This window comes from Magnolia sinica, chromosome 5 (genome assembly GCF_029962835.1).
Source record: "Magnolia sinica isolate HGM2019 chromosome 5, MsV1, whole genome shotgun sequence".
Taxonomy (NCBI): domain Eukaryota; kingdom Viridiplantae; phylum Streptophyta; class Magnoliopsida; order Magnoliales; family Magnoliaceae; genus Magnolia; species Magnolia sinica.
This window is the reverse complement of record NC_080577.1, coordinates 100,118,833-100,407,190: the sequence shown is the minus strand read 5'-3', so window position 1 is coordinate 100,407,190 and position 288,358 is coordinate 100,118,833. Positions and strand designations below refer to the sequence as shown.

Below are 288,358 nucleotides of genomic sequence, written 5' to 3'. Positions count from 1 at the left end.
CTACAAGTATAACCCTGAAGCCCCGCCGATCAGAGCGGTCTATATAAACCTGCCTGAATACTGCATATAAGAGAAGGCATCCTCATCGTCTACAAAGTCCGCCTCTGCCTCATCAGTCAGGTCTCTATCTGTAGCTAAGATAGAGTCTGGTTGGTGTGTACAACACCGTCCTGTAACGTGGGAGTGAGTGATCAACTCAGTGGAACAATAAAGCAAAGGTTAACATGTTCTCAATTCAGTCAAGCAGTAATGATAAAACAATACAATCAAACATCCCTAAGTACTCTGATTAATGTAAGAATGTTATGTATAAATGTGCATGCCCTCGCATGCACTCCCTCTGCGATCTTCATCTAACGGTCGCGCATGTCAGTCACTTCCTCAGTGCTCTGCCCAACGCCAAACGACACATGTAGTGCGGTGCATGAACGTGATTACCAAGTTCTTATTAGTCCTTTTCATACAGCAAGATTGGGAAGCTAAGGTACCTCCCTTATATCAATTCCCAAACGGTGATCCATTCTAGGGTCGTCAATCATAGCAAATCTCATACGATAATACGGTTATAGGTCGCTGCAAAGGGCTCGTCACCTTATTAGTGCAGGCCTAATATGTACTCTTGTTGCTACGTAAGGGCTCGTTGCCTCTACGCGGTCTTAGAATACGCTCGAGGTCACTACAAAGGGCTCGTCACCTTATCAGTGTAGGTCGACAGTTCGAATACAGTGTCTCATACCAACGTATTCGGCTCACGAGGCTTGTTGCTCACTGGACACTACAAGGAGGCTCGTCACCCCAACGTAGGCTGACAGCTCGACTACGATGTCCCATACCACCAAGCCCGACTCATGAGTCTTAGCGGATCGAGGTACCAAGGTTTAAAAAGGTCTTCACTGGTGAGTTTGGTACCTTAGATTCAAGTAGTAGTGTCCATACATGGTGAACATACATCGGGTCAATCGGGTTACTTGACGAGCTCGACTAGTACAAGCGCATATTGAGTTGATCGATATGAAGTGCGTAAGCACTCCGTGTGGCCTAACCACTACCAACATCCCAAGTACGGTTCGGATTCATCGATCACATCCTATGTAGCGAAATCAATCTCAACCACCTATTCAATGCCTGTTACCGATTGCCTGAACTATTCCGTAGTCCCAAACACATTCAATTATAACAGATAATCATACAAGCTAATCAGAACAGTAATGGATTAAAAAATCCAATCATACTAGCATATGAGTATTTGATGGATTTCAACTTAAACATGAATTCACACATATGCAGTGCCGAAGTAAAACAGACAGAAAATATAAGTTACATGGAGGAAATCATACACATCGTTAAGGTAATTGAGAATCTCTTCTCAACGCCCATATAAAGTACATTTTATTACACATTTGTTCATTCAGACATTTCTACAAACACTTAGACTACATATTCCAACATACATGACGTATGTTGGTGATAGCACGTATTAGGGCAAATCCCTTTGCTAAGGAATTGTCACGTATACCTCAACCATATGTCTACAACAGTTAATCATGGTAAATCCATACCCAGAATCCATACTCATACAAACATTTCAACAAACACAAGAATACACTATATTCAACATGGTTCATATATGTGTAAAGTGTGGGAAACATTGTGTCTAAGCATGTGATAACAATTCAAGTCAGTCATAAATCATTAACTAACATTAAAAGCCTTGAAAACCATAACCTAAACATTTATAGTCCGCACCTTTCGCCGGTAGACTCGTAGCGAACTCAGTTTTAAAAGCTAAGTCTTGTCTACGGCACTACAATATCCTATAACAGGGAATAGGTTAGCTAATTCATCTATTACGCTCGTCGAAAACCCTAAGACAAGTTAATGTTAGGTTTTCTTACCTAAGTACGGAGTTGGAATTGCCTGTGTAGTGATGCAAGAATGGTGGTTGAATGCATGGAATAGCGGGATCAAATCCCAGGAAGAATCTCCAACTCTCACTCTCACTTTCTCTCTTTTCCCTTTTCTTTTCTCTTCTCTCTCTCCTAAGGTTTCTCAAATTCGTATGAGGTGAGAGAAATAGGGTTTAAGGTCCTTATATAGACCCAGGTTTGATGGGAATGGCCCCAGGGCTAAGGTATACTTAGGTTATATCCAAAGGGCGTCTGTTTCAGCCCAACGGAGTACTTCTGGTAGCCCATTTTTCACGTGCGGTCAGACTTAAGCTCCCTGACCATGAATCTAGGTCAGGCTGAGTTTTCGTTCCGATCGGGTTTGCAGATCAGCCGTGGCGGACTTGTTTCAGTTCAACGGTCACAGTCACTCGATCAGGGTCACAAGTACACCGACATGTGTGAGACATTTCTCCTGATCTGAGGGTGTATTTGGGTCAAATTCTGACGTTCTGAATCCTTATATTTGGCCCACAAGCGACACGACTCAGATTACTTAAATTCGAAATTTACTTCTAAATATATTCACATTTCTCACACACTTTGTTCCGGGCTCAAGTTGCGCATTTCTAAACACAATTAACACTTGATTTTCGAGGGGGTTGTCAAGTCCAATAATACGGTCATAACCGTATAGTTTCGCGATTATCGGACTTTCGACGTGCGGTCCGGGTCCGATACGAAGTTTCAAGATGCTCCCGAGAGCAACTGGGCTTTGAGATGGATTCTAGATTTCAGGGTAATCTAGCGTCAATGATTCTGCACGTTTTGTATCTTGCAGATCATATTTAAAGTGATTAGTACTAATTTCACAAGTACTCTAGTTTAACACTTGTTAACATTAACCTAATTTCTAAAGGCTTTGGTCCTAGGTGATTTCTGCCTGAGGTGGTACTCGGGTCCTTGTACGAATTTTTCCGAGTCGTTACCAAAAATAAATTTCTTAATAATCCAAAACTTTTGTAACCCTTAAAAGGGTTTCAATGGTAGATGTTCAATTCCCCACTGCCTTTTACAGTGTGGTCTACTTGATAGTTAGATTTGTCTTATTTTTCACCTCAAGCCATAATACGAGTTCGCCAAATAGTTGGACGGTTTGGATATAACACATACCTCATATTGGGACCCATAAAAATCGATGGGGATTACAACAGAAAAAGAAAAAAGAAAACCGAAAACGAAGCTAGTGAGTTGGGCTCGACCGGGTTAGAGAACAAAAAAAAAAAAAAAAAAAAACGCAGCCAGCGACCGGGTCAGAGCTTGGCCTATCGCTACGAATTATAACCGTAGCCATAATTGTAGTGCTATGCACTTTTTTCTCTTTTTTATTTTTATTTTTTACATGGAGAAAACTTTCCCCCTTACATTTTTCTATAATACATAATTATGTAAATATGTATATATAAATATATAAAAATATTTTTCTATCTTTTAATTTATTTCTTTGTCTATTTATTTAACAAGCATATCTTCTAAACTAGAATGATTTACTTAACTTACCACATATGATTTTGGGGTAGGAGAAGCTAATTTAGCCAACCAACCTAGTTATTTTCCAAGATTCCATCAAGTTGATGGTTGAAAATCTATTTCATTCAGTTCGTGGTCAATTTCAATCACTTCGCGGTCGGGTCAGTTCGGGTTGAAAGTCGGGTGGGTTGGTTCGGGTTAGTGCTCAACCCTAACCCAACCCAAGGTTCCTATACCTAAACCTTGACCCAACCCAACCCAATCTTTGGTTGGGAATTCTCAACCCAAGCCCAACCCAAGAGGGCTCGACGGGTTGATTGGGTTGGTCGGGTGTATGTGCTAATATTTTCATTATTACATTAGTTTATTATATTTCAATATAGGACTTATTTTTTGTATCTATGATTTTATTAATTATATACGTGATTATTCATCATAAAGAACTTCATTTTTTCTTTTAAAAACCAAGCTAAAATATAGGACTACTCCTTTAAAAAGTCATGTAGCATAGTACGCAATCTATTTGGGAGAGAGAAATCTGGCATATCTTGTTAGCGTGAGTCCTTGGAAATGATGTGGACAAATGAGACCCGACATCACTAGTGTACCTTCTACACAAACAAACCACACTCAATTATAATTTATAAGTAACTAATATATTGATCGGGTTTGGATTGGGTCGGGCAACCTAAGACCTCAACCCAAGCCCACCTAAGTTTTATCGGGTTGGTATTTGTATAGCCCAAGCTTGAGATCGGACCCGATATATCCTGCCTGAGCCCAACCCAATGTCGGGTCCGTCACGGGTCGGTCGGGTTGAACCCGCCCAACTTTCAGCCGTACATGAAATTGAGTGGGGGAAATTAAAAAATCAGCGAGGCAAACTAGAAAATCAGCAGGGCAAATTAGGAAATCAACGGGGCAAACTAAAAAATTAGCAGGGCAAACTAGAAAATCAGCGGGGCAAACTAGAAAATCAGCGAGGCAAACTAGAAAATCAGCGGGTGAAACTAGAAAATCAACGGAGGAAACTAGAAAATCAGCGGGGCAACACATGAAATTGAGCGAGGGAAACTAAGAAATCAGCGGGGCAAACTAGGAAATCAACGGGGCAAACTAAGAAATCAGCAGGGCAAACAAGGAAATCGGCACGGCAAACATGAAATTCAGTGGGGCAAACTAGACAATCAGCGGGGCAAACTTAACAGATAATTTCATGGCTTAAGCTGATAAATCTAAACGTATCCAATGTTCAAATGGACCACACTCATTTTCATGTTTGCCCCGCTCATTTTCATGCTAGCCCCGTTCATTTTATGTTTGCCCCGCTCATTTTCATATTTGCCCCGCTCTTTTTCATGATTGCCCCGCCCTTTTTACTATGTAGAGCATCCAAATTGCGGGGCCCTTCACGTGTCTCTAATACATAATTGTGTAAATATGTATATATAAGTATATAAAAATATTTTTCTATCTTTTAATTCATTTCTTTGTCTATTTATTTAACAAGCATATCTCCTAAACTAGAATGATTTACTTAACTTACCACATATGATTTTGGGGTAGGAGAAGCTAATTTAGCCAACCAACCTAGTTATTTTCCAATATTCCATCGGATTCGAAAACTTCTTTTGACTCTTCTTTTCAACTATAAATGATGGAATTCTCCATTACGATATATAAAAAACGATCGCTTTGAGAAAACATTGAGTGGGGAAAATTAGAAAATTGATCGAGGGAAAAATAAAATTTAGCAGGGGAAACATGAACACACACCCCCACACACTCACACTAGTGGAATTTCACCACCTACGGATACTCGAACACTTAACCGGGTGTTGAAACTCCTAAGAGTCTACCACCCGAGCGGGGCAAACTGAAATATGAGCGGGGCAAACTAGAAAAACAGCAGGACAAACTGAAATATGAGCGGGGCAAACTAGAAAAACAGCGGGGAAAACTGCATTATGAACGGGGCAAATTAGAAAAACAGCGGCGCAAACTGAAACATGAGCGGGGTAAACTAGAAAAACAGCGGGGCAAATTGAAATATGAGCGAGGCAAACTAAAAAAATAGCGGGGCAAACTGAAATATGAGCGGGGCAAACTTAAGTATGAGCGGGGCAAACTAGAAAAATAGCGGGGCAAACTGAAATTTTCGAATACTCAGACCCACTGTTTTGACTCTGAGAGCACGCATAACGTCCCCAAATTTTCAAATACCCAGACCGCCTTCATGGAATGATACATAGATTTTTTCCCAACTGATCCAGTGTCTCTTGTTTCCTTGCTCAGAAGCACCCCAAAAAAATAATTTGCAAACGCGCGGTCGATAGATTTGACGACTGCTTTCGGAATGTTCATTGCTGATAGGATGTGAATAGGAATACTTGAAAGAACATGTTTAATCAATACCAATCTGACAACTGGATTGAGGAGTTTAGCTTTCCATCCATCAATCTTGGTAATAATCTTCTGAACCAGTTGCTGCAGCATCGGCCTCTTGATTTTACCCTTGGCAAGGGGAATGCTCAGATAGAACATAGGGAAGAAGCCTTAGGAGAAGCCTGATATGTAGGCAAGACGCTGAGCTTTTCTTCTAGATATTTTCCTTGGAGCAATGAAGGTAGTTTTGGCTGCGTTGACCCTCTAGCTTGAAGAGATTTCATAGTCGCGAATGAAGCTATAAAGGATTTTCACGTTAGTTATCCTGCCATTAAGAAAAATAATTGCATCATTAGCAAAAAAAAGATGCGTACTGATGGGGCAATGATTGGGGAGGTGGAAAGGTTAACAGCTCCCTGACGCAAACAGAGATGCGACGCCTCTACTGAAAGCCTCAGCCGTAAGAATGAAAATGGACGGAGAGAGAGGGTCTCCCTGACGGAGACCTCTTGTGCTTTGGAAGAAACCGATGCTCCTTCAGTTGATGTAATTTGCCCCGCTGTTTTTCTAGTTTGCCCCGCTCATAATTCAGTTTGCCCTACTGTTTTTTCAGTTTGCCCCGCTCATATTTCAGTTTGCCCCGCTATTTTTCTAGTTTGCCCCGCTCATAATTCAGTTTGCCCTGCTGCTTTTCTAGTTTGTCTGGCTCATATTTCAGTATGCCCAGCTGTTTTTCTAGTTTGCCCTACTCATACTTAAGTTTACCCCGCTGTTTTTCTAGTTTACCCAACTCATAATTCAGTTTGCTCCGCTATTTTTCTAGTTTGCCCCGCTGTTTTTCTAGTTTGCCCCGCTCATATTTCAGTTTGCCCCGCTATTTTTCTAGTTTGCCCCACTCATAATTCAGTTTGTCCCGCTGTTTTTCTAGTTTGCCCCGCTCATATTTCAGTTTGCCCCGCTGTTTTTCTAGTTTGCCCCACTCATACTTAAGTTTGGCCCGCTGTTTTTCTAGTTTGCCCCACTCATGTTTCCCTCGATCAAGTTTTTAGTTTGCCCCACTCATATTTCGGTTTGTCCATTGTTTTTCTAGTTTGCCTCGCTGTTTTTCTAATTTGCCCTGTTCATAATTCAGTTTGCCCCGTTATTTTTCTAGTTTGCCCCGCTCATATTTCAGTTTGCTCCGCTGTTTTTCTAGTTTGCCCCGCTCATATTTCAGTTTTCCCCTGCTCGGGTGGTAGACTCTTAGGAGTTTCAACACCCAGTCAAGCGTTTGAGTATCCATAGGTGGTGAAATTCCATTAGTGTGAGTGTGAGTGTGTGTGTGTGTGTGTGTGTGGGGGGGGGGGGGGGGGTGTGTGTTCATGTTTCCCCTGCTAAATTTCATGTTTCCCTCGATCAATTTTCTAATTTGCCCCACTCAATGTTTTCTTAAAGCGATTGTTTTTTATATATCGCAATGGAGAATTCCATCATTTATAGTTGAAAAGAAGAGTCAAAAGAGGTTTTCCAATCCGATGGAATATTGAAAAATAACTAGGTTAGTTGGCTAAATTAGCTTCTCCTATCCCAAAATCATATGTGGTAAGTTAAGTAAATCATTCTAGTTTAGGAGATATGCTTGTTAAATAAATAGACAAAGAAATGAATTAAAAGATAGAAAAATATTTTTATATACTTATATATACATATTTACATAATTAGGTATTGGAGAAAAATATGAGGGGGAAAAAGTTCTCCATGTAAAAAATAAAAATAAAAAAGAGAAAAAAGTGTATAGAATTACAGTTATGGCTACGGTTATAATCCGTAGCCATAGGCTCCGCTATGACCCAGCCGACCGGGTCTCCCAACCCGGTAACTCGCTGGTTCTTCTTTTTTTTTTTTTCTTCTTTCTTACCTGTTGTGATCCCCACCAATTTTTGTGGGTCCCATTATGAGGTATGTGTTATATCCAAACCGTCCATCTGTTCGGCAAATTCGTATTAAGGCTTGAGATGAAAAATAAGACAGATTTAGCTATCAAGTGGACCACACTGTAAATGGCAGTGGGTAATTGAACGTCTACCATTGAAACCCTTTTAGGGGTTACCGAAGTTTTGGATCATTATGAAATTTGTTTTTCGTCTTCATCAGGTCTTTGTGACCCTATGCATGAACTTAGAAGGGGAGGATTTCTCACAAACATCACAGTGGGCCCCACCTGAGTTCCCCATCGCCGGACCGTCCGTCAGCGCTCTTCTCCGCACGCCAGCCAGAGGAAGGCAGGGGTATTTTCGTCCTCAAATTCGGTGGCCGTACGAGGAGGTCTAAGTGCGTATGTTAAGTTTGTATTGCTTCGTAAAATCCACTGGATAAAAGGTGGGGTCCACAGTCGTAAATTTCTCTTCCTTACATGGGTAGACGTTTTAGAATGCGGTACGGCCAAACAAGCTATCTTTTATCCTTTTCTTTTTCTGGAAGGTGGTAATGCCACACGTGTGTGAGATCAGGGCCACTCATTAGATGGGCCCACTTTGAACATAACGTAGGCTGAAAATAAAGGCTGTTTCATATTTGATCAGCCTGATGCTGGGATACCGCATGTCCACATTCAACCTAGCTGATTAATGGACTGTATCTCTCACACGTGTGACACAGACCAGCCTTTGAATTCACGCAAGTAGCGTCATCAGCCCATCAAGCCAACAGCTTCAGTTCCTGATTTGTCATCCAATGGTTGGTCAGTGGCTCAATGAAGCTAATCACGTCCATCCATTTTCCTATTTAGAATAATCAGGTACCGTCCACTGTACCGTAAGCTTACCGTGCGGCACATTTATTTCTTCCCATATGTGAATGTGCAGGACATCTGGACCGTTGTAAAGATCGTTATCATTATGAATAATCAGCTGATGTAGAAATCAGGCTAATAAAAGCATCATGACGGCCATTCCATTAAAATCAATGAAAAGAAGATGATCAAACCAACTACATGGATTGGCCTTACTTTCGCAAGAGAAAATCTTCATGACAGAACTGATCTTTTTGACGGATTGGATGTCCTACACGTGTGATACATTGGTGGAAGAAGTGGTGCTGTACCGTAAGCTAGTTGATTTCACATCTTTCCTATTGCTTTTTCGGGTATTTTAGTTACATGTGACTAACGCTCTCTCAGTATACTAACGTTACTCTCTTATCTAAGGGCGCGGATCGGGTACTACCTAGCTAGAGACGGACGGGCATGTCAGGGGCTCTGTCGGCCCACCTTGATCTATATATTTTATCCACACCGTCCATCTATTTTAAATTATCATTTTAGGTTATGAGTCCAAAAAGGAAGTTGATAGAAGTCTCAAGTGGACCACACCACATGAAACACTAGGATTTAAAGCCCACCGTTAAAAACTTCTTGGCCGCCAGAGAAGTTTTGGGTCAAGTTGATATTTATGTTTTCCCTTCGTACATAACAGGCTGGATGGTAAATAAATATCACGGTGAGCGTAGGAAGTCTTCTACAGTGAGAGTTCAATCCCCACTGCTTCATGTGGTGTGGTCCACTTAGACCTTCTATCTATCTCATTTTTGGGATTATGCCTTAAAATGACCAGTAAAAATAAATGTACAGTGTAGATAAAATATATAGATCAATGTGGGCCCCACAGAGCCCTTAACATTACCGTCCGTCTGTAGCTGGTAGCCAAACGGCGCCCTTTTTTTAGTGCCAAGCATTAAAAAAAAAAAAATGCAATACTTTTATTTTTTTATTAATTTCTTGTCGCACTATGCTTTTGTCATTGAGCTACGTTTTATTCTCTCCTCCTATTGGTATTTATTCTCTCCTCTTATTGGTATACAGGCATGGAGCCCAATAAAAAAATATAGAGTGACACTAGCTAGGGTCCACGTCATCAGTAGTGTATTTTGCAAACTAGTAGGAATTTTCAGTGCATGTGGAACCCATGGTTAGTTGATCCAACGTTGATATGATGGTCCACAACATGGATAGGGGAGGCCTTGAAATTCTCCCAGATTGAATTATTACAACCGTCAAATATTTGGTATATTCTCTCTTGATATTGGTTATTTGTAGTGTAAGATTTTTCTCAACCACGTTTTTGTAGGCCATTATATCAAAGGGTTGAGAACTTCAGATATTGTAGATCACAGGACATATTCCATCCGTACTATGGCCCATGGTATCAATGGTTTTGATTATGGTCATGGGTAGAGGTGTACACGAGTAGTGGAACCGAATCGAGCAACTCGGCTTGGCCACTTGCTGACCCCCCGCTCAAACTTGGCTCGGCTCGGTTTGGTCAGTAGCTCGGGCTAGTTTGAGCCGAGTTCGAGACGAGTTCGAGTCGAGATCACCTGTACAACATTTTCACAAACACATGAACTGCACCTTCAAAATCTCATTGTATGTAAAACGACAGTAGTAATTTTACAGGTATTTCATCATACACCTTCTAAGCAACATAAAAATCAAGAAAAAAAAGGTATTTGTTTCATACACATACCTTCCTTGCCACCAGCCACACTTCGTTGAGTCGTTTCATTAAACACTTGGTAAGCAACATCAATTTGAAAGTAACCGAGTCACCGAACTGGTTCAATCTGAGCTCGATTTAAGTTGGGTTCGATCCGAGTTGAGTCGAGCTTGAACAAGCTTGAACTCAATTCGAAATTTTTTCGAGCTTAAAAAATCAGCTCGACCTGGCTCGAACTCTGTTTCAAATCGAGTCGAATCGAGCTTTTTCGAGTGAAGTTGAGCGAGCTAACTGGGCTAACTTGGTTCGTGTACAGCCCTAGTTATGGGTTCCATTGTGGTTAAATTTGACTGTGGTGTGAGTGCATAGGTAATAAAAAAAAAAAAAAAAACTAAAATCTCATGCCAAAAGAAGTCCAAAAGCTACCTGTATTGCTATAGAGTATAGATTGATTAGATGGTTAGGATTATCTGATTGGTGTGGATTTTAGAAGGTAGCACATTAAATGTACATTGCACATGGTGGATGGTTTAGATCTCTAGATGGAATGTCCAATTGTTCCCATTCAACTAGAGAACCATACCTACGGTAGTTATACCATGCACAAGATCGTTTCTAATTATAAAATGCCAACCTGAGAGGTAGGGGTGTACATGAATCGATCTAGCTCGATTAACTCACTCGACTCGACTCGAAAAAGCTCGATTCAACTCGGTTCGAAGCTGAGTTGAGCTGATTTTTAAGCTCGAAAATGAGTTCGAGCCGAGTTCGAGCAAGCCCCAGCTCGACTCGACTCGGATCGAATCCAGCTCGAATCGAGCTCAGATCGAACCAGTTCAGTGACTCTGTTACTTTTCCATTGATGTTGCTCACCGAGTGTTTGATAAAATGATCCAATGAAGTGTGGCTGATGGGAAGGAATGTATGTACATGAAACAAATACACTTTTTTTTTTTCTTGATTTTTCTTGGTTTTTATGTTGCTTAGAAGGTGTTTGATAAAATACTTGTAAAACCATTGTTTTTGTTTCATATACAGAGGGATTTTGAAGGTGCAACCTCATGTGTTTGTGAAAATGCCTCAATGGCGAACTCGGCTCGATCTTGGCTCGAACTTGGCCCAAGCTGCTGACCGAACCAAGCCGAAGAGGCCAATTAGGCTCAAGGACCGAGCCGAGCCAAGTTCGAGCTGAGGTCAGCCAGTGGTCGAGCCGGTTCGGATCGATGTACACCCCTTCCAAGGAGTGAGAATATAGGAAAAGGATTGGCTACTTACCCTGCCACTAGCCAATGGCTAGTGGTCTGTGTTCTGTGGGCCCCACCATGATGTTTGTGTTTCATCCATGCCCTCCACCCATTATTCCAGATCATTTTATGTTATGAACCCAAAAATAAGGTTTATACAAATCTCAAGTGGACCGCACAGTGTTGATTGAACGCTCACCATTAAAAACTTCTTAGGGGCCATAAAAGTTTTGGATTAAGATGATATATATATTTTTTCCCTTCATCCAAGTCTGTATGACCTAATCAACATGTTAGATGTCAAATAACCATTAAAGTGGGCCCTAGGAGGTTTTTAATGATGGACATTCAATCAAAACTGTTTTCCTATGGTGTGGTCCACCTGATATTTAGATAAACCTCATTTTTGGTATCAAGACCTAAAATTATCTTTCAAAATGGATGGACGGCGTGGATAAAACACATACATCATGGTGGGGTCCACATAGCACCGACCACTAGCCACCTGGCTGGTGGCATCGTCATCAGCCAAACCGCGTCCGAGAATATATACAGCATGGTCGTGCAGCTTTGAGTTTGTACAAGCAAGGTTCCATTCAATGATCCAAACCGCTGACAAGATGGGCCCCACTATGGATTGACACATGGAATGAAATTCTTCAGAAGGGCATAACCTTCAATTGGTGGCCAGGTAATAGACAACTAGAAAAAGAATATTCGATTCAAGATTCAACGGCTGTCACCTTCCAATCTGGAAACTTCCTTTGCATTGGAAGGTGGGCATCCATGGTGGGCCCCATCATATCAATGGTTTGGATCCCTGCAATGTGGGCCCCACTTGTAGAAGCTGTGGACTGGACTGTACTCGAATCGTGCATTATAATATGTTAGAAGATAGGGGTGAGAAGATGAAAAGCAACAGAAACATGGCCCCTGTCTACAAATCATCAGCTGAAAAGGGTGTAGCCTAGCGTGCACCATGTGCGCACGCTATTAAACAAAACCACATAACAACACCACTAATTGATAAAGTAAACCTGGAGAGAGGTCTCTTGGAATCTTTCCATGGGCTCCCAGCTTTTCCCCTGTACTGGAAGAGTAGAGTATATCATACGCATTCACACACTATAATTACACGTGTCATGCATGTAGTCAATTTACACTGTTCAAAACGTTGGGCTCCTCCGTGGATGGCTTGATCAGTATGATTTGGACGGTCTTCATTGAATTACATTGGTAAATGTATGGTGCATGCATTTATGAGTATGGCCCACTATTCTCTATCATCAACATTTCATATTATTCTTTTTTATGGTTAACTTATGATTATGGTTGTAAGACCCAATAATGTGGGCCACACATGATCATCAGTTTAGATATGCTTTTAGATTATTTAAATTGAGTAATTCAGTAGACTCCACTACAGTTACGATTATTGTAAACAGGTTTGGAGTGAGACACTTGAATCAGTAGCCCCTATACATGATTATTAAGTCGAATATAGAAAGCTACGATGTGGAGACCCTAAAGGAGAGAAGCGTGATGTGTAAGATTCTATGGTCATCTTTTCTATAAATAGATGTCTTGGTCTCCTCACCAACATAAGAGAAAAAGTCCTAGTCTCATTGAAAGTTTTTGTAAAGATTGTGAGGTGCGAAAGATTAAGTATGCTTTAAAATTATGGTATTGAATCTCTATTATTGATGCATGAATGATCCGTTAATTCCATAATAAAAATCTAACTATAGTTACACAGGAGACCATCACAGATCACATAAACCAACACCACATCGTGGCTCTAATAGTTTGCATTCAGGTAGATATGAAAGGTTGGGGTTACACCTTTAAAATTGGTGGTAATTCCACCACTCATGTGGAACTTTTGTGGGTAAATCCAGACCTTGTGAATCACTAATACTACTATGGTGGGCGCATGATGCGAAAGTTGAATTGGGCAGACAATGGTTGAAAGACGGCTGGATGGGTGGACCTATAGATCAGATGGTCTACAAGATTTAAAATCTATGTACAAAGCTGAAGATGAATAGCTTAGGTCCAAAGATCAGCATAACTATTATGAAAGTAGAGAGAATCTCGTCACCCCTTTAGATTTTACTATTAAAATAATTTTCAGATTATAATCAATAAGAGTATTAAAAGGTGGGTCAATGCACAAAAACAATATATAAACTCTCATCTTGTTTCTATTCAATAAGCTCTTATGCACATCTCTCTTTCCAATCTATCCTTATTGAATTTAAATTTAATTTTTAATTAATTAAAGAAAAATAAAGTAGAATTATTTATTTATTTATTATTTGTTTTAAAAAATAAAAACTAATGTAGAACTGGTTGCCCACAAGTAGGTCTTATGGGCCCATGTCCAACAATGGTAACCATCCAATCTTTTATTTTAATGTGGACCACTCATTATGTCTAATTTTAGCCATCCTAACCTATGGAATGCTTGGGATTGTTGATCTGTGTCACTTTCTGGGTTTTGCTCTGTCCATTATGTTCTCCAGGATTTGGATGGTCTGGATTGATGCACATGTGGTCCACATGAAAGGAGGATGAGTCACCAGAGTCTTTGAAAATGGTGATGAACTACTACTGGAACTTGGTCTGGTCCCATGATCCCATCTCAATCGTGCAGCAAACATAAGGAGGGCCGACTCTTGCCGATTTGAAAGGGCAATTAGAGAACATCCAACGTATGTCATCCCGACGAGCACCCAAATACCAGAGTATATATTCATTAACTCGTTGGACTCGGATTTCAGTACTGGTCGGTGCTGTGGGCTCCACCATGCTGTATGTATTTTATCCATGCCATCCATCCATTTTCCAGCTTGTTTTAGGGCACGATTAAAAAACAATAAGGTAGATCCAAATCTCAAGTCCAGCACAGCATTGAAAACAGTGGTGATTGAATGCCTACCATTAAAAACTTCCTAGGTCCCACCGTAATATTTATTTACCATTGAAACTGTTGATAAGATCCCACAGACCTGGATGAATAGAAAACACAAATATCATCCTGATCCAATACTTTTGTGGCCCCCAATAAGTTTTTAACGGTGGGCATTGAAATCCCTATTGTGTGGTCCATTTGAGATTTGATTCTGCTTTTCTTTTTTGGGAACATAACCTAAAATGAAGTAGAAAAACTGACGAACAGTGTAGATATACAACACATACATCATGGTGGGGCCCACCATCAGGGCAACACCCACTAACATGTTACCCCGGTCACACCTTACCTAAAAATCAGAAAGCCACGTTAAAAAACTAGTCCTTTTCAGGCGTCCTATTTCTACCAAGGTTCTTCCACGGTGGGGCCCACGAGGGGAGTGGTTCAGATTCACAGACATTACAACCACAAATAACATTTGAATGGAAACGAACCATGAGTGGGCCTCTTCGATCTAGAGAAGGCAACACAAACAAGTAATGGTTAAAGATCGGACAATCCAAGCCATCCAGTCAATGGCATGAAAAATGATGGACAAGATCTTTTGAAAAAGATAGGTCCATTTCGGATGTTTAGGACTGCCTGACTGATGTGATTTTAATGCATTAAAGGAGAAGAGTGGGCTGGACCGAACAGATGGTCCTGATTGGTTATTTGGAGCCAACCAAGTCCAAATGCAATTAGGTGGATAGGAAGGACTGGACCAAACGGATGGTCCTGATTGATTATTTGGAACCAACAAATCCGAATGTAATTAGGTGCTTAGGAAGGACTGGACCGAACGGATGGTCCCGATTGAGCCAACAAATCCAAATACAATTAGGTGCATAGGAAGGTCGACTGGACCGAAAGGATGGTCCCGATTGATTATTTGGAGCCAACAAGTCCAAATGCGATTAGGTGCATAGGAAGGTCGACTGGACCGAAGGGATGGTCCCGATTGATTATTTTGGAGCCAACAAATCCAAATGCAATTAGGTGCATAGGAAGGTCGAGTGGACCGAATGGATGGAACGGATGGTCCCGCATTGATTATTTTGGAGCAAACAAATCCAAATGCAACTAGGTGCATAGGAAGGTCGACTGGACCGGACGGATGGTCCCCATTGATTATTTTGGAGCCAACAAATCCAAATGCAATTAGGTGCATAGGAAGGTCGACTGGACCGAAAGGATGGTCTTGATTATTTGGAGCCAACAAGTCCAAATGCGATTAGGTGCCTTGGCAGCTTTCCGAAACAAAGTCCATTGCATTGGTTCTCATAGGCTTGAGGCGACCCACCAGAGCTTGATCTGGTGGGAAGCTCTCATGAGGTTGGCCTCTCTAACACACCACTAGAGGTGTACATGAGTCGAGTCGGGTCGAGTTGAGTATTGCCCTGCTCATGCTCGTGCTCGGTATGGTCAGCCCCACCTCATACTCGGCTTGGCTCGGGCTTGAGTCGAGTTGAGTACGAGCAGAGTCCGAGCAGATTCCGAGCTGAGTTCAAGTAGAGTTTTCGAGTGCCAATTGCCATACGATTTTCTAGCCTTTAAACCTGACTTGTTTCAGGGAATTTGAGAAGATTTCAAATCCCTTAGTTGTTTGGCAACTCAAAATAAATGGGGGTTTCAAATTCCCTCACAAAGTGGTTTGAAATCCACTATTAGAGCTTAGATCACATCTAAATCAGTCTCAAAATAATGCATTTTTTTTTTTTAAAATTTGTAAATATAACTGTCCAAAAAAGGCCCATTGGATAGGTGCTTATCGGGCGAGCTGCGGCAGAGATCGAACGACCGGCACCGGAGAGGGCAGGGTCGAGCAGCAAGGACGACTGGCGGCAGGGATGATCTACCACACCGGACGGGCACGGACGAGCGGTAGGGAGGAGCTGCGGCACCGGGCGAGCAGGGCAGGGCAGGGATGACTGGACAAGAGGTAGGAAGGAGAGAGAGAGAGAGAGAGAGAGAGAGAGAGAGAGAGAGAGAGAAGAAGAAGAAGGAGTGACGTTCGGATGGGGATGGCTGTTGGTATTTGGGGGGGGGGGGGTTTAAGTTTGAACGGGCGGGCATGAAATGTAATAAAATGGTATTTATACCCCTGATTGAGTACCGAGTCGAGTATTGAGTTGAGTATCGAGTCAAGTACGTTCATGCTCGTGCTCGGCTCGTACTCATTTCGAGTACTTAAATTATGCTCGTACTCGGCTCTAACTCACTTTAAGCAGAGTCGAGTTGAGTATTTCTGAGTTGAGTCGAGCGAGTAAACGAGCATTCTCGACTCGTGTACACCTCTACACACCATGGATGATGATATACGTATAGTCCAACTAGTTGGACAATGACTTACGTCCATTAAATAGATAATTTCAAACTTTTTAAGGCTATGCGAAATCCAATCCATCCAATAGCTTGGCTCTCTTACAAGGATCACCCTATGAAAAAACAATTCGTATCCACTTATCAATTGGGCCACAATTTCAATTTTCTATTTATTAATCACTAGATTTTGTTTTCTCTCATGTAGATTATTTGAAAAGTGGATAGGGCTGACATTTTACTAGATTATCTTCATGATTCTTCCAACCTAATAGATGGGTTAGGTGCTACGTGCACTTAATAGATTCAAAGTTATCTACTAGCTAGTAATTTGTTATGCAACCAACCCAACTTAAAAATATCACTCGTTGGTCTTAGTATCGATTCCCTAACGGGGTTGGCTAACACGGAAGTGTGAACCGACAGTGGGTGTACTAACAAGCTAACCAAAAAAAAAAAACTTAAAAATATCGCAATCGAAAGATCTTAACCGTTGAATCTTTGACCTTCCTTCCATTGATTGTGGGTTGTATTGTACATTTCCTCATAACCATGTATTTGCATGCCAAAAATGGAGAGGCTACAGTTAACCAATCGCGAGGATATTCTCGAAATGGTCCCTAAATTAGGAGGGGATAAGATCAATGGGTTAGATAGATGGACCATGGTAGTAAATCTACGAACCAATGGTCCTAAATCTACAAACATACACACAGGCAACATACAGACACACGCATGCATTTACGCCCACAGAAACACTAAGGCAGATTATTAATATTTTAAGTAAGAGTAGTTTTGGATGTCTACCCAAGTAATTTATATCACATTAAAGAAGAACAAAAGTAAAAAAAAACAGAACCTTTTGGTCACATGATAGAAGTGATTTTTAACTGAATTAAGGAAGATTAGTGGTTAGCATGTCGTTATTCAACTTGTATCTTTTAAGATGGAATTTTCTTTTATAGTCATGTGGGTTTTGTCACCCTCTAAGATGATGTCCATGACATTAAAAGAACATAAAACTGCTATGTCAACCGTTCATAATTAGAGAAATGATCAGATACTACTAAGGTCAATATAAGTTACTGTACCTCTTTGCCCGCCAAGGTACGGTGTAGATTGCCTGGTGGGACAGGGTCCTGGTGTCCACTATAATATTTTTGTTTTATCCACGTTGTCCATTTGGTTTTTCATCTCATTTTAGAGCCCTAAAATTAGGCAGATCAAAAACTCAAGTAAACCACACCACATGATATGGTTCATATGGCGGCCCGATGCGCTGTAATATTTATTTGCCATCTAACCCGCTAATAAGGTCACACAGAAGTGAATTAAGGAAAGACAAATTTCAGCTTGATCCAAAACTAGTGAAGTTTTCAACGGTGGACATTTAATACCCATTGTTTCTTGGGGTGTGGTCCACTTGAGCTTTCGATCTGCCTCATTTTTTGGTATGAAAAAATAGATCAACGGTGTGGATAAAAGACGAACATCACGATTGCCCCATAGAGTCATGCCACTAGAGATATCCCTGGTGACCGGGTCACTAAAAAATCCTTGCAGCCAGCATGTCATGTATGTGGCACATCTGAGCCGTGCAAATGATCCATCCCACCTTGGACATCACCTAGCAGGAAGGTGGGACAAACCAACATGTTAGGTATGATTATCATCATTCCATTGATTTCTATGGTGTGGCCCATCTAACGAGTGGATCCACCTGATCTTCATACTAGGTGATCTTCATGATGGGGTTGACCTTTTTCACGGTTCAGATGTCCTGGAATGTGAGATGTTGGCAAGAAGGATAATGAGGATACATGATATGCCATCTATGTGATAATAAGTCCATAGACCTTCCATTAGGAAGACTACAACGCCGTGTGTGGGGCCCGATCCTCTACAAAGCTTCATAGGCTAAGCTTAAACTACAACACCATGTGTGGGGCCCACCATGATGAGAGGTTTGCTAAGGCATAGAGCCCTGACCATCCGTACGCATGCATGCATTGCACTGTCTTGGACCTGTGACATTCAATCTTCACATCAGGTGGGCCACACTGTATAAGTCTTCTAGCCTAAAATAAAGAAATTTTACTCGGGTGTTGTTTGTTTAGTAAATCGTGGCCCACCCAAAGATTGAAAATGGCCTGATCTTCCAGCAGAAGATCTAATTAGTGCGGCGCAGTTAATGAACGGCTCAGATCTCTCGCATGTGTGACATTTGAGAACATGTGCTCCCGTGTGGATGGGCAAGGCTAGGAAAAATCTATTAAATTCATATATGTGGGCATGGTAGAGTGATCCACACCGCTCATCTGTTGGGCCCCATGTGAGTAGATCAGGACCCAAGACAACGCAACTTTCCAAATCTGTGACTTTCAAAGTAACAAATAGACAGTTAACAAGACAAAAGTAGCTGCAGTCCACACCCAACTCACAAAAGACCTGAGATTGATGGCTAGAATCTTCACCTCTGGAGTATTATTTCTAAGGAATGGTCAATCCATAGTGGGTCCCAACCGACCAATGATCTAGATTACTGAAAAACTGAAGACTCCAACACATCAACTGCTGAAAAAATTACATGTGAAAACACAACAAAGTGGGCTAAGGTACCAGTCTCTGTCATCACACCAGATTGAGGATTCTAATGCCAACTGATATGAGCTGTCGCTTTTCAATTGGCCCACCGAAGCATCGAGAATGGATGGCACGGATGTGAACTTTATCTGAGTACGACTCTGATAATTGCACTTTTGGCTAGTGGGTCCTCATTTTCAGAGACTTAAAACTCCTATATCAGATGTGAAACTTGAAATATTTATAGGCAGTAAGTGTGTAATGTGGGACATCTGATACTGTCTTTCTCTTCCTTCATCTCTTTCATGTTTCTTCTCAAACTCTTCCTGTCTTCTAATTCCTCACCATGTTTTCAGAATTTCTGTTTTTTTAGTAGTTGTTATAAGTAGTTACATTTTCTGGTAGGACTCTGCTTCATTTAAAAGCTTGTATGGAAGACCAGCTTCCTGAGATGGCTAGCTACATTCATAAGGAATTGCCAGTGTATTTACGCGGTAAGGGAATGCTCATCGATCCGCCCATGTTGGATGCCCTTGCCGGGTCTGCATTTCATGGTGCAATTCAATCTGACCGGCTGTTTCCCGTCACAGAGCTGGAGCCGGTGGCGGTGAGTGACACTTTCGATAAGGCGGCTGAGCTCAATGGAGCGGTGGTTCATTATCCATTCCTCTCTGTTGAGTCTGGCTTGCAGCCCACTGCAGCTTCCGTCGTGAAACGGAGCTCAATTTCCACTACAGAAGATCTTATTGGATCTTTCACTGAATTTAGCCAGGGCTATGATTTGGAAGGGGTCCAACGTCCCTCGTCGGCTTCTTCGCCTTCCTCTTCTCCACAAACAGTGCCAAACCCAGAAAAATTCACTCTCTGTCTGCAGGAACCGTCGGCACGCATGTCGCAAACGTTCCATGGATCTATTAAGAAAGAAGGCCAGGAATTTCAACAAATGTCATCTCCTGGCCCCAGCAGGGCCTCTGAATTTCAGTTTTTCGATCTTCAAATGTATCAGAGACAGCAAGAAATGGGGCTTGAATGGCTTCAAATTCACCACTTAGTTCCAAATGTGAATGGGCTACATCGTGATTGGCTTGGCACGACGAAGACAGAGTCAATGAAGTACTTTGGAAGGCGATTACAAGAGCATCAAAAGACACCACCACCATCATCCTCATCGCCTAAGCTCTTCCGTGGGGTGAGGCAACGGCATTGGGGTAAATGGGTGGCTGAAATCAGGCTACCGAGGAACAGAACACGCGTGTGGCTGGGGACCTTCGAGACGGCAGAAGAAGCGGCGATCGCATACGATACAGCAGCTTACAAGCTGAGGGGGGAATATGCCCATTTGAATTTCCCACATCTCAAACACCAGTTGAATGGCAATTCTAATTCCAATGGTGGCAGCAATTCTCTTCAATCCAAGAACATCGTTCTGCATTCCGCGACAGCTGCTCTGCTTGAGGCGAAGCTGCAGGCCTTCAATGGGCTGCCATCCAAACCACAGCCTGTTGAAGATCCACCATTGAAGAAACCCAATTCTTCTGAGGACCCAACTGCTATTTCTTGGAATCAAAGATTGCTGAAAAAAGAATGCACGTTCGATCAGATGGATGATACTAATCCTTCAACCAACAAGAAGACACAGGACTTAATATCGGCCGAAACGGATGGTGTTCTGTTGAGCAGAATGCCATCGTTGGACATGGACATGATTTGGGATGCACTTCCAAATTCTGATTCTTGATTCTTTCCTCTTTTTTTCCTCATTTTTCTTGTTAAAATACAATACAGGAATGGATTGGATCAGGAGACTTGGAACCGATTTCAAGTCGGCGATATTGATTGAGCTGGAAGCCATGGTTCATGAGAGCATTCAAGGATTATATGTTCATGATCAGCTCTTTCTTCTTTCTAGCTCTTTTTAGTTTGAATTCTAATATAATTTCTATTCAATTTCCTCATTTCAGTTTTTTTTTGTTATGCCTGGCATTGCCAGATAACTCCCACCAGTTATTATTGATATTCCAGTGGAGAATGAAATGAATAGCTGCTTCATATGTGCCTAACTGCTACAAAATGTGAAATGGACTCTCTCTCTCTCTCTCTCTCTCTCTCTCTCTCTCTGAAAGGGGAGGATCATGGTTAAAAAACTCGGCAACTCGACCCAACCCGTTCGACCCTGAGTCGAGTCATGACTCGCCTTAATCGGGGCGAATGGACTACTAAAAGTCTGGTGGGCCATACCATGGGGAACCCACCCGAGTCTTGGATGGACTAGTTTTTTTAGGATCCATGGTGAAAGTGTGGTGGTGCATTTGATGGACAGAGCAGACCTGATGAAGATTCTCACTGCATTTGATGGATGGAGCAGACCTGATGAAGATTCTCCCACAAATGGTGCTCTGTTAGCGCGAGCGACGCCCGCAGTGAACTAGCCTGCTGGTTAGGTCAGCCCACTCCCCCTCTCTAGGGCACCCCGGTTTTTCACTGGGTCTTGTCAGGGGTTAAAAGGAATTATGATATCAATGCCATTCATCAGGATTTTCATTGGGTCTTGTCAGGGGTTAAAAGGAATTATGAGACCGATCCCATTCATCAGGTGTGCTGCCTCATGTTCATTTTAGAAACACAAAATTTCCAGTAGTAGGCCACACTAGAGAGAAGGGTTAGGATGGGATGCTGGTCATTAGTGGTGTATGAGGCCCACCATGGTTTATATATGCAATATAATCCATCACCCAGATGAAGGTTAGTCACCTTGACAGGGAATTTAGAGGTTTTAAGCATATTTTGCATTGTTTCCTATGGTTAAGGCCCACTTGATTTAGATTAGTATGATGCATGGGTGAAGGCCTAATTTGGAATGGTGCACTGATGGATGATGTGGATCTCATCCACATGAAATGTTCCATCCACATCAGCAAATAGTCATGCAGCCGTATACGCGAGCATTCCAATCCCATATACCGTCCCGTCATTCTTACATTACAATTTCATAGATTTCACCATTGATAGCGGGACTTATCCCGATTATTCAAAGACGTGCTCAATGTTGTTGAGACAATCAAGATACCATATAATGATTAAATCGTTGTGGATTGAACTCATGAATTTTTATTTTTATTCCATAATTCATATGTTAATCTAAGTATCAAATGGGTGGAATTGCCCTCGCATTTGGCTTCCAATGTGGAGTGCAATAGTAGAATTGTTTAGCGTTGTCATCCTTGTCATAGACATTCACCAACGGGATGTGTCCACAAAGATGATTTTTTATTTCTCAAACTTTTGGCCCACATCATTGTTATTACATATCTTAAATTTGTCAGTAACTAGGTTTGTCAATGGCATCGACAAACCACTCAATTCTATCGAAAAGCTGTTGGGAAGCTCGTTTTTTAAAATATAATTTCTTTAGGAGTTTGGCATTTTCTTCAACCTTTGGTGCCAATTCTTCCGTTTAAAGAACAATGATCTCATCCTTGTAATTGAATGTTAAATCCTCATCCATGGGGCAACAACCCCTTTACCTAGCTTTAATGACTTTTGGAGGCAAGAAGAAATTATCAAAAGAATAAAGGAAGAATAGAAGAAAGATTAACCAAATCGAGGCTGCTCTAATTTTAGCTGATATTAAGCTCAATTGGTGGGACCTAAAACATGTCGAGTAAGAAGCAACTATCAACAAAGTGAATCTAATAGAAGACATACCAAAGCATAAGATTATCTTGAATGTTGGGACCCTTAAAGATAAATAAGGGTGTCAGTCCTCTCTCTCTCAAGAGTATGGCAAGTTGGAAAATAAAACATGACCAATGGTTGAACTTCCAATTACAACGCTTTCGAAATAATACTCAGTCACAACATAAATTTAAAAATTATCTAACTAATCAAAAGACACCAAAATACATTCATCATCGAAACACATAAAAATTCTTTAAAAAGACTGAACCTTATTTGGTAGACACATAAAAATGGAGTTATCTCATTTTAGTTAACAATAATTATAATTATGTATATGGATGATTTTTTATATGTATAGTTAAATATATGTGGCTCACTGCAAGCATGTTTGAGTTCTACATACAATTTAAGGGTGGGCAGGAAAGGCCAAGGAACACTTTTGAATAAAAGTTTTCAGTTTTTGAACTGTGGTAGGTAAGCTACTAGGACTATGGGCACAATTTAGTCTTTTTACTATTAAAGAGGGTATTTTAGTCATTTCCAATATTAAACCCAACAAAATCAAGAGAAATGGTTATAACTATAAATCTGGTGAGGCATTTAACATTGCTGGCAAAGGTAAGAGAAGATAAATATAAAAAAGAACACTTAAGAGGTGTTTAAGATTTGAAGAAAATATGACAAATACAGCATCCTTGTGGAGTACTTCATCAATGAGGAAGTCGTTGGTGGAGAGAAACTGTGGAACAGCTAGCACCCTTGTGGAGTACTTCATCGACGAGGAAGTCATTGATGGAGAGAAATTGTGGAATAGCTACAACCCTTGTGGGGTACTTCACCAGGAAAAAGACCTTAGTAATGAAAGCTGCCCTAGAACCTAAAGGTAAGGAAGTTTAACCCAATGTTCGAAATATCGGTACTACATTATATATCGCATCCTTGGGATACAGATACATATCGGTTATCACACGTGATATATCATTTATATTAGGTAATTTATCTTACTTTTTAGGAATCATGGGAAAACATTGGGAAAATGGTTGAATTTTTAATTTTTTAATTTTTAAAAAAAATGAAACTTTATGAATTGTTAAAAAAGACCTTCATACATATTTTTAAATCATAACATCTGAAAAAAGATGTGCATATAATAGGTTTCCTTTGTATAAGGTCTTAAGCTATGCGTTGTCTAACTGAACTAATGCAACTATATTTAAATTAAATGCATACCATTTAGAGTGTATGTGATGATTATTTTATCAAACACTTACAAATACTTCAAATTTAGTTTCAATTGACAGCTTGTTAAAAGGAAATTTCAAAAAAAAAAATAATATTTTATAATTAAAAAATAATTTTTGTTTTTAAAAAATTAACAAGGATTTAACAAATCAGTAGAACAACCCTCATCATGCTTGATTTTATGTTTGGAATACAACATTGCAAGCAATTTAGGAGAAATTAGGGAAATTTTAAAAATTTTCCAATTTTCCAAAAACCGGGCCACCTACATTTAAAGTGTATGCGATGATCATTTAATCAAATACTCCTAAATTCTTTGAAATTAGTCTCAATTGACAGCTAGTTGAACGATTTTATTTTATTTATTTTATAAAAAAACATTGAGAACATGAAGAATCAATGGATATCGAAATCAAAGCTCCCAACTTCATGATTTTTCATGTAAAATATGAAGAACCAATGGATTTGTGGCCATTTGACATTAATTTAATATAATTTCAACAAAAAAGGGATAGAAAATTAAAAATGCTCACTGGATCAAATGTGTGGGATATATCAACACTACATATGTGTTCTGTATCACACAGGGGGGATATAAGATACATCATAGGATATGTTAGCCGATATCATTGCTATTTAAAACATTGGTTTACCCTTTACGTTGCTTGCTATGCTTTCCTCCCCAGCTCATGGAATTATATAGACCCACGCACTCACACAACAGTGAGATTTCACCTCTTGTACATGAGTCTATCACAAGGCAAATGTGCTTGTCTGAGATGAGGCTTATAGTGAAAATCAAAGATTACTCTGAGTACTGAAATGATGTTTTTCAGCCCTTCTACTGCAGGCTTGATCATTGATAGGTGCATGTCAATCAAGGGCCATATCATGATCATAGGAGATTCTTATAATCCTTTATTAAAAGCAATTTGCATGTTGATATATATAAGGATAATGGGTCAACATCATTTAGGATAAGGGGGTGTGAATTATGGAAGCGGATTGGGTCCTTTCCTGCTTGGCTTCTGGTATCGTCTACCATTAAATACTTCTTAATGACCATAGAAGTTTTGGATCAAGCTGACTTTTTGTGTTTTCATTCATCTAGTGACATCATGAATAGGTTGGATTGCAAATAACATCACAGTTAGCCCTTGGAAGGTTTCAATGGTGCGTGTCATTATCACCGATGCTTCCTGTGGTGTGTTCCACTTGAGTCTTGGATCTGCCTCACTTTTGGGGTCATACCCTAAAAATGATACGAAAAAAGAAAAAGAAAAGGAACAGTGTGGATAAAATCCATACATCACGTTGGCCCCATAAAGCCCCTGCTTAGCTAGACAGATTTCTATCCAAGCGTGGTCGCTCCCCACACTAGGGTCATCCTAATATAAAACTATTGCAACCCCCACAGTTTCCAATGGTGGGTGTTCAATCATGTTGTTTGGTGTGTTGTGGCCCACATGAGTTTTAAATCTGCCTTAATTTTAGACTCATGACTTATTGTTGTCTTGCAAAACTGATGGACAAAGCAGATTAGACACGGACATCTTTGTAGGCCTCACACATCTTCTAACCACAAGAACTTTCTATGCTGGGGGCAGATGCAATCCATGTCCAAACCAATGAGTGGTCCAAATTCTAACTAAAAAAAATAAGATCATTTGGTTACTATTATTTTCACATTAAATATTTACTTTAATATCTATCAATATTATTAGGTAAGCATTTTTGGATGACGTGGAATTTTGTAAAAGAATGCTTTAGGTATCATTTAATAGTCAACCAACATTTTTAAGATAGTGATGCATTACCTATAATTCACATGAGTCTATCTAATCTGGTTTAGAGAGGAGCATTCCATATGGCTCAATTGATGGAAACAACAACCTGGTCGAAAATGCTAGCACATGACTAGTACATTATTTCTCTTTCCAATCTATACCAACAACAGCCATAGCAATGACAGTGTCATCTGTAGTTGGATGGGTCCAACTAGATGGACGGTATAGAATCACCAACCATAGGACTGAAATGGACCCCATGGTGGGTCCCTGACTGTGGGGGCCCACCATGATGTATATGTTTTACATTCTCATGATGTCCATCCATTTGGACAACTCATCCTACGGTGTGATCCAAAAAATGAAGCAGATCCAAATATAGTAAAAAGTGATGATTGAATAACCATGGTTAAAAACTTCTTGAGTGCCACCAAAATGTTATTGGCCATCCAATCTATAGACGAAGTTACAAAAATTTAGATGAAGTTTTTAATGGTTAACTACCAATGGGTTCACCTGAGATTTTAATATGCTTCATTTCATTTTCGGGACATGCCGTAAGATGATCCGTCAAAATGGATGGACAGGCACATACATATGGTGGGCTCCACAGCCAGGGATCCACCGTATCTGTACCTGACTGGAACCCTATTTTTTTTTTTCTTTTTTCTTTTTTAAAGTAGAAAATTATGTATTTTTATTTGATGCCTATGATAAGCAAAAAGAACAAGATACAAAACATAGGTTTTTTTTTTTTTTTTTTAATTTTAAAATTTTCTTTTTTTAAAATCAAGTTTCATTTAATCAGTGTAACAGCAATTTACAATCGGCCTTCTCCGGGGAAAAAGGATCTAGAGAACGCCTATCATCACATAGACTGAAAATATAAAGCTGAGAAAAACTAAGCGTTCCTGATCGCCCTGAGACCCTGCAACGCCTGTTTTATGCGGGAATGGAACACTAACATGTATTGTATCCCTTGGGTCCTTGCTCCTGCACCGGTGTCAGACTCTCGGAAGTTTCAACACCTGGTCAAGGGTTCGAGTACCCATAGGTGGTGAAATCCCACTATGGCGTGATTGTGTGGCGGTGTGCATGCGTGTGTTAAAAATAAAATAAAATAAAAAATAAGTGTATTGCCTGCCCACCATGTTGCATGTATATGAAAAATCCACTTCGTATATTAGGTTATATCCTTGATAGTAGGCGTCCGATTCCGAACTTCACGTATGCAACATGGTGTGTTTTCCATGCTAAGTAAAACGGGCGTTGTAGGCTATTCTTTTCACCAACCATTTGAGAGGCTGGTTGCGACTGCACGCCTGGACGGACTGGTCGAGGAGGGAGCGGATTAGGTGAGGGCGTGGATTGGGTACTACCCCACCTGTATCTAACTAGAGATGGACGGTCCTGTCAGGGACTTTGTAGGGGCACATCTTAATCTATATGTTTAATCCATGCTGTTCATCCATTTTGAAAAATCATTTTAGGCATGATCCCAAAAAGGGTAAGGAAAATTAAAGGCTTAAGAGGAACATGCTACAGGAAGCAGTGGGGATTGAAAGCCTACAATTGAAAACTTTTTACGACACAGAAGTTCTAGATCGAGCTGATATTTATGATTTCCCTTTATATGAGTCTATGTAACCTTATGAACAGGTTGGATGGAAAATAAGCATCACGTTGGCCATTAGTAAGATTTCAACGGTAGGAATTCAATCTCCATTGCTTCCTTTCGTGTGGTTCATTTCAGCTTCGATCTGCCTCTTTTTCGAGCTTGTCCCCTAAAATGATATTTCAAAATAGATGGACAGCGTGGATAAAATATATACATCTTTGTGGGACTCACGTAACCCTGACGTGACCGTCTGTCTCTACGTCACGGTTGTACCCAATCCTCATTCATCAGGTGAAATCGGGATCCATCGAGGTGGATGGGATCCTCACTGTGGGCCCATTGTGATGTATGTGACTACATCTACACCGTCCATCCGTATTAAAAGATTATTTTAGAGCATTATCTAAATAATGAAGCAGCTCCAAATCCCATATGGACCATGGTACAAGAAACAATATTGATTAACCATTAAAAACTTCTTGTGGGCCACGAAAGCTTTAGATCAAGATAATATTTGTGTGGTCTCTTCATCTAGGTGTTTGTGACCTTATCAACAGGTTGGATGTATTGCAATCTATAAAGTTTTTAATAGTGGATATTCAGTCACAACTGTTTGTTGTGGTGTGGTCCACCTAATATTTGAATCAGCTTCATTTTTAGAATCAACCCCTGAAATTATCTTTCAAAATAGTTGGACGGTGTGGTTTTAAGACACATACATCACTGTGAGGCCCACAGTAAGGGTCCCACCCACAGTAAGGCAGGCGCTCTGTGCGGCAACCGTGATGTATGGGTTTTATCTACGCCGTCCATCCATTTTCTTATATCATTTTAGGATATATACCAAAAAAACGAAGCAGCTCCAAACTCAGGTGGACCACAAGTGGGTATTGAATCTCTACCATTAAAAACTTGTTCAGAGCCACAGAAAATTTGATCGAGCTGATATTTTCGTTTTCCCTTCATCCACCCATATGCGACCGTGCATATCCAGAAGATCTCAACCGAGTACGTCATTGTCACCGCTGCTTCCTGTTGTGTGGTCCACCTGAGCCTTGTATATAAATGGACGGCGTGGATAAAAGCCATGCATCACGGTGGACTCTACAGAACACTTGTCTGTACCGAGTCTGTCCACGCCGGAGCAGGACGCAATTCGCTTCCGACAATAAAAGAGAAACAATGACTGAGAGAGAGAGAGAGAGACAGAGAGAAATGACATACAGAAGGTGGGCCCCGTCCAAAAGAGAAGATAGAAGTGGGACCCACCAAGATAGTAACCTTGAAGCAGAGGACAGCCCCTGAAAAGGGAAGGGAAGAAAATAGAAAACCATTCACCAAGATAGTAACCTTGAAGCAGAAGACAGCCCCTGAAAAGGGAAGGGAAGAAAATAGAAAACCATTCACCAAAATCCTCAAGTTGTAATGGCTACTACCAAGGTCTATGTAATGTAAGTAAAAAAAAAAAAAAAATCTTCTTTTCTTTTGTCTTCATTTTTTCTTCTTTATTCATTTTCTTTGGATATATGAATGCATGGATGCATGTATGGTAACTGGGAGAATTGATGTTGGTGTTTTTGTTGTTGTATGGTATGAAGCTACTACTCGTTGCATGGGCATGTAGTGAGGATGGCAAGGGAAATATTGAAAGGAGCCAGCTCTGTTCCAGGCGTTGAAGCTACCCTCTGGCAGGTTATCTATCTTTTCTCTCTTTTGGTGTGTTTGGGTGAATTATCCCTATTGAATTCCATTTCTTGATAGAATGCAGATCATCGGCATCGTTTGTTGAATTGGCTTATTCTACAACTATTGCACTTTAGGGACCACTGTCATGTTTTCATGGCATCCAACCTGTAAAGAAGAGTCACCTTTCCATTTAATTGGGACTACATAAAAATCAGGCAGATACAACCATCAAGTCTTCCACGATGCGAAACAGGGTTTTTTGGGTTTTTGTCTATTGTTTTTTATGGTGTGGCTGAAAGTCTGTGTGGAAGAGTTGAGCCCTCAAGATCTGAGGGTCTACACGGTATGGGACCTCCACAAAGCCAAGGATGAATGGTCCAGATCTAGCGGTCCACCTAACCACTACTAGAGCAGATGGGTCTAATCACCCCTCTGATTCTACGGTATAGATGGCCTCGGATTATGATTTATTGCTTAGATTGTTCAAAGGACAAGCTAGATGGACAAATATTAATCTCTCAATTTCCTCTTTTTACTCTCGTTGTTGCTTCATGATCAATTCACAAGAGAACCTCTTCCCAGGGAAGGATGCGGAGTTTGGATGAGACCATAAATTATAAGTTGAATTTGTAATTCAACTTCAAACTAAAGAGAGAAAAATGATCAATGAAAAGAGGCTAAACCACATTGGACCCACCCACTAGTGATTGACCACCAGTGGGCCCCACTGGCCTATGTCCAACAGTGGCCCACCATGTTGTTTTTATGTGATCCATATTGTGCATCAAGTGAAGGCAATCATTATGTTGGGATTCCGAAAAGAAAATCAGGCCTATAAAACCATTAAGTGGATCACACCATAGGAAATAATTGATAGCTATCCAAAACCTCCAAATTCACATGGTGGACCGAGCTATGGTTTGATTGGTCTGATTTTGGGGTGTCCCACTTTCATGGTTTGGTGACCCTTTTGGATAGTTTAGATGCAATACATGCACCACAATGACTCCACCTACAACAGTTGTAGAATAAGCTTTTTTACAAACATTGCAAAGATCCGGCCTCTTGTTATTTGGAGCAAGAGGTATGATACAATCCTCGGCCCAATGGTTGTACGGTACTTCAGTTCATGTAAGTGGGTCCCATGATTCAGAGAACCAAACCCATTATATTGTGGTCGAATGTGGAGGGCCTATGGCAGCCAAACAAATAGATAGTTAACAATTAAAATACAGCAACAATTCACTTTTAACCAAGAAAAGGCCACATATTCTATATCCAGAATCTTCAAATCTGGTAGACTTTTGGTACGTGGGCCATCAAGGGCAAGGCCTATCACATCAATAGCTTGGATCAACGTACCATGGGCCCCAATTCTACAAACTGAAAGCCCCTACTCTAGAAAATCATAGATAACTAACAGGTAGTTGGTATATGGCTTAGATGATGATTAACAATGCTATGCCTAAGAGTTTCTATTTTAAACAATTGTATTTTTGGTTTGGAAAAGTGGGGTGTTTGGTTCAGTGACCAAAACCATTGATAATGTGGACCCCATCATTCATGTTCCATTTACCATATTTTGTTGGTTGAATGTTAGATATTGTCATATTTTCTTTCTTAACCATCTATTTGTTGGCCACTAGTAAAAATGTTGGGATTTTCACATCTAGGAAATCTTTGGTACATAAGCCATCCAAAATGGGGTCAAGCATACCGATAATCTGGATAACTAAACCATTTGGCATAATTCTATAAGCTCGAAACCCTAACATTCCCTAAAACTTGTGCGGCCAATCATTGTATAATACCAGATGAAAGTTTGTACATTGGGCTAAGGTTTTCGTTTATACAAGTGAGATCCTTGTTTTAGTGATCCAAACCAGGTTTGACGTTATAGGCCTTAATGTTGATGGCCAAGGCACCAATGTTCTCCCTGTTGGGAAATTGTTAGCCCTTCAATTGGTGGCTAGATAATAGATTGTTAAAAAAAAAAAAAAAAACCAATGATCCCAGTATGACTAAGAAAAGCATGTATGACTATAAGATCTTCTGAACCTAGAAAGCTCCGTTGATTAGTGAACCATGATGGATTTCACTTGTACAAACCCATAAACAGGGTGTAGTGTGCTGACACATAAGATGGCAATGATGTAGGACAAAGTCAAGGACAATCTCATGAAAAGCCAAGATCAAAAGAAATTAGTTTAGAAAGTTTAATCTAAGGTCTAGCACACAGCATAGCTTATGACGGCCATAACCTTGTGTCTGGTTATCCTTTTCGCACATATAATATGTTGTTGGAAAGCTATCAACGAGCTCTACATCCCAACCAATGTTAAAGGCAATTTCCCCAAACGGTTTAATAAAATTCAATCAATTTAATGTTTTTTAGTCAAATCTTAGTTTTTAGTTAAAATTTACTATGTTTAATAAGTTATGGGTTTTGCTATTTTTAGTTCTTTAAAAGGGTGATGATGCTTCTGAATGTCTGCCTCCTATGCTTGAAGGACGAGGAATCAGTGGACCACATTTTTAGCCACTGCCCCTTTGCTAAGGATGTGTGGGATGGTGTCCTTTCTGCATTTGGTCTTCCATGGGTGATACTGAGCTCACTAAAGGAGGGGGATTGTCTTAATTGACGGATGGCCCTACTGGCGGTCTTTTGGTCTAGATGGCTGGAAAAAAACAATAGATGTTTTAGGAACAATAGTGAAACTCTGCCCTCCATCATTAGGAAGGTTCATTTGCTGAATGGGGAATCCTTCAAAAAAAATGTTGATTGGGGATTGGACTCCTAGCCCTTTGGGGGGTGGGAGGGTGCCTTTTGTATTTTTCTTTGGTTTGTTTTTTCTGCTCTGTTGTCTTTGCCCCACCTCACCCCATCAGTTGCATCCCCCTTGTTTAGCTGTGGTCCTAAAAATCAGGCTGCTTTAACAAATAGGCCACCATATAAAGTTATACCTAAACACTTCTAAATTCACCTGGTACGGCCCACTTGAGTTTTGCAATACTGTGATTTTGGGGTGAAATTTTCAACCTAGTGAGACAGATAAGATGAATGGATGATGGCATGTAAACACCAAGTGGGCCCTACACAAAACTAATGGTGGGAGTCCCAACCCAACTTTTTCCCAAGGTTTGGCCCTCCTAAGATATGGATGGTAATGATCTTTTGGTTCTGAGGTGAACAGAGGCAGCGTGCCTGATGGACAGGGTGAATCTCATGAAAGTTACACCCATGTTTCTCTTGGTGCATGAGGTGCTTAGGGTGGCTTAATAGTTATTGTATAATGAATATAAAAGAGCTGACTATTCTGGGGTGCATGGCATGTTGGTAAAGACCTCTACTTGGAAAGTCCAGCTTGTGAGTTCTAAAGTCAATCTCTCTCCTTTTCATTAAAAAGAAAAAAGAAAAAAGAAAAGAAAAAAAAAAACCTGAGTAGGCAAGTAACTCAGCTTGAGTCACTGGCACTGCACATTCACTGAATTTTTTAACTAATTCTATATTGTCCATGTTATGTGTACTATTATCTCCTCACGGACAACCTCATAGACCAAAATCATGGTGTTTGGAGAATCTAATCATCTAAAGAAGGTGTACAAAACTGAAAGGCATAGTTAGAACTTTTGTACAACATATTTCTTACTTGGTCAGGATCGTCTGCTGGTTGTAATTTTTGGTCTATGGTCCATTTATGGAGGCCTCTAATGGATGAACAGTTTGGATCATCATACACATGTACGGATTGTCTATACATTCTAATTTTTGGTGCATGGTCCATTTATGGAGGCCTCTAAATGAATGAACAATTTAGATAGTCATACATATGTAATGTGTATGGCATTGGGTAGAGGGTGCATGGAAAAAGGAAGAACACCATATTCGTCTCAAGAATAGCTCTTGAATCCACAAGGCGACAATCTCTAAAAGGAGAAATAATTGATATCATTTAATAAAAAGTGTCGTGTTCAATGTACTTGATGGCCTTATATAAGTAAAATAGGCCCTAGACTCCTACTCCAACCGAACTAGACAAATCTCCTGAAATGGTAAGTTTCCTGAAATAGTACACTTACTAAAATAGTAAAAGACATCTAATTCTGCCCAAACTCCTAAACAAATTTTTTTAGATGACCAAAACAAAATCCTCTGGACCACAACTGGATTCTTAAAAACCCTAAAAATAGCAAACATAACTTACTAAAACTAGTAAGTTTTGACTTAAGTCACAGATTTGACCATGAAAAGATTGAATTTTGCAAAGCCGTTCAGGGGCCAATGGATCTCGGTTGATTGGCTAGGATGTAGAGCTTGTTGATAGCTTTCCAATGACATAATATACATGCGAAACGAAACTATAGTGTGCATTTAGGCCGTTTTTGTTCTAGATCAAGATTTCTGGCCCGATTTCATTCGATCCTGGCTGTCCAAGAAGTTGTGCGCCACCTGTTCTACATCAAGCATAAACCTAGTTGGAATTATTCTCCTCCTTGTATTATATCTCATTCATAGTACCTCAAAAGTGCAAATAGCAAACTGTTCTTACCTTCCCCACCATTCATATTGACATAAAGTTCGAAATTCTGTTTACATTGCTTTCAAGTTGGATAAGTAACTGTAATCTGAGAGCTACTTCCTCACACATGCAAGAAAATAATAATTATTTTCAGTCATTTCATATTTATAGCACTGACTGTATGTTCACAATTCAGTTCACTTGTGTATCCAAATACAACCTTAACCCCTTCCCATATTGGTGGTGGGTGGTAACAGGTACCTGAGACGCTTCCAGAACGAGTACTGGAAAAGATGAAGGCCCCTCCCAAGGAGGAGGATGTGGCCGTGATCAGGCCAGAACAGCTTGTTGAGGCCGATGGTTTCATCTTTGGTTTCCCTTCTCGATTTGGCATGATGGCAGCCCAGTTCTTGGCCTTCTTTGATAGCACCCACGAGCTGTGGGCATCACAGCAGCTTGCTGGTAAACCGGCGGGTGTCTTCTGGAGCACCGGCTTTCACGGCGGAGGCCAAGAAAACACAGCGTAAGTAGCCCTCTTTTCTACTTACAAAAGAAAGCCTCCATGTTTGCTAGTTTCATGCAACATTTTCTTTATTCAACTCGTGCAGGCAAACATGGTTTCGATCTTGAATTCAATTATTGTTGAACACTAATAATATCTGAATGAGGTTGGCTCCTTTTTTCCCTCTTTAAATTCCATTCCTTGCTCCTCCCATGACAGGACTCATGTGACTGCATGAATGGATGATTGGAACATCCAGATGGTGGTCCTATAATTGATGGGGATCTGTTGGTTGAACAATGCTATCAGTTTGATGGTCTGCATTCAAAGAGATGGCTCAAATCAATAGCGTAAAATGTTTATATTTTGACACACGTAAATGGTCTGTTGTATGCATGGCATGCATTCACCTCAATCAAAACTGAAGTGGCTCCCATTTTATTTTATTTTTTATTATATATATATATATATATATATATATATATATATATATATATATATTGTGGGCATAGCCCCAAAATCAGATTGATTGGAAGATTCTAACCTCCGATTAATGGATATTTGTTTGTTGAATTTGGCCTGTCAACTTCTTTTTCATTCTTACTATCCATTGGATGAGCATCAAAAGTGCAGTTAGGATCATCTGTTTACTGTAACCTTTAGATATGGCCGAAACACAACAGTGTCCAAATTTTGGATGATTTGGGTTGAGGTTAATGTATCTGGTGTATATTGGTTGCTTAGATGTATATGGATAGTCCTAATCTACCAGTGTATCTAACAATGCCTCTGGAAATAAAAATTGTTAGCCATCCACATTCAATGTGGAAAATAAGAGCAGTTAGGAATGCCCCATTGGCATGGCTCACTAGATGAATGTTCTTGATCATCTAATCATGCAACCATGTGGGGCCATCATGAATTGGCTAATGATGATGGACATCAATAACCACCTTATCTACTTAAAACCTCGTCTGTTTGAAATATTATTATGAAGAGAAATTTCATAAGTTTCCTTGCACCCCTCTGTGATTTCCAATGTGGAGGGCTTATCTAGGAAGTATCTGAAAATGCGAATTTTCAAAATCATTTTTGGAATGCATGCTAAGATTCCTGGAATCTGCTTTAAGGTTGGGTAGATATAATAGAAGCCATTCTAGCTTGATACTTGAATGGGAGAGGAACCCCTTGCTTTGGAGTTAACAAGGCTCTTTAGATTGGCTAGATAAAGTTAAATTGATTCTTGATTCCCGCAAGAAGTTGGGAGGAAAAGCAGTATGGAACATTTTAGGAAAAATCTCCGAGATGAGTTTACAAAGATAATGGGGATTTGAAAGAAGTGTTCATACATAAATCCAGAGAAAAACCAGATTGTAGAAATGAGTTCCAAATGACAAATTTTCTGCTAGATCATTCTTGAAAGCCTAGAGTTTGAATGAAGAGTTGCCACTTTGTGGCTTGGTTTGGGTTTTTTTTTGGTTCCTCCTAAGGTTAAGACTATTGCATGGATGGTCATGGCCGATAAGGTCCTTACCTCGGACCACCTCAAAAGCAGACATATAGTTGCACAAAGTGTGAAGTGAAGCAGCGACAGGTTTGAGTGCGGAAGCAAGGTAGCATTCTCACAATCTAAAATGGTATAAATAGGTAGGAAGCAGGAGTGGGACCGAGAGTCCGGAGTGCGATTCAAAGTGAGTGTCACCCAGGGTTCGAAGTATCGGTATCGCTACAATTTTCGTTGGCCAGGGATACGGAAACAATATTGATATCGCCGATAATATCGCTGATAACCAGAAATGCAGGGAAACACGGGGAAACCAGTGGAATTTTCAGTGAAACTTCAGGAGATGTTAAAATGTACATATTTCCATATTTAGAAATAAAAAAATTGCAAAAACGAATGCATACATAACAAGTGTCCATTTAATGGGGCCTTAAAAGCATGTGTTGTTGTAGGACATCAGTCCAACCATCTCATCCGGCCTCTCAACCATCCAACCTTCCATCCAAACATCCATCGGTATTGCAAAATATCAACAACACATGATATTTCACCAAGAAATCATCAACAATTGGAAAGGAAACGAAAGATTGTGGTTTGGCACCTAGTTGGAAGGATCCTGTAACTAAGAGTAGACAACATAGGCTTCAAAGCTTATGTTTCATGTGAAAAAAAAGGAAGACATAGTTTGTCATTTCTTTATTCATCTGGAACAAATATCTATCTACATTTGGAATGGTTTGGGTGCTCCAAAAGAAGTTGGGGGTGAGATCTTCAAGATTTGGGGATTGGGGCTGTTTAAGGTCAAAGGAAGAACCATGTGGTGAATGGTTCCATACATATTAGCTGGGAGATATGGAAAGAAAGGAATATATTGAATGATGCCAATATTAATACACTAAAGATTGTGGAAAGGATAAGAATAGCATCATTAAATGGGTGCTTATTATTATTATTTTTGAGTGATAAGAACAAATTTTATTAAAAGAAGAGGCCAAAGCCAGAATATACAACTATACAACCCCCAAGAGCTGTTATAGCTCCGCCCAAATGGTTGGAAACATATTGTGACTGATATGTCATGGTTAAAAGTCATACTAGGGGCGATCTTCTAGCATTTCTATATCATCATCATAACCTTGTTCTTGCTATTTGGGGTTGTCTTTTTGAATCCTATTTTGTTAATCATCAAACTCCGAAAAGGAATCTCATGATTTGCTGGCAGCGTACCATACACCTAACCTGCTTCTTTACCCATGCGTGGGACCAGCTGTTGCATCTCTAGCATCTGTCATCTAGGATGTTTTTCTTTAGTGTTGGAAATCTGTGGTTTATGAAGAGTGTTGAAGTTGTTCAAACTAGCAGAACGAAGAACATTAAGGTCCTTCCAAACATTTTACTATATTGGATGAAATCCACATGCTGCGACATGAATGGCTTGCCTCCGCAATATGTAGGAAGACTCTCCTGTAAATTATTTCATCCTTCCAAATCAGGCAAACATCTCCTCTGATTCTAAGTTGTGACCCTCCACATCATCGGCACTATGCTACATTCGGTTAGAACACGAGAGATCTATTATGTACATGCAACTGCCTGTACCCATAGTGTTTTCGTGCAATTTGTGAACCCTGTGACTGGGAGTTTGAGAATATCTTGGGCCGTGTTTGGTAGACACCTAAAAATGACTGCATCGCATTTTTAGTTAAGATTAATACATAATGAGTTTGTATTAACGGTAATTATGTGTTAGAGATCGAGATCCCTAATACATAGTTACTCTTAACTAAAATCAGATGAACTCAATTTTAGGTGTCTGCCAAACCGGACCAAAAGGCTTTGAATTTCACTGGATAATATGGCTCACTCCCTATCGCTCCTTACTCGGGTTTATGACTCTAGCGTCTCTATTTGTTGCAGGTTAACGGCTATAACCCAACTTGCACATCATGGTATCATGTTTGTGCCTCTTGGATACACCTTTGGGAGTGGCATGTTTGAGATCAATGAGGTGAAGGGTGGCTCTTCATATGGAGCGGGCACTTATGCGGGAGATGGAAGGCGTGAACCGACAGAATTGGAGCTTCAACAGGCATTTTACCAAGGGAAGTATGTTGCCGGAATAGCTAAGAAGCTCAAAGTTCAACCTCAGTGAATACCAATCATGTGTAACATTCTATCTGTTCTTATGCGCAAGCTACTTCATTTTATAGAATGAATTTGTTGAATACACTGACAATGTAAGGTCATTTAACAATGAAATATAATGAGTTCAAAGTACATTACACTTAGTTCCGAGCAATTGATACGTTTATGCTATGCAAGTAGCAAGTACAAGGGTGCTTCCATGGAAGAAACTGCTAATGGGACTCAGAGGATCTGCATGAGTAACTTTGCAAGAAAGCTGAAGTAAATCTCTTCCAGACCAAGAATCTGATGATTTGCATGCTGATCATGCATCGAACGTGGTCGTAAGATCAATGAAGAGCTAACAGAAGTTGTTTAGGAATGGGTACATCTCACAAAGGTCCATGATAATCACTTTTGGAAAGCAAAAATTCTGCACCTGTACTTCAAAAATGTCTTTTTGACTAACAATGGATTATTTGAAGGTCTCTTCAAGATATGCAGTAGTTGTATATGTATGATTTCCAAGATTAGATTAATTAAGTCCTCAAAACACGACTTCAAATTAGTGCTGAAAGTAGTGAATTTTGCAATTTAGGGAAATTTACGGTTTCCTTAATCATTAGTTACTGGGATGGTCTCCGGCTCATTAGATAGCTGGTAGACTGTAGTGTGTGAGTGATCCATGGTTCAATCCTTGGTAGTGTTACCTTTCAATTAATAAATAAATTACTAACTAGGATGGGACTAGGGTTGCAAATGGGGTTGGGTCAACCCAATGGGTCATTGGACTTGACCTAACAATTAGTCAACCTGGGTCCAAAATTTAGACCCATGAGAGGGTTTGGGTCCTGAAGTTCGACCTGAATTCCTAAATGGGTTGGGTCTACATCCTCTCAAGATCAACCCAACCTAACCCAAGCTTGAACCCCACTAAAATGGATCCAGACTCGAGAAAATTGTAGTTAATTAAACATATGGGTTCTTATCCTTCTTGGTTATACAAATTTAGAAGCGGAAGTTTTAACCACCATCTTTCTGGGTTCAAATTTAAGAGGCAAAGCTTTAAACACCATCTTTTTGGGTTCAAACCATAGCTCTTCAACAATGATGCCATCGTTCAAGAACGTCGCTTGCATCATAGAATTTCCAACCACCATTTTGGGTTAGTAGGAGAGTGTGTTGACTTTTGGTGCATTTCGTGTGCCCATAATCTCTTTTCTTTTATAAATCAAATATTGTTCTTCCTGTTAAGCTTTGCACTATTGCAATTTGCATATTTAGGGCTTTTGTGGTTTGTCCTGCATGAGATCTTTTTGTTAATTAAAGGCCTATTTGGAATTCGTGGAAATTAAAAACAGAAAATGAAGATTTCTTAAAAGTGATATTTTCAAGAAATTAGTTACAAATGAAATAGAATCTCCATTAGGGCATGTTTGTTTCACCAATTACTTAGTAAAGGAAGCAAGTAATGATTACAAATTACTTTATCTATCTAGTGACATTAGTAGCATTTAACTGCAATGATAACATTGTCATTTTATTTAGGTAAAATTATAAAGATGAAAATTTTATAATGTAAAATTGTAATGATTATAAATTCTTATTCAGATAAAATTATAGAAATAAAAATTTTATAATGTAAAATCGTGCGAAATGATAACGATGATTTTTATTTTTTTTTGGATTAGTACATATCCCACTTGGGGATCAATACTGACACCTCAGCGTTGAAATTATGGTATCTGCACTCAGTCTACCACTTGAGCTATGGATCAGGTGTGAAATGGTAAAGATGGTTTATTTATATTACGTTACCATAGAAATCAGTGAAACAAATAAGCCCTTATTTGTTTTCAAAATAAAAAATAAAAAAATTCATGGAAATTGGTCTTAGTTTCCATTTCTCTGGATTGGCTAACAAATTTTTATAGAAAATATAAATTACATGGTAGATTGTTGCGCAAACAGCATTCATGATGTTTTGATGCATGGTGATCATTTTCTATTGGTATGCTGGCCCATTTTGATCCATGGCCATCTTACAGTTATGCATTGACATGCATGTCCCACAATCGCACACATTTTTTTTTTTCGCTAAAATAGCATGTGTCTAGTGCATGTTGTTTCCAGATACACTTTGAGGGTGAGCTACTGTTCAGGTTTACATACAAGTGTGGCCACTTGTTCAGTCCAGTGTCTTGACTACTGGATCAGATCATCCAGAAGGTGGGCCCACCTGATGTACAACTCATATTCCTACACGTGTTAGGTTGCCACATGGGAGTAACTTTCATGAGATCCACCCCGTCCATCTGGTACACTGCCTCATTTTAACCAATGAACCCAAAAACCATGGTAATTCAAAACTCAGGTAGGCCACACCATAAGGGCATATGAATGGGACACACCATCAGTTTTGTGAAGAGTCCCCTGGTATGTATATATGCCATCTGATCCCTTCTCTGATGTGCCTCGCGAGGATGAAAGAATTACCAAAGAGTCATAATATTTGAAAACTCAAGTGGGCCATACCACTCAACCTTTCAAACAAAAGTGGCCATACCACGTGAATTTATAGGTTTTAGGGATAATTCTTTTGGGTTGGCCCACATGAATGTTGAACCAGCCTGATTTTTGGGATATAGGCCAAGCAAGGGATCTTGTACCTGATGGACGGCATAGATTGATTGATTGATTGATTTTTTTTTTTTTTTTTAAAATTAAAAAAAAAAAAAACAAAGGGGTCCACCTTGTTGCGTATGTAAAATCCACCCTGTCCATCAAGTGGGGACCATTATCTGGTCCATACATACAGAAGATAAGTGCCGTATGGCCCACCTGTGTTGTGTATTAGGCTAATTTTTTGTATTTAATTTTCATATTGATGAGATACACTTGATTAACGGGTTTGATGAAAGATACACACCATGATGGCCTACCCCCCACACAAACCTATGGTTGCCATCCCATCCTCATTGTTCAATGTGGTGTGGCCCATTCTAGTTTTTATATGCCATCTATTCCCATGAATCTCCTCAACAAAAGTGAAGTTACTCCAAAAATCATGCTTTTCTGAAACTCAGGTGGACCACACCAAGTGAATTTATTGGTTTGTTTGATGAGAACGGGAAGGGCAATTGACTGCAACGTTTTTTACTGAGCAACTGGAGGGGACGGGGCAAAGCAAAGGCGTAATAGGTGCTTCGAGTGACTTGTTAGGTTAGGGCTGTCGAAGAAGAATTCATCAAGTCAATGAATATCGCTGCTCCTCTGACGTGCCCTAGCCGAGCGTACATATATTTTACAATGTTTCCTATGGTGAGGCCTGCCTGAGGTTTGGATCCGTGTGATACTCTAAGTTCAGGATCAAACATGAGGTGGGGCATCTTATGGAAGGAATGCATCTCATCTACATGTAGTCATCCATTCACATCAGTGAATAATCACTCCTCTGAGGAGTAAGCTTCATCATGCAAGGGTTTTTAAAAACCCACAGAGATGAGATGGTCTCTAATTTTCTGGAAAAGCCAATTTTTTAAGTCTGGATGAGTAAAAAAGAAGAAGGGCATTTATTGAAATTAGACAAAAACTGAAATTATATATATATATATATATATATATATATATATATATATATATATATATATATATATATATAGCAATACACATGCTTACAATGGCTGGTACAAAGAGTCGCAATCCCGCGAGGGTGAGCTAATTTTAAAAACATGTCCTCAGTTCGGATTATTGGCTGCAACTTGCTTACCTGAAATTAGAATCGTTAGTCATCACCGATCAGCTATACAGCGGTGAATTTGTTACTGGGCCTTGTACACACTGCCCATCACACTATGGGAGTTGACCATGTCCGAAGTTATTACCTTAATAGCAAGGAGCGAGATGTTGAAGGTAGGGCTAGTGAGCCAAGTGAAGTTGTAACAAGGCCATATTAGAAAGTGCAGCTGGATTGCCTCCTTTTCAGAGAGCTAATACTTGTTGGCATTTTCGTTTGGCACTGCTTAACATTTCCTCAAAAACATCATTTCTTTCAAGGGGGGAGATGTTGAAGGCAGGGCTAGAGACTGGAGCGAAGTTGTAATAACATACGTGTTGGAAGGTGTAGTTGGATCACCTCCTTTTCAGCGAGAGCTAATGCCTGTTGGGCATTTTCATTTCCTTGGAAACATCATTTCCTCACATCCTGTTTCACAGAATCCAAATAGGCCCCAAGGAAACTTAAAAGACATGCTCTAGTCGCGTTACAATGTCATTATCATAATATCATTCATTCCTCACCCCTTAAGGAGACCCCGATTGCCACGCCCATGGGAAAGAGGATTTCCAATGTGCCACATGCCAATCTGCCACTGTGCCAATGTCATATGCGTGCCACTTGTCACCATCCATCTCCAAGAACCCCACATGTATCTCATGTCCCAATTTGCCATGTGCCCATGTCCCACATGCACCACGAGCCGCTGCCCATCTTCAAATGCTCCACATTCACATATGTGCCACCATCCATCTTCAAGCACCCCAAGTGTGCAAACATGTAAGATATGCCACTGTCTAGCTTTAAGCATCCTACAAGTGCCACCATCCATCATCAAGTACGCCACTGTGCCACCAATAGGCTTCAAGCATCCTACATGCACCACATGACAAATGCCATCAACTACCAAGAAAACTTCCCAATAGATTTGAAAAAAAAAAAACAAACAATAGATTTGAAAATAGCGCCACTCATAAGAAATTTATTAAAAATACAAATAAAATAAAATAAACTTCTTTTCCTTTCCTTTCCTTGGTAGACAGTTTTCTTCAATTTCCTTTCCTTGAATCCAAGCAGTAACACTATTTAGGTTTTACTCTAGTGGAAACCAAGGCTCCGTCCCATTGTTTTTATTTCTTACTCAACTACTATTTTCACTGCATGGTCATGATTACCTTTTTTTTTTTTCTTTTTTTTTTCTTTTTTTTTTTTAACACACAATATTGTCAGTTATACATGGATGCCTACAAAGGTCCACAAGAACATTTTTATTAGTTTCAAAGATAATTAATTCAGTTGGTAGTGCAGAAGAAAGGGGAGAGCATTGTGTACTAATTGTGAAGTTGGAACAGTTCATTCTTGCAAGCCTGCTTTTACACTTGAAACTTCTTTGAAGGGGTCTAACTACAATTAAAGCATGTTGTGCATGTCCCTTGTGCAGATTATAATTTGAAGTGTCGACCCTTGTTCATTTTTCTAGCAGTCTAGCAGTTTCAATCTCTTGAACTACACTATTTGTAAGTTAAAAAGAAAAAAAGATCAGCTGCCTCAGCTGGCTCCAAACATGGAAGGACACCATAAACAGCTTCCAATGCCTTTACAGCCTGTTTGACACCTTGGATTTGGTGGTAAATGGGTGTATTTCAAATCCAAATAGCTGCTTGGATTTGGAGGTAAATGAAACAGGGGGCATTTCAAATCTACCATTTTGGTGTGTTTTGAAATCTCAGCAAAATGCTAAGATTCGGATGTAATCCAAAGGAAATTTTTTTTTTTTTTTGTTTTGCCTCGTTTTTTAAGGGTAGGAGAGTCACACATGTACCACAGGTGTATCTAGGCTACTAATCCACTGGACACATGGCACGTTGGCGATACTCCAAAACAATTCGATTATCGGCTGCAACACTAAAATCACATCAATAGAATGATCTGAACCATCCAAACGTTGGACATCTAAATGGACCGTTAAAAAATGTCGGTGAGTCGCTTGTTTGTGATCCTTGCATTTGTGGCCCAATCAAGGCTCGGAATTTCCTCTTTTTTGGCTGAAGTATATATTTTAATGGGCTAATTACAATCATTCTATCAAATATCACATATATACTTATTTGGGATATGAAAGCTGATTTAGTAAATCAAATCTAAGTCCTATGAATATACTGAAGAATTTCAATGCCCACCAAATACAAGCTTCTAAACTGAAGATTTGGATTCGAGTGCATTTCAACCAAACACAAATGAGGATTCCGAATCACCTTGATCCCAATGTAATTGTGATTTGGATTCCAATGCATTCCAAATCCAAGCTCCCAAACGGGCCCTTAGGTCAGTGGAATGCATCAATTCAAAATCTTCCAAATTTGTTAATGGAAGAAAATCAATTAAGGTGTGTACTATAGTTGTAATTATCAGAAAAAGTAAACACAATTACCTCAACAACTTGAATCCATCCGTTTCACTTCATGAGGCCATTGAAATGTTACTTCCAGAAATTGGATATACAATGCAGATCTCAGGGACAGTATCACCTTGGATGTGCAGAGATATACAAGACCATCAGGTCATGCTTAGATGAGCAAAAATTAGAAAAATGTAACGACGGAAGCAAAGCACTTACCTCCTCTGATCATTCAAGTTAATGGCTTTGTGCTTGGCTTTCTTATCATTGGCATTCTCGCTATTGAGGAACTCAGGCAAATAACCAGAATGTTCTGCTAAAGGGAAGCAGTCGAAATCTGCAAGAACTAATGCTCCTCGTCAGCAATGGTCGAACAAAAGAAAAACTATTGGTAGATGAATGGCTGAGATGAACAAGGAGCTGAGAGGAGCGACCTTTCAATAACTTCACATCAACTTCGAAAGGATGTCAAGGGTTGGTGCAACAGTTTCTGAAATTTCTGTTGGTTCAGTGCTATGGACAGCAATAGGAGTTCGAATAGACTCCACCTCTCATGCTCAACAGCTTCATAATGAGCTTCTGTACATTTCCCAACAAACTTTATTTGTTTAGGGATTTTCGACAATGTGGAATTACATGATCATTACGCCTCAAGTTTGTATCAGTGGGGCCCACAGCTCAGTGGACCAAAACATAGATCAATGGACCCCAATTTGGATATAGGATTCCCTTGTACCCATCCAATCTTTGGCCTTTTCCCATTGAATGTGGACTGTTGCTGTGTTTTTCTTCCTAGCCACATTTGCAGACCCCAATGGACAGATGGGAGCGTTTCATCATGCGGTGTTTTGTGGAATTCTCCATCACAGTGGGTCCCACGAGATTCACTGGCAGGATCACCAATCCAAGGTCCCCACAAAGACAATCTGAAGGCTCGACGATATCATGCACATCCTCCTTTCATGTATCACTTATTCCTACTTGACATAACATAATCAATCCAATTTAAAGTCAGTGCTTGAGCCTCAGCTATGTGCCCACCTGCGTGAAGCTCACTGAAATGACCAATAAAGTGAGGTGAATAAAGTCGCAGCTCGATTATGTCCATGTACTTTCTGAAATAGATAAAGATGAAGACCACGCAGACAATCCATGGAAACCAAAAATCTATCAAGATGCAATGGAATCACACCAGCCTGATTATTAGTCTAGTAGATTTAGCCCCTTCCAATAGGAGATCAACTAACTCATGCAACAATATCCAATCGGAGAAATCTTTCATACTATGAGTAACTCTGCCCCTGTTAAATTTCTCAAATGAAAAACCAATTGACATTGAAATCACCTCTGACACACCATTGCAAAGACCATTTCTATCTAATTGAATTCGGTTCAAACCAAAAACTGCTCTCTCTGATTTGAAATACAAGGGCAGTAAACAGAAGTAAAAACCCACAGAAGCCCGAGGAAAGGTCCCAAAGAACAACCGAGAGTGAATACATACCAGAGAAGCTGTCTTCTTTCTTCCGAAAATTGGAATTCCAGGCCATGATAATACCTCCTGCAGAGCACACAGCGTTGACAGCTTCCCAATCTTTGTTCTTAACACCCCAAATCAAATCCATCGTACATCTGTCTATGGACTGGAGCTTGGTTTCCTGCAGCGTGATAACATCGGCTTTCGATTTCCAACACATTTTCTTTATGTGGGCTCTTTTAACTTCGCAGCCCAGGCCTCTAATGTTCTAAGGAAAAAAAATAAAAATAAAAATAAAATCATTGATCACCTGTTCTTCCCCTCGTTGGCCTTCTCCTTTCACTTGATTTGTCTATGTAATCGTAACTGATTGAACATTCAAGACTGAGAAGCTCTCTCCACCCTTTCTGCGACTTCCTCATCTTGGCTGAGTTTTCTACTGTCACTGAGCTCCTTTCTTTTGAAGAAACTGAAGAAATTCAAAAACATCTTCCTCTCTAGCCCCGAAAGAGAGTCCTATCATACCTCCGACTCTTTCCAGGATATCTTTGAACTATCTGATCTGTTCTTCGGTTAATTTGTTATTCCCTTTAATCATGGCCTGTCTTCGAGTAACAACTGCTGATTCTGGCTAGCAAATAGCTTTTATTTCCTCTCTCATATTGTGGCCCGTAATGGCGCAATGACAAGGGCCTCCTCTAGAAAATCTGCCTTTGAATTCATTGTTTCCATTGCCACATTCCTTCCCTCTGCATTGTTCTCATTTCTCTGGTAATTGAGATTCAGATCCCTTACAAGAGATGAGTGACCTTCTCATCACTCTTCCTCAAGAGTGCTTCCATAGAAGTCCTCACTGCAATGAACCATCATCAGATCATGCTGTGGAATGCTGAGGTTAATTGCCTTTCCATCGCTGGGGAGCTAACACTCGAATAACGATATCTGTAGAGAGCTTCCTGGCTTCCCTTTCAAACTTCTACATCCTCGTCATCCCATAAGAGACATGTCTCTTGCCTTTGAAGAATAATAGGAAGGAACGGGTCCGAAGGTTCGGAAGACAAACCCGCAGCGAGAGAGAGGCTCCGAGAGGTGCATCCTCTGCTCAGTACTCCCACAATGCATCCAAAGCCACATATCATAGTTGAAAGCAATTCTTCCTCACTTATCCCTGTACCGCTAGAAGGAGATAGACATATCGACATATTTTACTAGTAACACACCGGAGCATGGTGATGGTGCACTGTCTTCCTGCCTCTGCCTGCAAATGCAGATTTCCAGCGATCATCTGGTTTCTCTCCTGGTCCAGATCTTCAAGCAATTCTTCCTCAGCTGTCCCTGTACCGCTAGAAGGAGAGAGACATATCGACATATTTTACCAGTAACACACTGGAGCATGGCGATGGTGCATCGTCTTCCTGCCTCTGCCTGCAAATGCAGATTTCCGGCGATCGTCCGGCTTCTCTCCTGATCCAGATCTTCCCCCGCCTCAGCGGAACTTCCCAAGATTTCTCCCTTTCCACCTGCAGCTCCAACTGTTCTTCCCTGACCAGCACTTCGACAAAAGTAGGATTGACAAAAGCCCTTTTCTTCCTATCACAGACACGAGCTACACCTAACTCGTCTACATCTTCTGTCACAGGATTGATCGATATTACTTCTCCCAGACATGATCCAATCGCTAAAAATACCTCATGGAACCAGAGATCTAATGTAATCCCCCCCCCACACAAAAAAAAAAAAAAAAAAAAAAAAAAAACCAGATCTCTTCTCAGATGAACTGATATTTTCTGAGCGTCTTGAAAGATTTATTATAGGCCCATCCTTGTGCAAAGCTCCTGCTACAAGGACATTAAGTTCATCTCTGGTTTTCCCATACTTTCTAAAATAGATAAAGATGAAAACCACACAGGAAGCTTGGAACATATGTGAAAAGGGATATTACAGGCTGAATAATTCCATGCCTGAGAAACATAAAGAGAATACCTGTATCCAAGGTTGCCTTTCTCCCCTGTTTAACCAGTGGTCTCAGCATGGACGAACATCACGAATCTGAACATGTGCCTTTGCTGATATGGGAAACTCACATCCTGTACGAGCCCAAAGTGCTGGATTGTTGCAATTCAATTAGATGTCATTTTGGACAATCATCACTCATCAGCCTCAAATAGAGTGGCCAACTCAACTAATGTAACAGTTATATTTATTTGAAATAATCGTCTTACTTGGAGGTGCTCTCCGCTGGGAAAGTGAGGTGCTCAACATTAACAAGAGGTCCATGTAATCACTTCTTGGGAAGCAAAGATTTTGCATGTGCACATCCTTTTTGACAAACAACAGATCATTTTGAAGGTCTCTTCAAGATCTGTTCTAACTGTATTTGCATGATGTCCTCAAAAATATTAATTGAAATTAGTGATGAAAACACTGAATTTTGCAATATTGATTGATATTAGAACTTAGTAGTTAGGGTAGAACTTCGTAGACTTAGTAGGAATATTGATTGATATGAGAAGTTAGATTTGACTCTTTTTTTTTTTTTGGATTGCAAAATAGTGTGAAGAGAAGGGGGAAAAAGTTATATAATTTTGCGACCACAACTTTAATGCATAATGAGCACTGAGAATGGGTGTGCTGTGCACATCATCTCCCACCATTAAAAGACGGTGAGAATCTCACATGCAACTTTAAAAGGTGAAGATTTAAAACAACCACTTTGAAATGCATGTATCTTAGAATTCCCACCCACCGTAACGGGTTAGCAGGAGAGTGCATAGACTCTTGGTGGATACTACGTTGCCTCAGCCTTCTCCTTATAAACATTTGTTCTTCCTGTGATTGAAAGCTTTGGTCTGCTGAAATTTGCACGTTTAAGGCTTCTACAGTTTCCCTTTTCTGAGGTTCAATTTAGGTATTACTCTAAAAAACCAAGGCTCCAGTATTGACTGGAGTTTTGATCTCTAATTCCATAAACCACCGTGTTCCCTGCATAGCCATGGTTTTTTTTTTTTTTACTTCACAAAACTTTTGATATTGTTGGTCATACATGCACACCAAATACATGTCACGAGAATAATTTTGCGAGTTTCCAAACATAAGTAGGTAGTGCAGAAGATAAGAGGAGAGCTCTTTTAGAACCCACAGTATATACAAGTATGAAACTACAGCATTGTGTACTAATTCTGAAGTTTGCACAGTTCATCCTTGCAAGCATTGCTTTTACACTTGAAAGTTGAAACTTCTTTGAAGGGATCTAACTACAATTAGAGCATGACGAGTTCGTCCTTTGTACAGATTATAATTTGGAGTATCAGGCCTTGTTCATGTTTCTTGCAGATTTAGCCTCCAAAACTACCACTATTTTTAACAAGGAAAAAAAAAAGAAAAAAAAAAAAAAAGAAAGAAAAGAAAAGAAAAAAGAAGATAAAAAAGGATTAGCTGCCTTGGCTTGCTCCGGGCATGGAAGGACAGCAAAAACAGGCTTTCAACGCCTTTAGGTCAGTGGAATGCATCAGTTTGAGATCTCCGAACTTTGTTAATGGAGGAAAACCGATTTGAGTTATGTACTATTGTTGTGATTATCTGCACATGTAAATACGATTATCTCAACTGCTTTGTCCATCAGTTTCATTTCACGAGGCCATTGAAATGCTACTTGCAGAAATTGGAGATGCGAAGGGACTCTCAGGGAGGTTATAAGCTTGGCTGCATAAAGAGCACATGCATAGAAGTGCATCAGGTTCTATCTATGTATGGAAAGATTTGAAAAATGCAAATCATGAAAGCAAAGCAGTTACCTTTCCTGATCATTGAAGTTATTGGTTTCGTTCTTAATTTTCTCATCTTGCACGGTGTCACTGTTAAGGACCTCAAGCAAATAGCCAAAATGTTCCGCTGAAGGGAAGCAATAGAGATCTGCAAAAAGTAACACTCATCTTGTTGGCAATCGTTGAAGAGGAGAATCTATTGGTAGATGAATGCCTGAGATGAGCATGGAGCTAATAGGAACCACCTTTCATTAGTTTCGTGTCATCTTCTGAAGGGTGAGGGTTCATGCAACGATTTTGAAACTTCTGATGGTTCAGTGCCTTCGACAACAGTTGGAGTTCGAAGAGACGTCGTCTCTCAAGCTCAACAGCTTGATCATGAGCCTCTGTACATTCCCCAACAAAACTTAGTTGTTGCGATTTTTTATAATGAGGATTACATGACACTTGAGCCTTGAGATTTTATCAATGGGGTCCATGGCTCAGTGGAGCAAACCGTTCACCTAATGGCCCTTGGCTTGGATGGGGGATTCCCTTGTAGGGATCCAACATTTGGCCCTTGTCCCTGTGGACTATTGTTGTATTTTTCTTCTTACAGATTGTCCGTATATCTGAAGGCTCGACAACACCATGCATATCCTCCTTTTATAGACCATTTAATTCCTCTCTAGCATACAGCATAAGCAATCCAATTTGAAGTCAGTGCTTGAGCCGGGGTTATCTGCTCACCTGCATGAAGCTCATCTTCATGGCCTATAAATTGAGGCGAATAAAGCGGCGGCTCCATTTTCTCCACATACTTTCTAAAATAGATAAAGAAGAAGACAACTTAGGAAGCTTTAATCATATGTGACAAAGGTATTACAGTGCTGAATGCACAATGGCAGAGGATGGTAGCAAAGAAAGAGATACCTGTCCCCAAGCTTGCCTTTCTCTCTATAAGGTTTAACCAACACACGGGCGCCACAGACATAGTGAGGATTGCCCTTGGCAAGTATCATCTTTACAGTCTCAGCATGGACGAACGTCACGAATCCAAACATGCGCCTCTGTTGACATGGGATCCTCACATCCTGTACCAGCCCATAAGTCCTGGATTATTGCAATATGTCAGTTTGTACTATCATCATTGGCAAAACTGATTGGCCAACTCAACCAATGCAAAATGGAACATATACTTGAAATAGTCTGAAACGTCTTCCTCAGAGAAGGCACTCTCAGCTGGAAAAGTCAGGTAAATTTGTCGAGAACCAGCTGCCGACACTGTTCCATTCGGGTGCTGGCTTCTGTACATGGTGAACCTTGGCGCATCCTCTGCTGGAACCACTGCATGCTGTCCGTGAGGCCTGCTCATCACTCACAATTCCAGTAAGTACAGGAGATACGTACAGTAAAATCAGATATCGATCTGATCAGCCCCACCATGGATGCGTTGTGCACCAAAAGTTTACTAGATAGACCGATCATGGCATTTTCCTGGTGAATGTAGACACTCACTTATTTCTTTATTAACCGTCTATCTTCTGGTCACAAATTAAAGGATTTAGTACTTCCCACATGGGAATTCCTTTTCCCCTTTCGTTTGTTTGGTGTATTGTTCATCCAAAGTGTGGCCTATCAGATCAATGGTTTGGATCACTGAATGATGTTCGCTGTTCATACCTCCTGTAGACATTCTTGCATCAAGCATTGTATAATATTAATCTCTTTTTAGTACAGAAGTAAGAAAGAAAGCAGAAGCCAAAAAAAATAAAAAGCCACTTATAATTCAACTGAATGCATCCACCTATACCCCAAGAGCAAGATGGGGACTCTCATTGGCTTACCTATCGATGACACGGATGGTGTTCTTCAAGCGGGCCAGCAATTTAGTGAGGCTGTAACCAGCCTTGCCGTGGCGCTGGCTTTCAGTAAGGTAACCGTCTGCCTGCAGAGTCCTCCCAAATCTATCAAAGTAAAGCTGGGGCAGAGAAGCAATAGAGACGGGAGTCCTCTTGGCACGGAGGAGCTCTAAAAGCTCACTCTCTAGCCTCTCTAGCGTGCTGGACGAAATTTGATGCTCCTCATCATCGACAGCTGCTGATGTTACCATCTCAGAGGTGGGGCTCAAAGGGAGGCCATTTGGCTGGCGGGCGCCGTGCAGGAACCTGCAGCCGGTCCCGTGCCTACAGTATCCTTTTGCAAAGTAGTTGCATTGCCTGGCAGGGACATCAACCATGGAAGGAGGCGATGATACTCTCCCAGTCAATCTCAAGCCCAAGTACTCCCCACCCGATCCAACTGCGTATGGGTCCTCCAGACCAATCAATTGAGGTTGCTGCTGCTGCTGCAGCAGTGGTGGTGGTGGGCCATCTTGTTGTTGGACAGCCTGATTGAAAAAGCTATGTGGGTCCTGCTGTGGAGGATACAAGGAATCACAGTGAGGCAACAGGAACCTTGACGCTGCTTCCGGGCAGTAAGGCGAGAATTGGTACGGCACATCCGAAAATTGGAACGGCTGCTGCTGATGATGCTGATGCAATGGATGCAGCAATGACGAAGATGAAGGCGACAACCCAAGTTCGGCTTTGGCTCTGCTAATGAGTGATCGGATGGCGGTGTCGGGGCCAAAAGCCAGACGAATCATTTCTCGATCTCCATGCTCCTGTAGAAGCAGGTAACCAATGATCTTAGATGCATGATCCGACTCCAAGCTCTGAATTCTCGCCAACACAACCTTCGTTGATTCGTAGATATCCATCTTCCACTCTCAGAGGAATTTCTACAAACAGATACAATGCAATACAAAGGAAAGAGATGCTAATCAGTGAAAACTCCAAAGCTTAGTGGTTTCTTTCACTCTCATTATAGAGAAAGAGACGCGACGGCCGGAGGGTTAACCGATGCGGTGGCTCGTCTTCATCGAAATTTCTCATTGCCCGCTCTTAAAACCGCTGCCCGTACCGGCAGCAACCGGTTAGAGGGGACTGCAATACCGCAATCGGGGTAGGAGTTATACCGGTTCAGCCGGCATCAGCCGTACCTCATGGGCGGGACCCGCCACGTTACTTCGCGGCATTCTGCCACCGATACCTATCACCTTATGAATCGGGCTGGTCTGTTTCTGGTGGGACCCACTCGCTAGATGGAAGCGGATTGGCCGCTGTACCACACACCACTGACCTGGCTGGTGTCGGTACGTGTCGTGCGAAGACGAGCGCTGACACTCGAGCTCGAGTGGTATGAACGGTTCAAAGGAGATTAAAGTTACGCGGGCCCGCAATGATGTATTTATTATATCCACACCGTTCATCCATTTGACGAGATAATTTTAAAGCATGATCCAAAAAATGAGGTATGTCCAAAGCTCAAATGCACCACACCACAAATAATAGCAGTGGGACAATGATTCTCACCGTTAAAACATTAGTAGGGACCATATCATTTATTTTCGATGAAGAGGAAAAATAAATATCATATTGATCTAAAACTTATGTGATACCCAAAAGGGTTTGGATGATACATGTTAAATCTCCTACTGCTTTTTATAGTGTGGTCCACTTGATTTTTGGATTTATCTTATTTTTTGTCTCAAGATCTACGACGAGCTTATAAAATGGACAGACGGTTTGGATATAATACATACCTCATGATGGGACCCACAAAACTTGGTGATTTCAACACAACAGCCACGTCGGTGGTGTTTGGTACACCAGCCAATCCGCTTCCCCGGAGTGTGCTACACTACACAATTCGAGTCCGAGAAAAACAGGGGCGGATTCAGTCAACTGAAGACCAGACCGAGTTCGGTAAGACCGTTTCGTGGGGCCCACCTTGATGTATGTATTATATATCCACACCATCCATCCTTTTTTCCATTTCATTTTAGTACGGCTCCCCAAAACTGAAACAGATCCAAATCTCATTTGAACCACACTGTAAGAAGTGGTGATTGAATGCCTACCATTAAAAACTTCCTAAGGTCCACCGTAATGTTTATTTACCATCTAATCAGTTGATAAGGTAAAAAAGAACTTAATAAAGGAAAAACAAAAATATCAGATCGATACAAAACTCAGATATCCCTTAAGAAGTTTTTAATAGCCAATCATCACTCTTTCCTATGGAATGGTCCACCTGAGATATGGATCTGACTTCAGTGTTGGAACTACGTCCTAAAATGATCTGAAAAAATGGGATGGACGGTGTGGATATACAACACATACATCATCAAGGTGGGCCCCACGGTAACGGCCTTAACGGACTCGGTCAGGCCTGCAGCTGACTGAATCCACTCCCATTTACAGTTACACTCTCTCCAGTGAGCTCCTGAAACTGCTCCTTGTTTACACGTGTATTCTGTAAAATCGGATCGGCTCGTTAGGCTAATACTCACTGAGTAGATTCCATGCATCTTAAATCAGTCATAAATATAATACCATAAGGTGGGAAATGGATTGGCTACTCCCCTTTCTAGTGTTCTGTGGGCCCCACCATGATGTATGTGTTTCATCCATTCCGTTCATCCATTTTTACAGATCATTTTAAGTTTGAACCCAAAAAAAGAGAGGAATATAAATCTCAGGTGGACCACACCACAAGAAAACAATAGTGATTGAATATCCACCATTAAAATCCTCCTAAGGCCCAATGTACTGTTTATTTGACATCCAATCGGTTGATTAGGTCATACAGACCCAGATGAAGGCAAAAAACAAATATTAGCTTGATCCAAAACTTTTATGGCGCCCAATTTTTTTAATGGTCGACGTTCATTCTACACTGTTTCCTGTAATGTTGTCCACATGAAATTGGGATATAGTTCATTTTTGGTTCCATGCCATAAAATGATCTATAAAAATAGATGGACGGCATGGATGAAACATATACATCATGGTGGGGGCCACAGAGCACCGACCACCAGCCGAGTAGGGGCATCACATGTACGTTGAAGTTGAATCACGGGCTCAATTGATCTTAACCGTTCTTTTACAGGTATGGTCCACCGATGATCATACAGGCCAGTGTTGAGATCTGCCAAGCTGTTCTAATCAGGCACACGTGTCCCATTCTCCGCACTTGTGAAGCGTGTGCATTTTCCATTCAGGGGCTGATCCTGTACGGCAGATTGTGATTTTCCGAAGTGGATTGTGTCATACCACTGTCGGAACGGACTCGGTCCTGGGAGGAGCTCTGTGGGGCCACCGTAATATCTGTGTTTAATCCACGCCGTCCATTCATTTTTCCAGATCATTTTAGGGCATGTGCCAAAAAAGAGGCAGATCTAATGCTCATGTTGGCCACATCACTGGAAGCAGTGGTGATAGTGTGACCACCGTTGAAACCTTCTTAGGGCCCACCGTAATGTTCTGTTCATAAGGTCATATAAACCTGAATGAAGGGAATACAGATATCAGCCCTGATAAAATAAAAAAAAAAAAAAAAACTTCTCTACATGTAATTATACCATCTATAATTACAATAAACATACTTTAACTCGTTACCATTAACATAGAAAAAGCAGTTGTTTGTGCTAAAATTTGAAAGTAGGGTTAATTTCTTTTTGGTAATAGTTAATTAGGCTTAATTTTTTGGCTAATTTCAAAGAAAAAAATGTGTCGTTGTTGTGTTCATCTAGAAATTAAGGATCCAAGTTCAATAAAGTGGTCAAACAAGACTCATGTTATTGACCTTTATGGTTTAGTTCACTTATTTCTCTGTTCTTAGGTATTGAGAATATTCAATAAGAACAAATCGAATTGGGAGGGATCCTAGTTTCTATGAATTAGTGAGTACCATTGGCTGCACATTTCACTAAAGTGCCCATGACTAAAGATGTCTATCGGTTCTTAGATTAAAGGGCAAGCCAAGCGTCATGTATTAAGAATCAATAAGGTGATGTTTGTCTCCAAATAAGCGGTATTTGATTGATCTAAAGGAATTTACCGTTTGGCTGGATCCAAATGAAGTGGGAAGGATAATGTTAATAACATAAAATTAGATAGTCTATCTTGCCATAAAGGTGTTGGACCATTTGGATTTACATTATTGACATTCAGTCAACCTCATGTTGTGAAAATCACATGTGTGTTAGATCTTAGCTCAAAGAAAGTGATTGTAATGATGCACTAGGTTTCACAAAAGGATTTGACGATTATGTTCACCATCCTCAGTAATCTAATCATTGCCTTATTGATTAGGTAAGGTTTAATATATTAAAGCGTCTCGTTATGATGCTTAATGTTTAACAAGGTCTTTTATCTAACGTGAGCTATTACACATTTTATGCAATTATGAATATTGGATCCATACTCTTTTAACTTAAAGGCCTTCCTACTATTAATGGCTCCAATTCTCAGAATGGAAGTTGGCATTAAAAATTACTCATAGTTGTATAGAATTAGACTCAACCCTAGATGTGTTGGGTGAATGGCGGAATCACACAGAGATGAACCTAGGATAGCGATCCAAATCCACTAAATAAAAGGAAGAAGAACACATTGATTTAACGTGGAAAACTCTTTCGGGAAAAAACCATGGCACAAAGCGATAAAAACTCACAATGAAACAGAAATTACAAAGAGAGAAGGCTTACCCGATTCGAACAATCTTAAATCTCACCCTTGCTGCACCCCTTTGAAACCCTAGAACTATTCATAAACCCTTGGAATACATCCCTATCTCGTTTATACCCATATTTGTAGCCTACGGGAGAATCCCAAACAAAATCGAAAATAAATTTCGTAGATCTAGCAGATCTGCAAATTATGACAAAACGTTCGATGTCATTGAAACTTATCCTTTGATGGCATTAAAGAGGGGTTGATGGCATCGAACTAACACCCAAACTATCTAGAAACAAAACTCGATTTTTCGTAAAATCTCGATTGCATCGATCCATGTTCGATGTCATCGAAGGTTCAATCGAACATCCATCGATGGCATCGAAAAAAGTACCTAGATAGGTCAGCGACTAACCGGAGAAAATTTAGAAAAACTTGATGGGATTGAGCACTGTTTGATGCTATCGAACATATTATTGATGGCATCGACAGACCCTGTATCTAACTTGATTTAAGACATTAAATACAACAATCTCCACCATGTCTTCAATTTTCAAATGCGTAGCATCTTGTCATCTTTTCTTATCTTTGCCTTGCATCATAGCTCTATCAACACTTCTCGTGCACACTCCGTCTTCCTTTTACGCCATTGCTAAGCCCAGAAAAGTTGCACAGAACTTGAACTTCTCTGTACGAATAACCTTGGTGAGCATGTCCGCTGGATTCACGCTAGTGTGAATCTTCTCCAAAGTCACGCCTCCTTTAAGAACCTGTCGGATAAAGTGGTGACGAACATCAATGTGTTTAGTATGAGAGTGATAAACAAAAATTTTAGCCAAATTTATAGCGCTTTCGCTGTCACAAATAACCGGCATGACTTCTTGCTGAAGCCCCAATTGATTTATCATGCCTCTCAACCAAACACCTTCCTTAAACGCTTCTGTCACTGCCATATAATTTGCTTCAGTCGTGGAAAGAGCCACTACGGATTGAAGATTCGACATCCAACTAATTGCTCCAACTGCTAGTATAAACAAGTATCCTGAAGTCGACTTTCTGGAATCCACACTACTTGCGTAGTCTAAATCCACATACCCTACCAACTTTGCCTACCAACTTTGCCTATGTCTTTTTAAAAATTAAGAGGTAGTCTTTTGTACTTCGAATGTATCGAAGTATCTATTTCACTGCTTCCCAATGTTGCTTGTTAGGGTTTGACATATATCTTCTCGTAATACCGACAGCCTGTGAAATATCTGGTCTAGTACAAACCATGACATACATTAAACTGCCAACCGCATTCGAATAAGGCACATGAGACATAACCTACTTTTCCTCATTTGATTTAGGATATTGTTTTGAAGAAAGCTTGAAGTAATCCGCGTGGGGAACGCTCACCGGTTTTGCCTGGTCCATCCCATACTTGATCGGCACATTTTCAAGGTATTCTACCTGTGATAACCAAAGCCTGTTCCTCTTCCTGTCTCTATGAATATCTATGCCGAGAACCCTCTTTGTAGCCCCCAGATCATTCATCTCGAATGTCCTTGAAAACCGAGTCTTCAACACATTGATTTCAGACATATCATGACTAATAATCAACATACAATACTAGGATGATGAATTTGCCATCACTCAGTGTCTTGTAATAGACACAATATTCATATTCACTTCGAGTAAATTTCTGAGTCAATATGAAAGAATTAAATTTTTTTATACCAATGCCTAAGCGACTATTTCAGGCCGTACAACGACCTCATTAACATGCAAATCTTATTTTCTGCCCCTTTTACTTCGTAGCCCTCTAGTTGCTTCATGTAAATTTACTCTTCATACTTCCCGTGTAGGAATGCAGTCTTGACATCCATCTGTTCTAGCTCAAGATCGTATTGGGTAACCAGCGCTAACATGAATCTGTTAGATACTTGCTTAACTACTAGCGCGAATATCTTTGTGAAGTCCATTCCTTCTCTCTAAGCATACCCCTTTGTTAGCAGTCTCGTTTTGTATTTATCCTGTTTCCTTTTAAATAACCGCTTGTATCCAATCACTTTTCGGTCCATTAGAAGCTCTACCAGCTCCTATGTGTGGTTCTTATATAAAGAGTTCATCTCATCATCCACAACTGCCTTCAACTTTTCTGCATCAGGCTCATCAGGAGCCTCCTGAATAGTAAACGGGTCCCCCTTATCTGAAATGAAGGCATATGCGATATTGGAGTCGTCCCTGTATCTTGCCGGTAACCTACAATCACGCGGTAGGTTTCTTCTCACAGGTAGCTCCTTCACCTGCTCTTGTACCTCTGTTTGCACATTTGTCTCTGCTTAAGTATCATTTATGTCAATTTGGGCGTTTACGATCAACCTTTCTGGTTCCTCTTGATTACTCTTGTGGAATAGGGAGCTTTTATCGAATTTGACATCACGGCTTGTGATAACCTTATGTGTGACCTTGTCGAATAACCTATAACCTTTCACACCAATACCATAGCTAACAAAGATGTACTTTTTACGTCTATGGTCTAGCTTATCTCTCTCAACTAACGGTACATAAGAGTAAGTCTCACAACCAAATATGCACAAATCTGAGTAGTCCATCTTATGACCACTCCATACTTCCTCTAGGGTTTTACATTCAATTGTCATATAAGGAGACCGGTTCACCAAATATCATGCCGTGTTAACGGCCTCTGTCCATAAGTTCTTGCCCAACGCAGCATTACTTAACATGCATCGGGCCCTCTCCAAGAGAGTTCGATTCATCGGCTCAGCCACACTGTTTTGTTCGGGCGTGTTACGCACTATGTTGTGCATAATGATCCCTTCATCCTTCTAATATTCATTAAACTCAGTGGAAGTAAATTCTCCATCATTGTCAGTCCTTAAAACCTTTATTTTTCGTCCTAATTGTTTTTCCACCATTGCCTTCCATTGTTTGAATATGGTAAAAATTTTAGATTTATGTTTCATGAAGTAAACCCGAACTTTCTAGATTTAAGTGAGAAAGAAAAAATTCTTAGGCCTGGCTCCTTATCTTCTCTGTGCCTTAGCACTACAAGAGGGTGAGAAAGCTAAGGTCTTAGAGAGTTCTTGGTAGGGGTGAACACGGTTCGGTTCGGTCCGGTTTTGGGGTGAAACCGGAACCGAACCGTTCCTTATGGTTCCAGGATTTTCGGAACTAGAACCGGACCATTAGCACCCTAGAATCGAATCGGAACCGGACCGTGAAAATCAGTTCGGTTCCACAGTTCCAGACTTTTTATAATCTGGCCCAATGTTCTATTTTATAATTTAGACCATGTCCTTTCGTGTTGTGATCCATTTGATGAATGGTTTAAATATTGTATATGGTGTGAAAAAATACATTTATGAAAATAAGCAAAGGGTGCATGTAAACTATAAATCATGAGTCAAATATACAATTAAAATATATTGTAAACTCACGGTTCTAGGTTCGGTTCCATGGATCGGATCCACAGTTCGGATTGCATAGAATCGAATCGGAACCGGACCGTGAAAATCAGTTCGGTTCCACAGTTCTGGACTTTTTATAATCTGGCCCAATTGCATGTTCTATTTTATAATTTAGACCATGTCCTTTCGTGTTGTGATCCATTTGATGAATGGTTTAGATATTGTATATGGTGTGAAAAAATACATTTATGAAAACAAGCAAAGGGTGCATGTAAACCATAAATCATGAGTCAAATATACAATTAAAATATATTGTAAACTCACGGTTCTAGGTTCGGTTCCATGGATCGGATCCACAGTTCGGATTCATAGTTCGGATCCACGGTTCGGTTCAGTTCTACATACCCCCAAACCGGAATCAAACTGAACTAAACAGTTCTTTAATTTTTGGAACCGGAATCGGAACCGGTGCACTCTAGAACCGGACCAAACCAGACCATTTGGTCGGTTCCCGTCCGATTCCACGGTTCTACCGGTTCGATGTGCACCCCTAGTTCTTGGGGAGATCCAAGAGAGGGATTGCACAAAGTGAATAGAGAGTGAAGTGTGAATGAAGTACCCGGAGGGGTATTTATATGATGAGGCAGTTACATTTCCCATTTCACCAGTTGTTGAGGCGATTGTCGTTAGGGACACATGACAATGTCGTTGGTTAGGAAGGAGAAGTTTCACTAGCGCATGCCAGGGGGTTGGCGTTGCCTCTGACCTTGGATTTCAACGTGGAACGAAGATTGGTTAAAGAACTAAGAACCTCACTGCCCTTGGACAATTCATGTTGTTTGGGCTTAGTCGTCTAGGAGGAAGTCCAAATTGGATCCATGTGACTCTTAGGTAGTGAGAGAGGAGGGGATAGATGCGGCTTCATTAGTCTACCACGCCGACCTTGATCAGTGCAGAGGATTGATCCATGATATCACTTAGGGGAGTGTGGATTGGTTTGCGTGGCTAATGAGTGTTGGCGCAATCAACAAGAAGTCAAAATTTCAATGTCAACTGGCTAGCAGAGCTAATTCTAAGATGCCTGTATATGGGAAGGTCTCTCCAGGATTTGCAAATAAAAGTGCTAATACCATGACTGTTGTGTAAATTGTTAAAGCTACCATAAAAGCTAGAGTTGAAAAGACTATTCCTCACTTCTTTATCTCATTCAAAACCACGCATGAGACTTTCATCTCACACAGCTCCTAAGTGATAAAAGAAAGAACTTTTTTGATTACCTTCCTTGTCTATGTATAAGACCAAACTGTCTCCTATAAGAAAAAATCCCAATTCTCCTTTTGAGGCTTCTATTCTCACATTATGTCCTTATTTCGACAATTCAAAAGTGGGAAAAGGTTTTTTTTTTTTTTTTTTAAATTATTATTATAATGAATCGATATTCAAAATCATTCCATTTAGAATTCGAATAGGTTTGGGACGGAAGGATTCAAACCACCGAATAATGGGACCAAAACTTGTTGCCTTACTACTTGGCCACGCCCCATTGAGATTTCTATATGACCCATGCCACCAAGGGTTGGTGCAGTAAGGACTTCAAAACTTTAGGACCTTGATCTACCAGGCTTGGCACTGAGTGGGATGCTATGTTGGTGAAAATTACAAATTTGAGATGGACATCGTCCGTTGCTCGCATCTTTTTAATGGCAATTATGGCAGTTGTGGCGGGATTTAGTGACGAAGTAAGTCAGTCACTAAACTGAGATTTGCAATGGATTTGGTCCGTCGCAAACTACCGCACAAAACCAACTTTAAAACAATTAGGGACAAATTTTATTTTCTTTTGCAACGGATCGTGGTCCGTTGTAAATTCACTTTTGCCCTATATATATATATATATATATATATATATATATATATATATATATATATATATATATATATATATATATATATATTGTAGAATTTAGTGAAAATTTGTGCTTTATTATAATCTAAGAAGTGTTTTTTAATAGAATTTCAATGGTTTAATTGTATTTATTTGTATAGTAGATTATTTTTGTATCGATTTATTGAATGCATTGATTTTTTATATTAATTGAGTGGATATTATTATTTATTTTTTTGCTTTAAAACTAATATTTAAATGCTTTGCAATATCACATGAAAAATCCCAATCTACATCTTTATTATTTTGTTAGAAATCGAGATTTTAGAAAATGAAGTTTGAAAAAAATTGAGATAAAAAAATTTGAGATTTTGTTAAATAATTAACATTTTGAAAATGAAAATTGAGAAGTTAAAAAAAAATTATGATTTCGAAAAAAATAGTTGAAGAGTTAAAGAAAAAACAATTAATAATATTTGAGAAAAATTGAGATTTTGAAAAAAAAAACTGTTATTTAATAAAAATTTAGATTTTGAAAAAAATTAAGAAGTTTGAAAAAAATTGATAAATTTGAAATAAAAATAGATTTTGAAAAAAATGATATATTTTTTTAAAAAATTGAATCAGAGGGAAAATACAGCTAGAAAAAAAAAAAAAAAAAAAAAACGGGAGAGCTCCGAAAGAATAAAATCCTTCAGGCGGTCCCATTGAAGCAGGAAGCAAGCAACCGGGAAAGGGAAAAGAAAAGAAAAAAGTAGAAAAAGGAGAAAGATCTACTGGAAACGGGGCCCGAAGAAGTGGCAGACACGTGAACAACTCTTCCAGAATTGAAATGGCTAGCCTAGAAGGAAACCAGAAGTAGAATGCAAGATACTCCCCGCCATCGACCGTAGAGCCGGGGCCTATCCATGGCCTAGATTTAGGATGATTGGCCTATACCCTTTTTAGTTTTGTTGCATCTGATTTGGCCCATGGGGGCTTTATCTAAGAGATAGGATCCTCTGATGTAACTGAGGAGACTGGGCGAAGCAAGGAAGAGTCTGTTTGGAGAATTGTTACTGGCGATTTAGCTAGGCCATCTGCCATCGAGTTGCCCTCTCGGAATGTGTGAGAGAAGCGGATGCGCAAGGGCTGAATAAGTTGCTGAACAATTCCCAGGCGGTACCAGATATTCCAATAGCAGGAAGTGTTAGAATTGAGAAGCGCATCAAAGATAACGTGAGAGTCTGTCTCTGCTATAACGTTTGACAGCCCCAGGTCCCTACAAAGTTGCAGACCATCAACCATTGCTTGGGCTTCTGCTACTGTATTAGTGACTGAACCATAGTCATTGTGGAATGCAAAAATCATGCTGCCCCAGTGATCTCTGCAGACGCCACCGCCTCCTCCTATCCCAAGATTGTCCCTAGCTGAGTCGTCAACATGAAGTTTTATCCAACCCGGCAAATGTCTCTTCCATATAATTACAAGAGACCTATCGATGCTAGAAGGGGGATGCGCATCCATGCCCAATGCCTGCAGGATGATCTTCCCCTATAATGAGGAGATATTGGATGGAGGCAGGTGGGAGCCTAGTTTTTGGAGCTATTTGGTGACTTTGAAGATTGTTGGGCCTGGTAAGAAGGGAAGATTCTCAAATCTGGCCGCGTTCCTGCCAAGCCAAAGCTCCTAGATAATGAGGGAGGGGGCCATGCCTTGAAGATATTGCCATGATGAGGATCATCTAGCTGCTGGAAAAAAAAATGATATTTTGAAAAAGAAAATTGAAAAGATTAAAAAAATTGTGAAAAATTTGAGAACTTTGAAAAAATATATATATATTTTTTGAAAAAGAAATTGAGATTTTGTATTTTTAAAAAACATTGAAAAGTTCGATAAGAATTGACAAGTTGGAAATAACATTTTAAAAAAGAAAATGGAGAAGTTCAAAAGAATAGAAAATTTGAGGAAAAAAATGAAATTAAAAAATGACAAAAAACTGACATTTTGTGAAATATGAGCTACATATGTTGGGGGGGTGGGTGGTTTAGGAAAATGCCAATTCCTAATAAAAATTTTCAGAAATAATATTCTCAATTGCACAATGTATTGAAACCTTGATTCTAATTAATTCTTAGGACAACCTTCACCTATTATTTTAGGCAGGATAACCTTATTTCATGACGTCCTTGGAATCAATCTTTCAAAACAGAAAGAGACATGAAATCAAATAAAACAATCACCACAAATGCACAAAGAGTTATAATGGTTTGGTGTTCAACACACACCTACTCCTCCACTCTCAAAATTACTACTCTCGTAATTTTGGTTTTCCACCATATCAAGGTTTTCAAAGGTTCACCTTAACAACCTCTTATAGTTCTTATGATTTTCAGAGGCTTACCAAAATAAAACCCCCTTTTATGATTTTCATGGGCTAACCACAAATCAACTCTCTTTGTGATTTTTATAGGCTTACACAAATCAATCCAAATGAGATTTCTAGGCTATCTCAACAAACCCAAATGAAATAAAATAATAACAATATTCATCTTCTGAAGACAGGATGTCGATTTGAAGATGAAGTCAAGGCTTCGAGCATTGATCTTCTTTCTTGAATGTCGATGGAGCAGTATTACTCGACCAGAAAGAATATATGGATCTAATGTATTTCAAAGAATATAAACCCTAATTGCTACATACAGATTCAATTCTCTATTTCTCAAGTAGAGTATAGATTATTCTCTAATTGCATTTAACACTAACTTGAGAAAGAGAATTGAATAAGCTAAAACAAGAATAAGAATTACCACATAGATGGCTTTGGGAGGACCTGAGTTTCTCTCTGACTTGTAGAATATTTTTCACTGATTTTCGTTGTGGAAATGAATGAGAAAACGTTCCTATTTATAGCCAAGGATTTGAAAATTCGGTAAGCCTAAAAATAGGTTTGGCTGTCTGGATTCCAACAATTTTGTTCCAACAGGGGAGAAGATTTATAAAAAAAATCGGCTAGCTTGAACTAAAATTTGGCTGGTCAAATTTAGGGTTCGGCTGGCCGAATCCCTTTGAAATCCGAAAGTTTCATTACTGGAAACTTGACCTGAGACACCTTTGGGCTAGCCCAATGCCAAGTTCAGCTGGCCGAACCCAAAGTTGGGCTAGCCAAACTTGCAACAAATTTTCTAATATTTTGAATTTGAAAACTTAGCCGAAATGTAGTTGGGTTAGTCGAAGTTAGTTAGGTTGGCCAAACCTGAAGTTGGGCTGGCTGAACTGAAGTGAACTTATACTATAAATTATTCATTTTAAGCATTTAAGGCCATGTTTCAAATGCACTTAACCTAAGGTCTTTTGTAGGGTCATTCAACCTGATGGTTGACATACACATTGATCTTTATCTTGAACTTGAAATCATACCAAGTTTTCTAGGCTTGAGACGTTGAGTCGATTTTCATGAGGTGTTGTAGAGGACTAAAGTGCACTTGAAATCTAATCAGTATTTTGTCTACGAAATTTGACATCTACATGTGTGCTTCAAATACAAGCACTTACATTTTGAAAGGAGAATTGAGAAGTTAAAAAAATTGTGATTTTGAAAAAAATAATGATTTTAAAAAAACACTGAGATTTTGACAAAAAAATTGTCATTTTGAAAAAGAAAATTGAAAAGTTGAAAACAAAATGATGCTTTTGAAAATAAAATAAAGTTGGCATCTTGAAAATTTTGAGAAGTTTAAATAAATTGTTGAGTTTGAAAAAAAAAGTTTAGATTTTGAAAAAAAAACAAATTAGAATTTGTATTTTGAAAGAAAATTAAAAAGTTTAATAACAAAAATGATATTTTGTTAAAAATTTTGAAAAAAAAAATTAAGATTAGAAAAATGGACATTTTGACATAAAATTGACATTTTGAATAAGAAAATTTAGTTACGTTTTTTTTTTTTTTTTTTTTAAATTTTTAATAATGATTAAAAAAATGAGATTTTAAAAACACTGAGATTTTGATAAAAATTTAAAATTTTGAAATAGAAATTTGATTAGTTTTAAAAAATTGTGATTTTGAAAAAAAAAATTTCAATGGTTGGAAAAAAAATGACAGTGTTTTAGAAAATTTGAGATTTTGAAAATTTTTGAAATAAAAAAAATGAGATTTTGAAAAAGAAAGCTATAAGGTTTGAAAAAAAATGTTTAGGAAAATTTGAGATTGAAAAAAATGCTGAGATGTTGAAAAACTGATATTATAAGCCAAGTTTAATAGAAATGTGTTTACAAGAATAACTTGCAATAATGAGATTGATCAAATTCTATGATCAGGTCATCCTTAAGTTGATTTGAACGGTCAGATATGTTTGGAATGTGCTAAGTAGAATAGGGAATTAAATTCAGCCCAATCTAACATGTACTACTTGATAGTAAGATTGAGTGGAGTGCAACTTGTTTATCAAGAGTTCAATCTGTATGTGCGTATTCACTTGGATGTGACCCTGCTAGACATTGAGTTGAGTTGAATTTCTGAATGTTTGAACTTTGCTTATTATATTTGTTAGCTGATCTTTCTTTAGCATTTAAGGATGATGGCTTTCGAAACCTGTATCGGATGATTCATGTATTTGTCTTCTATGTAGGATAACCGAAAGTACAAATCTACTCATGCCAAATTTTGAGTTTGGTCAGTGAATATGATCTTTGAGAACTGAACTTAAACATCAATGCAAAATACAATGTATATTTTGAAAAATATTTGCATTTTACTAATGAGAATGTGAGCTTCTTTGAGCAGGTTGTTGCTATAAAACAATTGGATGGAGATGGGCTCCAAGGAAATATGAAATTTGTTGCGGAGGTTCTCATTGGAAGACCTTATTCATGGTAAGATGGTAATGATGCCACACTTCAATTAAGGCTATTTACTATATATTTAGTTCAGTTTGCTATTCACACCAACTAAGCATCCAAACACACCGAAATGATATTTAATCATGTTTACGTTCAGGTCCAATTCATTCCTCTTCGGTGAACCTATAAATCTTTAGAGAACTAAGTTCTAAAAACTTAAATTAATCTTGATTAATTTATATTTTTATTATTTCATTTATATTTTGTCATAGAGGTCCAACTTGTAACTCTTCATAACCTGCTCTGTCGTAACACATTACAGTGCATGATGGTTCCCAACAGGTTAAGTTGCAAGTTATTATAAAGAATTGGTTAATTAGATATCCTTTTTTATTTTTTATTTTTTATAAATGTTATTAAAGTTGGTTGGATGATGAATATATTTGTGAATGTGAATGACAATAAACAACTTTATATATATGCGGTCAAGCTCATGGGAACTTCCCATGAGGTCGAGCTGTGTGGGCCCCACCATGATGTATGTTGAACATCAACACCGTGCATTTGATGGGTCCCCTTTAAATTATGGGATATGATCCCAAAAATCAGCCGTATATGAAACTTAGTTGGGCCATACCATCTAAAATCATGTGAAGACATGCCTAAAACATATCAAAGCACTTGGTGGGGCCCACCTAAAATTTGGATGCGTCTGAAACTTGGTATGATCCCTCATCCAAGTGGGACACACATAATGGATGGGCTGGATTTGTGTAACTCCTAAGCCCACCATGGAATGGTGCATCTGACTGATGGGGTTGATGTTCGACATACATCACGGTGAGCCCACACAACTCGACTTCATGGGAAGTTCCAATGAGCTCGACTACATAGAACTTATATATATATATATATATATATATAGATGTTAATAATGGAGGATACCTTGTTTAGGGGGACATGATGTTCTTTTAGCTTATGGTATGATACCCCAATATTGGTTGTATGTTACTAGTATGTAATAGATAATTAATACTATGTCCAATATTGTTTGTATGTGGTTAAAGATGTAGTATTTATTACTAGGTTAATTACTTTGATTCTACATGATCATATTTTGAACTATTTTTCTTTAGTTTACACATTTTGACGTGTTTGTGTATATATGGTTGTTTATCTTAAATAAGTTATTTAACATTTAAAATGGTAATTGTGGCACATTTGTGCTATTATTATCTTTTTAATTTTTTTGAAAAACAATTTCCAACAAATCATGGATGGCTTCTTAGTGCCAAATTGACCAGTCCAAAATTGGTCTTTTGACGCTACCAAACATCCATTTTATGAGCTTTGTTTTCCCAATCCATCTATTTACGTCTCCATCTTTAGTAAATTGATAAATTTGTTAGATATCTATGCTGTCCATCAGTTTTCTCAAATCATTTTAGGATGTGATCTCAAAAATCTCAAAAACCTAAGAAGATACAAATTTCATGTGGACCACACTAATGGAAATAATGCTGAATGGTCACTATGAACTTTTTGTGGGCCACAAAAGTTTTGGATCAAGCTAATCTCTATATTTTCCATCCATCCAGATCTGGTTGACCTTCTCAACAGGTTGGATGGAAAATAAACGTCATGTTGGGCTCCAGGAAAGTTTTAATGGTTGGCGTTCAATCACCACTGTATCCTGTGGTATGATCGAATTGAGATTTGGATCTGCTAAATTTTTGGGACCACATCCTAAAATGGACTGGAAAAACTGATGGACGGCGTGGATATATGACAAATCATCAAGGTGAGACCATGGTCAAGATAACACCTACTAAGATGTTACTTGGAAAACACCAAATCCACTCCCACAAGGAGCTCCTTGGCGGGTGCTTCTCAATGATACACGTCATTGCTCACAAAACACACTGATTTTCTCTTACAAAGATAGATTGTATGCATTGCTACCCAACTTTTAATGTAACTTCTTAGGCCCCATCATGACTTGTGTCAGATCCACGTAGGTCATCAAATTTTTTTTTTTTTTGTTTTTTTAAAGATATTCTAGAGCATGAGTCCAAACATAAGGTTGGCCATATTCTCGTGAGTGACTCATTTGCTCTCCTTGTGTGCTACATTGCAATTGCAGTCACCCTCGACACGAAGTTCTTTTTAGTTGAATTCAGAATTTTCTTATTAGTGTCGCAGCCCTTCGGCAATCATACTAGTTATCTTCTTTAGAGTTTCTTTATCGGGCTTGGGTTGGTTGGCTTCCTCACCCATGGCATATTGCTCTTCTACTATCTATATACAAAACGATCAAAACTCATTGTTTTCTATGAGCATGTCATGAGCGACGTAGTAGGTAATTTTTGCTTTTTGTATTATTATTATTATTATTATTATTATTATTATATATATTGAATTTTCTTTTAGGGGTCATTTGGATGACTGTAAAGTCCTTAAGTTGGAAAGGGATTATAAGTAATCTGATTACAGGGACTGTTTGGATAATTGTAATTGCCTGTAAAGGCTTTACACACTGTTAATAGATTACAACATTAAGCTGTAATATGAAACTTGATAAAAAGTCATGTTTCGAATTACAGGTAAAGTCTTTATAGCTAAAAATGCATTATACATGTGTAGAACACAATGGTTAATATACAACAACCCTCTATAATCAATTATTTCAAAGTAAGGATTTTAATGCCGATTTTGGCGGGCTTCATGTATTATGATGTCTTTCAAGAAGACTCATAAACAAATTCTTTCAAATATATTGATGACTATTTTCTACCATTGATGGCATTTGGATAACTTCCAAATTCAGCTAAATTGGCCTTGTCACAAATTAATGGAAAACAAGAGAAATTAATTCTATTAGTTGGAGATCCTTTTGTGGTTAAAATTAAATAGAATAACATTAAAACAAATCAAACGTGTTTGTTAGGTTTTTATTGTTCTTTTTCACCTTTATCATTTGAGATTTTCAATCAAGCCAACATGAGAACATATTAGAAAAATCTAATCCTTCAAGTAATTATCTTATTGAAGCGTATCTTTTGTGTCAGTATATTATTATGAGATGTAAGCCATTATTCTTTTCATCAATTCAACCTTATCATTAATTCATGGATTTGCTGCTATATAGGGACTTGTGGATGAGTTTCACATACCCAAATGAGAAAATCGAAATTCGATAGAATTCATACTCTCATGGAGGTTTGCCAATAGGATGTTTGCTTTGGTTCTGTCATTTGGACTTCTAATCATAACATTAAGAAGCTGAAAAGCATGATCATGGCGATATGGGTCTGGTAAGTACAGCCAATAAATTCTAGCATATTCTTTGAACTTCACGGAGTCCCTTGATAATATAAAAGAGATATGTTCGTAATTAATGCATGTTTGACATGCTTAAATGGTAAGATGGGAATACTGTCACACTTCAATTTTGGCTATTTACTATATATTTAGTTTAGTTTGCTATTTAGGCCAATTGAGTATCCAAACACTCAAAATAATATTTAGTCCAGTTTCATATTTAGGCCAATCTTTTGGATTTTGTGAATGGGATTCTTATTAAACAATTGTGTGATTTTTTTATTTTTGCATAAATATAAGGTGTTACAGATTCGAAAAAAAAAAGAGATCAGAGACGGACCGTATCCGTCACCAAAATTTATAATGATGAATACTGGTGGGTTTTTTCGTAGTACAATGATGGATTTTTAATTTTTATGACGGATAGTATCTGTCGTTTATTTGCGACAAACTAAAACCATCACAGATTAGCGACGGCTCCCATCCGTCTAAGTTTTACGACGTAACAAACAGAGTGACGGACCATTATTACCTTTTGCGACGGATCTGGTCCATCACAAATTCATGATTTTGGTGAGTGTGACATCACTCTAGGACAACCAACACGATATGGACATTGATTTTTTAGACACCTTGTTATTTATGCACGAAGTAACTTTAGTCAATCAGTATCAAAAGGACTTGGAAAATTTTGCCCTAAGCCTGGACTAGACATTGTTAGTCATTGTGAAACGCTTTTGGATACGCAAGAGGAATTAACCCAACTGTTAGCAAGAATTAAGCATTAGTCAATGCAATTTAAACTTGGTCGAATTTACTTGCAACCTTGGTTGTATTCAACTATTGATTTAGCTCTTATGTCTTGCAGATAATAGCACTGACTAAAGCAAATGGTGCATCTGATATGCCATAATGTAGTGAAGTCCAACCTATCGAATGTATCTGGGTAGGTGCCAACAAGGGTACAACGAACCTCATCCTCTTGCTGGAAGAAGTCAAATACAGTTGTGACTGTCAAGGAGCTCGTGGCTTCGCCCCATGAGGTTCAGGTTAAAGAAATCATGACCGTTAAATAGGGCTTAGTAGAAGTACTGATATTTTATTTCAAGCTGCCAGAGCAGGTGGACTTTTGCACGGACATCTACGTTGCCGCAAAATGTTTTGACAGCCATTGTGGGTCAGATTGTGATGTAGAGTGGGTCGCAGACACTTTCATGGAAAAGATGGACCAGAGAAGGCCTGATTGGAGGCAGAAATAATTCGGACCGTCAGGACCTTATAAAACAGTTGTATCTCGCAAAGTGGGATGGGTTTTTTGACATACCATATATGATTTGGGGGTAGGAGAAGCTACTTTAGCCAACCAAGCCCACGCCTAATTTGTGAGATTCCATCAGATCGGTAGTCAAAAGTTCCTTTTATTTTTGTTTTTACTATAAATGGTAAGATATAATTTGAGTATAACTTTTGATCATTTGAGTTGTAGAAGTCCTGCCAACATGAAAAGGGCTTAGAAAAATTAGGAGAACAATGTGGTTAGGATAAATTAGACACTCACTATTTTGGGCAAAAACCATGAAGTCTAGTAGGAATGGAGGTATATAAATAGTAAGTTTACTATTTATAGTAAGTCACGTTTTTTGTGTTTGAGTCTAAAACTTTCTCCTACGTTTGAGCTCATTATTTAAAGGATTGTAAGGATTGTAATTTCATTTTTTAATCATTAATCAATTTATTTCGAATTCATTAGAAATTATTTATACTTTTATCCCTCTTGGATTCGAGGAAGCTCTGTGAGGAGTTTAGAGAGCTCCATGCATTCAGAGTAGATATCTCCTAAGGAAGACGGTGATCGACCTCATCACATTCCTCCTTGCATCAGATTGCAATTTTTCCATGCCATGGGATTGAGGAAGAGTGGATGAAAAACCTGACCGACTTTCAGGTTGGTGGCCACCCATTCCCTTCTCAGCCTTCTAAGACTCTAGGTGGAAGGCATAACTGCACAACAACACCAGAAGGTTTCGTGGAGAAGAAGAAGAAGAAGACAATACCAACTCAAATGAGGGTTGATATGTGGAATGGGCTACAGAAAGGGATGGGGCCAAAAATCATGAGCGCGAAGTTCAGGTAGCGTCAAGCTTCAGCAATCTCTACTCCAGTTTTGTTTTCCATCTGCTTTTGGGCACGTGTGTTCTCGACACACCATTTCAAGATATTATGCTATTGTTTCCATCATATGAAGGTGGAGGACATCTGGAGTGGAGAGTTTCGAGCCTGGGGACTTGAGAACCACCGCTTGAAGTGGGTAGAAGGAACCCTACAGAAGCATCGGAGCAGTCTGTGTTGGCTTTACAAAGCCAAGATGGTAATAGGTGTAGCTCATGTACAAGGGAGAGAAAAAAATACTATATTATGTTTTTAAACAAAGACTGCTATTGATGTAATGAGAGGAAAACAAAGACTACTATTGATGTAATGAGAGGCACTTATTGTTTTCCTAATGCTGCTATACGATTACAACACACGTATTTATAGGCTTATCTAGTGATTACAAAAGATGATAGAGCCCTTGTCTAGTACATTCACTAGGAGTAATAATGTTACAATTTTCTAATAATAATAAATGGCATTGGGCAGCCAAACAATTCTATGGAGAAACCAACAAATGTTTGGGAAGATGTAACGGTTTGCCATTTCCAACACTCCCCTTCAAACCAAAAACATCTTCATTCCAAGCATTGCTCTTAGTCTTTTAAAAGCATCAGTTGGTAAAGCCTTGGTAAAAATCTCCGCCACTTGTTCTACAGTATTACAATATTCCAAGTTCACTATTTTTTGTTTCACATGATCTCTTATGAAATGGTACTTGGTGTCGATGTGCTTGCTTCTTCCATGTTGTACTGGATTCTTGGCGAGCTGAATTACAGACTTGTTATCCATATATATGATTATGGATTCTTCTTGCAGATGCTTTAGTTCCTTTAGCAGGTTCTTTAACCAAATTGCTTCACAGACTGTGGACGATGCTGCCACATACTTTACTTCACAAGTGGATAAACTGACCACGCTTTGCTTTTTTGAATTCCATGTGAAAGTCGTTGACCCGAGATAGAATACAGTCGGTGGAATACAGTCGGTGGTGCTTTTCCTTTCATCTTGGTCACCTCCCCAATCGATGTCTGAGTATCCATATAATTTTGATTCATCGTTATATGGATAAAATCGGCTGAATTCCATGGTTCCTTTCATGTACCTGAGGATTTTCTTAGCAGCGAGCCAATAGGATTCTTTTGGTGCTTCCATGTACTTGCTTAGAAGCCCAACACTATAGACGATATCTGACCTAGTGATTATGAGGTATCTGAGACTTCTAATCAGACTCTTGAATAGAGTCGAGTCCATGCTGCTTCCTTCTCCTTTCGTGAACTTGATGCCTATTGCTACAGGCATATTTACAGCATTGCAATCAGTCATCTTAAACTTTAATTTCAAAGTTCCTTTGCATACTTGATATATAGACGCGGTCAGCTTGTTGCCTCACCTCAATGCCGAGAAAGGACATAAGTCCTGTATCAGTCATTTCGAATTCTTGGAACATGGCATGCTTGAATTCTTGAAACATTTGCTGGTTGTTTCCTGTGAACACCATATCATCAACATATAGGCATGCTATGAGGATGTCACGATGAGCATTCTTCTTGATGTAGACTGCATGCTCATATGGACATTGGGCGAAGTTGTTTTCTTAAAGATAGTTGTCGATACGTGTATTCTAGGCACATGGAGCTTACTTCAACCCATAGAGAGCTTTCTTCAACCGGTACACTTTGTGTTCCTCCCCTTGCACAACAAAACCTTCAGGATGGTGAACATAGACCTCTTTGAGTACTCCATTTAGAAATGCAGATTTCACATTTAGTTGGTAGATTTTCCAACTGTGATAGGCTACAAGTGAGATTATCATTCTCACAGTGTCAAGTTGAGCAACAAGAGCAAAGACTTCTTCATGGTCCACACTGTAGTTTTGTTTGTAACCTTTTCCTACAAGCCTTGCCTTATAGCGATCAATCTCACCATCGATTGTATGTTTGATCATGTACATCCATTTGACACTAATACTCCTTTGGCCTTTGGGAAGTGTAGTTAAGTCCCATGTATGATTCTTTTTTATGGCATGAATCTCTTCTTCCATGGAAATTCTCAAGCATTCTTCTTTTACGACTTCTTTAAATGTAAGAGGTTCATGATTTACATATAAGTATAATAGATTGATGTCTTCTGTTTGCTCATAAATATCGCTTAGATTCCTCATTTTGATAGGAGCCATTGGTGAAGGAGAGTTGGATGAAGAAGGGCTAGCCAAATTTTAAATTGATTAAGTACTTTGAGGAGAGATGGAATGTATTCCTGGAGTTTTGCGCAATGTTTATGAACCATCTCGAGTGGGTATTATAATGGTCCGCTCCTAGCTTTCATGTTTTTCTTCATGATCTTTTACCTCGATTTGATTTTCTTTTGTCGTTCCTTCATCATTCCATTTCCATGCTTCTTCCTCACTGAAGATTACATCTTTACTCACCACTACTTTATTGGTTCATGGATTGTAGAGCTTGTAGGCCTTGGATTCTTCACTGTATTCGATGAAGATACATTTCTTACCACGATCATCGAGCTTCTTTCTTCTTACCTTTGGAACTTGACCATATGTGACATACCCAAAGATTCTTAGGTGCGACATGCTCGGTTTGTAGCCGCTCCACACCTCATGTGGTGTCATGTACTTCACACTCTTGGTAGGGCACTGAGTGAGCAAGTAGGCAGTACATGCAACTTCCTCTGCTCAGAAACTCTTTGGCATGCCTTTCTCTTTCAACATAGTCCTCATCATGTTGAGAATGGTTTGGTTTTTTCGTTCCACAATTCCATTCTATTGTGGCGTGTAGGCTGTAATGTGACGCTTATTAATGTCTTGTTCCTTGTAATAGTCTTGAAATGCATTGGAGGTGTACTCCCCACCTCTGTCAGATCCAAAAACTTTGATTTTATGGCCATGTTTAACTTCAACACGGGATTTGAATATTTTAAAAATACTAAAGGCGGCTGATTTCTCTTTGATGCAATATGCCCATAGCTTTCTGCTAAAATTGTCAATGAATGTAATAAAGTATTTATTACATCCAAGAAAGGGTGTCTCAAATGGGCCACAAATATCAGTGTGAACCAATTGTAATAGTTCCTTTACTCTTCGGGACACTTCACTTGGAAAAGAGTTCCTTTATTGCTTGCCAAGTATGTGTGCCTTGCACACAAGTTCTGGACCTTCAATAGCAAGCAAGCAATATACCATGCTTGATGAGGACAACAGTTTAAGGCCACTGAAATGGAGATGCCTAAGGCGAAAATGTCATCTCCATGAATCATTCTTCATAGGTCTATAGAGACATTTTTCAAGTCTTGTGTTAATATGAAGTGAAAACATTTGATTCTTCATCATTTGGACTTGAGCAATCAATCTCCCATGTGAATTTCTTATATAAAGAGAATAGTTCTTCATGTGTATGATGTACCCCTTTTTTAGGAGTTGTCCAATGTTGAGGATGTTACTTTTCATGTTTGGTACTTAATACACATTAGAAATGAAATTCAGCACACCATTCCTTTAGTAAATTTTTAATTTTTCCTTTACCTTTTATTGGGACTTTAGATGAATCACCAAAGCTCATATTGCCTTGAACTCGTATGAGTTTCACGAACAATTCTTTATTGCCACACATACGATTGCTTGCACCAATATCGAGATACCACTTGTCTGGTCGGTCACATGCCTTTTCTTGTACAAGAAGAAGTGTGGAGTCTTCCTTTTCATAATTCGATGCTTTTGTATAGTTGGATCGTTCATCTTGATCCATTTTACTCCAACACTTAGATGCATAGTGACCAAATTTCTTGCATTGTGGCATTGAATGTTCTTTGACTATACATGGACCAGCCACTGCCATTTCCTCTTCCACGAAAATTTGTGAACTTTTGTTAATTTTATGGATGGCTTGAATGATATCCACACCGGCCCTCTGCCTCTTACATGAGTGTCATGGCCCCCACATTGTGTATGACAATTCTTTTGTTCATTTATAGTCATCTTAGACTTTAAAGTTTGTTCTAGCATCATAAATCCGGCATTCTTTTGCATTCGTTGCTCATGAACTTACAACAATCCCATCAACTCTTCAATGGAGAGATTTTCTAAATCTTTTGATTTTTCAATGGCCATAACCACATGCTAGAGTTTGCTTATGAGGGATCGAAGCACTTTTTCAATGACATGAATGTGATCAATCTTTTTACCATTTCTTTTCAAGTTATTAACAATAACAATTAGTCCTGAAAAATAATTTGAGATGCTCTCACCTTCCTTCATGTGAGCGGTCTCGAATTTGTCTATACGCGTTTGTAGCTGGACTCTCTTTACACGATCCACAACCTTGAAGATGGTGCTTAGTGTCTCCCATACTTGCCTGCTTGATGTCACTTCGGCAATCCTTTCAAAGGTGGATTCATCCAACCCTTAATAGACAAGAAACAATGCCTTCTTGTCCTTCTTCCTTTGATCTTTGAGGGCGGCCTTTTGCTCAACGGAGTAGGTGGCTTCTTACTCTGTAGTGGGCTCTACGTACCCGTCAGTGACAATCTCCCATAAATCTTATGATTCGAACAGAGCCTCTAGCCGAATGCACTAATTTTCGTAGTTATCCTTAGACAATTTTGGAATTTACGACTGGATTATGGTAGCCATTTTTCAACAAGCAAGGCTCTTAAATTAGAACTTTAATAATGTTACAAAGCTCAAGCAGCTTGTGGTGGAAGTTGTAAAATGTAAAGCCTTAAAAGCAATGGTTCAAGTGACAGAAATTGTTATTATTAAACCAAGCTCTGATACTAGTTTGTTGGCTTTACAAAGCCAAGATGGTAACAAGTGCAGCTCACGTACAAGGGAGATAGAAAAAAAAATAATATATTATATTTTTAAACAAAGACTACTGCTGTTGTAATGAGAGGAAAACAAAGATTTCTACTGCTGTAATGAGAGGCACTTGTTGTTTTTCTGATACTACTACACGATTACAACACACGTATTTATAGGCTTAACTAGTGATTACAAAAGACATTTTACTCATGTTTAGTACATTCACCAAGAGTAACGATGGTATAGTTTTCTAATAAGAATAAATGGTATTGGGCAGCCAAACAGTTTTTTAGAGAAACCAACAGATGTATGGGAAGATGTAATGGTTTGCCATTTCCAATAGTCTATAGGTCATTGACCTGTATGACACAATACATGTAATGAATCAATTCTTTGAGTGTAGCACCAACGTCATTTGGGCTTCGTGCAAATCACTAATTCCTTTCACTTCCCCATTTGTGGGATGATCATGGACTTATTGTTGTTAAAAAGATGTCTTAAATCTAGAAATCTTTGACTAACCTTGAGGAAGTTTAACTCAAAGTCCAACAACTATGTATTTGGAATTCCCGAGATCTTCGAGGAGTCGAAGGACAGTCTCGATGAGTCAAAGGTCCCTTCGACTGGTTGAAGCTCTGGCTCGATTAGTCGAGGGTTACGCAGATTGTGTGCGGACTGCGTAAATTTGAGGCGGTTTTCAGAGAGGTACGAAAGTGAGGTTTCCTAAACTATAAATAGGAGTCCCTAAGGCCATTCTAAGGTATGCTAATGCTTTCTAAAGAGATTCCAAGGGTTTCTAAAAGGATTCTATGGTTTGCAAAGGGTGTAGCAAGGGTGAGATTCGAGGTTGTTCGAATCGGGTAAGTCCTCTCTTTGTAATTTATGCTTTCATAGTGGATTCCTGTCGCTTTGTGACGTGTTTTTTTCCCGAAAGGGTTTTCCACGTTAAATCTTTATGTTCTCTTATGTTTGATTGGTACTCTTGGATTGCTATCCTAGATCCATCTCTGTATGATTCCGCAACCCAATCCCCAACAAGTGGTATCAGAGCCATCGTTGGGGCACAGATCTGGATCTGCAAGATTAACATCAATGGAAAACGCCAAGTTTGATATTAAGAAGTACTCAGGTAAAAATAATTTTGAGTTATGGAAGATTAAGATGATTAGTCTATCAACCATGCAAGGGGAAGCTAAGGCTCTTGAGCAGCAGAAATTGACTATGAAAGATGAAGAATGGGATACTCTTGATAATAATTCTTTAGCCTTCATTCGTTTATGTCTCACGGATGAGGTTCTCTACAATGTTTTGAGGGAGAAAACTGCGGCTAGTTTATGGGCGAAGTTAGAGGATATCTATGCGAAAAATTCTATGAAAATCGCCTACACTTGAAGCTACAGTGGTATAACTTCAAGATGGCAGAGGGTGGAGATCTAGAGGCCCACATCAGTAACTTTAATAAATTGGTTTGCAAATTGTTGGATATTGAGGAAGTAATTAAAGATGAGGAACAAGCATGTATGTTGCTGAATTTCCTTTCGGCATCGTATGAGTCATTCAAGGATACAATGTGTATTGCAAATAAAACCCTGAGTGTCGACACTGTTATCTCAACCCTTCAAGGGAAGGCCATGAGAAAGCTAAACGGCGACATGGGAACATCTTCCGATGCACTGATTACAAGGGGCAGGAATACTGATCGAGGTACAAGATCTAAGTCCATGGGCAAGGGCAAAGGAAAGTTAAAGTGTTGGAATTGTGAGATAGAAGGACACATGAAGAAGGATTGTACAAATCCTAAATCTAAGAGAGAAGAATTTAAGGCTTCGTACAGGGAGCCCAAAGCTGCCACGTCTAATGAAAGAACGAGTGGATGCGAAGGTGAGAGGTCTTGTCTGTGTCTACGATTAGACATTTATATGATGATCGTAACGACGAGTGAATTCTAGACATAGGGGCATCTTTTCACATGACTCCTCATCAGAGTTGGTTCGCCAGCTATAGAGAGTGTGATGGTGGACAGGTGTTTATGAGCAATGACATTGCCTATAATATTGTGGGTGTTGGTACAGTGTGCATTAAGATGTTTGATGGGACAGAGCATACCCTGACTGAGGTGAGGCACATTCTCGACATGAAGAAGAGTTTGATTTCTCTCGGTGCACTCGAGGCTATAGAGTACAAGTTCATGGGTATTGATGGTACCCTTAGAGTATCTATGGGGGCACATGTAATCATGAAAGCACAACGACTTGGTAACATTTATAGGTTGATCGGGAGCACTTCAATAGGTACAGCTGCAGTGGATTCCACCTCTACACATGTCTGGCATGTTGGGAATGACCACATGAGCGGGCAGTGCATGAAGGCTGAGACCCCCGAACAAAGATACAGAGCAAGTGGAGCAGCCACCTATGAGAAGAATCACACAACATAATTGCAGGATATCGACAAGGTACATGGACGACTCCAATATCGCATATGCTCTCATTACAAATGAGGGGGATCCATCTACTATTCAGTTGGCTCTAGGTGATCCTGGTGCTGAGAAGTGGAAGGTGATTATGGGCAATATGATGAACTTGTTGTAGTAGATCGACAAATGGGAGCCGGTGGAGCTTCTATGTAACACCCTAGATTTTAGAGGCCGTGTAAGAACTCGGCTCCCAAATTTCCAGGTGTCATGGGTACCCTAATGGGCTTCATATTTTAATTACATGTGGATGATCTCATAAACACTGGATGATGTAGGAAGGCATGGATCATAAATACATCATAAAGCAGTATCAATTGCTACTAAATATAAAAATATCCAAACCATGAATCCAAAATCATTTAAATAGGGATCTAGTCCCACCCATACATGATCCAAAGTGACTAGGGCCCTGGCTCATACCCCACGATTGCCCAAACTCAAACTAAAAGGATCCGTCAAAAATCTGGAAGCAGGGAAGCTCCTCATCCCTATCCTTGCTCACCTTACTCGGCTCGTCGAGCTCTACCTTACCTGCATCTAGTAAAGGGTTTGGTTGGTGTTTTAAAACACCATCCCAGAGTGGGAGTGAGTGATCAACTCAGTAGGTGCTATTAATCTTAATTACATCAGGCAACAATTATATTATGAACTTAATAAAAGACAAACATTCATAAATCCTTAGCTAATCTTGTTAATACATATGCATGATAAATGATATGATGCATGACCTCGCCACAACACTCCCTCAAGTGACTCCATTTAACGATCGCACATGATCAGCACTCCCTCATTGCGACCTCAACTGCCGAGTCACCAAATCCTAGCTAATACATTGCATGAATAATGTTAACCGAGTATTTAGTTAACTCCGTTCATCCAGCAGATTGGAAAAACTGGTACACCCCACGTAACAATACCTTTAACTAGTTGCGAGGCCAAGGCCCCTCAACATGTGAGGCTAGGACCCCGCGATCCTTAATCCCGTCGGGTTCCCCATCCTTGACTTTAAGCACATGGGGAGTGCTGAGAAAAGGGATCGCTCGCGGTCACTACGGGGAGGCTCGTCACCCCACCATAGGCCGACAGCTCAGACATAGTGTCCTATTCTACCATGCCCGGCTCATGAGTCGGTGGATTAGTTTTAGTTTGGTTATCAATGGGTTACAACGGTTAAAGGGTATTCTAGGTTTCATACATACGTGAGTAGAAAGGGTTAACAAACAAGGTTGGTCAGTAAGTAGATTAGACTGCGCGGGTTCAGGCAAGTACGTGACATACGACATCGGGTACAAGTGACCCATGTAGTCTAACTACTGTCGCCCATAAGCACCCACCCAAATTCACGGGTTTAGCCTCAGGGTAGTCCTACCAATGAGACCACCATCTCTCTCTTTAGATTCTTGACCAACCCAAGGGTTTTGATGGTAATCCATAACACTTCAACAATCAGGGTTATCAACTAACATAAGCAATATCATGCATTCATATTTTCCAACATAAAATTCAGATTTTTCTAATATGCAAATGTTAACATTTTTATGAATTAAAAGTGCATATGTGATGTGTGGATTAGTGAGGAAACCAAGTATTTTATATATTTCTGACTACCAAAATTATACACAAGAGTTAGTACATCAAACATGTTATGGGGAATCATCATTCAAGAATCAAGCAAGGATTATACAAGCAATCATCAATTTCATACCCAATCATGTTGAGAAACATCAAACATTCCATCATCATTCCATATTGATTTGGGGGAGGATCTAAAGTGTAATGGCTTGTCTAGGTTTTTCTAAATTTCTCAAATACATCACCTAATAAGAAAAATCATTAAATTCATATTAAAATTGGTACTAGGCCTCCTAAGAACAATAGTCTGCACCTATGAATCGTTGAGAGCTCTAAGAAACGATCTAGGGTTGCCAAGCTCGCGGGTGGATTTGTAGAGATCCTGAGTCAAATGAACTTTACATGTTAAGGTTACATGCAAATCCTAGATCAACACAAAAGATTACAAAAAGATGGGTGCTTACCTCCCCAATCGGTTGGAAATGGAGCTTGGAGTTGTGAATGTGGGAGAAAGGAAGGAAATTTGCTAAGGTTCTAAGTTTTCTTAGCTCCTCCACCAACAACACCCTCCTTCACTCTCTTCTTCCTCTCTTCCTTCTCCTTTTTCTCTCCTCTCTCCCTTTGTTCCTCCTAGGGCAAATTCGTATGGGGAGAGGGGGTGCCCAAATAAGGCCTTTATATAGTGTCAGGTTTGGTGTAAATGGCCCTAAGGGATGGGTTTTTACTATACTAGCCCTAGGGGGTATTTTTCTACCATTTTGGGGCTACTACAGGGCGTAGGAGTCGACACTCACCGCTGGATAGTTGGCCCTAGCGATGATCTACCCATAGACACAAATGGCCTGTCATTTGGATGCGTCGATCGACAGGTGGGATTAGAATTCAGTTCAACGGTCACCGATGGTCGATCGGGGCCACGACTATATGGATATGAGCAGAAAAATATCTTTACTCCACATGTGAAGTTTGGTTGTAAACCGACGGTCTGAAATCCTCAACTTTGCAAAAGAGTGGACGACCCAATTCACTTAAGTTTCAGATTTTTCCTTTAGGGTATTTACATTTCTCATGCATTCGTAATTTGGCTCAAGTTGAGTGGTACTGGTCAGTACCCATGTCCTACTCCTGCGATGGACATCAAGCCCAGTAAGACGGACATTATTCTATAGTTTTGGAACTAGTGGCCCACCAACGAGCGGTCTAGAGTTTGTTCGGGAAATCGGGGCATTTCTGTAATGGATTTAGTATTGAGATTTCTCGTGGGTGATGATTTGGGTTTGGATTAACTATGTTCATAGTGTGACCTATTTATAACTAATAAAAGTAGAGATTTGATCATGATTACTCTAAACCATCGGTTGTAGGCTAAAAGAGTAACGGGGTTGATTTGGCCTATTAGTTAAGATCCGGGCCTTATCTGACTCGACTTTGGTGGATCTTTAATTTAGTTATGATTGTCTTGATTAGTTAGCGATGGGTCGGTTAGATTTTTAGGTCCAATGTGAGTGAATCATGTGGCTAAACTTGATGTTCAAATGATCGGGCGGATTCATTGGCTTCCTACGGTTAATTAATTGAACTTATATGGTTCTTTACTGGTTTCACCCATGTATAAACTAGCATTGAGTGCCAATGGTCAGTAAGTGATAATTTAAATTAATTAAAATTTTTTTAAGGATTTTTGGAAATTCAAAACAGTGAATATCCAGGATGTTACATTCTAGTAGGTCAAAAAGTAATTGGATGCAAGTGGATCTTCAAAAGGATATAACATAGATACAAAGCGAGGCTGGTAGCGAATGGTCATTCTCAAAGAGAAGGGATCGACTTCTCAGAGATATTTGCACTGGTGGTATAACAGGTGTTTATTAGATTCATGTTAGCGCTAGTTGCCCAATCTGATCTCGAACTGGAACGGATGGATATAAAGACTGCACTTCTGTACGGGAAATTAGAAGTGTTGTATTTATGAAGCAACCAAAGCGGTTCAAAGTTAAAAGCGTAGAGAGCAAGGTTTACAGGAGGTCATTGTATGACCTGTCGCTTAGGCAATGGTATAAAATTTGATTCCTTCATGGTGAGTCAGAAATTTTCGAAGAGTGAATATGATCACTGTTTATTACAAGACATTGAGTGATGGCACATTGATCATTCTAGAATTGTATGTTGATGACATGTAGATCGTCAATCATGACATGCCTAAAAATAAAGGATTTGGGGGCTGCAAAGAGGGTTTTTGGCATTGATATTCATAGAGACTGGAAGAGGAGTAGGCTTTGGTTATCTCAGGCAGAATACCTCAAGTAGGTATTGATCAAGTATGCGATGGACCAGGCAAAGTCGGTGAGCATTCCCTACACGGCTCACTTCAAGCTTTCCTTAGAATAATGTCCCAAAATAGATGAGGAAAAGCAGGATATGTCTCATAAGCCTTATTCAAATGCAGTTGGCAGTGCATGCCATGGTCTGAATTAGACCAGTTATTTATCAGGCAATCGATGTTGTGAGCAAATATCTCAACAAACAACATTGGGAGATGGTGAGATGGTTACTTTGATACATTCGTGGTACAAAAGACAACGTCTTACTTTTGGAAAGACAGAGACAAAGTTGGTAGGCTACATAGATTCAGATTACGCAGACAGTGTGGATTCCAGAAAGTCGACTTCTGGTTACTCGTTTGTACTAGCAGGTGGAGTAATTAATTGGATGTCGAAACTATAGTCCATGGTGGTTCTTTCAACGACCGAAGCAAAATATATGACAGTGACGGAAGCATTTAAGAAAGGTGTTTGGTTAAGAGGGATGATACTTAGTTGAGACTTCAGCAGTAGGCCGTGCCGATTAATTGTGATAGTGAAAGAGCTACAAATTTAGTTAAAAATTCTGTTTATCACTCATGTACTAAAAACATGGATGTTCATCACCACTTTATCCGACTGGTGCTTGAGGAAGAAGGCGTAACACTGAAGAAGATTCACACTAGCGTGAATCCAACAGACATGCTCACCAAGGTCGTTCCTACAGAGAAGTTCAAGTTTTGTAAAACTTCTCTGGGCTTGACGATGACGTAAAAGAAGGGCGGAGTGTGCATGAGAAGCATTGATTGAAGCTATGATGTGATGCAGAGATAAGCGAAGAGGTCAAGAAACTACATGTTTAACGATTGAAGACAAGGTGGAGATTATTGTTAAAAAGAAGTCTTAAATCTGAAAATCTTCGACTAGCCCTAAGGAAGTTTGGCTCGAAGTCCAACAACTATATATTTGAAATTCCTGAGATCTTCGATGAGTCAAAGGACAGTCTCGACGAGTCGAAGGTCCCTTTGACCGGTCAAAGCTCTAGCTCGACTAGTCCAGGGTTACGCAGATTGTGTGTAGACTACATAAATTTGAGGCGATTTTCAGAGAGGTGCGAAAGTGAGGTTTCTTAAACTGTAAATAGGAGTCCCTAGGGCCATTATAAGGTATGTTAAGGCTTTCTAAAGAGATTCCAATGGTTTTTAAAAGGGTTATAGGGTTTGCAAAGGGTGTAACAAGGGTGAGATTCGAGGTTGTTTGAATCGGGTAAGTTCTCTCTCTTTGTAATTTATGCTTTCATAGTGGATTTCTGTCGCTTTATGCTGTGGTTTTTTCCCAAAAGGGTTTTTCAGGTTAAATCTTTGTGTTCTCTTGTGTTTGCTTGGTACTCTGGGATTGTTATCCTAGATCCATCTCTGTGTGATTCCATAGCCCAATCCCCAACACTTATGTCACATTACAACATCTGAATCAGTGGTGCTTTCTATATATGAGTACATGCCATGCAACATCGAGATTGAGCACGTGGACAAGAATAATAAGCCATGACATTTGAGGGGCACTTCGAGCCTTTTGAAGAGTTGGGAAGATGCCTCATAGTGAGAAAGTGATGTTTCCATATGGTGGATCGTATACTTCCATCATCAACTGTCAAAGTATTAAACTATTTTTTTGTCATCGATTACTTTATTCGTAGCACCTATGTGCTTGATATACTGACCCCTATCAATCTGTTCGTACTTTGACATAGGGAAGGACGTGTAGAGGTCGAGCATCGTCTTCCTTTAGGATAATTACTCCAAATCCACAGAGCTTCTCTAGACTCCTCACGGAGATGCCATGAATCCATGAGGAAAAATAGAAATTAATTTTATAAATTTTAAAATAAGTTTATTGATGATGACAAATGATCTTACAACCTCTTAAATAATAACATAAACCCTAGGAAGAAGTTTCAGAATCATACTATAACAAAAACTCTTAAAAATCATGACTTACTATAAATAGTAAACTTACTATTTATAGACAGTCATGATTTCCACTAGACCTCATGGTTTTCGGCCAAAAATGGTAAGTGTCCTATTTGGGTCAACCATGCTATTCTCCTAATTAGAATTCTAAGCACTTTTCATGTTGGATGCAACTCCTAAAGCCTAACGGATGAAGAGTTATAGTCAAAGTAAAACTTACTATAAATAATAAAAATGAAAATAAAATGAAAATTTAACCATCGATTTGATGGAATCTCTCAAATTTAGCATGGGCAATGGGGGTTGGGTGGCTAAAGTAGTTCGTCCTACCCTAAAATCATATATGGTATGTCGGATAGCTCATTCCGGTTTACGAGATATGCCCGTTTTAAGTTCTGACAGTCTGGATCACTTCCGCCTCTGATCGGGCCTTTTTTGGTCCATCTTGGCCATGAAATTGTATGCAACCCGCTCTACATCATACTTGCAACTAGTAGATGCTGCTCAAAGATGTCAAAGGCAGAGAAGGCTTGCTTCGATGAATCAGAGGCGTTCGAGCGGATGACTTACTCTGACTTGTGCAAGCTGGCTACATTTCCTGGCATTTTAGATTAGTGCCATGGCCATGCAGAACTCGCACTGTGCTAGTGTTGTGGGTCTATCAGTGTTTATGATGGTGAGAATGCCAACCTCAAGTGTGCATGCATCCTTGGACCTGATCATCATTGTGATCATCTATAGGGGCTTGGAGATATTGTGTGCCACCTGCGGGGTGGGTTGGTGTTGGTACCTTAGCCTTACTCTACATGAGTGTGTAGACACTTATATTAATAGGATTGATGATAAGCATAGTCTAGGAGACCCATCATGCCCAAACTTAGACAAGCTTGCAGTTGTATTAGCTCTATTAAATCTCTAGACTCTTAGATGTGTGGATGGAGACGTCTTAACTGATCATGCTTTGACTCGCTTTACAAAGCTAACACGTGGCTACTAAAAGTAATTGTAGCTGAGTGTTTTCATCAAGGTCCTCATAGGACACATGATTCAACAAGGGATTCAATGAATAAGTGAGCAAATCTTATGGTTTAGACCATCAATCAATTGTGGCTAGTTGGCACCTCTTAGCTATTCAATTGGCTACCCGTCCTTTACAATTGTTAACTTTTAGTTTTAAAAATTGATTTGTTTTAATCATGCTTGATAGATGTCCAATGGCTAAGATCTATTTGATCCATGGGTTGGGTCGGCATAGGCATTGGCTAAGAATGATGACCAAAGTACGTTGAGAGATTTGGATTGATAGGGTGCATGGATTAGGTCCTTCACAATAGGGCATACAGAAGTCCATAAGATTGTTGATATATTATAAGGGTGCACCTCCTGCAACTCTAGCTTCCTCCTTATAAATAGATCCCGTCTCAAAATAGGGGAGGACATTACCGTGAGAGAGCTTGGATGCCCAAGTTCCCTTTGGGTGTCAGCACAAACGCGCGCATACACACGGAGAGAGAGAGAGAGAGAGAGAGAGAGAGAGAGAGAGGAACACATGCTCCAAATGTGCGTGGCTCCACTAGGTGGACAACTCAAGTCAACCCACACCCTTACAATGGTAATAGATGGTGGTTCTCTATCCCTTCTCCCCTAAGATAGATTGGCAGAGACTCCCCATGTTGAGAGATCGACAACGACAAAGATCAATGGTTTTTCTGCTTCAAGCATGGAATTAGAAATAGTTAATTTTGTATTTTTCCATAAACAATGGTGGATTCTAGATGAGGATCCTGAATCAAGTTAACTCTAGATTTTTAAAAAACCTTAAATGCCATTGCATTTCACAATAAAATCCAACAATATAGGTAAATGTATGCTTAACCAGAACATGCTCTATGTATGTGAGTGTGCATGTGTGTGCGCGTGTGCCTGTGCTAATGGATTTTTTATTTATTTATTTTTTTTTAAAAGGTGGGATCCACCTTCTATGTATTGAAGAGAGGAAAATGTACAATTGGAGATTCGGGCAAGCCCCATAGGGTGACAGGCCACACTTATCATATGGAAAGAAGAAGGAAAGAAAAAAATTTGCATAGAAAGAAAGCAGAAATTGGAATCAGCTGCTGGACTTGACACTAACTGACAAAGCTACCAAGCAGATCTGAAAAGAGCCTCCCAGATGGAGAGCAGAGCTGCTCAGGGGCACGAAACTGGCAGAGTTTGCCCCCCAATGCGACGCGATGGCAGGCTCTGCAGAGAAACAGGGTCAGCCAATCCTAGATTTGGGCCTGGAGAGCCTCATCTGGCCAAGGCCAGATCTATCAAGAAGCATCGAGCCTCTAATGGGCCTCAGAAGGTCACTCAGCTCAAGGAAGAGAGAGTTCGGAGCACCCATGCTGGCCAATTTTGTGAGGCCGTTGGCCACTGAGCTCACTTCTGAACGTGCGGGCGAAGCTAATGTCGAGGGATAGTTGCTGAATTGATCCCAAGAAGTACCAAATGTTCCAGCTAAAGTATTTGTTAGGATTGATCACGACATCAAATATCACTCGAGAGTATGTCTTAGCTATGATTTGATTCAGACCTTTGTCTCTACAAAGATTCAAGCCGTCAACCAGCACATGGGCCTCAACAACTGTGTTAAAAACTAAACCATATCTATTATAAAAGGCAAAGATGAAGCTGTCATGGTGATCTCCGCATATTCTGCCTCCACCCCCCTCACCTGAGTTGCCCCTAGCGGAACCGTCCACATTCAGCTTAACCCATCCAAATGGGGGTTTACACCAAGAAATAATTTGAATCCTATCAGTGGTAGAGGGGTAATTCAAATCCATTCCCAAAGATTGGCCAAGGTGCATTGTCACGCCCCAAACTCGGAAACCGGGCTCACAAAATTCCCGATCGCCGAATCCGGCGCCGACAGCCTCCGTAGAACCCCATTCTCGGCTCCCAGCGCCCATTCGCCAGGTTCCGATCCTGGGATGCTACAAGGAGGGTTTTCAACATCAGTTTGATTCGTAATAAGCATAACCAAAGGCATAACCCACAAACAACAACCAAAAACTCCATCACATTTCCACTATGATCAAAAACTTTACAAGTACAATGAGCATAAAGGGAAATACAATGATGATAGACCAAAAGCTCCAAAAAGATCTGCTACGTGCTCAAGCCTCAGCGCTGCTGCGATCCAACGTCACCTGCACGCAACGGTCGTGCATAAGCTTATGGAAAGCTTAGAGGGTGGTGAAAGTGTATGCTCAAGGTGGTAATGCAGCCATGCAGTATCAGAGTAATGCGGAACATGCTGATGAATGCCAAGAATACCATTAGCCGTACCAAGGCCATGCGGTGCAAAGAATGATGTCGGCCATACCAAGGCCATGCAAATGCGAAATGCAACTCAAGCATACAAACCCTCATCTAAGTCCACATGTCAATACGGCTCAAATCTGGAATATCACCGGGGTCTAGTACACTCCAAACCAGATTGCCGCCCCATCGCGCGCAATAAGGTGAGTGGAAAAGACCTCACTATCCGCCTGCCAATATCGGCCTCGGCTCGTCAATAGCGGACCCATTCCTCAAGCTAGTCAGACTCAGCCTAACATTGCCCCCTACTCTCGGGCGGGTAAGGTCGTACCCCCTTCCAATCGATCACGACACAGTGGAAAGCGCAACCGTCTGGTAATCGGCACTCAACGCTCATGCACCCACTCGGTCTAGACGTTGGAGCAACCTTTTGGTACCATAAGGGTTTAGGGACTTTCACCCAGGGATATCTATCGCACCCCATGTAGAACAGTATTTCCGGTATCCAATCCTGCCAACCACGATACGTCTGTGGAGGCTACGACCCTGATGTCGCTAGGGCGTACAGTAACCATATCATACAATGCGAATGCATGAATCACACTATCTAGTCATGCAGCAATCCTGCGCGTATCGTGCGCTCATGTAGGGCAACACCCCCTATACGGGAGCCCCTAAACAATCTGCCCAAAGGCATATGCTATGATCGGTCATTTCTCATATCAAGCATACATATGATGCATATGATCATGAATCATGGAACTAAACATGTTATATGGGATGGATGAGTATCATGGAAGACATAATGGAATGGGGCACGTCAAGATTGCAAGGCGCCACTAACATTACATAACGCATGGGCCCGAAGTGAAAGTCATAATGAGGACCATTATACCCATGGGCACTATACATATATCAAAGTGGGACGTCAAGGCCGCCATTGCATCCAAGTGGCCACGTCCATGGCCACAATACCATTACTTAAATCATGTATGGGATAATGCACATTGCAATGCATACCAATAGGCTATATCCTCATTGGGCCTTATATCATCAAATGGGCACTATCAATATGGGCCTCATATTACATCAAATGGGCCACGTCAATGGGGGCAACACCAATGGGCCTTATGTGCATTCAATGGGCCTAACCCGTGGGCCTTAGAATGCATCAAATGGGCCTAATCATTTTGGGCCTATATGTATAAATGGGCCCACCATCAATTGGGCTTCTCATATTACATCAAATGTTGATATAACTACTAATACATAACACAAATGCCATCCACCGATCCAAAAGCTGACGTGGCACATAAAATTCAAAGTAGGTCACATCACTGTGGGCTCCATGTGGGGCCCACCATAATGTTTATATTCCATCCAACCCGTTGATAAGGCCACGTAGGCCTAGATGAAGGGTGAACACAAATTCCACCCTGATCCAAAACTTCTGTGGGCCCAAAAAGGGTTTCAAAGGTAAAGGTTCAATCCCACTGTTTCCAATGATGTGGGCCACCTGAGTCTTGGATCAGGATGATTTTTGGAGTGGGCCCACGTCAGGGGGTGGCCCACCCGATGGACGGGTCAGATGACAGATAAGCATCAAGGTGGGGCCCACGGCTACAGCCGTGGGTGGCTGTACGTACGCCCGTCCGCCCGGACGCTGTGCGCAGGCAGCGCCTGCTGCTCTCTGACACAGCAGCAGCAGCTGCTGTGTTGCATTTTTTTATTATTATTTTTAGTTTTTTCATGGATTTTACAGGTGGGGTCCACATCTTGCAAATTCACTCCGTCCAATGGCTCTCCATGCCTCAAGACAGGCAAAATAAACCCAATATTGGGCATATTTCAGCGTATAAACAATTTGGGAAGGTTTCAATGGTGAAAACCACCATTTGCTATGGTATGGCCCGCCCGAAGGTCTGATTGATCCCATCTTTCGGGTCAACGCCTAAAAGGGGCTTGGGACAGGAATGGATGGTGTGGATTTAATACATACATCAAGGTGGGGCCTACATGAGTGGGCCACCCAAAGGCTTGAACCAAGCTAGTATTTGTGTTTTCCCAATAAACGTCCAGCGTCCAGGGACGCTGGACGGTCTGGCCATGCAAGGTGGGCCTGCTCAGGTGGGCCACCACTGATGGATGGTGTGGGTACGATACACACAAAGTGGGCCCCACTTGTAAATGTTTTGGATGGAATACATACCTTGTGGTGGGATCCATTCAAGTGGGCCACACAACCTCATTATCATCACACATAAAAAAAAGAGAGGGAGAGAGAGAGATAGAGAGTGGGACACGCTTGATGGAGGAACCCCGGCACTATGGGCCCTCCCTTCGATGATCTACAACATAAATCAAGTGGGCCATTACATGTGGGCCCAAAAAAATTGAAATCCAACGGTGGAGATCCCTTCTCCATTAGATTAGACGGTCTAGATGACCCTAAGTATGCAAGGAAAATAAACATCATGATGGGGTCCATAGAGAATGGCCCCATCATGGAATGATCATGATGATCCAAGTGGGCCATCGGCCACATCTTAGGGTCCAAAGTGAGATCCAAACCATTGATCGGTTGGCCTCACTTGGCCCATCTTAAAAACATCAAAAACTACCCTATCAAAGCACCCACCGCTTGATCTTCTTGCTCCCTTGGCTTCCTTAGCTCCTTGTGCTCCTCTTTGATGGAGGAAGATGAGAAATGGATGGTTGAGATGAGAGATGAAGGGGTAGGAAAGTGGGCTACCTTTGATGCTTAGGAAGCTTGGAGAGGTTCATACGTATGGAATTTTTTTGCTTATGGGAGAGTTTGAAAATGAGAGAGACTTATAAAGGGAGAGAGAGAGAGAGGGAGTGATGGGTGATGGAGTGATGGATGTGGTGGTGATGGGTGTAAGAGGCTCTTTTTGACTTTTTTGGCAAAAGTTGTAAGAGAAGGTATGGGCTTGTAAGATTTTTTTTGACTTTTGGGGCTTGCTTGGGAAAGGGTGAAAGGTGATGTGTACTTGACATGATGGGATTGATGGGTTGATTGATTGATGTGACACCTTGAAGAGATTCCCTCGGAATTCGCACGCGCAGCGTTTTCCTCGCACCAAACGCTGGCCCACATCTCCCGACCAGGGCATCGCATCAGCGCGCGAGTCACGGCATTGGAACCACGGCGACGGCCTGGTCGCTATGGTATAAGTCCTGGGTTGAGTCGACTCGGGCCGACTGCATGAGAATCCGGGTCGCGCGCAAACATCGGTTAAGGGTCGAAGGTTGCCGGAATTCGACCGGGAAGACCGCGGAAGCCTATGGAACGGTACAGTCTAGGATACAGGGCTTATATGCATCCCTTAAGCGGAGGAGATATTCAAGTGAGGCAGATGAGAAAGTAATTCTCTTATCCACTTTAAGACTTTGGCGATCATAAAGGCTGCTGAAAAGAGCCGACTGTCGAATCTGGCTGCGCTTCTGCCAAGCCATAGCTCCCATATAATAAGAGGGGGAATGAAGCCGTGAAGAAGCTTCCAAGAAGAGGATTTCCTAGCAACCATCGTCCACTGCTGGATCTAGAGTGAAATGGGTTTCCCCTGGGTGACTGGGGGTTGATGATAGAGAGATGGGGGGGATGATAGGCTAATCAGGGTAGATATAGTGATGGGGGGGGGGGGGGGTCGCTGTTATGGGATGATTTGATCTACTGGATATTAGTCATAGGAAGAGGAGCCGAGGTGATTGAATTTTGATTGTTTGAGGGAGTGGGTAGATAAAATGGAGTTGTTGTGTCAAGGTTGTAAAGAGGGAGTTAGGTAGGCCAAGAGGAAGGGCTGGGACTGAGGAGATGTGCTTCAACTTAGAGAAGAATGGGGCTACAAATAGTGGCATTGGCCTAACCGCGAGGAGTTGGTGAAGGGGCTGAGTGTGGCTGATGGCTGCCAGCAGCAACCGCTTCATGAGATGGGTTGGGATATATACAACATTCACATCTTGATGTCATGTTGATACCAATGTTCTGAACCGCTACATCTATCGGGACCGCTCTATGCATAACTTTTCAAAGAAATATGTTGATCTTAGGAGGGAGGAGCTTGTTCCAGGCCCAAGGGGTCCAGGGCTACATGGGTCGGGAGTCTCAGATGACTTTCCAAGCAGATTTTGAAGAAAACTTCCCTGAAAGAGATAGGTTCCAAATTAGTTTGTCTTGTCTATCGAAGAGGAAGATGCCGCTATCTTTAATTAATTTGGTTGAAGCAGCAGGGAGTATGGATTCGACGAACGAAAGGTTCTACCCTCCTGAAGGGCTCCAAAGGTCCTCAACCAATGCATCTTTGGAAGGGCCTAAAATGAGGGTGAGAGAAGCTCCAATCAGAAGCCCATTAATTACCTGTCCAATTATGAGCCCAGAAATTAACATTTCCTTCTCTAATCATCCATCTTGAGTTGAGAATGTAGAAAATGAGTGTGCTTCTAACTTAAATCCATTTGCTCGAACCTCCAATGTTGGCTAGGCTTCTGCCATTGATGAATTGAGAGAGGTACTTTACGTTGAATAGCTTCGCCCATAGAGATTTCCCTTCAAGTAGACTCCATAACATTTTGCAATGGAAAGCTTTCATGATATCCATCAGTCTTCTAATGTCGAACCCAACTTCGTTGAATGGATAACATAGTTCACTCCATCTAACCCAGTGCCAGCAGTTGCCAGTTTCTGAGATTCCCCAAAGAATGAAGCTAGCATCTTTTCAATCTGTTAGCAGGCCTTACTCGGGATGTTAAGGGCTGAGAGGATATGCACTGGGATACCACCTAGGACATGTTTAAAAAGAGCTAGTTTAGTAGCCTAGTTAAGAAGCTTGGCCTTCCATCCCACTATCCGTTGCTCAATCTTGTGGATGAGAGGAAGGATATGTTGATATCAGACTTTCACTTTAACTAGTGGAGCTCTCAAGTAAGTGAGGAGAAAATTAGATTGTTTGAAGCCAGTGACATGAGAAATCTGCCTCGCCCTCCCAAAATGGGCCTTTTTTGGGGAGGAGGTAACATCTTTTCGACGCATTTACCCTCTGACCCGATCCTCTCTCGTAGGACTGAATGAAGGATAATAGGGAGCAAATCGAATATATCCTGCCATTAAGAAAGATAATCGTATCATCAGCAAATAACATATGGAAAATAGTACTACTATTCTTGGGAAGTTTGTAGGGAAGGCATGTTTCGGAAAGGAACGGGTGGCTAAGTCCTCTGCTTAAGACCTCCGTTGCGATGATAAATAAAGTTGGGGAGAGAGGATCTCCTTAGTGAAGGCCCCTTGAATATTCGAAGAAGCTGAAAGGTCTTCCATTGATGAGTGTAAAGAACCAGCAGCCCTCCCAACATTGTTGTGCTATTCGAATCCATTCCGGGCTAAATCCGAAAGCTAGAAGAACGTCTTTGATGAAACTCCATTCCATCCTGTTGTAGGCCTTTTCTATGTCTAACTTGAAGATGATGTTGCCCCCAATGGTTTTGCTGTCTATGTCGAAGGCCATCTCTGAGGCTATTGATATGCTTTCCGTGATTGATCTGTCCTTTGTGAAGGCACTTTGTTCAATGGAGATGATAGTTGGAAGGATGTTTGATAGCCTAGAAGCAATGATCTTGGAAAATATCTTCTGGATGCAGTTATAAAGTCTTATGGGCCTGTAGTTTATGAAGCTAGTAGCATTTGGCTTCTTTGTGATGAGGAAGATGGAAGTACAGTGAAAATATCTTGGGATATGGCTTCCCTGGAAAAATTCGATAGTTGTTAGAAGAATGTTATTCTTAATAATGTCCCAACATGAGGTGTAGAAACCTTTAGAAAAGCCATTTGGACCAGGTGCGTTGTCAGCAGGGATGGTAAAAACTGCAGCTTTGACCTCCTCTAAGGATGGAGAGGAGGTCGCATTAACATGGAGTTCATTTGGTTGGATATGAGATGAGGGATACAACGAAGCAAGTTTTTTTTGGGGGGTGGGGGGGGGGGGGGTTGTGGGGTTCTTAGATGAGAAGAGGTTAGAAAAATACCTGATGGCTTCCGAATGGATGAGATGGATGCTCTTCTCCTTCTGTCAATCACGGATGCATGAAAAAATCTGATATTCCTGTCTCCAGCTTTCAGTCACGTAACTCTGGATTTCTGTTTCCAATATATCTCTTCTTGGAGAAGGGCCTTCTTAAGATCAGCATGAGCTAGATTCAGCTTAGCCCTATCCTCATCAGATTTGGACCGGATGAGATTGAATTCGGACCTCTTCATCTCATCTTCAGTGCATTTGACAGATTAGTTCCAGGTTTTAAGGGTAGCTTTGAGCCTCTTCATCTTGATAAATGGACTAAACATGGGGTGGCCCGCTCCATATGTGCCCATGATTCACTAACCACATTGAGGAAATCCTCATGAAGGGTCCACAAATTTTGAAGTCTGAATGGAATAGGCCCTGAAGCTACTTGTTGATCTATCATTAGGAGAAGAGGGGAATGATCAGAGAAGAGTCGAGGTAAGTGTTCCACTCTGCTACTTGGGTATGATTGCAGCCAAGCCGTGTTAAACATCATCCTGTCTAGCCTAGCCCAGCGTCTGTTAAGCTCAGATTTGTTGTTGCACCAGGTGAATTTTGATCCCACATAACCTGCGTCCAATAGGCCAGCATTGCTGATGGCTGTCCTAACGTCATCCATGCTCCTGGTATTGGTAGAGATGCTCCCAATTCTTTCTTCAAAGCTGACAATTATGTTAAAGTCTCCACATAGAAGCCATGGACCAGTCTTGGTTCTGGATATTATGAGAATTTCTTCCCAAAGAGATTCTCTATACCACCTGTTACATGCTGCATAGATGGTGGTAATAAGAAATGATGTGTTGCTCTCCTCGGTTGTAACTTGAACTGTGATGCTTTGTTGGATGCTGACATTGAATGTATTGAATAAGGAGGGTTATACAGGATCCAGATCTTGCCTTTAACTAACTCTTCCTCGATAGTCTGCTGAAATCCCAAGGTGGCAGCAACTGCGCTTCTCCTGGAGGGACAAATTATTGGCTCTTGCAGCTAAAGGAGATCGATTCTCCTGGACCGTATCATCCGTTTCAGAAACCTAGGAGTTGGCTTATTACCAACCCCACGCACGTTCGATGATAGGATGTTAGGCATCAAATACCCATCCTTCTATCACGTCCCTTCTCCTAAGCTAGGCAAGACTGAGGTTTTTCCTAGATGATGTCTTTCTGTTGATACGAGCGTGTTTTGAGCTGTTTCGACAAGAAACGAAAGTATTTCAATTCGGAGGAATTATCATTCAATAATAACAAAGAAAATAGAAGAACATTCATCATCATAGATTTCATTGATTATGAGTTTCAATTACATCCTCATGTTTCCCTTGATTCCAAAAATAAAGTACAATGAAAGAAACGAAGAACAGTTCAATGGTAATTTCGACAGCATTTTAATTCATAGCATTGCTCCCCAGATTTGAAATATCGTTTTGCCAGAATAACATTCATCTTGATCAATTCCATGCTCTCGAAACACTTTGATACTTCAACCTAAAGTATATTCCTTTTGATGTCTTCAAAATGAACAATCTTCACTTGGAGCTTACTGTCCATATAATGGGCTTATTGTGCAAGTAGCAAGATTTCTGACTTACTCATTATGTGGACCACCTCTTGTGTGCCCCTATCTATTGTGCGGGCCAACCATTGTGCACCCCTCTCCATTGTCCGGACCACTCGTTGTGTGCCGCACAACTGACACTTCCAGATCTGAGTTATTTCGAAGTTTGGGCTCTTCTTTGCTATTTAGGTATTGTTCCAATCTCCCAAATATAGAAGATGGTGGAGTATTTATAGCCTTCCACACATGTGAACCCCTCACAAGAGACCCATTATGCGCACATACCCAATGTGCGCCGCATAATGACATTTCTAAAGGAACTTTGGTTGTGCGCCGCACAATGATATTTACAAAGGAATTTCTATTGTGCACTGCACAACCAAGTGTTTGTAAAACATTGTCTCTTTCAGAATTTTCTTCTCTTCTTTTGATTGATTTTTATGCCTCAATAGATGCCCCCTTGATCCTTCATTTCTGATTTTCTCTTTTATTTCTTTAAGATGAAATGGAGGATCAATTCCTCAAAAACTTTTCATTCCATTTCTTCCTTTGCACGCAACCACCATTCATTATGTTATCGGGTTCGCACAACAGACCCGAGTCCAGAATGGCTGGACTTATGTCCAATTCACTCATCTGGAGTCTCTGTTCGACCTCTTCTGCGCGTCGATTATTTTCCACACAACGTGTTCTTTATATATATATATATATATATATATATATATATATATATATATATATATATATATATATATATATATATATATATATATATATATATATATTATATACACACACACACACACACGCGCACACACCCCCACACCGTGTTCTTGCGCACAATACATACCAACGCACAACGGAGCTCTGCCCACAATACTTTCAGTGCATAACACATCTGCTGCGCACAACACATCTCAGGGCAAAATGACATTTCCAAAGGAACTCTATGCACAATGAACTTTGCGCTATCAGAATATCTTGTCTGAAAATTTTTTCTAAGTGTTTGAACTCTGCTGAATTTTCTTCTAAACCTTAAACTCCTTCCTTGAAATCTTATATTTGATCTGATAGCCTTCATTTTTCAAGCATGAAACATTCAGAGACTTCGTCTTCAAAACGAAAGAATTATTCATCTTCTCCAACATTTGAATAAACTTCCCAACACATGTGGGACTGTGTAAAGATTAATGAAGAAGTATTGGAGCTTCGCCACCCTTTTGAGAGTGAAACAACCCTCATTCCTATAAATTTACAGCGTCATCAGTCTATTCTACATAGTGGACCACTTACCCACCAAAGCAACCTTGTTTCTATGGACGACTGGATCATGAGAGAACCAAGAATTCTACAAGGTCGTTTGGAAGGGAACAAACCTCCTTAGAAAGTTGGTATGATATATAAAATGCGATTCTTACTTCCTTGTTATAATCCTCATTAACCATTTCCTACTCATTTCTTCGAAACTGCTCAACAACAATTCTTCAATGGCCATTCATCCTGGAGAACAGATGAATTTCTAATCAAAGGTCTTTTATCGCCTCGAGATTTCCACAGTGCTTGGGCTCGATCCATTGTTCAAAAACATACTGCTATCTTGGAACAGATTAACCTTCTTGACACAATCATAGCCACATCAGAATATTTTTATGGGGACGTGGCTATCTTTAGGGGTTTCCTCAATCATTAGTCTCCGATCACTAATTTATTCCAACTTCCTTTGGGTGAAATGAGTATCACCTTATGGGACCTTCTTTGCATAGCAGGTTTCCCAATCATGGGCAATATTTCTGATCCCTACATTCCTTCAAATGAAGAATTCGCTCTTATCTCTGCAGGAGATGGTAAATCTGAGATTTCAAAGACCACACTTGAACTCTTCAAAGAACTGGCCAACTTCCCATAGCCCGAGCACATTAATTCTCTTGAATGACTGGCTCACCTCTCTCGAAAACTATGGTATATTTCTTTCTTTTTATTCTCTCTCTGAGTCTTCATCATTGTTTTAATAACCATACCATTCTGCTTTGACAGTTTTGTAGACCATAATCATCGGAACCTCAAGACTATTCACGAGAATATCGAGAATACCACCGAATACAGCTCCTCTTGCAAATTAGACGCTTTCTTAGTTTTCTGGTTGAGTTTAATGATATTTCCTGACTCAGAACAGATAGATGTCATCAGACCATCTTTCTTCGTGGTCGTAGGTGCAATGGTGGAGGGTCAAAAATATTCTCTAGCTCCTCTAGTTCTATGTTCCTTGTATCATGCTTTCGGGGATGTCATTTCTGGTCCTGGAGATTCAATGGTCAAATCTTCTCCAGTTTGTGCTCCCTGGCATTTCTTCATAGGCTGGCTAGGAGTATACTTCCCTTGGACCTTTACTGACTCCAAAAGAGCATATTCAGACCCTCATCGGCTCCCTCTTTATCATTATCAACTAAAGAAGATGATTGAAAAGTCGAAGGGTTGGGTCACCTGAAATATAGACTCTACCATCCGGAGGGTATAGAAGTTGTTGATGATAATTCTATCTCTTCTGGTGAACATTCATTCCTTGTTTCCATCAAATCCAGTACTCTTCCACTGAGGGAGGGTTGCACATTCTGGCGCGAACCATATTATCCTAGCAGATTTGCTCGTCAATTTAGATTTGACCAAATATTACCGGAGACTTATGACATTGTCACAAGACCCATGAGAAGTTATGGTATCGGGCCATATAATTGGGCTCTGATATGGAGGCAGCTCTTAAATGTTAATACTGGATCTCGCTTCTTAATTCCTGACTATAATTATCCAGTTCATACTTCTTATTTTTGGATGCATTGGTGGGCTCATCAATATTATTTGGTTTGTGAGTATTATCCAGTAGACCATGCCATACGCATTCTTCCACCACAGCTAAGAAGTTACCAGAAATACTAAGGCATAGGTTACTTTGAAGAGATAGATCATGCCCCCTGTCCAGGTTAGCTTTGCATAAGAATTTCTTCAGAAGATACTGTTCATGAAGTAAAACATGTTGATACCCTTAAAGGATGGATATCCTTTGGTGTTCCTTTGAGGAGTTCGAAGAATGTATCCAAGTCATCAAATTTTTCAAAAGCAAATGATGATTCTTTGCAATTTCATTCTTCATTGCCTTTGAGAATTTTATGGGATAATTTACCATCATCATAAAAGAAGCAAGAGGCAGAAAAACCCCATATCTCTCATCAGAAAGATAAATATATTATAATCAAAGACTAATAGCCGATTCTAAAGAGTAAGTTTTTTAATAGAGTATTGTAAACATTCTAGAAGTATTTGTCGTTGTAATTTACACCTATTGAAATACATTTCTATATGTTTGTCTAATTAGTATCTGAGATCTTCATGATTTATTTCATCATATCAAGTAATTGCATGTTTGAACATATTTTAAGCTCTTGAGTAGTGGAGCTAATATACTTTTGATTGGTGAAATAGGCGAGCATATGTTTCTACAGCATTTTGATGTTACGTATAGTTTAAGCTCTTGAGTAGTAGAGCTAGTATACTTTTGACTTAACATACTTTGACTAGACTTGACTTGAATGGACTTGACTTCACTTAACTTGACTAGACACTTTCACACAGTTTAAGCTCTTAAGTAGTGGAGCGTTCACAGTTTTTTTAGACTCATAAGTAGTTGGAGTCGGGTCTTACGCGAATAGTCTCTTTAACTCTTATGAGTTCGCTGGACTTATTGCGGCCAAGGAGTTCACAAATTGCAATCCATTAGAAGGGCCTAGTGAAGCTACCGGGGCAGTGAACTTGGTGGGTTTTATGCATAGGGTTGGCCGCAGTAACTCTCTAGAACTCATGGGGCGCGCAAGGCTACCTTAGGGTACCAAATCCAAGGCTGACAGTCCATCAATAAGGGGGTAATTTGTTTTAGAGACCTTGTCCTTGAAAAGGCTGAGTTATACGTCCCAAAGGGGCGGGGGGTGGGGGGTTGAATAAGACTATGCCAAATTAAAAAATAAATGTGGAATTAAAAAAAAGATAATACAATCAAATAATAAAGAAGCACAAGTAAATAGCAATCTCAAATGTACTAGTCTTGAGAGGTTGATACAAACTTAGTTCTAAGGACAACCTAACCCCAAAAACCAAAGCTTATGGCAGGACAACCTTACTAGAACGTTTGTAAGTATCAAAAACCCAAATGAATAAAGAGGCAAAAGAAATAACAAAGGAAATAAACTAAGTTATTACAACATTCCCACAAGTGCATAAAATAAATTATAACATTCACACACATAAGCATATTCAATCATCCACCATAACTCTAGGAATTATAGTCACTTGTGTGTATACCAATTGTTAGAAAACAACCACACAACTACTCCACTCCTAATATCTACTCCCTCAGGATATTAGCGTTCACTATGAATAAAAGGTTTTCCAAGATTCACTTTAAAACCTTCACAATTATGTCTTTAATTGAGCTTACATAATTACAATAACCCCACACTCTAAGATTTTCTGGATTACCTCAGACAAAATCAAAAAGAGATTTTTCTGGCACAACTTCAAAAACTAAAAAGGATATACAAAATTGTAAATGATACTTATCTGAAAATTCTCTTTTGAAGAAGCCCGGTAGAACCGATCCGATGAAGATGAAGATGTTCAATGTCCAGTCTTATAGATGAAAAGTTTCTAGTTCTAAACGATTTTTAATTAAATCAACCTGGGCTAGCTTGATTTGATTTTGATCTCAAGAAAGGGAAAAACACAAATCCCTTCTTAATGTAAGATTGGAATAAAGATCATAAAATCAAATTATAAAAGCTAATTAAAGAGAATCTAAAATGAGTACAGAATAGCTTAATAAATTCACAAACTTATCTCTTAGAGTGGTGTCTTGATTTCACTTTAATGAATGAATAAACTCTAAAATTTGTGCTCTATTTATAGGTGAAAATATTGTTCACTCGACTGGTCTAAGGGTCGGTTTGACTGGTCGAAGGATCAACAAAATTTCAAATTTTCTGATGCGATAAGATAAAGTCGTTACTCGACTGGTCGAGTGGGACCAGAAAAGCTTACTAGACTTTGAGTTGAGCACTACACGACCAGTCGAGCACTGTTTACTCGACTGGTCGAGAATCCAATAGAAAATTCTAAAAAATTGTAACAAACCTTAGACTAGTCGAGAAAACTCTTAGACTGGTCGAGTCAGTACTTGGACTAGTCGAACAAGGTCTAAGACTAGTCGGGAAAATGACCTATAAACATATGAAATGACCCACATAAAATATACAATGAATATGACACAACCTATGGTTAATCTAAGGTAATCCAAACTTGTTTGTGAGTTGGAACACTTGAAACATCATTTGCTTTAGAATCTTGATTACTTGTGATACGTGAAGCTTGAGTTTGATCTCTTGAACTTGAGCTTGAGTTACGATTGAGTTCTTGAGTCTTTAGCATACAATAGTTGAACTTTAAGCGTGAACTTGAGTTCTTGAATTTGAGCTTGAAACCATGAACTTCAACACTCTTCGCTTCAACTTGAAAAAGTAGGCAAGTTCAACGAAGATCCAGAAAAATGTACGAACCTGATCACTTCAACTCAAAGTATGATACAAATTCTAAATGGTTTGACACAACAAAATTTGACAACACTACGGGTGCTGGATTTACACAATAGCATTTACAGTCCTTATGATTTACAACTGAAATCAAGGCAGGAATCTGGGAAGTCTTACGCATGGTTGGCCTATCTATGGACAATGACTAAAGAGTGCACACTGTAGCCCGCTTTTTCTTCGTCTGCAAGGTTGGACCCATTCACAAGGGGGCATTTTCTCTCACCTTCCTCCTTGATGCTATCAGAAGATGTACAAATGGTATTGGTCTCATACGTGACTGGTCGTTGTGGACTTTTTGGCCGCTAGCTCCATTCGCTGCCCGCATGGGTCTAAGTATGTGATGGCCTATATGGGCTTTTTAAGGCCACTAGCTTCTCACTGTTGCCTACGTAATATTCGACGTATCGTTGATTGTGGTACGTCTTATGCATGATATTCTGTTGCCATAGATAATAAATCGATAACCATAGTACTTATGCCTTAGACAATAATATCAATTTGACAATAATGGCTTTTGTAATAGTGGTCAACAACAATTAGTGATGGTGATAATTATCAATTTGACGATAATCATCAATGCTTAGCGATAATCGACGATAAATTTGATATGCTTGATATGCTTGAGAATCCGTCTTTAATATAAGGAGAAGAGAATATGGCATTACCTTTTGAAACTTTTTATCATTCTGCTTGTCTTATCCCCTTTTGATTGGGAAGTATTATATTCAATAATCTTCGGAATCAAAATTGCAGCGATTCTTAAGAATATACCTGCTTCCAGTCTTGTGAATATACTTGTCTTGCAGCTTCACATTCCAATTATAAAAATATAAAGAGTCGTGTCTATATTAGAATATTGTTCTTCTTTCAAATGATCCTAACTATCTTCTATCAGGATTGCATGCCATTACTTTCCATCTTATATCATACGTTTTTCTTATGACTATTTACCATTGTTCATCGTTTTTTATAAAATATTCTTCAAGGCGAAGCAATTTTCAGTTCGATATCTGAGAAAACGATGATAACAATGGTAATCATTTTCTCTTATCTTCTTCATTTCCTTTGGACACTTTGGCAATGGCAATTTGATTTTCTCTACGGCTAGCAATTGGTTCATTATAGGAAATATATCGTCTTCTTCAAATGTATACTTCCTGCAGTTAATGAATCGTCCGAATCAATTTTTTTGTTTTAAATATTCATCTTGGCAATTCTTCATTTTTCTTTCCTCTTTGGTAGTGTCAGTTGAAGTTATTTTGAGATTTTAAAATAGCCGGCTCATATAAGAATCAAACACTTTTGTACTAACCTTTTCTAGATTACAAGCCTTCTTGATCAGATCTTAAAAGGTTTGTATATTCAGATCAATAAGACTCAATGCAATATCTGGTCTTATGAATTTTATACATAACTTGATTTATTCTTCTTCTTTCCCAAATTGTGGGCATGATGCCCCCAAGATTCTTTATTGATTGATGAATTCTTTGATCGGTTTGTCTTCTCGTTAGCATACAGAAGCTAGATCATTCAGACTAATTTCTTCAGCGGATGGCCCAGGAAGCTATGAATAATGATGAATATTCTTGACGAAACCCGTTACAAGAAATATTGCAAGTGACAACTCCCTTGCTGTAGCAGTTTTCTCTTTACCTTTCCATATCTTTGACGAATCTCTTGCAGACGTCATATTTATAGTTACTTTCCATCTCGTTCTTCACCTTTTTTTATTACTATCTCTCCTTGTTTTATCATTTTCTGTAACATATCCTTCAGTGTGAAGCAGTCTTCTGTGGCATGTCCTAGGAAACGATGATAACGACAATAATTCTTTTCTTTTATCATCTCAACTTCCTCTGGATATTTAGGTTGGGGTAACTTGATAGCTCCAACAGTTTACCATTGATCTATTCGATCCTCTTCTTTCTATTTTGTTTTGAAACGCTGACATTTTCCTAGCCATAAACTCCAATGCATGTGCTTTTGTAGCGAGATCTCGGAAGGTCTTTATGTTGCACGTTTGTGAGTCCGAACGCAATTCCCGTTTCCATAAAGTTTAGGTACATCTTCACCTGATCATCTTGCTTATAACAGTTGCCATTCGTTGCAGCTTGAACATATGTATTATATCATAAATCTTTCGATTTTTGCTTAACTTATGCATTAGAGCTTTGCATTGAAGCTTTAGGGGTGGAGCATGGAGCTTTGTATTGGAGCTTTGCATTATTGCTGATTTGCCCTCTTTCGATTGGGTGAGATTTTCTATGAGAATCTTCACAATAAAAATATTTTACCTTTCGGCTGTAGCAATAATTCGATCGCCATAATATTCTCGAGCTTGAGCATTATCATATAATAGTTCAGCAGTAGTAATGATACTCGCTTCAATGTTGACCTACAAAATTAATACCAACAATTATTATCTCAGAAAATCAACAATTACTTTTTTCGAGATTAAAGAATCAAGAGTTTCGCACGATTATTTAGAAGGATATGTTTAAAAAGAATATTTACAAATCATGTTTTTCTCTGATTTCTCTATTCATTGAGCATTCTTCATTCTTGCGTCATCAAAAGACGAGGGTTCATGAAGACATATGACTTGAAATACTGCTTATCTTATGTTATGTTGTTTGCTTTCTCAAAAAATCATCAATACTCTAGACTCGCTGTTCTCTCTCTCTCTCTCTCTCTCTCTCTCTCTCTCTCTCTCTCTTTATCATGAGCTCTCTTTCATATGTCATCATAATTACACATTTCTATCTTCTTCATCATTGTTTCTTTCGTCATCCGGAACATAACTTGACCTGATCTGATTCTTCCGTAAGATATCGACATGATGCCCCCAAATCTTTCCATCGACTATTGAATTCATCATCTGATTTGTCTTTCTCATTGGTGAGTAGAGACCAATTCAGTCAAACTGAATTCTCTGGTCTTGTTTATCTTTGATTGTAATTGCTTTAACTTTCTTTGGTATTTTCTGTGGTGGTGATTATGTATTATCAATGCAATTTTACGCAAATCCGGTGAATATGAAGTAAACAATCGAGTTAGTTAGGAGAAAAGCTATTGCGGTTGTGTAAGGACGAAATACCTATTGTTTAAAATAGAGTATCAATTATTTTAATTAAATAAAATTGTACTTTGTTTTAGAGATGAAGGGGAGGATGTTCCCGTTGAGAGTCGTCATTTTGGCATCTATTTGATGCCAAATGGTGATAAAAGTTCTCTAAATATTTTCTAAGTTATCATTAAATAATAACACTCCCTCAGTAGAGTTGTCATTTTGTTTCGACAAGAAAGAAAAGTATTTCAATTCAAGGTAATTATCACTCAATAATAACAAAGAAAATAAAAGAACATTCATCATCATAGATTTCATTGATTATGAGTTTCAATTACATCCTCATGTTTCCCTTGATTCGAAAAATAAAGTACAATGAAAGAAACGAAGAACAGTTCAATGGTAATTTTGACAGCATTTCAGTTCATAGCATTGCTCCCCAGATTTGAAATATCGTTGTGCTAGAATAATATTTATCTTGATCAATTCCATGCTCTCGAAATGCTCTGATCTTTCAACCTAAAGTATATTCCTTTTGATGTCTTCAAAATGAACAATCTTCACTTGGAGCTTACTGTCCGTACAATGGACTCCTTGTGCGGGCAACAAGAATTCCAACTTACTCATTGTGCGGACCACCCCTTGTGTGCCCCTTTCTGTTGTGCCGGCCAACCATTGTGTGGACCACTCGTTGTGCGCCGCACAACGGACACTTCTAGTATTTGAGTTATTTCGAAGTCTGGGCTCTTCTTTGCTATTCTGGTATTGTTCCAATCCCCCAAATATAGAAGAGGTGGAGTATTTATAGCCTTCCACATGTGTGAACCTCTCACAAGAGACTACCCATTATGTGCACATACCAATTGTGCGCCGCACAATGACATTTCTAAAGGAACTTTGGTTGTGTGCCGCACAATGATATTTACAAAGGAATTTCTATTATACGCCGCACAACCAAGTGTTTGTAAAACATTGTCTCTTTCATAATTTTCTTCTCTTCTTCTGATTGATTTTTATACCTCCACATGAGCAGAGGTGGTATACTGGCACGGATGATGGAGATAGCTATTGGGTGATTAAGGAAGCAAGGTCCTGTTGACCCCTGATGTCGACCCACAAATCGAGATCTGTTGATGGAGAGATTGGAGGATCTGAAGGCCCTGGAGGATCTGATTGGGAGTTTGAACTATATATAAAGAGATAGGATGTCGTTGTCATTAGTAAGACAAATCTTGCCTGAGGCTGTCTAGTCTTCCTCTAGCCAATTCCATCTCTCAAAGCTAGCAATTCGATTGTCTCTGGTCTGGATAATTTGGGCTGAAACCTCATCAGAATGGGGAGCAAGTGCTACTGAATTGTCTGGGAATGGGTTGGTAAGATGATTGGGCTGGGATAGCCAGGATGTTGGATGATGGGGGCTGGTGTTGGTTATAGGGTCTAGCTGCAAAATCTGCTGAGTATGGTGGTAGGTGTGAAGGTGGCATGGATCAAAGGCGATCTAAAGTTGGATCTAGTTGCGGGAGTTGGGATGGTAAGTAGGGTAGAGGATTGGCCCAGATGGATGATGCCGGGAGTAGATGGGTTATGTGGACTTTTGGATGGAAGGTTTATTGATGGCTTGAGATTGGGGTTAATTGGGTCGGTATTCAGTGATGTTTATGGAGAATTGGGTATTGGGTAGTGATGTGGGTTTGTTTTGACATGTGAGGCCGGGGCTATGATGGTGAGGTAGGATGGTTGACAGCGGGATTGGCAATGGTAGTAGGTCCTTGATGGTGTGGATTGGGGCTATGTGGGTAAAAATGGAAGGAAGTTCTGCGATGATGGGTTGGTGCTTAGCATCAGTTGGAATGCTGAGAAGGGTACTCTGGTTGTGGGAACTAGTTAAGGCATATTGTCGAGCACCTGTTGACGCTGAATAAAGAGAGAACCCGAGGTTGCCTTACAATCGAGTTGCTCTGGTATGGCCTCTATGCTTGGCTGAGATGACTGGATAGCTGGTTCTTGAAGGTTGGGGTTAAGAGGAAGCTTTTTACTCTTTGAGTGGGCATGTCTATGATCAGATGCCACTAGCTAGAGAGTGCGGCGGGCCATAGTTTGTTGTAGGGATACTGATTCAACAGTCGTGATAATTGAGAAGGATAAACATTCTACCTCCAGATCCATAGATGATGATAGAGCCACTCCAAGAAAGGGGAGGATCTTTACCCTGGAGAACATGAAGAAGGACCTTGAGAGAGTGATTGGATCTATGTCCACAATTGTTCCAAAGTAGCCTGTTATTTGCTCGATGGTTGGTCTGCTCCAAGCGTGAAGAGGAATCCCTCATATTTGGATCCATTTACCTCTATTAGTGGAGACTGCTAAGGGCACCCAGGGGAAGACGGAGATGAGACCAACTCCCTTACGAAGGAGAGAATCTCGCTCAAAAGCTAAGGAAATGAGGTAGGAATGTTCCAATATTCTGGCTACTTCCACCCTAGAAGCACTGAATGGAGAGATCTCAAAGAGTTAAGTAGGGTAGGGACTGAGAGGCTAGAATCAGCTGCATCACCAATAAAGGCATTTTCTAGATCTTTCCTCCGTAAGTTGGGGGATCCAAGGTGGAACACGGATAGGGAGAGTCCCCTATATATGGATTGTTGTAGGGGAGGGTTGGGTGTTAGAAATATAAGAGTTTCTTGTACACAACGGAGGATAGAAGAAAATGATAACGAAACGATCAGATCTATCAGGTTCAAGGCTCGACTTGAACAGTCAATTTCTCAAGACAGATTTGCTGCCCTTTTTCTGGAATTTCCAGCAAGTGCAAATGAAGAAAATCTGTAAATTGTCTTCATGATACAATGAACTCTCAATCCGATTTTCAATACGAAAATTTGCACATTTAAGTGTTGAACATATCTCTAGTTTTGACACTGATATGCCTTAAGACGTTCAAAAAAAATTCAGCAAGAGATAAGATCGAGAGTAATTGCACAAAAGATGATATAATCTCAAGGATTAAGAGTATTATCTTCTAGATTATAGTATCTAGGATTAATATTAATTGAAAGGTTATGGATTTCTTCCTGAAGAGGTGCTAAAGTGCCTCTTCGAGAAATCCATACCCATTCACAGCAAATAATTGCCTTCCATGAAAGGACATGACTCTTTGTCCTATGACAGTTATTTCTGTATCCATTCAGACAGAAGCAGTTATCCAACAGGAAAAACTGTATCCACATAAGCGACACATGGCATAAGTGCCACATGTACAATCATGCCACAATTACTCTCAATCAACAAAAAAGGTAATAAAACATCAGGGTATCATGGCCCAAAAAATTTGAACCGTGCGCCAAAAAGACTAAGGCTCTTATTGCTCCTTACGACGATGCAAACGTGTGAAGTGCTAAGTACGCCTAATAAAGCGCCAAAAAGCACCCAAGTAACCCTACAGCCCACGCCATGCGCGCGAGTGCACGGACGGTGCTTCGCACTATCCTCGAGGAGATTTGAACCCTGGTTGCATAAGCAAAACCCCTTCTCTTATCGACTGGCTATACACACTATTTATGGAAAGTTTAAATAATTAATATATTTATTTACTTTATAAAAATAACTTTTATTTTTGAAATTTATTTTTATTCTAAAAAACACAACATTGGGATCATTGCATATGGGTTGATGGCATGAAGGCCCAGTGGGTTGATGGCTTGAAGGCTCGGAGATGGTTGGATGGTGGATCGGAATTGGGGGCGGGATAGGGGGTTTGGGGATTGGGCTTTGGTGATGACATAGCTTCTCTACTGATGAATGTGTTGAATAAAGATGGATTGGCCCATCAGGTTGAAACCTTGGAGTCTTGCCATGGCCGCAGCTGCAATATCTCTTTGTTTGAATATGACGAAGCTGAAACCCTTGTTCCTCTCCGAGTTTTGGAGTCTCGGAATGAAGATATCTGATATGTCACCAAACTTTACAAACAGGGGTCTGATGTCTCCTTCAGAGCAGCCGAAAGGGATGTTGGCTACGAAGAGAGAATGGGGAGAGATGGAATTGCTCCATGGACGACAACGCCGAACTTCCGTCCAACATCCCACCTCTCCCATCGGGTCTCTCTTTAGAAATATATGAATGGGGTGTGTTAATGGCTTTCGTGAAGCACATTAACAATGTATTTCTCCTTAACAAATAAATAAATAAATACGCATTACCATTTCCAAGAAAAAAACATTAATGAATACAATTTAAATATTATCATATTGGCCATGCTTAATTTTTTAATTTTTAATTTTAATTTTATTTTTAGTTTCATATCCAAACCCCTGTCATATAAAGGGTCTCAATGTTGTGGCTTGCCTCTTAGGAGGGCACACAATAACCAATTCCAATCTTTAGTTGGAGGTGGGCATGCATTAACATTTCATTCGACATATTACCAAATACATTTAATCACCCTAGACATTACCATGAAAGTCCCATAGCTTTCCAGTAAAGAACTTATTACATATGTTTTCAAGTAATCATAGGGGAAGCGAAGAGATCCACCGGTAAAACATGACAAAACACTCTTTTGGCTTATACTCGGGCGCTGAATGGCCTGCCCCCTATATGAATAATCACACAAAACCAGACAAACATAATAAATGAAAGTTTAGTCTTAATTAAACAATGATATATAAAATTAATTTACTTTAAATGACTAAGTGTTGGTAAAAATTCAATTACAACAATAATGCAAATAATTATCTCCTTTTAAATATAGTGTTATCATTTAATAAAATGAAGGACAAGAGAAGCAAAAGAAGATCAATTGTTAGGTATCGACGACTAGGGACAGGGAAACATTGAAAAATGGTGGAATTTTTTAGTGAAACTTTAGGATATTAAAAGACATGTTTACATATATAAAATTTAAAATATTGCGAAAGAGAAAACAACTATACATAATTAAATTTCATTTTAAAGGAGTCAAAACCATGTGTTGGCTGTAAAAAGAGGTAAATTATATCTAAAATGAGTTTATAGCATTCAAATACCATACATACAATGCAAGTAATGAAATATTTCACCACCACCACCACCATCACTACCACCATTATGTAAGCTTTATTATTTGGATTCATGATGGAAGTTATGGCATAAGTTTGACAATGGTTATCAACCCAACACAACCCTCCTTTGTACAAGCTTAATTGGGATCAACAATGAGAGCACAAAATCACAAGTGTAATGTGTTAGACCGGGAACATGTGGTTACACATCCAATCTACTCTACGAAGCATCCTACAAATGGATGCACAAAGCTAAGAACCTGCATTCCTTGCCTAGGTGCACCTTAAACTTTCAATTGTGTAGCACATCTTCTCTTGGTTTGGTTTATTATTCATAACCAATACATCTTCCTTTGCCAACCTTTACAACTCTATTGTGATGATCTATGTGCAACATATGTGGCTGCTAATCAATTGCTTCATGCCCGGATGAAGGAAATTGGAATTAATTATCATTTTGTTCAAAAATAAATTATTTGTAGTGAATTGAGCGTTTTATTTCTTCTTACTTGTTTTTCACTCCATAAGGGGCCCCTATGAACATGTTTGCCTCTCTCTCTCTCTCTCTCTCTCTCTCTATAACACCCTGAACTTTTCAATACCCGAGTATTGAAAGTTCTCAAGTGTTACCATAAAATTTAACTTAACATGTACATGTGTACGATGCTAATCTAACCACCTTAACCTTACATCTATTCCCTGACACGAATCAAACCATTGGGGATGATCTACATTCATAGATCAAGCCATCTGACCGTTGATTTTAAAGACTAGGTTGTCCATCAAGAGACTTGACTTGAGTACTTCCCTTAAGTAAATTAGAGAATCTAACCCTTGAAATAGCTGCCATCTATAAATCAGGTCATCCGACCGTTAATCATGTGGGTTAGTACATGTACATTCCCTTGAACTAAATTGACGTATGATCCTTCATCCATAAGGATTTGGACATAAGTTCTTTAATAAGAATTACTTAGAAATGTAGCCACGACCATGTAGGACCATTAGATTTCGCAAAGCTCTTAGATTAGCAATAATTGACATAAGTTCTTTAATAAGAATTACTTAGAAATGTGGCCACGACCATGCAGGACCATTAGATTTCGCAAAGCTCTTAGATTAACAATAATTATGAAAATGACATTGACCTATACACTGAATTCTAGATCACATGGTTCCCTTTATACCATGCCTAATTATCTTAAATTAACCGTACATGATGAATTTCAACCCTTAGATCACCATAAAAGTGCCCAGATAAATGAATCGGCCTATATCCGTTGATTTTGGTGTCCATTGAGTGAAGAAACCTCGTAAGCAGCCGTAGAGGGACTTTTCCCTTCATATAAATGGAGCGAATTCGCTCGTGAACATCACGAGTGGACCCCACCTACAACACATGCGCACTAGAAGCACATTAAGTAAGAAATCGGGTCAAACAGAGTTTAACCCGACGCAATTCGAAAATGAGAGAGGTAGAGTCCTCTCGCCACACGCAAGTAACGGACAAGGTCCACTGGGCCGTGCTGGGCCCACCATCATAGATTGGATGGCCAATCCAAATTGTCCATCAGGTAGCCCAGACGAAACCGTCCTAAACCCAAGTAATCTCATGAGAAATTGTACATGGATGTACATGCGATCACCGGTCGAAAGAGGACCTCTGAACTGCAATATTAGTAGACAACAGTCGGTTGTGAATTAGTGTGGCCCACCATCGCGACTATGTAGAGTGATCTGAACCGTATAGAGTGTTCTTAGGACGTAGCCGACTGAGCCCCAACAGTTTTCACTCCCACCCCGACACGAAAAACCTAACGCATTCTCATCCAGAATTCGTCTGCAAGCAACGCAAAAGGAAGTCGGTGTTGTTTCGAACTCCTTGCGTAAGAAAACCTAATGGTGGGCATCCAAACAAATTTAGACCATCCAAAATGGAGAAAAGGCCCTTCCGACCAGGCCCACGCCATCCAAAAGAGATGTTAAGAGGAAGGGAATTCAATATATATCACGCTTTATGCAAACTAATCCTCCGAGTATCACGTCCGTGAGTTTTTCAGAAGCCTTAAGGAAGTGGCGTGATTAGGACACGAATCCGATGGGCCAGAGATCAAAGTCGTTTCTTAAGTGGCCTCCCTTCAAAGAGACCTCAACTAAACAGATCAAATGAGTCCGACCAGTGCCATATCCCCACTTATCAGGGCCGCACGCAGGACTGTTGCGAAAGCTTAAGGAAACAGGGGTACGTAAAGAGTTTCGTAGGAAGATTCCGGAAGGTTGCACCTCTATAAGAAGATGTCTCCTCTAGTGTTTGGAGGAAAAAATGCAAGAAAAGAAAAGGAAAAGAAGAAAGGAAAAGAGAAAGAGATAGAGAAAGAAAGAGAAGGAGAAGGAGTCTTCATGACTTTACGTGCCATTTTTCATGTCTTTTACCTGTTCTCATATTACCATGACTTTCTCTCTGTTTTTGTTTAAATTGTCATCAACAATTATTGGCCCTTTTGAGATTATGACATGATGTCCATTGCAAGGAGTCTTCCTGAATTCATGTGGGGCTATGGATACGAGCCTTGCTCTTACTTTTAATCTTATTTGAGTTGGCCTTTGCCACTCGTCTCTTATTTGAGTTGACCTTCGTCACTCGCCTCTTATTTAAGCTGGTCAATGCCACTCATCTCTTATTTACCTTAAAGGCTCGGGCAGGTGTCTTGATATTCCTAAACTCCCATAGCTCAAGGGTTTCTCTCTTGGTGCAAGTACTATGTTAGGTATCCCTCTTCTAGCAATTGAATAAATATCGTAGACGAAATATGTTTTCAGTAGCGTGCCTAGGGCGACACATAATTCCATGTTTCACGGGTGATGGTGCACCAATTGGTGTATATAAATCATTATAGATACGTGTTACATCAATTCTTTTCTTTTGGGGGTTGGTTGTCGCAATTAATCGCTCCAATCAGGGTTGCATGATTCACCTGGTCATGTGTTGTATCCGTCTTGTGATAACTGTATAAATCCATGTTAAACTTGGGACATGCTGACGAATCTCCGTAGTATGGGATGCGGGGGGAGTCGGATAACTCTAATCGTATTCCACATTGTGGCGATCGCTAAGGGTGATGAACTGTATATACTTTGCTAGGCATGCATCTCATATAGATTGTTTGTGCATATTGATACCTCTTGTAGTTGTGGAGTACGGGACGTATTAGAACCTTAATTTACATTATTTTATGAATCCTTGAATTACTGTTAATCTTAAAGGATAACTATCACTATGAGTAGGGCGTTAACCCTCTCCCAACTGTACAGATGTTGCAGGTGACGTACAGGTCAAGGACCCAGAAGACCAGACCCTGGCAGAAGACTTTACTGAATAGACTAGGAAAATTAGTTTATGGTTTATTTTCTTTATAATTCCGTTACGCAACTCAGAACTTGTAATAAGCTCCCATTGTGAGAGCATTGATGATTTACTTGATTTTGGAATAAGGAATATAGTTAATTTTATTCTTGTGAATGTTACCTTCTTGAATATATCTGGATGTGATCTATAACAATTATAAGATGAGATCTCTAAAGCATCCAAGTTTTACATTATTAACACCCAGTTTTCTCGAGCATGAGTATAAACTCTAGCCGTGAAAATTCAGGGTGTTATAATTGGTATCAAAGCATGAGAATGAGATTAACTGGGCCTGAGCGGAGTGGACCATCTTAAGTTTTACGCGACTAGGACATATAATGAATTAGATACATATGTTCAACTGAATTCTCAAAGGAATTAGGAAGCTGAGAAATTAGAAACCCATATTTAGGTTCCCCATTAGAAACATCGGGTTAGACGTGGAATTTAAAAACCATGAATACAATTGGTATCAAAGCATGAGAATGAGATTAACTAGGCCTGAGTGGAGTGGACCATCTTAAGTTTTACGCGACTAGGACATATGATGAATTAGATACATATGTTCAACTGAATTCTCAAAGGAATTAGGAAGCTGAGAAATTAGAAACCCATATTTAGGTTCCCATTAGAAACATCGGGTTAGACGTGGAATTTAGAAACCATGAATATAAGTACCCCCCATAATAAATCCCCAAATTTCTGGATAAACTTTTCTTGAACTAAAGGTTGTCCTTAAATAAGATCACAATCAAGAAGAACAAGTTTTCCCTTATGAGAATAGAGATTTTCCAATTATTTCCAGAATTTCCCAACTATTCCAATGGAATTCTAACATGTTGCGATATCCCCAATAATGACAGTAAGTGGACGTATCGAAAAATTTTGAAACTTTTCTTGTAATTCATTTAGGTCCCTAAAATTTCAACCCAATCGGATCAACACAAAATTTTATATAAATATTGCAATAGCAAAAATCAGTAGGAAGTGCTGCTGGACAATAACCTTTTATACAACTCACAAGGGTGAAACACCCCATAAATCAGGGGATGTTGCCTTGTGGATTTTTCTGGAGTCTCAAGAATAAATCAGGAGCTTAAGATCCAAATTTCAAATAAATTGGATGTATGGATCATAAATTAAAATTCTGGGAGTGACAGACTATAAATATAAAACGATCTTGGTAATATATAACATTCATATAAAGGACGACACTAAAGTTTAGTTGTAATAATGAATGGACGATTTGGCCTATCCATTGTTGTCTAGTCCGGTTAGGATATCTAGCTTCTAGATTGAAATGAAGATTTTTCCTAAGGATTTAGAATAATCGGGACCAAGGATTTACGAAAGCATATCCAAGCAAGGCATAAACGGTTTGATCCAATTATCCAATCTCGGGGTCGAGATTTTTATTTAAGGGGGGTAGATTGTAGCGTCCTGATTTTCATGCAGCCTATTACACACCTACCTGGACATATACATCTACCTCACGAGGAATATAGTGAAATATTAAACATAACGGATCAGTGCAGATGAAACAAATAAATAAATTTTGGGGACGAAATTTTGTTTAAGAGGAGTAGATTGTAACACCCCAAACTTTTTAATACCCAAGTATTGAAAGTTCTCGAGTGCTACCATGAAATTTAACTTAACATGTACATGTGTACGATGTTAATCTAACCACCCTAATCTTACATCTATTCCCCTACATGAATCTAACCATTGGGAATGATCTACATTCATAGATCAAGCCATCTGACCATTGATTTTAAAGACTAGACTATCCATCATGAGACTTGACTTGTGTACTTCCCTTAAGTAAATTAGCAAATCTAACCCTTGAGAATAGCTGCCATCTATAAATTAGGTCATCCAACCGTTAATCACATGGGTTAGTACATGTACATTCCCTTGAACTAAATCGATATATGATCCTTCATCCATAAGGATTTGGACAAAGTTCTTTAATAAGAATTACTTAGAAATGTGGCCACAACCATGTAGAACCATTAGATTTCGAAAAGCTCTTAGATTAGCAATAATTATGAAAATGCCACTGACCTATACACCGAATCCTAGATCACGTAGTTTTCTCTATCCGTTTAATTGGAAACTTTATACCATGCCTAATTATCCTAAATTAACCATACAAGACGAATTTCAACCCTTAGCTCACCATAAAAGTGGTCGGATCGATGAATCAGCCTATAGCCGTTATTTTGGTGTCCATTGAGTGAAGAAACCTTGTAAGTAGCCGTAGGGGGGACATTTTCCTTCATATAAACAGAGCAAATTCGCTCGCGAACATCACAAGTGGACCCCACCTACAATGCATGTGCACAATGCATGTGCACCAGTAGCGCACTAAGTAAGAAATGACGCAATTCGAAAACGAGAGAGGTAGAGTCCTCCTGCCTTACGCAAGTAATGGACAGGGTCCGCTGGGCCGTGCTAGGCCCACCATCATAGATTGGATGGCCAATCCAAATTGTCCATCAGGTAGCCCAGACGAAACCGTCCTAAACCCAAGTAATCTCATGAGAAACTGTACATGGTTGTACATGTGATCACTGGTCGAAAGAGGACCTCTGAACTGCAATATTAGTAGACAGCAGTCGGTTGTGAATCAGTGTGGCCCACCATCACGACTATTTAGAGCGATCTAAACCATATAGAGTGTTCTTAGGACGTAGCCGACTAAGCCCCAATAGTTTTCACTCACAACTCGACACGAAAAACCGGATGCATTCTCGTCCAAAATTTTTTTGCAAGCAACACAAAAGGAAGTCGGTGCTGTTTCGAACTCCATACGTAAGAGAACTTAACGGTGGGCATCCGAACAAATCCGGACCATCCAAAATAGAGAAAAGGCCCTTCCGACTAGGCTCACGCCATCCCAAAGAGACGTTGAGAGGAAGGGAATTCAATATACTCCACGTTTATGCAAACTAATCCTCTGAGCATCACGTTTGCAAGTTTTTCGAAAGCCTCAAGGAAGTGGTGTGATCAGGACACGAATCCGACGGGCCAGAGATCAGAGTCGTTTCTTGAGTGGCCTCCCTTCAAAGAGACCTCACCCAAACGGATCAAATGAGTCTGACCAGTGCCATATCCCCACTCATCAGGGCCGCATAAAGGACTGTTGCGAAAGCCTGAGGAAACAGGGGTACGTAAAGAGTTTCACAGGAAGTTTCCGAAAGGCTGCAGCTCTATAAGAAGACGTCTCCTCTAGTGTTTGGAGGAAAAACGCAAAAAAAGAAAAGGAAAAGAAGAAAGGAAAAGAGAAAGAGAAAGAGAGAGAGAGAGAGAGAGAGAGAGAGAGAGAGAGAGAGAAGGAGAAAGAAAGAAAAAGCAAGAAAGAAAAGAGAGGGAAAAATAGAGAGAGATCCTTTCGCTGACTGGGTTGCGCAGCCAGCCAGTTTGTGTCGAGTTCCAGCCCTAGGCTGGTTGTGTCCTGAAACAGAAAAAGAAGAAAGAAAGAAAGGAAGAAGAATACAAGAGAGAGAGAAAGAAAGGAAAGATGAAGGAAAGGAAAGATAGAGAGAGAGAGAGAGAAAGAAATGAGAGAGGAAAAAATAGGAAGCAAAGGAGAGTTGCTGCTCAAGCTCATGTTAGGTTCGAGCTGATTTCCTCCTTTTACTTTCTAGACTTTCACATTTTCTTTTCATAACAATGGTAGTCGAGAATTCCACCATGGTAAACAGAGCTGACTCGATGGAAGAACACACTGAAATTCACGGTCACTAGACAAAACACATAAGCATACAACACATTCAATCATACCTCAATCGAGATTTCCATTTGATTTAGTTAGAGCTAACGCTATTATGAGTCAGGACTTAACTTAATTTTAACAAGTTCAAAACATTTGAATTAGGATAAAGTTGGGCTATATGGTGTCCCTGACGTCCAACACTGGTAATAGACAAGCAAGATAACCAAACATGAGGGTTTTATCCTTTAAGCTTACTTTAATTGAGTTGATGCATTTTATCTCGCCTTTGCGTGCTATTTTTCAGGTCTTTTACCTATTCTCAGATTATCATGACTTTCTCTCTGTTTTCGTTTAAATTGTCATCAACAATTATTGACCCTTTTGGGATTGTGACATGATGTTCATTGCAAGGAGTCTTCCTGAATTCATGTGGGGCTATGGATACGAGCCTTGCTCTTGCCTTTACTCTTATTTGAGTTGGCCTTTGCCACTTGTCTCTTATTTGAGTTGACCTTCGTCACTCACCTCTTATTTGAGCTGGTCAGTGTCACTCGTCTCTTATTTACCTTAAAGGCTCGGGCAGGTGTCTTGATATTCCTAAACTCACATAGCTCAAGGGTTTCTATCTTGGTGCAAGTACTATGTCGGGTATCCCTCTTCTAGCGATCGAATAAATATCGTGGACGTAATGCCTTTTCGGTAGCGAACCTGGAGCAACATGTAATTCCATGTTTCATGGGTGATGGTGCACCAGTTGGTATATGTAAATCGTTATATATACGTGTTACATCAATTCTTTTCTTTTGGGGGTTGGTTGTTGCAATTAGTCACTCCAATCAGGGTTGCATGATTTACCTGGTCATGTGTTGTGTTTGTCTTAAGATAACCGCATAAATCCATGTTAAACGTGGGACACGCTGATGAATCTCCGTAGTATGGGATGCGAGGCGAGTCGGATAACTCTAATCTTATTCCACATTGTGGTGATCGCTAAGGGTGATGAACCGCATATACTTTACTAGACATGCATCTCATGTAGATTGTTTGTGTATATTGATACCTCTTATAGTTGTGGAGTATGGGATGTATCAGAACCTTTACATTGTTTTATGAATCTCTTGAATTACTGTTAATATTAAAGGATAACCATCACCATGAATAGGGCGTCAACCCTCTTTCAATCGTACAGATGTTGTAGGTGACGTATATGTCGAGGACCCAGAAGACCAGACCCTGGTAGAAGACTTTACTGAATAGATTAGGAAAATCATTTATGGTTTATTTTCTTTGTAATTCCGCTACGTAACTCAGAACTTATAATAAGCTCCATTGTGAGAGCACTAATGATTTACTTGATTTTGGAATAAGGAATATAATTAATTTTATTCTTGTAAATGTTATCTTCTTGAATGTATATGGATGTGATCTATAACAATTATAAGATGCGATCTCTAAAGCATCCAAGTTTTACATTATTAACATCTGGTTTTCTCGGGCACGAGTATAAACTCTGGCCGTGAAAATTCGGAGCGGTACTCTCTCTCTCTCTCTCTCTCTCTCTCTCTCTCTCTCTATATATATATATATATATATATATATATATATATATATATTGTATTCATGAATATAACAGTAAGTACACAATTGAGTTCCTTGGGTGAAGGATGTAAAGTTCATTAATCAAGAATCCACGTTACCTGAATGGACTGCATTTAAGAATCCAACTGAGAGATCCTAGCCGTATGACCTAAGGCACTACTTTCCACTGGATGCTGATCTATGTTGTTTTTTATTCTCTGAACCATACAAATGACTGAAAAGTCATGACCGTACTTGTTAGTTTGAGGCACAATCCACCATCATATTGTACATTATATCAACAGTCTATCTTTGGTAGATGCCTAAAACTAAGTTCATCTCATTTTAGTAAATAGTAATGATCTTTGTCTCTAATACATAATTACATTTTGTATAACTTATTATGTATTAGAGATCAAGATCTCTAATACACAATTCTTGTTAACTAAAGATGAGACGAACTCATAATTTTTAGATGTCTACCAAAGAGTGCCTAATATTTGAAGCAAATGATTTAGCATCATCTTGGCAGGCCCTCCCAAAAAATGTTGTCTATACTCACACAGCTGTACTTACAAATCCTATGAATATATATGCTGATTTTCCAAAAAAAAAAAAACTACCATCACCTCATAATGTCATAAAAATTCAAAACTATAGCATCAATAAAAGAAAAGTTTTCAATACTCTTACCTTCACTGTGGCATACGTCAGATCATTGGCATATTGTCTTGTGAATCTATACATTGAATAATTGAAATTACAACACTTAATAACGAACTTGTATATACATATAAGTTGGAAACAAAAGGGGCGTGTAATGATATCCATGTAAATACAAAAGTGAAGGTCAAGAAGAAAAGTGCATGCATAGGTGTTTTTCTCTATTATTTTTGTTTCTTTTATAAAGTGAACCTTCTAGTAAAATTTCCAAGAAATGAAAGAAAGGAATTAAGAAGTGAAACTAACCCTCCGACTTTGAGGGAGAGTTAATCTTTCCTTGGAGCCTATCTTTCTTTTCTCAGTATAGGTGGGCCTATCATTTTTTGTTGATAGGTCCACCCGAAAGCTCTCTTGTAAAATCTTTATTTAGGAATGAAAAAATATTTTATTTAAAAAAGAAAAAGAAAAAAAGAAAAAGACAAAGTGAAACTGACCCTCCGACTTGGCCATCTACCATCCAAGAGTGCCATTCATGGACTATGGAGAAATTGAGGTATCTTATCCAAGCTTCTGTCCCAAGGAAAGTTGCCACAAAATCATGATCACCACTGTAATGAAAACAAGGTTATTTCCATTAATTCATTGTTCGGTCAAGATTTTCCTGGTTTGTGCCAACACGTGAAAAATATTATTCATGTGTCATGGAATATAATAGATTTTGTCAGTAAGAATAAAGAAGCAAGATAGATATCATGTGGGCTGACAATTAAAATCTAATAGTCTAGATACAACAAGGAAATGAAAATGGATGTACCTGTAAATTAGTGCTCTATATCCCTTGGTAGTGAGGCTTAAATGATACCCAATTGAGTCAAAAACATCATGTGTAAGGTTGAACTTTTTACTATTCATTTGCCATTCTCCAACAGTATCCTATGTGACAGTAACAAGTATTCATGAAACAGAATGGTAACAGTAACAAGTAAAACTAAAAGTAGTTAAAGAGCAGTATACCTTATCAAGAACATCTATACAACCTTATCATTTTATTCATGAAGTATAACAATATACTCTTGCAAATGATAATTGGGTTCGTATTGGTATTAAAATTACCAAGTGTAAAAGGTTTTTCTATATTTTGTTTGTTTTTGAAACTTACATTGTGAAACTTTTATCACGAACCTAGAATGAATGACATTCGTGTAGCTGACCTCAATTAGTTGGGATAAGGCTTAGATCATGATGAATGATTACAGTAGAACTATTGCGGCATCAGTAACTAGGTGATAATTAAAACATATAAAATAAATGAATAAATTGAGTCGATTTGACTGGGCTATACCATGCCAATCAAGTGTCAATTTTATTTCTTAGTGATTGGAGGAAGGATAGGGTTCTTTCTTATAAAATCCATCTCATTTTTGTTTTTCTTCCAAGGTTATGTGCAACTAACATGGGAAGCTCTTCCAACTTAGATTGATCCAACATTAAGAAGCTCTTGTGAAACACCAAATCCTCGTCGTCATCCACATACACAAACTCATTGTCGGCATCCTTGTCATAAAAATCATAAATTGAATCTCTGAAGATGCTTGGCAACTCAATCAACTCTAAATCAAAGATTGGGTCTCCTATGACGTTTTGAGACTCAAAACAAATCCACATTGTCATGGTAGTAATACATAGATTGGTTCTCCCTCAATATCATGATACTTGACGTGTGCCTTGTCAAAGATCACATTCTTTTCAGGATTCACCTCATCAATATGAATGGCGGGCATGCATATCATCACTCACAAGAAAACACTCGAAGCTCTGGGCTATGTGGTATCACTCACGATATTGAAATTCTTATGCTTGTTTATACACAATAGAAAGCGACATGAGCCATTGGAATCATGGTCAAACCTACCAACTCTTTGATTGCGAAGATGTGCAATGCACTTGGCAATAGCTCTACTTATCGTCGTATGTTTTAGACTCAATCTCCTTGTCTTTCGCAATAGGTTTCCATCTTCCACAGCTTTGAACCAGGGGCACCAATGAAACATATGATCTATGGGTTTGGTATGATAGCTTGTGTTGGGTGAGTTTTTAATTGGGAAGATTTGGTTTGGGTTTTGAGAAGGGTGTAATTTGATTGGGTCATCATGGCTATTGAATGGAAATTGAGTGGAAACTGATGATAGGAGTTGATTGTGGTTTTCATCATACGTGTCCTTTTATGGTTGTAATTAGGTAGAGAATGGCCAAGATAGGGATGATGTAGTAGAGATTTGCAAGGGAGAGAAAATGGAAATAAAGATGGAGGGATGGTCATAGCTTGGATTAAGCAAGATAACGTTTCAATGCTTTAACAAACACTTTGGATGAGCAAGAAATGGATCTGGCAATTTGTCAATACTTGTGGGTGAATTTGTGGCAATCTCTCTATGCCAATCTAACCACGAATCTAGTAATCCATCAAAAACCCTACGAGCAAACCTAGCTCTGACAAATCCACAATGCGGCCTCTTGTGGTGAGGATTCTGAATTCAATGAGTGGCTCTTGCATGGACTGTTGAAAACCTCAAAGATCAAGGATTTGCGAGCATCTTGAGCAACTATCGAACCCAATCTCAAAAAGAGCGAAAAAGAGGAATCGCATTCCTCTCTCTCTCTCTCTCTCTCTCTCTCTCTCTCTCTCTCTCTCTCTCTCTCTCTCTCTAAATAGAAGCGAAAATAAAATTTTCCTTTTAAAATTTCAAAAGCATCTTAAGATCTCTCAAACATAGTGTTTATAGAATAATCTTAACTAATCTTGGTTATTTGTGTGTTAATCACAACTACCCTTGATTAATTAAAACTATAAAAACCTTATAATGTCCTAAGTAGTAAAGAATAAAATGATAAGAATAACCCCACAAAAGCTCAAAATTATAAAGAACAAATTTTTCCAAGATAGAGGAATATGTTTGGTCCTCATCTCATCGAGATAGAAGAGCCCACGTGGATTGCATTAGATAGCTTGATTTTTGGCCCAGATATGTTAACAGTGGTACCACCTGATAAGTTACTCATATTGGTTGTGGTGAAAAGTTGAATATTATTCGAAAGAGATGATACCTTTTGGACGTGGATAGCCTCCCTCACTTGCTTCTTGTTTGCCCATATATCCACAAATTTATAACTGCTCTCCTGCATATTTTGTAGCAATATTTCCTTAGGTGTAGCTTGATAAACTGAAAATTAAGCTCTGAAATTTAATTTAAAGTGTCATTTGGTCAATTGAAAATAAGGTTTGAAAATTAAATTAAGTGCTAAATTTTAGTACTTACAAGTACTGAAAATTTTATTGGTAATTTATCGAAAAAAAGTCTTAATATCTGAAAATAAGCATTTTTTTAACAAAAACTTGTTTCCTAAATACAAAACACAAATGTCTGAAAATTAGCAATTTGTTATATTTTTCGTATTGTTTAAATTTCTATATTTTATAAAGTATGAGACAAAACTTGCTATTGCCATACTACTAAATTTGACACACTTATGCCCAGTCAATAAAATTTTAATACTTTTTTCCTTATGCACTCCAACAGGAGAATGTCACCCAATTTATCAGTTTTAACCCTCACTATTTTAGGACGTTCAATGGTGAATTGCAGATGAAGAGACATCAAAGGTCAATTGGACGCACATGCAAGATCTGCATAAGATATCTAATGAATAGCTCAGATATGTGGTGTCTCATGCCAATCAAGATTTCTCAGATATTGGGTTGATTCTAATAAGTGATCCTTTGATCTTGCCATGCAACAAGCCTAGATATTCATGGCCTACATCTCCTTGATTGGGCCACCATTTGGTCATTTCGAATCATCAGATTTGCTTAGTAGGTATTCATTGGACTAGAGAATGATTTTTAGCCCAATCTGACTTGAATTGAATTGGATCTATTGAAAACAAGATTGAATGGCCACAATCTCATTTGGCTGGATCTGGTCAAGTTTGGTCCAATCCAATTGGACCATCTCAAAGAACACATCAAGAGACTCATTCAGACCCAAAATTTCCTAAATATGAAAAATAAATGAAGAGATGTTGGCCATTGAAGGAACATGTCATTTTGAACATCCATTTCTGTTGCGATTCATGCCTCGATCTGGGCGAGTGACCCTTGATTTCATAGAGCTCAAAGCACTCGATGTCATGGAAGGTTCAGATCTCCCAAAGGAGATAAAAAGACTTAAAAAATGTGCCACGAATAGCTAACATTAGATTTCACTTCTTTTTTTTTTAATAGCATGTGTGACGATACAAGTTTGTATGTCCAAAATCTCAGGGGTCAAATCTCCGTTCAAGATGTGCGAGTACTTTTCTAAGGTATAAATGAGTATGACAAGTTGTGCAGTCCACATCTTGAAAGTAGACCAGAAAACCTTGGAAACTAGATGACAAAGTGGAATATTTATTACCGCATATGTGGCCTAGATGTGTAGCACAATACTAAATTTGACTATTAAGATCTCAAGCATAGTGTACCGTAAGGGTCATTACATGAAGGTAACAGTGGCTACCGTGTTATGGGGTTGTAAAGGTCATAACGGCTGTCATGAAAAAAAATGACTCGTAAAAGCCGTTACAGTCTCTATAATGGCCCGTTATGCCCCCTGTAAAGGCCGTAACGACCTCATAACAATCCATTATCGACGTAATATAGGTTTTTTTGGGTTTTGTCTTTAATAGAAAAAAATAAAATAAAAAAATAAGATCCTAACAACCATTATAGCCTCCGTAACGGCTGTTACACCCCCTATCATAAAGGTAATGGTGGTAGCCATTATGGCCACCATTATGGAATACCTTAATCTCAGGGCTCCAATCTCCATTAGGGATATGCGACTACTTGTTCCAAGGATATTAATGAGTACTATAAGATGTGCAGTCCACATCTTGAAAGGAGAGTAAAAATACTTTAAAAATTGGGCCACAAAGTCAAATCATTATCACTGCACATGTGGCATAGATGTGCAACAGCATACCAACTTTGACCTCCAAGATCTCAACACTTCAATCTCTGCTCTAAGTAAAAACTTATTTTGAAGTTATCGATGAATACTACAAGATGTGTAGTCCACGTGTCAAAAGAAGGCTAGAAACACCTAAAAAACTTGGCCATAAAGTCAAATCATTATTACCATTATGGTGCTCGGATGTGCAGCGACACACGAACTTCAACGTACAAGATCTTAATGGTTAGATATCTATTTGAGACGTGCGATCACTTGTTTCAAAGATATCAATGAATACTACAAGATGTGTGGTCCATATCGTGAGAAGAGTCTAGAAACACATGGAAAATTATGCTACAAAATCAAATCGTTATTACCACATATGTGGCTCAGATGTACAGCAACATGCCAACTTCAACATCCAAGATTTTAGTGCTTTGATCTTCGTTTTGGGCAAGTGACCACTCATTTTAAAGGGCTTGATGGGTACTTCGAGAATAAATGTTATATCTTTGATCAAACCTCATAAGATGGCCCAAAAGTGTTTTCATTTTTTAAGAAGAAGAAAGGCATTGTTGTTATTTTAAATTATTGATAGGGAGCAAAATTACTTACCGCATTCTACATTAAGTGTTAAGTGAAGGGAGGGGAACTGAAAATTTTTTTATTTTTTCAGTGAAAATCAAATTTAAGTACTTAATTGTGTGGATTAGCCAAACACCTTGAATTAGGAAAATCACCGAAAATACCCAAATTCAATGATCAATGTTGAAAATAAGTGTTATCAAACATGCCCTAAAAAATGGTAAAAACTTAAAAGTACTAAATTCTAATTTTGAAATAATTTTAGGAATATTTTAGTCAAAAGTGAAAAGAAATTTTAATGCACCTTCAACATTCAACCTTCAGCATTTAGTGAATAAAGGGGAGCTGGAAAAAAGAAAGATTCATATTTTCAGTGAAAAGTAATTTAGGCACTTCATAATTTAAATTTGCCAAATGATTAAAATTAATGAAAATTACTGAAAAGATCAAATTTGAGTGATGGGCGCTGAAAATAAGTTTTATAAAATGGCCCCTTGTGCATGCAGAGAGAGAGAGAGAGAGAGAGAGAGAGAGAGAGAGGGAGAGAGAGAGTTATTTACCCTGCAATATGGAGGGTAATGAGTATAATGTTTGTACTCCTGTAGATATCTTGCACGGCCCTTAAAAAGCACCTCTGCAGCTCCCAAGTTCTCACAATTGGGCTCTAAAATGTGGTGCTTGTTAATGCCAGAAACACACTGCAATTCAAACACATCAGAAAATTAGGTACACTTCTCTCCAACAAAACACTATTTACTGAAGTGCTAGACTCTTGTGATAGTTCACCACCATTGTCAAAATACTTGTGACTCATCCACCTCCCAAGTGGCATTCATTTATAGCTGTGTAACTATACAAATTGTGGGGCACACTGTCGATAGAACATATCTGTAAAATTACATTGAACAAGAAATTCTAACCATCTACTCGATAGTTATCAAATAGACGGTTGAAAGTAAAACAGTGAGTGGTCTGGGCAGTCTTTCAGGGCTTGGAAGACCTCCCTGCTAAGATTTGTGGGCTGATCTTCCTTGACAGAGCAGGCCTGAGCAGTCTTCGTATTGCTTAGATTAGTATTCATGTATATGATGGGCGTCGTCCGTTACCTTTTTGTTGGGACCCGCCCAAATAACTGTATCTCCAATTCATATATATATATATATATATATATATATATATATATATATATATATATATATATCGGTCTTCTTTTGAAAAAAAAAAAAAAACAGTGAGTGGTCCAAGCTAAGGGAAAATTTGGATGATAGTATCATGTTCCATCCACAATTGAGTCAACAATTTGGACCGTCCAAATTCAAATAAAACTATGCCATGTATACAGTGGAAGAGTCACCGTCATTTTTTTTAAATGCTTATGAACTATCATAATGTGAAACAAGCAAAAGCAACTAACCTGGAGAGCAGCTTGGATGTTCTGAGCACATACCCTACTCCTTGGCTTCTCATACATCCCTCCGCAGCTGTCTTTAGCAGCCTGCCTTAAATACTGACCTTTAGAAAAACAAATGGTATTTTGGGAGAGTATGGTAGTTCACATTCATCCTCTCAAACAATGAATACGTGCTACATATGTTATTAAAATTAAACCGTCTGAATAGTGGGCCCCACTTGTAGGATTGGTTATAAATAGGAAGTATAAGCTGGAATTATATCCTATTTGCTGGATTGTTGGATGAATTGTTAAATGTGCAGAACAAAACATCGTGGCATGCAAACCATGATTGAGAGATGGAGAAATCACAAAATGCATTGGGTGTGACGGAGGGCTTTGTGGCACACGTGTGAGTGATCTAGTCCATTCACCAGTGGCCATGGTGTGAATATGCGCCGCCTTAGAAACAGGCTGGTATACTTGTCAGGAAGGTCGCATGTGCATTGACTCTAAACCGTTGGTCGGCTTTCCCAACCCACCAACTGTTGAGGGTCAAATATTGCATATCAGACCCAGTTACTGCCTAGATTTACGAACATAGTACGATTTAACAGCCTGATTTAATCATGTTTGTGATGCAGGGCGTATTCACGAGCCTGGACTGGGAAATGGTACTAAAAGCATGGATTTAACGATCTGAAAGCACCAGAGCATGGGACGGACCCTATGAGACCAAGATCGACAGATTTACACGCCAGGGATCCAAGAAAATCGAGGAATTGAAGCTCAAGTGGCCTGAAAAGTTTCCAGAATGCAAGATCATAGGGTTCCCACCATCCGATCAGGATCGAATCTTCATATATGACCTGAAGACCCTAAATAAACCGTACACGTCAAATTTCAATAGTTGGATCCCTATGGAAGTAGTCCAATGGTCAGATCAGCCCATGAATTACCGAGCTGAGGGCCACCTGATATTCACATATGCTTCAAATGTGGGCCTTATCCATTAAATGAGATGATAAAAGGGATGAGCGGATCTGATTTCCCGCAAACATCAAGGAAGACCCCGCTCCACGTGACAGCTGTACACAGCAAATGTACATGCGCTGTGCACCGGATCAGCCAGCCTGGTCAAACCGACCGCGACCCGTCACCCTCCCTCTTCTGCGGAAAAAACGGACAGCGTCTTTACGCTGTCCGTCCGTTTTTCGCTAATGGGCCCCACTCGTTATATGGATCGATGATCCGAACCGTTCACCGGACTCAGGACACAGCCAAGACCGACTCCTAGCTGTCCGTCTGGTCCCATGCATAGACATATGCATAGATCTCTGTTTAAACGCAGGATGGACGGCTGGGTTACGCTCTCATGAGATACCGCACTTTGGATCGAAAACCGAGCAATCCCAGACGGTTTTTCGTCCTAAAAACAATGGACGGAGTGGATTCGACATTAGAATCCTAGTGTGGCCACAGTCACCACCGACTAAACAACGTCCGCGGCTCTGTTTCTGTCTGCGTAACAGAGGCTGCGGATGATCGTAGTGGGCCATCATCACGGACCAAATCATCAATCCGAGCCATCCATCATGTAGAGGGACTCAATATTGTCAGAACCATGCTGGCCGTTTTCAACCATACACGCATACATGTCCGCCACAACGATCACAAAAGGACCATTCGAATGCCGTTACAACAGGAATTCTTCCATGGGCAGCGTCAACGGAGGATCAAAACAGACCATGTTCGGTCGAAATTCTGAGGAGAAGCTGTTGGACGGCATGGATCTCTCAAATGATAGATAAAGTGGGCCCCACCAAACATTCTTACGCAGAAAGCCTCTTTGTTGCGTGATTCAGAGCCCGGTCCTGTTACAAACAGCCTGCGAAAGGCAGGACGGGCTCTACATACAGGAGTCTCCAGCTTCCGCAGCCGAGTCCTGCCAGGACTCCACAGCAGGGAGGTGAGAAGAAAGATAAAAGGAGAGAAAGTTTGGAAACGGAAGAAGAGAAAAACGTGGGAAGTCGTTTTGGGTTGGGAAGAAGTGTTCGTGCTGGACATCGGCAGAGGATTGGAACGTGGCTGGCACGTGAGAGAGGTTGTGCGGCTGATTGGAAGAAGGACGGAAGAAAAGAAGACAGAGAGAGAAGATGAGAGAGAAAAGATAAGAAATTTTTCTTTATTTTTCTTCTCTTTTTCATTTTCTTTTTCTTTCTATTTGTTTTGGGTTTAGGCCAATCATGAGTGGCTAAACCTCTTAGCTAGGGCTAAGAGGTGAAGCTTGTAGTGAGATGAGGGATTTTATTCATTGCCTTTAATTTGATTTCAATTCACGAATTGAATTTGATTTTCGTTTAATTAAAGGAATACTTTCAGTTTTTAATGGTGTGTTGTGACTGAAATTACAATAGATCTGCAATGACTTTGAGTATTTCCTCCCTTTTTTTTTTATTATGAAGTCAGAAAGCCCTGTTGTTCATCATTGTTCCATGGGCATGGTAGGATGACAGTACCCTTCCTGATCTTCATACGTTGTTGGTTGGTTGATAATTAGTTTAATTCTGTTGTTTACTTTGTCCCCTGGGCATGGTTAGATGATGGAATCCATTCTAATTCATATACTTTTCATCTCTTAACAACTAGATCAAGTAACGTTCAGTTTAAATTTCATAATTATTGATGCAGGCATAAGATCTCCCTGATCTCTACAAGTGGATCCTCTGAATCCCTAGTTTCCTTCCTCTGAGTTACTTAAGTTTTAGATAATCATTCCGCAATTATTTCCTAAATTCTATTTGTTTTAGATCGCATCTTCGACTAGTTCTAGTTCTACTTAGTTCAGATAACGTACAGGTATCAGTCCCTGTGGATTCGACCTCGGTCTTACCGAGTTTATTACTACATCACAACCCTATACTTGGGGAGTGAACAAGTTTTTGGCGCCGTTGCCGGGGACTGACGGTTACGATTCTCTGAAATTAATTAGTTTTAGAATTAGGTTAGGATTAGGATTTTACTAACTTTAGGCTAAAAGTTTTTTTATTTTATTTTATTCTTAGAAACTAACTTGTTTCCATATTTTGTAGGATCTTGACATAAGTTTCTCAATTGGTAATTCCTTCCTAATCTCTCTACTTTTTCATATTTTTAGAATTAGGGTTTAAATTTTAGAAATTTTCTAATTCTAGTATCCTCCCTTCTGTAGGAAATAGTTTATTTTTAGAATTTAGGTTATTTCTTTCCCTTCTTAGAAATTAACTTTCTATTTTTGTTTTATTTTAGTAACTTTCTAATTCTGACACTTTTAGAATCTAATTTTGTTTCTTAATTTATTTTTAGAATTCTTTAGAAACTAACCTTCCTATTTTGTAGGCCTTTAAGATAGAAATCTCTAATTCGGTACACTCCTTCCCTTCTTTCTATTTTTCAATTCTCTTTTAGTAATCTACTTTCTAGTTTAGGATTCCCTTAACTTATTTTAGAAATTTTCACTTTCTTTTAGGAATTCTTTCTTTTAGAAGCTAGTTCACTTCTATCTTTCTTTTAAAGAATTGTTCTTCTCTTTTTAGAATCTAACTTATTTTATTTTATTTTGCAGGTTTTAACTCAGGACTCCAATTTGGTAATTTCTTTCCAACTCTCTCTTTCTTGCTAGATTTTCCTAGGGTTAAGTTTTTAATTGAGGGCTGCGAGTGTTTTCATGCCCAAGTGGGCCCGTGACGACACTCGACGTCTCTTGACTGAAGGAGGATTGGTTGAGGGGTTGACTATCCATCGCAGGACTAGACACCGCTCAAAATTCCCTGAGTTAACTGAGGTTATGGCTGAAGACCAACCTCCTCCACTTCCACCCAGGGTGGAGGATACCCAAGATGAGAATGAGGTGCAACAGGCACCCCCGCCTCGTACTTTACGAGATTATCTACAACCGGCGGGAGTGAGTATGCCCTCATGCATGATTTTTCCTGAAAACACAGGACAAATGGACATCAAGCCAGGAGTTATCCAACTCCTTCCCAAATTCCATGGACTTGAATCAGAAAGTCCATATTTACATTTGAAAGAGTTCGATGAGATTATAGCTACATTATGTTTTCCTAATGTATCTGAGGATACAATTAGGCTGAAACTCTTTCCTTTTTCCTTAAAAGAGAAAGCTAAGACGTGGTTACATTCACTGCGTCCTAGATCCATTGGCACATGGAACGATATGCAGAGGGAATTCATAAAAAAATTCTTCCCACATCATAAAACGATTACCCTCAGAAAAGCGATCATGAACTTTGCCCAAAAGGAAGATGAAACATTCTTCCAATGTTGGGAAAGGTTTAAAGATTTGGTCAGTTCATGCCCACAACACGGATTTGAAACGTGGCGCATTACAAATTTTTTCTACGATGGACTGACATCTTCCATGCGCCAAATGGTCGAGACAATGTGTAATGGAGAGTTCATCAACAAAGATGTTGACGAGGTATGGGATTACCTCGATAGTCTCTCAAAAACACAATCATGGGACTATTACCCAATGGCGAACACCACGTCTAGGCCGACTCAATTAAAGGAAAAAGGTGGATTATATCTCTTGAAAGAAGAGGATGATCTCAAGTGTAAAGTGACTACGCTCATAAGGAAAGTTGAGGCCATGGAAGGAAAGAAGGATAAGGTCAATGAAGTTGTTTGCGGCATCTGTGATTGCAACATTCACACAACTGAAAACTGTCCTACAATACCTGCCTTTCGAGGAGTGTTGAATGAACAAGCCAATGCTGTAAATAATTATCAAAGACTTTTTACTGGACCCAACTCCAACACATACAATCCTGGCTGGAAAAATCATCCAAACTTTAGTTGGAGGAATGGACAAACGGCTACCCCTCCAGGTTTCTTCAATCAAAATCCAAATCAAGTGAAACCTCAAGAGGAACCGGTTCAAAGTCCTATACAAGAGCTGGCTCAGGCAATGCGGGGAATTACAGATTTTATGCAAAAGATAGATTCTCGTATGACATTTATAGAAAAGGGGATGCTTCCTGCACAACCTCTCCCCAATCCTAAACCGCAGTACGAGAATAATGATCCCAGCTCTTCAAATCAGATGGGGCATGCTAAATCCATCACCACTCTTAGGAGTGGGAAGATCATTGATAAAACTCTTCCGGTTAGGCCCGAAAAGCCTCAAGAACCAGAAGAGGACAACAATGATGGATCCAGTGATGCCCCACAAAAAGTAGAACCGGAACTTCTAGAGAAGCCAGTTGCTCCATTCCCCCAACGGTTGGTTTCACCAAAACCTCTCTCTAACTCTCAGGATATCCTAGAGGTGTTGAAACAAGTGAAAGTCAACATTCTTCTACTTGATGTCGTTAAACAGATACCTTCATATGCCAAATTCTTGAAAGACTTATGCACGACCAAAAGACGGAAAATTATTCAAAAGAAAATCTTCTTGACTGAGAAAGTGAGTGCCATCCTGAAGCAAGACGTGCCGCAGAAATTCAAGGATCCCGGTAGCCCAACCATATCATGTGTAATCGGGAACCATCGAATTGATCACGCACTTCTTGACTTAGGAGCGAGCGTCAATTTGATTCCCTACTCAGTATACAAACAGTTAGGTTTGGGTGAATTAAAACCCACCCTAACCACATTACAACTTGCTGATCGCTCTGTTCGTGTACCAAGAGGGATAATTGAGGATGTGTTAGTCCAGGTCGATAGATTTTACTACCCTGTAGATTTTATCATCCTGGACACTGAACCCATCAATAACATGAGCACTCAGATTCCCGTCATTCTTGGTCGCCCATTCCTTGCCACGTCAAATGCAATTATCAATTGCAGGAATGGTATCATGACTATGTCTTTTGGAAATTTGACATTGGAGTCAAATATTTTTTTCAATAACGGCAGCAACGCAGAGGATGATGACGATTTCCACGACATTAACATGATTGACTCTTTCGTGGAAGATACGACACCTCTAACCTTATCCTCCGACTATCTAGAGACATGCCTGGCCCACTCCCATGATTTTGATGATGACATGATTAGGGAGACGTGCGCCTTGCTTGATACTGCACCGGTACTTGAAGTTAACCGGTGGAGGCCACAATTTGAAGAATTACCGCAAACCGATGTAGTGCCTCTACCGTCTAACCTCAAGCCGTCGAAGCTTGACCTAAAACCTTTGCCTTCTGATTTGAAATATGCCTATTTAGGTCAAGATGAGACATACCCGGTGGTGATCTCTGCCCACCTAGAGAAAGAACAGGAGAGTATGCTCATATCTACTCTCATTGAGCATAAAGGAGCCCTGGGATGGACGATAGCGGACCTCAAAGGAATCGATCCCTCGATTTGTACTCACCACATATATCTTGAGGATAATGCAAAAACCGCTCGGCAACCACAACGTAGACTAAATCCAAACATGAAGGAAGTGGTTAAGGCCGAGGTTCTTAAACTATTGGATGTGGGTACTATATACCCTATATCTGATAGTCAATGGGTGAGTCCAACTCAAGTGGTCCCTAAGAAGTCCGGAATCACCATCGTAGCGAATGCTAATAATGAACTCGTGCCAACTAGAGTCACTACTGGTTGGAGAATGTGCATTGACTATAGAAAGTTGAATACCGTCACGAGGAAAGACCACTTTCCTTTACCATTCATTGATCAGATCCTAGAAAGGTTAGCTGGTCATTCCTATTATAGTTTCCTTGACGGGTATTCGGGCTACAACCAGATAGAGATAGCCCCTGAAGACCAGGAAAAGACCACATTTACATGTCCCTACGGCACCTTTGCCTATCGAAGGATGCCATTCGGACTATGTAATGCCCCTGTCACTTTTCAGCGATGTATGCTTAGTATTTTTTCTGACATGGTGGGGCAATATCTAGAGGTCTTCATGGACGACTTCTCTGTTTATGGTCCATCTTTCAGCAAATGCTTGGAAAGTCTTAAATGTGTGCTGAAAAGATGTGAAGAAAAGAACTTGGTACTTAATTGGGAGAAGTGCCATTTCATGGTTCAGAAGGGAATTGTCCTTGGGCATATCATCTTGTCCAAGGGAATCGAGGTAGATAAGGCAAAAATCGATCTTATCTCTAACCTATCTCCACCCAAGAACATCAGAGACGTGCGATCCTTCTTAGGACACGCAGGATTTTACAGGCGATTCATAAAGGACTTTAGTCTCCTCTCTCGTCCTTTATGTACTCTTCTCCAAAAGGATGCTCCGACGAGTGGATCGAGCAATGCCAGGAAGCTTTCACCAAGCTTAAGGGCACGTTAACCATCGCACCTATCATGCAACCACCCGACCGAGCCTTCCTTTTGAGCTTATGTGCGACGCTTCGATTATGCTCTTGGAGCGGTCTTAGGCCGAGAAAAGATAAGCGGCCCTACGTCATTCACTACGCAAGTAGAACCTTAAATTCGCCCAAGTAAACTACTCGACTACGGAAAAGGAACTCTTAGCGTAGTGTTCGCTTTTGACAAATTTAAGTCCTACTTGATCGGATCCAAGATCATTATCTACACAGATCATGCGGCACTTAAGTATCTTCTTTCTAAGAATGATTCTAAGCCCCGCTCGATACGATGGATCCTTCTACTCCAAGAATTTGATTTGGAAATTAAAGATAAAAAGGGAGTAGAGAACGAGTGGCCGATCACCTTTCTCGCCTTAATATCTCCGATTCCCTTGAGGCGACTCATATCAACGACATGTTCCCCGATGAACAACTGTTCGAGTTTCCCATTCACCTTGGTTCGCCGATATTGCTAATTATCTTGCTACATGTGCCATACCGACACATTGGACTACGAAGATAAGAAGAAATTCTTCACCGAGGTGCGCAACTTTTCTGGGGATGATCCTTACTTATTTAAATATTGCCGGACCAAATCCTAAGGAGATGTGTACTAGACGATGAGCATCGAGCGTCATCTCTTTGTCACTCTCAGGCCCATGGTAGTCACTTTTCTGCTAAAAAGACCACGGCCAAGATTCTGCAGTGTGGCTTTTACTGGCCCACTATGTTTAGGGACATTCATGAGTTTTGCAAAGCTTGTGAGCGTTGCCAGAAATTGGGAGCATTGTCCCATCGAAATATGATGCCTTTGAATCCCATCCTTATCATTGAAGCATTTGATTGCTGGGGCATCGATTTCATGGGACCATTCCCCCAATCGTTTGGAAATCTGTACATTTTGCTCGCCGTGGATTATGTCACTAAATGGGTCGAAGCGATTCCGTGTCGAAAGAATGACCATCGCATGGTCATTAAATTCCTAAAAGAAAACATCCTTTCTCGATTCGGAACGCCTCGAGCCATCATTAGTGATGGGGGCTCACACTTCTGTAATAGACCATTTGAGAGCTTAATGAAGAAATACGGTATCTCTCATAAGGTAAGCACCCCATACCATCCACAGACAAGTGGACAAGCTGAGATTTCCAATAGGGAGATCAAACACATTTTGGAGAAAACGGTTAACCCAGATCGTAAGGATTGGTCAATCCGATTGACCGATGTTTTATGGTAATACCGTACTGCATTTAAAACTCCTATTGGAATGTCTCCCTTTAGACTTGTCTATGGGAAGGCTTGTCACTTGCCTGTGGAGCTGGAACATAAAGCGTACTGGGCGATCAAAAATCTTAATTTCAATCTGGACAACGCTGGCTCGCTACGCAAACTTCAATTGAATGAACTTGAAGAAATCCGGAATGATGCGTACGATAATTCGAGAATTTATAAGGACAAGATGAAAGCATTTCATGACCAACACATTTTGCAAAAATCATTCACGCCTGGTCAGAAGGTCCTTTTGTATAATTCTCGATTACATCTCTTCCCGGGTAAGCTTCGATCTCGTTGGACCGGCCCTTACATTGTTGTTACTGTTTTTCCTCATGGGGCCGTTGAGATAAGAGATCCCGACAATGGCAAGGAGTTTAAAGTCAATGGCCATCGATTAAAACCATTTGTCGAGAAATTTGATTCAGAGGACATGTCCATGCCTCTAACTGATCCTGTTTACCAGGATTGATCTCCTAGTCTGATGGAGGTATAGGTAGGTTTCCTGTTTTCTTAGGACTAGGGTAGTTGCTTTATTTGTCTGGCTGAAGACGGTAAACTTAGCGCTCCTGGGAGGCAACCCAGCTCTTCATTTCATGTCATTTTTTTATCATTAGTTCAATGTTTGTGGGTAGCATTGCCGCAAACCCTCACGAGACTACAACTCGTCCACTAGGGGCAACCTAGGGGTTTAAAGGCTTATTGCATACGCTAAATGCAATCGAGAGCACCTACGAAAGTGGTATAGGTAGGATTTTATTTTTGTTATTTTTGCTGCTTTCTCTCTTGTGCTGACCCGCTCCTACGTAGAAATCTTTGGAAAGCCTCTTGATTCTTTCATCCAGGTATTATCTTTCCATCACTTCTCCTTTACTTTTTGTCCCATGTGCATTGCATACTTATTTCTTTTACATTGAGGACAATGTAGATTTTAGGTTGGGGGTGGGAGACCTAATTAGCATTTTCTTGGTCTTGTACAAAAGTTGTGAAAATTTTACAAATTTTCTGACATTTTGTTGAATTTGAAGTGATTTTGATAACCATCTTGGATTTAAAATTACAAGATAAGTGAAGTTGGTGATTTATGACTCTTATATTCAGTTATCTATTAGATTTCACAGTTAAGTTTGAAGTATTAATCTATAATTGGAAGTTTTAAACATTGATTGAGTTATGAGTTCACATGTCACATCTCGCTTTTACATTAAGATTTCAGTCTGATATTAAAGGGTTAACTTGGTAATCACTAAGCATGTAAGGAACCAGCTTGGAAAATTTGCCTGTCATGAAAAAAAAAAAAAAAAAGGGGAGAGAGAGATACCTTTGGAAAAGGTTAGGCGAATAATTTTCACCATAGGTTTGCTCCCTATAGGTGTGGATTCAATTCTCCTCTCCCTCGATAAAAGAAAAAAAAAAAAAGAACTAAAAGGCAAATTCTGGTTTAAGTTTTGAGTGTCCTAAATACTGTTTTGATTATCAATGTTATCATAAAAATTATCCATTGGATTTCTTAATGATGATAAGTCGAGATTTTATTATACACTCATGATACTCATTGTTTAGAATTATTCTAATTAATGCATAAATACTTTAAAGTTGATTATGAAATTTATTGTGCACTTGATTCTAGGAGGAAGTAATATCCAACATTCATGCATCTTAGAATTTTCGAATCTATTTTTTTAAAATAAAAATCGCTTGAGTTCATAAAAATTGTTCTGTATTCTCAACTTATTTTTGCATACTTTGCTCGGGATAGCAAAATGTCTGGTGGGGGTTGTGTTGAGGGTCAAATATTGCATATCGGACCCAATTATTGCCTAGATTTACATAGTACTGTTTAACGGCCGATTTAATCATGTTTGTGATGCGGGGTGTATTCACAGCTTGAACGGGAAATGGTACTAAAAGCATGGATTTAACGATCAAAGAACCAGAGCATGGGACGGACCCTATGAGACCAAGATCGGGATTTACACGCCAGGGATCCAAGAAAATCGAGGAATTGAAGCTCAAGTGGCACGAAAATTTCTCGAATGCAAGATCATAGGGTTCCCACCATCCGATCAGATCGAAACTCCATTAGCCTGAAGACCCTAAATAAACCGTACACGCAAATTTCAATAGTTGGATCCTATGGAAGTAGTCCAATGGTCAGATCAGCCCATTAGCTGAGGGCCACCTGATATTCACATATGCTTCAAATGTGGGCCTTATCCATTAAATGAGATGATAAAAGGGATGAGCGGATCTGATTCCGCAAACATCAAGGAAGACCCCGCTCCACGTGAAACAAACGAAATGTACATGCGTGCCCATCGGCCCCGGTCAAACCACCGCGACCCTCCCCTCCCTCTTCGCGGAAAAAACGGACGCGTCTTTCCCGTCCGTCCGTTCCTAATGGCCCCACTCGTTATATGGATCGATGATCCGAACCGTTCCCGGACTCGGGACACCCAAGACCGACTCGCTGTCCGTCTGGTCCCATGCATATACATATGCATAGATCTCTGTTTAAACGCAGACGGCTGGGTTACGCTCTCATGAGATACCGCACTTTGGATCGAAAACCGAGCAATTCCAGACGGTTTTTCGTCCTAAAAACAATGGACGGAGTGGATTCGACATTGGAATCGTGGTGTGGCCCACACCACCGACTAAACAACGTCCGCGGCTCTGTTTTCGTCTGCGTGATGATCGTAGTGGGCCATCATCACGGACCAAATCATCAATCTGAGCCATCCATCATGTAGAGGGACTCAATATTGTCAGAACCATGCTGACCGTTTTCAGCCATACACGCATACATGTCCGCCACAACGATCACAAAAGGACCATTCGAATGCCGTTACAACAGGAATTCTTCCATGGGCAGCGTCAACGGAGGATCAAAACAGACCATGTTCGGTCGAAATTCTGAGGAGAAGCTGTTGGACGGCATGGATTTCTCAAATGATAGATAAAGTGGGCCCCACCAAACATTCTTACGCAGAAAGCCTCTTTGTTGCGTGATTCAGAGCCCGGTCCTGTTACAAACAGCCTGCGAAAGGCAGGAGGAGAGAAAGTTTGGAAACGGAAGAAGAGAAAAACGTGGGAAGTCGTTTTTGGTTGGGAAGAAGTATTCGTGCTGGACATCGGCAGAGGATTGGAACGTGGCTGGCACGTGAGAGAGGTTGTGCGGCTGATTGGAAGAAGGACGGAAGAAAAGAAGACAGAGAGAGAAGATGAGAGAGAAAAGATAAGAAATTTTTCTTTATTTTTCTTCTCTTTTTCATTTTCTTTTTCTTTCTATTTGTTTTGGGTTTAGGCTAATCATGAGTGGCTAAACCTCTTAGCTAGGGCTAAGAGGTGAAGCTTGTAGTGAGATGGGGGATTTTATTCATTGCCTTTAATTTGATTTCAATTCATATGAATTTGATTTTCGTTTAATTAAAGGAATACTTTCATTTTTTAATGGGTTGTGATGGAAATTACAATAGATCTGCAATGACTTTGAGTATTTCCTCCTTTTTTTTTTTATGAAGTCATAAGCCCCGTTGTTCATCATTGTTCCATGGGCATGGTAGGATGACAGTACCCTTCCTGATCTTCATACGTTGTTGGTTGGTTGATAATTAGTTTAATTCTGTTGTTTACTTTGTCCCCTGGGCATGGTTAGATGATGGAATCCATTCTAATTCATATACTTTTCATCTCTTAACAACTAGATCAAGTAACGTTCAGTTTAAATTTCATAATTATTGATGCAGGCATAAGATCTCCCTGATCTCTACAAGTGGATCCTCTGAATCCCTAGTTTCCTTCCTCTGAGTTACTTAAGTTTTAGATAATCATTCCGCAATTATTTCCTAAATTCTATTTGTTTTAGATCGCATCTTCGACTAGTTCTAGTTCTACTTAGTTCAGATAACGTACAGGTATCAGTCCCTGTGGATTCGACCTCGGTCTTACCGAGTTTATTACTACATCACAACCCTATACTTGGGAGTGAACACCAACTTCCATATAGATGATGCGTCCTTGATGTATTCAATCACGTGTAGACCACCTGGATAGATTCGGCCTGATTTTCTGGCTCATGCCATTCTAGTAGTGTCCCAGTGTTTTAAAAAGTAAATAACATGTTGCATAAAATTTATCCCTATGAAGTGTGAGGCGTAAACTACTACATACTAATTTCAAATTTTTAATCAAAGTTGTGCTTGGTTAAGTACACCAATTTCATAACATTCTACACCAAATTAGATTAATTGATAATAAAATTTAATAAAATTTTAAGATATTTAGTGCAACCTAAAGCATGCAATAGTAAATGGTGATGGTAAGGGCTTCTCTCACATGGATGTGGCTAGTGACGCTAGGAGCTGGTGGACCTGCTGAACAAAGATGGCAACCCTAGCTGGGCCCATTGGTATCTATGGGCTAAAATCTCCAGCCTAAAGAAGCCGGCCACCCTCAGGATCTCCTTCATGCTGAGAGAGGCAAATGGAGTGGTGGATGGGCTGGCCAAATTTGGTAGTGGTGTCCCAGGTCGGACTGAGTTTCATACCGCAGCTGATCTCCCGCCCCTTACTCAGGGCTCTTATTTTCTTGATAGGGTGGGAATTAGCGCCATTAGGTTGTGTCAAGGTGGTTAGTAGTTTTTCAGTTCTTCTTTCTTTGTGAGTATTTGTGGATTTGATTCGTTAGGATAGGTGAGGTCTTCGCCCATTTTTGTGAGGCCTACCTGAATTACTTGTACTTTCCACACATGAATATACCTTCAAATTTTCAAAAATAAAAATAAAAATGACAATGATTAATTGTAAATAAAAAAAAAATTAAAAAAAAAAAAACAACAAAACTGATTTAATATATTTACTTATATATATATATATATATATATATATAACAAATCATTGAAAAGAATTAATTGATTTTAATATTTTACTAAAAAATAATTTGTACTGTGAGCTACATAGCATATAGCGTAGTCTATATAAAATGTAGTATAGGATACACGTAACTAAAACTATTTTTATAAGCTACATAGCGTTAGGGCTAAGCCACGCTATATAGAGTAGCTATTTACAACATTGGTATGCCTAATCTCTCACACATGCATTATAAATGAGCAATAGTCATAAAGAGATTCACCGACCTGGTAAAGTTCATCTGATATGAGTCCCATCCCATGGGCAAATGGTATTCTTTGATTGTCAAAATCTTGATTTGTGTATGGATTCCCAACCATGTAACCCTGGAAAAGTATTGAATTAGACGGTTGATCACAAGCACTGCAGTTGCATGAATAAAGAGGAGATCACCATCTTCTTCTAAAAAATATCCCTTAATCCACGAGAAAAGAGATAATCTCTAAAATAAGAATAAAACTTAATATTATTGAATGAGAAGTTCTATTTACAACATAATTGATCATCATATATAAGTAAGAGGCTCTATGCTTTTAATCTAACTTAGAAATAAAAAGCTTTTTTGAAATAGTAAAAATTACCAAAAGCAATAAAAATATATCTAAACCTATATGATATAGGACATAACACATGTATTCTTAGCATGGTTGGACCAAAAGAAGGCCAAACGGAAGCGGAAGTAGTCCGTCGGACCTGGCCCAGTCCTACCTATGATGTAACTTGACCCCAGGCGGGTCCGATTCAAAGAAATTCATTCTGAATGGGAAGAATTGCCATTCCAAGTGTGAATCATAAATTGGCCGTAACTTTTGATATGGGTATCGTTATGAGACACACGACCTTTTGATCTTTATGTAGCGGACCATCTGGGGTTAACCAACACACATGGAGGGTAGCATCCATCCGTTTCATAAGAAATGCACGCTTCCTATTCAAATTACGATTTTCAGAATACACACACACACACACACACACACACACACACTATTTTTCGTAATCCCGATTTTCGTTGCATCTCCTTATTTTTAGAGTAAATAAATTATGAAACTTATAGCTAATAAACTCTAATAAATTATAAAATATCCATTCGCCATGTACATGTGTATATATCTATCCTCCTGCGTTATGTACATAGAGAGCATTCTCATACCTTCAAGTTGAGACGCGGTTCCTTTCCTGCTTCCATGTCTACATCCAATATGTTCATAGATTAAAAGAAAATGAATATATATATATATATATATAGATAAAGGAAGGAGAGAGAGAGAGAGAGAGAGAGAGAGAGAGAGAGAGAGAGTACCACTTGCTAATCCATAAGTCACAGCAGGAACCGTGAGGCCAGAATGCGACACTCCCCCCAAGTAGAGTGGGTTTGATAAAAACTCTGGATACTCCATAAACCACTGCAACCATTTAAATAAAATTGAAATCTCCCACCTTCACAATTCTAAAGTATCATTTTCAAGCACGATTCCAACTGCAAACCTTAGCAGTCAACCAGCCCAGTAACAACTGAAACTATATTAATCACCTAACTGAAGTACATTGGGTTAGTGTTTTTCAATAAAATCACCTGTTTATTTGGAAACTAATGTTCAATGGCATTTTCATAGATACGGAAACAAGGATTGTCACATAGGTCAATAGCAAATTTGTAAAAGGTTTCTTTATAAAAGCATTATTTTTATTTTTTTTCCAAAAAGAACTCCATATATATATGAAAAGACTTTCCAATAGAGAGCATTATTGTTTTTACATTGTTTTTATAGGATTTATATGTTTGCATAGGGTACTTGGCACCCCCAGGTTCTTGCACTTGATGTGCAGGGGCATAGGCGAAAAGGCAGTTGAGGCGTCGTGGTGTGTGCATCGGCGCAAGGGCACTTGAAGCACAATTTGAATTTCGGATGGGCATACGTTAATCATACTACTGGATTGTACCTCTCTATCAATCAGGTGCGGTATGTTGGATCCGATCATGCACATGTTCTGTTGCGTGTGATTCGATTATTGGCTCGCATACACGATCAGGAGAACATTTATCGGTGTGTTAATCGTTAGAGGTCGTTTGAGTATGTTCACTCATAAGTTTTATAAAATTAGTAACACCTTTTATGATATTATGTGATTATGTTCATGTATAACATAATTTATAGATTTATCTATGTTTGGGCGCATTATTTGTTCATTGTTGTGTTAGTGGATTTCTCTTTGATTTTGCAAATCGAAGAATGCATCAATCACAGTTAGGAGAGAACTAGGCTTATTGTGACTCCCAGTGGATTTGTTGCAAGCCCTTGTACATTGATTGAAGATATCAACATGGTGCAAATAATGCTTCAAAGATGCCAAAAGTGTAACTCTCCTGGAGCCTACCTTTAAGTTTCTTTGCTTCATCTCCATTTTCTAATACATTGCCCCGTGATTGTGGATCATTGCTTTATTTTATTAACCATCCATTTGCAGAAATGAATAGAATGGACTATCTCGTCATAGAGTATTTTTTTGAATGGTTAGGATTGTCCCTTCATAGAGGTTTTTGGTCTATCTTGACATCTCATGGGGCACAATGAATAAATGGTTCAGAACATCTGTGTTGTCTCAAAATCACATTAATAAAATGATCTAATAATAACTAACTGTAACATTTTTCTACAGTGTTGATCACCATATTTTTAGGAGGGAAAAGTCTCACAAAATTTTCAACGTTTATGATTAGTAATTTAAAATTGCACCCAAAAAGAAAAAGAAAAATAAAATATAACACTAGTTCAGAGAACTCTTTCTTTGAGAAGTATGAAGTTCTTTAAGGGGAAAGGATTGCAATGTCCAACGACCTTCTTTTCATTTCCTATCAGTGGTCAATGAATCTTGGGCGCAAGAGGAGCAGGTCACTCCCATGTTCCGGCTATTCCTGAAGATGAAAAGACTAAAGGCCTGCCCGAAGAATTGGAACTCACAATTTTTGGGAACATATTTCAGGCAGTCAGGCTCGCTGAAGACGAAGTGAACAGGGTAGAATTTGGTCTTACTCAATCCAGATCAGATATGGACAGAGAAAAGCTGAACCTAGCTCAAGCTGCCCTCAAGAAAGCCCTCCTTCAGGAAGAGACTTATTGGAAGCAGAAGTCCAGAGTTTCATGGCTGAAAGAATGAGACAAGAATATCAAATTTTTTCACGCCTCGGTGATGGACAGAAGAAGAAAAGCTACAATCACATCCATCCAGCTAACTTAGGTTCCACTCTTCAGTCAGATTCTTATATAGGAGCAGAAGCCGTCAGGTATTTCTCTAACCTCTTCTCCTCTGAGACCTCCTCGATCCCTCCAGGCCTGCTTGATTGTATCCCCTCTCTGATCTCCATCCATATGAACTCTTCTCTCATGCGACCTCCAAGCATGGAGGAGGTCAAAGCTGCTGTTTTTGCCATTCCCGCAGAGAGTGCGCCGGGTCCAGACAGTTTCTCTGGAGGTTTCTATACGTCTTGCTGGGACATAATCAAGGACGATATTCTCCAAGTGGCCTGTGAATTCTTTAAGGGAGGTCAAATCCCAAGAGCCTTCCGATGCACATCAATCTTCCTCATCCCTAAGAAGCCTAATGCAGTCAGTTCTGCAGACTATAGGCCCATCAGTCTATGCGACTGCATTAAAAAAATATTCTCCAAGATCATCGCGTCCAGGCTCTCCAACCTCCTTCCTTCAATCATATCCAAAGAGCAAAGTGCCTTCACCAAGGACAAATCCATTGTTGAAAGTATATCCATTGCCTCTGAAATGGCCTGCGACATAGACAGGAAAACTCTAGGAGGGAATATCATATTCAAGTTGGATATGAAAAAAGCCTATGACAGACTGGAATGGTGCTTCATAAGGGAGGTCCTTCTTTCCTTCCGATTCAGCCCAAATTGGATCCGGTTGGCCCAACAATGCTGGGAGGGCTGTTGGTTTTCCATTATCATAAACGGAAGACCTTTTGGCTTCTTCCAATCGTTGAGGGGTCTACGCCAAGGAGATCCTCTCTCCCCGACCATTTTCATTATCGCAGCGGAGGTCTTAATCGCCTCTTTTTATCAGGGACTTGCGTCCCTTACAAACTTCCCAGGAATAGCCCCACCATATCACATCTTCTATTCGTTGATGATACTATTATCTTTATTAATGGCAGGATCTCCTCGATACTCTCCCTTCTCTCTTTCCTTCAATCCTATGAGTTAGGATCTGGTCGGAGAGTTAATCCGTCGAAGAGTTGCTTCCTTCTCCCCAAAAAGGCTCCACCTGGGAGGGCTAGGCAAATCTCACATATCACAGGCTTCCAGCAATCCTCCTTTCCCTTCATATTTTGGAGCCCCGCTTGTTAAAGGGAAAGTCAGATACCAGCATCTTCTTCCTCTCATTCAGAAGATTGAACTTAGGATTGTGGGATGGACGGCCAAGCTTCTCAACCAGGCGGCCAAACTTGTGCTCATCAAGCATGTCCTAGGGAGCATTCCTGTGCATTTGCTATTAGCCCTTAACATTTCGAAAAGAGCCTACCATCATATCGAGTCGATGCTAGCCTCCTTCTTTTGCGGAAATTCAGAAGACGGGAATCGAAGGCATTGGGTTAGATGGAGTATGTTATGCTTTCCTTTACTCGAGGGAGGTCTTGGCATTAGTAGACCGGTTGATGTTATACAAGCCTTTCGCTGCAAGATGGCCTGGAGACTACTTGAAGGGAAATCTCTATGGGCAAAGCTATTCTCAGCCAAATAACTATTCAGATTCATTTCAGACTCTAACCAGCCCTATATTGGAGGTTCCAGCATCTGGAAGGAGATCAGAGCCAACCTCCTCTTTTTCCTCCTCAACTCGAGATGGATGATAGGAGAGGGAAACGTTAAATTTTGGACTGACAATTGGACCGGTAACAGGCTGCTGATAGGAACCTCATTCTCCCCTCCTCAAGATTCATCTAGAAATGCCTTGGTTAAGGATTTCTTAAGCCCCCATGGCAGTTGGAACCTATCCTTGGTTGATGCTATGCTCCCTGCTTCCTCCATCCAAGCGATCAAAGATAGTGGTATCTCCCTCTCCATAAGGAAAGATGGGCTCATATGGAACCTCACGTCATTTGGTAAATTTTCAACCAATTCAGCTTGGAACGCCATCCGTGCATCCCTCCCCGTACAGTCATGGGCCCCTTGGGCTTGGAACAAGTATCTTCCTCCCAAGCTCGCCATCTTCCTATGGAAGGTGATGCATAAAGCAATCCCGGTGGACAGCATAGTTCAGAAAATAGTCATCAGCCTAGCCTCAAAATGCGTCTGCTGTGAGAATCCATTCTCTTTCCATGCTTCATCTATCGCTGGCAACCAACAGCCCTCTCCAATGCACAACAGTCCCAATGGTAATAGGCCTGCAGCCCATAACTTGCAGCGGATCCAAAGTCTACCCCGGCAGCCCACCCTCAACTCTGTTTCAGCTCCAACATTCAGCCTCATCACCCAGACCAGTCAAAGATCCACCCTCCAATCATCCAACAACCCCCAACCTCTCGACCCCCTCCCCCACAATACCCATGCCAACCATTAGCCAATGCTTCAGCCCTCCCATAGTGTTGAAGACTTAAACCACCTACTATGTAATGGGCTGATCACTTCCATAGTTTGGAACCACTTTGCCCGTTTATTTCAGGTCCGGTTTCCTCAGGGCCAATCTATCAACAATCGGATTCAGCTCTGGATTGCGTCTGCCAGAAAATCTTCCTCCTGACAGCTACTACGGGGTCTCGCCCCCTTTCTCATCATATGGGAATTATGGATTGGAAGGAATGCAGCCAAATTCGACAATCGCCCCTTCTCTGCAGACCCAACAATCACCAAAATTATGAGATGGCTCCAAGAATTAGGCACCCAGCTGCCCCACTTGGTCTCTTCCTCCATTCAGGGAACAAACACCATGCTCACATTGGGATCAGCTATCAACACCCCTCCCTCCTCTGAAAAGGCCCAAATCATCACTTGGAGAAAACCCCTGCCAGGCTGGGCCAAGCTGAATGTTGACGGCTCAGTTAGGGGCAACCCAGGGGAAGGGGGTGAAGGAGGAGTTTGCAGAGACTACAAGGGAAACCTCATCTTCGCTTTCCAGAAAAGCTATGGCCCTATTACCAACACAATCACTAAAGCCCATGCTATGGTTGATGGATTGATTCTGTGCAAAGACAAAGGCTTGCTAAACATTATAGTTAAAACTGATTCGCATGCAATTTTTAATTCAATGGTCAATCCCATCAACTCCCACAGCTGGAACATTTGGTACCTCCTGGGAGACATCCAGCAGCTCTCCCAGTCTCTCAACATCTGTTACTCCCACGCTCTCAGAGAAGGTAACTCGGTGGCAGACGGTCTGGCCAAATCTACTAGTAGTGGCTCCCCAAATAAGATTTTCCTCTCAATGTGTGACCTCCCCACCCTCATCAGAGGATCCATTATTCTAGACAAGGTTAGCATTGGCCAAATTAGGCACCACAGACCAAAGAAGGGGATTGGCTGATCTCTACCTCTGAGCTATCTTTCAATCCCATCTAGGGACTGTCTAGGACCAGCCATCAAAGCCTTGTTTCTGCCCAGTGCGGGTCCAATCTCTGCTCGGTTAGCCTGCCCATGCCTCTCTTGGATGTCTTTTGTCATGGCTAGCTGCCACAAGCTTGCAGGTGGATGCTTTTTCTTGATACTCAGCTAGAGGTTGAGACAGAGAATGGAATACTTGTCTGGCCTTAGCAGGGGGCTAGCCATCTGGGCTCCACTTCATCTTTGGATGTAGCTGTTCCTGGGGATTGGTGCTGTGTGGCTGCTGTTGGAACTCTGTTTTCAGCTCTGGTTCTTACTGTGGTGTTCTCTGGAGCCATCTGCAGCGGCAGTTGAGATTTTCAACTTCCCCCTCCGATCCTCATACTGTCGATTGATAGTTGATGCTTGCTTGTTTTTGCATGTTTGAGCTTAGCCTCAAGGCCTATGAGCTATCACCAGGCCTTGTTAGACCTGATCACCCTCTCTCTCTCTCTCTCTCTCTCTCTCTCTCTCTCTCTCTCTCTCTCTCTCTCTCTCTCTATTTTTTTTAAATCCAACCATCAGTTCATCGATGAATAGATTATACTTTATATGCGTGTCATAAAATGGAGAAACTATCTGTGATAATACTCTAGGGCTAGAATATTTACCGGAACAATAGTAGAAGAATGTACTATTTCCTTTTCATTTAATGAGTTCCCTTGGAGGGACTAATGCACATGGTCACAATTTCAGGATTGCTTTCAGGTGAAACTTTGTGAAGGAATGATGCTAACATTCTGGGAGTCCCTTTGGTGGGAGGAATGATGCTAGTGCCGCTAATGGTGTATCTAAATGCAAATTAGTGTCAGGACCAACAATCTAATGAGTTCTTCTTGTGGGACTGAATCACAGAACAATAGTGTTGTTTTAGAGGAATGCCAACACTGATATTCTGAGAGAGTCCTGAAGAAGGATTAAAAAGGAGAAAGCAATAGTGTTCTGTATGTGCAATGGGATTTAAGATGCATGGGGTGCTCAGAGAATGTTAGAGCTAACATCCTGAGGTGTTAAGAATGGATCCTAGTAATTTGGGGTTAGGCCCATAAAGAGGTAACCCCTAGGTGGACATGGAGACAAAGGTGTTTGGATTGTGAGTGTTGTCCTATCACTCTCTCAAAAATGGATGGATGCAACCATAGAGGTTTGTAGTTAGGCCTAGAGAGATGGTAAATGTCAATCTGACAGAGGTGGATAGCTCTGTAGGAGAAACTTGGACACATAGGTGATAAGTTCTTTCCTAAAGAGGACTAAGACATAGGAAGAGAAAGAATGAGGAAACTCTCTTTCCTATTAGAATGTGGGAGTTGACATTCAATGAAGGACTCTATTTGAAGAGTGCTAAATGAAGGGAGCAAGGAAGATTTCCTTTGTAACTGTATAAAGAGGTGTTAGGGGGCACCTTTGACAATGGCTTAGCGTTAGTCACAAAGCTAGAGTTGACACTTAGGGTCCGTTTCGATACCACCAAATAAGTTACTTTTTCTACTTACAGCAGTAGATAAGTAATTATTTGAGATAAGTTTGGTTTATGATCAATTATAAGTGGCTTTTTTATTTAAAGTTACTTAATCACTTCGGTTTAATAAGTAGAAATCAAGAAAAGCTACATTTTTTTATTATTAAATTGGACAATATATTCAAGGAAAATCATCGGGAACGGCTTACAAGACTACATTCAGGGTGGGCCAATAGCAAAGCAGAATGGGCCCCCCTATCATATGAACAAAACGGACCAAAAACATGAAAGCTTGGGTTAAGCAACCCGCAGGTTACCTAGGCCCACTTTATCAAGAAACAGAAGACCACGGATGGAGGCCGGAAGGGAATCCCATGAGCAGAATGTGTGGTTTTCTTGACTTTCACTCCCTAGCCTGGCCAAACCGTCGGCAACCGAGTTTGCCTCTCTAGGAGTGTGGGCTATCATGTGCACTTCTAAGTCTTGCAAGATGGACTCGATTCTCGCCTTCCAGTACCGGATGAACCAGCAAATATTCAAAGTGTTGGACAGGGCCCTCACCACAACGTTAGCGTCGCTCGCCACTTGCACTCTAGGGCATCCCAATTGGGAAGCCAACATGAGCCCGTCTAAGATCGCCTTGATTTCCGCCCTTGTGTTAGAGCCGAAGTTGTACCCACAGGAGAATCCGAAGAGGAATTTACCATTGCTGTCCCTCCCAATAAGAAAAGCTACTTAAGGCATAAGTAGCTTATCTTAAGTAACTTATGATCCAAACACCCCCTTATTGTGGAGCTAGGTCGGTCAAGAAGAAGAATGCATGGAGTTTTACACCCTACACCCTAGTTTTAAAACTCACTTAACTTGAAGCTCGACTAAGTCAACTCAACTGGGTCAATTCAATGCGGCTCAAACCGAATCACATGCCTTATGACTCATGAAAAGAGATAAGTTTTAAATGTATGGAAGGGAGTAGTAAGGTCTGAACTTCAAACCACTTCAAAGAGAGGTAGCACACTTCACCAACACTGCATCTTCTTTGCTATTGCCAAGCTTTTTGTAACTATCTCAAAGTTTTATTGGGCTCCTACTCTTTTTAATCTAGTAATAATTAAATTTCCTGTCGAGTCTCGTTGAGGCTTCGATCCAGCTGACTCGCCTGAGCATTGAGTTGAGTTGAGTTTTCAGGTTTTTGAATTGTGCCCTACATAAGGCCCTCTAATGAGGGGACATTTTCACACTGGGCTCGAGTGGGGTGGCATGTGGGATGTAGGGGCATACTCAGGGTGAGCGCCCAGCAAAACCCATAGATTTAGAGCATGTGTGAGGTGGGTGGCTCGTATGAGGCGGAACCCATGGATTTCGGACCCATGGGGGCGGAAGTCATGAATTTGGGGCCCACGAGAAGGGTTCGGCTGAGTACCTAACCCATGGATCTGGGGCCTGGACTATGAGATAAAGGGATTAATTCATTATGCTTTATCAGTTCGAGATTTTAGAGCAAGTGGTTAACTAGGGGTGATTAATGCGGGGGCATTTTCAACTTATAGGTATGCACTTGCATGCTTAGAATAAAGGGGAGTTGGAGATGGGTCTTTTTATATGAAGTGTAAAATATGTAGTAAGGGATGCAATACCATCCTCTTGGAGCCGTAGAATGGGATCAAAACCATAGATCCAAGATATCTCCTTTTTTTCCATGGAGGGTAAAGTAGCTCATGAGAGGTAACCATCATACATAGGGGTAAAATCCATTTAAGAAGTTTTCTTGATCTCTAAAGGAGAAAGAATGGAAAGAAAGATCGTCCAAAACACTTCAAAGCAGGACATGGATTCGTCTCCCTTAGTGAGCAAAACAATGAGAGAACTACCCTGTTAGGGCTCTCTGAGTATCGCCGATGCCCCATTAAAGGGAGAGGGCTCCCTCTCCCCGACCTCCCACAAGGCTCTCGAGAAGGAAATCTCCCACGAGGTTTGTCCACATTGGGCATACAGTAAGGCCAGCTCCGTCAGTACGTTTCAGCCTTTTTTGTTGTGTTTTTTAGAATAAAAAAATAAATTTCAAAAATAAAAGTTATTTTTAGAAAGTAAATAAATATATTAATTATTTAAACTTTCCATAAATAGTGTGTATAGCCAGACGGTAAGAGAAAGGGTTTTTGCTTATGCAACTAGTGTTCAAATCTCCTCGAGGACGGTGCGAAGCATCGTCCGCGCACGTGTGGCGTGGGCTGTAGGGCTGCTTGGGCGTTTTTTGGCGCTTTATTAGGCGCACTTAGCACTTCGCATCGCTGCAAGGAGCAATAAGAGCCTTAGTCTTTGTAGCACACGGTTCAATTTTTTGGACCATGGTACCCTGATGTTTTATTACCTTTTTTGCTAATTGAGAGTAATTGTGACATGATTTACATGTGGCACCTATGCCATGTGTCGCTTATGTAGATACAGTTTTTCCTGTTGGATAACTGCTCTTGTCTGAATGGGTATAGAAATAACTGCCATATGACATAGAGTCATGTCCTTTCATGGAAAGGCAATTATTTGTTGTAAATGGGTATGGATTTCTTGAAGAGGCTCTTTGTCACCTCTTCAGGAAGAAATCCATAACCTTTTAATTGATATAAATCCTGGATACTATAATCCAGAAGTACATGCTCTTAATCCTTGAGTTTATATCATCTCCTATGCAATTACTCTCGATCTAATCTCTTGCTGAGTTTTTTTCCTAAACGTTTTAAGGCATATCGGTGTCAAAACTAGAGATCTGTTCAACACTTAAATGTGCAAATTTTCGTGTTGAAAATTGGATTGAGAGTTCATTGTATCCTGAAGACAATTTGCAGATTTCCTTTGTTTGCACTTGCTGGAACTTCCAGAAAAAGGGTAGCAAATCTGTCTTAAGAAATTGACTATTCAAGTCGAGCCTTGAACCTGATAGATCTGATCATTTCATTATCATTTTCTTCTATCTTCCGCTGTGTACAAGAAACAGTTACTTTTCTAACATTTCAAGATGGAATTCTTATCTTTTCACAATGGAGGCAATTCATTCCATTCAAGTTATGAACCAAGACTTTGTACGACTGGATCGTTTCAACGGTCAATTCTTCTCAAGATGGCAGCAGAAGATGTTTTTCTTTCTGACTACTCTCAAGTTATCCTACATTTTAGGTGATGATCTGTCTTCTCTACTTGAGCCAAAAGAAGACGACTCAGATCAAGTGAAGGAAGAACGGAAGAAAAGGAAGGAGGATGATTTTCTATGCAAAGGTCATATCCTAAACGCCCTCTCTAATTCTATCTATAATTCGTACCGTAAAATATCCTCCGCTAAAGATCTGTGGACAAAATTGGATCAAAAATATAAAACTGAAGGGATCAGTACTCAGAAATTTCTGATCGACAATTATGTCCACTTCAAGTTTAAAAATGATCAGCCAAGTCTCTCCCAAGTAACCGAACTACAGAACTTGGTTGATGAATTGAAGATTAGTGGGATAGATCTTCCTAAAGAATTCCTGATCGGTGTAGTAATTGCAAAATTATCCTCATCATGGTTTGATTATGAAAAGAAACTGAAACATGATGAAAGGAAGTATACTCTTGAAGGGCTTCAACGACATCTTCGTATAGAAGAAGAGTCCATCTTGAAGGGCTTCAACGACATCTTCGTATAGAAGAAGAGTCCAGAAACCGAGACAAGAAAGAAAGTGCTTCGAAAAATCATTCCAAAGCAAATATTGTAGAAGATGACAAGCCAAAATCTCAAAACTCCAAATCTTTTCCCCCAAAGAAAGATATAGAGTTTAAGAAAAAGGGCAAGTGTCACTTCTGCAACAAGCCAGGACACTACATAAAGGAATGTCGACACAGGAAGAAGCAACTAAAAGCTTAGGCTAACATGATAGAAGACCAACTTGTAGCAATGGTTACTGAAGCTAACACAGTAATATCCGATGGTGGATGGTGGCTAGATACTGGTGCAACCATTCACATATCGAAGGACCGAAACATCTTCAAGACCTATGAAGGTATTACAACTGGACAAGAAGTGAAGATGGGTAATAACGTTCGTGCGAACGTTGTTGGAAAAGGAACAGTCGAGCTTCAGTTTACATCAGGCAAAAGACTGACACTAACAAATGTATTGCATGTACCTGACATGTCTAAAAATCTAGTGTCAGGCGATCTTCTCAATAAGAGAGGATTCAAAATAGTGATTGAGTCTGATAAGTTGGTTATCACCAAGAATGGTATGTTTGTTGGCAAAGGATATTCATGTAATGGTATGATTAAACTAAATATTAATAATAATAATGATGTTTTTGTTTATATAGTGGATTCAGTATCTTTATGACATGCTAGACTAGGTCATGTTAATTATCATTCAATGAAAAGAATGATGATCCTAGGACTTATACCTAAATATGAAATACAACAAGAAGGGATGATGTGTGTGCCCGTTCTAAAATAACCAGAAAACCGTTTGGGACTAGCATGAGAAAAACATAACCCTTGGAGTTAATTCATTCTGATATTTGTGATTTAAATAATACCTTAACTCGTGGAGGAAAAATATATTTTATCATATTTATCGATGACTTCACTAGATTTTCATATGTATACTTGATAAAATCTAAAGATAAAGCCTTTGAAAAGTTTAAGCTTTATAAGACCGAAGTAGAAAATCAGTTGAATGTAAAGATTAAAGCCCTCAGAAGTGATAGAGGAGGTGAGTACTCTTCTAATGAATTCAATGAATTTTGTGAATCAAATGGTATAATCCATGAATTTACGGCACCTTACACACCTCAACAAAATGGCCTAGCGGAACGCAAAAATAGGACATTAGTTGAGATGATCAACTGTATGATATCAAATTCTGGATTACCACTGAATTTATGAGGGGAAGCATTATTAACAACAAACTGTATTTTAAATGCTATCCCACACAAAAAATTGGATATCTCCCCATATAAATTATGGAAAAAGAAGAAACTATATCTTTATTACTTTAAAGTGTGGGGAAGTATAGCAGAAGTTAGGATTATTGATTCTAAAAGAGTAAAATTAGGTCCTAGAGGAATCAGGTGTGCCTTTGTGGGTTATGGGATTAATAGTCCCGTATATAGATTCCTGGTTCTAGAACAAACTTCTTTTGCTGACAAAAACATGATTATAGAGTCTAGGGATGCTATATTTTTTGAAAATACAGTATACAAAGACTATATAAATAACTATACAAAAACGCAGGTTGATGAAAATATAATAGAACCAATGAACGAAGAGCTTAACAACTTTCATGATAAATCTAATACTCATCCAGAAGGAAATGAACCAAGGAGATTGAAAAGGACAAGAAAAGAAACATCTTTTGGCCCAGATTTTTATATGTTCCTTATAGAAAGGATGGAAATGAAATAAGAAAGGAGATTACTCTACCACTAAGTATTGAAAGTGATCCATCAACACTTAGTGAAGCTCTCTCATCTCCTAATGTATAGTTTTGGAGGGAAGCCATTGACGATGAAATGGATTCCATAGTCTCCAATAACACATAGTGTTTGGTCGATCTTCTACCAGGTTCAAAGCCTATAGGATGTAAATGGATTTTTAAAAGAAAGTTCAATCCTAATGAAACCATAAATAAGTTTAAAGCTCGATTGGTAGCCAAAGGATTTAGACAAAAGGAAGATATCAATTTTTTCGATAAATATGCTCCTATTGCTCGAATATCTACCATTAGGACTTTAATTGCTCTTTCAGCAATTTATCACCTAGTAATCCATCAAATGGATGTCAAAACGGCATTCTTAAATGGTGATCTAGATGAGGAAGTCTACATGGAACAACTTAAAGGGTTTGTTCAACTCGAGTAAGAGAAGAAAGTGTGTAAACTAGTTAAATCTCTCTATGGGCTCAAGCAAGCTCCTAAACAATGGCATGAGAAGTTTGATAAAGTAGTACAATCTAATGATTTTAGAGTAAACCAAGCAGATAAGTGCATATATATTAAAGGTCAAATCATTATCTGCCTATACGTAGATGATATGCTAATATTTGGACCAAATGAGGACTGTGTGAAAGAAACTAAAAAGTTTCTAAGTACCAACTTCGACATGAAGGATATGGGCAAAGCTGATGTAATATTAGGTATTAAGATTTATAATCTTAATGATGGAATAGCTTTAACACAATCTCATTACCTAGAGAAAGTGTTAAAGAAGTTTAATCATTATGATGATAAACCGGTTTCAACCCTATTTGATCCAAGTATTAAATTGGTTAAAAATACTGGTAGATGTAAAGCACAACAAGAATATGCTAGTGTTATTGGGAGTTTAATGTATGGAATGAATTGCACTAGACCCGATATAGCATTCACAGTAGGAATGCTAAGCAGATATACCAGTAATCTAGGACAAGTACACTGGAATGCGATTTCGAGAGTTTTAAAGTATCTAAGAGGAACCATATACTATGGACTGCATTATAAATCATATTCTGCTGTACTTAAAGGGTACAACGATGCAAGCTAGAATGCAGATAGCATAGAATCTAAATCTACAAGTGGGTGGATATTCACTCTTGGAGGAGGAGCAATATCATGGGCATCTAAAAAACAAACGTGCATATCTCACTCTACAATGGAAAGTGAGTTTATTGCACTTGGCGCTGTTTGTAAAAAAGGTGAATGGCTAAGATACCTACTGATGGAAATCCCATATTGGCTAAAACCTACTCCTGTCATATATATCTTTTGTGATAGTCGGGCTACTCTTTGTCGTGCTATGAGTAAGACTTATAATGGTAAGTCTAGAAATGTAGGTCTAAGGTATAACTTTGTTAAAGGATTGCTCAAAGATGGAGTAATCACAGTGGAATATATTAAATCCATCCTGAACTTAGCAGATCCCTTGACAAAAGGTTTATCAAGAGATCAGATAAGAAGAACCACTAAAGGAATAGGACTAAGATCCATAAAGATGTAACTTTCACTCTTGATGGCAACCCTACCTATGTTTTGAAATATAGGCTAGGTTTAAAGGGACAAACAAGTCAAGTATGTGACTGAAATATACACTAGAAAAAGAAAATTTGAGTCTCATTCCTAAAAGTCTAGTGTTTGGTTTCTGCATTTAATAAGAGACTGAGTACTAACTCTTAATAGATTTATAAGCAGACTTTGCCGAGATGAAGAAGAATCATTTTTGATAGATCTACCTGTATGAGTAGAGAAGTGAGGCCGCTTTTGAAGAGATTGGGATCGTCTCTAGAATACTCATGAAATAAGGATACGCACAAGGCCAGAAATGTGCGAACTTTTAGATCTCCAGTTATATATGAATAGATGTGTGTTATGTGTCCGGTGAGTCATATACGGTCCTTAGTTCAAGACTAATGGGTCACTAAGTACCTGACATAATTTTGATACGTATACACTAAAGTAAAGGTTCAAATCCAAAAGATACCTTTACTTATGCACCTATTTATATTGATATGCCATTCGTTCAGAATCTGATTTTATTTTTGAAATTGTGGGGAATTGTTGTGTTTTTTAGAATAAAAAAATAAATTTCAAAAATAAAAGTTATTTTTAGAAAGTAAATAAATATAGTAATTATTTAAACTTTCCATAAATAGTGTGTATAGCCAAACGGTAAGAGAAAGGGTTTTTGCTTATGCAATCAGGGTACAAATCTCCTCGAGGACGGTGAAAAGCACCGTCCGCACACGCGCGCGGGTGGCGTGGGCTGTAGAGCTGCTTGGGCATTTTTTGGCGCTTTATTAGGCGCACTTAGCACTTCGCATCGTCGTAAGGAGCAATAAGAGCCTTAGTCTTTTTGGCACACGGTTCAATTTTTTGGGCCATGGTACCCTGATGTTTTATTACCTTTTTTGCTAATTGAGAGTAATTGTGACATGATTTACATGTGACACCTATGCCATGTGTCGCTTATGTGGATACAGTTTTTCTTGTTGGATAACTGCTTCTGTCTGAATGGGTACAGAAATAACTGCCATATGACATAGAGTCATGTCCTTTCATGAAAAGGCAATTATTTGCTATGAATGGGTATGGATTTCTTGAAGAGGCTCTTTAGCACCTCTTCAGGAAGAAATCCATAACCTTTCAATAAATATAAATCCTGGATACTATAATCCAGAAGTACATACTCTTAATCCTTGAGTTTATATCATCTCCTATGCAATTACTGTCAATCTAATCTCTTGCTGAGTTTTTTTCCTGAACGTTTTAAGGCATATCGGTGTCAAAACTAGAGATTTGTTCAACACTTAAATGTGCAAATTTTCGTGTTGAAAATCGGATTGAGAGTTCATTGTATCCTGAAGACAATTTGTAGATTTCCTTTGTTTGCACTTGCTGAAACTTCCAGAAAAAGGGCAACAAATCTGTCTTGAGAAATTGACTATTCAAGTCGAGCCTTAAACCTGATAGATCTGATCATTTCGTTATCACTTTCTTCTATCCTCCGTTGTGTACAAGAAACACTTACTTTTCTAACATTTTTGTGGGTAACATTCCCTTCGACTGCTCTGCCTCCGACATGTGGAACATCTTTAGTAAGTATGGTAAGATCATAGATGTGTATATCCCAAGCTTCCCCGATTCAGCTAAACCTAGGGGATTTGGGTTTGTGCGTTTCCAATATGAGCAAGATGCCTTCAATGCGAAAAATGTCCTGGATGGCCAGAGAATCGACGACAGACCTGTTTCTATCAAGATTGCAAATCCAAGGGTCCCTAACCCTCACCCAACTGGTCAGGTCACACACAATCAGCCCAAAGTTTCAGCTGCATTCCCAGACTCGTATGTGTCGGTAGTTAAAACAGGGAAACTAGGTCTTTCTTCTCAGGCTAAGGGCGTTGATAACTATACAACCATTGCAGATTAGAGCGCGGTGGATTTCAAATTGGAAGAACTGAAATTAAGTTTGGTGGGCTCAGCAGGTGATGTCAATGTGTCCATTCTGCGGCTGTGGGAGGGAATCAAGGAGTCTACATTTCAGGCCTCTGCTATCGACTTAGCTAGGTTTTCCCCAACTTCCTTCCTCATATCCTTCGAGAATGGAGTCGAATTGCTGAGCTTTCAAGGCGATTCCTCACTCCATCACAAAATGGGTCGAGTTTCAGTGGCCCCTTGGTCCCCGGATACAGTTTACGGGGCAGATGGGACCTGGATTAGACTCTTCGGTATCCCGACTCATGCATGGTTAAAAGCAGTGATCATTGATCTGGGTAGCCATTTCGATAAGGTGTTGCAACCGGATGCCAACAGTAAACATGGTATATTTCAGGTTTTTGCTAGGATTAAGGTGTGCCTCAAACTGGGTATCGATGCAAACAATGTCCTCAAGCTCCGAGTTATGGACAGAATATATCCCATTCACGTAGAGATGGAATCGCTATCCCGACCATGCCTTGGATATCTTAACCATTCTCCAGCTATTGCCCCATAGGATTAAGTGTTTTCACAATTCTCCAGTGCCCCCCGAGCAACCCCCGGTAGATGTTTATCACAAGGCCTTAGTCAATCCCACGGCAAGGCTAGGCCCTCTAGACAGACCTACACATGTTTGTGGAAAATCCCCTGTGGACACTCAACACAAATATTTAGCAGGCATACCTCCCAATTGCAGGCCCCAACAGCAGCAGCAATTACACCTTCCACCTAGACTCTACCTGGAAGATAGCAGGCCTCCAGATAAGTAGGTAGATCCCTAGGTTGTTCCCACTTGTCAGATTGAAGTGTGTGAACTCTCTCCATCTTAGTCCACTTACTCTAACAAAGCAGAGATTCCTCCCAATTGTATCTTAACCCTCAACAACAACACTCAAAAGTTACATAGTCAGATTCGATCCAGATCAGCAGGCAATTCCCCAATCAAATGGGGAGAGAATAGGAAGAACTCGGGAAAATCTAAGTGCCAATCCATCCTCTCAGACCCCACAGATCAGCCTATATCCATGCTGCAATCAATAGATATCACTCCTCAGCTTCTTCAGGCGAACTCCAGGCCTTATCCAAATATAATGAAATCTTCTTACTGCAGTCCAAGATTCCATATTGATCTCTCCCCCTACTTTAACAGAGCCCATTTTGTAGTTAATGAGGAGGAAGCAAATCCCCTAGATGATTGTCCAGATTTAGCCCAGAGAGAGCCCCAGCGTCGATTTGTGGCACAGACACAGACCGAATCTAATGGAGAGGACGCTTATACCTCCTACACGTCGAGTGAGGACTCAGAATTGTCTCCAGTGACAGGTCTAGTCTTTGTTACTCAGAAACAGGTGAATTCATTTGTCTCCAAGGGTGTATGCGATGCCAGACTTCGGAAACTGAAGCACAGGGCTGTGTTTACTAGTTGTTTGAACGATGGATAAAATCCTAGTTTGAATGCGAGAGGCATAGGTAATCAGAGGACAATCAGATCTACAAAGAGGCTAATCAACATGCATAAGCCTTGGATTCTGGTTATCTTAGAGACTATGCTCAGAGATGCCAAAAGAGTAGGAACGGGGCTCAAGTTGGGCTTCCACTCTTCCTGTTCGAATGCAGATGGAGGAAAGATATGGGTTTTTTACAATATCTTAATTTCCTTATCTGTTTTGCATGTTTCCTCTCAATTTCTATCTGTTGTTGTCAATATCCAGAATTTCCTACAGCCTATCAACCTAACTTTTGTATACGCTAGCAGTGATAGGTGCCTCAGAAGGAACTTATGGGATGACCTATCCTCCCTATCTAAATCCCTTCAAGGTCCATGGGCAGTCAGCAGCGATTTCAACGCTGTTTTAAATGTCTCTAAGACAAGAAGTAGAAGACCTCATGATATTTCAAGTTCGAGGGATTTCGCTGAGGCAACAAGCAATGCTGGTCTCATTGATGCAGGCTTCTCTGGGGCCAGGTTTACGTGATGTAACAACTAGTCAAGTGGTAACAGAGTATGGGCCAAATTAGACAAAGTGCTGATTTCAAATTCCTAGTCTACATGTTTCCCAACTTTTCGGGTGGAACACCTTGCCCATATTAATTCCGATCATGCCCCGTTAGCGCTGATTTTTGCCGGCAGCCCAGATCGGTGCCAAGGCCGTTCAGATTTCAAAGGATGTGGGTTCATCATGCAGAGTTTGAGTAGGTGGTGCAAGCAGCATCGGTAGCCTCTAAATCCTACCACCCAGTCTTCAATTTTCTCCTCAAGCTTAAAAATGTTAAGAGAGCCATCAAATCTTAAAACCAAGATGTTTTTGGCAATATCTTCGATCAGGTCAAGTAGGTAGAATAGGAACTCATTGCCATTGAGTTTCATCTGCAAGGCCAGCCTCAACGATCAACGGTGGATTGCATTACGTAGACCCAGCTCTGCACGACCTCAGCTGAGCTCAATAAACTGTCTCTGATGGAAGAAATCTTTTGGAAGCAAAAGGCCAAGATCTACTGGTTAGAGGAGGGTGATAGGAACAAAAAGTTTTTCCATTCTTTGGCTATGGAAAAATATGTTAGACAGGCCACATGCATTGCCTTGTATAGCCGATTCTATAGATAGACAATGTATAAATAGAAGATTTTGTATTTATCATTTTACCTTGTATAGTCGTTGTAGAACTCTATAAATTCAACCTTTCAGGGTTATCTCAAATACAGAAAAGCAAAGGAGAATCATTTTCCTCAAAGCCTTCATTGTTTTTGCTTTGTTTACATGGATATCACCCGTTACACCTGGATTTACTTTTTTTTACTCTAAGTCATAGGTGTTTAAAAAATTCAAAATATTTCATTTTATGGTAGACTCTCAATTTTGAGTAAAAATTCAAACTCTCCGCTCTGACTCAGGGGGAGAGTATCTCTCCACAAATTTTTGTACATATCTTCAGAGTCATGGGATTACTCATTAGACTACCTATTCTGATACTCCACAACAGAATGAGGTAGTTGAACGCAAAAATCGTCATATTGTTGAAACTGCCAATACCTTAATAACAGCTATGAGTGTTCCTCGTTCCTTCTGGGCGGAAGCTATGATGCATTCAGTCTACTTGATTAATTGGTTGCCAACCACAGTTCTGAATAGTAAATCTTCCTACTTTGTTCTTATCGGTTCTCTTCCTACATATTTTACATTTCGTGTTTTTGGTTGTGTATGTTATGTTCATCTGGCATTACGTGAACGTAACAAACTTTCCCCAAAATCAGTAAAATGTATGTACTTGGAATTTGGAGAAACTCAGAAGGGTTTTCGTTGCTATGACCTGGTCTCTCATCATGTACAGGTATCACGACATGCTGTTTTTCTTGAGCATATTGCCTTCCATTCATCTGGTCCTCCTTCGCCCACACCAGACTCTCCGGTCTTACTGTTTTTCCTAACATTCTGGTTGCGTCGAGTCCACCTCCTTGTCCATTGCAGGTTTATTCACGACGACCATGTACAGATCCATCACCTACTACTCTCCCTATTGTACCTGCAACCGATCCAAATCTTATCTTGGTACGTCGTTCCACTCGTGAACATCGACAGCCTGATCGCTTGATATACTCTATGTCTGCCATGAATACTACCCTGGATACTGTATCTATTCCTACTTCATACCATCAGGCAGCCAGTCATGATTGTTGGAAGAAGGCTATGGCAGAAGAACTTGCAACATTGGATGATAACTATACGTGGGACAATGTTACTCGACCTCCTGACCACCAATTAATTGGCAGTAAATGGATTTATTCTGTAAAGCTCAAGTTTGACGGATCATTGGCTCGATACAAAGCTCGACTTGTCACTCAGGAATACAAACAGGAACACAGAATTGATTATGATGAGACATTCGCTCTTGTGGCCAAGATGAAAACTGTTCGCACTCTTCTGGCAGTATCATTAGTTCGCTCTTGGCCACTCAGATGGACATGAAAAATGCTTTTCTTCATGGAGACCTCCAAGAAACAGTATATTTGAAACCTCCTCCTAGTTCTTTAATCCCTGCCGATAAAGTCTGTCGCTTGAAGAAAGTTCTATACGGTCTCAAACAGGCCCCTCAAGCATGGTTCCAACATTTTCATGATGTTGTTATAGGAGCTGGCTTTACTCAAAGTGGTCATGATCCATCTTTATTCTTACGCACCTCTGAGCATGGAATCGTCATTGTTCTCATTTATGTTGATGACCTACTTCTGACTGGTAGCAATGATACTAATATCTCGGCATTAAAGGACGTTCTGAAGTCATCCTTCAAGATAAAAGACCTAGGTCATCTAAGATAATTTCTTGGACTTGAATTTTCGCGTTCTATACGTGGAATCCTAGTCAGCCAGCATATATATACCAAGGATCTTCTCACCTTGGCCTCCTTAACGGATCAGAAGACGGTTCAGACTCCCTTGGAACTTAATGTTCAATATGGCCGTTACAATGGTGAACTCCTTACAGATCCCACATTATACCGCCGTTTGGTTGGGAGTCTGGTTTACTTAACAATGACTCGTCCTGATATTGCCTACGCAGTTTAAGTTGTCAGCCAATTTGTTTCTGCTCCTCGAACTCTTCATATGACTGTAGTATTGGGCATCTTACGGTATGTTGAGGGTCAAATATTACATATTAGACCCCAGTTATTACCTGGATCTACAAGCATAATACTGTTTAATGGTTGATTTAATCGTGTTTGTGATGCAGAGTGTACTTACGAGCTTAGACTGAAAAAGGATGATAAAGCATAGATTTAATGCTCTAATGACACCAAAGGCAAGGGACGGACTCCATGGGACCAAGATCGACGAAATTACACGCCAGGGATCTGCGAAAATTGAGAAACTGAAGCTCAACCGGCCTGAAAGTCAGCCAAAATGCAAGATCACTGTGTTTCCATCATCTGTTCGGCTCGAAACTTCATACATGGCTCGAGGACCAAAAACTAACCGTACAAGTCAAATTTCAGCCATTGGATCCCTCTGGAAGTGGCCCAACGAACAGATCAGCCCATAAATCAGTGATTTGGGGCCCGCCTGGTATCTGAAAATGCTTCAATTTTGTTCTCAATGCCTTAAATGGAGTGACACATCAAATGGACGGAGTGGATGTCTCACGAACATCACAGTGGACCCTACATATACAGTGCGTGTACATAGTGTACACGCATTGGCCGTGCACCAGACGGTCAGCCCGGTCAAAGACGGGCTGACCCGTCTTCTTCTTACGCAGGGACAGCGGACGGATGCTATCCGTCCGTTTTTGGCTAGTGAGCTCTACTCATCATCTAGTTCGATAATCTGAACCATCCATTGCATCAAGGGGGTAGCTACAACCCTCACCAAGCTCGCCTTTTGGTCCCATGCACGTGTACGCACGAGAATTGTCAGAGAATGCAGGATGAACGGCGGAAGAAAAACAGCAATGGACTGCATCAAAACTCGATAAAAAACCAGTCCATTCTAACCAAAATTTTGAGAGGAATCTGATTAACGTGGTGGATTTCATCAAAAGCATCACTGCGGGGCCCACCGAACACGTCAGCACGATGACGTGCGAATAGCGTGCGTCCATGAAAATCGGAATTTTCGGGGAGTCGCATGGCCCAAATCACGATATTTTCGACGATCTGAACTATCTATCATGTAGAGGACCCAAGAAAGTCCGAAGGGACGGTATTTCTTTGGAATTTGAGTGAGGAAAGTGGCGATTTTTTAAGCCCCGAACTTGGTGCAATAGCTTTCCAAATCCGATTTCCACCACTCCAGCAGCTATAAAAAGAATTCCAAAATGTGGAGGAGGGCATTGAATCTGGAGGGCAGCCAAGCTTTTTGGACATGGAAGAGAGAGTAGAAAATTTGTTTCCTTTTCCTTTTCTTTTCCTTTTCTTTCTTCTTTTTGTTTAACAGAGATTTAGCCTACTCATGTTTAGATCAGGCTAAACCTCTTAGCTAGGGCTAAGAGGTGAAGCTTGTAGTCTGATGGGGGAATCTTTCGCTTGTGCTTTTTGTTTATACTGAACTGATGTGGATTTTAGTTTATTAATGAGAATGTTTTTAGTTTTTAATGGTCTGTTGTGGCTGAAATTACAATGGGTCTGCGATAGCTTTGAGCATATTCTTATCTTTTTTTATGTTTATGACGTCAGGAGGCCCTGTTGTTCACCATCGTCTTCTTGGCATGGTTGGATGACGGTACCCTTCCTAACCTTCATAGCATGTTGATTGGTTAGTAATTAGTTTAATTCTGTTGTTTACTGTCTCATGGGCATGGTCTGGTGATGTAATTCATTCTAATTCATATACCTTTCATCTCTTTAAAATTATATCAGAGGAAGTTCAGTTTAATTTCCATGATTCTTGAAGCAGGCATAAGATCTCCCTGATCTCTACAAGTGGATCCTCTGAATCCCTAGTTTCTTATCTCTGATTTCTCTTAAGTTTTATATAATTATTTCATAATTATTCCCTAAATTCCATTCGATTTAGATTTTATCTTAGGCTAGTTCTATTTTTACCTAGTTTCAGGTAACGTACAAGTATCAGTCCCTTGGGACTTGACCTCGGTCTCACCGAGTTTATTACAACATCACAACCCTACACTTGGGGAGTGAACAAGTTTTTGGCGTCGTTGCCAGGGATTGACGGTTACGATTCTTTGAAATTAATTAGTTTTAGAATTAGTTTGAGATTAGGATTTTACTAACTTTAGTTTTAGATTCTTATTTCTATTTGATTTCTAGAACTAACTTGTTCCTGTTTTGTAGGATCCTGACATAAACTTCTAAATTGGTAATCCTTTTCTAATTTCTCTACTTTTTCTATTTTTTAGAATTAGGGTTTGAGTTTTAAAATTTTTCTAATTCTAGTATTTTTCTATTTTTAGGAAATAGTTTATTTTTAGAAACTTTCCTCTTTTGTTTTTAGAAACTAGGTTACTTATTTCCTCTTTTAGAAATTCTTCCCTTTTTAGAAACTAACCCAACTTTCTTGTTTTGTAGGATTCTAAGATAGGTTTCTAAATTGGTAATTTCTTTCTTAATTTCTTCCTTGTTATTTCTAAATTAGGATTTATTTTAGCAAGTTTCTAATTCTAACTCTTTTAGAATCTAACTTTGTTTCCTAATTTATTTTTAAAAATTTTCTACTTATAGATTTTTTTAGGAACTTACTTTCCTATTTTGTAGGCTTTTAAGATAGAAATTTCTAATTCAGTAAGCTCTTTTTCTACTTTCTATTTTTCAGATCTCTTTTAGTAACTTACTTAGTAGTTTAGAACTTTCCTAATTTATTTTAAATTTTCACTTTCTTTTAGGAATTTCTTCTTTTAGAAACTAGTTTACTTTTATCTTTCATTTTAACGATTTTCTAATTTTAAACCTTCTCTTTAGAAACTGACTTGTTTTATTTTCTTTTGCAAGTTTTTAACTTAGGGACTCCAATTTAGTAACTTCTTTCCAACCCTCTTTTTCTTTCTAGATTTTCTTTTCCTTTCTTAGGATTAGGTTTCGAATTTGATTGAGGGTTGCGAGTGTTTCATGCCCAAGTGGGCCCATGACAACACTCGACGTCTCTTGACTGAAGGACGATTGGTTGAAGGGTTAACTATCCATCGCAGGACTAGACACCACGCGAAATCCCCTGAGTTAATTGAAGTGATGGCTGAAAACCAACCTCTTCTACTTCAACCTAAGGTGGAGGACATTCAGGATGAGAATGAGGTGCATCAAGCACCCCCGCCTCATACTTTACAAGATTATTTACAACCAGCAGGGGTGAGTACGCCCTCATGCATGATTTTTTCTGAAAATACAGGACATATGGACATCAAGCCAGGGGTTATCCAACTCTTTTCTAAGTTCTATGGGCTTGAATCTGAAGAATCATATCTACATTTAAAAGAGTTTTATGAGATCATAGCCACTTTATATTTTCAAAATGTATCTCAGGACACAGTCAGGCTGAAACTCTTTCCTTTTTCCTTGAAGGAGAAGGCTAAGACGTGGTTACATTCACTACGTCCTAGATCCATTGGCACATGGAATGATATGCAGAGGGAAAAAGAAATTTTTTCCACATCATAAAACGATTACCCTTAGAAAAGGAATCATGAACTTCACCCAAAAGGAGGATGAAACATTTTACCAATGTTGGGAAAGGTTCAAGGATTTGTCAGTTCATGCCCACAACATGGCTTTGAAACGTGGTGCATTATAAATTTTTTCTATGATGGACTGACATCTTCCATGTGCCAAATGGTCGAGACAATGTGTAATGGAGAATTCATTAATAAAAATGTTAACGAGGTATGGGATTACCTTGATAGTCTTACTGAAAAAACACAATCTTGGGACTATTACCCAAAATCGAACACCACGTCTAGGCCGACTCAATCTAAGGAGAAAGGTGGATTATATCTCTTGAAAGAAGAGGATGATCTCAAGTATAAAGTAACTATGCTCATAAGAAAAGTTGAGGCCATGGAAGGAAAGAAGGATAAGGTTAATGAAAGTGTTTGCGGCATCTGTGATTGCAACATTCATACAACTGGAAATTGTCCTACGATACCCGCCTTTTGAGAAGTGTTGAATGAACAATCCAATGCCGTAAATACTTATCAAAGACCTTTCAATGGACCAACCTTTAATACGTACAATCCTGGTTGGAAAAATCATCCAAACTTTAGTTGGAGAAATGGACAAACTGCTAGCCCTCAAGGTTTCTTCAATCAAAATCCAAAGCAGGGAAAACCTCAAGAAGAACCGGTTCAAAATTCCATGCAAGAGCTGACCCAGGCAATGCAAGACTTTATGCAAAAGATGGATTCACGTATGACGGTTATAGAAAAGGGGATGCTTCCTGCACAACCGCTCCCAATCCTAAACCGCAATACGAGATAAGTGATCCCAGCTCTTCAAATCAAATGGGGCACGCTAAATCCTCACCACTCGTAGGAGTGGGAAGATCATTAATAAAACCCTTCCGGTTAGGCCCGAAAAGCCTCAAGAACTAGAAGAGGACAACAATAATGGATCTAGTGAGGCTCCACAAAAATTAGAACCCGAACTTCTAGAAAAGCCAGTTGCTCCATTTCCCCAACGGTTGGTCACACCAAAACCTCTCTTTAACTCTCAGGATATCCTAGAGGTGTTGAAACAAGTGAAAGTCAACATTCCTCTACTTGATGTCGTAAAACAGATACCTTCATATGCCAAATTCTTGAAAGACTTATGCACAACCAAACCATTGCAGAGTATTCAAAAGAAGATCTTCTTGACCGAGAAAGTGAGTGTCATCCTAAAGCAAGACGTGCCACAGAAATTCAAAGATCTCGGTAGCCCAACCATATCATGTGTAATCGGGGACCATCGAATTAATCATGCACTTCTTGACTTAGGAGCGAGCGTCAATTTGATTCCCTACTCGGTATACAAACAGTTAGGTTTGGGTGAATTAAAACTCACCCTAACCACACTACAACTTGCTGATCGCTCTGTTCGTGTACCAAGATAGATAATTGAGGATGTGTTGGTCCAAGTTGATAGATTTTACTACCCTGTATATTTTATCATCCTGGACACCGAACCCATCAATAACATGAGCACTCAGATTCCCGTCATTCTTGGTCGCCCATTCTTTACCACTTCAAATGCAATTATCAATTGCAGGAATGGTGTCATGACTATGTCTTTTGGGAATATGACATTGGAGTCAAACATCTTTTTCAATAACGGCAGAAACTTAGAGGATGATGACGATTTCCACGACATTAACATGATTGACTCTTTAGTGGAAGATACAACACCTCTGACCTTATCCTCTGACCCTCTAGAGATGTGCCTAGCCCACCCCCATAATTTTGATGATGACATGATTAGGGAGACGTGTGCCTTGCTTGATATTGCACCAGTACTTGAAGTTAACCGGTGGAGGCCACAATTTGAAGAGTTGCCTCAAACTGATGCAGTGCCTCTACCGTCTAACCTTAAGCCACCGAAGCTTGACCTAAAACCTTTGCCCTCTGATTTGAAATATGTCTATTTAGGTCAAAATGAGACATACCCGGTGGTGATCTCTGCCCACCTGGAGAAAGAACAAGAGAGTATGCTTATATCTTCTCTCATTGAACATGAGGGAGCCCTTGGATGGACGATAGCGGACCTTAAGAGAATCGACCCCTCGATGTGTACTCACCGTATATATCTTGAGGAAAATACGAAGACCACTCGGTAATCACAACGTAGACTAAATCCAAACATGAAAGAAGTGGTTAAGGCTGAAGTTCTTAAACTATTGGATGTGGGTACTATATATCCCATATCCGATAGTCAATGGGTGAGTCCAACTCAGGTGGTTCCTAAGAAGTCCGGAATCACTATCGTAGCCAATGCCAATAATGAACTCGTGCCGACCAGAGTTACTACTGGGTGGAGAATGTGCATTGACTACAGGAAGCTGAATACCATCACAAGGAAGGACCACTTTCCTTTGCCCTTCATCGATCAAATCTTAGAAAGGCTAGCTGGTCATTCCTACTATTACTTCCTTGACGGGTATTCGGGATACAATCAGATTGAATCGCCCTTGAGGACTAGGAAAAGACTACATTTACATGTCCCTATGGCACCTTTACCTACAGAAAGATGCCATTCGGGTTATGTAATGCCCCTGCCACCTTTCAGCGATGTATGATGAGTATCTTTTCTGATATGGTGGGAAAATATCTAGAGGCCTTCATGGACGATTTCTCTATTTTCGGTTCATCTTTCAGCAAATGCTTAGAGAGGCTTAAATGTGTGCTGAGAAGATGTGAAGAAAAGAATTTGGTACTTAATTGGGAGAAGTGTCATTTCATGGTTCAGAAGGGAATTGTCCTTGGGCATATCATCTCGTCCAAGAGAATCGAGATAGATAAGGCAAAAATCGATCTTATCTCTAACCTACCTGCACCCAAGAACATCAGAGATATGCGATCCTTCTTAGGACACGCAGGGTTTTACAGACGATTCATAAAGGACTTTAGTCTCCTCTCTCGTCCCTTATGTAATCTTCTGCAAAAGGATGCACCATACGAGTGGACTGAGCAATGCCAGGAAGCTTTCACCAAGCTTAAGGGCATGTTAACCACTGCACCTATCATGCAGACACCCAATTGGAGCCTTCCTTTTGAGCTTATGTGCGACGCTTCTGATTATGCTCTTGGAGCGGTTCTAGGCCAGAGAAAAGATAAGAGGCCCTACGTCATTCGTTACGCAAGTAGAACTTTAAATTCTGCCCAAGTGAACTACTCGACTACGGAAAAGGAACTCCTAGCCATAATGTTCGCTTTGGATAAATTTAGGTCCTACCTGATCGGATCCAAGATTATTATCTACACAGATCATGCGGCACTTAAGTATCTTCTTTCTAAGAATGATTCTAAGCCCCGTTTGACACGATGGATCCTTCTACTCCAAGAATTTGATTTGGAAATTAAAGATAAAAAGGGAGTAGAGAACGTAGTGGCCGATCATCTGTCTCGCCTTAATACCTCTGATTCCCCTGAGGCGACCCATATCAATGACATGTTCCCTGATGAACAATTGTTCAATGTCTCCCATTCGCCTTGCTTCGCTGATATTGCCAATTATCTTGGCACAGGTTCCATACCGACGCATTGGACTGCACAAGATAAGAAGAAATTCTTTACCAAGGTGTGTAACTTTTTCTGGGACGATCCATATTTATTCAAATATTGCCCAGACCAAATTCTAAGGGGATGTGTGCCAGATGACGAGTATCAGAGTGTCATCTCCTTCTGTCATTCACAGGCCTGTGGTGGTCACTTTTCTGCTAAAAAGACCGCGGCCAAGATTTTACAGTGTGGCTTTTATTGGCCCACTATGTTCAGGGACACTCAGGAGTTTTGCAAGGCTTGTGAGCGTTGACAAAAATTGGGAGCATTGTCCCGTCGAAATATGTGCCTTTGAATCACATCCTTATCATAGAAGCATTTGACTGCTGGGGCATCGATTTCATAGGACCATTCCCCCAATCATTTGGAAATTTGTATATTTTGCTCGCCGTAGATTATGTCACTAAATGGGTCGAAGCAATTCCGTGTCGAAATAATGACCATCGCACGGTCATTAAATTCTTAAAAGAGAACATCCTTTCGCGGTTTGGGACGCCTCGAGCCATCATTAGTGATGGGGGCTCACACTTTTGTAATAGACCATTCGAGAGCTTAATGAAGAAATACGGTATCTCTCATAAGGTGAGCACCCCATATCATCCACAGACAAGTGGACAAGCTGAGATTTCCAATAGGGAGATCAAACATATCCTAGAGAAAACAGTTAACCCTGATCATAAGGATTGGTCAATCCAATTGACCGATGCCTTATGGGCATACCGTACTGCTTTTAAAACCCCTATTGGAACGTCTCCCTTTAGACCTGTCTATGGGAAAGCTTGTCACTTGCCTGTGGAGTTGGAACATAAAGCGTACTGGGCGATCAAAAATCTGAATTTCAATCTGAACAATGCTGGCTCCCTACGTAAACTTCAATTAAATGAACTTGAAGAAATCCAGAACGATGCGTACGAGAACTCGAGAATTTATAAGGACAGGATGAAGGCGTTTCATGATCAACATATTCTACGGAAATCATTCACGCCAGGTCAGAAAGTCCTTTTGTATGACTCTCGACTTCATCTCTTTCCGGGTAAGCTTCGATCTCGTTGGACCGGCCCTTACATTGTTGTTACTGCTTATCCGCATGGGGCCGTTGAGATAAGAGATCCCGACAATGGCAAGGAGTTTAAAGTAAATGGACATCGATTAAAACCATTTGTCGAGAAATTTGAGTCAGAAGACATGTCCATGCCTCTGACTACTCCTGTTTACCAAAATTAATCTCCTAGTCTGATGGAGGTATAGGTAGGTTTATCGCTTTCATTAGACTAGGGTAGTTTGCTTTATTTGTCTGGCTAAAGACAGTAAACTTAGCGCTCCTGGGAGGCAACCCAACCTTTTATTTTATTTTATTTTATTTTATTTTAATTAGTTAGTTCAAATGTTTGTGGGTAACATTGCTACAAACCCTCACAAGCCTACAACTCGTCCGCTAGGGGCAACCTAGGGGTTTAAAGGCTTGTTGCAAAAGCTAAATGCAATCGAGAGCACTGCGAAAGTGGTGTAGGTAGGATTTTATTTTTATTATTTTTGTCTTACTTATATTGGTTTCTCTCTTGCTAACTCGCTTCCATGCTAAGATCCTTGTTGAAAAGTCTCTTGATTTCTTCCTCCAGGTACTATCTTCTCATCACTTCTCATTTACTTTTGTTGTCCCATGTGCATTGCATGCTCATATGTTTTACATTGAGGACAATGTAGATTTTAGGTTGGGGGGAGATTAGGTTATCTGATCAGTGTTTTCTTGGTCTTGAGCAAAAATTGTGAAAATTTTTAAAATTTTCTGGAAATTCTTGTGAATTCGAAGTGATTTTGATAGCCATCTAGGGCACTTAGAATTTCAAGATATGTGATGTTGGTAATCTATGACTCTTAGATTCGGTATCTGGTAAATTTCACAGTTAAGTTTAAATTGTTAATCCATTATTCGAAGTTGTAAACATTGATTGAGTCATGAATTTACATGTCACATCTCGCTTTCACATTAAGGTTTCAGTTTGATATTGAAGGGTTAACTTAGTAATCAATAAAGCATGTAAGGAACCTGCTTGAAATTTGCCCATCATGATCAATTAAAGAAAAAGAAAAAAAAAAAAACAGATAACTTTAAAAAGGGTTGGGTAAATAATCTTCACCATAGGTTTGCTCCCTATAGGTGTAAATTTAATTCCCCATGGTTGACATTTAGAAAAAGTTAGGTGACAAGTTTTCACCATAGGTTTGCTCCCTATAGGTGTAAATTTAATTCCCCATGGTTGACATTTAGAAAAAGTTAGGTGACAAGTTTTCACCATAGGTTTGCTCCCTATAGGTAAGGACTTGATTCCCCTCCTTGGTGTTCCTTTTAATAGAAAATCAAAGGCTGAAAGAAAGAAAAATGATCTATGAGGCACGTTTTAATTTAGGTTTTGGGTGTCCTAAATGCTCTTGTGGTTATCAATGATATCATGAAATAATGAATTAAATCTTAATGTTAATAAGCCGAGATTACACTATACACCCATGGAACTCAATGTTTAGAATTTTTCTGATTGATGGATTAATACTTTGAACTTGACTATGAAATTTACTGTGCGCTCGAGTCCAGGAGATAGTAATGCCCAACATTCATGAGTCATAGAATTCTCGTATCTGGATTATTTTGCAAAATTCACTCGAGTACATAGAAATTGTCTTGTAGTTCTCAACTTATTTTTCGCATATTTTGCTCGGGACTAGTAAGATGCTGGTTGGGGGTTATGTTGAGGGTCAAATATTGCATATTAGACCCCAGTTATTACCTGGATCTACAAGCATAATACTGTTTAATGGTTGATTTAATCGTGTTTGTGATGCAGAGTGTACTTACGAGCTTAGATTGGAAAAGGATGATAAAGCATAGATTTAACGCTCTAATGACACCAAAGGCAAGGGACGGACTCCAGGAGATCAAGATCGACGGAATTACACGCCAGGGATCCGCGAAAATTAAGAAACTGAAGCTCAAGCGGCCTGAAAGTCAGCCAAAATGCAAGATCACTAGGTTTCCATCATCTGTTCGGCTTGAAACTTCATACATGGCTCGAAGACCAAAAACTAACCGTACACGTCAAATTTCAGCCATTGGATCCCTCTGGAAGTGACCCAATGGATAGATTAGCCCATAAATCAGTGATTTGGGGCCCGCCTGGTATCTGAAAATGCTTCAATTTTGTTCTCAACGCCTTAAATGGAGTGACACATCAAATGGACGGAGCGGATGTCTCACGAACATCACAGTGGACCCTACATATGCAGTGCGTGTACATAGTGTACACGCACCGGCCGTGCACCAGACGGTCAGCCTGGTCAAAGACGGGCTGACCCGTCTTCTTCTTACGCAGGGACAGCGGACGGACGTTGTCCGTCCGTTTTTGGCTAGTGGGCTCTACTCATCATCTGGTTCGATGATCTGAACCGTCCATTGCATCAAGGGGGTAGCTACAACCCTCACCAAGCTCGCCTTTTGGCCCCATGCACGTGTACGCACGTGAATTGTCAAAGAACGCAAGATGAACGGTGGAAGAAAAATAGCAGTGACTGCATCAAAACTCGACAAAAAATCAGTCCATTCTGACCAAAGTTTTGAGAGGAATCTGATTAACGTGGTGGATTTCATCAAAAGCATCACTGCGGGGCCCACCGAACACGTCAACACGATGACGTGCGAATAGCGTGCGTCCGTGAAAATCAAAATTTTCGGGGAGTTGCATGGCCCAAATCACGATATTTTCGACGATCTGAACCGTCCATCATGTAGAGGACCCAAGAAAGTCCCAAGGGACGGTGTTTCTTTGGAATTTGAGCAAGGAAAGTGGTGATTTTTTAAGCCCCGTACTTGGCTGCGAAAAGGCTTTCGCTGCGCATGCGATAGCTTTCCAAATCCGATTTCCACCACTCTAGCCACTCCAGCAGCTATAAAAAGAGTTCCAAAATGTGGAGGAGGGCATTGAATCTGGAGGGCAGCCAAGCTTTTTGGACGTGGAAGAGAGAGAGAGTAGAAGATTTGTTTCCTTTTCCTTTTCTTTTCCTTTTCTTTCTTCTTTTTGTTTAATAGAGATTTAGCCTAATCATGTTTAGATCAAGCTAAACCTCTTAGCTAGGGCTAAGAGGTGAAGCTTGTAGTCTGATGGGGGAATCTTTCGCTTGTGCTTTTTGTTTATACTGAACTGATGTGGATTTTTGTTTATTAATGAGAATGTTTTTAGTTTTTAATTGTCTGTTGTGACTGAAATTACAATGGGTCTGAGATAGCTTTGAGCATATTCCTATCCTTTTTTATGTTTATGACGTCAAGAGGCCCTGTTGTTCACCATCGTCTCCTGGGCATGATCGGATGACGGTACCCTTCCTAACCTTCTTAGCATGTTGATTGGTTAGTAATTAGTTTAATTCTGTTGTTTACTCTGTCTTATGGGCATGGTCTGGTGATGGAATTCATTCTAATTCATATACCTTTCATCTCTTTAAAATTATATCAGAGGAAGTTCAGTTTAATTTCCATGATTCTTGAAGTAGGTATAAGATCTCCCTGATCTCTACAAGTGGATCCTCTGAATCCCTAGTTTCTTATCTCTGATTTCTCTTAAGTTTTACATAATTATTTCGCAATTATTCCCTAAATTCCATTCGATTTAGATTTCATCTTAGGCTAGTTCTATTTCTACCTAGTTTCAAGTAACGTACAAGTATCAGTCCCTTGGGATTCGACCTCGGTCTCACCGAGTTTATTACTGCATCACAACCCTGCACTTGGGGAGTGAACACGGTACCTATGTGGAACTCTGGATTGATCTCTGTTCTTCTCCTCCACGGCCTCTCTGGATCTTTGTGCTTATTCAGATGCTGACTGAGCCGGTTGTACTCTCACCCGCAGATCTATCACTGGCTACTGTATTTTTCTTGGCACTTCTCTCATCTCTTGGAAGTGTAAGAAGCAAGCCACTGTTTCCAAATCAAGTATGGAGGCCGAGTATAAAGCAATGTCAGCAGCTTGTGGTGAGATTATCTGGTTACGTGGACTTCTTTCTGACTTGGGCGTTCATCTACAGGATCCTCCTCCACTCCATGTAGATAATCTGAGTGCCATTCAGATTGCCTCTAATCCGGTTTTCCATGAACGGACAAAGCATATTGAAGTTGACTGTCACTTCATCCGCGAGAAGTTTCAGTCTTGGCTCATTTCGCTACCACATGTCGCTTCCCATGATCAGATTGCCGACATTCTCACGAAGTCCCTCACTTTTGCACGACACTCATTTTTAGTTAGCAAACTATTACTTGTTGATGACCCGCATTAGTTTGAGGGGGGATGTTAGACGGGCCACATGCCTTACCTTGTATAGCCGATTCTATAGATAGACAATGTATAAATAGAAGATGTTGTATTTATCATTTTACCTTGTATAGTCATTGTAGAACTCTATAAATTCAACCCTTCAGGGTTGTCTCAAATACAGAAAAGCAAAGGAGAATCATTTTCCTTAAAGCCTTCATTGTTTTTGCTTTGTTCACAAAACAAAGGAGGGCTTTCATCGGTAAAATAGAGCTAGATTTTGGGCAAAGTCTAGTAGAGTTGTCAGAGATCAAGTCGGCAGCAGTGAACCATTTCGAGGAATTGTTCGCAGCTGAATCTTTGTCGGAAGCGCCAGACATTCTTGAAGTGATTCCCAGCCTGGTTTCGCAGGCAGATAACGATCAGCTGTTGGCCCTGCCTTCGCTTCGGAAGGTGCTTCAGGCGGTGAAATCCATCCCTAAGGACGGGGCTCCTGGCCCTGAAGGTTTCCCAGGCTCTTTCTTCTCCTCATGTTGGGAGATTATCAAGCAGGACCTTCTTAAAGTTGCATCCTTTGTGTTCCAGGGTGGAGGCTTCCCCAGGGCCGTTACTGCAACGCTGATTTGCCTTATTCCCATGACGGTAGCCCCAAAAAATTCACAGATTTCCCGCCCCATTAGTCTATGTAATGTCCTCTACAAGATCATCGCTAACATCATAGCATCCAGGCTGAGCATAGTGCTTCCCTCCCTCATCTCAGCTGAACAAGGGGCCTTCATCTGTGGTAGATCAATGGTGGAAAGCATTGCTCTAGCTCAAGAATTAGTCAGGGAGATTAACAGGAAGGTGAGTGGAGGTAACATCGTCCTCAAGTTAGACATAGAGAAAGCCTATGACAGGTTGGATTGGAAATTCTTAAAGCGAGTGTTATCAAAGTTTAGGTTCAGCAGTTCCTGGATTGAGCTTGTAGAAAAATGTTGGGGCAATGCTTGGTTATCAGTTCTTAAAAACGGCGAGGCAACGGGCTTCTCTAAGTTGTTTAGAGCGATCCACCAGGATGACCCCCTCTCCAAGTTTGTTCATCCTAGCGGCTGAAGTCCTTAGCAGAGGGCTATCCAATTTGTTGGATAAGAGTTTGTGTGCTCCGTTCAAACTTAGAAGGGGATGTCCGCGGGTGTCTCACCTTCTATACGCAGACGCCACTCTCATTTTCCTCAACGGTAGTCAGAACTCTCTCAAGAACATCCTCAATTTTCTTAAATCACATCAATGTGCGTCAGGCCAAAAGATTAATTCCCAAAAGAGTGCCCTCTTCTGTTCAGCTAGCCTCTCTTTGCCCAGGGTCAGATCCATTGAGAGATTACTCGGCATCAACAAGGCCACTTCTGGCCTAACTTACCCGGGAGTTCCCTTGGCTTTCAGTAGGAGAAAGGTAAGCGATTTCTAGCCGCTGCTTGACAAAGTTCAGGGCCGCATCAACGACTAGCAGGCGAGATGCCTATCTCAGGCTGGGCAGCTTGTCTTGGTCCAGCATGTTCTTGGGAGTATCCCAGTTCACTCAATCACTACCTCTCATCTGCCAGCCCAAGTGATTAAGTCTTTGGAGAAGCTGTTTGCCAACTTCCTGTGGGGCTGGTCTGAAGGCAAGAAGAAGCTACATTGGAGGGTTTGGAAAACCATTGGGCTGCCTAAAGCTGAAGGTGGACTGGGTATCAGGAGGCTTTCCGAATTTATGTAGGCCCTCAAGATGAAGTTGGGTTGGGTGGTGAAGTTTAAGGAGGAGGACAGCCTTGGTAGCAAGTTGATGTCAGCTAAGTACAGCCTCGACCACTCCTTCCGGGGTTCATCTACCCCAACCGCATTTGCCTCTCCTCTATGGAAAAATCTTCAAGGTTTACTTCCATTGCTGGAGTCAAACCTACGCTGGTAGATCGGGCAGGGCAACTGCAAATTCTGGCTCGATAATTGGACAGGCCTCGGCCCTCTGCTCCACCTGGTCAGCTCGCCGATCCCGTCCAACCTCCTCTCCTCCAAAGTTTGTGATGTTCTAGACCATTTTATCCCTCTTCCTCCGTCTTCGGTTTATAATTTCCTACCACAACAAGTAGTTGATTTTATTTTCCAGGTTGGTTTCTGCCTTTCTGATTTCCCAGACAAGCGCATATGGCGCTTCACTCCTTCTAGAGATTTCTCAGTCCACTCTGCCTGGGAGTTGAGCAGACTGTGCAGCCCCCTCAAAGCTTGGTTAAGATGGGTCTGGCACGCTATGCTTCCCCCTAGAATTTCCATGTTCACCTGGAAAATCCTGATGAAGGCTGTCCCAATAGATGAAGCGGTTCAGAGTCGGGGAGTCCAGCTTGCTTCCAGGTGCGATTGTTGTCCTCTTGGTTCACCCGGGCGTTTCTCCAGTGAAACCAGCAACCACCTTTTTCTTAGAAGCCATGTCACTTCAGCGTGTTGGGATCACTCTCAAGCCCTTTTCGGAATTTCCAACAGGGGAAATCTTTCCATTACATCTAAGCTTGATCATTGGTGGAGCTCCTCTCCCATTTCTAGCCGTTCGTCGGCGCTGCAAAAGTTGGCTCCATGCATTATACTTTGGGAGATTTGGAAATCCAGAAATTTAGCCAGATTCGATGAGAAGTCTATTTCAGTGGAGTTTGTAATTGTCAATATCAGAAGGTGGCTCATCCTAATTGCCACACAGCCCCCTAGTCAGTTAGTTAAGCAGCTGAACTTAGAGATCGTGGCCGAGCTACGGATTTCCGCGGCTCCCTCCTCTATTAGGCCCCTGAGGTTTGTAAGATGGAAGAAACCAAATCCTAGTTAGGTGAAGCTTAATGTCGATGGATCGGCTAAAGGAAACCCAGGTCTTTCTAGAGGTGGAGGCATCTGTAAGGATGATAAAGGTGGTTTCATTTTTGGGTTCGCGGTCGGTTATGGAGTAGGTTCTAACACATGTGGAGCTCTGGGCTGTTCACGATGGTCTCGCTTTCTGTTTCAATTTGGACCTATCTAGAGTTGTGGTGGAATCCAACTCCAAACTGGTTGTTGGCTTCCTAAATGGTTCTATTAGCCCGGGTTGGAAATGGGAATTCTGGTTAGCCAGAATTTAGAGATATAAATCCTAGGGCTAGCTGAATTTTATCCACATTTACAGGGAAGGAAATGAACCTGCAGATGGCATGGCCCATTTGGGCAGCGTCTCTCAAGCTCCTTTGATGGTCCGTGAGGTTAACCTTCTCCCGCGCTAGGTCAGGGGTAGCATCTTCCTAAATAGAGTGGGCCTTGGGGCGATTAGACCCTAGTCAGTCTGAGTCGTATTGCGATTCGGTCTCGCCCCTTCTCTTCGCAGCCCCCAACCCCCCATTTTGTTTCTATTCTCCTTGTACTTCTTTTTCAGTTTCTCTCCCTATGATAGGCGTCGCTCAGGTCTTTTTTTCCCGAGGATGCCCGAATGTCCAGAGACATGTATATCTCTTTTTGTTGAATGAAAGCAGGCAGTTCCTTTAAATAAATAAATAATTAAGGTCAGCTAACTAGGCATGCAAAAAAAAAAAAAAAACAGAGAGGTCGTCCAAAAGAGCTGTGTGTTAGGCAGCAATGGAGACTGACATGGTTCTCTACTCGTTAGAATTCTCAGGTAGAGATGAAATCTGTGCGAAGAGATAGGAGTAAAGAGATCCAAAACTCCTATAATGGAAAGACTCTACAACATGGCAGGCTCCTATTCGCTCTAATTATTAGGATTGGTGTTGTTATAAAGCCATTTCAGAAACTGAAAATCCCTCGATACAATGGGCATTTTGAACTACTGAGCTTCCCTCCCAAAAAGATGGCATCTTGGTGTTGGATGTGATTTTTACTTAGAAGGGCTTATTGATCCCTTGGCTGGAAATCACAACAGAGACGGTTGGATCATTAAACCAACCATTACAACCTTGGTTCTATCTAATAAGGCTGGTTGTGAACCAAGAGAAAACAAGTGCAAGTAAGAATTCCAAACATTTCTTGCCATCTTGAAAGCTTCATGCCTAGAGAATCTACTCGAAGTTGTCAGTCTACATCTGCAGTGGGTGCTCAATCCAGCTACTTGAATTGCTTTTTTCATTAACCACATGTAGGCTCATGCCACTTAAAGATAATAGCCAGAGGATTTTTCAAAACTGGAGGTTTAGGAAGTAAATCGTTCCAAAGTGTAGCCTAGGATATGTGGAAGATGGCTATTAAGTCAAGTTTGGACTGAAGCCTTTGATAGTATGGCATGGAAGCCCCTAATTGGTTTTTCACATTATTCCCCAGTTATGGTGACGCTTCAACAAAATCAAAGCCTGGAGAAGCTGATCGGCATTGTGAGACTGGTAATGGCTAATTGTCAATTAGGTTATGATGTATTTTTGGGACCCTCATAATGTTGCTTTTTTTAAAATCACTTTCATGGTTTCCCAAGTACCCGTTTATAGGAAAAAAAATAATCCATGAAGGCTTCTATTTTGCCCAAAATGTCAATTCCAGTTATCGATTTTACCAACTTCGACTAACATAATTGTGCTTAAATTCCACTGTGGGGTTTTATCCTCATATTGGTTTTACCCTTCACAACTAATGCAATGTCTGTGGAATTGGAGGTCCCATGTCTGTTTGTACTTTCTAAGGATTTTACTGTTAATGATGATTTCATGCCAATAACTGTCTACTCCCACTTTTGGATTTGACCACCATGACTCATGCGAGACTTCCAACTTTAATTTTTGTAAGTTCTAAAATAATTCAGCAGACTTAATTTTCCTATTACAAATATTGTCATGTTCTCATGGATTGGTTCCTGATGATAGATTAAGTGCACCAAAATATAACAACTCAAGCATCCCACGGGACTGCTGCAGATGACTAGAGGGCTTCTTTTCCTTGATAGAGTGGGGCTGGGAAATCTGAGGGAAGTTTGATTCCTCAGTTTCCGTCGAGTCTATTTTTGTATTTAGTGTTCTCTCACGATAGGCGGGCCCTTCCCCCTTTTGTTGTAGGGCCGGCCCAAAGTCTTGTAAAGCCCTTTGTTATATGGGAAAAGGTTTTTTTTTTTTTTTTTTTAAAGCATCCCAAGTCCCACCAGCATATGTGCTTTGGAAACCATATTCCACTTCTCTTGCACCCTTTGATAAGGGATTAACTGCCATATTGCTAATAGAGTTATCTCGCATAATATGATTATTATTATTATTATTATTTAGAAAGGTGGGAGCTCACCACCTGTAACATAGTTGAATTAGCCAAAAATTTACATCTTTCGCATGGAAAACACAAAAAGAGACAGGCCTCACCTATCATATACAAATCCAAAACCAAGCTATACAGATGAGTGAAACAAAAATGCAGGCCATACCAGGGACTACAAAAATGCAGAAAACAGATCTCTTGCAAAAATCACATCAAATTGTCTGTAAATTTTTAATAATTTTTCTATGTAGATAAGAAGGCAGAGAAAAAAAAAATACAGAGAGAGAGAGAGAGAGAGAGAGAGAGAGAGAGCCTCTATATCTCTCGAGCTCAAGATCTAGTTGACGAACTCACAGAGAGAGCCTCTATATCTCTCGAGCTCAAGATCTAGTTGATGAACTCACATTGTTTGACGCGTGTCTTATGGCCAAAGCTATTAACTACATCTTGCATCTATTGTAGCTAAACACAAGAAAAATATGTTAATTAATGTACGTCTACTCAAACTATCTGGTCTTCTTTTTCTTCATAGATCGCTCATTTACTACAACAATTTCTTATTTCTCATAGTTCAGAATTACTTCATATTGTATTTTTTATTCAAATCAAAATAGATCAATTTAATATCATGGTATTTCACTATTTGTCTCAAATGAATTCTTTCTTTCAAATTATCATTTATTTGCGTCATAATGCCATTTTTAGTAGGTGTTATTTCATATTAATCTCATGCTTTACAATTTCGGTTTTGAAATTATCTTTTACTTTCATGATATATTTAGCTTCTTCAAATTACTAGTTCCTTGCAGTCGCTTGGTTTTGACTAGCAAATCCGAGTTCAAATTAACTAGTAGATCATCTAATTTTAGAGTATTGTTCTAAAATTGTGCAATGATGTTACTACTGAAAATTCATAGAATATTTAAGATGAGTTTGACTAAAATAGTGATCCAAAAATAACAATTCGAAATCCAAAAGAGTTATATACCTGAATCAAAAACTTGTGCACATCGTTGAAGATCTTTGTCTCACTTGTCTGGTAGTCCTCAGAAGCTCGTGAATAGGAGAATCCAGTGCCAGTTGGAAAATCGAGAAAGATTATGCTACAAATCTGAAAATTTACGTAGTTTTTATGCAACAATCAACATTTCACAATTTCTTCAATTACTAGACATGTGGAATGAGACTTACTGAGACTTTTTACAAGAATCCACTTTATTGAAATATCTAAAGATATTAAAAGACTAAATTGTTGAAATGATCACAGCAAAGTCACATTTGGAACCTGTAACTCAATGGTTAAAATGCTTAACAACAACTAACAAGCTAAATTACTCAAATAGGATGATTATAATGGTACAGTTGGTCCAAAGCTTTAGTTATGTCAAATATATGGTGAACAATTTGTAGAGAGAGAGAGGCGTTCACACAGAATCCTATGAACCCTCTTGTGCCATTGATTAATTTATAATATTATAAGAGAAGAAGAAGAGTTGTTCGAATCGGTAAGATATAGTACTATCTCTTGTAATAGTGCTTTCATAGTGCATTACTCGTTGCTTTGTGCCATGGTTTTTTCCCGCAGGGGTTTTTCCATATAAAATTAGGATTGCCTTCTTGGTAGGTTTGTTTGTGCGATTGCGATTACTTTGCTTGATTTTTCTTTGTGTGATTCTGCGAGTCCCAACACCTCTGATGTGACGGTTTTTGTTGACACTCGCTATAGATGTCCAATAGCGATGATATTGTTAGATTTCCAATAGAACCAACAGATACACACCTTTGTCCATGAATATGGATTTATCACTAGCTCCGGTACATACTCCTCGTCAGATTCTTGAAACTTTGCATCTTTAAACCGAATAGGACCTGTAATAATGGAAAATGGAAACTGTAGCTACCAAGTTTCAACTTGTGAAATGTATTTGCTACTTCGGAATTCATACAATTATAAAATGACTCTTCACATCTATTGAATACAATATCAATGGGCAGTACACAGTGAGAATAATTGGGTAAACCTCTCATATTTTGTTCATTTGTCTGGAGATTGCTTTAAATAAAATCCATGTACAGTTTACACATTTAGATAAAGATTTCAGTTTCGCAAGATAATGAAAACAAATCTAATATTACAAACAAGTACAAAGGAAGAGATTAGATCCAAGTAATTAGAAGCAGTGTTCAATAAATGTATATCTAGAGTTGGATTCTTGGGTGGTGATGGACTGCATCAAAGACCCAAATGGGACTGTGCCTTGGTCCCTTTGGTACGTACTTGGAAAGTTAAAAGCAGAGCTGGAAACAATGAATTTGTCCATTACCTACACAATCAGATAAAACAACACAATTGCTGATGGTTTAGCTAAAATTTGAAGTGGGAGAGGTTGTCTCAAAATTTTCTCTAATAAGGAAGTCCTCCCAAGAAGCGCGCAGGGTGTATTGATGCCAGAAAAAGTGGGTGTAGCAAATTTGAGAATCAAAAGGAAAATAAGGAGATAGGAAGGTTGAAGTTTTAAGCACCACTGACCATCCGCTTTCTTTGGGCTATACTTTTTTTTTTGGCAGCTATATAGATATGCCCTGTTTCGGTTTATGTTGGCCTTCCAAGCTGCTGGGGGAAAGCAACATGTTTTGGTGAGGATGTTAGTGGCCCTGGTTAATCTCCAATGTTGGAGTAGTTGGGATTCTCTGCTACATTTAATGGTCATTTGGATGCCTGTAAAATCTTTAAATTGTAATCAGATTACAGGTAATCCAATTAAAGGTGTAAAGTGTTTACAGCCTGTTTTGTTTGGCTCTAAGCGGTAATATGCTTGCAGGAAACAGTTTTCTGTATTTGGATAACCTATAAAATGTTTACAGTTTGTAATTGGGTATTCATTCATGCACGATAGAGCTTGGAGTGGTAAATCCTTTAAAAATTATCAAATAACATATAAAGTCTTGATTTAAGATGGATTATTGTGATGAGCCTAACTCAATAAAGTCTATGACGGATCATTGTACTAAACCAATCATTTAGTGGGCTACAAAAGTGGGCCCATTAATTCAAATTCCATAATCGGATTACAATTTACAGATTTTACAGGCATTCGAAATCAAATGACACCTTAAATATGTTCATGGAAGCTGATCATTTGGGTGTTGAAGTGGCTCACTGTTTTGATTTACTGACCCTGTTACCAGGGCTTGGAGTTGAGCTCAGCAGTTGTGTTTGAAGATGGCGTGCTGTAGGATGGAAATAGGGCTGTATGGGGTAATATGAAATTAAGGCTGCTGATGGCCCAATGCTAGAAATGAGGGTTGTTGAAGATGGGCTGAATTTGTGGGAATGTGGAGGATGCATGTTGAAAGGCTATATATGGCCATGGATTCTTTAGGTGATATTTTGGGCTGGGGTTTTGTGATCATTTTTCTGTGTCCAGGTAGATCTACCTCTGGATGAAGGGTTTGGGTGAAGTGTTGGGATTGCCTGTGGTTTTTTTTTTTTTTTGCAGATTGTTGAGGCTACGTAGCTGATGGCAACTAAGGTTTCTTTCTCCAGCCAGGCATTATAGTCCCGGAGCAGTCAGGGTCGTGCTGTTTGGGAGCTGTGTAAGAGCCGAGTCAAACCGAGTTTGACCCAAGTTTGATCTGACCTGTTTATGTAACACTCTTGTTTGAGCTTCACGCGTACCAAGCTTCGAGCCTATCCCTATTGTTTAAGCTTGGTTTGATCCAGATTAACAAGCCTGAGCTTGGTTTGGTTTGGTCCAAATATCCAAGTCAAGTTAGAATAGGAGTCAGCTCAGTTTTTGTTTTTTTTAAAAAAAATAAACAATATACATAATATGAATTTTTTTTTATTATAAAAGATTACACCACAGAATGAGCTAGAAATGGATGGGCAGTGTGAATATGCATCACATACATTGAGGTGGGCCCCAGCACACAAAAACAGTTTTGATCCGAAACTTTTCTCCCCCAACAAGTTTCGATCCCGTGTTGTGGTCTTCCGGAGTTTTGGATCTTCTTTATTTTTGGTCTCATACAATAAAATGATATGGAAAAATTGATGGACAACTGGATAAAACACATATATTATGGTGTACATATCTTTGACATCAGCTACATGGCAGGTGTTGAGGTCATTAGCAATTCAATTCCCACTTTACTTGGTAAACTTTGTGGGCTCATTGTCGTGTATATGTATTATCCACACTGACCATCTGTTTTTACATATCATTTTAGGACATGATCCAAAATTATATCATATCCAAAGCTCAAGTGGACCAAATCACAAGAAACAACATGCATTTGGGTCAAACCACAGGAAATGGTGTGCATTCATATATATGTATTATCCACACTGTCCATCCATTTTCACATATCATTTTAGGACATAATTCCAAAATTGAATCATATCCAAAGCTCAAGCAGATCACACCACAGGAAACCGTGTGCATACAATCAACGAGCCAAATCAAATCAAGCTGAATCAAGCCGAGCTTCAAGCCGAGTTAAGTAGTTATTTTCTTGATTTGAGCTTAATTTGTTTTCTTAAATGAGCTTGACTCCAAGGCTTGATTTGGTTTGAACTTCTATTTGAACCAATCCAAACCCATCGAGCTTTTTCAAACCACTCAGAGCCTAGCTTTTGAGCTGGCTTAGTTTGTGGTCAGCTCTATGTTTGGCTTCCTACTATATGCACAAAGGACGTAGATTGCCTAATGGCGCTGTGAATGGCCCGTGGCTACTAAATGGTGCTCTATGGGCCCCACCATGATGTATGTGTTTTATTGACGCCGTCCATCCTTTTTTTGTTTCAAATCATTTTAGGGCATGAGCCCAAAAATGAGGCAGTTCCAAATTTCACCTGGACCACAACACATGAAACAGTGGTGATTGAATGCCCACCGTTAAAAAACCTCTTGTTCAATCACCACTGTTTCATGTTGTGTGGTCCACATGAGATTTGGATCTGCCTCATTTTTTGGCTCATGCCTTAAAATGATCTGGAAAAATAAATGGAGGGCGCAGATAAAACACATATATCATGGTGGGGCCATGGAGCACTGTCCAGTAGCGGCAACTATTGGCAGCCTAAATCGGCAATCCACTGTGGTGAAATCCGACCGTGGTGTGAGTGTGTGGGGGTTTGAATGCACGTGTGGAAAAAAAAACAAAAAAAATGCAATCGATGTCCATGTACGACATTCCCTGCTTCATGTGGTGCTGAAGGAGAGTGTGGTGCAGCTGGGGTAGTTTGCAGGTTTGGACAAAGTTGGTTTGGAAGGGGAGCAGATTAAGTATTACCCAGGTAGCACCTTAGTGGGTGTTGCCCTTACTGTGGGGCCCACCTTGATAATGTGTTATATATCAATCCCGTCCATCCGTTTTTTGGCCGATTTTATAAGGTGGTCCCAAAATTTAGGCAGATCCAAATCTCAGGCGGACTACAACACAGGAAACAGTGGTGATTGAAAGCTGGTTCTTAAAAACTTCCCAGGCCCACCGTAAGAAAATATGTAATATTTATTTTCGATCCAAAAATATGTAATTTTTATTTTCCATCTAACCTATTAATAAGGTCAAACGGATCTGGATAAAAGGAAAATACAAATGTCAATTTGATCTAAAACTTCTGGGGCCTACAAAAAGTTTTAAATGGTCATTCACCAATTTTTACGGTGGTGTGGTCCATTGGATATTTGAATCTGCTTAATTTTTTTTTAATTGTTGAGGGTCAAATATTGCATATCAGACCCAGTTGTTACCTGGATTTACAAACATAGTATTGTTTAACGGCCTGATTTAATCATGTTTGTGATGCAGGGTGTATTCACGAGCTTGGACTGGAAAAGGGTACTAAAAGCATGGATTTAACGCTCTGATGACACCCAAGGCAAGGGACGGACTCCAGGAGACGAAGATCGATGGAATTATGCATCAAGGATCCGAGGAAAGCAGGCCATTCACGTTAAAGAGGCCCGAAATTGGTGAAAAATGCAAGATCACATAGTTCTTGCCATCTGATTGGCTCAAAACTTCATACATGGCCTGAGGGCCATAAATTAACCGTACATATCAAATTTCAGCCCTCGGATCACTATGGAAGTACCCCAACTGACAGATCAGCCCATAAACCATTGATTCTGGGCCCACCTGATATCTGGAACTATCCAACTTCGGTCTCGGCGGTTTAAATAAGCTGAGGAAACAAAGGGATGGTTTAGATTTTGATAGCACATCACAATGAGCTCCGTTTATACAGCGTGTACATAATGTACACAACGCATGCGAGCCGCACCAAAACAGGTCAGCAGCGTCTTCTTCCCAAATACGGCAATTGCCGTTTCACGCCGTGTAACGGACGGAACTGTCCGTTTTTGCAGGCGCTAGTGGGCCCCACACATTGTCCCAGTGGATAATCCAAACCATCCATCGTGTAGAGGGCCTCGACTACTACAAAACCTTGCTTAACTTTTGGACCCATGCAAGCACACGTGCGCGATATAGAGGCCACAATCTGGCGGTCCTGCGACGTTCAAAACGATTTTTGAGGTGATATCTTCTCTGGGCCGCGTCAATGGACGTTCAAAACCACCCATTCTTGACTGAAATTTCGTCCTGAATCTAATGGACGGGGTGGATTTCTCTGAAAATACCTCTGTGGGGCCCACCGATCACGGCTACGAAGGACGTGCGAAAGGCTACGCACGTCCGCGAAATCAGACTTTCCAGGCAGTTGTGGCCCACCATCTTTGATCATATGGTAGATCTGAACCGTCCATCGTGTAGGCCAGCCAAAACACTTCCAAGAGACGCTGATTTTACAGAAATAATGCAAGGAACGCGAGAGTTATGAAGCCCCGAACTTGGCTGCGAAAAGGCTTTCGCTGCGCGTGCGATAGCTTCCCAAATCCGATTTCCACCACTCCAAAAGCTATAAAAAGAGTTTCAAACGTGGAGAAGAGGTCAGGCTTGAATAGGGGACGTCAGATAGAGAGAGAGGCAACAGGAGGGCTCGTTTTGGAAGGCTTCAACATGGGATGTTCGACAGGGAGCTAGGAAAGTAATTTTTGTTTTTTTCCTTTTTCTATTCTTTTCTTTCTATTGTATTTGTTTTGGATCCAGCCCATTCATGTTGGGCTGAACCTCTTAGCTAGGGCTAAGAGGTGAAGCTTGCAGCGTGATGGGGGACCTTTTTGCTTGTGCCTTTTGTTTAGACTGAACTGATGTTGATTTTAGTTGATTATTAAAGGAATATTTTTCTTAGTCTTTAATGGTCTGTTGTGACTGAAATTACAATAGGTTTGCAATGGCTTTGAATATTTCTTTTCCCTTTTAATGTTTATGACGTCAGGAACTCCTGTTGTTCATCATTGTCCCATGGGCATGGTAGGATGGCGATACCCTTCCTAATCTTCATACATTATTGATTGGTTGGTAATTAGTTTAATCCTGTTGTTTGCTTTGTCTCCTAGGCATGGTTAGATGATGGAATCCATTCTAATTCATATACCTTTCATCTTGTGAAGACTAGATCAAGAAGGTTCAGTTTGATTTCCATAATCCTTGATGCAGGCAAAATATCTTCCTGATCCCTACAAGTGGATCGTCTGAATCCCTAGTTTCTTTCCTTTAAATTCCTTAAAGTTTTAGATAATTATTCCACAATTATTCCTTAAATTCTATTTGGTTTAGATCATATCTTAAATCTAGTTCTAGTTCTACTTGGTTTCAGATAACGTACAGGTATCAGTCCCTGTGGATTCGACCTCGGTCTTACCGAGTTTATTACTACATCACAACCCTATACTTGGGGAGTGAACAAGTTTTTGGCGCCATTGCCGGGGACTGACAGTTACGTTTTCTGGGATTAATTAGTTTTAGAATTAGGTTAAGATTAGGATTTTACTAACTTTAGGTTAAATGTTTTTATTTTATTTTATTTTTAGAAACTATTATTTTATTTTTAAAAAACTAACCTGTTTTCCTGTTTTGTAGGATCCTGAAATAACTTCTAAACTGGTAATCCCTTTCTAATTCCTCTACTTTTTCTATTTTTAGAATTAGAATTTGAGTTTTGAAAATATTCTATTTTCTAGTATTTTTTTCTATTTTTAGGAACTAGTTTATTTTTAAACTTTCATCTTTTATTTTTAGAAACTAGGATAATTATTTCCCTTTTTAGAAATTCTTCCTAATTTTAGAAACTAACTCATCTTTCATTTATTTTATTTTTAGGCTTCGATTTTCTATTTTAGAGACTTTCTAATTCCAGGTCTTCTTTTTAGAAACTAACTTAGCTTCTAGGTTTAGGGAACTTTCCTTTTTTAGAAACTAACTTTCTATTGTTTTCTTTTACAGGATCTTAACATAGGAACTTCTCATTTGGTACCTTCTTTCTAACTTCTCCTCCTCTTACTTTCCATACTTCTGTAGGATTTTTCTTCTATTTTTCTTAGAATTAGACTCAGAGTTAGGGTTCTACTATGGAAGCGTGGGTACGTGCATATGCCGAGATGGATAAGAGATATTGGGGAATGCCTGAGGGTTGTGGAATTCAACGTATACCTCAAGATTTTTCTCCATCGAGAACAGACATTGAGAACCGACTAGAACGTTATGCTCCATCGGCTAATAGGTCTGTATACGATCATAATTATGGGAATGAGGATTATTATCAACCATCATGTTCTCCCATGTATGATCAGTATGACTATAACCAGTGGAACCATCAAAACTGGGAAGATGAACCAACAACATGTTGTAATGATTATTCTCTTGAATACCCTACCTTTGAGAACCAACCAGAAACGATCCAAGAGAATTCATTGCAGTCTCTTGCTGAAATTAGAAAAGCAATGGAAGCACTCAATTCGCGCCTCGATAGGATAGAGGAAGCTCGCTCATCCCAACTACAATCCAATCCAGAAATACAATGCGAGGAAAATGATCCTCACTCGCTTTTGAAGAAATCTGAAATTTGGAATGAGGAGTTGGATTCCATTAATGAGCATACGGTTTAATTCCCCGATGAGTCAATCTTAATGACCGTTCAAAAGAATGGTGGAGATACATGGGTGTCTTTCGAATATAATGATGATGATATACTTCACTCACAGGATACACTAGATTTCAATGATGAGGGAGATGTTGGTTTATGTGAACCTCAACCCAATCTGGGAATAGAATGCGAGGAAAGTGAACTCACCCCAAATGTGCACTGCACTGAACTAGAATATGATGAGTATTGGGATGATGATCATGAATGTACAGCCCAAAATCCCCTAGAATCAATCTCAAGTTTAGTCCAGGTCAATGATCAAGATGTACATGAAGTGGTCGGTTATAATGAGCCACTCCCCTCACCTGACATGTCTGATTTTAAGGTAGAGGATGAGCCCCTTACAATCAACCCTTCTAACTCTTGTGAAACATGTTTGGACCACTCCTCTGAATTAAATGATGATGTGATTTGGGAGAAGGACGAGTTGCTCGCTACGACCTTGGAAATTGAAACCACTAAGTTGAGGCCACCATCTGAGCTGTACACATTTGACAATTCAACACCTCGATTGAGTAGTTTCAATGAACAAAGTGATCACATCGATGCTTCTCCTATTGATTTTCAATCTATCTGTGTAGGGCTGGAGCAAGAGAGCACACCTCCGTTTACCTTTAAAGACAATGGATTCTTTGGGCAGATCATCACAAGTTTTAATATGGAAAATGAGTCACCCTCAGCTGAATGTCCCAACTCTTTTGATGATTGTTTGGCACACTTTGCAGATTCAAATGATCCTATGATAAGAGACATAGTGAATGCCTTTCAAGACAACATCTCGGTAGTCATCACTGACCGAGAGAACCCTTACTTTGAAGCCCCTTCTTCCACAGATCCTGAATGTTTACCATTAAGGGAGGAGGAGCTGAAAATTGAACCGAAGTCTGACACTTCGGAATGTGTTGAGACTACATTACTTCTTGTGAAGTTTTCTATACTTTATCTACCTGGAGTTTCTAATTCACTATGGGATACTAATGTTGAAACTTCTTCTGTCACAGGTGAATCGTATATACTATGGATACCTCAAGCACTTCAACGAAAAATTTCTTATGAGGTACATAAGTTTCTATGGAAGGTCATGCTCCAAGGCGTCCAAGCCTATTGTAAAAAGGGCTTTTGGATGATCCTGTTGAGGAACTTACTGAGAAACTTATCAAGATACTGGCCGAAAGAGGAACCTTGCGGCTTGACTCAGTAGTGTTTCCTTGCTTTCTTAGGACTAGGGTAGTTGCTTTATTTGTCTGGCTGAAGACGGTAAACTTAGCGCTCCTGGGAGGTAACCCAGTTCTTCATTTCATGTCGTTTTTATCATTTCAATGTTTGTTGGTAACATTACTGCAAACCCTCACGAGATTACAACTCGTCCACTAGGGGCAACCTAGGGGTTTAAAGGCTTGTTGCATACGCTAAATGCAATGAGAGCACCTACGAAAGTGGTATATGTAGGATTTTATTTTTGTTATTTTTGTGTTGCCTTCTCTCTCGTGCTGACCCGCTCTTACGCAGATATCTTTGGAAAGCCTCTTGATTCTTTTTGTCCAGGTACTATCTTTCCATCACTCCTCCTATTTTTCCGTTGTCTCATGTGCATTGCATGCTTATTTCTTTTTACATTGAGGACAATGTAGATTTTTTGGTTGGGGGTGGGAGATTAGGTTTCCTAATCAGTGTTTTCTTGGTCTTGAGCAAAAGTTGTGAAAATTTTTAATTTTTCAGGATTTCTGATGAAGTCGAAGTGATTTTGACAGGCCATCTAGGGCACTTAGAATTTCAAGATGTGTGATGTTGGTACTTCATGACTCTTGGATTCAGTTATCTATTAAATTTCACAGCTAAGTTTGAATTATTAATCCATTATTAAAATTGTAAACATTGATTGAGTCATGAATTCGCAGGACACATCTCGCTTGCATAGTAAGGTTTCAGTTCGATATTAAATGATTAACTTGGTAATCACTAAACATGAAAAGAACCAACTTGAGAAATTGAATGGATTGGGCGAACAGTCTTTACCATAGGTTTGCTCCCTATAGGTGAGGATTCGATTCCCCATGAATGATGTGAAAAAGTTGGGTGTACAGTCTTTACCTTAGGTTTGCTCCCTGTAGGTGAGGATTTGATCCCTCTTCTTGGCGTTACTTCTAATAAAAAAAAATCAAAAATTAAAAGAATAAAAAGATAAGGTGTAAACCAAGTTGGGTTATCGTAATTTCTCTTATTTGTTACCAATGATATCCTTAAATATCAAGGTGAATCTTAATGTTGACAAGTCGAGATTGGACTATACATCCATGGAATTCAATAATTAGAATTATTTTAATTGATGGACTAATATTTTGAACTTGATTATGAAGTTTACCGTGAGCTTGATTTCAGGAAAAAGTAATGCCAACATTCATGAATCTTAGAATTCGAGTATCTGAACTATTTTTCATAAATCCCTTGAGTTGTAGAAATTATCCTGTAATTCTCAATTTACTTTTCGCATACTTTGCTCGGGACTAGCAAAATGCTGGTTGGGGGTTGTGTTGAGGGTCAAATATTGCATATCAGACCCAGTTGTTACCTAGATTTACAAACATAGTATTGTTTAACGGCCTGATTTAATCATGTTTGTGATGCAGGGTGTATTCACGAGCTTGGACTGGAAAAAGGTACTAAAAGAATGGATTTAACGCTCTGATGACACCCAAGGCAAGGGACGGACTCCAGAAGACGAAGATCGATGGAATTATGCATCAAGGATCCGAGGAAAGCAGGCCATTCACGTTAAAGAGGCCCAAAATTGGTGAAAAATGCAAGATCACATAGTTCTTGTCATCTGATTGGCTCAAAACTTCATATATGGCCTGAGGGCCATAAATTAACCGTACATATCAAATTTCAGCCCTTGGATCACTATGGAAGTACCCCAACTGACAGATCAGCCCATAAACCGTTGATTCTGGGCCCACCTGATATCTGGAACTGCCTCAACTTTGGTCTCGACGGTTTAAATAAGATGAGGAAACAAATGGATGGTTTAGATTTTGATAGAACATCACAATGAGCTCCGTTTATACAGCGTGTACATAATGTACACAACGCATGCGAGCCGCACCAAAACAGGTCAGCAGCGTCTTCTTCCCAAATACGTCAATTGCCGTTTCACGCCGTGTAACGGACGGAACTGTCCATTTTTACGGACCCTAGTGGGCCCCACACATTGTCCCAGTGGATGATCCAATCCGTCCATCGTGTAGAGGGCCTCGACTACTATAAAACCTTGCTAAACTTTTGGACCCATGCAAGCACACGTGCGCGATACAGAGGCCACAAACTGGCGGTCCTGCGCGACGTTCAAAACGATTTTTGAGGTGATTTCTTCTCTGGGCCGCGTCAATGGACGTTCAAAACCACCCATTCTTGACCGAAATTTCGTCCTGAATCCAATGGACGAGGTGGATTTTCCAGAAAATACCTCTGTGGGGCCCACCGATCACGGCTACGAAAATTTGTACGGCTACGCACGTCTGCGAAATCGGACTTTCCAGGCAGTTGTGGCCCACCATCTTTGATCATATGGTAGATCTGAACCGTCCATCGTGTAGGCCAGCCAAAACACTTCCAAGAGATGCTAATTTTACAGAAATAATGCAAGGAACGCGAGAGTTATGAAGCTCCGAACTTGGCTGCGAAAAGGCTTTCGCTACGCGTGCGATAGTTTCGCTTCCGATTTCCACCACTCCAAAAGCTATAAAAAGAGTTCCAAACGTGGAGAAGAGGTCATGCTTGAATAGGGGACGTCAGATAGAGAGAGAGAGGCAACAGGAGGGCTCGTTTTGGAAGGCTTCAACGTGGGATGTTCGACAGGGAGCTAGGAAAGTAATTTTTGTTTTTTTCTTTTTCTCTATTCTTTTCTTTCTATTGTATTTGTTTTGGATCCAGCCCATTCATGTTGGGCTGAACCTCTTAGCTAGGGCTAAGAGGTGAAGCTTGCAGCGTGATGGGGGACCTTTTTGCTTGTGCCTTTTGTTTAGACTGAACTGATGTTGATTTTAGTTAATTATTAAAGGAATATTTTTCTTAGTCTTTAATGGTCTGTTGTGACTGAAATTACAATGGGTCTGCAATGGCTTTGAATATTTCTTTTCCCTTTTAATGTTTATGACGTCAGGAAGCCCTGTTGTTCACCATCGTCTCATGGGCATGGTCGGATGGCAATACCCTTCCTAATCTTCATACATTATTGATTGGTTGGTAATTAGTTTAATCCTGTTGTTTGCTTTGTCTCCTGGGCATGGTTAGATGATGGAATCCATTCTAATTCATATACCTTTCACCTTGTGAAGACTAGATCAAGTAGGTTCAGTTTGATTTCCATGATTCTTGATGCAGGCAAAAGATCTCCCTGATCCCTACAAGTGGATCCTCTGAATCCCTAGTTTCTTTCCTTTAAATTCCTTAAAGTTTTAGATAATTATTCCACAATTATTCCTTAAATTCTATTTGGTTTATATCACATCTTAAATCTAGTTCTAGTTCTACTTGGTTTCAGATAACGTACAGGTATCAGTCCCTGTGGATTCGACCTCGGTCTCACCGAGTTTATTACTACATCACAACCCTATACTTGGGGTGTGAACAATAATGTCATGAAATGATGGGCAGTGTGAGGCCCCACATGGTAAGGTAACACCCACTAAGGTATTGCCCACGTAAAAGCTAATATGTTGACGAAAGGTCTATGCCTGTTTGCCCTAAACCAGGGATCTGGGTGGAACCCAGACCATGGGTCTACCTTGATATATGTGCTGTATATCTACCCCATGAATCCGTTTTGCCGGATCATTTTAGTGCATGGGCCCAAAAATGATTCGGATCCTAATCTCAAGTGGACCATACCACAGGAAACAGTGGTCACTGATCAACGTCCACCACTTAAAACTTCATAAGGTCACAGTAATGTTTATTTGTCATCCAACCTGTTGATAAAGTCACACAAAGTTGGGCGGAGGAAAAATACAAATATCAGCTATCCAAAACCTTTGTGATCCATAAAAAGAAGTTTTAATAATCAATGATCACTGTGTACTGTTGTGCGATCCACATGAGATTTGGACTTGATTCATTTTTGAGCATGTACACACCTCACATCAGGCCGATAAGCTTGATTGAACAAAACCCTAATCCAAACCAAAAACCCCAATCCATATCATTAAGTCTAAGTAAAACTTGAATTTAAACCCAAAACCCTATATCCAAACCCTAGAAACCCTCAAACCCAGTTAAACTCAGTCGCAGTAACCTGACAAAACTCTAAATCTGGTCACAAAACTTAAGCTCTATGAAAAACCTAACCTATAGAGTCAACTCACCCGGTCAGCCCACATAGCCTACCCAGTCAACCCACATTGTCAAAGCAAGTCTATAAACTCATTTTTGGCCCAAAACCATTTCAAAGCCTAATTCAAAGAAAACGGGAAACAAAAAGGTAGCTTTGGAGGACCGAAGTTGTCCACATGTATAGGAGGAACCTCCCTCCAAAACTGAAGTAGAAAAGGAACGAAGAGTGGCACCCAGGGTGCTGCTCGTTACGTGGCACCGGCCGTACTTTAGCTAGCTACCCATTCGTGTGCAACTGTCCTCTCTACCTATTTTATGCATGTGCAAAACTTTAAAATTACTCTAATGCCCCTCCCTTGAGCCAAAATTACACGTTATGCAATCCAAACTATCACATGAGATTTAGCCACATGGCAATCTCAAATCTCAGCCATCCAAACCCTTTTTAACCTCAAGCATTGTAGAAATTACTAGAAAACTGCACTGGAGGGCTATAAATACCCTGCTTACATTCACATTTCAATCATCTACAATCAAGTATCCTTACCAATTCAAAAACATCATAAACCCCCTTAGCCATCTACCCCACCCTTATATTATTTCCAGGAGGGTGATAGTTTTTCTATAAACGCTCTAAACAAAAATACTTTATCCAACTTAATTTCTTGTGATGATAGTTCATAAACTAAATTTTGAAAACCATGAATTTAATTTATGACAGGTTTATCATCTATCATTTCATAGTAAAGGAAATTGACGATTACATGTTTCTTAGTACTAGCATTTTATATAACGTACTTCTTTTCCAAAGTAATCCAGATTTCCTTAATAAACTCATAAGAAGTATACACATCATATAACTCGTTGGACAAAGAGTTTAAAATATAATTTTTACAATTATTTTCATCCGCTACTTCAGTTTAATTTGTTTGATGTATAGTGAATGATTCAGTCAATATGTATAAAACTTTAAGGGTAGTCAATGCAAACATAACCTTTCATTTTCATTATTTAAAGTGTTGTCTAGTGAATAGTTCGATTTTGGCCAACTCGGTGAAATTATTAAGTATTACGGTAGTCATAGTCTATTTAATTCAATAAATTCAATTTGAAATTTGTTTGATTAATTTGGTTGAATCAAATAAACTATTAAAAATCAAAAACCGAGAGAGAGAGAGAGAGAGAGAGAGAGAGAGAGAGAGAGAGAGAAATGAGATAAAAGATTTATAGAATTTAGTCGAGGCGTGGTGTGAGTCACTGAACTTGAAATCGAATTTGCTCCCCTTTGATAGCATCTCAAGTGTAACAAGTTTTCAAAGCAATCCAGATTTCCTTAACAGCCTCCCAAGTGTGGGCAAGACTTGATAGAGTCTTTTGCAACTGCGACTGGGTTTCTCGTTTTCCTCAATTCCAGGTTTAGCATCTGCCCCGGGTTAACTCTGATCACTCTTCTCTCCTCCTGACATCTCTCAGGAGCCCCTCTCCCTCAGCCAAACCGTTTCGATTCCAAAGGATGTAGATGCTACACCAGGGCTTTAATCAGGTGGTTCAGGACGCTTGGTTGGAGGACCTGGCTGATCAGCTCATGACAAACCTCTTGCTAAAAATCAAGAAGGTCAAGTGCAGATTAAAGGAATGGAATAGAAATGTTTACGGAAATGTGTTCCAAAATATCAAGGCAGTCGAACAGAATCTAGCTTCTTTGGAGAATCAAGCGCAGCTCGCCTCCACCAATATCAATCAGTCCTCTCTCTCCGAAGCTAGATGTCATTTGGCCAACATGGAGCTAGTAGAAGAGATTTTCTGGAAGCAAAAATTCCGTAATAACTAGTTGACGAAAGGAGACCGAAACACCAAATATTTCCACTTACAAGCCATTGAAAGATCCAGGCGGGCCATCATCTCTGAGATTCAGCTCGATTCTGGTTTGAGCACGTCAGACCCTACCCAGATCAAAGCTACAGCGGTTGAGCATTTCGCGCAGCTCTTTCACTTGGAACACCTCTCGCAAGATGATCATCTTCTGGCTAACATTCCTACACTATTGTCTGCTGCTGACAATGAGATCTTGATGCACCTCCCCTCCATGGTTGAGGTCAAAGACGCGGTCATGGCCATCCCAATCAATGGGGCCCCTGGCCTGAACGGCCTCTCTACTGCCTTTTTTGTTGGATGCTGGGATACCATGGGTACGGACATCCTCCAGGCAGTCATCCATTTGTTTTAGGGGGGCAATCTCCCACGTGCGTTCACCACTACTCTGATTTGCATGATCCCAAAAGTAACAGGCCCCAAGAGATTCTTAGACTTTAGACCGATAAGTTTATGTAACTGTGTCTATAAAATCTTTGCAAAGGTCATTGCTTCTAGACTCGCCACTCTCCTCCAAATTAATTTCGCTTGAACAAGGGGCTTTTGTTAAAGATAGATTGATTGCTGAGAGTATCGCCTTAGGTCAGGAAATTTATCGTGATATCGGTCGAAAAGTTTGTGGAGGTAACATAATCCTAAAACTCGACATGAAAAAGGCATATGATAGAATTGAATGAGAGTTTCTAAAACGGGTATTAGAACGTTTCGGTTTCGGAAACTGTTGGATAAATATGGTGGAGAAATGTTGGAACAACATATGGTTCTCAGTCTTAATCAACAAGGAAGGTGCTACTTTCTTCAAATCTTCCAGAGGGCTGCGCCAAGGTGACCCGCTTTCCCCCAGTCTATTCATCCTAGCCACGGAAGTTCTTGGAAAAGGCTTCTCAAATCTGATTGCTAGTGGTACTTGTTCTCCTTTCAAAATAAAGCGTGGCTACAATCAAATTACGCATCTTCTTTATGCAGACGATACGATGTTGTTCCTAAATAAGAGTAGGTCATCAATTGTGGCTACGGCCAGCTTCCTCTACGCATACCAGTCAGTATCAGGCCAAAAGATAAACCTCTTGAAAAGTTGTTTCTTCCATGCTCCCTGTCTTCCTCCTACTAGAAAGAGACTGATTGGAAGAATTTTCGGCATATGTGGCTTGTCAGCCCCTTTCACTTATCTTGGCATCCCCTTGTTCACTAGAAGGAGCAGTAGCTCTCTCTTCCTCCCATTGTTAGCTAAGATCGAGACTAGAATCCTTGGCTGGTCAGCGCATTACCTGTCCCAGGCCGGCAGATGTACGCTCATCAACCATGTCCTCAGTAGCATCCCAATTCACTCGATGGCAGTAGCATCTATCCCTTCACAGATTCTGGATAAAATTGAAGCGACAATGGCAGATTTTTTCTGGGGCTGGCAAGATGGTAAAAAGAAACTCCATTGGCTCAGCTGGAATGGGATTGTTCATCCAAAAGAGGAGGGAGGCCTGGGAATCCGCAGTCTTAGAGATGTCCTCAAAGCACTGTGCCTTAATTTCGCTTGGACACTTCTATGCAGCAACGTTCCCAGCCTCTGGGCTGCTTTTGTTACATCAAAATACGGTCAACCATAGCCCGTTGAATCTGGCTCCGTCCATTAGTATGGCTCTTCTCCTTTATGGAAACAGGTAGTAAAAATGCCCCAGATTATTGACAATGCTTCTCAATGGTTCGTCGGCCTGGGGGAGATGAACTTTTGGAGCTGTAACTTGCCAGGCCTTGGCCCTCTGGCAAATTTCACCCTCAATTCCATCCCTGCGGATATTCTTCCCCTGTCGGTTAAGGAAGTCCTCAATCAGGAAGGTCCGTTAATTCGAAGTCATGTCTCTTGTCTTCTACCTGAGGAGATTATTCACCACATAACCGCAGGTGGCTTCTGCACTTCGTCAGCCCGGGATGAGCGGTTTTGGCTTCTCGACTGCACGGGTAACTTCTTTGTTAAAACTGGTTGGAATCTTTACAGATCAAGGAACCACATAATGGTGTGGGCAGATAAAATTTGGAACCCTCTTCTTCCCTTAAAAATATCAATGTTTGTATGGCGATTGACCCAATGAGCGGTTCCAACAGATGATAGAATTCGGCAGAGAGGAATCAGACTTGTGTCGAAATGTTGCTGTTGTGGCCACGATCTCCCTTTGTCTATTCCCCATCCAGAAACCATCAACCACCTCTTTATCAAAGGGCCCCTTGCTGACAGAGTGTGGGCATATTTCAACGGTATTTTCAGCTTCCACCTTCCCCAACAGCAATCGGTTTGGGAGCGGCTTTCCTCTTGGTGGCAAGCCCAACCCCTTCGTAGGAACCCATCTAAAATCCAGTGTATCATTCCTTGTCTGATCCTCTGTGAGCTATGGAAGGCAAGAAATGCGACTCATTTTGAAAATATCCACCCCTCCGTGCAAAATATTGTCAACCGCATTAGTTGATGGCTCACCAGGATCAACTGTGACCTCCCTGGCGCTACATCATTTAGCTGGTATGACCTCTATCTCCTCCAACGTCTTGGCATTCGTCAATGCCCCCTACAGCTAAATCGTTTCAAGTGGTCAAGTGGTCCAGACCACAAGGAGGTTGGATTAAGGTGAATGTCGATGGTGCCGCTTTGGGTAATCTGGGCCCATCTGGGGGAGGTGGGATTGGAAGAGACTCTTCTGGCTCCCTTCTCTTTGCTTTCTCCCATGGTTATGGAATGGGCACCAACAATAGAGCGGAACTCCAGGCCCTTTATGATGTTATGTCTATTTGTGTGAGCCGGGGTTACAATCGGATCTTTCTGGAATCTGATTCTAAATGCATGGTGGACGCATTCATTGGTAAATCTTCCCTAGCTTGGAAATGGAGATATTGGTGGTCGAGGATTAGAGATTTAAGAATCAGGGGCACCTTTGTGATTTTCCTTATTCCGAGGGAAGGTAACAACCCTGCTAATGAGCTGGCTAAGGCAGCTGCCTCGTCCCAACATCATTCCATGTACCTTTCTTTCTCGGAACTCCCGATTAGAGTTAAAGGTCTTTATAGATTAGATAAGTTGGGTCTTGTCTCTTTGAGAGAGACCTAAGGGTTGTGCTCTCTTTTGTACTTTTTTGTACAGGGTTGTCCTGACTCTCCTAATTCCTTTTTGTCCCAGGAGTCCCTCAATAATGTTCTGTAAATCTTTTTTGATTTTAATATACAACCCCCTTTCTTTTTCTTTCTTTCTTTTTTTATTTTATTTTTTTAAAAAAAAGAAGTTTTCAAAGCAATCGACCTTTAGGATACAATGAATATAACCCGGTCCCAGTGGTGCAGTCACTCTACGCAGGCTCGAACCACTTGCAGTTTAACTCGGGTCGGCCCGGTTTGCGCACACATGTGGTCAATGGTATAAATTAAAGCTATTAGCATAGCCCTCTACAAGACTAAATTTACATACCCCTGAATGGGGCCCATGTCTCAAGGTATTAAAAGTCAATCTTATAAACATGAAAATTTCCTTAAATAAATTCGATTTGGGACTAAACCCATAACACAAAAGCAACCAAATTTAAAATACATATGAAAAATGAAAAATTCAAAATTTCTATTTTTTGTTATTTTTGAAACAAAATACAACAACCTATGCACCAAAAATCTTCCAAATGCACTAACCTTAAACCATTCAATATAAGGAAACAATGGAACAAGATAGTAATGATTCCCATTAACAAATAAAAGGTTAAAGATTCTACGGTTAGCACCTTATAATCTTGGAGATTTTTGGTTGCATGGGCCATGCACAGTACGTTATAACAACATTTCTATAATTAAATCATGGGTTTCAAATGTATAAGCTAATTATATCCATGGGCATGAAGAGGGAAGATTTTTTTCACCTATATGATATGTCATGGCTGCTAGTCCTGAGAAACCAGGGCCTCCTGGGAGCCACAGCATAAGGGGGTCCTCTCTTGGATTCCTCTGAGACTCCACCAAGTAGTAAAAGAGTCTGTTCTCATTCCTCTCATCTATGGTGATATATCTGCATTGTTTGTAAAGAACCAAACAGACAACCTCAGAGATGTTCTGATAACCACGACATTCCATATCGTGGACACATGAATTGCAAAGGGAACGGATTAGGTATCACCCGGGAAACAACGGAGTGGGTGTTTCCCTTACCGTGGGGCCCACCTTGATTTACATATTGCATTCCACTCCCGTATATCAGTTTTTCCAACTCATTAATTTGGGGCATGGCCCAAGAAATGAGTCAGATTCAGAATTCAAGCGGACCACACTACAGGAAATAGTGGTCATTGAATACCCACCATTAAAAACTTCCTAAGCAACAACAAAATCTGTGGAGCCCACCTTGTTGTATGTAAAATCAACTCCATCCATAATGTGCTATCTTTGATTCTAGGCCTTGGCATAAAGAATCAGCCAAATCCATAACTCAAATGGGCCACACAGGAGGGAAAAATGAAGATGGGATGCCATCTATATGTTTGTATGTGGGGCCCCCATAATATGTATCTTTCACCAAACAGGTTGATCATGTAACTAGCCCGGATGAAGAGAATATATACCAAAATCAACCTGATCCAAAACTAATGTTGGTCATTCACTTGAGAGGATTAAGAAGCAATTTAAAATTTTTGTTATTGTTGTGGCCCACCTAAGTTTTCAGTGGTCTTGTTTAATATGTACAGTGAAAATAATGCTCCTCTCCTGAGGGACGGTGGATTTTACACATACCACCTGATGGGCCTTTGGTGTTACCTGTGCTTTGTAGATTATTCTCAATACGTAAGTAGGCACCATTTACTCCATACTACAAATTGCGTAAGGGGATTCCATGGCATTGCTTATCAACAAACTGTTCTCAGACTTTTAAAAGTATTCAATGTTTGGGGCTGCTCGACCGGTCGAGAGGTGGGCTCGATTGGTCGAGGGTTCACTCGACCGGTCGAGCACCACTCGACTCAAAGTCCAGCGCGCTACTTATTTGGGTGTCCGGGGCATTCGACCGGTCAAGGGGATGGCTCGACCAGTCGAGGCTTCGGCTCGACTAGTTGAGGTTATGCAGATTCTTACACGGTGCGGACGGCATAAATTTGAGGTGGTTTCGTAAGGGTGCGAAACAAGGTGTCCCGTATCGGTATCGGTTGGCGTAACGGTGACCTCCAAAACCGAGATCATAGGGTTCCCCCATCCGTTCATCAAAACTCTATTGTGGCAAAACCATAAAATTAATCGTGCACATCAAAAATCAGCCATTGGATCGCTGTGAAAGTGGCCTAAAGGACAAATCAACCCACATATCAGTAATCTGGGGCCCACCTGATCTTTGTATATGCCTCAATTTTAGTCTCAACCCATTAAATTAGATGGGAAACCAGATGGACGATGTGGATTTATCAAAAGAAGCAAGGTGGGTCCCACTTTACGCGAGTGCGTGTGCACAGCACACGTACACTCACGATGTATCAAATATATTCAAACCGGTCAGCCACAACTGACCCGCTTAAATTCAAGATAACAAGGATTTCGTAATCCCGTTGCGAAACAGGGGTTGCGGACGAATCCTTGTGGGCCACCACCTTCAATCAAGTGGTCAATCTGGACCGTCCATTCGTTCCACAAGGTTAAACTGACCATAAACAGGAAGTTCTTCCAACCTCATCCTTGCACACACAGGAAAATATTGTTCAAATGCAGGTTGGACGGCAAAATGGGAAATCAAGTGGACCGCATCAAGGGCGATCCAAAACTATGCGTTTCTGACTGAAATTCTGAGAGGAATTCGGTGGACGGCGTGGATTTCTCCACCGACTTCAATCACGGGTCCCACCAAGCATCAACACCAACTCATTTACGCAGCAAACTCTGCGTCCGTGAAATACGGTCACTGTGGGCCGTTTGCCGATCATGGTCAGGATCGGTCTGATGATCCGGACCATCCATCTTGAAGTACATCTGAAACCGTCCATTGGGACACTATTTAACACCTTTTGAGGGATGCTAGGAGGACCAGCGGGAGCGGTTTCTCAAGCTTTCACACGAAACCGCAAGCGTGGCTGCGTAACAGGGGGTGAGTAAGAGTTTCCGGATTCTCTCAGCATAAGTAAGGTTGGTTCCTTGCAACTGACCTCTCCACCATCTTCCCTGCCTATAAGAAAGAGAGAGAGAGAGAGAGAGAGAGAGAGAGAGAGAGGAGCAGGGGGATTCAATTGGCAGGGATCGAAGGCTTGGGCTGGATGTGAAGCACAGGAGAAAGGAGGATTGATCACCTTGGCTTGAACGTGCAGGAGAGAGAGAGATAGATAGTAATGTTTGTTTTCTTTTCTATTTATTTTATTTTTGTTCAAGGGATCCAGCCATTCATGTTGGGCTGAACCTCTTAGCTAGGGCTAAGAGGTGAAGCTTGTGGCGTGATGGGACTGATTCTACAGCTCTGATTCATGTTAATGAACCTTCTGTTTGAGTCTAGTGTAATTATATGGAATGCTTTCAGTTTTTAATGATTTGTTGTGACTGAAATTACAATAGATCTGTGATAGCTTTGAGCATGTTCTTAGCATTATAAGGTTTATGAATTTGGGAACTCTGTTGTTTACCATCGTCGCTTAGGCATGGTTGGATGACGGAATCCTTCCTAACATTCATACATCTCTCAATTTGGCTGTGGATTGGTTTAATTCTGTTGTTTATCTTGTCTCATGGGCATGGTTTGGTGATGGAATCCATTCTAATTTACATTCATCTTATCTCTTACAAACTATATCAAAAGAAGTTCAGATTTGATTTTCATGTTTCATCTTCCAACCGGATGAAGATGGGACTCGAAGTCTAGTTGAGTTCATGAATCAAACGTAGATCCCCCTGATCTCTACAAGTAGATCCTCTGAATCCCTAGTTTCCTACCTTTAAATTTCTTAAGTTTTACATTAATATTTCACCATTATTCATCAAATTATAATCAATTTAGATTTTATCTTAGTCTAGTTCTAACTCTACCTAGTTTCAGATAACGTATAGGTTTCAGTCCCTTGGGATTCGACCTCGGTCTTACCGAGTTTATTACTACATCACAACCCTATACTTGGGGAGTGAACAACTGGTCAAGGGTTCACTCGACCAGTCGAGCACCACTCGACTCAAAGTCCAGCGTGCTACTTATTTGGGTGTCCAGGGCATTCGACCGGTCGAGGGGATGACTCGACCAGTCGAGGCCTCGGCTCAACTAGTTGAGGTTATGCAGATTCTTACACGGATTTGATGTGGATTGCATAAATTTAAGGCGGTTTCGTAAGGGTGCGAAAGGGAAGTTTCTTAAACTATAAATAGGGGTCCCTAGGGCTATTCTAAAGTATTCTAAGGCTTTCTAAAGGTGTTCCAAGGGTTCCTAAAAGGGTTTTAGGGTTTCTATAGGGTGTAGCAAGGGTGAGATTCGAGGTTGTTCGAATCGGGTAAGTCCTCTCTCTTGTAATTTCTATTTCATAGTGGATTTCTGTCACTTTGTGCCGTGGTTTTTTTTCTGCAAGGGTTTTTCACGTTAAATCTTTTTGTTCTCTTGTGTGTGCTTGGTGCCATTGGATTGTTATCCTAGATCTAGATCTGTGTGATTCCGCAATACAAATCCCCAACACAAATGTCCAATTTTCTGACGTCCAATTTTGTACATTTGATAATACTGATGCAAAAATCTATTTCACCCTCTTTAGACCTTCGAGTACCTGTACATGAAGAAGATAATGGAGACCCTGGCTAAAACAGAGGACCCTCCGATGCCAAAGTCAAGATAGGAATCTAGGTCTTGTAGTATTGAAGAGTTTTGGTGAGAAATTCTGCATACCTTTCACCATTAGAGATGCTCTTATTTATAGTTGAGGAGAGGTGGTAGTGTAGAGGAGATCTCCGTATTTAATAGGGACGTACTATAAAGGGATTCAGATCCCAAACGCGTAGGGAAATCTCCAGATATCCTTGGCAAAGATCTCGGGATCCTGAGCATATCGTGGATATCCTCCGATATCTTTGGAGAAGATCTCGAGTAGATCTTTCTTAGATAAGATCTTATTATTGGGAATCAACGGAGATGTGCAGTAAGAGGCAGAGGTGGTTTTGGCCGACCTAACCTAGGTGTAATCTGCCGACCTTTCTTGGGGGTAGTCACCAACCTTTCCTGGGGGTAGTCTGTCAACCTAACCTGGGTGTAATCTGCCGACTAGACCTGGGGGTAGTATGCTGACTAGACCTGAAGGTAGTATGCCGACTTGAACTGAGTATAGTTTGTTAACCTTTCCTGTGGGTAGTTTGCCAACCTGACTTGAGTGTAGTCTGAAAACCTGACGTGGGTATAGTCTGCCGACCTGTCATGGGGGTAGTCTGCCAACCTGACCTGGGGTAGTATGCCGACTTGACCTGAGTGTAGTCTGTCGACCTTTCCTGGGGGTAGTCTGCCGACCTGACCTAAGTGTAGTCTGCCGACATTACCTGGGGGTAGTATGCCGACCTGACCTGAATGTAGTCTATCGACCTTTCCTGAGAGTAGTATGCCGACCTGACCTGAATGTAGTCTATCGACCTTTCCTGAGGGTAGTCTGCCGACCTAACCCAAGTGTAATCTGCCGACCTGACCTGGGTGTAGTAGGTAACCGACCTCTCTTCCTTAGCTATTGTGGAGTTTATTGGTCACGACCGGTACTGGCCAACCTCGTGTTCCGCAGAAATGTCCAAGCTGACATCTTCTCTTTAGCCAGTCTATTTTTACCCATAGCAGATAACATATTTGGGTAATCTAAACCGTGTTTCTCCTCGAACAAAATAAGAAGGGCAAAAGAAGTACTCATTTTAACATAAGAGATATATAAGGTAGAATAATTTTTTATTCTGACCACCTGATTGTTTCACTCATTATCAATGTAAATGAAATGTGCAGTGATTTTAAAATTCATTTTATTTCTGTTTTTACTATTTATAATAAGTTTTAGTTTGATTATAACTCTTCAATCATTTAAGCTTTAGGAGTTATGTCCAATATAAAAAGTGTTTAAAAAAAAATTAGGAGCTTAACATGATTAAGTCAAGTAAGACACTTACACTAAGTTGAGAATTTTAGGGAGTTTGAGCCGGAGTTTAATTCTGAAACTTCTTTCAAGATTTAGTATTACTATTTAAAGGATGTAAATTTATTTTTATTATCTATCAATAAATTTTGAATTTATTAGAATTTATTTCTATTCTTTTCTCTGTTTTGTCGTGCATTCAAGAAATTTCTGTGAGGAGTCCAGAGAAGCTCCGTGAATTCGGAGTAATTATCCTTGAGGAAGATGGTGATTGGCCTCATCATGTTCATCCCTGCATCAATCATTAAAGTTGGGTGCCAGTGTTGGATAGGTTGGATGTCATACACATGCCAATTTAGCCCCATCATTCGGCTTCAATGTTACTATAAAAATTTTTTAAAAAAAAAAAAAAAAGTGGGCCCTGCTTCTTCCCTGTACCATCGTCAACTTATAGTCCTATGGGTCCCACTGGAGCACACCTTTGGGAAAAGCTACTGCAAAACTAACAGAAAAGTCCACCGAGGATAGGCAAAGAACATTTGGATGCATTGCATTATGGTAAATGGGGAATTTAGTAGTTGATTTAAAACTCTTTTTAATGACGAGACCATTCTATGTGAGGCTGCCCTGGAAAAATAATTAAAATCTGATTGTAGTAACAACCTCCCCTCCAGCTGTCGTTTGGTGGAGACGCCAAGGCATGTGTTCATCAATAGCCCGGCTGTAGCTGCTACATGGGCTTTTTTCAGGAGCATTTTAGCTATAGTTAGTAGCTCCACTCTCTCCATTGAAGGTATGCTCGCTCTCTAGTGGAACGCTGCAAGTACTTCAAGGAGGTCGTCTCAGCTCCAAAAGATCACTCCTTGTGTTATCCTATGGGAGATTTGGAAGGCCTGGAATTCGGCCAGATTTGAGGGGGTAAAAATTCAAGCGGAGACCATAAGAGTAAAAGTGAAAAGATGGTTAATATCTCTTATCTCCCTTCACCCTGATGTCCTGCATCCTCCTGTTAGCAGGCTTTCAGCGGCTGAATTGGGACTGTCAACATTGCATCAGATCACTTCTCCTCCAACCGTCGTTAGATGGTCAAAACCACCGACGAGGTGGTTCAAACTCAATGTAAATGGTTCAGCGAGAGGGAACCCGGGCCCCTCGGGCAGCAGGGGCATCTGTTGAAACGAAGCAGGTGATTTTATCTTTGGTTTTACTGCTGGGTATGGGCCTGCCTCAAACGTTTTTGTTGAGCTGAGAGCCATTCATGATGGGCTCTCCTAGTGCATTTCCCTTGGCCATCAGAAAGTCATTGTCGAATCGGACTCCAGGCTGACAGTCGATTTCCTAAATGGAGGAGCAACTCCAAGCTGGAAATGGGCGTATTGGGTTGCCCGTATCAGGAGATTTCATTCCAACTCTCAGCTGGTTTTCTCCCACATCTTTAGATAGGGTAACGACCCCGCAGACGGGATGGCTCGTCTTGGTAGCAGCTCTCAGGTATCGTCGTTCATTTCGCGTTATTCCCTCCTTCCCCGCCTTGTCTAAGGTAGCCTGCTCCTAGACAAAGTGGGCCTTGGTGCGGTTCGGCTGATTCCGAAAAGCTCTTCCTAGTCTCGGCTTGGCAGAGGGGCTGCCCTCAATGTCTGTGCTGTGTGCCCCCTCCTCTTCATTGTACATGTCTCAGCTAGTTAATCTCACGATAGGCCCCTTCGGAATATTTTGCCAGTTGGAGCCCGAATGTCTCCTCTATATTTTGCAAAGTGAATAAAAGGTCTCTTTCTTTTTATCCTTTTTTTTTTTTTTTTTTTTTTTAAAGGCTGCCCTGGAAAAGCACTAAGGTTGAGCATTTTATCCCTTTGATTATATAAAATTCACTTGAACATTCAGCAAAAATCCAAATTATTAAGGGTTGAATAATCCAATTTAATATCTTTTATTTGATATTTACCTATAAGAACCGAGGCCCACATGTAAATGTTTATAACTTTGGAAGTGTCCTAGATTCAAAAGCTAAAGGCTCTTCTGCCATCCGGCCTGTGTTATGGGTAGAGAGGACTTTGGAAGTTACCTAGCTAGATTCAAAAGCTAAAATCTTTTCTAGCATCCGGCCTGTTTGATGGGTAGAAATGATTGATTTTTGTAAGAGATGATCGTGAGGGGTGAGACCCACCTTTTGAACAGCTAAATGTAGTACAAATGGGTAGATAGTAAGATCAGATTAGGTAAGACAGATGGGCATTGTTTGAAATGTCGTTATCATTATAAGTTTCACTGGCTAGGGATTTGAAAACAATATCTTAATTACTAATAATGTAGGAGATAACAATAAATGCAAGAAAATATTGAAGAAACATAGGGAAATATACAAAGTTTCAATGAAATATTAAGAGATATTAAAATATACACATTTACATATTTAAAAATTAAAAAAGAATAAAAATAACACATATATAATAAGTTTTTATCTAACAAGGCTTAAAAGTATATACTATCATAAGAAATTAGTTCAATAGTAACATAATAATCACTTAAATCTTATTAAATTAATTAATAAGCAAATAAATATGGATAATGCATTCATAGGCCATATATCCATGCATAAATAAGCATATAAATACAATACATAAGCATAAGGATTCAACTTTCCAACCATTAATCCATCCTATCAATTCCATCGATTTATCCATCCAACCAACCATCCCATCCCATCCCATCCATCCATCCATCCATTTAACCATCCAACCATCTATCAATCCAACCATCAATGCTCTATTCATCCCATTTATCCATCCAACCGTCCCGTCTATCCATCCAACCATCCATCCATACATCCATCCAACCATCCCATCCAATCATCCAAATCATTCCATTCAACCATCTCATCCATCCAACCAACCATCCAATCATCCAAACGTCCATTCCATCCAACCATCATATTCCTCCATCTATTTTATCTAATCATCTAAATATCCATCCATCCATCCATCCATTCATCTAACCATCCCATTCAATCATCCAAACATCTAGCCAGCCAACCAATGATTCAACCATCCCATCCATCCAACTATCTAATCATCCATCCATCTGTCCCATCTATCTATCCATCCATCCATCAAACCATCCCATCCCATTTATCCAATCATTCAAACATCCAAACATACATTCATCCATCCATTCATCCAATCATCCAAACATCCATCCATCCAAATAATTAAGTTTTGAAAATATTTTCAAAAAATTTATTTTATTTTAATTTGTGTCCAGGAATTAGGGGTTTGGATTGTTCAAACAATTTATTTTGGGACTGTGACTCGGGTTAAATTGATGATGGGTTCCACAACTTAAATTGATGTGTTATGAGTTAATATCCATGCTGCGTGTATAAGTGTCTGTGTATCAATATCATCATACACTGCCTAACTATCATATAACTCTTTTATAACTTCTTTATGCACAACTAGCCTTTTTCAACCTTAGCCTTAAGGGAGATTTGTTACAACTCATCTATTTCTACGAGCGAGAGAGAGAGAGAGAGAGAGAGAGAGAGAGAGTGAGTGTGTGTGTGTGTGTGTGTGTGTGGGTGGGTCGTCACAAGGAAGAAGGAGAATTACGCCCCACGGTCAGTAACAGTGGAATCATCACCCCAAATCATCTATTTCTACGAGAGAGAGAGAGAGAGAGAGAGAGAGAGAGAGAGAGAGAGAGTATGTGTGTGTGTGTGTGTGTGAGAGAGAGAGAGAGAGAGTGTGTATGTGTGTGTGTGGGTCGTCACAAGGAAGAAAGAGATTTACGCCCCACAGTCAGTAACAGTAGAATCATCACCCCAAATTAAATGCTCGAGAATCCAAAGATTTAAGAAGAGGTGCTGAAAATGACAAGCCAGGTGCTGAAAATGACAAGCCAATGCGGACCCGAAGGAATTTCAACACATCCTCTCAAATTTCGCCATTCTATTATTTTGGTGAAAAAAATATGAATCCGGGGGTGTAGTAAATATGTCCTGATATTATTGACAATAATTCCGACAACATTAGTGCTGATGATAGGCAACGATGGGACGGATGGGTCCTCTTGTACCACGCATCAGCTATATAGTTGCTGTAGGCGCGTGTCGTGCGAAGACGAACACTTACGCTCCTCCAGCTCCGAGTTGTACGAACGGTTCGGAGGATATCAAAGTTACATGGGCTCTACAGTGATGTATTTATTATATTGACACGGTTCATCCATTTTTAGAGATCATTTTACAACATTATCCAAAATAAATGAAACATATCTTAAGATCATCTGGATCACAACACAAATAAAAGCGGAGATAATGATTTTCTTGCGGGGCCCACCATAATGTTTATTTTCCATACAATATGTTCTTAAGGTCAAAAAGACTTAAATTAATAGGAAAAATAAATTTCATATTAATCCAAAACTTTTGTGGCCCCAAAAAGGGTTTCAATGGTAGACATTCAATCCCCCACTGTAGTGTGGTCCACTTGATAGTTAGATATGTCTTATTTTTCATTTCAAGCATTATAATGAGCTCGTTAAATGTACGGACAATTTGGATATAACATATACATCATGATTAGACCCATAAAACTTACTAATTGAAATACAGTAGCTATATTGCTGGGGTGAGGTACACTAGCCAATCGGCTTCCAACTTTGGGATGCGGATTGTGTGGTGTGTTGAAGTCACCTAGTTTTGTAGGCCCTACTATAATGTATGTGTTATATTCACACCATCCATTTATTTTGCTATATCATTTTAGGGGCATAAAAAAAAGAAGAAAGTTGGATCCAAAGTTCAAGTGGACCACACTGCAGAAAGCAGTGGGGAAAAACTTCCTGAGGGCTGTAGAAATTTTGGAACAAGTTGATATTTGTGTTTTCCCGTCAATGTGACCTTATGAACATATTAAATGGCATATAAACATCATGGTAGACCTTACTAAGGCTTCAACAGTGGGCATCGTTGTTCCCATTGCTTTTTGTGGTATGATCCAGTTGAGCTTTGGAACTGCCTCATTATTTGTCACATGCCCTAAGACGATATCCAAAATTGGATAGGCAGTATGGATATAACACATATATCATGGTGGGCCCCACAGATCTTGGTGGCTTCAACACCACGGAGGTCTATGTGGCACACCGCCCAATCCGCTTCCTAACCTTTTCGAATGTGAATTGCGTCGATCACGTCTGACACAGGACCGTCATTCAATTAAATCCAAACGTGAGAATAAGCTACCTTAGCTTTTCAAATGGGTCCATATCTGACTATTCAATTTAATCCCACCACGTGAACTGCAGGGCAATACCCAATCCACGGAAACGGATTGGCTACTCCCCCTGCCACCAGCCAGTCGGTGCTCTGTGGGCCTCACCATGATGTATCTGTTTCATCCATTCCGTCCATCTATCTTTCTAGATCATTTTATAATATGAGACCAAAAATGAGGTATATCCAAATCTCAAGTGGAACACATTACAGGAAACAGTGTCGAATGAACATCGACCATTAAAAACTTTTTGGGGGCCATAAAAGTTTTGGATCAAGCTGATCTTTGTTTTTTACCTTCATCTGGGTCTGTATGACCTAATCAACAGATTGGATGTAAAATAAACAATACATTGGGCCTTAGGAGGATTTTAACGTGGATATCCAATCACTATTGTTTTCCTGTGGTGTGGTCCACCTGAGACTTATATCCCTCTCATTTTTGGTATCAAGCGCTAAAATAATCTGTAAAAATGGATGAACGGCATGGATGAAACACATATATCATGGCACATAGCACCGACCACCAGCCACCGTGCTGGTGCCAGGGGGAGTAGCCAATCCGTTTACCCAATCCACGCCGTCCATCTATTTTGACAGCTAAAAATAAGGAAAATCCAAATATCAAGGAAATAGTGGTGATTGGACGCCTACGATTGAAAACTTTCTATGGACCATTGTAATGTTTATTTTCCATCATTGAAGGGGAAAACACTAATATCACTTAATCCAAAGCTTCTGTAGCCTCTTAGAAGTTTCTAATGATGTCCACTTGAGATCTGCATCTGCTTAGTTTTTTGTCTCATGTGCTAAAATGAGCTAACAAAACAGAAGGACACCACACGCCATCGATAAAACACATTGGTGGGTCCCACAGAGCTTTTATGCTCGAGCGGTACTGTTGCTACACCAGTAGCAATCTGAGTCCGAAGAATGGAGGGCTAATTTAAAAACTCTCAATGTCAAACATTTTACAAACACGAACTGCCCATCTGAATAATAGAGCAAATGACCATCTTGCTCTAACTCATTCCATCCTCAGATGACACACACGCTTGCACGAATGCTGCATGTGAACATGCACTGTCATATGTGTGTAAGGCTAGCTTCATCACATAATAACATCAGAGATGAACCATCTATGTTACTAATTCAGATATCATTACTTGCAGGTGAATACAGACCATTGAAAAACAAAAATAATTCCAATGGTTCAAATCCAATTCCAAGGATCAAAGGTCATGATCATCCATGAAGCATTATATAACATACCATAGCTTCTTTAAGATGACACCAAGAAAAGTACAACATACCATAGCTTCTTTAAGATGACACCAAGAAAATGTACTTTGGGTATTGTTGGATATGAGAGAGAGAGAGAGAGAGAGAGAGAGAAGCTTACCCAGTGTGTAATTTAAAGGGAAGCTCTCCTTGAAATCCTGGTAGAAACCTCACCCTTGTGCTGGAATGAGGAGCTTCGCTGCATTCACATGAGAAGAAGAGAAGAAGAGATGACAGACATAACAAGTAAAACATGTGAGAGAATATGCAGCTGCACCACAAATACATGGATGCCATGCCTTCCTCTCTCTTGCAAATGAGCGACTGAGAATAAATAACTCTCTTTTATATAGGAAGTGGATTGCCTACTGAGTAAACTCTGTGGGGCCCACCATTGATGTATGTGTCTTATCCACGCCGTCCATCCGTTTTTCCATATCATTTTAAGGCACGAGACTAATATTGAAACATATCCGAAGTTCAAGTGGATCACACCAATGAAAACAGTGGGGATAGCGACTTCCACCGTTGAAAGCTTCCTAGGTCCCACAGTGATTTGTATGAAGGAAACAAACATATAAAACTTCTGTGGCTTAGGCGTTCAATTCACAGTTTTTCAATGGTGTGGTCCACTTGAGCCTTGGATATGCTTACATTTTCGACTCATGCCTTGAAATGAGCCGCTAAACCGAATGGACGGCGTGGATAAATCTATACATTACAGTGGGCCCCACAGAGTTTACTCAGTACACTAACTCGGTACTTTGTATGGGTGAGGATTTCTTTGGATAAGATGAAAACCGGTCGAGCTTTCAATAACGTGGGCCAGTTCGGCACGGACTCGGATTGCGCTGGTGCACCCACGCGGTTGTGTATACGTGGCAAAGTTTTGTGGCTTAGGATGATGTATGTGTTTTATCCACGCCGTCCATCCATTTTTACAGTTCTTTTTAAGGCAAGCGAAAAATGAGGCAGATCTAACCCATAGAAACAGTGGGGATTGAAACCATTGATATTTGTTTTTTTCCCTTCGAATAGGTTGATACGTCATTATACTCCTTCCTATGGTGTGGTCCACTTGAACTTTAGATCTACTTCATTTTTTCGACACATGACCTAAAATGATATGGAAAAGTGGATGTACGGCGTGGATAAAAACACATACATCAGGGTGGGGACCATGGAGTTTTGACACGTGGCACGGATGTCGGTGGTGCGTTCTACTTAGGGCTGTCAATGGCCCCGCTCGGCCCTGCCAAAAATAAAATTTTGAATAAGACAGTCTTGAACAGTTCAAAACGGGCCAAAGACAACGTAGGCCCGGCCCGTTGACACCCTTTAATTCTCAACTACGCAATCCGCGTCCCGCTATCACATCCAAACAGAACGTGGATATAGTGAGACAGGTAACAGCTTAGTGGGTGAGGCTGACCGTGGGGTCCACTTAGATGGATATGTTGTATATCCACGCGATCCATACGTTCTTCCATATCGTTTTAGGGCATGGTCCCAAAAATGAGGCAGATCCAAATCTAAGGCGGACTACACAGGGAAACATTGGTGATTGAACCGTCACCATTAAAAACTTCATAAGACCCATTGTAATATTTATTTTCCATCGAACCGGTCAATAAGGTTACACAGACATGGATGAAGGGAAAACATAAATAGTAAAATCCTTACCTTGTAGTCCACCTGAGAGTTGGATTTGCCTCGTTTTTTTAGATAGTGCCCTAAAATGAGATGAAAAAACTGGAGGACGTCGTGGATATATAACACATATATCTAGGTGTGCCCCACGGTCAGGGCCTCACCCACCAAGCTGTTACCCTTGCCTCCATGCAAACATGAGCCCATTCATCCTGCCTCGGGTGATCAGGACCATTGAAATTAAAGAGATATGGCTAAGCGTACTCAAGCCCGTTGAATTTATACATGTGGGCATCAAAATTATCAATCTGGACTATTCATTTGGTCCAACCCTCTCTTAAGACCTACGGATGATCCAAACCATTCACTTAATGGCCCACAAAAATGGATAAACAAGATCATACTTACAAGATAGGTCTAGTCGCAGATGCTTACAACCATTGATTTGCTTTAATTTCTGAACAGTAAACCACAAATATTTGATGGGACCTAATCGACGGTGTGGATAGGTGATGCAGAACCCAAGCATCAGAACCTTTCCATGCACTTTTTTTTTTTTTTTTAAAATAATAATTTAACGGTTTCAAATGCACTTACTCAACTGGATCATTTTTTTTCCAAGTTAAATGGATAAGACAACAAAGTTACTCAACCAGACAATCTTGACCGTTCTATCAATGGCCTCCAGATGAACGGTAATTAACAAGAACTGCCCAAAAGTTCGATCACAGCAATTATTTGCGTGGTGGTACACCCAAAACATGCCCGCGGATCATGGACCCTGATTGCCTGCGACAGGAAGCTAGCTGGGGCCTACCATGATGTTTGTGAGAAATCCAACCCGTCCATAGGACATGGGCCAAAAAATGAGTCAGATCCAAAATCAAGTATGCCACACAACAGTAAATAGTAAGGATTGAACATCCACCATTGAAACATTCCCGAGGCCACAGAAGTCAGGCTATTGTGTTTTCAGTTCATCCCAATAGGAATGATCTTATGACCAGTTTGGATGGCATATAAGCATCATGGTGGACCCAGGGAGGTTTGAACTGTAGTATTTCCCGACCTTTTTTTTTATAGCTATTTCCTAACGTTAGTGGGCAAAATGGATGGCTCGGATGAATTTATCACAAACATCACGGTGGGCCCACCTAGCTTCTAAGCATAGGAACTTCATGTGACAAGGTGTCCCAGACAATCCACGTCATGTAATTACTTGGTCGGAGGTCCACACAAATCAAGCGTTTGGCCTGTGTCGTGGCTACTTCCAAGCCACAGACTTCATCCACTCGTGGCTGGCTTTTCCTTCATTCACTCTCTTTCCTGCCGACATTAATATATCCCAACTAAAAAAAATCAATGCCCAACCTATAAGGTGAGAATAATCAATTATATATTTCTATATATCTCATACAGAGGAGAGGAGCCTCTATTATAGGCATGGTATAACATATTGCTAGCTGTTTTTACAAGGAAAAACTTATAATAGAAGATTTACAACTGTATAATCTAATAAGGAAAAATCCTACAACAGGAGATTTACAACTGTACAATCTAATACGAACTGGCCATGAAATTGGTAATATGACAACCAAAATTGGTGATGTGACAACTATGATCATGACCGGAAAAAGTGAGGATTAAGCGTAAAATGTGGGGCCACAAAAGTTTTGGATTAGGCTAATATTTTTATGTTTTCAATTCATCCAAGTAGGAATGAACTTATGAACGGTATGGATGGCATGCATATGAATACCATGGTGGACCCCAAGTAGTTTTCAACGGTAGACAATCACACTTGCATTTGACACTCACAATTCCATGTGCATGAACATTACATGATATTTCAAAATTCCCAATGAGTGTTCCATAAAAACAAGGAGAAAACGATGAAGGCTTTGAGGAAAATGACTCTCTTTTTGGTTTTCTGTGTATTTGAGACAATCCTAAAGGGTTGAATATATAGAGCTTTACAACGACTATATAAGGTAAAATGATAAATACAAAATTATTTACTTATACATCGTCTATCTATAGAATCGGTTATACAAGGCATATGACTTGTCTAACATCTCCCCTCAAACTAATGCTGGTCATCGACAAGTAATAGTTTGTCAACTAGAAATGAGTGACGTGTAGAAGTGAGGAACTTCGTGAGAATGCCTGCAATCTGATCATGGGATGCGACATGTGGAAGTGAAATGAGCCGAGATTGAAACTTCTCACAGATGAAGTGACAGTCAACTTCAATATACTTTATCCGTTCATGAAAAAACGGATTAGAGGCAATCTGAACGGCACTCAGATGGCCGGATCTAACAGGGGAGGAGCCGGATCTGACAGGGGAGGGTCGGATCTGACAGGGCGGGGCCGGATCTGATAGGGGAGGAGCCGGATCTGACAGGGAAGGGTCGGATCTGACAGGGCGGGGCCGGATCTGACAGAGGAGGAGCCGGATCTGACAGGGCAGGGCCAGTGATGAAGAAGATGCCGGATTAGGATCGGTATCGCTCTGATACCATGAAAACAAGGAGAAAACGATGATGGCTTTGAGGAAAATGATTCTCCTTTTGGTTTTTTGTGTATTTGAGACAATCTTAAATGGTTGAATATATAGAGCTTTACAACAACTATACAAGGTAAAATGATAACTACAAAATTCTCTACTTATACATCATCTATCTATAGAATTGGATATACAAGCATGTGGCCTGTCTAACATTATAGAATTAGCTATACAAGGCATGTGGCTTGTCTAACATTCCAATAGGCTAACCAATGTAATACAATAGGACTTCTATTAGGTGAGTCCCACATGATCAATGGTTGATTGATTTGATCATTAGATATTTAGATTGTGAGCTCCACATGATCAATGGTTGATTGATTTGACCATTGGATATTTAGATTGAACATACTAGTGAGCTCTACAACAGTTGTGATCAGTTCAAATATGTAATGGGGGTGGTATGCTTGAACTGTAAGGATGAACTATCTAATATAGAGACTCCTGAGAGAGTAATTATGATGGGTTGAAATACTCCCAATCCTATAAATATAGGCCTTAATCCATATAAAAAAAAAAACTCAAATCCCACAAAGCGTTTTTGAGAAGGGTGTAAAGTACAGAAGACAAAGTTCATTGATTCACATCCAAGCAATCTACCTTCATGTAGGTACATGTTTAAGATTCGGTTTTCAATTCCATCTCCATAATTGATGCATAGACGTCTGACAAATACTAAAGTAAAATTTACTTACACAAATCATCTCGATCATACTCCAATGAGCGACATACTACCATGTGATTGTGTAAATAACTTGGCTTGGCACACTACCTAATACCATGTATTGGAATCCTAAACAAGTATGGAGATTTCTAGGTGATGTATGTAAGTGAGCCAATGAAGGGAAAGATTCTCCTAGAGAATATACAGTTTTCTTGGTCCTCTCTCTCTTCTCACATTTTTGTTCTTACGTTTTCTTAATCCCAACCCTTTTCTTTTGCATCCGGAGGAAGAGGTAGAGAACAAGATACTCCAAGCTTCCTTCAAGGTTCCAACAATGTCAAAATTAGCACTATGGATCTTTAAATGATGGTTTTGGGAAGTCGTTTGTTTTCACAGGAACTTCTAAATCAGTATGGAATTCAGATGGGATGACAGTATGGGTTCAGATGCAGTATTTCCAATTGATACGCTAGTTCAGAGTTACAATTGCAGAGATACTTTGGTACTATTCCCAAGGGAACACAACAAAGCTAGTGTACGCAAATAAATAATTCAGTGGCAGTTTTTAGTGTAATAGATTTGATATTTAATAACCATTTGGGGAACAAAAATGCACTAAGAATAGGGAAGCCAGATCTACACAACATTTTATAGGGAAAGCTTATTCTACAACTCTCCATGTGTTCCTTTCATGGTTTAATTTTGTACAGAATCCAACCTGCCAAGAAGGATCACCCATACCATGGAAGTGGGATGCCCCAAAAATAAGGCCAATCCAAACATCACAATGGATATCACAAGAGAGGGACGTGATGAGGTCGATCACCGTCTTCCTTAGGGGATATCTACTCCAAATCCACAGAGCTCTCTGAACTCCTCGTAGAGCTTCCTCAAATCCACAAGAGATAAAAGTAGAAATAATTTCTAATAAATTTGAAATAACTTGATTGATGATTAAAAATGAAATTATAACCCTTTAAGTAATGAGCTCAAACCCAAGATGGAGTTTTAGACTCAAAACTCCAACTCAAACTCCCTAAAAACGTGACTTACTATAAATTGTAAACTTACTATTTATAGACGTACGGCTTAGTTCCTACTAGACTTCATGGTTTTCGGCCAAAAATAAAGTATCCAATTTGGCCCAAGTGGCTCTGATATCAATTTGATGCAGGACAATTAACCACTTGCTTTAAAAGCTTGAACTATTACAACATAGCAAATTAATCCCTTTATCTCATAATAGCCCAGGCCCCAAATACATGTGTTAGGTCCTCGGCTGAACCCTCATCGTGGACCCCAAATCCATGGGTTCTGCCCCCTCGTGAGTCCCAAATCCATGGGCTCCGCGTCACACGGGCCCCAAATCCATGGGTTATGCGGGTCACCCACCCCGAGTGTGCTACTGCATCCCATGGGCCACCCCACTCGAGTCTGGTGTGAAAATGCCCCCACATTAGTAACCACATTACTCTCCTAACTTTTCTAACCCCTTTTCATGTTGGGCACGACTCCTACAACTCAAAAGGATCAAAAGTTATACTCGAACTAAAACTTACTATTTATAGTAAAAATAAAATTGAATGGGACTTTTGTCGTCAATCTGATGGAATCTCGCAAATCCGGAGTGGGCAACCTGGAACAATCGGGTTGGTTGGCATAAGTAGCTTCTCCTACCCAAAATCATATAAAATATGTCAAAAAACTCATCCCGATTTGCGAGATACGACTATTTTAAGGTTCTGACGATCCAGATCATCTCCACCTCCGATCGGGCCTTCTCTAGTCCATCTTTGCCATGAAAGTGTCTGCAATCCGCTCTACATCAGATGGGTTTTCTATGATATGTGGCCAACTTAGACCTGATTTCTGGGGCATCCCATAATCATGGTGGGGCTCACTTGATGCATGGGTTGAATGGCAATTGGCATACAGACAATATAGAGGACACCACTCAGACAGTTGGATAAACATTTACATGTAGGTAAATAAGTTTTGATAACGGTAATGCATCATGAACAGGAGATAAAATGTATTAGTTTCAGATGATACTCCAAGATTAAAATGGTCTAATATTCGAACAATTTCCATCAGACTCATAACTAGGTTCCATGATAGGGTTGTCCCCGCTATCTGATCTGGGCCCAAAAGCTCAATCTCCAACATCCAAGCAGTGGTCACCAAGCAATGAAAATCGACTTCCGCATATTGTATCGTTCACTGCCGTTATTGGTGGTAACCAGGCTATTTTGGGCCATACATACGACTTTCGGCTATACTTTGAATCTGCGCAGATACATACCACTGTTGGGAGATACTTTGAACCTTGGTGGCACCTCACTGGACCATCAGAACTAAAGAAGAAACATAAAGGAAACAAGGCTATCTGAGACAATAATATGCTGGAGAGCAGGAGACAATAGTTCAAATGGTGAGTGCCATGTTAGATCAAACGGTGAGTGAGAAAAATAAAATCAAATAATGGTGTGTGATAAAAATAAAAGTGATGAGGAAGTTCGCTTTTAAATTTAAAAATTTGCAATTTGTAGAATTTGAACCCCCAAGCTTACACAAGAGATGTCCTAATGTCAACAGAGCTAGCTACACTAATGGATTTGTCATCTTGCCTATTTTTATACTCATGTGATTCTAGGCATCTATTATTTGTAAAAATGTTAATCCTACTTATTTAAATATCAAGAAGGGTTGAACTGCACGTTTGAGTCAAGCCTGACCTGGCTGGATTCCAGTCGAATTGCGTTTTCGAGTTTTTAAACTATGTTGGAAACAGGAGGAAACTCATTGGTGGTGGTCAATACCATCAAAGGGAACTGGGAACCAGCTTGAGAGATGAAGGAACTGCTTCAATGGATGGATGGGTGGAACCTCTCTTACATCTACAGGAAAGTTCACTTAGTAGCTGATGCTTGGCAGGCATTAAACCATATATATGCTGTTTTACTTGGGTCGATAGCCCTCCCTACACTATTTAAACTTTCAATATGAGGATGCTTAGGTGCGTTTTCATCTCAGTTTTTAGTTGAATGGTAGCAATATTTGCACCCAAAAAAATAAAAATATAAAAATATCAACTGATAGAAATGGATCAGACTATTTTTTTTGTCCCAGTTTATGCTAATGGTGTGCCCCAATTGATGAATGGACCTGATCTCTAACACAAATATTCCAAACGCAAGCAAAGTCCCCTTCACATTCCTGAAGCAACATACATTAATCTGTTAAAAAAAAAAAAAAGCACTTTACCTCACCTCAATTCCCATGTCATAAAAAGGAGATGAAACCACTCAAGGGCTTGTGAACTCGTATTCTGGTGCTTCCGAATCGCAGGAATCTTCAACGACCTCTCCAGTCTCTTCTTTTGTAACACTCGAAGCAGAACCCTCATCAACAGGATCAGACATAACCCTGGTTGCAAACGACGCCTTCCTCTTGTATCTTCTCAAACGCCATTTCCTCAATGTATCGGAGATTTCTCTATTGCCTCCTACACTTGACTGTTGATCCTTTATGCCTTGGAAAGACTGCTCTCTCTGATGATGTATCTGATTGCGGTCCCCGACACTCATCATTGGGAAAATAATGGGCCTCATGCAGCAGATCAGAATCACCAGAATTGTTATATATATGTACAAGGAAGCCCAAACATAGAATGTCCATTTCCAATTACGTACTAATTCTTTTCTCCAAGGGAGCTGAGAATTCATTATTATATCCGCGGTGTACAGTTCAGGGAGAGCCATAGTTCCAGCCCTTGGCTTCAACGATACTCTAATAGTCTTGGTTTTTGGATGTCCCTCTTTGTATCTTAGAATCCCAACTGTTACTTCTTGGGTCTCGCTAGAAATCCCCATTAAGAGAGGTATGGCCATAATAAGAGTCCGCATCAGTCGAACGGGAAGACTTCTGAAGCGTAACATGCATGGTTGGCTGGATCTTGCAAGAATACTTCCAGTAGCTGAGATGACCTCTGCAGTTAACTGATGAAGGCAATAAACGAGAAATGGAAATAAAAAACAATGAATCAGCTACCCAAAACAGTTTTTTTTTTTTCTTTTATACACGCACTCACACCACAGTGGAATTTCACCACAATGGGTACTCGAACCCATGACCTCATGTTGAAACTCTTGTGATCCTACCACGGAGGCATGAGTAAGGACCCAGCTACCCAAAACAGATTATAACAGTAAAGACTGATGATTGTTTATCCATACATCTTGCTTCAAACAAGCAGAAACTAATCCATTGAGAATTTAATTGTGAGAAATGCTAAGTGCAATCACCTTGGACGTAGAAAACAAGGTGTGTGACATTGGAGCCATCCATCAGCAAATCCCCACTTTCTAGATGCCATGTCTAGAAAATCAGGCAGATATGTCGCACACTCGCACAAAACAAATGCAGGTGTAAAAATTTGACAAATTAGCAGAAAGTTTCTTTAGGCAACTCCCCACCTCATGACTAGATCTGCCTAACTTGGACATGGCATCTACACAGTTTCAATTTTTCTGGAATCAAAACGATGGTCATGATTCTGTAGTTAGGATCTTGAAAATCATACATAAACAATATTGAAGTCAACTAGAAACCTATGAACTATAAAAGAGATTGGCTGCATAACTTGAGCCATGCTGATCTAATGATGCATGACACTCTTCTAGGCGGTCAAACTTGATGATGAAAGACATTATTTATCGCTTCCTCATTCATAAAAGTTAGTTCCACACTTTTTGAGCTAGGTTAGAATGCAAGGACCAAGAGTTGCTCATATTTATACGCTTAGATCCCCTTTTCCCATCATAGAAACCAATTCCTAGGTGGACTCTCCTTCTTTGCACATGTTAGCTTGCCTTAATGTGATTTGTTTTTTTTTTTTTTTTTTGTAAATCACTGGGCCTTGAAGTATAAAGCACAAGTATTGTACAAAATCAAAGGCCAAAGTTGTTAGACAGGCTCATATACCTTGTATAACTAGTATACCTTGTATAGTTTGTTTCCATATGTAGAGGATTCTGATTTTATTGTTTTCCTTATATAGATGGTTGTAATCTCTATATATTCAACCCCTTTGAGTTGTCTCAAATACAGAAAAGCTTTCAGCTCCTCTCGGTTTACATGGTATCAGAGCATCACTGATCTACAACGGCACCACCTGTCAAATCCGATCACCCCTGCGTTGTCTGCCTCTCTGCGTCGTCCGGTCCCTCTGCTCATCCGACCCCTCTGTTCCAGATCCAGATCCAGCGCCCCTCTGTTCCAGATCCTATTCCAGATCTCGATCCAGGTTCCGATCCAGATCCAAATCCAGATCCATATTCAGCTCCAGCGCCCCTCTGTTCCGATCTAGCCTTTTCCCGATCTAGAGCCCCTATTGCTGTTATTATTCCGCCAGATCCAGAAACTGCAATCCCTTGGGTATCTTGACGCAGGGCTGAACGTGATAAAGATAACTACTTCGAATCCACGGAGCTTCTCTGGACTCCTCACAGAGACTTCTCGAATCCACGAGGAAAGAAAGCAGAAAAATAGAAATAAATTCTAAGAAATTCGAAATTGATTAATTGCTGACTAAAAACGAGTTCACAACCCTTTAAATAGGGGTACCAAGTAAAGATATCAGAATCAAACTACAACTAAAACTCCTAGAATCCGCAACTTACTATAAATAGTAAACTTACTATTTATAGACAGTCGTGATGTCTACTAGTGCGCAAGGTTTTCGGCCAAAAATAGTAAGTGTCCTATTTGGCTTCACCAAACCGTTCCCCTAATTATTCTAAGCTCTTTTCACGTTGGACGCAACTCCTAAAGCCCGACGGATGAAGAGTTATAATCAAACTAAAACTTACTATTTATAGTAAAAACGAAATTAAAGTAGGGAAACGACCGTTGATCCAGGGGTTTTTCGCAATTCCGAGCTGCCCAACTCGGCGTAGCAGGTTGGTTGGCTAAAGTAGCTCGTTCTACCCCAAAATCATATATTTTACGTCAGGTAACTCATTCCAGATTGCGAGAAATGCCCGATTTAAGGTCCAATGGTCCGGATCACTTCTGTCGTCAACCGGGCCTTTTCTGATCCATCTTGGCCATGAAACTGTCTACGACCCGCTCTACATCAGGTATCTCCTACTGTACGGTACATCTAAAACCTTCTTTTGCTGCACCTCTTCGCGTGCTTTACATTCCTTCATATCAATGGACTAGAACTCATCATATACTGGGGCCCCGTGTTGTAGTTTTGATGGTACCAACTATTCTCTATGGGCCATCCATTTTCAGAACTTTCTCAAGGGTCATGGTTTGTGGGGACTTATTATGGATCTGTTACTATCCTCACTTCCACAGATGTTGACAAATTAGCTGATTGGAAAATGAACAATGGACGGATTATTACCTAGATTCTCGATTAGGTCAATCGATCCATTGCTGTTGGCCTTACACCTCATCGCACTACTAAGGCAATGTAGGAGCATCTTCAGACAATTTATCAACAGAGTAATGCAGCCCGGTTATAGCGCCTGGAACAGGATCTCGTTACCCTTACTAAGGGTGATGAAAGTATTCAATCATTTTACTCCAAAATTGGCACAATTTGGACAGATATGGCTATGATGGATCCAACCTTTCCTCATAACTTTAAGATATTCCAAACTATGCGCGAGAGTGCGCAAGTTCGACAATTTCTTATGAAACTGCGTCCGGAATTTGAGCATTGTCGGGCTACTCTCTTGAACCATAGCTCTACTCCTTCATTGAATTCGGTTATTAATGATTTATTGGCTGAGGAACAACGACTGAAAGTTCTCTCTCTTCCTTCCTCAACTCCGGGATCACCTGATATGGTGCTTGTTGTGTCCACCACTACACCAACACATGGTTCTACTTTTTTGACTTGTCACGGCTGCAACAAGGTGGTTCATATTGTCGCTCAATGCAAAGAATGGTGTGCTTATTTTTGACGGACTAGTCATGATATTCAGGATTATCGTACACGTGCTTATGCATTTTCTTTCGACCATGGACGTGGTGGTCGTGGTCGTGGGCATGGTCGTGCTCTTTCTGCTACTGCTGCCACTATTTCTTTCGAGCCGTCTGTTAGTGATTCTGCATCTACTGTTTATGCTGAAGGTCTTTTATCTCCGTTGACTCCTGCGATGCACCAGCATATCGTTCATGTCCTTTTTACGACCGGTATATCAGGTATATCCCCATCTTCTATATGGTTCTTCGATTCAGGTGCTTCCAATCATATGACTGGTACTGTATTCCATCTTCGTGACATTCGTCCCTACACCGGAAATCAGGCTATTTCTACTGCAAATGACACTAGACTACCTATTCAATCCATTGGATCATTGACTTTCTCTCCTTCTGCTCATCGCCAGTTCGCCCTTCGTGATGTGTTTCATGTCCTTAACCTCTCCTCCAATTTAATTTCAGTTGGTCAACTCACATCCAATAACTGCTTAGTCATATTTCTTCCCAACTGTTGTTTTGTGCAGGATCTGGTAATGGGGAAGCTACTTGGGATGGGTAGGCGACATGGCCGTCTGTACGTGCTGGACTTTGATCCATCTGTCACTCCGGTTCGTTGTTTCTTTTCTCCATCTTCATCAGATATTTGTTCAACAAATAAATTGTGGAAACTGTGGCACTTTCGCCTGGGTCATCCACATTCTGATTGGTTACTTCAGTTAATTTCTTCTGGCATGTTAGGGAATATTTCTCATAATAAAAATGATTTGGATTATTCTTGTTCTTCCTGTTGTCTTTCAAAAAGTAAGTGTATTCCTTTTTCTCTAAGTACTACAAAATCATCTTCTATGTTTGAACTTGTGCATATGAATGTCTGGGGTTCTTCACCAATTATGTTTCTCTCTGGGTTACGATACTATGTTACATTCATTGATGATTTCACACATTACACTTGGATTTACTTTCTGCAACTAAAGTCACAGGTTTTTGAAAAATTCAAGTTATTTCACTTTATCATGGAGACTTAATTTCGGGTTCTAGTTCAAACTCTCCGCTCTGACTCAGGGGGGAATATCTATCAACCGATTTTCGTACATTTCTTCAAGGTCATGGGATTATTTATCAGACCACCTGTTCTGATACTCCATAACAGAATGGGGTGGCTGAACGAAAAAATCGTCATATTGTTGAAACTGCCAACACCCTGATGACAGCTATGAGTGTTCCTTGTTGTTTCTGGGCGGAAGCAATGTTACATTTAGTTTACTTGATTAACTGGATGCCAACCAACGTTCTGAACAGTAAATCTCCATACTTTGTTCTCACTGGCTTACTCCCTACATATTCCACATTTCGTGTTTTTGGTCATATCTGTTATGTTCACCTAGCTTCACGTGAACGTAACAAACTATCTCCAAAATCGGTCAAATGTATGTACTTGGGATTTAGGGAAACTCAGAAGGGTTTTCGATGTTATGATCCTATTTCTCGTCGTGTTCGGATTTCACGACATATTGTTTTTCTTGAATACATTGCATTTCATTCATCTCTTCCTCCTCCGCACACTCCAAACTCTCCTGGTCTAATCGCCTCTTCTGAAATTCTGTTTGCCTCGAGTACTCTCCCTCGTCCGTTGCATGTATACTCACATCGACCACGTACAGATCCACCACCTATTACTCAACTCGAACCTCCTATACCTGTTGCAGATCCCGAACCTACCTCGATACATCGTTCCGCTCGTGAACATCGAGCGCCTGATCGCTTGATATACTCTATGTCTGCCATGAATGCTACTCTGGATACTGTTTCTATTCCTACTTCATACTCTCAGGCAGCCACTCATGATTGTTGGTAGAAGGCTATGATAGAAGAACTTGCGGCATTAGATGATAATCATATGTGGGACATTGTCACTCGACCCGCTGACCAACAGTTAATTGGTAGCAAATGGATTTATTCTGTCAAGCTCAAGTCTGATGGATCATTAGATCGATACAAGGCTCGACTTATTGCTCATGAAACAGGAATACGGAATTGATTATAATGAGACATTCACTCCCGTGGTTAAGATGAAAACTGTTCTTACTCTTCTGGCAATATCTTCCGTTCGCTCATGGCCAATCGCTCAGATGGATGTGAAAAATACTTTTCTTCATGGAGACCTCCAAGAAACCGTATATTTGAAACCTCCTCCTGGCTCTTTAATCCCTAACAATAAGGTATGTCGCCTAAAGAAAGCCGTATACAACCTCAAACAAGTACCTCGGGCATGGTTCCAACACTTTCACGATGTTGTTACGGGTGCTGGCTTTACTCAAAGTGGTCACGACCCAACCTTACTTTTGCGCACCACTGCTCAATGATTGTCATTATTCTTGTCTATGTTGACGACTCCTCCTGACTAGTAGCGATGCTACTGGCATTTCAGCTTTAAAGGAAGTTCTACAATCATCCTTCAGGATGAAAGACCTCGACCATCTAACATACTTTTTTGGACTTGAATTTTCATGTTCCAACCGTAGAATCCTGGTCAGCCAGCGTAAATATACCAAGAATCTTCTCGCCTTGGCATCATTAATGGATCAGAAGACAGTTCAGACTCTCTTAGAACTTAACGTTTACTATGGTCGTGACGATGGTGATCTACTTGCACAGCCCGACTTATACCGCCGTTTGGTTAGGAGTCTGGTTTACTTAACTATGACTTGTCCTAATATTGCCTACGCTGTCCAAGTCATCAGTCAGTTTATTTCTGCTCATCGGACTCTTCATATGACTATGGTGTTGCACATCCTACGGTACCTTCGTGGAACTCTAGATCGATCCCTGTTCTTCTCCTCCACGGCGACTCTGGACCTTCGTGCTTATTCGGATGCTGATTGGGCTGGTTGTGCTCTCACACGGAGATCTACCACTAGCTACTGTGTTTTTCTTGGCACTTCTCTCATCTCTTGGAAGTGTAAAAAGAAGACCACTGTTTCCAAATCGAGCACAGAAGCTGAGTATCAGGCAATGTCCACTGCGTATAGTGAGCTTGTCTGGTTACGTGGACTTCTTTCAGACTTGGGCATTCCTCTATAGAATCCTACTCCACTCCATGTCGATAATCTCAGTGCCATTCAGATTGCCTCTAACCCGATTTTTCATGAACGGACGAAGCATATTGAAGTTGACTATCATTTATCCACGAGAAATTTCAGTCTGGGCTCAGTTCTCTTCCACATGTTGCATCCCATGATCAGATTGCCGACATTCTCACCAAGTCCCTCACTTCTGCACATCATTCTTTTCTAGTTGACAAACTATTACTTATCGATGACCAGCATTAGTTTGAGGGGGGATGTTAGACCGGCTCACATACCTTATATAACTAGTATACCTTGTATAGTTTGTTTCCATAGGTAGAGGATTTTGATTTTATTGTTTTCCTTGTATAGATGGCTGTAATCTCTATATATTCAACCCCTTTGGGTTGTCTCAAATACAGAAAAGCTTTCAGCTCCTGTAACCATGCGGGCGAGTGTGTGTGGGCAACTGTACAGAAGACACGATGACATTCTCCCACTTGTCCACATGCTAAGCACCTTTTAAGATTTTTCTCCAAAACCTTTAATTTTGAAAGGGGCCCTCATGGGCTCAATACTACAAAATAAAAAAATAATTTTTTAAAAAAAGTCTTTATATGTGCACGATTTGAAAATTATCACAATCACAACTTCATTTTACTAATGGCCCATAAATCCTTATCAAATGGAAACACTAATGTGAATCATGGTGGTTATACACCAACATTAGCATGCTCCCTTACGTGTATTATGACATTAGTGATCCCATTTAACACAGTTAATAGGAAGGATAATCAGCTAACATGGCTAATTAGATACAGTACTGCCCACTTGTAATGCCTTTGTGAGATTTGTGAGAGGCTATTCCTATTATTTCTTTTAATCTATATAAATCAATGTGCACACATGGAGAGAACATGAGAAAATAGAATAACGTAGGAATGATATATTATAGTGTCTATAATGAAACAAAAGCATCTTTTAAGGCCCATTTTCTCTACATGCTCCCTACAAGACTTCGTTGCAAATTATTTTGTAAAGGGATCGGCAATCATGAGCTTCGTGCTTGTGTGCTTGATGAAATTTGACAATTCTTAACATTTTCTGATATCATATTATTTGACCTCCACGTGCTTTGCAACACTTCAATACTTGTTGTTTTTAGAGAAGAAGACTATTGTAGTGTTACCACAATAGATTTTCATCAGCTTGTTGATAGTTTCAACAGCTATGAGTCCTAATATGAAGTTTCGCAATAGCATGTTAATAGTTTCAACAATTTTAAGTCCTGAGATAAAGTTCCACAACTACTACGCATGGGCTGTTATGGGATGTCTTCAATAAGTACATGGAACAGGGGTTCAATGAGTGAGTGTCGAATTATACAGATTGGTCTCCGACAATTTTGGATAGTCTTGATCGATCAAACCGTCAAGTTGATCAATCAACAGAATTCGAAAAATATATGTAAACTCTTTGGAAAATTTTGAGCATGTTCGATCGCTTGAACATGAGTGCTTGATCGACGCTTAGATTAACAACATGCGTAGTTTAGCGGAATTGCGGGAATTGTTTCATATTCAAGGTGAGACACTACATATATGGGTGCAAACAGGATTATGGGGTATTCCAATCGAGTGCTAAAAGATTCTAGGGTTTGGGGAGGAGAAAATGAGGGTTTTCTAACATTTTAAGTGATTCTAAATCTTGTACCTTTTACTTTCATAATGATTTGCTATCGCTTTATGCCGTGGTTTTTTTAACCGCAAGGATTTTCCACATATAAATTGTGGGTGCTTGTGATTGCTTTGCATGCATTTTTCACTGTGTCGTGGTCAGTTAGAAAGGGGTGTGACCTTACCCGTTTGAGTGAAAAAGCAATATCTAGGTTGAGTTTGACCAGCTTGAGGAATGGGTCCGCTATCAACGAGCCGGGCCCGATATTGGCAAACGAATAGTGAGGTCTCTTCCACTTACCCAATTGTGCGCTAAGAAAGGGGCGGCAAGCTAGCGTAGAGTGTAATAGACCCCGATGATGATCCTAAAGATGTACGGTACTGATATGTGGACTTATTGAGCAGGAGTTGCATACTCATTTATTTATTCATTCACTATCCACTCGGGCTAGTGGTGTGCAACTAATTGTTATGTGTACCTTCGTAATAGCCAAGATTTCGGCTGGGGCGCGTGACCAACCTGAGATCAGGAGTTTACTATATTGAGTCTATCTATCCAAATTTAGATATGGGACTGGATTGGATAGAAGTCCCTTATAATGGACCCCGCAGCCTGCGATCTACTTACTGTCATCCTGACTTCACACTCTAGCTTGGTCATTTCATTCACACCACATATTGCATTGCATCCTCAGTATATGATATTTGGTTTACTATGCTTCCGCATAGCTCTGATATTGCATACTTAACACTTATCTTGCGCACACACTTACACCACCCTCTAAGCTTTGTATAAGCTTATGCACGATAGATGCGTGCAGGTGGCGTTAGGTCGTAGCAGCGTTGAGCTTGGAGCGTACAGTTGTCTTCTGGAGCTTTGATTTTCGATATACGTATTTCCCTTTCAGCACTGTATTTAACTATTTATATTAGTGGATATGTGATGATGATGTTGCCTTTGTGATTTGGGTAGACTTGTGGTTATGCTTCTTATGAGATAAATGTACGTTGAAAAATCCTCCTTGTAGGATCCCAGGATCGGAATCTGGCGTATGGGCACTGGGAGCCGAGATTGGGGTACTATGGAGGCTGTCGGCACCGGATTCGGCGATTGAAAATTCTATGAGCTCGGTTTTCGAGTTTGGGACGTGACACTCTCCATTGGGTATTGTTGAAGAATATATCTAGGACTCTATTCTTTCTACATCTCACTATTTCTCTAGGACTCTCTTTCTCATCTCTTTTAATAGCCATCTCCATCGCCCCCACGTGGAAACACTAGACCACCTTTTTGTCAACAGCTGCCTGGCAAAGGACATGTGGCACTACTTTAGCGAGATCTTTGGCATAAATCTAGCGGCCCATCGCTCTGCACAAGACAGGATGGGTCAATGGTGGGGGGCAATGACGTCGGCTGAGTCTTTATTCCAGCTCCGTGGGATGGCCCCTTGTTTAATACTTTGGGAAATATGGAAAGCCTAAAACTTAGCTAAGTTCGAGGGTAAAAACATATCTTCAACGGCGGTCATAGCTCATATCAAATGGTGGCTGGGATGGGTAAGTAAAGGAGATCCAAATATTAGATCAAATTCATGGGTGGGTTAGCTCCAATTAAGGAATTTGGGTATTGTTGAGCCCCTCGCTCCTCAAAGATGTTTGAGGTGGTGAATTGGGTTAGGCCTAAAGGTGATTAGGTCAATCCGAATGTTGATGGGTGGGCAAAAAGAAACTCGGGATTGTCGGGTGGAGGCGGTATATGCAGGGGGGCTGACGGTGACATTGTGTTTGTGTTCTCTAATGGCTATGGATCAGGCACAAACAACAACGCCACATTTAGAGCAGTGTATGAAGGGCTTCTATTTTGTGCAAACCAGGGGCTCTGGAAGGTGGTGGTTGAATCAGATTCAAAGATGGAGGTGGATTCATCAAGCCTCATTTCCAAGCCTCAATAGACTAGGCTTGTTCCATTTTGTATACATCAAGAGAGAAGGGAATGGCCTGACAGATGGCCTGGCACGTGAAGGTGGTGATCTCCAACGCAGCCATTGGTACAGGGAGGCATGAGAGCTCTGCTCCTTCTAGACAAGGTGGGGCTCAGTGCTATTAGAGAATTGGACTATGTATAGGTCTTTAAGATAGGTGGCCCCGGAGGTCTTTTAGCACTCCACAGGAAACCCGAAATACTGTATCTGTCATGTAATTTTTCCCCCATAGAATGAATACACATGCAGTTAAAAAAAAAATGTTACTTAAGTGTGTGTGTGTGTGTGTGAGTGTGTGTGTGTGTGTGTGTGTGTGTGTGTGTAACTACTTCTACCTCTTTTCAAAATTCTATATATTTATTTCTATGTACCTAGAAAGAAAATACAATATAAATAATTCGGAATTCCTAACTTACCTATTTTTTTCACAATATATTCTTGCTTCAAATGTTTTTAATTATTATTATTTTTAAAATTTTATTTGGTGCGTGCAATGGAATTGGATTTCTGCTACACCATGTGCACATACGATGACACCTAGGTATCTCATTTGTCAGAATAGGGGTCCCATCAGTTAAAACCAGGGGTAGTGGAAATTGTATTTCGGATGGATCTCTGACGTGTAACAAATGAAAGTGAGAACCACACAGCTGCTACTGTTTGGAAGTATTTTGGGGACAGGTTTGGGATCCCAGCTTCGCTGGCCCATTCGGTGGAAGCCAGGTTGAGACAATGGTGGATTGTTGATCCTGGTGGGAGTAATTGTGTCCAAAGTAAGACTATTCCTAGCCTGATTCTCTGGGAGATCTGGAGGGCCAGAAATTCCATGAAGATGGGAGAGGTAAGGCAGATTCGAGTGCGGCAACAATCGCTCGGGTTAATTCGTGGTTGACATCTCTTTTTTCTGATGGGGCCCAAATCCCCAGTAGAGTTAGGTTCGAGGTGGTGCGATGGACAAAACCATAAGTGGGCTGGGCCAAACTCAATCTAGATGGTTCGGCTAGAGGCAACCCAGGACCATACGGCGGTGGTGGGATTTGCAGAGACTCCAATGGAAACCTTATTTTTGCATTCTCGATGGGGTTCAGGGTTGGAACAAGTAACAGGGAGGAATTGCGATCAGTTTTGAATGGGCTTTCTATTTGTTTGAGCATGGGTCTTTCCAGGGTGGAGGTGGAGTCCGACTCAAGATTTGTGATTAATCTCATTACGGGGGGCTCTCTCCCAACTTGGTCTTGGAGGCATTGGCTAAAGAGGATTGACACTCTAAAAAATAGAGGTTCCTTCTCCTTTCGTCATATCCCAAGGGAGGAAAATACCGTGGCAGATGAATTGGCACGTTTGGGCAGTGGTTCTCAAGGGAACGCTGTTTACATCGGCTTGTGTGATCTCCCGACTCAGATGAGAGGGCTAATCTTGTTTGATAAAACAGGTTTGGGGTCCATTATGAAGAGGTCCTAGGAGTCAATTTTGGGATCTTTGTAATGCATAGTCATATGATAGGCGCCCCTGTTTTTTCTTGGTGGGGTGCCCGAAAAAGCTGTCCAGTTCGTGTAAAGCTTCTTTCTGTGAAATGAAAATTTCTTTTATATATATATATATATATATATATATATATATAACAATTAAAACCACACCGCATGGAAGCTAACATGAAAAGGCCCATATCGAACAAAGGGGACCTCAACAATCCAAACCATTGATATCACCGTGGATGAAAATAGCTCCAAATGTGTACACATTGTACACCTTATTGTATCTTTTTTGTACACCAATCAATATGAGTATGGGAACATCCAAACGCAATTGTTTTTAGAATTACATGTAATTTTTTGTTTTGTTTTTGTTTTTTTTTTTTTAACTCACCTACACCCTCACACTCACATACACCACAATGGGTACTCCGAATCCATGACCTTAGTGTTGAAACTCATATGAGTCTACCACTAAGCCATGAGTAGGGACCCTTTGATTTCAATGTAATTTAATAGTTGCATCCAAACAAACATTAGATGAACTTCATGAAGTCTTCTTCATAGAAGCCGAGATACAAGAATCTATATTATTATGACTTTCGAGCATCCAAAGACCCTTAAACAAAGAATCTTGCCCCCATTGAACTTCTTATGGGACCCATATATGAAGGTGACAATATTGATTGAGTGGGTTGCCTAGGCTATAGACAATTACAGTCCACAAGGGTGAAAGATGCATGATGACCTGTACAAGATTCCGTGTGAAAGAACCATCGACCATCTAGGTCACAGGCCATTCCGGGTGTGGTTGTAGAAATCTACTTGAAACAAGAATCAAAATCTTTTCAATTTGTGGACCTGCAAATACATTATGGGTTTGTTGGCCTGTTCAAATTCATTAGCTTTTCGGGGCACGATCATCTGCCCTGGTGTCCACAACAAAAGGACCAACGGTCTGGATGTTTAAACCATGGTCATCAATAATAGAGACTGAAAACCAAAGTACAATATGCTGATTCTCTCTGTTTTTTTTTTTTAAGAAAGGTGGGAGCACACCACCTATAACTTTGCTGATATAACTAAATTTATACCTGGATTCAGGTGGATCCCATAAAAGGAAAAGGACCTCACCCATCTTATACTCGCTAAAGCAGCGCAGAAGATGCAAACATGATAACAGACACGTCGATTCAAGTGGGTCCCACAAAAGGAAAAGGGCCTTACCTACGCTGAAGCAGCAGAAGATTTAAACTTGATAAATAGAGATAAACACATGGATTCAGGTGCGTCCCAAAGAAAGGAAAAGGGCTTCACCTATCATATACAGGCTAAAGCAGCAGCAGATGTCAACTTGGTAAATAAAGATAGACACATGGATTCAGGTGGGTCCCATAAAAGGAAAAGGGCTTCGCGTATCATATACTCGCTAAAGCAGCAGAAGATGTAAACTTGGTAAATAGAGATAGACACATGGATTCAGGTGGGTCCCATAAAAGGAAAAGGGCCTCACCTATCATATATTCGCTAAAGTAGCATAAGATGTAAACTTGATAAATAGAAATAGACACATGGATTCAGTTGGGTCTCACAAAAGGAAAAGCTCCTCACCTATCGTATACTCGCTAAAGCAGCAGAAGATGTAAACTTGATCAATAGAGATAGACACATGGATTCATGTAGGTCCCACAAAAGGAAAAGGGCCTCACCTATCATATACCCGCTAAAGCAGCAGAATATCCATTTTCTCTGATTGTATAATTACTCATCTCAAAGAGGAAGAAGAATACCATTAAATTTCAATTCCAATTTTCGACACCACCGTGCTCATGTCATACAAACATATGAACCCAGAGTCCTAATTAACCATCCAGTAAGGAGCCATTCTGGGGGATGGCTCATACCTAATAAATCACTATAACCGATTGTTCCTCGCCATCCATTAGTGACTATCAAATGTGGGGCCACGCAATCCTCCCCATCCATTAGTGACTATCAAATGGGCCATCGTAGCCCACAACAGTGACATGTGCATCAACATGCATGTATGCCCCATATATGCAATGCATCAAATAAACCAACTTAGTAAAAACTAAAAAGATAAAGACCTTACCTGAAACACTCCAACCTGGCGGTTGAAGCCCGATTCTGGCATCAGGAGCATGACTGAAACATGGAAAGTGTGGCCCACCGGAATTCCCCACGCCTTCATCCCAAGCATCCTTCTCTTTCCTCCGAATGTAACGATGGCACTGGGATTCACATCAGTGTAATCGAAGTGCAAAGGCTCCCGAACAAACACAGGCTCCTCCATCCACAACCGGACTAATCCGACACCGAGCAAGACCGAAACAACCAAAACCAGAACCAAAACCAAACAGACATAAGCAGCACCAAGGACTCCAAATCCTAACTTCCGCAGGATGAGACCGCCACCTCGAGCGACACGAGCGGGAACTGCATGCACGACTTCTTCAGCGCTCTCCTTGGCTTCCTCGGCACGGTGCAGAGACTCAGAAACCATAGATAAGAAGGAGAAGAAGGCTGAGGAGATGGCTTCTAAATTGAAGGTGATGAGCTGGACTAACCAGCCTGTTGGTTTTTCTATGAGGAAGATATCGTCTTCGTATCTGTATTTCTCTTCGTCGTTATGGCCGTGTTCATGCAGGGGTGGTGGTGGTGGTGGGTTGGTGGTTGCTAACATGCGCCGACGGTGTGGGGTACGCGTGAGGTGGGATTCCATGGTAGTAGCGGTGGAATGGAAACAACAGGAGGCGTCTCCGGTTGGCGGCAGTTGTTGGAATTTCATGCGTTTTGAGTTTCTTATGGGAGGGAAAGGTGAGAAGTGGCAAAACGCTGCGTGAGAGATGAACACGTGTTGTTAACTGGGAGACGTTGTCGGATGCGAGTTAGCTGCGACTCGAGATCTGACTGTGGCCCACCTCAATGGATATGTTGTATATCTACGCCGTCTATCCTTTTTTCCAGATCATTTTATGAAATGGGCCAAAATATTAAGAAGATACATTTCTCAGATGGACCACACCACATGAAACAGTGGTCACTGGACCTTTACCGTTAAATAATTACTGAGGTCCACCGTAATGTTTATTTACCATCCAACCTGTTGGTAGGGTCACACAGATATGAAAGAAGGGAAAATACAAATATCAGCTTCGATCCTAAACTTCTGTGGCTTGTAAAATTCTTTTAATGGTCTTCAACACTATTTCTCGTTACCTGATTCACTTGCTATATGAATTTTTCGGGCTCATACACTCGAATAAGTTAGAGAAAAATATATGAACAGATTATATATATATATATATATATATATATATATATATATATATATATATATATATATATATAAGGCCCCACAGTCAAGGTCTCACTACGTTGCTGTATTCAGGTCACAGCTAAGTTGCATCGACATTGTCACTACTTTTTCGGACGGTCCGAAGCTTATTACAGACCATCCAGGGAGATTACGATGACACTGGAAGCTTAGGTGCCATCATGATTTTTGTGAGAAATTAACGGGTACATCTATTTAGCCCGATCACATATATCATATGGATGATGATCGCAAAAATCAGGCAGATGCAAAACTTTAAGTGGGCTGCAGGATAGAAAATTGTGGGTAACAAAATATATATCTACAAACCTGCCAAAAGTCCATTGTAATATTTATATGCCATTTATATCATTTCTAATATCAATACGCTTACAATGATGTTTGTGAGAAATTCACAGGTACATCTATGTAGCCCGATCACATATATCATATGGATGATGATTGCAAAAATCAGGCAGATGCAAAACTCTAAGTGGGCTGCAGGATAGAAAATTGTGGGTAACAAAATATCTACAAACCTGCCAAAAGTCCATTGTAATATTTATATGCCATTTATATCATTTCTAATATCATTCCAACTAAGGTGAATTGGTGGAAACACAAAAATATTAGCCTAATTTAAAACTTTTGTGACCCATTGAATGTTTCAAAAGTTGATGTTCAATCTTTACTGTTTCCTATTGTGCAGTCCACTTGAATTTTGGATCTATCTCATTTTTTGGCCATGTCATAACATGATCAGGCAAAATGGATGGACATGTGGATTTCTTACAAGCATCATGGTGGACCCCCACCTAGCTTTCGGTTGAGCAAGAAGTTTATGCAAAAAGGCTCTCATGAACTTCCTTTTTTCTATTTTTTCTTTTTTTTTTTTCAAAAGGAGAGATATATTCATATCTGGACAAAATTACAAAGCTTCGGGTCTTCCTCGGAAAAAAGGACCGAAGGAAGGTCTATCGTAAAGGCCCAACAAATCGCCAACAGAAATCTACAAAAAATTGCAGGGGATCTTCCTCTCCCTAATCGCTCCTAGCCCCATTTTGTCCAGGAAAAGGATTCCCCTTGCCTAGCGAGGAAGATCAACAGAAGTGGAAAAATATAATCGAGACTGAGAAAAACTGTCGATCCAAGCAAGAGCATCAGTTGTGCCGTTCGCCTCCCTAAAAGTGTTTATGAAATTCACCATTGCGAGACCTCGGAGCCTATCTATAAGGGTTCTCCAACCTTTCCAAAACCAAGTAATCTTAGCCCCGTCGTTGAAAATGCTAACCACCGGATTTGAATCCGACTCGACAATGATTTGGGAGAAACCTCTTTCCAAGCACAAAAGGATTCTGTCATGGACCGCCCTGAATTCAACGCCAGTGTTCGTCATCGAATTACCATAACCATAAGCAAAACCAAAAATAAAGTCCCCCTTGTCATTTCTACAAACGCCGCCGTCCCCTGCCAAGCCTGGGTTTCCCCTAGAGGATCCGTCAACATTTACCTTTATCTAGCCTGTAGGTGGTTTTTGCCATCGAATGACCACTTGAGACGTTTGGTGTGGACAGAAATTTAGATGTGAGAATCTGTTCCTGACAACCTTCTCCCTGGTGCAAGCCAACCACCGGGAGACATTTGTTATGACCAACCGGTGATTCATCAATCTATCGTCGAAGAAAGCCGCATTCCGAGCTCGCCAAAGTTCCCACAATAAAAGCTGGAGTGAGTAGATGACGCTTCCCCTGAATTCTCTTGTCTGCACAAGCGCTCGTCCATTGCATGATTTTGGATTCCACTGTCAATGCCTGCATGATGGAGATCCCTGCCTACACACCAAAAAAATTTCAGACAGACTTTGCAATCTGTCCGTCCAGAAAAAATGCGAATAGGATTCAGCAGCTGGGCCTGGTTCAGTGTCGCCTCTGCAGCATAAGCATTTAGAGGCAAGGGAAACCCCTCTTGCTTGAACTGTTAACTGAAGAGGGATAGCCTTGTGAAGAAGCCTCCAAAGGAAAAGAGAGATTTTAGGCAGAAGCGAGCCGTGCCAAACCCACCTAGCCCAGCCTTTTCTGGGACCCATCAGCCTATTGACGTCCCACGCAGACCTGACGGAAAAAATGCCTGAAGAGGTGAAGGGCCAAAAGGGAGAATCAGGCTCAGATGAGACACAGAAGCCATGGTGGAAGATGAAGTCAAACACCTCCTTGGGGAGCATGGACAGGGCAATCGACGGCAGAACCGAACCCCGAAGGCCCAACACTTGATTAACCTTTAGAGGGGGAACTGTGGCTGCAACATCAGATGACAGAAAATTCTGCAGGGGGCCTAGGCCAGTCCAATTTGTTTCCCAGAAATTACATTCTCCGGCGCCAACACTCCATTGAACCTTCTCTTCAAGGAAAGAGAACTTGTTAAAGATCATCTTAAGAAAAGGGGAAGCTCTTCCCCTGGTGAGATCAGGTTATATCGGATCTTGGGTTAAATTATATTTGGTTGTTATAAAAGAGGCCCAGAGACTGGAGTCGTTGTGAAATCGAAGTACCCACGCCATTTTAATACGAAGGGCGTTCAACACATCAGCAAGTTTCCTGATACCAAGACCACCCTCTTCCTTTGGCATCGTGATAGTCTTCCAACTCTTCCAATGAAGCTTTCTTTTGCCCTCGGTCCACCCCCAAAAGAAGGAAAAACTTCCATAGACAAGAAGCAAGGTGGGGTCAGCCGTGATGTTTGAATTAGGATTCAGATATACCTTAAAGAAAATTAGATATTTAGATTTATCCGATCTGACCATTTATTTTCTTATTTTTCATGATTTTGGTCTAATGGTCCTGATTGATCTTTGATCAGATGATCCGATTTAACATAAATTAAATAGATTTTTAATTTTATTAAAACTAATCCATTAATTGATTTATTAAAAACTTGATCAAAGGTTGGATCGGACCCGATCATCGATTTAACAGTCCAGATCATTATTATGATATTTTCTCTAATTTTAACAGTCTGAATCTAAATTTATAAGGTCTTTAATTTATATTTACACTTAATGAATAAGATTTTTAAATGCATGGTTAATTTTATGTGGGGCCCACCTTCGCACTAAATGCTTATGATGGATTTACCACTTACAGGATTATAATATAATACAATCTACGAAAAACACAAATGATTTAATAAGCTGATAAACATGATCTTGTGGTAGAGCCCACTTTTAAATGCTATTAATATTTGGGGCCTACCAAAGATCATAGTCTTCGGGTCAAACCACATATCTAGTTATTTTATACAATCTAACCGACTATTCAAATATCAAAGTTGAGATTAATCGACCATAATAGTGTGGTGTGGTCCATTTTCTAAGCATTCTTAATATATGTGGCCCAACACACGATCAGGCGATGATCTTATCATGATTAGCTAATAGTATATAAAAATTTATCATAAAATGATTCACCACAAGGTTGGTGGTGGGGCCCTTGTATAGAATGCGTTCAATCTACGTGAGGTCTACCGCCACATTTTAAGGTAAAGGTTTCACATCATAACAATATTCTAGAATTACGCATTATATCTAAGCTTAGTTATACATAGGTTTACTACTAATCATCATAATCTTATAACAAAGTCCTTTTAGAGACATGTCAATTTTCTTTTGTGTTGACCCACCATAATTCTAATAATGAGATCCTACAACCAATTCATTTAAATTTTCAAAAATAAAAAATAAATAAATAAATAAATAACTAAATAATAATAGATAGAAAAATCAACATGTACAAATTCTTATAGAAGGGTGGGGCCCACCCTTACCATTCATTATGTCTACACATGGGGCCCATGCATTTGCCCACATGAGGTAATGTGTGGGATACCACGTTATTGCTTACGTGAAAACATATGGAGCCCACACATGCTGACTCATGGTTAGCCTATGATTCATCTCAGTTTTAGACACTGTGGGCTCTACTTAAATTTGATCTAAATTAAATATCTAAGAGATATAGTATTAAACCACTCACTTGATAAATGGTTTGGATTAGAAGGTATTTAGCTCACAAAACTTCTCTTTTAATCTCTCTCTCTCCCTCTCTCTGAGTACTTACGAGAAATGGTTTAACATTGTAACGCCGCGGTTTTTAGGACCCAAGTATACGACTCGCATCTCAAAAACCTAGGAGTTAGCAGATTTTTAGGTGGAAATCAAATGAGATCAAAGTGCAAATAGTGGGAATCGAGTGTAACATAAATATAAACAAAATTGAAATAATATCCTGGGCCACTCAGCTGGGGCCCAAATATAAAACCTCAAATTAAAATGTTCAAATTAAAGTAAACTATAACAACTAGATCTACTGGTCCAACCCATAGTAAGCAGCTGCTTCCTGGTATGGCTCATCCTCGTACGGCTCTTCCTCCGCTGCGACAGTAGCGGTCCAGAGATCCACTGCATATTCGTCCATCCATGCACCTGTATCCTCTGTACGGTTGAACATTGATGAATGAGTAGCTAGCTCAGTATGATTTTTCCTCAAGATTACACACCGACGCTCTACACAAGAAATAACATAAAAACATCCAGACAAACAAAACATAGTAAATGCAGTCTTATTATATGCATGAATACGTGACTGCATCATTGACCCAGGGATGCTCATCGGTTCAGAAGTTGGGTTCATCACCTATGCAAAGGCTGGCCGTTAGCGAAGCACATCATGTGTGTACATCACGTACCGCATAATGACTGCCTACCGTACATCACGTACATAAATCGATAAATGATGGTCTGGATATGCCATGTATGCATGATTAGTCAAGCCTTTATTAGTCCAATTACAATCAACTGATTTAGTAAAACTCAATATCATTACGGGGACTTGTCACCAGCGTAGGCCGACGGCTTGGGCATAGTGTCCCATGACCACCATCCCCGGCCCATGAGTCTACTACCTTAGGATGTATATAGAACCCATCAACCCATGGCCAATCAACTCTCCATGTATGGGAAACTACCATCGTATGTCGACTAGGAATGAAGTATTGAAAATATTAAATACAGCGATTAAAGTGCGACGGTATGTATGAATCAATTGCGAGTAAACAATGGTAATAACAAATGTTGAAAAGGTCATTCCATAATCAGGTAGGTGGAATCACTCCATAGGTGGTAAGTCCCATAAATTTAACTACCACTATTTTTAACCTCCATGTTGAGGGTCTAATCTTTCCACAATCCATTTCGTTACACCCTAAGTACAGACTCTTTAAATAGAGGTTTTCATGGAGAGATTCCAAATAATATGTGACTCGTAACCAATACAATCATATGAGGGTGAGACATGGAGGTTCAGGCATAATTCAATACTTAAGGTAAAAACTCATGTAGGCATATAATTCAAGGGTCATGTACTCATGACCTGCCAGTTCCAAACATGTATCTCTAGGAAGCCAATCAAGTGGTTCATGTACTTGAGTAACTAGACAATCAATTCTTATAACATGTGCTAATCAAGTGTTTTAATAGATCTAAGGCATGCTTTCAAAATAAGCTAATCAAGTATTCAAACTAATTCTAAGACATTAGGTTAAGCAAACTAATCAAGTATCCTACTCAATTTTAAGTAAACTAATCAGATGGTTTGATCATTTCTAAGACGTGACAAAGTAAACTAGTCAGATAATATTCTAATCAATTCTAATCAATTCTAAGGCATGAGTTAGACTATCCAAATACTCTAATTTATTTCTAAAACATAAGCTTAAGGAAACTAACCAAGTATCAAACCGCTTATAAGGTAAGTTCAAGCAACTAACCAAATGATTTTCCATTTCTGGGCTATCATTCGTAGTTACAATAAAGGCTACTCTTAGCCTAGCATGGGGATGGAAAGCCCAAGGGGAAGAAAATCATCACCTTGTATGGTCGTATAATCGTTCTTGATTCACGTCCCCGTGTACACCTTGTAGCCCAAATCACGCAAACGATCTCCTAAGGTTATATTCAAATATTTCCAAGGTTAATGCATTGAAGTTGTGTGGGTTTGAAAGGTCCCATAAATAGGCTATTTAGGCCTGCACTAGGGTGACTAGGCCTAATAGACTTATGTCCAACAAGTACCCAAATCGGGGCCCAAAATTATCCCTCATTAAGGGTCGAACTAGGCCTATTTTGGCCAAGTTATTAGGTCCAAATATAAGCCCAAATGGGGCTGGCCTAGGTCATCTTTGGCCCAAGAAATGGAAGGCCCAGAAACTAGTCCGTATTAGGTCCTGTTCAGCCTAACTCGGCCACCAAGATCTCGGCCCAGAACGGTTTAGGCAGGACCCTATCCGGCCCAACTTGGTAGCCCTCTTGCTGCTTGAGTGTGGCCCATTGCAAAGTATGGTGAGGCCCACTGGGTTTATCCTTGGTGCAGCCCACTGCAATTCTAGTGAGGCCCATTGGGACGTGGCCCATTGCAATGTATGGTAAGGTGGGCTGATGGTCTGGCCCACCTGGTTGCCACCAAACGGCTGGGCTAGTTTAAAACTACGACCTAACAGTAATTGTGGTGTGGCCCTCTGAGATTTAAAGTGAGGCCCATTTGCCTGTGCAGGGTGCGGCCCACCTGTTTTCACAGGGTGCGGCCCATTTGAAAGGCTTTTACAGCTCAAGTGAGTTGCTGGAAGCTTGGACGATGGCCATCCTTGGCCCATATTCTAGGCTGAGTTCAGCCCTGATCTGGGGCTAACTTCAGCCCACCTTATAGGATAGCTTGATGGCTGAGACCCAGCCAATGAACGGCCCAAAGATGAGCCTGATCTCTGTTCAGTTTACAGCCCATTCAAAGGACCATTTCTAGCACCGATTCATGGCCGACTGAAGGCTATCTTGAGCCCCTATCTGGGACCGTCCCAAGTGCTAGCTAAGGCTTGTTTTCAACCCTCTCTATGCAATAGCTGAAGGCTGGTTTCAGAGCCCAGCTGAAGATCTCATTCATCTCCGAATCATGGCCTGGCTGGAGACCTTATTAAGCTTACATCACAGCCTTATTAAGAGAGCCAAACAACCTACTGAAATCGAGAATTCCAAACGGACTAAGGGTGATTATAGCTCAAATCAAGGCCCTATTAGAGGGCTGTTTTTATCTTGGTTTCAGTCCAACCTCGGCCCAGCTCGAGGCCGATTCCGGCTCGCAGATGGGACTACTTTCAGCCCAGAACCTAGACCCATTTGCTGGCCCTTTTCGGTTTAACCCATGGCCCAACTGAGGCTTGTATTTCAACTCGAATCAGGGCTTGGTTGAGGTCTAATTTCAGTTTAAATCAAGGCCAGTTGGGGTCTGATTCCAGCTCCTTACATGGCCCATTTATAGGCCTACTTTCCACTCATTGCATGGCCCGATCTCGGCCTGCTTCTAACCCATCTAAGGAGTGTTTTCAGCTTAGCTTAAGGTCTGCTTTCCAGCATGTTATAAAGCCTGATGAAGGTGGAAGGGTAGGGAGTTACCTGGCTTGACTCGAGCGTGGCCTGAACTCAGTCGAGCTTGACTCGGAGTGGAGCAACACACGCTCTCCCGACCTCGCTTCTCTCTCTCCCTACTTCTTTCTCTTTTCTTTCTCCCTACTTGTGGTGCTACAGATCTGCACTGACCCAACTCGGTCTGATCTTGTGCGGGCTGAGTTACTGCAATGTGCATTAAGTCCACTCGACCGATCCTTGCACCCTCTCTCTCTCTCTCTCTCTCTCTCTCTCTCTCCTTTCTCTCTCTTTTCTTCTTTCTCTCTCTGGTGTGAATCTCGAGAGCAACAGTATCCTTTTATAGGCATGGGAGAGAGGCTACCAACGGTTGGGAAAGAAAATCCCCTTGCAACGGCCATGATTGACGATCCGCTATGCATGGGGTCCATTTGATCCTGAGGATGGATATCCACTGCAATGACCCACCAGGAAAGTAAAATTTTAGCCCTGGTGGGGCCCATCTCGTGATTGTAGGTCGGGTGGTTTAATGGAGAAGATGAGTGACCGTTAATGGCAGATCACTCTCTAATGTATTTCGTTATGATCTGGTCCGTTTGAGCAGATCAGATAGGACTGCTGATCACAGCGGGGCCCACTTTTTAGACCTCCAACGTGAGTTTCAATCCACCTCACGAGATATCCCTTATCCCATCATTTTCTCAAGAGATGTAGTGTTTTCTCTCTATCAACTCGTACCGCCTCAAAGGGAAGGCTAGGATCGCTCCACGTGGCCCAGGGAATGGCCAGAAGCATGCCAGCATCCATTTCCCGAAAGGAAAAGACTCCTTTTTGCTTTTTCGGTTGCAGATGGTTTACCCGACCATTTTTGGCAATGGGTGGGCGTGCTCTCTCATGGAGAGTGGACGGCTGGGATTGCCAGCCAAATCGATGTTGGTTCGCTCGTGAGGCCCCCTGATGGCCCACCATCGAAGGATCCTAGCCCTTCATGTAGATATTGATCAGTTCCGATCCCAATTTCATGTTCCTATGCATGGGCCCGAAATCCTATAGGGTTTTGGTTGGACGGCCCCCACGGATCTGATGAACGGATCGGATCATCCAGATAGTGGCCAGGGTGGGCCACTTTGAGGGCTATCGTCCGTCAGTTTCAAATGGCATTTTGGCAGGAGAAACCCGCTTTTTGCAAATAGGCTCGGTCAAAGCCAGTTTGACTTGCCTAGCTCGTCTAGTGCACGTCATACACGGGTACATGAGGTACACTCGCACTTCGTGTGGGGTCCACTGTGATGTTTGTGATAAATCCACTCTGTCTGATCGTCTTAGGGGCCCCACGATCGCTCCCTCCTAAGTTAGTGAATGCGTTATGGCGAGTTCATAATACACAGTCCAATTTAATCCAAACCATTGATTTGATACTTGATTATAACACCCCGGGTTTTCAGGGGCCGTGTAAGAACTCGGCTCCCGAATTCTCAGGTGTCATGGGTGCCCTAACAGGCTTCAGATTTTAATTACGTTTGGATAATCTCATAAACAATGGAGAGTTTAGTAAGGCATGAAGTATAAGGAAGTCATAAAGCAGTATCAAGTGCCACTAAATATAAAAATATCCAAACTACAAATTCAAAATCATTTAAATAGGAAACTAGTCCCACCCATACATGACCCAAAGTGACTAGAACCTTGGCCCATACCCCGCGGTAACCCGAACTCAGACTAGAAGGATCTGCCGAAAGTCTGAAAGCAGGGAAGCTCCTCTTCCTCATCGATGCTCACCTCGTTCAGCTCGTCGAGCACCGCCTCACCTGCATCTAATAATATGTCTGGTTGGTGTTTTAAAATACCATCTCAGAGTGAGAGTGAGTAGCTAACTCAGTGGGTGCCATTAGCCATAAGTTACATCAAATAATAATTTCATGATGAATTTAATGAAAAGCATAAATTCATAAATCACTAACTAGTCTTTGTTAATGCGTATGTATGAGTTATGTATAATGCATGACCTCACCCACAACACTCCCTCGAGCGACTTCGTCTCACGATCGCACATGACCAACACTCCCTCATTACGATCTCAACTGCCGAGTCACCAAATTCTAGTTAATGCAATGCGTGAATAATGTATTAGCTGAGTTTTTAGTTAATTTAGTTCATCTAGCAAGTTGAAAAAACTAGTACACCCCAACAATATCAATGCCCTCATCCATTTGCAAGGCCAGAACCCCTCAATGTGTGAGGCCAAGACCCCGCGATCCTTGATCCCATCGGAGTCCCCACCCCTAATTGCAAGCACGTAGGGAGTGCTGGGAAGTGGGATCTCTCGCGGTTACTATAGGGAGGCTCATCACCCCAGCATAGGCCGACATCTCGGACATAGTGTCCCATTCTACCATGCCCGGCTTACGAGATTGTGGATCAGTTTCTAGCTGTTGTCAGTGGGCGTCAGTGGGTGATGGGTATTTCAGGTTCCAAACAGGCGTGAGCAAACATGGTTAACAAATATAGTTGGTCATTCGGTGGACTAGACCGCCCAAGTTCAGGCGAGCACACAACGCATGACATTGGGTGCAAGTAACCCATGTAGTCCCACTACTGTCGCCCATTCGCATCGGCCTAAATCAGTCAGACTAGTCACAGGAAGGTCCAATAACGGAACCACCTTCACAAATCTTAGTTCCCTGACTAACCCAGAAAATGGGTTGTATTCAACAACACTTCTAGCAATTAACAGTTCATCTTCTAGTACAGGTGGAATCATGCATACAATACATCGAGCATAAAATTTCAGGTTGTTAAAATGAATGCAACTACTCTTAATAGCAAAAGTTAAACATGTGTGCGTGTGGTACTAGATTACCTAAGAGACCAAGGACAACACATCACTCATAGTACAGAAAAATACAGCAAGAAATAATGCAATCATAAATGCTATAGGGAAGATCATGCAAAAATCAGATGTGAAATGAACATGCAATACTAATTTCATGCCCGAACATGTTGAAGACTAATCAAACACCAATTTATCGTTACATGCATGTTGGTAGACCTATCAAGTAGGTTCGTAGCTAGATTTTTCCTAAGTCACTCATGAACATCACTCTAACATTCACAATCATTAAATTTATCCTAAAATTAGTACTTGGCCACCTAATGATAAAGGTCCACACCTTAAGAGGAGATTTTCATTCTTTGAGATCTTAGGATTTGGAGATTTCGGTAAAACCACCAATTCCTAAATCAAAATCAAGAAAAACAACATTAATGACTAGAAATCTACACTAGGTTGCTTAATTGAAGGGAAAATATACCATTCTTACCTCCGATTCTTGGCATTGGTGGATTTGGTGGAGGTTTTGTAGTAGCCACCGGTTTGGTTAAGGAAATACCAACCCTACAAGCATCAAGATTCCCCTCACTCACACAAACACTCTCTCCCTTATCTTTCTCTTCATTTTCTCTTCATCTCTCTTTCTCTTTCTCTTCTCTTTCACCCAAGGTAGGGCATGAAATTCGTATGGGAGAAGGGGGTGCCCAAATGAGGCCCTTTTATAGTGTCAGATTTGGTGTAAATGGCCCCAAGGGTTGGGTTTTTACTATACTAGACATATGTGAGGGTTTTTTAACCTCTAGGGCCCACTATGGGGTGTACATATTAATATACACCGTAGGATAGTTAGCCCTAATGATGATCTACGTATGGACATGATCGGCCCGCCATTTGGATGCGCCGATCGACAGATATGATTAGAAGTTTGTTCAACGGTCACCGATGGTCGATCGGGGCCGCGGCTATACGAATATGAGGGGGAAAATATTCTTACTATAGGTGCGAAGTTTAGTCGTAAACCAACGGTCCGAAATTCTCAACTTTGCATAAGAGTGGACAACCCAATTCACTTAAGTTTCAGCTTATTCTTTTAGGGTATTTGCACTTCTCATGCACTCGTCTCTCGGCTTAAGTTGAGCGGTTCTAGACATTACCCAGGTCCGACTCCTGTGATGGACGTCGAGCCAAGTAAGACGGACATTATTATATAGTTTTGGAACTAGTGGCCCACTAATGAGCGGTCTATAGCTTGTTTAGAAAATCAGGGCATTTTTAGAATGAATTAGGTATTAAAATTTCTTAGGTACAATTATTAAGGTATAGATTGAATAAGTTCATAGTATGACCTACTCGAAATTAGTGAAAATGGTGATTCGGTCCTGATCACTCTAAACTGTCGGTTTTAGGCTAAAAGAGTAATTGAGTTGACTTGGTTTATTAATTAAGGTCCGGGCCATAGTTGACTCAACTTTGGTTAGATCTTTTATTTAGTTATGATTATCTTAATTAGTTAGCGATGAGTCGGTTAGATTTGGGCCCTATGTGAATAAATCATGGGGATAAACTTGATGTTTAAGTGATCGGTTGGATTCATTGGTTTTCTACGGTTGATCAATCTTATTTGTACGGTTCTTTATCGGTAACAGCCGCATATAAGCTCGCCTCGAGAGTCAATGGTTCATAAGTGATGACATGGCTAGTTATTAAAAAAAAAAATTTAAGATTTTTTAGCAGACCCAAAATGGCGAAAATTCGGGGTGTTACATTGATTTTAACGGTTAAATATGAATTTGAATGGTAATGGGTGCTTGGTTGGCTATCCACTAGTCCTCAAAGGTCAATCACTAGAGCATCATTCCGTTTCTTTTACTATTAATTAATCTTTAACTTAAGTTGTTTAATTAAGGTTACCTTCCTGATGATGTAGGGCTCAACTCAGCTTCTAGGGCATTTGATGGACGGCTTTAACGATGACTGGAAGCCCCATCCTGCATTCGTTGGATTTAAGTTGCCTATTAGTTGAGTTTGAAATCTCCTGCTTCGATTTAAGTGGTAACACCTGTGTACCAGAAGTGCGGGGTGTTACAAACATGCCTTATGTAAAGGAATAAAAGTCCTTTTGCATTAATACACATGCATAGTAAACACAAGTAAACGTGTGAAAAATAACGATAAACATATGTAACTCTCATCTTAAGAGTGTAAAGTAATGATGAGAGATTTTAAGGTGGATGAGGGTACAAACAATATACGCATGTGTCATAAGGATGTGAATCCCACAAGTACAATCTCATTCATCTAAGCGTATGATTAGATTTTTTTATAGCTTATGCCCTCTTATAAAAATGATTTCTTGATCAAAATGACGATTGTTAATTGTAAGAAAATCACAAGTGTTTGTAGAGGTGGAGGTGCACTAATTATTGTAATATGCGTTCAAGTGAAGTAGGGTGTAATAATCGAGTGTGTACATGCCACGATCGTATAAGTCATACCAAAAGTTTTTATATCCAATCATTATATCAAAATGAAGTTTTTATGATAAAGATCATAGGAAAATAATTTCAAGGTAAAAAAAATATATGTGTGTATAAAACTATTGGGCCATGCTTAATTGTATAGTTATAATACATATGAATAATTTATACTATTTTACATATGTTAAAATAATTTAAAATCATAACATTGAAGATCTACAAGAGTCATGAAATAAAAATCTAGTATACTCTGTTAGGATCCACAAAACATGTTAAAATTGACGGTCTAAGAATTCTTGGCCTTGGATCTCAACTTTTTATCTTTGTTCGAGTCAAGATTTTTATATGGCATTGATATCGTGTTAATGAACATGTTAAACGGTTGTCTATAAAAAGATCAAGTGATCCAATGAGCATTTCTTAAGATCTTGATGATACATCTGTCAGATGATAATTTTAACGATAGATTTAAAAATTAATCAGTTACTATTCAATTTAGATAGTTTGGATCGATGATTAATGGTTTGAATTGGTGATCCAACGGATGGATTATTATAAATCTTAGTTTAAATGGTTAAAATGATCCACTTGATGATTGGTTATAATTAAATAATTAGAAATAAAATTAAAAAAAAAAGTTACCCCTTAAAATTGTTAGTATATTACAACTTGAGTGAACGATTGAATATGAATGAGTGTGAGATTTTATAAAGAGGTATAGGATAATTTACCTATATAAGCCATATATTTAAGCCATCTTCTCTAAGAAACTAAGAAAATTCACAATGGCTAGATTACTTACATGACAAATATTGCAAGTTCATTATATCTAATGGGCCTATTTGGATTCCTGAAAAAGAAATGAGAGAAACAATGTTTCCTATGAATCTCTCTTTCTATTATTTGTTAAGATCTTTTTTTTTTTTTTTGCAAAATTAATAAATTTATTTTCCTACTGTCACTCTTAAAAATAACATTTTCTTATGATGGAAGGAAAATAAGTTTATCAAGAGTTAAGCATAAATGTATTACCATCCATCTTCAATTAGCTTGTATGTACCACATGGGTCAATGTGCCAAATGAGTCATCGTCCATCTTTGTTTATGCCCTGCACATGCCACTATGCCACACGTGCCAATATGTTAAATATTCCACCACTCATCTTCTCTTGTACCCCTCGGGTGTAAAGTGTTCACATGTGATAATGTGCCACCTATAACAACATCCATCTTCTCTTGTACCCCACGTGCTAATGTAATATATGTACTAACATTCTTCTCCTGTACTTTACATGTGCAAAGTATTCAACATACACCAATGCGCCACGTACCATCATCTATCCTCAGACACTCCACACACACACACACACATATATATATATAACACATGCCATGTGACACTACGTTACAGGTATTGCCATCTAGCTTTAGGTTCCCTTATGTCAAATGCTGCGAATAGGTATCTTCTGCAATCCGTGCCACTATACGCTTTCAAACACTACGGGCAACCCACATATGCCACATGTGCTAGCGATTAAAATTTCATTTTCAAGATTTTTTTGCTAAAGAATAAATTTAAAAATAAATCCTAAATAAAAAAATAAGAAGGTAGAAACAAATAATGAAAATAATATTTCCTTTGTAATAATTTTCGGGAAATAAGTTTTTTCAATAAATATTATTTCTTTTTCCATGCTTTCTTAAATTCAAAAGGGCTTTAAAGAAAGTTTATCATTACTCCCCCTACATATTTGTGAATTTTAGAAGAGGGTGACGAATTTGTCTTGACATCTGAACATTGAGGTCAATATATATTTGAAACCAAGCTTATTTAACTTCTATTTCAGTTATCCTCATTTCATTCACTGCATGCCACACCTCCTTCCTACCATACGCCTCCCACCGTGACGTAATGAACCCTAGTTGATTCATGACCGTTGGTTATTTGTCTTAAACAAGCGAATCGTATAATCAAGCACCTGAGTCCACATGGACGGTCCATGATGATGCTCCCGAAAGTGCAGTTGGGTGGGCCAACGTACTCATGAATCGCTTAGCATTCACCTTTAAAGAGAAAATGATAAGACGATCCTATCGAATCAATTATCACTGAGAAATTTACCACTGTACGACCCATTTACCTTTTCGAGCCCACTTCTTTTTGCCGCACGAGAATGAGCCCCAGTTGTACGGATGACTTGGTAGAGGTTGAAAATGCCCTTGCGTTTTTTAGAAACGTGATTATTGAGAGCTACGGTTAGACATATCGCTACGGATTATAACCGTAGCCATAGGCAGTACATTTTTTTTATTTTTTATTTAGATGGAGAACTTTATTCTACCTACAATTTTCTCTAATACATATTTATATAAATACGTATATATAAGCATATAAAAAAATTTTCTCTCTTTTTTTCATTTATTTCTTTATTCATTTAATAAGAATATCTTCTAAACCAAAATTAGTTACTTGACATATCTTATGGGGCTGTTTGAATTTTCATTTCCCGAGTAAATACAGGAAAATAAGTAATTATTACTTACGCCACCTGTTTGAAATTCGTTGGGAATTACATTTGGAAAAGCGGTGCATATAATACCCTTTATTACTGATTTGAATATGTAGGCCCCACCATGATATATGTGAGTTATCCACACCATCCATCCTTTTAAAAAAAATACATTTTAAGGCATGAAGCCAAAAAACAAGAAAATCAAAAGCTCAAGTGGAACACACCTTAGGGAACAATGATCATTAAGACGTCAACGGTTGAAAGTTGTTTTCTCCCTAGGGCCCATATTGATGTTTATTTGTCATCCAACCTGTTGATAAGGTCACACAGTCATAGATAAAGGGGAAACAAAAATATCAGTTTAATCCAAAACTTTTGGGGGCCTCAAGAAGCTTTCAATGGTAGGAGTTCAATTCCCATTTTTTCTTGTGTTGTGGTACACTTGATCTTTGGATCTGCCTCATTTTTTTGGTTATGCCCTAAAATGAGTTGGCTAAAGGGATGGATGGTGTGGATAAGACACACACATCATGGTGGGCCCTACGAGTTAACAATTTTCTCCTCGGGTGATGTGAGGAGTGCTATAAATGAAAAGTGGCGGTCAACATCACCTTGGAAATTTAACCGGAAATACACAGGTAAATAATTATTACCCATTTACCTTGAATTACCTATGTAATTAGAAAATCAAACTAGCCATATATGATTTTAGGGTAGAAGAAGATACTTTAGCCAGCCAACCTGGTTATTTTTCAAGATTCCATCAAGTCGATGGTCGAAAATCCATTTCATTCACTTCGCGGTCAATTTCATTCATTTCATTTACTTCGCGATCAATTCCATGCATTTCACGGTCAATCCTGGTGATTCCCCTTCACTTCACAGTCAATTCCATGCATTTCACAGTCAATTCCCTTCACTTCACGGTCAATTCCATGCATTTCATGGTCAATTCCCTTCATTTCACGGTCAATTCCCTTCATTTCACGGTCAGCTCCATGCATTTCACGGTCAAATCCCTTTACTTCACGGTCAATTCAATGCATTTCATGGTCAATTCCATTCATTTCAAAGTCAATTCCATGCATTTCACAGTCAATTCCATGCATTTCATGGTCAATTCCCTTCATTTCACAGTCAATTCCATGCATTTCACGGTCAATTCCAGCGATTCCCCTTCACTTCACAGTTAATTCCATGCATTTCACGATCAATTCCCTTTACTTCATGGTCAATTCAATGCATTTCATGGTCAATTCCCTTTACTTAACGGTCATTTCAATGCATTTCACAGTTAATTCGCTTCACTTCATGGTCATTTCCATGCATTTCATGGTCAATTCCCTTCACTTCATGGTCAATTCCTTGCATTTCACGGTCAATTCCCTTCATTTCAAGGTCAATTCCATGCATTTTACGATCAATTTCGGTGATTCCCCTTCACTTCACGGTCAATTCCATGCATTTCATGGTCAATTCCCTTTACTTCACGGTCAATTCAATGCATTTCACGATCAATTCCCTTCACTTCACGGTCATTTCCATGCATTTCACGATCAATTCTAGCGATTCCCCTTCACTTCGAGGTCAATTCCATCATTTCACGGTCAGTTCCCTTTACTTCACAGTCAATTCAATGCATTTCACGGTCAATTCCCTTTACTTGACGATCATTTCAATGCATTTCATGATCATTTGCTTCACTTCATAGTCAATTCCATGCATTTCAAGGTTAATTCCCTTTACTTCATGGTCAATTCAATGCATTTCATAGTCAATTTCCTTTACTTCACAGTCATTTCAATGCATTTCACGGTTAATTCCCTTCATTTCACGGTCAATTCCATGCATTTCACGGTCAAATCCCTTTACTTCACGGTCAATTCAATGCATTTCATGGTGAATTCCCTTCATTTCACGGTCAATTTCATGCATTTCACGGTTAATTCCGGCGATTCCCCTTCACTTCACGGTCAATTCCATGCATTTCACGGTCATTTCCCTTCATTTCATGGTCAATTCCATACATTTCATGGTCAATTCCGACGGTTCCCCTTTTACTTCACAGTCAATTCCATGCATTTCATGATCAATTCCCTTTACTTCACGGTCAATTCAATGCATTTCACGGTCAATTCCCTTCACTTCACAATCATTTCCATGCATTTCATGGTCAATTCCGACGATTCCCCTTCACTTCACGGTCAATTCCATGCATTTCACGATCAATTCCCTTTACTTCACGGTCAATTCAATGCATTTCACGGTCAATTCCCTTTACTTCACGGTCAATTCAATTCATTTCACGGTCAATCCCCTTCACTTCATGGTCAATTCCATGCATTTCACGGTCAATTCCTTTCACTTCATGGTCAATTCCATGTATTTCACGGTCAATTCTCTTCATTTCACGATCAATTCCATGCATTTTACGGTCAATTCCGGCGATTCCCCTTCACTTCACGGCCATTTTCGTGCATTTCACGGTCAATTCCCTTCACTTCATGGTCATTTCAATGCATTTCACGAGCGATTTTCCTTCACTTCACGGTCAATTCCATGTATTTTACGGTCAATTCCGGCGATTCCGCTTCACTTCATGGTCAATTCCATGCATTTCATGGTCAATTCACTTCATTTCACGGTCAATTCCCTTCACTTCACGGTCATTTCAATGTATTTCACGATCAATTTGCTTCACTTCACAGTCAATTCCATGCATTTCACGGTCAATTCCCTTTACTTCGCGGTCAATTCAATGCATTTCACAGTCAATTCCCTTTACTTCACGGTCATTTCAATGCATTTCACGGTCAATTCGCTTCACTTCACGGTCATTTCCATGCATTTCACGGTGCTTTATCAATTTCACTCCATTCACTCCCTTACACTCAAATACATGTCCGAACTCATCTCTACTATCCTTATTCATTCTTTTTACCTATTTTCTTCATTAACTCTCCATAGGGATCCCCTTTTACTTCACAGTCAATTCCATGCATTTCATGATCAATTCCCTTTACTTCACGGTCAATTCAATGCATTTCACGGTCAATTCCCTTCACTTCACAATCATTTCCATGCATTTCATGGTCAATTCCGACGATTCCCCTTCACTTCACGGTCAATTCCATGCATTTCACGATCAATTCCCTTCACTACACGGTCAATTCAATGCATTTCACGGTCAATTCCCTTTACTTCACGATCATTTCAATGCATTTCACGTTAATTCGCTTCGCTTCATGGTCATTTCCATGCATTTCACGGTCATTCCATGCATTTCACGGTCAATTCCCTTCACTTCATGGTCAATTCCATGCATTTTACGGTCAATTCCGTCGATTCCCCTTCACTTCATGATCAATTCCATGCATTTCATGGTCAATTCCCTTTACTTCATGGTCAATTCAATGCATTTCACGGTCAATTCTCTTCACATCACGGTCATTTCCATGCATTTCACGATCAATTTCGGCGATTCCCCTTCACTTCGTAGTCAATTCCATCATTTCACGGTCAGTTCCCTTTACTTCACGGTCAATTCCCTTTACTTCACGGTCATTTCAATGTATTTCACGATCAATTTGCTTCACTTCACAGTCAATTCCATGCATTTCACGGTCAATTCCCTTTACTTCACGGTCAATTCAATGCATTTCACGGTCAATTTCTTTTTACTTCATGGTCATTTCAATGCATTTCATGGTCTATTCCCTTCATTTCACGGTCAATTCCCTTTACTTCACAGTCAATTCAATGCATTTCTTTAACGCCCTGACTTTTCAAGACCCGAGTATATGATTTGTTTCCTAAAAACCTAACTGTTAACTTTAAAGGATGGTAAAATTCGAGTATATTTTTTTTAACTATCAGAGTAAGCAGATGAGCGTAGAATGGACAAGTAAGCATAAAGGCAAAATTGCAATTACATTTAGAATATACAAGAGGTTGCCTATAATGACTTATACAAACCAATGTCTCAACATTAACAATTACAAGATTTACATACATGAGAAATATAAAAGAAAATATATAAATGAAAGCTGAAAAATCGCGCAGCTTCCTTGACAAGTACAACCACGCATCCTTGACCATCATAACGGATATTCATCAGTCCGAACCTGTATATCACTTAAGCCACCTATCCTACCTGTACGGTTGTATATTTGATGGATGAGTGGCCAACTCAGTGTGAATTTCCCTCAAGATTACACACCGCCGCATTAGGTAAGTATAGTTGTAAAGCGAAGCATACAAAACAATACATGATGCAGGTCGTATTAGATGTATGGATGCGTGAATGCAATCATTGCCCCGGGGATGCTCATCTGTGCGAACAGTAGGCTCATTACCCATGCAATCATCGACCTAGGAAAATCATCCAGTCGGAACAATAGATCGATAACCGGTAGTCTGGGAGCTAGCGAAATGATACCCCAATGATCCTAAGGGCACGTGCTACAGCATCCAGAATTAGCCACCCGTCATCGCTAATATGCCATGGATGCATGATTAACCAAACCATTATTAGTCAAGTTACAATCAACCAATTTAAATAAGTTCAAGATCACTATGGGGGCTCGTCACTAACGTAGGCCGACAGCTCGGGCATAGGTCTCATACCACTATCCCGGCTCATGAGACTACCATCTTAGGATGTTTAATGAAAACCCGTCAACTAGTGGCCAATCATATTACAGTATATGGGGCTTACCATCGCATAGTTGCACGGTATAAAACATCAAACCCATATAAGGAAAATACCTGAATAAAGTCACATAAGATGATATCAAAACGAGCCACATAAGGCAATTATCAAAATATGCCACATAGGGCGAGTATCAAAATCATATGATAAAAGACCATCCTTAAAAATCATTAGACATAACAACCTTGGATGGTAGCCTTATATCAATGGTCAATTTAAACCACCATTCAATAACCACTAAGCCGAAGGTACATTACAATCACAATCAATCGGGTTATGTCCCAAGTATGGGTGTACACATATAGGTGGGGGTTTTCCACTGATGTACCAGTTTAAGTTCCATAAGCAATCCACAAATAATCCACAAGCATGAATAAATATGTAGGATAAATATTAAGCATGTAATGTAGCAATTCAATTCCAACAATTAACACATGTGGCTATGAAATGGAGATATTAATTACAAATTAAAAATAAAAACTATAACTTAAGCTAATGGGAAAATGAAAAGCTTAAGGGAAAGAATCATCACCTCATAGTTTGCATCGCTAGGGAGTGCGCATTCCCTTAAAATCAAATCCTACCATAAATCAGGATGTACTATTAGATCCAAGTTCTACATACAACTTAGGGTTTAAGATCATAGCATAGGGTTATCTTTTAGGATTTTAGTGTAGAATTAGGGTTTTCATCTTAGGGTTTAGTCCTAAACTTAGATTTTAGGATTTGATTATGGAATTTGGACTCTAATTGATGTGACCATTAATGATATTGTTAATGAGAGTAATAATTGAGTAAAATTAATAAATAAATTAGTCATTAATTTTGAGAATATTACAACGGCTAATATTATATTAAATTATCTAACAATGCATGAGTAATGATACTAATAGTGACTTATAATAGTAATAACATAGTAAAGGAACCTGTAGTGATATCATAGAGAATAACTTATCAATTAGGATCATAATTTATAGTTCAGGTTACTTAGATTCGGGGTTTTATCCTCTAATCTAACTTTAGGCTTTGGCTTAGAGTTTTGAAATCAAATCCCTGTAATTAATTTAAAATGATACTAGCAATGGAGTAATGATAAGTGACAATTATCAGTTAATACTATCAACACCAATTTAAGATGAATAATCTACTAATCATAATGCTAACCGTTAGTATCAAGTATCTATAATCGTTAGTTCTAGCAAATTATCCTACTAATGGATTACCACCACTAAGTGGGCTTATGAACTTGGGCTCAACTTATGCAAACTGGGCCCGAACTGAGGCTGGGCCTAGTCTAGGCCCACTATGTGGTTTTGGCCCGATTTTGGCCTAAACTTGGGCTGATTTCAGCCCATCACATGGCCAAATTAGCGGCTACCCTCGGCCCACCTTTTGGACTGGTTTCAGCCCCATTCATGGCTCCCTAAAAGCTTTGATCCTGGTTAGATTAACGGCTCACCTTCAGTCCAGGTTGTGGGCTGATCCGGGCTGAGATTGTGGCCCATTTTCAATCCAAATAAGGGCTCTGTTTGGTGGGACGTTAGCAGCCTAAGTGAAAGCCTGATTTGAGATCAGTTTTTTGGCACATTCAAGGCCTGATCTCAACCCCCTTTTCAGCCCATATTATGACTGAGCTTGGGCCGGAATTTGGACAAATCCGAACTCAGTTGGGCATTCACCCCGTAGATTCTCTAACGAGTTAAGTGCAAGATCGGTTTGAGAGGAATGTGGTTTTCTTGTAATACCTGGATTGAGATTGGCTTGATCTGATAGTGTGGAGGAGATCGGGGAACAACTCGTGTTGAACCTGACCGAGTTGGTCTTGTGAGCGTGACTCGGACAAAGTTCGGCCCCGATATGCTGAGTAGCGACCCGGCCTGACTCAAATTATGCATATATGTATGAATTGAAAATTGTATAATATCATCTTTAAAAATCCCATTGTTAAATACTATACCATTTTATTAAAATATCTAATAATTTTTGTATACACATTTATAAAAATATATATATATATATATATTTAATACTACGTTGATATTTATAATTCAATGATACATCGTAAAATTATTATTCATTATTATCATGATTACTATTATTTTTATTATCTTCTTTTTAAGGCCAAACCTTATTTTATTTTATTTTATTTCCTGTCAGTGGCATCTGTTAAGCCTGTAAGTTCTTACTAGGCCTCGGTCCCAAATTCAAGGTGAATTACACGCATCAGTGGACCACATAGAATAATTTCTATTATAGTCTCTTAATGTTAAGTTATAGATTTTCCAAAAACAAAGATTAAATTGATTTTAATTTGCTCCATGGTGCCCAAGTACTGAAAAATTCGGGGTGTTACAATTTCACGGTCAATTCCCTTCACTTCATGGTCATTTTCATGCATTTCACAGTTAATTCGCTTTATTTCACGGTCATTTCCATGCATTTAAACCCATGTAGTTAATCACTATGGAAGATGTTAATATTGTAAATTTCATGTTCGGCTCGGTGAATTTCATGTTAGGCTCGTTAACTTTCATGTTCGCTCAATGAATTTCATGTTAGGCTCGCTCAATTTCACGTTAGGCTCGTTGAATTTCACGTTAGGCTCGTTGAATTATAGTGACAGATGCAAAAGCCTAGGAAATTATTGCAAAGACGGGGTCGACCGGGTCCAGATGGGGTCGACCTCATTCCCTCTTAAAGCTCTTTAGGCCATACCTGAGTTATAGATTTATCCTGTGATTTTGGTTTCCACCCAAACTTGTTGAGGAAACTATAAATTCTTAATATACGGGGATTCCAAGAATTTAACATTAGACCCTCCAAAATTATCTCACATACATCCTCTGCATTGACCTTCACGCCAATTGCTTTCAATGAGTCTCGGTATAAAGAAGAAGTGGAGCCCAAACAGCTTTTAGCCGAATGAGGTCGACCCCATGAAATGTATGAAATTGACCATGAAGTGAAGCGAATTGACCATGAAATGCATTGAAATGACTGTGAAGTGAAGGGAATTGACCGTGAAATGCATTGAATTGACCGTGATGTAAAGGGAATTAACCATGAAATGCATGGAATTGATCATGAAGTGAAGGGAATTGATCTTGAAATGCATTGAATTGACTATGAAGTAAAGGGAATTAACCGTGAAATGCATGGAATTGACCATGAAATGAAGGGAATTTGACTGTGAAATGCATGGAATTGATCGTGAAGTGAAGGGAATTGACACTGAAATGCATGGAATGACTGTGAAGTGAAGCGAATTTACTGTGAAATGCATGGAAATGACCGTGAAGCGAAGCGAATTGACTGTGAAATGCATTGAAATGACCATGAAGTAAAGGGAATTGACCGTGATATGCATTGAATTGACCGTGAAGTAAAGGGAATTGACCATGAATGCATGGAATTGACCGTGAAGTGAAGGGGAATGGCTGGAATTGACCGTGAAATGCATGGAAATGACTGTGAAGTGAAGGAAATTGACCGTGAAATGCATTGAATTGACCGTGAAGTAAAGGGAATTGACCGTGAAATGCATGGAATTGACCGTGAAGTGAATGGGAATCGCTGGAATTGATCGTGAAATGCATGGAATTGACCATGAAATAAAGGGAATTGACCGTGAAATGCATTGAATTGACCGTGAAGTAAAGGAAATTGACCGTGAAGTAAAGGGGAATTGCCGGAATTGATCGTGAAATGCATGGAATTGACCGTGAAATGAAGGGAATTGACCATGAAATGCATTGAATTGACCGTGAAGTAAAGGGAATTGACCGTGAAATGCCCCTGCTTTTTCCGTCAAGCGGATTGGTTGGTGCTCGAAGGCGAGTGCTGATGCTCCTCGAACTCCGAGTTGTAAGAACAATTCAAAAGAGATCAAAGTTACATGGCCCCACAGTTATGTATTTATTATATCCACAACGTTCATCTATATTTCGAGATCATTTCAGAGCATTATAAAAAAAAAAAAAAAAATCATATCCAAAGATCAACTGGACCACACCACAAAGAGCAGCGGAAAATTGATTTTCACCGTTGAAACTTTTGTAGGGCCCACCATAACATTTATTTTCCATCCAATCTATTAATAAGGTCACAAAGACCTGGATGAAGAGGAAAAACAAATTTCATAATGATCCAAAACTTCTGTGACCCCTAAAAGGGTTTCAACGGTAGACGTTCAAAGTAGCATGGTAATGTCGTATGCTACAGTCAAACTTATGGCTACGGATTATACTGTAGCCATAGATACCATAATCCATAGCCATAGAGGGACTATCCAGGGTGGGCATACCGAACTGGCATCCCCCCAACTGGTTGCTGGCCTGTCCGGCGGGGCCACGCCGATCTGTATTTTTTTTTATTTTTTTTTTATATGGAGAACTTTATTCTACCTACAATTTTCTCTAATACATATTTATATAAATATGTATATATAAGCATATAAAAAAAAATTCTCTCTATTTTTTATTTCTTTCTTTATTCATTTAACAAGAATATCTTCTAAACCAAAATTAGTTACTTGACATACCCTATATGATTTTGGGGTAGGAGAAGCTACTTTAGCCAACCAACCTAGTTATTTTCTAAGATTCCATCAGGTCGATGGTCGAAAATCCATTTCATTCACTTCACGGTCAATTTCAATCAGTTCGCGGTTAATTTCATTCATTTCATTTACTTCGCGATCAATTCCATGCATTTCACGGTCAATCCCAACGATTCCCCTTCACTTCACGGTCAATTCCACACATTTCACGGTCAATTCTGGTGATTCCCCTTCACTTCACGGTCAATTCCATGCATTTCATGGTCAATTCCCTTCACTTCATGGTCAATTGCCTTCACTTCACTGTCAATTCCATGAATTTCACAGTCAATTCTGGCGATTCCCCTTCATTTCACGGTCAATTCCCTTTACTTTACAGTCAATTCAATGCATTTCATGATCAATTCCCTTCACTTCACGGTCAATTCCCTTCATTTCACAGTCAATTCCGGCGATTCCCCTTCACTTCACGATCAATTCCATGCATTTCATGGTCAATTCCCTCTTCACTTCACCGTCATTTCACGGTCAATTCCATGCATTTCACGGTCAATTCCCTTTACTTCACGGTCAATTCAATGCATTTCACGGTCAATTCCCTTCACTTCACGGTCATTTCCATGCATTTCATGGTCAATTCCGGCGATTCCCCTTCACTTCACGGTCAATTCCATGCATTTCACGGTCAATTCCCTTTACTTCACGGTCAATTCAATGCATTTCACGGTCAATTCCCTTTACTTCACGGTCATTTCAATGCATTTCACGGTCAATTCGCTTCACTTCACGGTCATTTCCATGCATTTCACGGTCAATTCGCTTCACTTCACGGTCATTCCATGCATTTCACGGTCAATTCCCTTCACTTCACGGTCAATTCCATGCATTTCACGGTCAATTCCCTTCATTTCACGGTCAATTCCATGCATTTCACGGTCAATTCCCTTCACTTCACGGTCAATTCCCTTCACTTCACGGTCATTTCCATGCATTTCACGGTCAATTCCGGCGATTCCCCTTCACTTCACGGTCAATTCCATGCATTTCACGGTCAATTCCCTTTACTTCACGGTCAATTCAATGCATTTCATGGTCAATTCCCTTCACTTCACTGTCATTTCCATGCATTTCACAATCAATTCCAGCGATTCTCCTTAACTTCACGGTCAATTCCCTTTACTTCACGGTCAATTCAATGCATTTCACGGTCAATTCCCGTTACTTCACGGTCATTTCAATGCATTTCACGGTCAATTCGCTTCACTTCACGGTCAATTCCATGCATTTCACGGTCAATTCCATGGGTTTAAATGCATGAAAATGACCGTGAAGTGAAGTAAATTAACCATGAATGGAAATGACCGTGAAGTGAAGGGAATTGACCACGAAATGCATTGAATTAATTGTGAAGTAAAGGGAATTGACCGTGACATGCATGGAATTGACCGTGAAGTGAAGGGGAATCACCGAAATTGACCGTAAAATGAAGGGAATTGATCGAACAGTCCCACTATGGCTAGGGATTATGATATCTATGGCTACGATTATAATATGTAGTCATAGGTCCGACCGTAGCTTTTAAAAATCACGTTTCTGAAAAAGTAAGGGCATTTTCGACCTTTGGCAAGTCGTCCATGCATCCGGGGCTCATTCTGGTGAGGTAAACAGAAGCGGCCTTAAAAGGTAAATGGGTCGTTAATGGGTCGTATAGTGGTAAATTTCTCGCTATCACTTGCATGACCAGGCACTCACGGTGATACTCAGGCTATAATAACCAAAGAAAATCGCGGCAGAGATTGAGCAAGCAATGCGGCACATATAAGAGATCTGCACCGTTCATCAGGTGAGGCCATTCATCACCTCAAATGTTCGGTTGGAAAAAGAAAGATAGATGATCATGGCATTCATTCAATGTACGCATTTGGTTTTATCGTGCGTGGATCCCTTTCATTAGGTGGTGTGCACCGCATAAATGCTCATGGGCCACATACACAGAAGAGATCCAGGCCATTCGTTGAATGGGTGGACCAAAACTAAACTTGTTCATCCATTGGGACGCGGATTGCGTCCTAACCGGGCGCGGATTGGCTACTGACAGGTTGAGTAGCGAGACTGCTACTGAAGTGACGTCACTACGTTCCGTGGGCCCCACCATGATGTATGTTTTGTATCCACGCCGTCCATCCATATGGAGAGATCATTTTAGGGTAAGATTTAAAGAACGAGTCACATCCAAAGATCCAGTGCACCCCACTAGAGAAAACAGTGGGGAGAGTGACACCACCGTTAAAAAATTCTGAAGGCCACGAAAGTTTTAGATCAAGCTGATATTTGTGTTTTCCCTTCTTTAATGTCTTTTTTAACTTTTGAACAGGTTGAATTTCGAAAAAAAATCATGGTGGGCCTCAGGAAGGTTTCAATGGTGGGCATCAATCTTCCCTCTGTTTTCTTCGGTGGGTTCCACTAAACCTTTGGATCTGCCTCGTTCTCCGAGTCATGCCTTAAAATAATATCTCCAAATGAATGGACGCTGTGGATACAACACATACATCATAATGGGGTCCACAGAACTTAGTGACGTCACTTCAGTACCTACTCTCTACTCAACCTGTCAGTATCTAATCCGCGTCCGTCCTAACCCCACCTGTCTCCAGCTGGGAACGGGCAGCAGCTTTGAGTGGCCACCTTAATGCATGGGTCTTATCCAGACCGTCCATCTATTTTTTTGTATTATTTTAGGGTATCTACTCAAAAATGAGGCAGATACGAGGCTCAAGTAGCCTACACAATGCGGATTAAACTCTCATGGTTGAAAACTTCTTCGAGGTAGCAGAAGGTTTAGATGCAGCTTATATTCGTGTTTTCTCTTCATCCATGTCTATGTAACTTTATTAATAGGTTGGATGGCAAATCAACATCACGGTGGGCCCTAAAAAAGTTTCAACGGTGAGAATCATTATTACTGCTGCTTCATGTGGTGTGGTCCACTTGAGTCTTGTAACTGCTTCATTTTTCGTCTTTTATCATAAAATGATAGGAAAAAAAAATGGATGGACGGTGTGGATAAGACCCATACATCACAGTAACCACTCAAAGCTGCTGCCCATTCCATTGGTTAAGCAGCACCGGATCAATGGACAGGGCAAGGTTCCTAGGCAGAATGCCAGTTCAGTGAGGCCGTGGCCGTGGGGCCCACCTTGATGTATGTGTTGTGTATTCACACACTGTTGTTTAACTGTGGGGCCCACTTAGGAAGGGCTAACCTAAATGTTTACTTGCAATCAAAATCTAACCTTATGCATGCGTAAGGTCACACAGGTTCGGATGAAAGGAAAAACACAAATATCAGCTTATTCCAAAATTTCCATCAGCATTATTTATTGCCTGCAGTGCGGTCCACCTGAGATTTAGATCAGCTTCATCTCTGAGGTCATGCCTGAAAATGAGCGTGCGAAACGGATGGACAGTATGGTTTATACAACACATACATCAAGGTGGGCCCCACAGTCACGACCTCACTAAAGTCTGTGTTTCCTCAGCCTCACTGAATCTGTGTTCTCTGAGGCATGTGCCCCACTTAATGAGCGACGTGGATGCTACGCACGTGTGCCAATCTGGTAGGTGTGTAGAGCAAATGGCCTGCCAGTTCAGTATCTCCACGCACGTATCATCTCGGACGCGGATTGGCTACTCCCCCTGCCACCACCTAATGGCTGGTGGTCGGTGCTCTGTGGGCCCCAACATGATTTATATGTTTCATCCATTCTGTCCATCTATTTTTCCATATCATTTTATGATATGAGACCAAAACTGAGGTATATATAAATCTCAATTGAACCACATTACAGGAGACAATGTCAAATGAGAGTCAATCATTAAAAACCTTTTGGGGGCCATAAAAGTTTTGGATCAGGTTGATATTTATTTTTCCCTTCATATTTTCCTGTATGATCTAATTAACAGATTGGATGTCAAATAAAAAGTACAGTGGGCCTTAGGAGGATTTTAATGGTGGATATCCAATCACTATTGTTTTCCTATGGTGTGGTCCACATGAAATTTATATCCCTCTTAATTTTGGTATTAGGCCCTAGAATGATCTTTAAAAATGGATGAAGGGAATGGATGAAACAAATACATCATGGTGGGGCCCACAGATCACCGACCACCAGCCAGGGGCTGGTGGCGGTGGGAGTAGCCAATCCTTTTCCTATCATCTCACCATTTATACCATTGCTAAATGATTGGAGATTCTTCTAACGAGAGGACACCCACGTGTGAGACGATATCTAAACCTCTCCCGCATGATTTTCCGGCGACCATAACGCGCGGATCTTCCAAGCCTCGCGGGGTAGACCCAACGCTCGGGCACCTACATCTTAACCGATTTCCCCCATTTTTAGAAACTAACTCCACTCAATCCACGCGCGTATGTGAGCCCATGCCCATCTACACGCATCCACACGTGTCTTTATGGAAATGGTACATGATCAGATATTTCCTTATGGTGGGCTACACTGTCTAGATCTTATTTCTTTAACAACAGTCTATTTTTCGTCTCACCTGGACCACAACTTGCAAAACAAATGGACGGTTAAGAAAAGCTTATTTTCACTGTCGGTTTATTTTGTACATTTTAATCCACCTGAGGATTTAAAGAGCCTTATTTTTACGATTAATATCTAATCATTGTTTGGAAATAAATGGAAAGGTTAGATCTTTCAGTTTTGGAACGTTTACCTGCGTGTGGTTTGCACAACTCTCACGCGCGAGAGGAAACAACGAGCCCTTTTCGACACATCGTTGAAATTTCGAATTTTATGCGGCCAAACGTTGCGAAAGACGACATGCCAATATAAAATCTTAGCCGTGCGTCATGTGGGCCACATCCGTGCAGATGATCCAGAGCGCAAAAAAATGTTAAAAAAACGCATGACATCATCACGACCGTCCTTATCCAAAAACAGTGCTGGATTGAAACCAAACCTGCCTACAATCGCATGGCCTGTCTAATAGGTGAACCAACCTGACTCTTTTCCACCAGAGATTAGCTTTTTGATCAGGCCCACATTACTGACGGATCAGATATCACACATGGTCTCTGCGGCTGCCACCTGTTCATGTAATAAAAGTGTAAAAAGTGCGTGCAATGGTTATAAACGCTGGAAGCGGATACCCTGGTCACCCTGCCACCATGGATATCCCTGGTTGCAGGAGCTGTGGGGCCCATTATTATGTATATATCTTATATCCATTCTGTCCATCTGTTTTGAAATATTATTTTATGTTATGGTACAAAAAATAAAGAATATTTAAATCTCAAGTGAACCACACCACAGAAAACAGTGGAGATAATGACACCTACGGTTGAAACATTCCTAAGTCTCACCGTGGGCTCAAAGTGATTTTTTTTTGCCATCAAACCTGTTCACATGGTTAAAAAGACGTGGATGAATCGAAACCGTATATATCAGTTTGATCCAAAACTTTTATGGCCCACCAGAACTTTTTAATGGTGGGTGTTCAATCAGCACTTTGTACTAGGTTGTGGTATATTTAGGAATTTTAAATGATTTATTTTTTTAATAAAGATATAAAATTGGTTTTAAAAACGAATTGACGGAGTGGATAAAACAATTAGATAATAGTGGGCCCCACAGATCCTGCCACCAGGGATTCCTATGGGGCAGGGTCAGTATCCAATCTGAGAGAGAGCGGTTTAAGGCGGTCAAACGATGCCTCTTCGGTCAAACTTCTCTGAAAAAGGCTTCTCTCTCTCTCTCTCTCACACATTTCCGACGCTTTAGAGATTTTCGAAACGAAGATAGATCGATGGAGTATATCTTTTTCTAGAGCTTTTAAGATGAAAGAATCCAAGGTTTTTACATTACCATGTAGATAGATAGATAGAAAGACAGAGATTGAGTGGGACTGTGGTGGAGAGAAATGGCGGAAACCGAAGAAGGGAGTGGCGTCGGCGACTGGAGATGTCTGATTTCAAGCCCTAGGAACAGTCTCTTCTCTTCTTTCCTTTCCGACGGCTTCCCTTCTTGCAAGCCCTTCTCTCAGCTCCTCAATGGTCCCGATCTCTCTGCCGCTGCCTCTATCAATCCTGAGAAGATATCTGATGTGGGCGGATTCGTCGATGCTGCTGATGCTGCTGCTGCTAGGAGTGAAGAGGATTTCTGTGATTGGAACCCTTCAGGGCCGACAGCTAGGAATGGAGGAAGCGGAGTGAGTATTGCCGAGAGAAGGGCTGCGAGGTGTGGTTTTAATGCGCCGAGGATCAATACTGCTCGGTATCGGTCTGTCAGCCCTTTGTCTTCTCCGGCTGTTCGTTCGCCGTATCTCACGATACCGCCTGGTCTAAGCCCCACTGCATTGCTGGATTCTCCGGTCATGCTTCCAAATTCACAGGTTGCGTATGTTTTACTTTTTCTTATGAGTTTCTGTGTTCGGAGTTGTATTGATAGTTTCGACTTTCGGGTATTTGATAAAATGCATGGATATGATGTTGTGTTGGAATGAGCTGCATTATCTTTTTTGCCGCCATGATTGTCTTGAGGCCAGCGTTCTTTTGGGAAATTACATGGTCTTTGGTTGCATGAACATGCTTGGCGTACTAAAAAGAAAAATTGTAAACTGTTCATGCTCAAAAGAAGCCAACGATTGGAGAGCTTGGATATTCTGATATGGGAGAAATTTTGGGGGCATGATCTATCCACATTGGGGCCCATTAGATCAATGTTATGCATCACCTACAGAACCAAGGCTGAAGGAAACCAAGCATATCCTCGAGCGTTTTGGTTCAAGCATTGATCCTTGCATAATTGTTTGTGTATCTTCAAGATTGACTGGTCAGATAACTGTTCGAAATTTGGTTCAAGACCTGATCTTTGCAACAGTCCTGTAGTCAAAAGTTACGGGAAAAGATAAAGTGGCAACACATTTCTAAGTTTGGATATTGAATAACTGAAATGTAGAAATCCATCTTGGTACGTTTTGCACTATATGGATGTGTATGGCCCTTTTCTTTCTGTAGTTGCTTAGGTCATCATATATAGTTTTTTTTTTACCTTGCTCAAATTCAGAGCTGTGACATCTTTTGATCTGTGGCACTGCAGATCTGGTTGTTGTCCCCAACATTATTTCTTTCTTTTGATCTGTTTAGCAATTGCTTAATCTTGGTTATGGTGGTTAGCATGAGGAGGTGATTATAAATAGTAACTATTGTTATTCTATGCTATAGATGTAGTTGGGTGCAATGACTGGCGCTCTGGAGATCAAAAATGCAAATTGCAATAGGCGTTGAATTGAATTTGATTGAATCGTGAGTCGTAAGACTTTTTACATTTAATCTTAATTTGCTGTTTGCCCTTTCATTTGGGTGGGAAATCATTTCTAAGTTTGCATATTTGATAACTAAAATCTTGAAAGCCATCCCGTTACATTTTGCATTAGATGCATTTGTTCCATTACTGTTGTCTCTAGAGTTGCTTATGCCATTATATATTGTTTTGTGCCCTGCTAAAAGTCAGAGCTGAGACATCTTTGGTTTGTGGAACTGCAGAACTTGTCATTGTTCCCAACATTATTTCTTTCTTTTGATCTGTTTAGCAATAGTTTGATCTTGGTTATGGTGGTTAGTTGGAAGAGTTGATTGTAACTTTTGTTATTTTATGTTACTAGGTATTGGTAGGCGGAATGACCAGTGCTCTGAGGATTGAAACCGCATTGGAATTGCAATAGCTGTTGAAGTGAATCTAATTGAATCATTAATCTTAAGATTTATTATTATTATTTTTTTTCTATTTTTTGTAAATCTAGGAAAAAAAAGAAAGTAGATAACTGTTTAAATGTTGGTAGAAATATATCAAGAAGCCACCCATTTCCTATGCATATCCATCAATGAAACAACTCCTAAGAACATGTCCTGTGGATGTATTATAAATCAATAGATCATGCACTGAACTATGAGTTGGGATAACGATGCTGAATAAAAAGGAAATTTCCATAAATGTAGAACCTTTTCTTTTGGAAGGTATAAATGCACAGCATACATGCAAACATAAAGCATCTTAAAGCCCCATATTATCCTTGCCCTTCCTTTGTTGTACAAAAGATGGAAAAGATAATCAAAATTTGCCTTAGTGTTGAATTTATAATAACCTTGTGAAATTCAGACATTTTCTCACTAGGACTAAAAAATCAGAAAGTGTAATGGATCACTTCTCATTGTAGATATTTTTTGAGAGATTCCTTCTTATCTAGAATTTCAATAGAATAATACAAATGCAAACCTCAGCTGAGTGATGCGTGCTCATTTGTCTGGTTTGGGATTTGATTTTTACACAAGGGGATCTGCATATTGTGGCTGACTTATTGGACTGGTTGAATGACACAAATGGTAATATGGAAATTATCTCCTGGTTGGATGGAAAATTAGCTGTCCAACTAGTTGTACATGGGCATGGTTCTGAATATTGGTATCGGTAGTGTATCAACCCAGCCAAAAACTAATACAATACAATGTTGTGTATCAATATCGATCGCGTATTGGACTGTATAGGACAATTTTTAAGCCAAAAATACAGAAAATATTAGAAGAACAGAAGAAAAAAAGAAAAGAAAAAAAGAAGAGACATCCAAGAATCTATCTTCTTCTTCTTCTTCTTCTTCTTTTTTGAACATGTATTCAGTGGTATATTGGACCATACTTTGATAAGAATGTTGTCGATGTACAGTAAGTTGAGATGTTGAATATTTTCAGTATAAATTGTTGATATATATATATATATATATATATATATGATTTGAATCATGTGATAGACCAATGGTTGATAGATAATTATATTAATAATATATTAATATCAATTGATATTAATATATTATTAATATAATTATCTATCAACCATTGATCTATCAAATGATTCAAATCATATACTAAAACACACATTTCTCAATATGGTTTTTGGAAAAAAAAAAAAAAAAAGAAGTGAAAATTACCAAAAAAAAAAGGTGAAAATACGTTAAGAATAAAATTATAGCATATAAAATGTAAAACTATGTTCAAAGAACTTAGATAAATGTTTAAACAACATAAATCTATCATTCCTAAAAAAAAATTGAAAAAAGTAAAATTTTTGAAAAACACCTAAAAAAGAGCAAAAAATGACTCGAAAATACAAAAATAAAAAATGACCCAAAATACAAAATCCGACAGCAATGGTAGATCATTGTTTAAAAAAATTCACAGATTTATCTAGATCTAACGTTCGATTAATATTTCTGAACTTATTTTGAAAAAAAGATAAATTTCAGAAACTGCCCAAAAATGGCTTGAAAATACAAAAATAAATGTTGTAAGTTTATTTATTTAAGCAATGCATTTGTGAAATTTGTAGATCTATAATAGTAAAACACTCTTCCTGCATCACTAGGCTGGAAGAGAGTTTTCTTTGTGCTGAGTTACCTAGGCTGGCAAATCTTGCAATGGAGGGTGAAATCATGGTGGTCAAAAGTTTTTCCAAAATTGGGAAGGAAATTATTTGCAAAAAAATCTTTCAGAAGAGGAGATGGTCAAGTTCCTAAGGTTATCGGAAAGCCTTCATGGTGTCTGCCTCTTGCCTGGGGAGAACGACTCTTTGGTGTGGAGTCTTTAGAAGTCAGGTAGATTCTTTGTTCGGTCTTTTTTCTAGCTACTCACTTAACGAGGGTTCGGTATTGGGCAAGGCTCCTGCATTTTGGGAGTTACGGAGTGCCCCCCAAAGGTTGTGGTGTCCGCTCGGTGAGTAGGAATCGTGTACTCATTATTGACAATCTCCAAAAGAGGGCATGTACATTCCCAAATATGTGCTGCATGTGCCTCAGCAATGCAGAGTCGGTAAACCACTTGTTTGTTCATTGCTCGCTTGGAAGATCCATTTGGATGTACTTCTTGGGGGTTTTCAAGGTGTTGTGGATGATGTTGGGTCTATTGAAGATTTGTTCCTATCTTGGCATGGTGGTGGTACTAGGAGAGAGATTGGAAGAAGTTGTGGCAGTCCTTGGTCGCCGACATTTGGACCATATGAAGAGATTAAAATAATCACTGTTTCATAGAAAAGAGTGGGAGTGTGGGGTGCTTGCAAAGATTATCGAGCGGGCTAAGGCAAATTTTAACGATTATGCTGATAATTCCAATATCTTTGAAGAGAGTTTTATATGAGGAATGGTCACTTGCGCACCAGTTCTCATAAAAACTCGTGAGAACTTTTTCAGAACTTATCACACGTGATGTGGGCTCAAAATCCGAACCGTCCACGTGATGCAGCACCCCATGAAACCCCCAGGGCCCGACTTTCACTCTGATCCAAAACTTTGGTGGGCCATAGAAAAGGGAAACAGTTTTCTCCCTTGATCTCTCTCTCTCTCTCTCTCTCTCTCTCTCTCTCTCTCCATGGCCCACCAAAGTGTTGGATAAGGGTGAAAGTCGGACCTAGAGGGTTTCATGGGGTGCTGCATCACATGAACAGTTCAGATTTGGGCCCACATCATGTCTGATGAGTTCTTAAAAAGTTCTTATGAGTTCTTGTGAGAATTGGTGCGCAGGTGAGCATTCCTCACACACACACACACATCCTTTGGGTCATGCGCTTTTAGCGACTTTCTTATAGTTCCACATGTGCTTTTGGCACTTTTAGTGCCTTTCTTGTAGTTCCTTGTGCGCTTTCGTCACCTTTTAATAAGTTATCATTATTATTATTATTTTTAATTGAAGTCCTAGTCCTATATTTACATGATATCTATGCATGCCTTTTCTACGTTCTCATGTAACTTGGATGCATTGATGATGAACTTCTTCATCATGACAATGTTTAGTGCTTTAAACATATATTGCATAGTTTTTCTCTGCATTCACGCGTAATTTGGGTGCATTGATGCTGAGCTTCTGACATATACACAACATGAGTTTGTTTTCTTCCATTAATTTGATGTTGTCATCTTTGTTCTTCAACATTTGAACCCAAGATTGTCCCCCTTGAATCAAGTCTATCATAATCCATTGTTTTACCAATTGATTTGGATAATTTTTTGTAGGCACTACCATCTCCAACAACTGGCACTTATCCATTGCCATCCTTTGGTCAAGATAGTCTAATTCCAATTTCGGTGTCTACTGGTATAGAGAATGAAAAATCAGAAGATAGTGATTCCTCCTTCATGTTCAAGCCTCACATGAAGCCTATTACAATGCCCTGCCTTTCTAATGTGGAAAACCAGGTAACTTTTGGCTCTCTCTTTTTACTGATCTATGTGATGCTCACAATGTTCTTTTCTACAAGTATTGGGAAGTGCATGCATAATTGGTTTGTTATTCTTTTAGTAATATTAATACAATTGATGAAACTTCTTGCATGGATGTTTTATTAGTTGTAAGAAACTTGATACTTTAAAAAGGTATCTTGTTCTAGTATGTCCTTTACCTTGTTATTTTTTGTTTTTGAAAGAGTCTCTTTACCATGTTGCAACTTGTTTTATCAAAGGTAACATGACCAATGAGAGTACAGTATTCTGCAAAATGCCAATTGTTTGATATAAAGAGGTTGAATTCTTAGGAGTATAGAATTATGTAGAAGGGAAAGGAAATACAAAAGAGATGGGAAAAAGGAGAATGGAGAGAAAACTAGAGCAACACATCCCTACTCTCTCCCTTCTTATATTAAGTTGAAAAAGTAAAAAATTCCAAAAAAAAAAAAAAAACCGGACACATGGACAAAACCAAAGGCTAGGTGGGCTGTATCATTGTACAACCCCTTATTACATCCATTAGGATTGTACGATCCACATTCAAAGTCATTAACACTCTCCCTCAAGCTGGAGTATAGATGCCATCTGAGTATTTTCCTGGATCTATTGATTGTATGTGCTATTATTTTCATTTGGTTTCTCTATTGTCAGATATCTTAATATACCTTTGACCTTCAAAAACACTTGGATTGATTTAGACAACTGGAGATAAGTTTCTTCATTTAGTTTTATAGAGGTTATTTGAACCCCTAGAAAATTAGATGGATTTGGGAATCTAGATCTTTGATCACCCTTCATTTCCATCAGAAGAAGAAATTAAAGAGAATACTATAGTTCTTACACCAGCAAAGGCTGACTTCCCATATATAAGAACTCTCCAATTGCACACTCCATACAATGTATATACCACACTTGTTGAAACAATCAGCCCACGCTTTCCAATTAAACACGAGAAAAGAGATGATCACGAACACACTTTTCACCCTCTCACACGCAGACCATTACAAGGGCCCGACAAAAAAAAAGAAAAAAAAAAGAAGAAGAAACCCTAGGTTTGTTAGAAAACCTTCAACTCAAGGGAGGTATGGAGAGTAGAGAAAAAAGAAGAAAACATTATGAGGTAATAGAGAAGAAATTGGTGTAGATCAGAGCGAAACTTGCTTTGTCACCATGTAGAATAATGTAGAAGAGAAACGAAATAGAAAAGAGCAAGAAAGAGATGGGAAAAATAAAATGGGGAGAAAGAAAACTTGAGATACACGCCCCTAGTCTCTCCCTTCTTATATTAAGTTAAAAAAGTGAAAATCTCAAAAATACCCTTCACTTATAATATGACACGTGCATATTAAGTTTACCTAATAAACTAAATAAAGGGACACATGGACAAAACCCAAGACTTGGTGGGCCGTACCACTGTATGGTCCTGTATTACATTCATCCAGGTTTTTACATCCTTCATTCACAGCCATTAACAAGGAGGATTTTGATAAAGATAACCATTGATATCATTTTGAGTATTGGTTCCAACCCCCTACTGAGAGCATTGGCTTCAGTCCCAAGTGGGGAGTTGGATCCTGGATACCTGTAGGCAACCAGGAAATCTCCCTTATCTGAATGAAATAGTCCGACAGCTGCTCTGTGAAACCTGGCCTCATCAAATTTGAGTCTGGCAAACCCAGCTGGAGGCAGGTGCCAAGTTTTTCTCTGATTGACTCCTTGTTTGGACTTCCCTCCCCAACTAATAGCCTCTTCAATTTAGGTGTTTCTCTGAACATCTTTTTCCTCAAGACTTGTGAAGGCCAAGGAGCCATTCTTTTACAGATCTTTCTGGTTACGCTCAAATATTTTGTCGTCCCTGGATAACCATATAAACCAACATATACCATAACCACATATACCAACATATGTATGGAAAGAATTTTTTCTCACCTTTGCTGTTAGTCATCAGTTTTTCCCAATATTGTGAATGAGACATCCTCTGATGCTTCCCTCACAACTTCACATGAGAGTGGGAAATTTGATGCTGATTCTTCAGTAGTAAAGTGGTATTACAGGTTCTCTGTGCTTGATTCCATGCCGAGCTCCCTACTCTAACTGTGGAAGTTTGCCAGTAAGATTTTTGAAGGAAATTCTTTTACCTTAGGAAGCTGTCCACTCTCCAAAGAAACATTCAGAATGTGTCCTTTGGCTGCTTTGTATGCAGATTGACTAAAAATGTCCTATCACTACTTAGCTTCCATATAAGCTTGTCAGCTTATCTGAATCTAGGCCAAGTTGAAGAATTTTATCTGCAGTCACATTTTTTTTTCATATGCCTGGCCTTCCCACATTTGAGTTTGGTCCTTAGATACTGAAATGGCATTTTCCATTCTATCCTCCAGCTTTGTTTCTTTGAATTATGGCAGTCCATGAGGAGATGGTGGGGAAGGTTTGGGGCCCACCTCTTCATCCAAACATTATACAGTTCTTCAGATATATATATATATATATATATATATATATATATATGGAAACTCCTTTGATGATGAGGTTCTGAGCCTTCTGGATTCCTGTGACGTCGTCATTTGGTTTGGGTCTCGCTTCTGCATGTTTCCTTGTGCCTAGGTACTTCTTCATCATCATCCTACACCACGAGGAGTTTTCATTGGATAAAATCCTCTGCCCTAGCTTTGCCATGAAGATCTTATTTTGATCCCAGGGTCTCTGAAGTCTAAGGCATAGACATCCTTTGCTCCTCAGTTGGCCCACTCCATGTGATGCAAATTGTAGTTGATGCCCTACTTATTCTTGAGGAATGCTCTAATTTTGCTTACTGAGTCTAGGGTCTTCTTCGGCAGTTCTACACAAGACATGAGATCATTAAGGTTTTCCTGCCTGACTGGGACAGCAATTTAGCTTTTCAATCTTAAATCCTTCTTTCGACCTTGTCAATGGTGCCCTTGAACCTCTCTCCTTCAAGTCTAGCTGGGTAATAGGAACACCAGGTATGGAATCAGCCACTAACCTTGCTTCACTTGTAGATTCTTTGACTCCACTTGCCTCTCATGGGGAGATGTGGTTTCTGAGGAGAGGATCAATGACTTGTCCCTATTGACTGACTTGACCAGCTTCCTTTCTGAACTTACTGAGAAACTTGCTACCAGTTCTATATGATTCTGGGGTAACCTTTCAGCCAAAAATTAAGTCGTCTTCTAAAAACAAGTGTGAGATGGCCATGCGTCCCTTGGCTACTGTTATAGGCTTGAGCTTGCCTCTTAATGATGCGTCGTTTGAACTTGTTGGGAGGGATTCTGCACACATAATGATGAGCGACAATGAGTTACCCTCTCCAATCCCTCTTCTCAGTTGGAATGGGGGTGATGGAGAACCATTGACCAAGACTGGGTTGGCACCTAGGAACATAAATTTACCACTATTAGACCAAAAGGTGGATTGGAAAAGCTCAACTAATTGGCTGTAGGGAATATCAGGGAGCCCATGGATACATGTCTAATGCCTGTCTTATGCCAACACAATTATGCTTGGTGTGCTACCCTTTTGCTCAACTATTCCACATTACCTAGAAAGTGAAATTTGCAGTCAGTTATGGTCTCAAGCATGCAATGCTAGACAAGCTAGCTAGGCATGATCTCAGCCAGGAAAAAAAGAAACTCAAACAAACCAGCCACAAACAGTCTAAGACAAGCTAGCTAGGCATGATATCAGCCAGGGAAAAAAAAAAAAAAACTCAAACAAACCAGCCACAAACACTGTCTAAGACAAGCTAGATAGGCATGAGCTCATCCAGTAAAAATAAAATTTAAAAAAAAATCCACAAAGTCTTGCTAAAATTGGCCTGTGTTACCAACACTAGATGCCCCCCCCCCCCCCCCCCCACCATTTTATCTATCGTATAGTAGCTTAAAGAGAATGCTTCAATGCTCTCAAAGCACTATCAGTAACTTAGACAGTTCAAGAGATTAATCTACACTATGAAAACTGATCAGATGATGAAACACATCCTAGATTTGGCCTGTTTTTGTAGCCATTCTTTTTCTCTTATTTGATGGTTAGGATTGCATAACAGAAGTGATTCCTCAGAATCATAAGCAGTCCATGATGGGAGCTAGGAAATAGATGGATCAAGTTGTTGGTTAAATCTATTTTTGTACAAAATGATCTTGACCGTCCATATTAGAGGCCATTGATCAGATGGTTAAGATCATTAGATTGGTGTCATATTTGCATGGTGGGCCATGAAATGTGTGTTGTACCTAATGGACAGTCTATATCAATTGACTTATAGTTCTCCAAAATGCAACTAGGAGCACTATAACTTACTGTGCTCTGAGAGCACTGGAGAGTCTAGATCAATTGACTTATAGTTCTCCAAAATGCAACTATTAGCACTATAACTTACTGTGCTCTGAAATGACTGGAGCATCTCTCTAGCTTAGAAATACCTTTCCTAAAGTAACTCCATGATTACTCTCTGAATAATATAAAAGCTCCAAACTATAGATCAAAGTTGCACAATCCTTCTATCAAGGTTCCACTCCCACTTTGAATTGTGCTTTGTACTTGTGCTCACACTCCGACTTCCTAGCTGTTTTTTTTTTTTTGAAAGATAACGATTGCATTGAAAGAAAGGAAATACAGAGGGCTAGAAGGGCTGCCAAGGAGACAGCCCAAACTAGACCCCTAAGAAATTAAAATCATAACATTTTAAAGCTTTCGACTGGCTCGCCCATTCAATAATGTGATGCTTAGCCTTAGAAGAAACAGCATGGGGGAGGGAGGGAGAATCCCGGAAGCATCTGTTGTTCCTCTCTTCCCAGATAGACCACCAAACGGCAAGAATAACCATCCACCACAATCTGGTTCTACCCTTGTCGATCCAGACACCGTGCCAGGCCTGCAGAAGACCATCAAACCGATTCCAGGAAGCACCAACTGACGTTGAATCGGGCGCAGAATTCAGACCAGATGGGGAGAAAGAACGGGCACTGGATCAGGAGATGATTAACAGATTCCTGATTTCTCATGCAGCACACACAAACGTTAGTCAGAATCATCCCTCTTTTCCTCAAATTATCCATCATCAAAATCTTTTTGTTTCCTGCCAACCAGCCAAGGCGCTGATTTTTGGGGGAGCCGTGTACTTCCATATGAAATTAAACAGGGGTAGCTGAAGTATGGAAGACTTTTCCAATTCCTTATAGAATGACTTTACCGAGAACGCCCTAGATTTGTATAGGTCCCAGAGAAGGGCCTCTTCAGCAGAGGGGGAAGGCACCGCTCTATAAATATAGGCTAGAAGATCAGCATACTCATGTACTTCCCAGTCTTGAAGATTTCGCCAGCATCGCGCGTTCCACACCATTTTACCGTCGTCCATGGAGTAGCAGTCAGCAACTAACGCTGATTTATACTTGCTAACATTTTAAAACAGACGCTTCCCCACTCTCGCACCCCCCGAATCCGTTGCTACTGTGCTTCATTCTTTTTGCAACTATATACCAGATCAATGAGAATCCTTCTAATCAAATTGATCCAACAGTTTTAGCAAATTTGGGCACTCCAAAATATCTTAACCAGATCTAGCAAAACACCAATTTAGTAAGCAACAATATCAAGAATGAGGCTTCTAAACTATACTATTTAAAGAAAACACAAAATAGCTGTTCAACCTTTTCATTGGAAAAATTAAAATCCCAAAAAGTCTCCCATGACTGAAAGAAAACCCCTAAATAAACTCCAATGATTTGTATACAACCTATTTTTAAAAGAAATCTACCTGCATAAAGATCTAAACGTTTGAAGAAAAGACCTAAGACAACTCCAAAATCTGAGCTGCTATTTCTCTAAACGGCATCTAATTTATTTGAAGAAACCCTAAATATGAAACTTGATTCTATTTTTATGACTCTTGCATGGAGATATCACATGTGGGGGCCATCGGATGGACCATAGGACCAACATATTGGATCTTTGGGATCCACATCTTCATCACACGCTTCTTACGACCATCCCAACTGGCATTAACCTGCTATATATGTCCTTGATAATTTAAGGGGGTGTAATTATTAAAAACGAAAAGATTAAAGATTAAAGAATGAAAGAAAGGATGAATGAGAGAGTTTGATGGGGTTGTAAGTGTGGTAACTCTCTTTCACGTCTTGTCCTCCTGCTTGGAGCAAAATGGAATTGTTTGTTCATTTGGGTTGTGACAGATGAATGACTGGAGATTTAAAAAAAAAAAAAAAAAAAAAAAAAGCTCTTTCATGCGAGGATGCATCTCTCTCATTCAAGCTCTGACCTTCATGTGCAGTTTATCTCTTTTAAAGATTCCCTGGGTGGTAGCAAAAAGGTTGGAAGTTGGAACAACTGCAATGCAATTTCCTTTGGTAAGGCATTACTTCTGAATCATTTGGAAGAAGGTTCAAAAGGATAAACGGTGTGGTGGCATTAGTATATTGATGATGATGGTCGTTAATAAATATGGACTTTGAACAAAAGGAGTGACTTCGATAGAGTTATAAGGGAAAATAGGTTTGCAATGTGGAAATCCATTAGTTTGGTAGGTGAATGGGAGAAGTATTGGCCTTTTTACTGGTTGGCAATTTCAAAATTATAGAGGTTGGAAACTTCTCTGAGCTTTTCGTTGGTAAGATTATATTGGATATTAGATTTAGATGGAATAACAATGGATAGCAAGATTGATTTCCTACACTGATTTGTTAATATCGGATATGCGGAAAACTTCACTTAGGACACTAGTTGATGCGGACATCAGTGGTGCGCCTCTTAGAGTGTACCAGAGGAGGAGGTGTCGCTGATAGAGTACCAGAGCGAAGGAGTTGATGTTGATGGACGACGAGTCCATCGGACCCACTTTCTGACGCACTACGAGTGCAGGAGCGGCATGACCGCACCCCGACCATAGATCCATGGGTCGGATTTCACACCCTACCACATGGGTGTTCACCCCGACCATATATTCATGGGTCGGATTTCATACCCTATCACATGGGTGTTTTAGTTTTAAACTTTTATTATTATTATTTTTTTGTTTCGGGGGCTTTATTGCAACTTTCTTTATTTTTCATCTTTTTTGTTATTTTTCTTGTTTCCAGGGGCTTTAGTGCACTTTTACTTTTTCCATAGCTTATATATACGTTGTGAGAAACCCTATTTTTGTTATTATTGAATGAATAAGAATTCGTCTATTTTCTTCTTCTTTATTCAAGAGATTAAGGTTTCAGAATTGGCCCTTGGGTGTTGAGGATTCCACCCTGATTTTGGATTTCCCTCTTTCTAAGATCTTCGAGGTGCAGGAAAAGGTAAGAATCATCCCCATTCTTTTCTTTTGACAACAAAAAGACCTATACCTTCTTCATCTCGAACCCCTCATCCTTCATTTCTCTTTGGATACCCCTTTCTAGTTTGAACAGAAAAGAAGGATGGTTAGTCAGTAGAATCAGATCCAAGCTTACTCGTGGACTGACTTATACTAGATCAGGGATATCCTCATATTCCGAGGTCCTCCCTTTTTACTGTTTATGTGATCTTATGCTAAGGGGTATAATCCTGACGAAATAACCTCATCTTTGTGTTGAGATTTACCTAATCTCTTTGATTGGAAACAGTTAGTTAATTGATGTATTTATTTGAATATTCTCCAACCCAATTATACATGTACTTAGCATAAGATCACGTAAAGAATATTCAAATGAAAGAGATTAGGTAACATGCTAGGTGCATATATAATCAGGTTAAAGAATATTCAAATAAATACACCAATTAGCTAACTATTTTCAATCAAAGAGATTAGGTAAATTTCAACACAAAGATGAGGTTATTCTGTCAGGATCATGTCCCTTAGCATAAGATCACATAAACAGTAAAAAAGGAGAATCTCGGGATATGAGGATATCCCAGATCTAGCATAAGTCAGTCCACGAGTAAGTTTGGATCTGATTCTACTGACTAACCATCCCTCTTTTCCGTTCAAACTAGAAAGGGGTATCCAAAGAGAAATGAAGGATGAGGGGTTCGAGATGAAGAAGGTATATGTCCTTTTGTCGTTAAAAGAAAAGAATGGGAATGATTCTTACCTTTTCTTGCACCTCAAAGATCTTATAAAGAGAGAAATCTGAAATCGGAGTGGAATCCTCAACACTTAAGGGTCAATCTTGAAACCCTAATCTCTTGAATAAAAATGAAGAAAATAAACGAATTCTTATTCATTCATTAATAACGAAAATGAGTTTCTCACAACATATAAATAAGCTATGGAAAAAGTAAAAGTGCACTAAAGCCCCTGGAAATAAGAAAAATAACAAAAAAGATGAAAAATGAAGAAAGTTGCAATAAAGCCCCTGAAACAAGAAAAATAACAAAAAAAGTCCAAAACTAAAACACCCATGTGGTAGGGTGTAAAATTCGACCCATGGATTAATGGTCGGGGTGCGGTCATGCCGCTTCTGTACTCGTAGCGTGTTAGTGGGTCTGATGGACCTGTCGTCCATCCACATCAACTTCTCCGCTCTGGTACTCTGTTGGCGACGCCTCCTCCTTTGGTACACTCTAAAGGGCGCACCACTGATGTCCGCATCATTAGTGTCCATGGACATTGAAGGTTTCCATGGTTTGGATGGAGCTGTCACTTACTCTAGAGGTTCCATTGGATAGGGTCGTCCACAAATATTAAATCTGCTGGTACCAATGGGGTAGGCTTGAATGTAACTGTCCGTGGACAAATGTTTCTCCAAACGTTGCTCTTTACTCCACATCCCTATTGCAACTATACTCCCACAGATGCAACCCTACGGCAAATGGCATGAATTTCAAGAGAGAATATGCTGATATTTTAGGACCCATTTAATACATGGACTGGATATTTTGCATGTGCCTACGGACATGGTCATAGGTTTATTTTATTTTATTTTTTCGAATGTCAACTTCGTGGACAATTTCTATTCTCTGTTTCCTCCTCAAATGTATGCATTCATTAGCAATGAGAAACCCATCAAGAATTTTGCATCATTGACAGAAGAACCTTGATATGGAGCAATAATGTCATGCAAACATTCCTGAAAAGCTGCTGTTTTGCTATCACCTATTAAAGGCTATTTCCAAGGTAGAGTTCATTCCTTCAATAAATTTCTCCTGGGCATGGATCTCCTCTATCACCAACAATCAATTCTCAATCATTTTGTCCTGTTGGGGCTACTCTTAGGCAGCTTTTGACGCCCTTATTCTTGATTCTATCCTTCCTAGTCATTCCACAAATCCATCTTAGGTGCCATTTGGTAAACTGAAAATTGAAGCCTGAAAATTCATTCAAGTACTGAAAGCTTAAAATGCTGAATTTTAGTATTTGTAAATACTGAAAAATCTGTTTGATAATTTGTCTGAAATAACCCTGATATCTGAAAATAAGTTGTTTTTTCATAAAAACTTGTTTGGTAAACACAGACTACAAAAGTCTGAAAATTAGCAATTTGTCATATTTGACCCTATTTTTTCAATTTCTATCTTTTGTAGAGTATAAGAAGAAACATATATTATCATGCCACCAATTTTTGCACACCTATGCACAATCCAATAAAATTTTAATAATTTCCCTACCAAATAAGGCAAGTAGATGAACGGTCTATATCTTTTATGTTTGTTATGTCCAGTAACATAAATTGGTTGTGTATTGACCATGTACTATATTCTTTTTTAATATAATAATCATAATGCTACAATTGGTGTCACTAGGGGACATGCACACCTAGTGGGTGATACAAACCATCTGATTTTTCCCATTGAATATGAACCACTTCATACTTTATTTCTAACCATCAATCTGATAACCACCAATTGAATAGTTGAGATTGTCCTATTAGTGCTTTTAGGTCCATCTCATGTGGGGCCAACCTCATAAAGGATCTAGATCAGCGAAAGATGAGCCGCACATGTAAAAAGTCTTAGACCAATTTTCAATTATTGCATGATAGGCCATTGGCAGAGGATGTGCCCGACGGATGTGTACCATAATGATTGTTGTGGCCTAAAAATCACCATGCTCCTGCGGTCATATATAGACTTTGTAATTCTATGAATTCTATGGTCGTGGGTTCTCTATTACATTACATCCAACATATTATTAGAAATACAATAAAATAAATGGTCGAGATTAGCTGCCTTTAAAGACTAACAAATGAGATAACGATGATGTCTCCGCTGGAGTAAAGATGGTGCCCAAAGAAACCATTTATTTTTTGAGTGGGCCCATAATCAGCACAAATCAGAACCTAAGAGCCACCTATTACAGTAGTCCAGTGGACTACAAGTGCGATACAGATAAGGATCTTACCTGGAAATCTCCTTAGATTGGAAGATCTATGCCTTCCATGATGTTTATTGGCCATCCAACCTGTTCTTAAGGTCATATGGACCTAGATGGAGGGAAAACACAAATATCAGCTTGATCCAAAACTCCAGTGGCCCCTAAGAAGTTTTCAATGGCAGGCGTTCAGTCCCCACTACTTTTGATGGTGTGGACCACTTGAGCTTTGGATCTGTCTCATTTTTGGGCTCATGCCCTAAAATGAAATGACAAAATGGATGGACGGTGTGGATATAACACATACATCATGGCGGGCCTACGAAACTTTGTCACGCCAACACAAGCATTCCAAGTCCTCTTCTGGTAACACAATAGTGGATGTTGCCCTGACCGTGGGGCCCACCTTGATGTATGTGTTGTATATCTACGTTGTCCATCCATTTTTTCGAGATCATTTTAGGGTAGGCTCACAAAAATGAAGTAGATCCAAATCTCAAGTGGACCACACTGTAGGGATTGAATTCCCACCATTAAAAACTTTCTGGGGGCAACAAAACTTTTGGATCAAGCTGATATTTGTCTGTTCCATTCATCCAGTCTTTGTGACTTTATAAACAAGTTGGATGAAATAAACATTACGGTGGGCCTTAGGATGGTTTGAATGGTGGGTGTTCAATGAACACTGTTTCCTGTGGTGTGGTCCACTTGAGATTTGAATCTGTTTCAGTTTTTGGGATTATGCCTTAAAATGAGCTAGAAAAACTGATGAACGGTGTGTGTCTGTGTGTATCAAGGTGGGCCGCATGTTTGTGTTTTCAGCTCATCCAGGTCTGCGTGACCTTTTGAACAGATTAGATGGCAAATAAACATCATGGTGGGCCCTAGGAAGGTTTCAATGGTGGCCATCACTGCCCCATAGCTTTCTGTGGTGTGGTCCACTTGAGCTTTGGGTCTGCCTCATATTTTGGTTCATGCTCTAAAATGATCTAGCAAAATCGATGGACGAACGGTGTGGATATAACACATACACCATGATGGGCCCAAAGTACTTTGCTAGCTTCTGCGGACTTTTCCATTAAATGCGCACGGGAAGTTACTTCAAAAAAGGTAGAATTGTCATTTAAAAAAAAAAAGTTTTAAATCTAAATCACTTACTGCATTCCCTCTTAAGTTTTAAGTCAAAGGAGGTAAGCTGAAAAAAATCAAAATTTTCAGTGAAATTTTAAATTAATGGCTTAATTTTTGAGATTTGTCAAACAATCTGAATCTAGAAAAATCACTGAAAATGGTCTAATTTCAGCCATAAGTGCTGAAAATAAATTTTACCAAACAGGCCCTTAATGTCAGCGTCTCTGTAATGCCCGTATTCATGTTGCCTCCCAATTGCCCAACACAATGCCAAACATAGCATCGCCAGTCAAATAGCTGTTTTCACAGCCAGACATCTGTGCACCACATACATTCACAACCACACACAGGCAAGGAGTGAATAAAGAATGCTACATTAGGCCATTTTTTGGCAGGCATTTCAGGTAATACTATACGACTGCAACATCTGGTCATAAAAAAAAATAAAAAATAAAAAATAAATCATCACCATACGTTCTTAGAGCTGCAGGAATACTTGGGGAGATTTAAGCATGATACAATGATATTATAAAATCTCTTCTTCTTCTTTCTGTGTTTTTAAATCCTTTTTATGTGAAGTGTGTAGTTAACATGCATATCTATATGAGTAAAAAGAAATATCCACTTCAGCATGAACTTTTACCGTAATATGCTTGATTTTAGGTTCCTCCTGCTGCCAATCAGGCACAACATCTTGCAGTGGCTGATATCAAACATCAAAATCTGGTTCAGGTGCAGCCACAATTGGATTTCGAGTGTGAGGCAGGGTTTCTCAAACAAGCGACGATAACAAACTACACTACTGATTCCCCATCTGATATGGAGGGTTCCAGTAATATGATTGTGAAGGTGAACAACATGCCTTTGCAAACTCGCACTCCTAGTGCTGCTAGTGATCATGCACTGCAGCCTGAGGAGCTGCCTCTTGGAGAAGATGCATGTTCGCAGCAACTTTTAGAAGAAGATCAGAAAGGGTCATTTCCTGCCATGGGGATGGGAAGGCCATCTGAAGATGGATACAATTGGAGGAAGTATGGTCAGAAACAGGTAAAAGGTAGTGAGTATCCTCGAAGCTACTACAAATGTACTCATCCAAACTGTCAGGTGAAGAAAAAGGTGGAACGTTCCCATGATGGGCAAATAACAGAAATTATTTATAAGGGTGCTCATAATCATCCGAAACCGCAGCCTAGTCGTCGCTCAGCAATTGGATCTGCATTTCAACTCAGTGAGACGTCAGAGATGCTTGAGGGTCACGGATCATATGTCAAAGTTGAAGGGGGGTCAGTTTGGAGATGCATTCAACCTGGATCTAAAGATAAAATCAGCCCGGAAGGAAGGGCTGATGGTTTGGAGAGGACATCATCTACATCGGTTGTTACTGAGCTTTCAGATCCATTGTCCACCGCCCAGGGGAAACACTTGAGCATGCTTGAATCAGCAGATACTCCTCCAGAGCTTTCATCTACACTAGCTAGTCATGACGATGATGAAGATATGGTCACACAGGGAAGCATATCACTTGGTGATGATGCTGAAGACAAGGAATCCGAGTCAAAAAGAAGGTTATTTCTTCACCCTTAATCAAGGAATTGAAGTTCAGTTTCAAAGTGCAACCCTTCCAGCAAACAAAACCATTATGACTTGCTCTAAACCATGTCGACTTGGTTCTAGTCATCCAGAAAATGTACATTTTTCAGGGCGTTACTCGTTTCTTCTCTCCGATGAGACCGAGTTAACTTGCCAGTGGTTGAGTTTTGATCCCATGTTATGTTCATGGATATCATTTTACTTCCGACCACATAGTGTAATTTCCTGGAGACGTACGAAAGCAGGGCTGTCCCAATACATTATAAGAAAGCTGCACATTTAAGGAAGTTTCTTCTCTGTTATTTAAGAAAGAATTGAGACGTATTTTTTCTCTGTTGTTTCAGGAAGAAAGAGAACTGTTTAATCGAAGCAAGTTTAGCATCCAGAGCTGTCCGTGAACCAAGAGTAGTCGTTCAAACAGACAGTGAAGTGGACATTCTTGATGATGGATATCGCTGGCGCAAGTATGGGCAAAAAGTGGTCAAAGGGAATCCAAACCCTAGGTACAGAGTTCATACTGCTTTACTTTCATATCATACTCGTTACCGTTACAAATTGCTTCTAATGCTGATATTTCTCCTCGAGTACATTTGGATGCTCAATTGAAATGACTCCCAAAGATGTAGAGAAAATGTTTAATGTGGGTCTGTATTCCAACTTCATTACTAAGGAGGGACTAGCCCCCAATTACTTCATCCCAAAACTAACTGGAAATGCATTGAATTGCAGTAGGGTTATGGTTGCTGTAGCAAACCAAAAGATGCCACATCAAATTGAGTTTGTTGCATTTCAATGAGTTTGAACATCCAAGCACATCCAAATATTTGGGCCAGGATTCTTGCTATCTAATAAGGAGAGAATGAATGGACTATTGTAGTCTTTACCTTCCGTAGATATAAAGAACTTGATTTCTTGCTTACAGCTTCTTCTTTTTTTTCCTGCTGCAGGAGCTACTACAAATGCACACATGCTGGATGTACAGTGAGGAAGCATGTTGAAAGAGCGTCACATGATCTCAAGTCTGTGATTACAACTTATGAAGGAAAACACAACCATGAAGTACCTGCAGCAAGAAACAGTAGCCACATCAACTCGGGTGGTGGGAACGTACAACCTGCAAGCGCCCAGACCACTGTGGCATTATCAGGAACTGCCAATATCCCCAAGCCTGAACCCCAAGTTCAAGATATTGCCCCTCGTTTTGAGAGAAAACCTGAACTCAGCAGTGAGTACTTGAAACCGGGCTATATAGGGAGGTTTACTGCCGATATAAAGCTTGGGCCTTCTGCCTGTTATGAGATGAAGCTGCCATCCTTACAGCCTATACCTTTTAGCTCCTTTGGACACAATGATATTCATCAAGCTTCTTCAGTTCCCCAGGTTGTCCCAGACTTTCCGCTTGCATTTCCTATGAACCTCCACCGGCCTGCAAACCTTGCGTTGGCTGGCTTTGAATTCAATCATGGGAAATCCATGGGGGCAGCTCTGCCTTTCTTTGGGCAGCAGCCTAAAGATGGAGATATGGGATTTGTCAGGCCTAAACAGGAGCAGAAGGACGAGGCATCATATGAGGCCCGCTTCCCCATCAACCATCTTGCAAATTCATCTCCGCCGATATATTCTCAAATCATGGGAGGATTTCCAATGTAAAATTTTGTTTGCTCCCTGAACTGAGCCACTCCCGTCCTAACAGAAGGGCTCCGCATGTTTGTTCAGAAATACAACAGATGCTCACTGAATGCCGTTCCATTGTTGTGATGATAAAAAGCTTCTCATCTGTTACTCATATAGATACAATGTCTGTAATTATTAGTATTGTTATTCACTAGGGAAATGATTCACTGCAGAACCCTTTTTTCTAAGCTTATCAGGCACTCCACCTGCACACATGGCATGCATGTTCGGCGTCCGATCTGTCATTCTTTGGGTCCACCATGGATGGGTAATTAACATAAAAAAATCATAATGTTATGATTTCTCATTGAATCTTGATCGTTGGTTGGAGTTTTTTTCTGCCCATTTATATTCACCATGATTCTTCCAATTTAAGCCTATAGGTTCATCCAACTGGTGTGATTTTTTGGGTGCAAAGCCCATCCATAGCGGGTCCCAACAGACCAATCGTGCATGTGTGTACCACATGCATGGGCATAGAATGGCTCAGTAATAGTTCAGATGTTAGCGACAGAACACACAATGTATTTTGAAATTTTGCAGAAATTCAGGTTCTAAGTGGGTTTTCTCCATTTGGTGTTCTTTCGTTTATTTAAAATCAGTGGCCACCCAATTTGCAGATTGGATAGTTTAAAGTTCAAACCTGTTCCTGTCTGCAACTGGCTGCTGAAAATGTAGGTGAAAACATTCATCTTTATGTGGACAAGCCAAATGCTTCCCTCTCACAAAAGCACAACTTCTGGATTTGCGTATTAAGTATTGATGAATATCCAAACAAGGTCTATCTTGTACCCAACTTGTAGAAGCAATAGCTTGTCTAACTCACCTACGTTTTTGGCAAGTAGGGGCAATTGGTGCTTCATGGAAAATCCCAAACCTAACCAGTATAAGAAATGGATCAACCCAAACCCTAACTTTCTAGGTTGGGTCTGGGTTAGCAGGTCAGGTCAAGTTTCACCACTCTTAGAAAGGAGACCTGTTCGATGCATCATAAAAAGTGCATATGGGAGACTTTGCTACTCCGTTTACTCTATAAATTGTGCTCCAGAATGAGGGCTTGTTTGGCAGCATGGATTTTAAATCCTATCAAATCCGATGGATTTTGCAAGTTGTGGAATTGAGTGGATTTTCCAAATTAGCTTGGAGGTAGGAACGAAAAAATAATTGTTTTGAGGGATAATGATTCCTCTAAAATCCAAATCACTCAAAATCCTTGCTACTAAATGACCCATGAGAATACAATGTTGAAGCATGTCCCTTATTAACCATTCTCATTTGGGGCAGCCATGCTCACCCCAGTAGGTCCTTTTGCCTTTGAAGCCACTTAATAGTTGGGTCATGTAGGATTCACTCAGCTTGCTTGCTTTTCACCAAAGCTTTAAGATTCAAACCAACAATAGAAAAAATTAATGGAAAGGGTGACCGGCCATCAAAACAGTTGTAGATTAACACAGAGTTACAAGCATTTTGCACTTGAAAATATGGGCATCACATCCAAGGACAGAGTAGGGAGAGCTAGTGCCCATGTCATCTTCCTCTAAGAATAGTTGGAGGGAATCTACAAGAATTAATTTTGAATTTTGAAGAAGAGGTTGAGAAGGGATAATACCCAAATCGAAACAGGAACTTAACACTTCCAAGATTTTTCTTCTCTTTATATACACAGGGATTGATGTCTCTCACTAACTCAACAGGAAGACAGCCAAACAAAGCAGTCATCTTCACCAGGATTCAAATTCTCCACCACCACCTACATCCTTGCTCAAACCATTGACAGTCCAAAACTCTCCGCTGCTGCCCGGAACCACCTCATCTCCAATATCTTCTTCTTCATCAACCCCAAAATCCTCCCAATCATCTTCAATTCCAGCCTCAAACAACTCCTCAAAACCATCGTCATTGTCATCTTCTTCTTCTTCTTCTTCTTCATCATCATCATCTTCTTCTTCATCGTTGTCGACACCATCGACGCGATTCCTCCTCTCTCTCCTTATCCTCTTCCCAATCCTAACCAGCTCCATTAGCCTCTCCTTCGCCACCAACAGCTCATCCTCCTCCTTCAACACCAGCTGACCCCTCTCGTCATACGCTTCCACCAAGAACACTGAATCCCTCTGCCCCTTAATGCTGACATAGAACATTTCCGGGTGCCTCACCAGCATCCCCCTCACCTTATTCGAAAGCCCAAACTCCTTCCGGAAATGTGTCAGGTGATCCACCAATGTCCGCTTCTCCACCGTCAATCCCAGCATCTCCCTCACCACCGCGCACGCCCTCTTCTCCGCTTCCATCGTGTGCGGCGCTGGCAGCAGCCCCACCCCATCCATTGAATACGGACTCATCTCCGGCAATTCCCCAAACTTAATGAGGAAATCCCGATGCCGCCGCTTCAAATTAAGGCCCTTCGGCAGCCTCAGCATCTTGAACTTGGCAGGGCGGTCGATAATCAAGTCCAAACCCGGGGATTGTGCGGCAGGAAAGGGGACGGCGAGGTCAGGGTCCCACGACACGAGCTCCAGCGCACGGCCGTAGGAAGTGTCAACAGTCCTGAAACGTTGAGGGTGCTCGTTGCAGAGGCGGGAGCGGAAATTGGGTGGAAGGCCAAGGTCAGGAGCAAGGTGGACGAGCTTAGAGAGAAGGAGGCGACGGTGGAAGGAGAGCATGAGGAGCTTGTGGAGCTTGGAAGCGAGAGCAGAGGAGATTTGGGATTTGAGAAGGGATTCTTGGGCGGCGAGAGAGGCAGCGGCGGGAGTGAGGCGAACGGAAAGAGGGGGATCGGATGCATTCGTGGGGGAAGGTGGAGGAGAGAAGAGCTGGAAAATGGCTGGGTAGCGTTTGATCATGGAGAGGATAGAGCGAGAGGTGGGGAGAGAGAGATAGGATCGGCATCGGGAGAGAATGCGAAGAGGGAGATAATGACGGGGTTTGGAGAGGAGGAGTGTTTTGAGCTTTTGGACGAAGCGAAGCTTGTTTTGTTTTAGTACGTGACGGTCGAGAGATGGATTGCGGATGATTTTGATTGTGGAAGAAGACGATGAAGATGAAGTGATAGAAGAAATGGAGGTGGGAATCTTCTTTTGGAGGGTTGTTTTTGTGAGGGTTTTATGAGGAAGGGGATTTGGAGGGAGGAAGGTGGTTTGGAGGAAATGCTTCTTCCTGCTGCTGTTTTGTGGGGAGGGAATGGGGAGAGAGACGATTATCGCTGCCATTTTTACATGCTTGTTCAGATGAGGGATGTGGTTAGTGACTCAATATTTAATTTAGAGGTATACACGAACCGAGCTAAAATAGCTCTTAATTTGAATCCACGGTTGAGATTATTCCAAATGGAGGGTGGAGATAGCGTCTTTGGAATTGCCAGCTAAGTGGAAAGCAATGTTTCTGGGACGCGGATTTCCTGCGAAAGCCTTTCGCAGGAAGTTCCTGCGCAAGAATGCTGTGTGGGGCCCACCATCATGTTTTTGGGAAATGTACTCCGTTCATCCGTTTGGTGAGCTCATTTTAGGAAAATTGACCAAAAACGAAGTGGATCCAAAACTAAAGTGGGCCACACGAGAGGGAAAGAAATATTTACCGTTGAAAGCTTCCTGGGCTCCACCTTGATGTTTATATGCCATCCAAACCGTTTATAAGGTTATTAACACAAGGATGAAGTGAAAATACAAAAAAGTATTAGCCTGAAACAAAGTTTTTATGGTCATAAGAATGCTTCAACGGTTCTAACTGAATCCCTACTGTTTCCTCTCGTGTGGCCCACTTTAGTTTTGGATCCACTTCGTTTTTGGTCAATTTTCCTAAAATGAGCTTACCAAACGGATGAACGGAGTACATTTCCCAGAAAAATGATGGTGGACCCCACACAGCATTCTTGCGCAGGAACTTCCTTTCGCAGGAAATCCGCGTCCATGTTTCTGTTTTCGGAAACGAACCAAGCGCATCCTCCTCTTGGGTCCGCTGTTGTGCGCGTGATCGAGTGTATGACTTCATGTGGATTTCATGCCATTTGTCAGAATCGTGGGCTTGACATGATTAACAGTTCAGATCAATGGTCTGATCTCAAATGGGGCCCACCTGATCG

The 288,358-nt window shown here is 40.2% G+C and overlaps 7 protein-coding genes, 2 long non-coding RNA genes and 2 other non-coding genes across 24 annotated transcripts; 4 read left to right on the top strand and 7 right to left on the bottom strand.

The window, feature by feature from the left end:
* Positions 1-19,322: 19,322 nt before the first annotated feature.
* LOC131247406 (ethylene-responsive transcription factor ERF062) lies at positions 19,323-21,424 on the top strand. The gene has a single exon (XM_058247710.1). The coding sequence runs from the start codon at positions 19,806-19,808 to the stop codon at positions 21,111-21,113; it is 1,308 nt and encodes a 435-aa protein (XP_058103693.1). The 5' UTR covers positions 19,323-19,805; the 3' UTR covers positions 21,114-21,424.
* Positions 21,425-29,035: 7,611 nt separating this feature from the next.
* Positions 29,036-38,200, top strand: LOC131246436 (probable NAD(P)H dehydrogenase (quinone) FQR1-like 3). Its single transcript, XM_058246563.1, has 4 exons — positions 29,036-29,151; positions 29,299-29,392; positions 34,164-34,429; positions 37,830-38,200. The coding sequence occupies exons 1-4, from the start codon at positions 29,126-29,128 to the stop codon at positions 38,062-38,064; spliced, it is 621 nt and encodes a 206-aa protein (XP_058102546.1). The 5' UTR covers positions 29,036-29,125; the 3' UTR covers positions 38,065-38,200.
* Positions 38,201-41,703: 3,503 nt separating this feature from the next.
* LOC131246435 (uncharacterized) lies at positions 41,704-46,501 on the bottom strand. 3 transcript variants are annotated; one of them, XR_009171372.1, is made up of 4 exons: positions 44,644-46,501; positions 44,429-44,546; positions 44,243-44,339; positions 41,704-42,684 (listed from the first exon to the last, which is right to left on the bottom strand). It is a non-coding gene; the product is annotated as an uncharacterized LOC131246435 (long non-coding RNA). The 3 variants fall into 3 exon arrangements; XR_009171373.1 differs by having other exon boundaries at positions 44,429-44,788; positions 45,251-46,501; XR_009171371.1 differs by having other exon boundaries at positions 44,429-46,501.
* A 2,554-nt stretch (positions 46,502-49,055) lies between these two features.
* On the bottom strand, positions 49,056-52,549 carry LOC131246433 (zinc finger CCCH domain-containing protein 18-like). 4 transcript variants are annotated; one of them, XM_058246558.1, is made up of 7 exons: positions 51,277-52,549; positions 50,629-50,799; positions 50,363-50,542; positions 50,180-50,253; positions 49,693-49,836; positions 49,481-49,598; positions 49,056-49,388 (listed from the first exon to the last, which is right to left on the bottom strand). In XM_058246558.1, exons 1-7 carry the CDS (start codon positions 52,188-52,190, stop codon positions 49,316-49,318), a joined length of 1,674 nt encoding a protein of 557 aa, XP_058102541.1. In that variant the 5' UTR covers positions 52,191-52,549; the 3' UTR covers positions 49,056-49,315. The 4 variants fall into 4 exon arrangements, with proteins under 4 accessions (XP_058102541.1, XP_058102543.1, XP_058102542.1 ...); XM_058246560.1 differs by having other exon boundaries at positions 50,629-50,796; positions 51,277-52,547; XM_058246559.1 differs by having other exon boundaries at positions 49,696-49,836; positions 51,277-52,545.
* On the top strand, positions 50,680-51,206 carry LOC131246434 (uncharacterized). The gene is made up of 2 exons (XR_009171370.1): positions 50,680-50,818; positions 51,170-51,206. It is a non-coding gene; the product is annotated as an uncharacterized LOC131246434 (long non-coding RNA).
* Positions 52,550-108,726: 56,177 nt separating the features above from the next.
* LOC131246431 (serine carboxypeptidase-like 13) lies at positions 108,727-210,640 on the bottom strand. 6 transcript variants are annotated; one of them, XM_058246552.1, is made up of 14 exons: positions 210,435-210,639; positions 198,583-198,728; positions 180,227-180,315; positions 179,435-179,557; positions 140,532-140,634; positions 140,382-140,419; positions 139,459-139,557; positions 125,746-125,826; positions 124,892-125,029; positions 121,861-121,932; positions 119,570-119,688; positions 119,250-119,363; positions 118,786-118,831; positions 108,727-108,940 (listed from the first exon to the last, which is right to left on the bottom strand). In XM_058246552.1, exons 1-14 carry the CDS (start codon positions 210,608-210,610, stop codon positions 108,857-108,859), a joined length of 1,428 nt encoding a protein of 475 aa, XP_058102535.1. In that variant the 5' UTR covers positions 210,611-210,639; the 3' UTR covers positions 108,727-108,856. The 6 variants fall into 6 exon arrangements, with proteins under 6 accessions (XP_058102535.1, XP_058102536.1, XP_058102537.1 ...); XM_058246553.1 differs by lacking the exon at positions 121,861-121,932 and having other exon boundaries at positions 210,435-210,640; XM_058246554.1 differs by lacking the exon at positions 125,746-125,826 and having other exon boundaries at positions 210,435-210,640.
* LOC131247452 (small nucleolar RNA R71) lies at positions 129,986-130,092 on the bottom strand. Its single transcript, XR_009171748.1, has one exon. It is a non-coding gene; the product is annotated as a small nucleolar RNA R71 (small nucleolar RNA).
* Positions 164,354-164,459, bottom strand: LOC131247527 (small nucleolar RNA R71). The gene has a single exon (XR_009171812.1). It is a non-coding gene; the product is annotated as a small nucleolar RNA R71 (small nucleolar RNA).
* Positions 210,641-217,158: 6,518 nt separating the features above from the next.
* LOC131246430 (seipin-1) lies at positions 217,159-233,214 on the bottom strand. Of its 2 annotated transcripts, none has more exons than XM_058246550.1 (3): positions 232,504-233,214; positions 218,466-219,194; positions 217,159-217,598 (listed from the first exon to the last, which is right to left on the bottom strand). In XM_058246550.1, the coding sequence occupies exons 1-2, from the start codon at positions 233,197-233,199 to the stop codon at positions 218,502-218,504; spliced, it is 1,389 nt and encodes a 462-aa protein (XP_058102533.1). In that variant the 5' UTR covers positions 233,200-233,214; the 3' UTR covers positions 217,159-217,598; positions 218,466-218,501. The 2 variants fall into 2 exon arrangements, with proteins under 2 accessions (XP_058102533.1, XP_058102534.1); XM_058246551.1 differs by having other exon boundaries at positions 217,159-217,550.
* A 30,824-nt stretch (positions 233,215-264,038) lies between these two features.
* LOC131246427 (probable WRKY transcription factor 20) lies at positions 264,039-284,592 on the top strand. 3 transcript variants are annotated; one of them, XM_058246548.1, is made up of 5 exons: positions 264,039-264,698; positions 269,361-269,543; positions 281,749-282,581; positions 282,951-283,109; positions 283,554-284,592. In XM_058246548.1, exons 1-5 carry the CDS (start codon positions 264,228-264,230, stop codon positions 284,254-284,256), a joined length of 2,349 nt encoding a protein of 782 aa, XP_058102531.1. In that variant the 5' UTR covers positions 264,039-264,227; the 3' UTR covers positions 284,257-284,592. The 3 variants fall into 3 exon arrangements, with proteins under 3 accessions (XP_058102531.1, XP_058102530.1, XP_058102529.1); XM_058246547.1 differs by having other exon boundaries at positions 281,701-282,581; XM_058246546.1 differs by having other exon boundaries at positions 281,680-282,581.
* Positions 284,593-285,704: 1,112 nt separating this feature from the next.
* On the bottom strand, positions 285,705-287,507 carry LOC131246429 (protein WHAT'S THIS FACTOR 1 homolog, chloroplastic). Its single transcript, XM_058246549.1, has one exon. It carries the CDS (start codon positions 287,487-287,489, stop codon positions 286,002-286,004), a length of 1,488 nt encoding a protein of 495 aa, XP_058102532.1. The 5' UTR covers positions 287,490-287,507; the 3' UTR covers positions 285,705-286,001.
* Positions 287,508-288,358: the final 851 nt, after the last annotated feature.

Coding starts and splice junctions, on each gene's coding strand:
- LOC131246431 (XM_058246552.1), bottom strand. CDS start 210,610: ATGGCATCCATGTATTTGTGGTGCAGCTGCATATTCTCTCACATGTTT. Junction 180,316..198,582: donor AGCCATGACATATCATATAG/GTGAAAAAAATC, acceptor CCATTATTACAG/GTCCTATTCGGTTTAAAGAT. Junction 140,635..179,434: donor TGCACAAGTTTTTGATTCAG/GTATATAACTCT, acceptor AAATGGTTGCAG/TGGTTTATGGAGTATCCAGA.
- LOC131246430 (XM_058246550.1), bottom strand. CDS start 233,199: ATGAAATTCCAACAACTGCCGCCAACCGGAGACGCCTCCTGTTGTTTC. Junction 219,195..232,503: donor GCCAGGTTGGAGTGTTTCAG/GTAAGGTCTTTA, acceptor TGCCTTCATCAG/TTAACTGCAGAGGTCATCTC.
- LOC131246436 (XM_058246563.1), top strand. CDS start 29,126: ATGGCTACTACCAAGGTCTATGTAAT. Junction 29,393..34,163: donor TTGAAGCTACCCTCTGGCAG/GTTATCTATCTT, acceptor GGGTGGTAACAG/GTACCTGAGACGCTTCCAGA. Junction 34,430..37,829: donor GGAGGCCAAGAAAACACAGC/GTAAGTAGCCCT, acceptor TATTTGTTGCAG/GTTAACGGCTATAACCCAAC.
- LOC131246433 (XM_058246558.1), bottom strand. CDS start 52,190: ATGGATATCTACGAATCAACGAAGGTTGTGTTGGCGAGAATTCAGAGC. Junction 50,543..50,628: donor GACGTTTCAGACTATTTCAA/GTATATGTTCCA, acceptor GCAATAATCCAG/GACTTATGGGCTGGTACAGG. Junction 49,599..49,692: donor CACGAAACTAATGAAAGGTG/GTTCCTATTAGC, acceptor TACTTTTTGCAG/ATCTCTATTGCTTCCCTTCA.
- LOC131246427 (XM_058246546.1), top strand. CDS start 264,228: ATGGCGGAAACCGAAGAAGGGAGTGGCGTCGGCGACTGGAGATGTCTG. Junction 269,544..281,679: donor TTTCTAATGTGGAAAACCAG/GTAACTTTTGGC, acceptor GCTTGATTTTAG/GTTCCTCCTGCTGCCAATCA. Junction 283,110..283,553: donor AAAGGGAATCCAAACCCTAG/GTACAGAGTTCA, acceptor TTCCTGCTGCAG/GAGCTACTACAAATGCACAC.
- LOC131246429 (XM_058246549.1), bottom strand. CDS start 287,489: ATGGCAGCGATAATCGTCTCTCTCCCCATTCCCTCCCCACAAAACAGC.
- LOC131247406 (XM_058247710.1), top strand. CDS start 19,806: ATGGAAGACCAGCTTCCTGAGATGGCTAGCTACATTCATAAGGAATTG.